Source organism: Schistocerca cancellata, chromosome 8, assembly GCF_023864275.1.
Source record: "Schistocerca cancellata isolate TAMUIC-IGC-003103 chromosome 8, iqSchCanc2.1, whole genome shotgun sequence".
Classification (NCBI taxonomy): domain Eukaryota; kingdom Metazoa; phylum Arthropoda; class Insecta; order Orthoptera; family Acrididae; genus Schistocerca; species Schistocerca cancellata.
Window position 1 is genome coordinate 57,084,830 of NC_064633.1, and position 288,358 is coordinate 57,373,187.

The 288,358-nt window shown below is 43.4% G+C and overlaps 1 protein-coding gene across 1 annotated transcript; it reads left to right on the forward strand.

Annotated features, from left to right (window-relative positions):
* Positions 1–12,445: 12,445 nt before the first annotated feature.
* On the forward strand, positions 12,446–190,350 carry LOC126095339 (lachesin-like). Its single transcript, XM_049910144.1, has 3 exons — positions 12,446–12,577; positions 157,591–157,798; positions 190,103–190,350. Exons 1-3 carry the CDS (start codon positions 12,446–12,448, stop codon positions 190,348–190,350), a joined length of 588 nt encoding a protein of 195 aa, XP_049766101.1.
* Positions 190,351–288,358: the final 98,008 nt, after the last annotated feature.

Consider the following 288,358-nt stretch of genomic DNA (forward strand, 5'->3'; position numbering starts at 1 on the left):
TATACACTACCGAATTGGCAAGGTATCTGATAAACCCCTTATTTACGTAGACTAAGGTTGTCCTTGACACTGCCAAGAAGGCTCGTGGTTTTGCTTGGAGGACGGAAGATGGTTTTCACTTGGTGTTTACGTAAAATTTTTCCGGATAAGGCCCCACAAAACGGAATAATAGCCAAGGCCGCCTCCTCCTGAGGTTCATCCTCAGTTTCCGCCGGTGCTGCAGGTGTGGGATGTAGAGCGTTCCGAATTTGCCCTTCCTTGTAACCGTTCCTCCGAAACACGGCCTTTAGGTGGTCCAGTTGGTCACAGCAATTGCAATAGAAATAAAAACGTACTAATGACAAAATTTTGTACAGATAACAACCTATAGAAGTGGTGTTGAGGTTCTGCATATTGCTTCAATGTAGATCTCGTTGCAGTGGCTCTGTTCTGTACCAGAACGAAATTAATTGCAAGTAACATATTCTCTGAGCGTGGTATGTCACGTACTTCTGAGTACAGGACCAACAAAATGTGTAAAAAGTAGAAATATTTCTACACAAGATTGCTACCGAAGAATTTCCGTGCAAGTGGGAGCTTCATGTACCACACAATAGAAAAATATCACAAAATCAACGTGAGCGTCACTTTAATGAAGGATATGTCAGAAATTATAGAGTCCTGCACTTACTATTGATTGGTAGATATCGCAAGTTACGATTGCAATGATGATGATGATGATGATTAGTGTTTTAGGGCGCACAACAACGAGGTTATCAGCGCCCGTTATGATTGCGAAATCATAAGCGTTCGTCCACCAAGGAAACAGCAAGGTAAGGTCCTCTTGCAGAACAAAATAATCAAAATTAAAGGAAAAATTAAAATCACGACTTTGTAGAACTTTATAGGAACCTGAAATTGTAGCGACACACATCAAAGTAGCATTTCTTTCCCTGGGACTCAGAGCATTCACTCCCAAACCTCACTTAGTAATTAGGAAGGATAATGTTAACTGTCGTGTGATGTAAGAAATCAAGCGACGTACAGACATATTTTCACTTACCAACGTTTCTTTATATCTATATTCAGATTCGTTTGACAGTTGTAGCAGCAACCCTTAATAGCAAGCTATCATACACAGTATATAGATTCTGCATTACCGATATTCTTTTAGTAGCTGTAGTATTAGGTAACGCAGAAGAAGCACTTCACGCCAACAACGAAAGCAGTCGGAAGTCTTCCGGGCAAACTGAACGCAGTAGAACAGCACGGTGCTGTGCAGGCAGGGCATCTTACTTGCTCACCGATTAAGTAAATATTAATTTACAGCGACTCTGCGTGCAATGCAGCGCAGAATGTGTATATAGCGAGTAATTTTGTTAAGTGATTTATGTGAAGTCTTACGAACAAGTAGTAACACTGTTAGCTGTGTGAACCGTTGTACGTGAGACGTTGTTTAACTATTATTTCATCGGTTGTGAACGGATTGCAGCTTTGTCTTCTACTTCCTTCCGCTTAATTAAAGCCGCGGGCATCCCTGAACTAAATCTGTCTTTTCAGTAAGTACTGTGACCACAGTCGCTAATAAGTGTGTTTCAGCCTCACATCAAGAGAGATGAACACCATGACGTACGAACTACTCCTGTGACCCCTGTAGAAGACAACAGGTTCAGTGTTAAAAAATATATCGACTCAACCACTTGTTTATAGTATAAAACACTAAGACTGACGCGTTTCGGAAGTCAAGCTTCCATCATCAGAATAATAAAAAGTAAAAGAACCTGTTAAAACCCGCTAAAATGGGACATGCACCAGGCACAATAACATTGATAATAAAATTAAAACATCGTGGCTACTTCCCTTGTTGCAGCCGTGTCTTCCAAGGTGCATCTCCACATAGTCGTCAAAATATAAAAAGCTCTAAAATGGTGTCGCCTATGGTGTTCAACATCTAACCACATGGCTCTCTCCTCTATCGTCGTAAACCGCCCGTGCGTCTTCGTTGATACCACACACCACGTAGCCAAACACGACACTGAAACGCGAGTGAGCTCACGCGCAAGTAAAAAAGGAAGTCACAGAGATGTCTATACAAACAGATAACGTATATATGTTCCAAGGACCTGATGAAATGATGGTATCCTGCCAACTGCTAAAAACGTAGTTACAAAAAGAAATCAGTGAAATGTTTGAAAAAGTTGTTTGTATCACCAGTTAGCTGTTCATTCAGTGTGTTCTGATTATCCACGCCATATATCGTAAGTTTCAGCTGTTATAGTAGATCCAGCTTTTGCCTTTGTCCTGTCTATGTAAAATAACGAGATCCTGATCTATTCCCAACATCGGGTGTCCCGTTTCCCAGTATGGATAAAATCAAAACAGGTTCAATGTTTTGTCTTAATGTGGCAGAGCACAGCTATGTTCTCTCACATGCTGCGCATTCAAAGTAAAACTTCCAACAGGTGCGCGTAATTTGTAGTGACACAGAGCAGGGCGGGACACTCGTTGTGATGAACACTGACTTCTGCTCTCACTTGGTTCCAGAGGTCAATTGTCATACACCTGACTCCTGCACCCACCGTGGTGCGTCCTGTAGTAGTGTTGTGCCATAACCTGCAGCAACGCAGCAAAATTATAAAACTTACTTGTTCGGTTACCTAGCAGATTGTCGAGAAAGAGTTCTTTTAGAAAACGAGAGATTAACAACTTGGCTGATGCTGAACAGACGTGTTTCATAAGAACACCCGCATCACAAAAAAACTATCCATTTCTGAGTGTTTAACCATGCACGAAAAAGAACTGATAAAAATCCAGGGGAAGAAAAGAAAATCCTTGGCAAGTCCTTGGATCCAATCATAGGTCAGAGGATATGGAGAGAGTCAGGTAATAAGGAGATCTACAGCTAGAGAAAAACTAGCGGAGAGAATCAGGAAAAGACGTTTGCCTTTTTACGAAATTAACTCGAGGCAGATTGTATTAGCGAATCTAGCTAGCTAGAAGATCAAAAGTTTCAAACCGTGTGGTAGCCAAAGCAAGTACAGATATACAGAACTTCGCAACAAAAAAAGACCTGAAATAACCTAGGTCTATCAGAAGTACTGTGAGCCACAAGAAGTTGTAGGCCAAAACCACCCCATGGGAAAAGAGGACCCGCTGGGGCGCAGATGAGAAAGAAACTACGAGGGCTGTCCAGAAAGTAAGTTACGATTGATCGCGAAATGAAAATCACAGTGAAAATCAGAAATGTTTCATTTGTAACAGTTAGCTACACCTTTCAGCTACTTCTCTACGTAGTCGCCCTTCTGACTCAGACATTCGTCGTAGCGTTGTACCAACTTTCCAATACCCTCATCATAGAAGGCAGCCGCCAGTGCTTTCCGCCAATTCTCTACGCTGGCCTAAAGCTCGTTGTCTGTGCCAAAATGTTGCCTTCATAGCCAGCGGTTCGTTTGAGCAGAGATGAAACTCAGTGGGAGACAATTACGGGCTGTATTGTGGGTAACCACCAGGCCCTCGTACTTGGCGGGAGACACTATTTTCTATAACATCTTTACGCGCTCACTAAGAGCTCAGGAATGAAAAGAGCGACATAATTCTACCTAGAGTCATACTAGAGACACTGCCCAACACATCTTTGCAAAGCTTTATCGGATTTTCATAGTCGTTTCCATTTCGCGACCGATCGTAACTTACTTTCTGGACAGCGCTCGTATATTTCCATATTTCGCATGATTTTCGTAAAAACAGGCCAGTAAAAAGCCAAATCCGACAAAACGTGGAAGTTGTTAAACGACATCTTGTTGCAAAACATTAGCGGCACTTGAAAAGTCTTTTTTTTTTTTTTTTTTGCCGGTTCTGTATTCGGGCATGCAGCCCGTTATCAGGGGCGGATACCGTGCATGTCTACATCAGAGACGTGACTGTAACATATAAAAGTGTCCGATACGACCGGAAAGTGCGGCCGTCTAGCGTCTGACTATGTGGAGCTCAGTTCCACAGAAATCCACATTATTTTAGCCACCATACGGATGTTGACGGACACATCGTTTGATGTAAGCGAGCACATTGAAATCGTTCTGACAAGTATTTTTGAAATGCAGCTCATAGAGCACACAAAATGCGAGGTTTTAAAAAGTTGAGTAGCACACCAATAGCTTAGTACTCTTAACAAAGAAGTAGAGCAGTGGGACGTCAGGACAATGGGACATTGTCGGGTTCGTTGCCGCGTCAATCCGCGACGTTACGGGAGGCACGTTCCGTCCCATCTTGTGGCGCAGTGTCTGGATCTCGCAACCTGCCTGTTTTCGCAGTTCGCAGTCACGTGACCAGCCGCCTGTGTTCACGGGATTGCCAACTCGGACTAGCCGCGCCCTGCTGTCTCAAAAAACGTGGGGTGCTGTCGCTGCAGTCTTACAGCTTGCAGTGAAGATTGCCGAGCACTGCTGCGAGCGGTACCCCTATTGCGATCAAGGAGAATCTGTGTAACTTCCGTTGCATCCGTGGTAATTGTTGTTGTAGTGGTCTTCAGTCCTGAGACTGGTTTGATGCAGCTATCCATGCTACTCTAACCTGTGCAAGCTTCTTCATCTCCCAGTACCTACTGTAACCTACATCCTTCTGAATCTGTTTAGTGTATTCATCTCTTGGTCTCCCTCTACGATTTTTACCCTACTCGCTGTCCTCCAATACTAAACTGGTGATCCCTTGATGTCTCAGAACATGTCCTACCTACCGATCCCTTCTTCTAGTCAAGTTGTGCCACATACTTCTCTTCTCCCCAATCCTATTCAATACCTCCTCAATAGTTACATGATCTACCCATCTAATCTTCAGCATTGTTCTGTAGCACCACGTTTCGAAACCTTCTATTCTCTTCTTGTCCAAACTGTTTATCGTCCATGTTTCACTACCATACATAGCTACACACCATACAAATACTTTCAGAAAGGACTTCCTGACACTTAAATCTATACTCAATGTTAACAAATTTCTCTTCTTCAGAAACACTCTCCTTGCCATTGCCGGTCTACATTTTATATCCTCTCTACTTCGACAATCATCAGCCAGTTATTTTGCTCCCCAAATAGCAAAACTCCTTTACTACTTTACGTGTATCATTTCCTAATCCAATTCCCTCAGCATCACCCGAGTTAATTCGACTACTTTCCATAATCCTCGTTTTGCTTTTGTTGATGTTCATCTTATACCCTCCTTTCATGACACTGTCCATTCCGTTCAACTGTTCTTCCAAGTCCTTTGCTGTCTCTGACAGAATTACAATGTCATCGGCGAACCTCAAAGTTTTTATTTCTTCTCTATGGATCTTAATATCTACTCCGAATTTTTCTTTTGTTTCTTTCACTACTTGCTCAATATACCGATTGAATAACATCTGGGATAGGCTACAACCCTGTCTCACTCCCTTCCCAACCACTGCTTCCCTTTCCTGCCCCTCGACTCTTTTAACTGCCATCTGGTTTCTGAACAATACTGAGCCAGAAACCGCTTGCTGGACAAACGTCTTTACGAAACTGAAAATGTGCTTGTACGTCACGCTGTCCTCATTCGGTGCTAAATTTCCCCTTGGTGGAGTCTTATGTCAGTAAAAAGTTCAGTAAAAAGTACGGAGATGCAGCGCTTCGTCCTATATACAATGGGGTGTGCCGCGCGGGATTAGCCGAGCGGTCTGGGGCGCTGCAGTCATGGCTGTGCGACTAGTCCCGGCGGAGGTTCGAGTCCTCCCTCGGGCATGGGTGTGTGTGTATGTGTGTGTGTGTGTGTGTTTGTCCTTAGGATAATTAAGGTTAAGTACTGTGTAAGCTTATGGACTGATGACCTTAACAGTGAAGTCCCATAACATTTCACACATATTCTTTTTACAATGAGGTGTCAAAAATCATGAGATATATATATATATATGGAGGTACTATGGTATACACGGGGCAGTGCGTTTGCGCAGCTGTCATTTATAAAAAAAAATGTTCAAATGTGTGTGAAATCTTTGGTACTTAACTGCTAAGGTCATCAGTCCCTAAGCTTACACACTACTGAAACTAAATTATCTTACGGACGAACACACACACACTCATGCCCGAGGGAGGACTCGAACCTCAGCCGGGACCAGCAGCACAGAGTATGACTGCAGCGCCCTAGACCGCTTTTTTTTTTATCGTTGTGTCTGGTCGTTGCGGACGTCGCAAGACATCCTGTTCAAGTTCGGTGGTTGATCCTTCCACTCAGTTTTTTATTACAGAGGCCAACCGGCTCTCTGACCGAACGCGCTGAGCTACCGTGCCGGCACCGCTCGGCTAATCCCGCACGGCCGTAATTTATACTCAGGTGATTCGTATGAAAAATGTTTCCGACGTGATTATTGTCGCACGATGGGAATTTCACGCGGAAAGGTACTAGGAGGTAGACGCGTGGGGCATTCCATTTCGGAAATCGATGGGGAATTCAATATTTCGAGATCCACAGTGTCAAGCGTGTGCCGAGAATACCAAATTTCAGGCATTACCTCTCACCGCGGATGCATCCCGCACTTGCTGCGCGCCTTTCTGCCACCTAATTACGCAACGCAGCTCACCTCGCCGCGTCCCGACGGCGGGGCGACACACGGCGCGCGGCGGGTCCCGCAGAAACCAGTGGGGCCCCCCCTCTCCCCCCCCCCCCCCCCCGCCACCCATCAAGGCTTCCGGCGGCGTTCTGCTGCCGCCGCCTCCACCTGGTGGGCGAGAAGTGTACTCGACTGAACACGCCTCCGGCTGAAACCTCGACTCGGTTCCTAAGGATTCTAAGACCAGCGCGATTGTTAGAGACGTGATATGAGTTCGGATGCGGAAGATAAACCATTCTGACGTTCAAAACTCTTGAGAGCCGTCACCTGTTCATAAAACACTACAGCCCATTTTTTACTGCCCTAGAACATTATTCCTTTGTATGAAATCTACCCGATATGTGAAAAAACGCAATCTACTTTGTCTTTAAATTTCGTAGTGGCTATCGCAACAGAATGACTAAAGGGGGATTTAACGGGAGCAAACTGAAACCATACTCTTTACAGCAGATCTCATGTAGCCACTTACGAGGGCTGTCCAGAAAGTAAGTTACGATCGGTCGCGAAATGGAAACGACTATGAAAATCAGATAAAGCTTTGCGAAGATGTGTTGGGCAGTGTCTCTAGTATGACTCTAGGTAGAATTATGTCGCTCTTTTCATTCCTGAGCTCTTAGTGAGCGCGTAAAGATGTTATAGAAAATAATGTCTCCCGCCAAGTACGAGGGCCTGGTGAGAATTTTCCCCTGAAGCTATGCACCGCTGGCTATGAAGGCAACATTTTGGCACAGACAACGAGCTTTAGGCCAGCGTAGAGAATTGGCGGAAAGCACTGGCGGCTGCCTTCTATGATGCGGCTATTGGAAAGTTGGTACAACGCTGCGACGAATGTCTGAGTCAGAACGGCGACTACGTAGAGAAGTAGCTGAAAGGTGTAGGCAACTGTTACAAATGAAACATTTCTGATTTTCACTGTGATTTTCATTTCGCGATCAATCGTAACTTACTTTCTGGACAGCCGTCGTATTTATGTTAATTTTAATTTTAATAATTAACAGCCTCAGTTCCACTGTTTGCCTAGAGCACTCGTGGCTGCCGCATCGCGATCGCAAAGTGGGGCCGTGGCAGTTCCAGATAATTTGTGTAATCTGACGATGGTTTATGGATTTCTAGTTTTAGCTTGACGATGTCCACTATGGAAATTAGGTAGTTACTGTTATTCTGAGAAGGTTAGGTTATCCCGACTGAAACCTAGGTAAATTCTAGGCAAACAGTGCAACTGAGGCTGTTAATTATTAAAATTAAAATTAATATTTACACAGTGTCTGACAGGGCCGCGAAATGTTGAAGATATTTAACTTATTTATGTGTTTATGTATTGTACATACAGCTGTAATTCATATGACGCTCTGTAACTTGAAACTTCTAGTTAACAGAAAGGATCTGACTTAATGTAATAGCAGAGATTTATCTCGGAGTATTCGTCTTCGTAAACACATGTCACGAAATTCGATAGGAAGGTACCTGGATAGTTAAAATTTTACTCAGATAAAAATCTCATCCCTGCCGAAACAATGTATCACATTTCAGCTCCAGATGTAGTTAAAGCGAACGTACAAGTTCGATAACGTAGTTTTTAAGTCAACCCAGTAGAGGTTTGGATAAAGATCAGAAGAGTGAAAAATAAGTTCGCAAGAATCCAAATAATATGAACGCTTAATTGTTGTTTCAGAAACTGAACCCAAAATCTCATGCTTCAGTGAACCATATGCCTCTACATGACCGCCCATTTGCAACAGACAAAGAAAATCACCTTATCGTTACAGCACGGAAACGCTGTAAGAAGTATGTCTGGAAAGGCTGCACGGAGAACCAAGGTTTGGGGGTGTCCTGGTGCTCGGTTTCTATTTGAGTTACGAACAGGGAGCAAATAGTTTCCGGCTTAGCGCGGACCAGCGGCCATTTGTACTGCCACTCGAACGTCTGTCTCACTGTAGCCGTGTCACAGCACATCGAGCAAGGTTTGAACGACGAACCGGAGCTGCCGACCAGGCAAATCGTGCAAACTGATTAACTCCTTTTGCAAATGAAAATGGACTGAAACTGATGCTTTGCTAATGACACTGTTTACATGTGAACTTTCAGATTTTACGTGCAAAAAGAGTCACCCTTAAATAACTCCGGACTGGAGCGTGACTGATGATTCAGATTTGGTCCCACTGGTGTATCTGAACATAGTGAAAGACACGTTTTCACCGTTTGAAAAAAAATGCTTATTTTGTTTTTACGCGCAAAAATTACGTTTTACTGGGACGTTTTTCAAGGGCGGCTCTTCTACACTTCAACCTTGTACGGACCGGTTCACACTTTGCACGAAGGCAGGTGAATGGATAAAGTCAAAATGACTTTTTATCCAGTAATTTTTATCCATTGTCAAGATATGATGGGTTAAATTCGTTCTTGAGTCAACTGAGCGCGGAAACGGCTTAAAGTGAATCAAATAAATTTACAAAATGCATTCTCACCATAAAATTGAAAAGTCTGTTTCAATAATCTAGCGTTATTCGGATTTTACATGAAAAAGATATTGTTTGCAAGGTTTTTTTTATGCGCGCCACTTCTATGTTTCAGAACCTGTACGTATCAGTTTAAATTCCGTAAGAAGGTAGGCCAATACATGTAATTAATGGTCTTCCTGTTGTCCTGATAAATCTTTATCTGTTGCGGGGATACAAGCAACATGGTTCGAAAGACAATTAAAAATAATCTATATCGGATCAGTCGTCGTCCGAGTCAACAAATATCTACAGTGGTTGCCAATCTGTGGCGGTCTACCATAGTTCTACGGGAGAGTAAAAGTTGGTAACCAGAAAGAAAAAGTCCCCTATCGTAGCATAAAAAAAGGCGACTACGTCCTGGGCAGAGTTAGAGATGGAAAAGAAGGTTCAAATGGTTCAAATGGCTCTGAGCACTATGGGACTCAACATCTGGGGTCATCAGTCCCCTAGATCTGAGAACTACTTATACCTAACTAAGGACAACACACACATCCTTGCCCGAGGCAGGATTCGAACCTGCGACCGTTGTGGTCACGCGGTTCCAGACTGAAGCGCCTAGAACTGACTGGTCACACCGGCCGACGGAAAAGAAGTAAATTAGTTTTTCGGTTTATCTGGCATCTTCAAAGACATTAAATCGAAATATCTCGACACATTCGCGCATTTTTACTCTAGTCCCCAGAACTGCGAGCTCTATTATTGTTACACCTACCTCCTGTTACGTGTATGGTGAGGGGCTTAAGAACAAACAGGCACAAATGTATGTGCTTCTAGACAGGAGGATGTATCTGATTCAAAATGGCTCTCAGCACTATGGGACTTAACATCTATGGTCATCAGTCCCCTAGAACTTAGAACTACTTAAACCTAACTAACCTAAGGACATCACACAACACCCAGTCATCACGAGGCAGAGAAAATCCCTAACCCCCCGGGAATCAAAACCGGGAACCCGGGCGCGAAAAGCGAGAACGCTACCGCACGACCACGAGCTGCGGACAGGATGTATCTGAAATGGGAAGTATCTATAAGAGTGGGGGTGCATCTACCATGGGCAATGGCCGAGAGTGGAGATGCGTGCATCCCGAACTTTAACGACAGGTTGTGTCATAATTGTTCTTGGCAGGGCTGCGTCCCTCGGTGGTGGCTGTAGGAAACGTGGCGTCGTAAGTATCTGAAAGTACGATCGAACGGATAGCAGCCGATACCGCAGGCCCGAAATCTAATGCATCGATAAAAAAATGATCAGAGCACAAGCGACTCATTGAGACATAAACTCACAGTCTTCACACAAAGATAAGGTAAAATATCAGACGGAGAAATGAGTAGAGGGTCCGTGAGAAGGACAAGTGCCTACCGACAAACCGAGGCGTGTATGGGTATACGGCATGAAATGTGCCCGACAGCAGAAGATTTTCTCTTTTGATCTGAATTTACGCCCCGCTAAGGGGTATTGGCACGGTCACATTCGTGTTCAGTGAGCAGTACAGTGTGTAAACTTTTAGATGGCAGACCTCTCCCTAGTCTTGAATCGGTAGAAGTCGGAAAACGTCGGGAGGCTTCGGTAGGCACGCAGTTTCAACTGCTGCCAACATTACGTAGCTGACTGTGTTGTACAAGGTAGCCATTGTCGTCTGCTTGGTTATTGTTTTGCGTTGTACTGTTCTGCGTGTTTTTACTGTGCAGTTGTGCTAAACATTATCAAAATGAGTGAAGAGGCAGTTGCTGGCCCACCTCGGGAGTCGCCAACAACCCCTACCGGCAGGCCTACGGTTAGAAGGAAACCAGTATTACGTAGCGATGCTCGAAAAATTATATTGCGTGTGATTGAATGCTGCGAAAGGGAAAGGGAGCAGAAAAAATTGCTTCACACCATTTACAAATCTTCAGTGAGAGCTGCTACATACACAGGACAAAGCATGCGTAGCACTGGAAGATTCAAACAGTTTTTCAAGAATCATCCTGGCGTATTACCACAAATGCCTGGCAAGAAAAGATGAGTTTCCATTTCAAATATTTTGTTCGCGATCACTTTGAAGAAGCCCACTATTTCGTCCAAATTAATTTTTCCTTGCTACCGTATTGCTTTGTATGAAAACACCACTGGTTACTGTATTATTTCGAAACACATTCATATTACAGTACATTGCAATCGGATGAATGGTTTGTGAGCACATAGTAGACAAACATAGATACATTCATTTATATATATACGGGGTGTTACAAAAAGATAAGGCCAGACATTCAAGAAACATTCCTCACACACAAAAAAAGAAAATATGTTATGTGGGCATGTGTCCGGAAATGCTTACTTACCATGTTAGAGCTCATTTTATTACTTCTCTTCAAATCACATTAATCATGGAATGGAAACACACAGCAACAGAACGTACCAGCGTGACTTCACTTTGTTACAGGAAATGTTCAAAATGTCCTCCGTTAGCGAGGATACATGCATCCACCCTCCGTCGCATGGAATCCCTGATGCGCTGATGCAGCCCTGGAGAATGGCGTATTGTATCACAGCCGTCCTCAATACGAGCACGAAGAGTCTCTACATTTGGTACCGTGGTTGCGTAGACAAGAGCTTTCAAATGCCCCCATAAATGAAAGTCAAGATGGTTGAGGTCAGGAGAGCGTGGAGGCCATGGAATTCGTCCGCCTCTACCAATCCATCGGTCACCGAATCTGTTGTTGAAAAGCGTGCGAACACTTCGACTGAAATGTGCAGGAGCTCCATGGTGCATGAACCACATGTTGTGTCGTACTTGTAAAGGCACATGTTCTAGCGGCACAGGTAGAGTATCGCCAATGAAATCATGATAACGTGCTCCATTGAGCGTAGGTGGAAGAACATACTGACGAAACTAAAATGAGATCTAACATGGAAATTAAGCGTTTCCGGACACATGTCCACATAACATCTTTTCTTTATTTGTGTGTGAGGAATGTTTCCTGAAAGTTTGGCCGTACCATATTGTAACACCCTATATATATATATATATATATATATATATATATATATATATATATATATATATATAAAATGTACATGACGATTTCAGTTTCGTTTACGAACAACATTTAAAGCGACTTTTACTTCCAAGCCTTTCGTCTCCTTTCATGCAAGCATGAGGCGCAATTTGTAGTGCCAGCACTGCAACTGGTAGGCGTATCTTTTCCCCCCCCCCCACGCCCCCCCCCCCCCCCAACGGCTCCACGCCCCTCGACAACCAATGCTTGCTTCCTCCTCTCCCAGCACTCCTCTCATAACTCTGCCGTGTTACAGTTAGCACACCGTAGCTACTTGTTTCACTTGTGTGTCAGTCCTGCGGCCAGCACGCGGTTGAGTATGGCGGTGCGGTTGTGTGTTGCAGCGGTGACGGACGGCCCGCGCTTCCTGCAGCCCATTCCCAACGTGACGGTGGCGCTGGGACGCGACGCGTCGCTCTCCTGCGTCGTCGACAACCTGGGGCCCTACAAGGTACGTGCTGCCCGGCCCACGCCGGCTCCGAGTGAGGGACACTCAGTTTTTATCGTTATTCTCACTTTTTTATTCTTTGTTTTTGTTATTTTTTGTTTTAATTCGAGTTGATTCCGTATTTCTAGATTTCCGGAAAGCTTTTGACACCGTTCCTCACAAGCGACTTCTAATCAAGCTGCGGGCCTACGGGGTATCGTCTCAGTTGTGCGACTGGATTCGTGATTCACTGTCAGGAAGGTCGCAGTTCGTAGTAATAGACGGCAAATCATCGAGTAAAACTGAAGTGATATCAGGTGTTGCCAGTGAAGCGTCCTGGGACCTCTGCTGTTCCTGATCTATATAAATGACCTGGGTGACAATCTGAGTAGTTCTCGTAGGTTGTTCGCAGATGATGCTGTAATTTACCGTCTAGTAAGGTCATCCGAAGACCAGTATCAGTTGCAAAGCGATTTAGAAAAAATTGCTGTATGGTGTGGCAGGTACCAGTTGACGCTAAATAACGAAAAGTGTGAGGTGATCCACATGAGTTCCAAAAGAAATCCGCTGGAATTCGATTACTCGATAAATAGTACAATTCTCAAGGCTGTCAATTCAACGAAGTACCTGGGTGTTAAAATTACGAACAACTTCAGTTGGAAAGACCATATAGATAATATTGTGGGGAAGGCGAGCCAAAGGTTGGGTTTCATTGGCAGGACTCTTAGAAGATGCAACAAGTCCACTAAAGAGACAGCTTACACTACACTCGTTCGTCCTCTGTTAGAATATTGCTGCGCGGTGTGGGATCCTTACCAGGTGGGATTGACGGAGGACATCGAAAGGGTGAAGAAAAGGGCAGCTCGTTTTGTGTTAACACGGAATAGGGGAGAGAGTGTGACAGATATGATACGCGAGTTGGGATGGAAGTCATTAAAACAAAGACTTTTCGTTGCGGCGAGATCTTTCTCTTCCGAATACGAAAATATTTTGTTGATCCCAACCTACATAGGTAGGAATGATCATCAAAATAAAACAAGAGAAATCAGAGCTCGAACAGAAATGTTTAGGTGTTCGTTTTTCTCGCGCGCTGTTCTGGAGTGGAATGGTAGACAGATAGTATCATTGTGGTTCGATGAACCGTCTGCCAAGCACTTAAATGTGAATTGCAGAGTAATCACGTAGACGTAAATGTAGATGACTTATGCGTATACCCTTCGACGTAGTCTCGTTGAGATTAACACACTTTCTCCGACGTCCTCTCAGTGAATAAACAGATACTCTTCAACGCGTTTCTTGAAGGTTGCATAATATCCATCCAGCCTTTGTGATTACAGGTGCACGAAATAGCTGACGTCTTAGGCTTATCACAAGAGTAACAACTACTTTGTATTAATAATTGACTGTGAGTGTGGACAAGAAAAATCTGTTTAGTTTTATAGCCTATTTCGGTGTCGTCTTTGTCTGTATCGATGCTTCTGATCCTTGATATCGGTGTTATTTTATGGCTACTTATTTTTCGAGTACTGTTTACTCTTCATTTTTTTTCCAGCTGATGTTGCAAGTTAATAGTTATTGAGCTCATGCACCATATTTATTTACATTATTCAAAAAAAGAAACACATACAAAAACCTGTTTCTGCAACAATACACTGGTGAAATTTTTTACGAAAGAGGGCGTTTTCTTAATTTCGAAGTTCTCTTCTGAGACTTAAGGCTGTTGATGAGCATTTCACTATAGTGTGAAAACAGCTATTCGAAGTCTACAATCGAAAACTTGAAACAGTTCGCCTCCAGCAGGATAGCAGGTATTTGACAACATACAGAACAGTCCCTGCTGATACGGGTTTTTTTGGTGCTAAATTCTGAAACGTTTTATTTTCCTTGGGATATTTGTGCAGTCGCGACGAGTCTTGGTATCCATCATATAAACGTGGCAAGAAGCGGAACGCTACCACCGAAGGTAGTTGCTGTTATGAGATGGTGTCGTTGCAGGTGGCAAGTTCTCGTACACAGCCTTGTCACAGGGCCAAACAGCGTTGGGCAACATCAATGACAAAATGGTGACACCGCAGGTTAACAACAGTTTACTTCAATCTATCACAGAAAGCTTACAAATACACTAGTATGTAGACGTTACGTGGCAGTAGTTCAGTGTTGGCTTGCACTGATCTGTCTGTAACTCTGGCCTAGTTCTGGAACAGTTAATGACAGCTAACGATCACTTCTAGAATGAACAGCTTGGCTTGGCTTGGCGTCCACTGTAGGCACACTACAATCTTAAGTGGAGCCGTGTCTCGGCTGAAGTCCAAATCTGGCAGGTGGGTGTGCACTTGGGATCTGGTTGGGCGACGTTTCGCGGATGGGTAACGCGTAAGGTTTGCCTTATGTGCCCAGTGTTGGAGACTATCTTTTATCTCGCAGTCAATTGCCTGCTAGGTGCCTTCCCACATTTGGCCGTGTTCCGTATATTCTGCAGGACACAGACTTCTACTTCAGTCACCTTGTGCACAAACTGACAGTCCGCTGCAGCATTCAGCACTCTGTCTGCTCGTATAGTGTACCATAAACGCAACGTCTTTAACGCAGTGAAATGGAATTAAACCTCTCCTAAACTACTGAGCGGGGGATTTTAAACGATTTCAAAATAGTTTTGAGTAGGACGTAAACGACAGAGTATTCAAACATTTTGCTTCCTAATATTGGTCTGTTTCCTTACCTTTTGCAAACGTTGAAAGTGTGTTAGGAAGGCGGCCTTGTGGGAAAGTGGAACAAACAACAGACTCCAATGAAACGCCCAACAAGTGTGCAAGTGAGTACATATTGTAAATTAATGTCCTCTGACGCGTTTTCTGCCAGTATGTGAACGCCGATCTCAGGATCTGAGTCTAATAAACATGGGCTCTGAAATGCATACCTTAAGAGTTATGAGCACTTATTCAATAGAATGGATTTGTTTCACAATATCCAAGATAAATAGTGCTCCGAGCTCGTAAGGTATGCACTTCATAGACCATGTTCATTCCATTTTATTTCCTTGTTTTCATCCATGCTATCACCTCTCAAAATATTAAAAGCAAACAGCTCGCAGTTGCAGAGAGTTGTTTCACGATAACGAAGATGAAGAAGCGTTCATAGCTCTTAAAGTATGCATTTTAGAGTCTACTACACTTTTTTGCCTCGAATGGTCATTCCTGTCATATCCATGAATACTGACCATTCCTCCTACGACACCGTGTATAAAAGTGATATGAAGGAACTGTTTCTGTCAGACAGGCCTGAAGAAAAGTTTTTCACACTGTACGACCATCCGTTAAGTCAAATTCGCAATGACAAATTGCATGGCTTGCAAGATACACAAAGTAAAACTTCCGTTAAGGTGAGTAATTTGAGTACAAAATACGAATCGTGATTTAATTAATATAGATAATAAAAGTTCTTATCCCAACTTGGTTTGTTGAACCCGAACCCAAAAATATGACATTTCACTTGCAGAGTCAATCCTCACTTCGTGGCATGTCGTCCACGCTGTTGACCTGTAACCAGTGGGGCACGATATCCCATGTACAGGGCTATTACAAATGATTGAAGCGATTTCATAAATTCACTGTAGCTCCATTCATTGACATATGGTCACGACACACTACAGATATGTAGAAAAACTCATAAAGTTTTGTTCGGCTGAAGCCGCACTTCAGGTTTCTGCCGCCAGAGCACTCAAGAGCGCAGTGAGACAAAATGGCGACAGGAGCCGAGAAAGCGTATGTCGTGCTTGAAATGCACTAACATCAGTCAGTCATAACAGTGCAACGACACTTCAGGACGAAGTTCATCAAAGATCCACCAACTACTAACTCCATTCGGCGATGGTATGCGCAGTTTAAAGCTTCTGGATGCCTCTGTAGGGGAAATCAACGGGTCGGCCTGCAGTGAGCGAAGAAACGGTTGAGCGCGTGCGGGCAAGTTTCACGCGTAGCCCGCGGAAGTCGACGAATAAAGCAAGCACGGAGCTAAACGTGCCACAGCCGACGGTTTGGAAAATCTTATGGAAAAGGCTAAAGCAGAAGCCTTACCGTTTACAACAGCTACAAGCCCTGACACCCGATGACAAAGTCCAACGTTTTGAATTTTCGGCGCGGTTGCAACAGCTCATGGAAGAGGATGCGTTCAGTCCGAAACTTGTTTTCAGTGATGAAGCAACATTTTTTCTTAATGGTGAAGTGAACAGACACAATGTGCGAATCTGGGCGGTAGAGAATCCTCACGCATTCGTCCAGCAAATTCGCAATTCACCAAAAGTTAACGTGTTTTGTGCAATCTCACGGTTTAAAGTTTACGGCCCCTTTTTCTTCTGCGAAAAAAACGTTAGAGGACACGTGTATCTCGACATGCTGGAAAATTGGCTCATGCCACAACTGGAGACCGACAGCGCTGACTTCATCTTTCAACAGGATGGTGCTCGACCGCACTTCCATAATTATGTTCGGCATTTCTTAAACAGGAGATTGGAAAACCGATGGATCGGTCGTGGTAGAGACCATGATCAGCAATTCATGTCATGGACTCCACGCTCTCCCGACTTAACCCCATGCGATTTCTTTCTGTGGGGTTATGTGAAAGATTCAGTGTTTAAACCTCCTCTAGCAAGAAACGTGCCAGAACTGCGAGCTCGCATCAACGATGCTTTCGAACTCATTGTTGGGGACATGCTGCGCCGAGTGTGGGAGGAACTTGATTATCGGCTTGATGTCTGCCGAATCACTAAAGGGGCACATATCGAACATTTGTGAATGCCTAAAAAAACTTTTTGAGTTTTTGGATGTGTGTGCAAAGCATTGTGAAAATATATCAAATAATAAAGTTATTGTAGAGCTGTGAAATCGCTTCAATCATTTGTAATAACCCTGTATTGTTTGACATCTACATTGGATGGACGTCCATAGCATGCTTCATGTATTGTACGATACGCGTCTTTCGTCGAATTAGTTTCGTTGTTTGATTATGTGTTATTGCATGTTTCAGTTTATAAATAAGATGCAACCTCCAATGAGGTGACAAAAGTAATGGGATGTTGATATGCACATACACAGATGGCGCTAGTATCGCGTACATAAGGCATAAAAGTGGCAGTGCATTGGCGGAGTTGTCATTTGTACTCAGCTGATTCATGTGATACGATTTCCGACGTGATTATGCCCGCACAACATGAATTAATGGACTTTGAACGCGGAATGGTAGTTGGAGCTAGACAAATGAGGCTTTCCATTTCGGAAATATGTAGGAATTTCAGTATTCCGATATCTCCGCAGTGTCAAGTGTGTGCCGAGAATACCAAATTTCAGGCATTACCTGTCACCACGGACAACGCAGTGGCCAACGGCCTTCACTTAACGACCCCGAGCAGTGGAGCTTTCGTAGAGTTGTCAGGGCTAACATACAACCAACGATGCGTGAAATAACTCCGTAAATGGATGTGGGGCGTACGACGAACACATCAATTAGGACAGAGCGGCGAAATTTGGCGTTAAAGGGCTATGGCAGCTGACGACCAACGAGAGTGCCTTTGTTACAGCACGACATCGCCTGCAGAGCCTCCCTTGGACTCAGCACCATATCGGCTGGACGCTTTAGGACTGGAAAACCGTGGCCTGGTCTGATAAGTTCCGGTTTCAGTTGGTAAGAGCTGATGTTAGGGTTCGAGTTTGCCTGAGACCTCATGAAGCCAAGCTGCCAGGTTGTTAATAATGCACTGTGCAAGCTGGTGGTGGTTTCATAATGGTTTGGGCTGTATTTGCATGAAATGGACTGGGTCGTCTGGTCCAACAGATCCTATCATGGACATCATGCTCCCAAACAATGATGGAAGTATTATGGTTGACAATGTGTGTTGTAAGCGGGGCACAGTTGTTCGCGATTGGTTTGAAGAACATTCTGGACAGTTTGAGCAAATGATTTGGCCACCCAGACCGCCCGACATTGATCCCATCCAACATTTATGGGACGTCATAGAGAGGTCAGCCCGTGCACAAAATCCTGCACCGGCTACACTTTCGCAGTTATGGACGGCTGTGGGGGCAGCATGGTTCATTGTTTCTGCAGGGGACTTCCAACGACTTGCAGAGTTCTTGCCACCTCGAGTCGCTGCACTATACCGGGCAAAATGAGATCGGACGCGACCTTAGGAGGTACCTCACGACTTTTGCCACCATTTTATATTGTTACTTGTAATTTATCTCTTGTAATACTTATAGTTGATACATTCTGTATACGTAGCTCAAATCGCTAGTAGTAACTGTGCAATCGGACTTCTTGTTTGTACTGCTTTTATTTTTCCATATTCTTAGTTAGTGGAAGAAACTACACAACGCCTTCATTTACATTTCTCATGACATTGAGCTTGACGAGTTGTATTATAATTCAAGCGTTGATAATATGCAATTAAATATTAACTTCTTTATGCAGGCTTTAACTATACTCCTTCTGGCAACAGCCAATGTATCTTAGAAGAAAGATTATATTCGAAATCGGCTTTCATCGTGCAGGAGTCTGGAGCCTAGAGCCGATGTAGCCGCGCGTCTACCGGCCCTTCGTTCCATTCGCTTACATTAAAGACCGCCTCCCACGCGGTAGCAGTCGCTCAGTTATTGGATCCATATTGCTCGTCGATGAGGGATTCCACATTCACGAGGAAAGCAATAGGTCACGAACAGTACGCCTCCAGTCTAACGAGACAAAAAAAAGGAAATGGTTCAAATGGCTCTGAGCACTATGGGACTCAACTGCTGAGGTCATTAGTCCCCTAGAACTTAGAACTAGTTAAATATAATTAACCTAAGGACATCACAAACATCCATGCCCGAGGCAGGATTCGAACCTGCGACCGTAGCGGTCTTGCGGTTCCAGACAGCAGCGCCTTTAACCGCACGGCCACTTCGGCCGGAAAAAAAAAGATCACGCACTAACTGGCGTGGAATACAAACAAAAGAATCCACTTCTCATCTTCTCATCATCAGATTGTGCGGACGTCCTTAGCCAACGAGAAAGCTGAGGTACAAATCATTGAAACGTGCGTTGTGTCACCCCTTGACATGCACGTATTCCTAAGCACAGATAAAACTGTGGTGGGAAACGTTTTTCGACCTATGGCAAGGTTATGGTAGCCATAGAAGCATATTGTATACAACATCCATAACGGCATTCAGTGATGAGCTTCGCACACTCGAAAAAGTTTGGAAAATTTGCAGTGATGTAAAAGGGAAGTGCGTCGGCAAGTAAGCACACTTTCGTCCAATAGCACAGTCTTTCTCTACGAGAGACACAAATTCTCCCCTTGACGTTGAACCAAACATTTCTGATCGGTGGTACATCATACGAAAATCGATGCCACTGAAAGACCCAACAGTCAGCGTTGGAGAGTGTAACAGAGGTATTAAAAAATCTTAAATGGCAGTCTTTACAACCGAGACGCCGTCCATAGCGATAGAACCTCTTACATGGCAAAAAGTACTAATAATCTTCATCCCTCATGCTAACTGTCTTCTAGGCATCTCGCTGACGAAATCAGGTAGTTAACAGCGCACAGCAATTCTTTTCATTCTCCATTCGTGAATGGGGACAGACCTTTACGCTATCCGGTGGAAAGTATCCTGACAGCTAAAAGTCAAGGTTAACAGGGTGTTTTTCCACCCATCGCCTTTATGATGACCTGAGGACACATTCAGTATGTGAATGGGCGGCGCATTCCTACCCAAGAGCCGAAACCATGGAGGGTAGAATGCTGAACGCGGGGGTCTGGAGCGATGTCAACGTTACAGCTGTTCCCAGAGGCGCTCTGCTAGATTCACGTCGAGGTCCCGGGCAGGCGAGTCCACTTCAGGAATGTTATGGTCCACAAACCATTCTCTGACGGATGCTGCTTTGTGACAGTGCTGATAAAATCATTCATCATTTCCGAACTATTCCTTTACTGTATGAGGTACCGAATGCAGTGAAACGCATTTAGCGCTGTATGAAGCGCAGTAACGGAACCACATCCTCACTGTGAAAAATAACCTTACATTTTAAAAATAAAACCTCCTCCGTACTTCAGCATTGGCGCTTTCAAACTCACAAGTGAACTGTTCCACTGACTGCAAGTGAATTTTTCCAACCACTCTGCGCAATTCTCGACGGTTCCAGTCCGCCACCAAATAACGTATGTGAAACGCGTCAACAGTAGTGAACACGGACAATCATCAACTGTATAATGAAATGACGGCAGTGAAAATTTGGCCAAACTGAGACTCGCCCAGGTTTCCCCTTACCATTAGCTTATCTGAAGACGTTTCTGTGGTGTCACCGCCAGACACCACACTTGCTAGGTGGTAGCCTTTAAATCGGCCGCGGTCCGCTAGTATACGACGGACCCGCGTGTCGCCACTGTCAGTGATTGCAGACCGAGCGCCGCCACACGGCAGGTCTAGAGACACTTCCTAGCACTCGCCCCAGTTGTACAGCCGACTTTGCTAGCGAAGCTACACTGACAAATACGCTCTCATTTGCCGAGAGAATAGTTAACATAGCCTTCAGCTACGTCAATTGCTACGACCTAGCAAGGCGCCATTACCAGTTATATTGAGATTATAAAGCCTGTACCGTCAGACCGATGTTCTCCAATTGTGGATTAAAGTTAACTATTCCAAGAGCTTTGTACTTTATTTATTAGACTCAACTCCTTTAATTGTTCCAGACCTCACGCCAGTCATCGTGAGCGTAAACGAGTGCATTTCGGCCTCCTCTAGCAACACGGTGTTGGCTCTTCTGCCAACACAAAAGTTTCAGGGCCAGACTCAAATTTCCATATGATGTCAACCATGTGTCTACTACCTGCAGCCGCGTGGGATTAGCCGAGCGGTCTCGGGCGCTGCAGTCATGGACTGTGCGGCTGGCCCCGGCGGAGGTTCGAGTCCCCCCTCGGGCATGGCTGTGTGTGTGTGTGTGTCCTTAGGATAATTTACGTTAAGTAGTGTGTAAGCTTAGGGACTGATGACCTTAGCAGTTAAGTCCCATAAGATTGAACTGCCTGCACTGGTGCATTCATTATTCCCATACAGGGGAGTTATTTTAATTTCAAGTCACTTGCCCGATGTCGGCGGATGAAGACGATGTTGCAATTTTTGTCTTGTTCAGGAGTACGGTAGAATATTCACTGCAGTGTCGTATTTGTCCACCGACAATCCGCAAGGGACTTTCAGTTACGAAGTCTCCCCTATAGCAGAATACACATCATGGATGTAAGAGTCCAGGTTGTAGACTCTGACGACATATTAAGTTCGGATAGCCTATAAGTCGTGGGATCACTCGCGATAAGCGGGTTATCCTGGTTCGAGTCCTGTCCCGCACAAATTATCACTGTGGTCGTTCCATTAAACAGGTGATCGTTGTCCACATGGCAACTGTGAGCACGTTTCATGTATTTCATAACGGCTGTAATCGCCGCAGTGCCTGTTCCTTTGGACATTTCTCGTCGGTACAGGAATATACACAATAGATGCGCGAGTGTAAGTTGTAAACACACGGTTGGTGACATTTGGAAGTTAGTGTCTGGACGTAACACATGTTCGCATAGCCTAATGCAATTCCGCTTGGAGCGGCGAATAGCCGGACGTGTTTATTCTTCCGTTCTGTTGTAGTGTTTCGAGGCGTAGCAGTTCGTCGTTTATAAGGCATGTTGTGACTTCTGTGATCGGTTTTCCGTCGTTGTATCGTCTTTTGTGCTAATTTAAGTGGGTTTTAAGTAGCGGTTCCGGCTGATTCTATGTCATGAAGCCGTCCAAGCTGATCTCACATAAAGGTATGGATAGTTTTCCTTTTGCTAAGTCTAGCCGTAATGTGCAGCCAAGTTCCCGCGAAATTCGTGATTCGTTAGTGGAAACGTTTGATGTTATTTCAGCTCAGGTTTACAGGTTCACCCCACACTGAGTTTTATGTCTTCTTTGTAAAATTCATGAACCCACTCTAAACAGGCAGTTACTTAAACAGGGCAATCATGTTTCTTTCCGTCATAGAGATGGGTCAGTTAGTGTAGCCACCTCAGTTCTCCTGTGGAGACTTTGGGGGCAGCGAATCAGGGCGTTCTCCGGCCTCTGGGGATATTATGATCTTATGGAGTCGCCTCAGGATCGGGTGTGATCAGCACCCCTCTCCGTCCCCCCCCCACCCTCCCCCGCTCCTACATACCACAGCCTGGCGCCCAGCGACGCCTCCATGTCTCCGTGACGATTGCCGTCGACGGCGCTTCGGTTAGACTACCTTCGGAGCTTCTGCTGTTGATTCTTGTACTGCAGGAGTTGCCGCAGGTTGTTTCCAACTTGTCGCCTACTGCACCTGCTGATCCTACCCTGTCTGTTATGCCAGATGATCCCCCATTGGAGAGGCTTACTTTTCCTGTTCCAATGCGGGCACATTCAGATCTTGCGCTTGACCCTTTTTTTCTTCCGACTGCTGACGCCATTTTGCTAGCGTACACAGCGTGTGCAATCCGCACCACACTATCTCGCCCAGGAAATAACGGCGTAAGGGTTCTGAAGGGCACGGTTCTCCCTTGAACTCGTCTATGGACTTGGCAGTGGATCGATTGTCGGAATGTGACATAGATGGATTTTATTTTTTATCAAAACTAGACATGATTGTCTCAATGGGAATTCCGCGATCGTTCATTAAATAAAATATGGCGTTTGAGTCTTCGATCGATATTCTTTATTTTCAATTACCGGTTTCGGGCTAGCTGTCCATCTTCAGATCTGTTAGACAAAGTTAAAAATATAATGAATAAGAAAGATACACTTAGTGACAGAAATATCTTAGTTTACAAAAAGAAATTTTGGAACGTATTAAATGCCAACATACCATATATTGTAGTTACAGAGTAACTTGTCCGTACAGAACACTCGGTTCGCTGTCATAAGTAAAGTAAATTTCAATCTGTTAAAACCTTATATTGCAGTTTTTAAGAGTAACCTGATTGGTAACAGTAATAAGTGCCCTCTACCTATCTGTTATTATTTCACCGTATATATTAATGGCGAATATTCTTTTTAATAAAACAATATTTAAGGTAATAACATATGAATAATCTTTTTTGAATGGACCATGAAACGAAAAAATTTTACACTAATTTAAAATTTCTTTATAAAGAAACATAAAATATAATTAAAATGTAGATATTCTTTCGAAAATGTGCGTTTCCTCTTGTTTGTTTTGATTTGCGGGGGAGTGGATTTCCCTACGTCAGAACATATACAACGCCACGCCGAGTCTTCTTCCGCCGCGCACAATTCACCTCGCCGCCAGTACGCTGAGGGCCGTTCCGCTGTAGCTGTTTCTTACTGGGGCGAGCTGTTGCATTCAAGAGTGAGCTTAAAACAGGTCTTTAGAAATCTCATAATAATTCCTGTGCATAAAATCACTTTGCTCTTTAATTAGTAGGCCAGGGGTTTTTCTTTGATGAGCGTATATTTCAATCTCTTCGAGCACGTTGAGACTTTATTTTTGTCGCACTTTGGTAGATGACTCAGACATACACCTTTGTTACTTCGAATGTCAATGGCATTGAGTCTGAGTTAAGTCTCGCTGCTTTCTGTCAGTTCATTTATGATTCAAGTGCAGACTTTACATTATTGTAGGAAGTATTGTTTACCACTTATTCTCTTCCCGGTTTTCGGACCTATTCTAATTCGACAGGTACTACACTTCTTTTTATCGTGAAGACTCGTTCCCGTGACTGACACTGAAGTTCTTGATTCAGGCAGCGGGATTAGCTGTCGTGTTTTTGAATTTACCCTGGTTGTGCTTTATGCACAGTCAGGCATGGGTCAAATAGTGGCGCCCTCGAAAGTGTACAGAGAGGGGCTACCTCACCTTCTGTGTAAGAATCCTCGCGACCTTCCTGTGGGTGGAGACTTCAACTCTATGTTGCATCCCGTTGACCAGTCCACTCATTTTAATTTTAGTCATGATCTCCATGAATTGTTTCGTACAATGCGTTGGAGGGATTATTGGGAACACTCATTTCCAACATAGGTGAAGTTCATGCTTTTTTACTGTGATGTTCAGTAATAACTTGACAGCCTTTATTTGTCCAATGTTTTATGTTATCAGAATCTTGCAGTCGACGTAATTCCTGGACCTTTCACTGGTCCTCAGTCGCTAGGCATTCATTTTTTGAGTACAAATTTGGCAACCCCGAGGTTCCTGAGTTGGAGACTGCTGAACGCCGCCAGTCATCTGTTATCGTATGTTCTCGACATGCTTCTGCGACCATCGTGTGTCGGAGCGGTGGAACGTTGAGTGTCACAAGGTATGGTGATCTTCGCTTATTTCCCAGATCGTGAGGATGATAAAACGTCTATAAAAAGAATCCTCAAACTGAAGGTGTATTGTGTGCTGATGAGATGCATGGCTGTTGAGGAGGAAGAGTCACTAGCGGCAACCTGAAGCACTTCAATTCTACAAGGCTTATCCAGACAAGCGGGCCTCTGTCTCGATGCATTTCTTCCCTTGCTGCCCCTGGGAGCACTATGAAATGTAAATCGCACGTTTTGTATCCATAAAGTGCTCGAGGCACTTGCGCGGTAACTAAAATCGATCAAGAGGATGAAGTGTGGCGCTCTTCTGCTGGAGACTACGAGGGCTCCCAAGAACAGTAGCTGTTGAATGCCAAGCTACTAGGAGAGCATCCCATCAACAGTGTGCTGCACGCTGATTTAACTAGCGCTAAGGGTGTTGTATGATGCCAGGATGGTATGGATATGGATGCAAAAAAAAAAAAAAAAAAAAACTGCAACAAGAATGGCAAAACGGAAGGGTGACTGACGTCCAAAATGTTATGAAAATGATTGACGGTAAGCTCCAAAAGTCATCATCATTTATTCAGACATTGATTCTGCTGAAGTTGACGCAGTATATTGCAGCAGGATTTCTCTGCCTTAGGGTTAGATTTTATGCCCCAAATCCGATGCACTGCTTCAAGTGCCAATGCTTCGGACACACCACTTCGGATTGTAATGGACAGGCTACATGTGGACAATGTGGCAGTATGGAACACGAACAAGTTTTTCAATGCACTGTCTGATACTGGTGTGTTAATTGCTCCCAGCCGAATGTGGTTTGGAGCAGGAACTGTCCTGTCTTTGCTGAAGAAAGTAAGATTGAGACATGAGGAAGGGGCTTACGGCCACTCAGCCACTAAGCTTTGCCAAGTGTTTTGCCTCTGTGTTGAAACAGCTTGAAACAGCCTGTCCAGAAAGTCAGTGTTATCACTGAGACTATGACAGTTGAGCAGAACGTATCTCCTGCACTTGTAAACGCAGCTGGCAGTCTGCACTTCTGGTCCTGTAGCCCAATAATCCTATCGTTGAAGAACTGAAAGTTGCTGAACATAATGTCAGTGTAGGTAGCAAACTCTTACAGAAGATATCAGATGGGATCCAGCAGAGTGTTACCATTACTACAGCCTTGCAACTGTCCCCAAAATATAAGCTGGGGACGAAGGCCAAACGGCCAAAGCGATCCACTCTGAATCTGTTGCACCATGCGACCTTGTTACCGTATGAAGGACCTGACAATGAATGTACCATATCTGGTATGTAGGCAGACGTTTGCCTTAAGGTCCCAGCAAGTCCATCAAGTGGCCCACCCTATGCCGCCACCTCGGCATCACAATGGAACGAGAAGGGGAAAGGCAGAGCAAAACCTCACCGTTAAAACGGCTTCCATACTGCAGTGGAACATTAATGGGTTCAGGAAACATGTGGAGTAACTGAAACTGATAGCACAGGAACGCCCCTTATGCTTGTGGTTGCAGAAAATGCATTTTAAGGTGCCCAATTCCCCTGTCCTAAGGGACTATACACTCTATCGCAACGGCAACCTGACTAGGAAAACGGCCAAGGAAGGGATAACTTTATTTGTAAATATAATGTGCACCACTCGTCTGCTCTTCCCATGGCTATGGAACTGCAGCTGAGGTTCATGTATGTCACAGTATCACTGCTCGCTTTATTGACCTTTACACGATGCGATTGACTGTGAGACTCGTACTGATCTTACGGAACAACTTCCCTTACTCTTTCTCCTACTGGGAGACTTGAAAGCCCATAATATGATGTTGGGTTACATCTCCATTTGTCCTCAGGGTCAGGTTTTGGAGAGCCTTATGTTATCTCATGCATCCTCAATACACCTCTCATCATAATCCTCTCACTCACTTCTATGCTGCTACTGGGACATTCTCAGCATTCGACCTCTCTTTCTGCTGTGCAGCCCTTGTGGACTCTGTTTATTGGAAAGTCACTGAGGACCTTCATTCTAGCGACCACTTATCATGCTGTATTCACCTACTGGGTGGAGCCTCTCTGAAAGTTCGCATCATAATGGATGATCAGCTGGGACAACAGCACACTGTTTGGCCAGCTGGCTGTGACTGAATACCACGACAGCATCAGTAGTGGATGGACCACATCACACGAGTAATCCATTATGATCAGATGTGTAGCTCTGTGACGATTTGAGAGCCCCTCAGTAAATGCTGTTGCTTATGTATAGCAAAACCTGAATACAATGTACAGAAAATGGCAGAAAATTTTGCTCTGACTACTGCCACTACCAGCCAGGATCCAGCATTCCTTCATTATCGGGCCACCATCGAAAGAGGTCAGTTCTAACAATTGAGAGTGCTGTAACTGCCCATTCTCGATGTGGAAGCTGTGTGCAGCTCATGACCAAAATCCAATTCTGCATGCCGCAAACTTGAAACCAAGGAAATAGTCTGAAAAGATTTTAATTCGATATGATAGGCAACTTTCCCAACTCGTGGAAGGACGCAATTTTGATCTCTCCCAAACCAGGAAAGGGCCAAAGGTGCCCCAATAGTTACTGGAGCGTCGCCTTTACGAGCTGTGTAGCAATGATCTTGGAGTGAACCGTTAACCATCGTCTGTTATGGACGTTAGACACCACGAAACTCCTTAGCCACTCTCACTGTGGATTCAGGAGATTTTGATCCACTGTTGACAACCTGATCTTGCTAGATGTAGCTATTCATCAGACTTTCCTGCTTAAACAGCTTTTTGTTCAAAATAGCTCTGAGCACTATGGGACTTAACATCTGAGGTCATCAGTCCCCTAGAACTTAGAACTACTTAAACCTAACTAACCTAAGGACATCACACACATCCACGCCCGAGGCAGGATTCAAACCTGGGACGGTAGCGGTCGCGCGATTCCAGACTGAAGCGCCTAGAACCGCTCGGCCACTGAGCCGGCACAGCTTTTTGTAGGTATATTTTTTGACATCAGTAAGGCATACGATACAGTTTGGTGTGATCTCGTTCTAGAGCAGTTCTACCAGTTGGGCTTCCATTGCCATCTACCCATCTTTATTTGGTCTTTTTTATCAAAGTTGCTTTTTTCGATAGCAAGTTGGTGACGTGCTGTTTCGAATAAGGGAATGGTGTTTCTCAGGGCAGCGTTTTAAGTGCTACGCTCTTTGCCACAGCCAACAACAATATCATGTGTATGGTGAGTAGTTCTGTACAATGCACTTCATTTGTGGACGATTTTGCAGTTTTCTGTTCCTTCTCCAGTACTGCAACAGCAACTAGTCAGTTGCAACTCACAGTGAAGAGTGTGGAAGAGTGGGTTGCAGAGACGGGTTTTACGTTTCCTGCAGCGAAGTGTGTGTGTGAGTGTTCATTTTAATTGTACTCGCCGTATTTTGAATTTGCGTGAATTGCATATGTGGAACACCGTCCTCCCCTTTAAAGATGCTGTGCGATTTTTGGATCTCATTTTCAAGTTGTCATGATTCCCACATCTGATGGACTTCATCTACATCTACATCTACATGTATACTCGGCAAGGCACCCAACGGTGTGTGGCGGAGGGCACTTTACGTGCCATGGTCATTACCTCCCTTTCCGTTCCAGTCGCGTATGTTTCGCGTGAAGAACGACTGTCTGAAAGCCTCCGTGCGCGCTCTAATCTCTCTAATTTTACATTCGTGATCTCCTCGGGAGGTATAAGTAGGTGGAAGCAATATATTCGATACCTCATCCAGAAACGCACCCTCTCGAAACCTGGCGAGCAAGCTACACCGCGATGCAGAGCGCCTCTCTTGCAGAGTCTGCCACTTGAGTTTGTTAAACATCTCCGTAACGGTATCACGTTTACCAAATAACTCTGTGACGAAACGCGCCGCTCTTCTTTGGATGTTCTCTATCTCCTCCGTCAACCTGATCTGGTACGGATCCCACACTGATGCGCAATACTCTATAGGTCGAACGAGTGTTTTGTAAGCCACCTACTTTGTTGATGGACTACATTTTCTAAGGACTCTCCCAATGAATCTCAACCTGGTACCCGCCTTACCAACAATTAATTTTATATGATCATTCCACTTCAAATCGTTCCGCACGCATACTCCCAGATATTTTTCAGAAGTAACTGCTACCAGTGTTTGTTCTGCTATCATATAATCATACAATAAAGGACTTGAAGGTAACGGCTCAGAAGGCATTGAATTTTGAAGTGTTTTCGACAGGGTCTTGGGGAGTGGACGGGGCATGTCTCCTCCAGATCTATAGGGTTATCGTTCGATAATGGGTGGACCTTGGATGCACAGTGTATTGGAAAGCGAGGCCTTCGTACCTGAAAATGATTGACATTGTCTACATGAGGGAATGAGGCTGTCCAGTCTCTGTGCAGAGGCTGCGGAACTGCCACTTAAAATCCGATAGCAACTCCTCGTGGTGCTTCAGGCATGTCAGGTCGTTGCTACTCCCGCTTCCCCAGCATACTGCACTGTTGCTCTCCAGCTATGGAACGCCTCTTTACGAACTATCCACAGGCAATGAGGCCATTTGGAATCTGTGCCCTTGGTGTTGGCCATGCACAATCTCAAATCCGGGGTTTTAACCGACTGCCGCCTAGTTTACTGCAGAGGCCCAGAGTAATTTCAGATTCAGTGCGGCACACGAGAGACTGCACTTCTGTTTATGTTTTTTTTAATGCGATATTTTTCGACATTTTAAATGAGCGCCACAACTATGTAGCTGTCTTCACAGACGGGTCTAATCAGGATGACTCTATAGGTTGCTCTGTTTTCCAAGATTGTGTCCTCAAGATTAATTTGCCTCCAGAGCTCACTGTATTTGATGCTGATATATCTGTAGGGAGCTGGAGTAGATGAGATTATGTCACGGCTCCTAAAGTCCTCGTCTGTTCCAACTCCCTTCAGTCTCTGCGACATTGGTATCCAACTGTTAAAGTAGTTTAGAATATGGATGCCCTCCTCCAGGTACAATGTCTGGGAATGATGTCTCCTTCTCCTGGGCACATGGGCACATGTATTGTGGGGCACATGGGTATTGTGGGGAATGAAAGGACAGATTTAGCGGCTCAGGAGGTATGACTTGATACTCGGTTAGTTTACTGAGCCATTGCCTTCCATGTGCTCATCTCGCTGTGAGGTTCAGAGTCTTGCGTTGATGGGAAGATGATTAGCTGGAAGCGACTGACAGTAAGCTGCATCTAGGGAAGCCCAATACGCGGCCATGGCGTACCTCTTTTCAGCCACGAAGACGGGATGGGGTCCTGCTTACTCCTCTTCCTTTAGGCCACAGTCCTCTGATAAATGGTTTCTTCCTCGAGGAGGGAGATTCTCCAATGTGTCGTACTTATGGCGTGCAGATAACGGTGTGCCATCTTTTATTAGACTCTGTTTTATTTTTGGGCCAGAGAGCAGCCTCTATTTTAAGTGGCATTGAAACGAATGTGGTTAGAGTTTCAAGATTTTGTGGTGTGTCCAACTTGTCTCCATAATTTTTGGGAAATGTGTCAACGGGGTGACTGGCTCACCCTCGCTGTTTGGAAGTGGTCAGCCAGTCACGTTTCCCTGTCCTTTTCTTTTACCTCTTCTGTGATTTTACTTCAGTTTTAATCCCAGAAATAGCAACATTCACCCTTTTCCGTTGTTTTAAGTCCTGGGAAATAGAGTGATTGTGTGGGTCAGTGCGACTGGAGCGAGAGTTAATGAATGTCATTTTATAGGTTTCCTCCTCACTGTGTGACAAACATTTTAGACGTTTTATCCACATTCGCTTCTTCCGATATGTGTTGGGGAGCTGATAACCTCGGCGTTGAGCGTTAGTTGGCTCGAAACACACACATCCTCCCAGAACATCAGACAAAGCCATGGTAGCGATGTTGAGGAGCTCTCCGCTCCTCCAAATGTTCTGTCTGATCCTCCATCCAGCACTATTCCTACCACGACAGCGGTTGTGACTCCGAAGTTTAACCAGGGGAAAAGAATCGAAGTTAAAGGCTAGGGCACAGCCCCTGACGGAGACTAGAGATAAGCATTCTGACGATTTCCATGTTGCTCTCTCTGACGTTTCTCACGATTCGTCTTTGGAGCCAATGGAGCTTGGTGTTCGCCTAGGGCACTCATCCCGCCCCAAGGCCGAGCCTCCATTCAAGATTTGCTCCCTCGTTCTTGTGTTTACAGGAAACCACTAACAGCCCCACGATATGAGAGGCCATACCTTCCGCCAAAAGAATGACCTGACTGGAGAAAGAGCCAAGGGAGGGGATGCTGTGTTTGTCAATAACACACACACCTCCTTTGCTCTCTTGCGCTACTGACCTACGAGCATTAGATGTTACTATTTTTGTAGGTCAAAATAAGCTTCCTGTATTTACCTTCATAGCAAGCAGTACTCTCACAGGCCTTATTGCAAAACTACTCCTCCTGTTTCTCCTGCTGGGTGATTTCCATCGACATTATGTGTTATGGGGGTTGCTCTATACTTGCCCCAGGGGCCGAGTCTTGGAGAACGTGATTATGTCTCAGCAGATGTGCATCCTCGACGTAGACAGTCCCACTCATTTCTCGGCTGCTACTGTGTCGTCTACAGGTATCGACCTATCTTTCTGCTCTGCAGCCCCTCAGACTCGGCATACTTGGAAGCAACTGATGACCTTCACTCCAGCGATCACTTCCCACTGTTGAGCCACCTACTGGATGGAGAATTGTTTTAACAGAAGCCACCGAAATACATTGTCAACAGGGCTATTTTGATGCTGTTCATCATGCCGCTGACTTATCCATCCCAAAGTCTCAGGTCATGTTAGAAGGCAACCTGTACCTTGGTGGACCAGTGAGTGCCTTTCAGCAATCTGAAACAAGTGTGTGGTTCTTCTGTGGTTTAAATGCTACCCAACAGCAGACAATTTCGCAGCCTTTCGAGTTGCAAGACCCAAGGTTTGATGTACAGAGTTCTCCATCTGAAGTTTCGGATGAGATTATCTCGAAAACTATACATCGAGTAAAAATAGTGGGTAAGACAAGGTAGTAAGCTCAATGGGGGCTATCAAATGATACTACACGTGACCCCCAGCCCTCGCCCTCTTCGGTGGGGTGAGGGGCAACTTTTAAATCTTAAATGGAAACAGCCATTTTTTAATTGCAGATTCGGATTCCCCATACAAAGTAATCAAGTTTTGTCTGAAACATCTTTTTGAACCATTGACAGATGGCGCTGAAATCGAGAAACATTAAAATTGGGGAAGAACTCCGATTTATGTAGAATGATCCGAGATGGGCGCATCAAATCGATACAAAATGTGCACCAATTCTTTCATTACGCCAAATTAAACTATTTTTTTTACAAAATGTATCCTACCAGCCACAGTTTTTGATGGAGGGAGGCGGAATGGTATTAAAATCTCGTTAGGGAACTCTTCACAATTGCATTACTCACCCTGCTGTGGCGCTACCGTAGCCAAACTGTGATCTATGTTTCAGTATAAAGGTCGGTGCAATGGTATCAGACGTCACTTCACTTTCTGATTGTGGAATGTAAACATCACCTGACGAAAGGAAATTATTCTTTAGCGAAACATGGCTCACTACCCTCCTACAGAGACTGTTGATATGATGTTAATTTTAGGTGAATGCCATAAAAATTACTTTGCAGCTGCGCAATTGTATGTGGATAGTTTCCCAAACAGACGACATCCAAGCGAAAACATTATTAGAAACTGCACTCAGCGAGCACGAAATGGATGCATGCACCGTCCACCTCGTCATCGCGAATACAATGAAAATGATGCTCGTACCGTTACCGTTCTCGCCTGTATTCAACTGGATCCCGAAATTAGTAGCCGTGCGATTCAGAGACAAACCGGAATACCGAAAGCAACTGTTTTGAGGATTTTGAAGGCACATAAATATCATGCGTATCATATCACACTGACACAGGCATTAACGCCGAAAGATATGGAAATATGCGTGCATTTCTACCAATGGGCATTGGAAATGATAATAGGTGACAATGACTTTTTTTAGATGCGTTATGTTCACCGATGAAGCCACATTCGAAACAATGGCGAATTAAATCGTCATGATTGTCATTATTGGTCCCCTGTCAATCCGCACTGGCACAGACACGTTGATAATCAACACAAATGGTCGTTAACGGTCTGGTGTGGAATTTTAAACGGTTTGATAGGACCGTTTTTTTGACCGAAATATTACTGGGTGATCTTATTTACGATGATTTGTTGGAGCTAATGGAAGAAGTTGATTTAGAAACTATGCAACGAATGTGGTTCCAACAGGATGGAGCAGCTCCCCATTACCGGTTTCAGGCTCTGTCTCAGGCTGATACTGATCTTCAGCCTGACATGGCTGCTTGTCCTGTTCCAGAGGTTGCCCCTCAGTCTGCAAGATCCGGGCAGTCGCAGAGGGTGGGCTTACTGGTAGTTGGGAGCTCCAACGTCAGGCGCGTAATGGGGCCCCTTAGGGATATGGCAGCAAGGGAGGGGAAGAAAACCAAAGTGCACTCCGTGTGCATACCGGGGGGAGTCATTCCAGATGTGGAAAGGGTCCTTCCGGATGCCATGAAGGGTACAGGGTGCACCCATCTGCAGGTGGTCGCTCACGTCGGCACCAATGATGTGTGTCGCTATGGATCGGAGGAAATCCTCTCTGGCTTCCGGCGGCTATCTGATTTGGTGAAGACTGCCAGTCTCGCTAGCGGGATGAAAGCAGAGCTCACCATCTGCAGCATCGTCGACAGGACTGACTGCGGACCTTTGGTACAGAGCCGAGTGGAGGGTCTGAATCAGAGGCTGAGACGGTTCTGCGACCAGGTGGGCTGCAGATTCCTCGACTTGCGCCATAGGGTGGTGGGGTTTCGGGTTCCGCTGGATAGGTCAGGAGTCCACTACACGCAACAAGCGGCTACACGGGTAGCAGGGGTTGTGTGGCGTGGGCTGGGCGGTTTTTTAGGTTAGATGGCCTCGGGCAAGTGCAGAAAGGGCAACAGCCTCAACGGGTGCGGGGCAAAGTCAGGACATGCGGGGACCAAGCAGCAATCGGTATTGTAATTGTAAACTGTCGAAGCTGCGTTGGTAAAGTACCGGAACTTCAAGCGCTGATAGAAAGCACCGAAGCTGAAATCGTTATAGGTACAGAAAGCTGGCTGAAGCCAGAGATAAATTCTGCCGAAATTTTTACAAAGGCACAGACGGTGTTTAGAAAGGATAGATTGCATGCAACCGGTGGTGGAGTGTTCGTCGCTGTTAGTAGTAGTTTATCCTGTAGTGAAGTAGAAGTGGATAGTTCCCGTGAATTATTATGGGTGGAGGTTACACTCAACAACCGAGCTAGATTAATAATTGGCTCCTTTTACCGACCCCCCGACTCAGCAGCATTAGTGGCAGAACAACTGAGAGAAAATTTGGAATACATTTCACATAAATTTTCTCAGCACGTTATGGTCTTAGGTGGAGATTTCAATTTACCAGATACAGACTGGGACACTCAGATGTTTAGGACGGGTGGTAGGGACAGAGCATCGAGTGACATTATACTGAGTGCACTATCCGAAAATTACCTCGAGCAATTAAACAGAGAACCGACTCGTGGAGATAACATCTTGGACCTACTGATAACAAACAGACCCGAACTTTTCGACTCTGTAAGTGCAGAACAGGGAATCAGTGATCATAAGGCCGTTGCAGCATCCCTGAATATGGAAGTTAATAGGAATATAAAAAAAGGGAGGAAGGTTTATCTGTTTAGCAAGAGTAATAGAAGGCAGATTTCAGACTACCTAACAGATCAAAACGAAAATTTCTGTTGCGACACTGACAATGTTGAGTGTTTATGGAAAAAGTTCAAGGCAATCGTAAAATGCGTTTTAGACAGGTACGTGCCGAGTAAAACTGTGAGGGACGGGAAAAACCCACCGTGGTACAACAACAAAGTTAGGAAACTACTGCGAAAGCAAAGAGAGCTTAACTCCAAGTTCAAACGCAGCCAAAACCTCTCAGACAAACAGAAGCTAAACGATGTCAAAGTTAGCGTAAGGAGGGCTATGCGTGAAGCGTTCAGTGAATTCGAAAGTAAAATACTAGGTACCGACTTGACAGAAAATCCTAGGAAGTTCTGGTCTTACGTTAAATCAGTAAGTGGCTCGAAACATCATGTCCAGACACTCCGGGATGATGATGGCATTGAAACAGAGGATGACAAGCGTAAAGCTGAAATACTAAACACCTTTTTCCAAAGCTGTTTCACAGAGGAAGACCGCACTGCAGTTCCTTCTCTAAATCCTCGCACCAACGAAAAAATGGCTGACATTGAAATCAGTGTCCAAGGAATAGAAAAGCAACCTGAATCACTCAACAGAGGAAAGTCCACTGGACCTGACGGGATACCAATTCGATTCTACACAGAGTACGCGAAAGAACTTGCCCCCCTTCTAACAGCCGTGTACCGCAAGTCTCTAGAGGAACAGAAGGTTCCAAATGATTGGAAAAGAGCACAGGTAGTCCCAGTCTTCAAGAAGGGTCGTCGAGCAGATGCGCAAAACTATTGACCTATATCTCTGACGTCGATCTGTTGTAGAATTTTAGAACATGTCTTTTGCTCGAGTATCATGTCGTTTTTGGAAACTCAGAATCTACTATGTAGGAATCAACATGGATTCCGGAAACAGCGATCGTGTGAAACCCAACTCGCTTTATTTGTTCATGAGACCCAGAAAATATTAGATACAAGCTCCCAGGTAGATGCTATTTTTCTTGACTTCCGGAAGGCGTTCGATACAGTTCCGCACTGTCGCCTGATAAACAAAGTAAGAGCCTACGGAATATCAGACCAGCTGTGTGGCTGGATTGAAGAGTTTTTAGCAAACAGAACACAGCATGTTGTTATCAACGGAGAGACGTCTACAGAAATTAAAGTAACCTCTGGCGTGCCATAGGGGAGTGTTATGGGACCATTGCTTTTCACAATATATATAAATGACCTAGTAGATAGTGTCGGAAGTTCCATGCGGCTTTTCGCGGATGATGCTGTAGTATACAGAGAAGTTGCAGCATTAGAAAATTGTAGCGAAATGCAGGAAGATCTGCAGCGGATAGGCACTTGGTGCAGGGAGTGGCAACTGACCCTTAATATAGACAAATGTAATGTATTGCGAATACATAGAAAGAAGGATCCTTTATTGTATGATTATATGATAGCGGAACAAACACTGGTAGCAGTTACTTCTGTAAAATATCTGGGAGTAGCGTGCGGAACGATTTGAAGTGGTATGATCATATACAATTAATTGTTGGTAAGGCGGGTACCAGGTTGAGATTCATTGGGAGAGTCCTTAGAAAATGTAGTCCATCAACAAAGGAGGTGGCTTACAAAACACTCGTTCGACCTATACTTGAGTATTGCTCATCAGTGTGGGATCCGTACCAGATCGGGTTGACGGAGGAGATAGAGAAGATCCAAAGAAGAGCGGCGCGTTTCGTCACAAGGTTATTTGGTAACCGTGATAGCGTTACGGAGATGTTTAACAAACTCAAGTGGCAGACTCTGCAAGAGAGGCGGTCTGCATCGCGGTGTAGCTTGCTCGCCAGGTTTCGAGAGGGTGCGTTTCTGGATGAGGTATCGAATATATTGCTTCCCCCTACTTATACCTCCCGAGGAGATCACGAATGTAAAATTAGGGAGATTAGAGCGCGCACAGAGGCTTTCAGACAGTCGTTCTTCCCGCGAACCATACGCGACTGGAACAGGAAAGGGAGATAATGACAGTGGCACGTAAAGTGCCCTCCGCCACACACCGTTGGGTGGCTTGCGGAGTATAAATGTAGATGTAGATGTAGATGTACGCTAAACATGTGCGGAACGTTTTAAATTTACTGTACCCTGGTCGGTGGATAGGACGCGGCGGACCAGTTCAGTGGCCTCCACGTTCACCATACCTAACATCTCCTGATTTTTTCTTGTAGGATTATTTAAAAAATATTATTAATGAAAGGATGCCCACAATCCGAAACGATATGGAGCAATGTATTCGAAGAGCCTGTGCAGCCATACCACGGCATGTGCTGCTGAAAACTGTGGACAACTTTCGCAGACGATTGACTATATGCATTGAAGCAAATGGGGATAATTTTGAACAGTTTCTTCGTGGCTAATTTCATTAATTAAGCACCCCAAATTGTGAGAGGCAAAGGGACTCACACTAACGAAGCACCCCAACATGTGAGAGGCAAGGGGAATCACACTAATGAAGCACCCCATGGGAACATCATTCTACTCCGTACATGTCGCTGTTCCTTGGTAACGCTAAAAGTAGGATACAGTACATTTTGTACAAAAATAGCTTAATTTGGCGTAACGGAAAAATATTTTTTATCGATTTGATGCGTCTTCCTCGGATAATTCTTAATAAATCAGAGTTCTTCCCAAATTTTACTGTTTTCTCGATTTCAGCGACATCTGTCAATGGTTTAAAAATGTTTCAGACATAACTCGATTATTTATTTTTATGGATAATCCGAATCTGCAATAAAAAAATTGGGTGTATCCATATAAGATTTAAAAGTTGCCCCCGACCCCACCCAAGGGGGCGGGGGCTGGAGGTCACGTGTAGTATCATTTGATGTCCCCCCTCTGAGCTTACGAACTTGTCTTACCCTCTATTTTTACCCGATGTATAGTTTTCGCGATAATCTCATCCGAAACTTCAGATGGACTACCCTGGATAACTAAGGAGACCAATAAAAGGTCATGGCAAGCGTTCCTGGATACCACCAATTGTTCCAATCCTTCTACAAAGTTACGGGAAGATTTCCAGCAAAGACAGTCGTGTACCAATAGCAGCAGTGCAGGAACAGGACTGTCTCCAAACAACGCCTGGAGATATCGTTCACACGATGGCACAGCACTGTACACAGAATACTGCCAATGGCGCTCAGGATCCGGCGTTTCGTCACTACTGTGCGACTGTGGACTTCAGATTCAGCAATTCTTCGTCTCACAAGTACCCTTTCTCTGTGTGGGAGATGGAGTGAGCACTGTCTGAGACTCATGATACTGCACCTGGTCACGACCAAATCGGGTACTTCCACTGTCGACAACCTGACCATGCTGTTGTTGTTGTTGTTGTGTTCAGTCCTGAGACTGGTTTGATGCAGCTCTCCATGCTACTCGATCCTGTGCAAGCTTCTTCATCTCCCAGTACTTACTGCAACCTACATCCTTCTGAATCTGCTTAGTGCATTCATCTCTTGGTCTCCCTCTACTATTTTTACCCTCCACGCTGCCCTCCAATACTAAATTTGTGATCCCTTGATGCCTCAGAACATGTCCTACCCACCGGTCCCTTCTTCTTGTCAAGTTGTGCCACAAACTCCTCTTCTCCCAATTCTATTCAATACCTCCTCATTAGTTATGTGATCTACCCATCCAATCTTCAGCATTCTTCTGCTGGACCACATTTCTAAAGCTTCTATTCTCTTCTTGTCCAAACTATTTATCGTCCATGTTTCACTCCCGCACATGGCTACACTCCATAGAAATACCTTCAGAAACGACTTCCTGACACTTAAATCTATACTCGATGTTAACAAATTTCTCTTCTTCAGAAACGCTTTCCTTGCCATTGCCAGTCTACACATTATTTCCTCTCTACTTCGACAATCTACAGTTATTTTGCTCCCCAAATAGGAAAACTGCTTTACTACTTCAAGTGTCTCATTTCCTAATCTAATTCCCTCAGCATCACCCGACTTAATTCGACTACATTTGCTTTTGTTGATGTTCATCTTATATCCTCCTTTCAAGACACAGTCCATTCCATTCAACTGCTGTTCCAAGTTCTTTGCTGTCTCTGACAGAATTACAATGTCATTGACGAACCTCAAAGTTTTTATTTCTTCTCCATGGATTTTAATACCTACTCCGAATTTTTCTTTTGTTTCCTTTACTGTTTGCTCAATATACAGATTGAATAACATCGGGGACAGGCTACAACCCTGTCTCACTCCCTTCCCAACCGCTGCTTCCTTTTCATGCCCGCGACTCATAACTGCCATCTGCTTTCTGTACAAATTGTAAATAGCCTTTCGCTCCCTGTATTTTACCCCTGCCACCTTTAGAATTCGAAAGAGAGTATTCCAGTCAACATGCTAGTCTACAAATGCTAGAAATCTAGGTTTCCCTTTCCGTAATCTATTTTCTAAGATAAGTCGTAGTGTCAGTATTGCCTCACGTGTTCCAATATTTCTTCGGAATCCAAGCCGAGGTCGGCTTCTACCAGTTTTTCCATCCGTTTGTAAAGAATTCGCGTTAGTATTTTGCAGCTGTGACTTATTAAACTGATAGTTCGGTAATTTTCACATCTGTCAACACCTGCTTTCTTTGGGATTGGAATTATTATATTCTTCTTTAAGTCTGAGGGAACTTGGCCTGTCTCATACATCTTGCTCACCAGATGGTAGAATTCTGTCAGGACTGGCTCTCCCAAGGCCGTCAGTAGTTCTAATGAAATGATGTCTACTCCCGGGGCCTTGTTTCGACTTAGATCTTTCAGTGCTCTGTCAAACTTTTCACGCAGTATCTTATCTCCCATTTGATCTTCATCTACATCCTCTTCCATTTCCATAATATTGTCCTCAAGTACATCGCCCTTGTATAAACCCTCTATATACTCCTTCCACCTTTCTGCTTTCCCTTCTTTGCTTAGAACTGGGTTTCCATCTGAGCTCTTGATATTCATACAAGTGGCTCTCTTTTCTCCAAAGGTCTCTTTAATTTTCCTGTAGGCAGTATTTATCTTACCCCTAGTGAGATAAGCCTCTACATCCTTACATTTGTCCTCTAGCCATCCCTGCTTAGCCAGTTTTCACTACCTGTCGATCTCATTTTTGAGACGTTTGTATTCCCTTTTGCCTGCTTCATTTACTGCTTTTTTATATTTTCTCCTTTCATCAATTAAATTCAATATTTCTTCTGTTAGCCAAGGATTTCTACCAGCCCTCGTCTGTTTAACTACTTGATCCTCTGCTGCCTCCACTACTTCATCCCTCAAAGCTCTCCATTCTTCTTCTACTGTATTTCTTTCCCCCATTCCTGTCAATTTTTCCAGTATACTCTCCCTGAAACTCTGTACAACCTCTGGTTTAGCCAGTTTATCCAGGTCCCACCACCTTAAATTCCCAACTTTTTGCGGTTTCTTCAGTTTTAATCTACAGTTCATAACCAATAGATTGTGGTCAGAGTCGACATCTGCCCCTGTAAATGTCTTACAATTTAAAACCTGGTTCCTAAATCTCTGTCTTACCATTATATAATCTATCTGATACCTTCTATTATCTCCAGGATTCTTCCATGTACACAGCCTTCTTTTATGATTCTTGAACCACGTGTTAGCTACGATTAAGTTATGTTCTGTGCAAAATTCTACCAGATGGCTTCCTCTTTCATTTCTCTCCCCCAATCCATATTCACCCACTATGTTTCCTTCTCTCCCTTTTCCTACTCTCGAATTCCAGTCACCCATGACTATTAAATTTTCGTCTCCCTTCACTACCTGAATAATTTCTTTTATCTCATCATACATATTATCAATTTCTTCATCATCTGCAGAGCTAGTTGGCATATAATCTTGTACTACTGTGGTGGGCATGGGCTTCGTGTCTGTCTTGTCCACAATAATGCGTTCACTATGTTGTTGGTAGTAGCTTACCCGCATTCCTATTTTCCTATTCATTATTAAACCTACTCCTGCATTATCCCTATTTGATTTTGTATTTATAACCCTGTATTCACCAGACCAAAAGTCTTGTTCCTCCTGCCACAGAACTTCACTAATGCCCACTATATCTAACTTCAACCTAACCATTTCCCTTTTTAAATTTTCTAACCTACCTGCCCGATTAAGGGATCTGACTTTCCACGCTCCGATCCGTAGAACGCCAGTTTTCTTTCTCCTGATAACGACGTCCTCCTGAGTAGTCCCCGCCCGGAGATCCGAATGAGGGACTATTTTACCTCCGGAATATTTTACCCAAGAGGACGCCATCATCATTTAACCATACAGTAAAGCTGCATGCCCTCGGGAAAAATTACGGCTGTAGTTTCCCCTTGCTTTCAGCCCTTCGCAGCACCAGCACAGCAAGGCCGTTTTGGTTAGTGTTGCAAAGCCAGATCAGTCAATCATCCAGACTGTTGTCCTTGCAACTACGGAAAAGGCTGCTGCCCCTCTTCAGGAACCACACGTTTGTCTGGCCTCTCAACAGATACCCCTCCGTTGTGGTTGCACCTACGGTACGGCCATCTGTATCGCTGAGGCACGCAAGCCTCCCCACCAACGACAAGGTCCATGGTTCATGGGGAGAGGACCACGCTAGAGGCGGATATTTAGAAGGACTTTCTACATAAACATCACTGTCTCAGTATATTCTTTGACATCACTAAGGCACACAACACTACTTGGAGACACGGTAATTTAGAGCAACTTCATCAAAGGGGATTCGGAGCCACGTCCCCATCTTCTAAGCGGTGTTTTAGGTCCCACCTTGGTGACACAGTCACCTCAAACGAGAAATGCAACACCTGGAAACTGTCCTGAGGAGCAATGGGTACTCCACAAATTATATTAGAAGTGTAACAGAGCCAAACACTCGGCGAAGTAAGGAACCAGAAAAAGAAATGTCGGGTAGGGCCTTTCTGCCATACATTCCCAGAGTGACGGACAGAATCGGCCGTATATTGCGCAAACATGGCGTAAAGACGATTTTCAAACCGACAAGGAAGATCAAAGAGTGTCTTAGATCGGCGAAGGAGAAAAGAGACCCACTTGCAATGTCGGGAATATACCGCATACCATGCACATGCGGAAAAGTTTATGTCGGAATGACTGGACGATCCATTAACACCAGGATCAAAGAGCGTAAGTGACATTGCAGGTTGGGGCAGGTGGAGAAATCGGCCGTGGCAGAGCACGCACTGAATGAGACCGACCACGTAATAAAAGTCGCCGACACGGAAGTTCTGGCTGTAGAGAACCACTATCCACCCTCTTGTTCAGAGAAGCTGTAGAAATACAAAAACACGCGAACAGTTTCAACAAGAAAGAGGAAACCCTTAAGGTAAACGGATCCTGGCTTTCCGTGCTGCAGCGAACGGCCTTCGGAGTTCGCAAGAGGAGAACCGCACCGGAAATGAACGCGGAGACGCCCTCGGACGTTGGCGCGATAGGTACATATAGTCTGCGCCCGCGAGCTCGGCTCCAGTTCACTACCGGCAATGGTGAAGCTTTGACAATGCCAGCCACTCGTGCTGGCGAAACGTCAGAAAAATCATTAGATGAACGTCGGCCGAAGAACCCGAGACAGAAGCCAATAGGCCGTTTGTCAACAAGTGGCCACGAAAGCCTCAACAATTTTGTAAGACGGGTAACGTTGAGCATCCACTGAGTACGACAATTTTTCACCTGTTATCGAGTGAGTTTGAGAGTCGTAGCAACATCACAGTGACCTGTGGAAGGTGCTGTGTAACACCTTTCAGTATATCTCCTTCCATTTGCGGCGTGTGATATGGAGTGATAGCGTGAGTCATTGCGAGTGACGTAGGAGTGAGTGAGTGAATGCATGAGTGACTGGGTGAATGAGTGAAAGAGCGAGGGATTGTGCTAACATTATTAGCTCTGATCTCCTCTCTCGTTTCTTTTAACATTTGTAAGGGCACAGATAACCACGCCGTTGAGCGCCCATACAACCCAAACACAACAAAAACAGCGCCTCTCACTGTTCACTGTGCTGTTGCCTCGCCCAACCTATGAAATACTGTCGGGCTCAGTGGATGCTCAACGTTTCCCATCTTGCTGATGCGTCCATTCATGCCTTGACTGGTGCTGAATCGGAATACGAAAAACTAAGAATCTAAAAAATTCTGATGCATTTATGTGCAGCAAGAGCGAGAGACTTTCGGAACACGTACGAGTTTGATTACACCGTTTTTTGTGAATTTTGCGCTCGGAAGACCGCTGACCTTTCGCGGATCAGGTCAGAGTTGCTGCTGATTAAGAAGCCGTAGATGTAAAGGGTGAGGGTGAAGTATAAGCCACGTCCTCCCGTTAACAAGGACCTGACAGCCTTATATCACCTGTTTCACTGTCACATTGGTCGTCCTCGCTCTCTTAGTACTTCGGCCATCACTTGACTACTCAAGGTAAAGTGACTCAGTCGTTACGTCAGTAATGTGCACAGTTATATACAGCGGATGACACCGGAGGCCCCCATTCAAATGGTTCGAAGCATTATGGGACTTAACATCTGAGGTCATCAGTCTCCTAGACTTCTAGACCTAACTTATTTCAGGGCATCACACATATCCGTGCCCGAGGCAGGATTTGAACAAGCGACCGTAGCAGCAGCGTGATTCCGGACTGAAGAGCCTAGAACCGCTCGGCCACAGCGGCCGGCAGCCCCCATTTTATGATAGTTTTGCAACCCTCTGTGAGATAGTACACCTGATCAGAAAGTTGAGTATTTAACGGATTTTCAGGACGATAAACTGTTTGGTGTTATTGCTAACTCCCTCTCCCATAAATCCACTGATCCAGAAGGCCTTCAAAAAGTGGTTCAAATGGCTCTGAGCACTATGTGACTTAACTTCTGAGGTCATCAGTCCCCTAGGACTTAGAACTACTTAAACCTAACTAACCTAAGGACATCACACGCATCTATGCCCGAGGCAGGATTCGAACCTGCGACCGCAGCTGCCGCGCGGTTCCAGACTGTAGCGCCTAGAACCGCTCGGCCACTCCGGCCGGCAGAAGGCCTTCCGAAAGAATTTTATTTACATGTTTGGCTTCCCTTCGATTCTACTTTTACTTCCTTTTTCAACGAGATTTTGTGTGGGAGAGGTGTGCCTGCGAGGTTCAAGGTGACGAAAATTGTTCTCATTCTGAAGCAACAAAGCCGTTTAAACAGCCGTTGCTTTTTGTCTCCTCACGCTACACAATTTTGCCTCAAAACTGTTACACGGGCTGTAAGCAGCAGACTGTCCTTATTGCTTGGATATGTGACTGGTATATACACTCCTGGAAATTGAAATAAGAACACCGTGAATTCATTGTCCCAGGAAGGGGAAACTTTATTGACACATTCCTGGGGTCAGATACATCACATGATCACACTGACAGAACCACAGGCACATAGACACAGGCAACAGAGCATGCACAATGTCGGCACTAGTACAGTGTATATCCACCTTTCGCAGCAATGCAGGCTGCTATTCTTCCATGGAGACGATCGTAGAGATGCTGGATGTAGTCCTGTGGAACGGCTTGCCATGCCATTTCCACCTGGCGCCTCAGTTGGACCAGCGTTCGTGCTGGACGTGCAGACCGCGTGAGACGACGCTTCATCCAGTCCCAAACATGCTCAATGGGGGACAGATCCGGAGATCTTGCTGGCCAGGGCAGTTGACTTACACCTTCTAGAGCACGTTGGGTGGCACGGGATACATGCGGACGTGCATTGTCCTGTTGGAACAGCAAGTTCCCTTGCCGGTCTAGGAATGGTAGAACGATGGGTTCGATGACGGTTTGGATGTACCGTGCACTATTCAGTGTCCCCTCGACGATCACCAGTGGTTTACGGCCAGTGTAGGAGATCGCTCCCCACACAATGATGCCGGGTGTTGGTCCTGTGTGCCTCGGTCGTATGCAGTCCTGATTGTGGCGCTCACCTGCACGGCGCCAAACACGCATACGACCATCATTGGCACCAAGGCAGAAGCGACTCTCATCGCTGAAGACGACACGTCTCCATTCGTCCCTCCATTCACGCCTGTCGCGACACCACTGGAGGCGGGCTGCACGATGTTGGGGCGTGAGCGGAAGACGGCCTAACGGTGTGCGGGACCGTAGCCCAGCTTCATGGAGACGGTTGCGAATGGTCCTCGCCGATACCCCAGGAGCAACAGTGTCCCTAATTTGCTGGGAAGTGGCGGTGCGGTCCCCTACGGCACTGCGTAGGATCCTACGGTCTTGGCGTGCATCCGTGCGTCGCTGCGGTCCGGTCCCAGGTCGACGGGCACGTGCACCTTCCGCCGACCACTGGCGACAACATCGATGTACTGTGGAGACCTCACGCCCCACGTGTTGAGCAATTCGGCGGTACGTCCACCCGGCCTCCCGCATGCCCACTATACGCCCTCGCTCAAAGTCCGTCAACTGCACATACGGTTCACGTCCACGCTGTCGCGGCATGCTACCAGTGTTAAAGACTGCGATGGAGCTCCGTATGCCACGGCAAACTGGCTGACACTGACGGCGGCGGTGCACAAATGCTGCGCAGCTAGCGCGATTCGACGGCCAACACCGCGGTTCCTGGTGTGTCCGCTGTGCCGTGCGTGTGATCATTGCTTGTACAGCCCTCTCGCAGTGTCCGGAGCAAGTATGGTGGGTCTGACACACCGGTGTCAATGTGTTCTTTTTTCCATTTCCAGGAGTGTATTATTGCGTTATTCACGCGCATGTGTATCGCCTGTTGGAGACTGTTGGCTTCACCACTCTTGCATGAGTCGTCCGTTCTAACGCGTGCGCAAACATTTCAGCGTCAGTGGTAGTCAGTGAATGGCTGACGCCCCCGGTTGTTCTCTACCGGGCAGCGCCTCAGGGCAGGCCGCTCTCTCTGTCTCTCTGTTTGTGCTGTCTCTTTAACCGTTGTTGCGGCAAGTTGCTGATCGGAAGCCAGGTTAAAAACTCTCATGGGTGAATCTCACATTTAGGGCGTAGGCCGATGACGTGATGGTCCTCCTTCATTGATGTGAGCAAGTTCCCTTATTAAAATTCATACATGACGATTTTTTCGTACATGCGGTGCGCGCTTAAATGAAGACAAATCAAATTCCTCAAACCTCGCGGATTCGAGTACGCTGTCCTTACTTAGGTGCGTTTTATAGAATGGCATACATCCTTCCTGGTTGTCGTTGATTGTTGCCCACTGTGGCTTTGAATTGGAAATTTGTTACTGATAAAATTCAGGGTGGCGTAAATGATGCATGATTACCATTTTGCAGAAAGTACGAATATGGGATACCATTGTTTTGTGTTAGGGATATTATATTGCGCGTATTTGTCTCCCTTCCAAAACAGTAGCGAAGAAATTGCGGTGACTATCTTGACGATAAGTACGGAAAGGCCATGTATTTAAACTATGTTACGAGATTCTGACGAAGCAACACGGGAAGGATGCTTGTCTCTCGGGTCAGGTATCACTCGCAAGACGTCTGCATCGTATGTCCGATGCATCATACTGAGTGTTACCCATGAAGTGCACACTATCATGCTGGAACTCCCCAGTACCGTTGAACTGTTATCAGAGCGTGTTCGTTAGAAGGTTGTCTGAACCGATACCAGTCTACCGATCCACACGATCGAACTGGCGTTCTCTGGCACAGAGTCATTAATAACTTATTACCTACTAATGAACGTCTACACTGAATTGGACTGAGGTTCCTCGGACACGCTTCCCAAAGATTTGCCTGCAGTGGTCACCTGGTGAACTGGCCATGGCTGCTGAATCACCTTGCTTTCCTCACCCGGAATTCTATCACTGCTTACATCACCGACATTATCCTCCTCCGTTCCGACGTCGAAGACTAATTCCGTGATGTGGCTAACTACTCATTTTTTACATTTTGTTGTTGCAGTGTTGGGGGCGGGGGGGGGGGGGGACACCACTTTTTGACGTTTCAGCAGTACACGCTTACTGCATATTGGGGCGCCTCGCAATTGCCCCATGAGACGCCCGATAAACCTGACGTGCAGAACAGGTGATAGGATTGTGCAAAGTGCAAAATAAGGTGTCGGTCACTTCCACTTCAAAACTGTACTTTATTGTAATTTAATAACACCTTTAAACCAAAATGGCACATAGCCGAACCTTTACAACTACGAGTTTCAAAATCCAATTATTTCACGACTGAAGGCCTCCAAACAAGAAATCTTAAAAACACCAAACTAAATTTCAATTGTCTGAAGACATGTAATTAATATATATATATATATATATATATATATATATATATATATATATATATATATATATATATATTAATTTCATGTCTTAAGACATTTCAAATTTATTTTGTTGTTATATCACAGCTAATCAAAACGTAACACTGCCTGAATTTACGTCAGTGGCCAGGGCAGGTAACCAGAACACTAACGGCCACAAGGCAGAAAATTCCGCTGATGCACTTGAATTGTAGTCAACCAATGTAGTTAATTCCACTGCACGACGGCGGCTCGATTTCACCACTACAAACACTCTGTGTTGCTCACAGGAGAAGCTCCCCAACAGCAAATCACCGAAACGAACGCCACAACATGAACGGACATGGCTTGAGTACTTAACACACCACTCAACTTTGACGTCCTGGGTCGGAGAGCCACGAAGCTCGTAGCGATTGGACAGCTCCACACACCCTCCGATACTGCACAGGGACCACCAGCGGACCCAGCCGACTGCGCCGCACGGAGATATCCTCCCTGGTCCGCATTAACCGAACGACTGCCCGCACACCCCCTGGCTGGAAACTGTATGCACAAGACCAAATATGGTACACGGTGCAAATATCGATATAGATCGCTGCTGCCACACATAGAAGGAGGAAGAACCACGGCATAACCGCAACAACGGCGGGAAACCAAACACAGATAGACAGCCAAGTTCACGAAAACGCATAGTTGGGAGTGAGCACGGCTCACCCCGATAGAGGGAGAATTTTGCTAAGATCTCACGTTTATCAGACAGGGTTTTGGTTAAGATGGTCTGCGGATGTGGTAATTATCCATCAGAGATGTCGAGATGCCCTGTTGGGGCATATGATCCTTACATTCTCTCACTTGTATCTTTGGAAAGCTATTTCGCCTATTGTGTTCTGTTATACACAGGGAAGAAATATGTATGTATGTACAGTATTTGGTTAGCGTTGAAGCTCTGTCGTCGGTGGGTCGCTGGATCCAAACCAGATAATCATTTTACATTTATATATTCCTTTCTCAACATTGGTGGTATTGTTTCGTACATACGGCATTTAAGGTGTAGTGTGGTGAACAGGCGCGAGTGTTTGCGTTGGATTTAAACAAAAAATTAAAAAAAAAGGCGGTCAAGGCACAGGACCGCCAAGCTGTTGACCTGTGTTTGATTCATGGCCTTGGTTTTTCTTTTCATTCGATGTTTTTTTCTGGTGTATCTGAAAAAAAGATGTCCTAGGTAGTCGCGTAAAGCGACTTAAAAAAAATGGTAAGCTGACAGCACGCGATAAGTGGGAAATCCGAGTTCGAGTACCGATCCGGCGCTGATTTTCATTGTCGTCATTACATTAATAGCTGAAGGTTGTCCATATTCGCAATTGCGAATACATTTCAAGTATTTCATAAAGGCTCCCTGTTCCTTCGCACAAGCATTCTGAACAGCACAGGCACTGCAATATCGTCAGCACGTGAGATATGCTTCGTCTTGGTTTAGCTTTGGTCCTCCCTTCTCATTTCCACTTTGCAGTCACGTCACCGACGGTCGAGCTGGGCGGATTCAGAAAGGTCTGGAACGTCCCTGACTGGCGTGTTACTCAGGTGACACCCAGTGGCCGGTCCCCGCTCGAAGACGCTGCGCTCACCTGCTTGACCCGTTCTGCCGTCACCTCTTCTCTGCTCACACCAAATCACTCCCTGCCTGTTTGTATTGTGGCGCGTCTGCCTCCCGTAACATCCAGTGGTCAATACCGCATGACCACCACAGCTCAAAGTCCCACCGGTGCTAAAGTATTAGAATTGGAGCATTTCCACAACATTGTAAACATTAGATCTCCTTATTCACATGCTTACTATGATCTGGGTTAGAACAAATAGTATCACTTAAAAGCTAAAATAATTGCAGTACATCGCCATTTTTCTTTCATTGGGTTGTCATTTTAATCATTTCTTATCCGGAATCCTCCTATCCCACCTGTAACTGGTTTGTGCAGCTGTGTGCGCAACGCATCTACATTCTAGTTTCGTAACGGTCACAAACAAGTCTTCAACTCCTGTCTTTTCTTTTACTCAGTTGTTAATTTTTCTGTCCAGTTCTTTACAGCAACAAGCAACTTTCCATTGCTGGCTGGACAACCCTCAGCTTATTAAATGCCTTTGCATTTAACCTAAATCACTTTCGCAGCTTAGTATTAGCGTAAGACTTTGGTTACTGATTTTCTGTTTAGGGTTGATTTGAAATTTGCTTGTGAAAGTAACATTCAGTTTCCTAAATTCATTCTGCGCATTTCAGCGCTCCGGTTTATTTGTTTAAGTATTTGTCCGGTTCTGTTTTTATCTATCGTAAATGTACAAATTCTCCAAGTGGTCCTTTCAATTCGTGGTAATTTTTTGCTAATCGCACATTGACCAAACATTTATGACGTCTTACTGTGGTTAATCTTGGGCCCATTGTCATACTTCCTTGATTCAGGTCCTTCATCCTCTGCTGAAGTTCTTTGGGTCTATTATACATTTTATTGCTTCCTTTAGGCCTACTGTGTTTATATAAAAGGTTACATTTTTAACATTTTTTGAAGTTGTTATGTTTGCATTGATTACCAATTTCTATCTCAGCGTAATAATATTAATAATAATAATAGTAATGATTAGATATTGATGAATGAAAAGAAATGTATGTATATTTGCAAAATTATTGACAATCAAAGTAAGGACATTTGCGAAGCACGTAGTGAAAAGACTATGAGTGCACCATCATGCCTAATTATTTTAGATGGGCAGCCACGTAAACTTTGCGAAGTACACTGATGAGTCATTATAAAGATCGTCTCTTAGCACGGGTTGAATGCCACCTGGTGGCATCGTCTGAACGTCAAGCGGTACAAAAATATGTAAACGGAGCAGATGCGAATCGGTAATCATTCTAGTTCCGATATGGGACACAAAGAGAAAAAGGGCAGGTTGCTAGAAACCATGAAACGGAGAAGCTGGTAGGCTGTTTGCGTGCTACTTCCGTGAGCACCTACGGAAAACAGTTGAAAGACGGCGAAACCACGGGTAGGTTACGATGTGGTGGTCTTCGACGTCACATCACAGAACGCAGAGGTCCGAGGCTGGCCCGCTCTGTAAAGTAGGACAGGCGACGGCCCGTGGCAGATCGCAATACTGTTTCGGAGAACATCGTTCAACGCCCACGTCTTAGCGTGGGGTTCCACAGCAGCGGAATCCTACGTGTTTCAGTGTTGTTGATCCACTGACGTCGTCAGGTGCGACTGCAGTGGGCACAGGATAGTCGATGCTGGATCGTGTCACCTGGTAGGGTGTTATCACGTTTCTTGCAACACCAGGCCAGTGGTCGTTCCCAGATATGCCGTCGTCCAGGAGAACGGCTGCTCGAAACGTGCACCAAGACAAGGACGCAGGCCGCTGGGGGAATTCATCATGCTTCGGGGGAACTCACCTCTCCATGGGACCTGTAGCAGTAGGCGAGGACACCGTGGCACCTGTGGGCTGAGCGAACATTATTGTTCTTTGATGCCTTAGGTCTTCCACGACGGCAATGGCATTTTTCAGCAGGACAGTTCTCCGTGTCACTAGGCCAGAATCGTGCTCTAGTGTTCTGGGGATCATGACGGTGAATTAACGATGTTGCGTCGGCCACCCTATTCGCTTGATCTGAACCAGCCGTTGGCGCCCACGTTCGTCCGGCCCTTAACTTATACAGTAACTGCGTGACCTGTGTGCAGGCACCGCTTCTAGAGCACTGCTACAGAGTCTGTAGTCTTTATCGAGCCCCTGGTAGCACGTACCGCTGGAAACCTGCAAAGGACCTGTCGAGTACGTGCCACGCAAAATGGATTTTTTAGTGCGTTGCAAACGTGGAGCAACACAATAATGACAAGCTGTTCATAAAAACTTTTACTCGTTAGCGTGCGCTTAACTTCACTCCTAATTCAACACCCAGAGGTAGTCTGACCACATGGTGGCGAATGGCCTCGGTTGCGGAAACTTTCTCTAGTTGTACACACTCATCGCAGTTAGCCCCACGATTCGCTCTCAGCTGAGTCAAGAAAATACGTGGAGCAACTGAATGCGTTTGCCGTGTCCCTAAAGGGCAATAGCGAGCATTAATTGTATTCTACTCATCATTTATAGGTTGACGAGCAATAGACGTATAATCTTCGAGAACTTGAAGTGCTGTTATTGCGTCAAAATCTCAGAGATATTGCCACCAAGTACATATAGTAATTGCATGTTACTAACGCAGTAGTTCTTTGGAAAAAGGTTTGAGCCGTGGGTGGCTCATGTTCGTGCCATCTTTATTTAACGTCCTGTTTTTACCGTACGGGCGCCTCGTCATTTTAATTTTAATTACTGGTGTCACTGAACTGCTGTATTGTCTGCCCGTGAGCGCTTATCGATAAGTGGACTGTCGTACTATCTCTGGGCGACCGATAGTATTTCCGGGTAGTCCTGTGTTTGGCAGTGAGTTGAGGATACGACCTCTGCAGGGGTGGGTCCAGTCAAATGCCTGCTCTAGCAGGACAGATCGGGTTAGTTTGTGGAAAGGGGCCAAACTGACTTCCTTTCACTTCACTCAACATAAAACTTTATTTGTCCACACACCATATTATACAAGAATGCAGAACACTCAAAATCTTAATCGACCTTCTTTAATCACCATTAGATCGGCTGAAGGCCGCACTCAAAATGCAAGACGCAAGGCCTAAGCAAAAAATTAAAATACAAGGTTCTTCTACAGGTTTGACCCAAAATATTATCTAAATCTTTACTCTAAACAGGCTGAAGGCGTTAGCACCTTGATTAAAAGGGAACTCGGCTGGAGGCCGCATGTTAAGCAGTAACAAGTGTTTCAATCAAACGGCAGAAGGCGTTATCTTAAAACATATCAAGAAAATTCCGCTGGAGGTCCCATAGAAAAGCATCACAATTTAGGAACATCAATTTAAGAGATATTAAACTCGGCTGAAGGCCATACATCAACACAATAATTTAACGGATTAAAGCCTTAAAAGATTTCATGTAAAATTCGGGAGAAAGCCCCATTAAAAAAAAAAAGTCTTATGCCTCAAGGACAAGACAAAAACATTAATTCAGGATATATTACAACTCGGTTGAAGGACTCACATTAACCATAATAAACTCAAACAGGGAAGTTACTATGTAAAAAACTCGGAAAGGCCCTCAAAAGTTTCCAAGAGTCGGCCTGAAATAGTAACACTAACGCCCTTTCAGGAGAGACAGGCAGCCTGAACAACAATCTCTTAATCGGAAGGCAATCCAACCAACAGACAGCCGACGAACCAACCAACTACCTGATTTCGGTCTCCAGACCAACAGCACTACAACCAAAATGCCAGCGAGGTCTAGCGACCAGTAACAGTCGTCTTCAAATATTGGTGTGTTAATAAGCCGAGGCACAATAACCACTGACATAAATAAACATCGCAACGGCTGTGGAACTACACGCCGTGGCGGGGAGCACCAACAGGATAAGGAAACACTCGCTCGCTGGTCTGTCACAACACACCAACTGGCTACTGCAGTACGAAGACAGCGTTACAGCATTTAAAGCATTGCTCGGTCGAACTGACACAGGGTACACAGTGTTCCACGAAGCACTGCCACAAGAAACTCGAACACTCGTAAAACGAATCACTGGTGAACAACTAGAATAAATCGCAGGCGGACACATACACAACACTGAAAGACAGGCAGTGACGAAACACATCGTCTGACCAGACGACCGACCAACAACCAAACAAAGTCGCTGCCACTCAAACCATGTGTGTCAGTAACAGTCGGGCGAGTCTTGACTATCCAGACCTCACTGCAGCTCCAAGCCAACTCAGCCTGATGTACGTCCGGAACTGGGAGACACGGCGATCCAGGCACACTGGCTCGGACCCAACCATGCAGAGGTAACTCTTGCCTATTGGCCACGACGTCTCCGCCCAAGAAGGAACCGAGCTGCGTCCAGCAAGGTGACCCAGTGACGAGGTCCATAAACGGTCGAAAGACCAAACACACGCCGCCCAAAGAGGCGACTGACTAAACGACCAACCAACGGTCGATCCCGCTGCCATCTCCGTTCGTCGGACAGTTCATCCTGAGTCGCGAGCGATCGGCGAGTACCGGCTGTCCGCGCCTCCCTAGCGCTCCGTCTCCGACTGCTGCTACGTCCCGACTCCACTTCTGCTGCGTTCCAACTCAACGACTCTCTGTCCGATCTCCAACTCACTGCCAGACACACGACGACCCGGAAATGCTATCGATCGCCCAGAGATAGTACGACAGTGCACTTACCGATACGCACTGATGCTGCCGCTCACGGGCAAACAAGACAGCAATTCAGTGACACCAGTAATTGAAACTAAAATGACGAGGCGGCCATACGTTAAAAACAAGATGTTACAATAAAGATGGCACGAAAATGAGCCACGCACGGCTCAATGTTAATGTACAGTTTTTTACCATTCAGCTAACTCTGAAACGTCCCCTTTGAAAAATTTATACATGACTGTACTTAAACTGACACACAATATTTTTAGCGCAACGCAATCTGACTTTCAAAAATCTCTACTAAAGAATGGCCCTGACCAACATTAACCTATACCTCTCACAAATCACTTACCTCACAAAAATCTTCATTACTCGAACTACTGCAATACAGCGAGCGCCACTACTGCCAGCTAAATAAAAGATTCAAACTACGGAAGGCACTAACTACTGATACGGATAGTTAGCAAATGAAAGATTTTAATAGAGAACAAACACTATATTTACCTTAATAATCATAATATATATAGCAGTTCAATTTCAAAACTCCGCCATCTCTCTCCCCACATCCAACACTGCTGGCGGCTCACCCCCAACTACGCAACGCTACGCGCTGTTCACATCCAGCTGCCGCTGCCCAACACTACAATGGCAGACAACAATGCAAACTAGCCACAGACTCCACACAGCACAGCCAGTGATTTTCATACAGAGCGCTACGTAACGTTGCCAATAAGAAAATATAAACAGCCTACTTACATAGCCCCCACACTCCCCACAAAAAATTTAAAAATTATTTTGGGCAGTGGCCAATAATGATTTGATAAAATTTTTCATAATTACAATAACAAAGATATCAAATGCACACACTTATTTATACAATGTTGGTCAAAAGCTAAAATTTTCTCACAGTCCATAAAGACAGTCCAGATTGTTCAACACAGTAAAATTGCAGTGTTTTTCTCAAAGTCTGAGGAGTGAAAGAAAATGCACACGGAAGCAGTGGATTTCCATGCAGTTGAAGAAGTAGTGTTGTCCTTCCAACAGCTATTAAGATCCAGAAAAAAAGAATAACTTTGATGTACTTCAAAAAAAAACGAAGGAGCACAAAAATACATTTCCCTTCACAGGAATTGCATACAGAATTTTCTTTTCAAGTACTTGGTAATTTCTTTTGTAGAATTATTTGTGGTGCACCACTTTAATTACATAGACATTAAGATGAGAATATACATTTCCCTTGTCTGCATTGTTGTCTTTAGTGTAATGTTTTTTTTCTGCTTGAGCTATGTCATGTTTAGATATAAGTTATTTCTGCTGCTGTTTGCCAGGCATAGTGCTACTGAATTTTAATTTGTGTTACTCTTCTAAGCTAGTTTTACCACTGATTTATTTTTCTTGTTTGTTGCACAGTGCCTTATTTAGTTGTAATATTGTTGCTTCTCCACTTTCCATTTTTTTGTCATTGCTGTTTGTATTAATTGTTTTGTGCTGCTGTATTGCCTCGTCCCTTAGTTTAGCATCTGAGCTTAGTAGTTTTAAGTTAGCTTCAGAGGGGGTAGCCTATAAGAGAATGAGTTGCGATGAATTTGAAGAAATGCACTGAGAGGTTATACGAGAAAAATACAGAAAGCTTGCTTGGATAGGATTTTTTGGTGGAAGCAAAGGTTGAAATAAGACGAAAGATCTATGGAATGAAGTTTTGGGTTGGACTGCAGTACCAAATGTTACACTGAAAACGAACCCTGTCCTTTCCTTTTGTGTTATCCCACTATGTGTTTGTGTACCCTTGTGTATTTGTTTTCTTCCTGTTTCTGTGTAGTTTCATAGAATTTTTTCTTCTTCTAATACTAAGCTACACTCCTGGAAATTGAAATAAGAACACCGTGAATTCATTGTCCCAGGAAGGGGAAACTTTATTGACACATTCCTGGGGTCAGATACATCACATGATCACACTGACAGAACCACAGGCACATAGACACAGGCAACAGAGCATGCACAATGTCGGCACTAGTACAGTGTATATCCACCTTTCGCAGCAATGCAGGCTGCTATTCTCCCATGGAGACGATCGTAGAGATGCTGGATGTAGTCCTGTGGAACGGCTTGCCACGCCATTTCCACCTGGCGCCTCAGTTGGAGCAGCGTTCGTGCTGGACGTGCACACCGCGTGAGACGACGCTTCATCCAGTCCCACATGCTCAATGGGGGACAGATCCGGAGATCGTGCTGGCCAGGGTAGTTGACTTACACCTTCTAGAGCACGTTGGGTGGCACGGGATACATGCGGACGTGCATTGTCCTGTTGGAACAGCAAGTTCCCTTGCCGGTCTAGGAATGGTAGAACGATGGGTTCGATGACGGTTTGGATGTACCGTGCACTATTCAGTGTCCCCTCGACGATCACCAGTGGTGTACGGCCAGTGTAGGAGATCGCTCCCCACACCATGATGCCGGGTGTTGGCCCTGTGTGCCTCGGTCGTATGCAGTCCTGATTGTGGCGCTCACCTGCACGGCGCCAAACACGCATACGACCATCATTGGCACCAAGGCAGAAGCGACTCTCATCGCTGAAGACGACACGTCTCCATTCGTCCCTCCATTCACGCCTGTCGCGACACCACTGGAGGCGGGCTGCACGATATTGGGGCGTGAGCGGAAGACGGCCTAACGGTGTGCGGGACCGTAGCCCAGCTTCATGGAGACGGTTGCGAATGGTCCACGCCGATACCCCAGGAGCAACAGTGTCCCTAATTTGCTGGGAAGTGGCGGTGCGGTCCCCTACGGCACTGCGTAGGATCCTACGGTCTTGGCGTGCATCCGTGCGTCGCTGCGGTCCGGTCCCAGGTCGACGGGCACGTGTACCTTCCACCGACCTCTGGCGACAACATCGATGTACTGTGGAGACCTCACGCCCCACGTGTTGAGCAATTCGGCGGTACGTCCACTCGGCCTCCCGCATGCCCACTATACGCCCTCGCTCAAAGTCCGTCAACTGCACATACGGTTCACGTCCACGCTGTCGTGGCATGCTACCAGTGTTAAAGACTGCGATGGAGCTCCGTATGCCACGGCAAACTGGCTGACACTGACGGCGGCGGTGCACAAATGCTGCGCAGCTAGCGCCATTCGACGGCCAACACCGCGGTTCCTGGTGTGTCCGCTGTGCCGTGCGTGTGATCATTGCTTGTATATGGAAGTAAAAACATATGGACAAAGACAAAGCGTACACTATCCACACATAAGACAACAGTGATTAAAAATCATATTTAATAAAACTTATTTCAATAAATAAGCAAGCATCGCATGGATTACAACTTTTTATTCACGTAACCCTGTTTTAATCGACGCTGCAGATCATCTTCACGTCAGGCGCCGCAAAGTGTAGTTTGTCAATGTTGCATCAAACAGACCTGAAGATAATCTACGGGGTTGATTGAAACCGGGTGTAGGTAAAAAAAGTTGTGATCCAGACGGTGTTTGTTTATTATAACAAAAGGTTACGGTTCCTACAACAAGGTGTCAGTTATGAAAAGTGGTTTTGAAACGTTACTAGTAGTACAGCTCGTCGACGAAACTCACTTTTGAGCAACAAGAATGACAGTTACGGAGAGATAATGAATTATTTAATTTATTCCAACTTACTATTTCCGTAACATCAGTCCTTATTTTTTTCTTTATTTGCATATCCCAACTCTTGGACATAGGAACAGAGCAAACCAGAGTTTTATTTCAATAAACATCGTGCTGGGTGACACTTGCGGATTATTTCCATGACCCTCTTACTATGTGTGAGAGCGTAATGATCTGTGAAAGGAATAAGAACAAGAAGGGTGTATGTAGCTCCAAAGATAGGTAGTAGGGCAGAAAGTAGCAAGGTTCAAAATAGGAACAGCCTGCAATGCTTGAGAGATTAGTTTGGTTAGAGTGGAGAAGGCACTAGTCGGCCCTCAGCCAATGATAGCGAAAGATTCGAACAAGGGACGGTAAGTCCGGCCAGGAGCCATCTGGAGGACAGAAAGCTGGACCGCGCTGGAGAGAAGACAAGCCACGATGGCGCTGCGGCTGCGATATGAGCAGATGTGGCAAAAAGGTGATATTGCTTGATACGTTTCTGGGCGTCGCAGTTAGTTTCAGCCTAGATGTAGAAGTACTGAACTTGGCAGTTAGTGTTCTAATTTTGACAGTCTGAGTGCTTTTCTATGTCATAGTCATAACGGCTTCTTACTAGTATTAGCAAGTAGCTCTTGGGTTGTTAAGACGAACAGCAGATAGCAATACGGTTATTTTTTGTTATAGTAGAAATGATTAAAATTCGTGGTATAAATTTTATGGGGAGAAATAGATATTTTATGGTGTTTTCTTTGTGATGTGTATCGCATTTTGGCGCGCTTCTCCACGTGGCATGTTCAGTGTCCAGAGGAATGCATTCTGTGAGCAAATAAGGATAAGAGGTGGTGTATATTAAGGGTAGAAATAGTGTAGCCGTAAGTTTTACGTAATTATTTTGTGAATTTTGATAATATTTTTATTTCTATTGTTCGCCCAACGGGTCATGCAGGCAGGGAACGAGCGCGGCAATAATAACAGTATTTCGCCTTTTTAATGTTCTTTCGTGTTAAAAGATTAAGATAAATTTTTACTGCAACTTTTGTAAATTGCCAGGTGGTTTTCGTTGTGCGAACATCACGTGACATGTGAAGGCGGCTTCTGGATTGGTAGAGACATGGACACTACTTAAACACTCCGAGAGCTCATTAGTGCAGTTCTTAGTGTAACAATTTTATCGTCTCTCGTAATTTTTGGAAATTTTGTGATAGTTTTGTGTCCTGTCACACGATACTGGACGGCCTGACCACGTGTTCAGTTTGAGCTTTGTTTGGATAAATAGTCAGTTCTTAATTATATCGAATGACCATGGCCTTCAGCCTTCACTGTTGTGTTAAAAGCACAGCTTTTGCCGTAATATTTCCGATGAGAGAAGAGTCTTTGATGCCTTCTGCCAACTTGCACAGATCGTGGCAGTTCCTGTAGAAACGCACTTGAATTAGGTTTACTGACTCAAAAATTGGATAACGTGTAATTATTTTGGTCTGGTCTTTGATTGTGCTTATGTAACTCTCAACTTGCGGCCCAGTGCGTAGCGTATCTGGTTTCTCACATTTCCGCTTTGCGTAGCCAATAGAATAACGGCACAGTGAGTAAATTTATGTGTGTGTGTGTGGTGGGGGGGGGGGGGTGGCATGTTGTAAATGAAGTTATCTGGTTGGGTAGAGAGAGAGAGAGAGAGAGAGAGCAGAATGTTCATTCCACCAATTTCTACAAAGTGTGGCCACAATAATAAGAAATAAGAGGAATTTGCATAATTTATTTAGATTTGTATGTAGAGTCAAAATCAGGTAAACGAGAGTTTTGTTCAAAGAATAAATGTCAAATCTATCACTGTCAAAATTATTCAGCTGCAACCGAAAATTATGCTCCCTTCCTAACCACATCCACTCAATAACCGACAATAAGCAATGAAAGATTTTTACTGCCCCCATAAAAGATGTTCAATGGTAATAATTGCTATAGGCAGTGATCTTATCAGGCTCACACAGCAGTTATGTCCCTAGCTGAGGCTATAGCACTCGTTTATCACCTCTCCCCTCTTCCTCTCCCCCACCCCGTCACCCGTCACCGCCACCTCTTTCCGCGTTAGTTTAGTGTGCAAGATTAGTTATCTGTTGCGCACATGATACGAAAGGCACTTGGTAGCACAGTACCATAATTTAAAAGAATTAGAACCATCGAATAAATGTACAAGCTTTTGCTGCATGACAGGCAAATCAGAAATTTAGAACCACGCGCAGCTTCAACGGTGGAAAAAAAAAAAAAAAAAAAAAAAGTTGAACGGGAAAAACGTTTTCTGTGATATTTGGTACTTAAGAAGAAAATAAGGCAGAGAATATAAAGTAGAAGATCGCAAGTTACTGCCTGCAAATATTGCTTGATGTGTTTCTCTGTAGCCTATACGTTTCGTAGACCATGTTGACGTTCTGAAATATTTAAATGACACTTCTCGGATTTTGTCCGTTCTCAGCAGTGTGGAGAATTTAGCATACGAGATATGTCAAGCACATCTTCAGTGAATTTTGCTTTGCACGTTAAGAGACTCTAATATCATTGATAGTTCTTTAATTATGTCACTGTACATCGACTTAATGTAAGAAGGATGGTCCCACATAACCTCACTTTCACCGTTCGGTTGGAAAATTGCGCAGAAGACAGCTCTCACGGCATACGCCGTTTTGGCTCCGAAGCGCAAACAAGAACGGTCACTGGTGGCGGTCGAGACTGAGTTGCATGAACCAAACGCCGGGGTCTCTGCTGCAGACTCACCCGTCATACATGTACAAGAACGTCGTTGCTGCAAAACGAGTTTGGCAGCCGAACCTATACACTAACAACCGGACGGAGAACTAGATATGCATTACACGAATAAGGTCGCAACCTGTCTCATTATATGCAAGTATTACTCACATTACCAATAGCGAAGTTAAAAAAGAAAAAGCCTTTGGACTTGATGACGACCACTAGGAGGAGCTTCAACAAATAATAGCCATTATTCGCTGATACGTTAAATGAGGTCTTACAGATTGTGAAAACACCTGCAGATTGAAGAGTAGCCAACAATGTGTGTATAAAGAAAGCAGCGGATAAAGACCCCACACATCCAAAATCGTACAGGCCACTACGCCTTCTTAATATGCTCGCTAAGGTTCAGGACGATCTCCTATCTAGACTGGAGCACTTAGGAATCTTCTAGGCTTCAAGCCGCGTCAATCACGATTCAGGGAGGGGATATCTTTTGAGGACGTTGTAAATCGAGCTTTCAGAGCAGTCGATGGCAGGCGCGGAAAATGTTGTTGTGGTCTTCAGTCCTGAGACTGGTTTGGTGCAGCTCTCCATGCTACTCTATCCTGTGCAAGCTTCTTCATATCCCAGTACTTACTGCAACCTACATCCTTCTGAATCTGTTTAGTGTATTCATCCCTTGGTCTCCCTCTACGATTTTTACCCTCCACACTGTCCTCCAATACTAAACTGGTGATCCCTTCATGCCTTAGAATATGTCCTACCAGCCGATCCCTTCTTCTAGTCAAGTTGTGTCACAAATTTCTCTTCTCTCCAATTCTATTCAATACCTCCTCATTACTTATGTGATCTACCCATCTAATCTTCAGTATTCTTCTGTAGCACCACATTTCGAAAGCTTATATTCCCTTCTTGTCTAAACTATTTATCGTCCACGTTTCACTTTCGTACATTGCTACACTCCATAAAATAGTTTCAGAAACGACTTCCAGACATTTAAACCTAAACTCGATGTTAACAAATTTCTCCTCTTCAGAAACGCTTTCCTTGCCATCGCCAGTCTACATTTTATATCCTCTCTACTTCTACCATCATCATTTTGGTCCCCAAATAGCAAAACTCCTTTACTACTTTGAGTGCCTCATTTCCTAATCTAATTCCGGCAGCATCACCCGATTTAATTCGACTACTTTCCATTACCCTCGTTTTCCTTTTGTTGATGTTCATCTTATATCCTCCTTTCAAGACATTGTCCATTCCGTTCAATTGCTCTTCCAGGTCCTTTGCTGTCTCTGACAGAATTACAATGTCATCGGCAAACCTCAAAGTTTTTATTTCTTCTCCATGGATTTTAACACCTACTCCGAATTTTTCTTTTGTTTCCTTTACTGCTTGCTCAATATACAGATTGAATAACATTGGGGAGAGGCTACAACACTGTCTCACTCCCTTCCCAACCACTTCCTACCTTTCATACCTTTCGACTCTTATAACTGCCATGTGACTTCTGTACAAATTGTAAATAGCTTTTCGCTCCCTGTATTTTATCCCTGCCACCTTCAGAATTTGAAAGAGAATATTCTACTCAACATTGTCAAAAGCTTTCTCTAAGTCTACAAATACTAGAAACGTAGGTTTGCCTTTCCTTAATCTATTTTCTAAGATAAGTCGTAGGGTCAGTATTGCCTCACGTGTTCCAACATTTCTGCAGAATCCAATCTGATCTTCCCCGAGGTCGGCTTCTACAAGTTTTTCCATTCGTCTGTAAAGAACTGTGTTAGTATTTTGCAGCCGTGGCTATTAAACTGATAGTTCGGTAATTTTCACATCTGCCAACACCTGCTTTCTTTGGGATTGGAATTATTATATTCTTCTGGAAGTCTGAGGGTATTTCTCCGGTCTCATACATCTTGCTCACTAAAAGATAGAGTTTTGTTAGGTCTGGCTCTCCCAAGGCTGTCATTAGTTCTAATGGGATGTTGTCTACTCCCGGGGCCTTGTTTCGACTTAGACCTTTCAGTGCTCTGTCAAACTGTTCACGCAGTTTCGTATCTCCCATTTCATCTTCATCTACATTCTCTTCCATTTCTATAATATTGTCCTCAAGAACATCGCCCTTGTATAGACCCATCGCCCTTGTATAGACCCTCTATATACTCCTTCCACCTTTCTGCTTTCCTTTCTTTGCATAGTACTGGGTTTCCATCTGTGTTCTTGATATTCATGCAAGGCGTCCTCTTTTCTCCAAAGGTCTCTTTAATTTTCGTGTGGGCAGTATGTATCTTACCCTTAGTGATATGTGCCTCTACATCCTTACGTTTGACCTCTAGCCATCGCTACTTAGCCATTTTGCACTTCCTGTCGATCGCATTTCTGATACGTTTGTATTCCTTTTTGCCTGCTTCATTTACTGCATTTTTATATTTTCTCCTTTCATCAATTAAATACAATATTTCTTCTGTTACCCAAGGATTTCTATTAGCCCCTGTCTTTTTACCTGCTTGATCTTCTGCTACCTTCACTATTTCATCTCTCAAAGCTACCCATTATTCTCCTATTGTATTTCTTTCCCCCCATTATTGTCAATCGTTCCTTAATGGTCTCGCTGAAGCTCTGAACAACCTCTGGTCCTTTCGGTTTCTCCAGCTCCCATCACCTCAAATTCCCACCCTTCTGCAGTTTATTCAGTTTTAGTCTACAGTTCATAATCAATAGATTGTGGTCAAAGTCCACATCTGCCCCTGGGAAAGTTCCTTTCATCAATTTCTTAATCATCTGCAGAGCTAGTTGGCATATAAACTTGTACTACTGTAGCAGGTGTCGGCTTCGTATCTATCTTGGGCACAATAATGCGTTCACTATGCTGTTTGTAGTAGCTTACCCGCATTCCTATTTTCCTATTCATTATTAAACCTACTCCTGTGTTACCCCTATGCGGTAGCGTTAGCGTTCTCGCTTCCCACGCCCGGGTTCCCGGGTTCGATTCCCAGCGGGGTCAGGGATTTTCTCTGCCTCGTGATGACTGGGTGTTGTGTGCTGTCCTTAGGTTAGTTAGGTTCAAGTAGTTCTATGTTCTAGGGGACTGATGACCATAGATGTTAAGTCCCATAGTGCTCAGAGCCATTTGAACCATTTGATACAGCGTTGTAAACAATGGTTCCGTATTCGAATCGAGCTTGCCGACATAGTGTTTACTTACGGAAAGGCAAATGGCAAGGGACGGCGGGCAGGTGGGTTGTATCAGGAAATCTGTACCCGCCGATAGCAGCCACAGCATTCAATGTCTGCAACAGTGTTTCGCTGATTGTCTGAGACATCGTCGTTTCAGGAAGCAGGAAATCATGAAGGACGTACCTGACTAACCTGTAGAATCTGCAAAGAAGCCGTATAAACACTGAATTAATTTAAAAAAAAGAAAGAAAAAAATATTGCAGCTGTGTAGCATTGTGCAGATCGTGTGCCAACTTGCTTCAGCGGGTGAGCCATACACGGAATGAACAAAATCAGAGTGTCTGAGTACCTGAGTCTAGCTTGCAAGCCTGAATGTGCACCAGACATTTAGGCTGCGTTATCGTATGAGTGACCTCTACAGTTGTCAAATTTCAGGCCATGTATATCTAAAGAATTCAAACCTACTTCAGAAAGCTTCTCTCCAGTGTGACCTGAGTTTTTTTTTTTTATAAAACACAGGAATCTTTCCGCTGAGAGCACATTTACATTTACGTACCTTATACCTAACTCGTCACTGTCGGTTATATCTGGTGTAGCATCTACTATGACTGAAAAATATTTAGAAGAGGAAACTTCATTGCATGTTTTTTGGGTCACTGACCCCCTATAAGACATGTTAAATCTTCGTAAATTGCTGGTGACAAGTGTAAAGTAATACCCTTCCCAGGGTTACCAAACCTTCCTATACGGTTAGCCAAAAAAAGAATGATACTCCACAATTAGTTCCAGATATATACCATTTCCGTTTTTCATCTCTTAGTCTGCACGAAATTCTAGACCCGTAGAAGGTAAGTTGTTAACTGCAGAAACAATTCTCTTTAGTACATGTCTCCAATGTGTAGCTCCACGTTCATACAGATCAGCAATAGTTTGTTAACTGTATACATTTCGTTCGTCTAGTTTTCAATTTTAACACACAGTCTCTGTGAGAAATAGAATTTTCATGTTCAGCTATTCGTGTTCCAGCATGGCTACAATCACCGAAAGCACATGTTGTTAAAAAATGAACAAAACAACGATCCTTGGCTAGGAGAATATAGAAGACATCCACTGTTGGTAATTTCCCCGTACACCAAAATCAGCGGCGACGAGTGGAAATGTGTGTGAGAGCAGGATGCGAACCCGGGATCTCCTGCTTCCTAGGCAGGTGCGTTACGCACTGGGCACGCAGTGCTACCGCCACTGCGCGGACTGTCTCTCCACGCCTCAAGGCCGACCCACATTTCCCCCCAATTTCCCCCCAGGAGGTCGGACGAAATTGTGCATTTGCACTGAAGAGGGTGGGCCCTTTGCTCAGAATGCGTGGTGTCTGTTCTTTCAGACATGTCCAAAAGAACAGACACCGCGCATTCCCGCAACAAAGGGTTACGGCAAAATACGGGCTTGGCATTATGAACGAGAGAGGAGAAAGACTGACTGACTTCTGCAATGAGTTTTAGAAGGTAATAGCGAATACTCTATTGAACAATCACAGGAGGTGTAGGTATACTTAGAAAAGAACCGGAGACACTGGAATATTCCACCTGAATTACATAGACATTCTAAAAAGGGCAATCACTGATGCTGGACAGGCAAACATAGGTAAGAGGAATGTATAGCGAAGAAAATTTTTATAACAGCAGAAATATTTAATTGATCTACGATAAGACGAAGTTCAAAGGAACATTGCCACTGTTTTGAATACAATGTTAATGTTAAAATGCAGTACCACCACACTCTCAAAGATTGCATTTACTGTATGTTCCCTCAAACACGTCCATTTTGCTGCATTTCTTTACTTCTATTTATGTTATTGATATTGCCTAAGTTCCTTATGTATTCTCTAGTTACAATGGTAATTGTTTCTTCTTTTAACTGATTTGTGTATCACTCTCTATGCTATATACCTCCTGATGTAGCCTTGTCAACTGCTAATTTTGTTTTATTAGTTTTCTTTATTAATAGAAACTGTTATACAGGCATGCTGTTCCCATTTTGTGTTAAAGTTTTTCCTGTTTAATCCATTTTTATTTATGTACTGCTCATTTTTTTTTTTTTTTACTTTTTCATTGCATTACCACCACACTGCCAAAGATGTTAATTACTGTATGTTTCTCAGTCTAGACGTGTTACTTCTCTTCCAATGTTGTTTGCAAACATTGTGATTTCTTTGGCAACAACACTCAGTAAATCTCTGAAAATGGCCTTGCAAGTCGAAAACCGCATACATAAAAGTAATGTTGTTGAACGAACTGGTGCTTTTCATTTATTATAATGTTTTTTACCAAGAACCGACGGAAGACTCTGTTAACATGAGAATCGGAAAGTTTGAGATTTGGTCCTACAGAAGAATTTTGAAAATGAAGTGCACTGACGAGATAAGGATGGAGGAGGTTCTCCACAGAATCGCCGAAGAAAGGAACATGTGGAAAAGACTGAAAAAACGAGGGGACTGAATGTTAGCACTCATTAAGTAATCTCCTTGGTGCCTAAGGGAGTTTAAGGGGTAAAAACTGTAGGGGAAGAAAGAGACTGGAATACAAGCAACAAATTTATTTAACTTTCGATCTAAAAGTTGTTGTTTGGCAGCTGAAGCCAAAGTACTTCGCAGCGAAAAGGCATAGTATAAAACCGAAAACTCTAACCTTTTCCTTTTAAAGACAACCATTTTTAATCCTCGAGGGTAATTCCACGAATGTTTAATGCGAGATAAAGCTAATCCTCTGTACTGCGTACTGCTGTAGTGCGTCGTGTAACGCAGAAAACTTAACAACAAACATTTTAGCTACAGTTTCGCGACTAGATTTCCTTCCTTATTTTCAACGTAAACTCGAATCCTGTCTCGTTGGTCATATTAAGAGAAGTGGCGTCCAGAGTGGAAACCCCAGACAGCTTCGGTAATATGCCGCGGGGCACATGCTTTATTTTCGAGATTATAAGTCCGTGTTGGCGGCTGCGCGGCTGAGGCGGCGGATAAAGTTTACCGTGCGAGTCTGAGAAAGGCGCGCAGGTGTGTCGGCACCTGTGTGGCGAGGTGGGGGGGGGGGGGGGGCTGGAGCTCTGCGGTTACCGCCGTCGCCAGGCCAGGTGGCGCTGCGGGGATTCCCGACACCCTGCGTCGCGTCTGCTGCTGAATCCGGCTGCTGGCTCGCAGCTTTTAATCAGCTTAGCGGGCTCCTAGCGCGTGGCCGCTGCCCATTATGTGCGCCGCCCTTTTGTGGTACGTGTGCGGCGGCTGCTCTAGCTTAACAGTTGCAAATCCGGCGTCATCGCACACAGAGGCAGCAGCGGAGCTGGGCGGCGGAAGCTTTCTCCGCTCTCGGGAGACTGGTTCTTCGCCAGTCCTCACTAGCGCCTGAAACCGTGACCAAATATTGAGTTTATGGAAATTTTCGTCGAGTTACGTAACTGGGACAAATGTTTAGTTTAAGACGAACATTAACGTATTCATCTTCATTGTTTATTCGCTGCATTTTATTCGATACCATGTTTAAAACTCTATTCTAGCGCATAAATACACTACTGACCAATAAAATTGCTACACCAAGAAGAAATGTGTGGTGTCACCGCCAGACACCACACTTGCTAGGTGGTAGCTTTAAATCGGCCGCGGCCCATTAGTACATGTCGGACCCGCGTGTCGCAACTGTCAGTATTTGCAGACCGAGCGCCACCACACGGCAGGTCTAGAGAGACGTACTAGCACTCGTCCCCAGTTGTACGACGACTTTGCTAGCGACAACACTGACGAAGCCTTTCTCTCATTTGCCGAGAGACAGTTAGAATAGCCTTCAGCTAAAAGACCATGGCTACGACCTAGCAAGGCGCCATTAACCATATCTGGAGAGAGTCTCATTTGCATAGTCAAGAGCGATGTACCACAAGGATGAATTAAAGTAAACATACGATACGTACTTTTCTTTATAACATTAATTACGTATCCTGTTCCAGACTTCACGCCAGTCGGCGTGAGTTGACGCGTGCCCTTTCGGTAATCTCACCCTGTGTCTAGACTGTCTTGCTAGACACAACACATTGGACAAATACATTATACTATATTTTCACGCAATTTTGGTGCATAGATCCTGAGAAATCAGTACCCAGAACAACCACCTCTGGCCGTAATAACGGCCTTGATACGCCTGGGCATTGAGTCAAACAGAGCTTGGATGGCGTGTACAGGTACAGCTGCCCATGCAGCTTCAACATGATACCACAGTTCATCAAGAGTAGTGACTGGCGTATTGCGACGAACCAGTTGCTCGGAACCATTGGCCAGACGTTTTCAATTGGTGAGAGACCTGGAGAATGTGCTGGCCAGGGCAGCAGTCGAACATTTTCTGTATCCAGAAAGGTTCGTGCAGGACCTGCTACATGCGGCCGTGCATTATCCTGCTGAAATGTAGGGTTTCGCTGGCATCGAATGAAGGGTAGAACCACGGGTCGTAACACATCTGAAATGTAACGCCCACTGCTCAAAGTGCGTCAGTGCGAACAAGATGGGACCGAGACGTGCAACCAATGGCACCCCATACCATCACGCCAGGTGATACGCCAGTATGGCGATGAGGAATACACGCTTCCAATGTGCGTTCACCGCGATGTCGCCAAACATGGATGCGACCATCATGATTCTGTAAACAGAACCTCGACTCATCCGAAAAAATGACGTTTTGCCATTCGTGCACCCAGGTTCGTCGTTGAGTACTCCATCGCAGGCGCTCTTGTCTGTGATGCAGCGTCAAGGGTAACCGCAGCCATGGTCTCCGAGCTGACAGTCCATGCTACTGCAAACGTCGTCGAACTGTTCGCGCATTGTTGTCTTGTAAACGTCCCCATCTGTTGACTCAGGGACCGAGACGTGGCTGCACGATCCGTTACAGCAATGGGGATAAGATGCCTGTCATCTCGACTGCTAGTGATACGAGGCCGTTGAGATCCAGCACGGCGTTCCGTATTACCCTCCTGAACCCACCGATTCCATATTCTGCTAATAGTCATTGGATCTCGACCAACGTGAGCAGTAATGTCGCGATACGATAAACCGCAATCGCGATAGGCTACAATCCGACCTTTATCTAAGTGGGAAACGTAATGGTACGTATTTCTCCTCCTTACACGAGGCATCACAACAACGTTTCACCAGGCAACGTCGGTCAAGTGCTGTTTGTGTATGAAAAATCAGTTGGAAACTTTCCTCATGTCAGCACGTTGTAGGTGTCGCCACCGGCGCCAACCTTGTGTGAATGCTCTGAAAAGTTAATCATTTGCACGACACAGCATCTTCTTCCTGTCGGTTAAATTTCACGTCTGTAACACGTAATCTTCGTGGTGTAGCAATTTTAATGGCCAATAGTGTAGATTGCCTTTGCTTCCTTCACTGTCTCATATGTGAACCAATACCCTTAACAGCTGGATAGATATATGATCTGTTCTATGACCACTTGTCTACATGTGCTAAACCCAGATCATTCTTTAGGTCTCTTACTGTCGATTATTGATTCCCACACGAGCTAAATACTACGTCTACACTAGTTTCTACTCACTTTAATATAATTTTAAGGAAGAACAGGATTAATTGTTCTCTGTGCCTCTTTTCTCTGTTCATTTTACTTTTATTGCATGTGTCTATCTGCATACAACAGTAACCTCCCCTGCAACTTATCACATTCCGAAAGTCCTTCCCTGTTACCAACCTATAGATTGACTCATTTACAGTGTTTAATTCCTGTATATCTCAGTATATCGGGCTATATTATGTATTTACATTGTCTTTCAGATACTGAACGTCATGTCATTACAATATTTTGGTGACTGTACTTTGACTAGACCAAAGAACAGTTGTGACCTGTTATATATTCACACTTTGTGTTTGTTTGAATTGATCTATAATACCTTCGGAGATTATAACGTTCTAGTTATTAAGTGTGAAGTTCCTACAAAGTGTACATTACTGTAACTGTGATAATCTAAGCGCTTTCTTACGTGTTATGTTCAGACTCTTATAACAGTTACATATGGTATACATTAAATGTGTCGTATTTGACAAAAACGTATTTTTCATCCGTTGACGTCTGAGGTGTCAGAACTACGGTTTTAAAAATCTTTATAATTTCCCCCCCTCCTCTATATTGCCTTTATTATTTTATATTCGTATCTCTTTTATACCTTACAGTTTTCTCCTGTGAAGATGGTTGTTACAACTGATGCCGGTAGGGAATAAATTGTATAGCTGTTGTAATTGTGCTTTTTTTTTTCAATATATACTGATATGTTTTAGCTGCAGTATTGGAGATAAGTTACCAAAGTCATTGATAAATGTCAGGTGTTCGTGCGAAGCGATCGGTAGTACACGACAAACTTTTTATGCCAGCGAAAACAAGAAATAGTCACACACCGCCTAGTCCTACAGACTTTCTCGAGAGATGTAGTAGGCTCAAAATGGTTCAAATGGCTCCGAGCACTATGGAAGTTAACATCTGAGGTCATGAGTCCCCTATAACTTAGAACTACTTAATCCTAACTAACCTAAGGACATCACACACATCCATGCGCGAGGCAGGATTCGACCCTGCGACCGTAGCGGTCGCGCAGTTCCAGACTGAAGCGCCTAGAACCGCTCGGCCAGCGTAGTAGGCCAGACGACGCGCCTGAGCATCTGTCACACCGGAAACGAATGCTTCCAGCCCCGTGTTCCCGGCTGTTGTCAGTTTGTAGGCACACTTGCTAATACCGCATTCCGCCAACTCCTCATTATGACTACATAAGGAACGGTTACACAATTCGTTCATCTCATTTGTTTGACAAACGCTAGTCTTTTTTAAAAATAATTTACATCAATGTGTCTTACGTAATATTTACTTTAATTTTACTGTCTTGTAATTTCATTCAAATGATCGTTTTCCTTTGTTTAAGGGGAAAATATCTTACACTTCCTTTCTTCCCTATGATAGGATAAGTTAAGAGTCGGAGTTTAATCTCAGTATAACACACCGTAGTTTTATTTTGTTTTCATATACAGGAGCAGTCGGCCCGCATCTCATGGTCGTGCGGTAGCGTTCACGCTTCCCACACCCGGGTTCCCGGGTTCGATTCCCGGCGGGGTCAGGGATTTTCTCTGCCTCGTGATGGCTGGGTGTTGTGTGTTGTCCTTAAGTTGGTTAGGTTTAAGTAGTTCTAAGTTCTAGGGGACTGATGACCATAGATGTTAAGTCCCATAGTGCTCAGAGCCATTTGAACCAGGAGCAGTCGATGATAGTGCATGAGTGACCACAAAACTCTTAACCCCCAGTTAATCTGTCCGATATTCAAAAACATATGTAAACAAAAATCCTACGCGCCACCACCACTCTTTACCATAAGATTTAAATAGATCAAAGCAAAAATAAGACTCTTCAAATGCTGGCTGATCACGATCCACTACCTGTTTCTACTTTAAAGACTCTCATAAAAAAAGACAAATGTGTAAGTAATAGAAAAGCCTTGACTTCTCTATGTAAACGGTTACTCGACTTCCTAGGTAAGATTATGGCGTTGAGTGGGTACAATATTATACTGAAAGGCTAATCAGTTATCACGTTCGAAAATTCGTTAGTGTCAGCAAAATACTAGCCGTCACTTCCGAGTTACTATTACCCAGAGCGAATATAAATAAACTTTTACAACTACAACGCACCACCCACCGCGCAGTTACACAGTTTCCTACGTCGGACACTAAATTCAGCGTGCACCAAATTCCTACATCAAACAAAAGATTTGAACTCAGCCGTAAATGAGTCTGCAAAGCTGGAGCACACAGAAACGGATTTACGTAGCTGTTCTTACAAGCAGGTGATCGCCCTTTGCAACGACAACTCATCAGAGACCGGTCTCTGCACAGTGTACGCTACTGAATTCTCGCTTCCAACGAAATATTTTCAAATTTTATCTTCTTCCGCTCCGCATTATCAATAGCCAGATCTCCCTCTTTACCTCCACTATATACTACAGACATAACTCGCAGTATCTGTATTTTGGCTGTACCCAGCAGGTCAGTACTCGTACCAAAAATATCAATTCACTCTACACAGCGAACTGTTCCGCAGCGGATACTACCAATGTAGCTCGCAACAGCTACGTCCTCTGCACTGAGAATACCAAGTTCAGTCAGGCTGTTATACACTACTGGCCATTAAAATTGCTACACCACGAAGACTACGTGCTACAGACGCGAAATTTAACCGACAGGAAGAAGATGCTGTGATATGCAAATGATTAGCTTTTCAGAGCATTCACTCAAGGTTGGCGCCGGTGGCGACACCTAAAATGTGCTGACATGAGGAAAGTTTCCAACCAATTTCTCATACACCAATAGCAGTTGCCCGGCGTTGCCCGGTGAAACGTTGTTGTGATGCCTCGTGTAAGGAGGAGAAATGCGTACCATCACATTTCCGACTTTGATAAAGGTCGGATTGTAGCCTAACGCGGTTGCGGTTTATCGTATCGTGACATTGCTGCTCGCGTTGGTCTACATCCAATGACTGAATCGGTGGGTTCAGGAGGGTAATGCGGAATGCCATGCTGGATCCCAACGACCTCGTATCACTAGCAGTCGAGATGACAGGCATCTTATCCCTATGGCTGTAACGGATCGTGAAGCCACGTCTCGATCCCTGAGTCAACAGATTGGGACGTTTGCAAGACTACAACCATCTGCACGAATCGTTCGACGACGTTTGCAGCAGCATGGACTATCAGCTCGGAGACCATGGCTGCGGTTACCCTTGACGCTACATCACAGACAGCAGCGCCTGTGATGGTGTACTCAACGACGAACCTGGGTGCACGAATGGCAAAACGTCGTTTTTCGGATGAATCCAGGTTCTGTTTACAGCATCATGATGGTCGCATTCGTGTTTGGCGACATCGCGGTGAACGCACACTGGAAGCGTGTATTCGTCATCGCCATACTGGCGTATCACCTGGCGGGATGGTATGGGGTGCCATTGATTACACGTCTCGGTCACCTCTTGTTCGCATTGGCGCCACTTTGAACAGTGGACGTTACATTTCAGATGTATTACGACCTGTGGCTCTACCCTTCATTCGATCCCTGCCAAACCCTACATTTCAGCAGAGTAATGCACGACCGCATGTTGCAGGTCCTGTACGGGCATTTCTGGATACAGATAATGTTCGACTGCTGCCCTGGCCATCACGTTCTCCAGATCTCTCACCAACTGATAACGTGTGGTCAATGGTGGCCGAGCAACTGGCTCGTCACAATACGCCAGTCACTACTCTTAATGAACTGTGGTATCGTGTTGAAGCTGCATGGGCAGCTGTACCTGTACAGGCCATCCAAGCTGTGTTTGACTGAATGACCAGGCGTATCAAGGCCGTTATTAAGGTCAGAGTTGGTTGCTCTGGGTACTGATTTCTCAGAATCTATGCACCCAAATTGCGTGAAAATGTAATCACATGTCAGTTCTAGTATAATATATTTGTCCAATGAATACCCGTTTGTCAAATGGTTCAAATGGCTCTGAGCACTATGGGACTTAACATCTATGGTCATCAGTCCCCTAGAACTTAGAACTACTTAAACCTAACTAACCTAAGGACAGCACACAACACCCAGAAATCACGAGGCAGAGAAAATCCCTGACCCCGCCGGGAATCGAACCCGGGAACCCGGGCGTGGGAACCGAGAACGCTACCGCACGACCACGAGATGCGGGCACCCGTTTATCATCTGCATTTTTTCTTGGTGTTGCAATTTTAATGGCCAGTAGTGTACATTGAGTCTTCCCAAGAATAGCCCATCCACGACTGATTTAAAGCCATACGAAAACCTTTAGCATCCATTTACCAAACAAATGTAAAGTGGTATCATAACTTCTAACAGTCAATTCAATTTCTGAATGGCCGTCGGCTCTTCTTCCAGTAGCCGTCTCCTGTCAACATAATCTTTGCCGCTCGGGCCGCTCACGCTCTCTGCTGATGGAAAATCGTATCTTTGCCTCTAAAATTTGTATCTTGGCCACTCTTCACGTGGTAAATATGAGCGCATGTCTACAACTCAAGACACCATCGCGAACATAAATTATGGTAATTGTAATGACAGTTACAGATCCTTATAAGGATAGTTATTGCCCATTAATTACGTCCTACATAAATACAAGTGAAGCCAAGTCTAGAGGTTTGTCTACATATGGGAGCTTCAGCAAGTGGATAGTTTGATTACGTAACGAGAACAATGGTGTCTTTGGCATGAAACGCCCATAACCCACTATTCTCGACATGTTTCAGTAGAATGCAGCCTTCGCCAGGTTCATTTTATATTCTGACATCTACATTAGAATATCTGCACATACCTAGGAAAAGTGGTGGCTGTTAACCAAATGAACATAAATATAAATACAATGCATTAACAATGGTACGCAGGCTTTTTCCTTCCATTTCCAGTCAGCCACGAAATTAAAACCATAGCTGAGATACCGCGTAGCATTGCTCATATGTGTCCCAACGTGTCACTAGTATCACCGTCGATCGCATCAGGTCACGCTTTTCAGTTCTGAGCGCACGATGAGCACGTAAAGGTGCCTAGAACAATTGAGTCTGCTGCCGAATGAGAAATACCTGCTGTCATTCGATTTCTTCATGCTGAGGTGTTCCATCTGATTTCATGCAGCTTACGTAACGTACCTGTTATGCTCCAACGTGCGTCAATGGTGCAGGTGGTCAGGTAAGGAAGCGAATGTCAGCTGATGATCTTGTTCAGCGAGTGCATCAGGTAATTCGAGAAATCCGTCTATGAGGGTAATTCAAGACAAGTGAAGAGGAATTTTGTCTCAGGCATTTTGCTTCTTTATAATGATAATGGTTGACTGCACACTGGAGCTGCAACAGACATGCTTCTGCTTCGTTTTCAATCGCCCACCATGCATCCCGGACTTGGCCGTCTCTGATTTTCATCTCTTGCTTACATGAATGAACCGCTGGCTTGAGGACAGCACTTTGGAATAGACAAAGATCTGCAGATCGACGTAGAGATTTGGCGGAAATCAGTGAAGAGTGTACTGAAAAGTCTTTACCACGATAGGACGGATCTGTAAGATGAACCGCCAACGTTATAGACAGCTATAAGGTGTAGCTAAATGTAGCAAGTAAAACAGTTTTTGCTCTCACTGTTATTTACATTTCGCGAGTAATCGGACCTTATAAAAATAGTCCTCTTACATCGCGTTTAAGGCTGTGGTCCATTGATAGTGACCGGGCCAAATATCTCACGAAATAAGCGTCAAACGAAAAAACTACAAAGAACGAAACTTGTCTAGCTTGAAGGGGGAAAGCAGATGGCGCTACGGTTGGCCCGCTAGATGGCGCTGCCATACATCAAACGGGTGTCAACTGCGTTTTTTTTTAAATAGGAACCCCCATTTTTATAACATATTCGTGTAGTACGTAAAGAAATATGAATGTTTTAGTTGGATAACTTTTTTCGCTTTGTGATAGATGGCACTGTAATACTCACAAACATATGGCTTACAATTTTAGACAAACAGTTGGTAACAGGTAGGTTTTTTAAATTAAAATACAGAACGCAGGTACGTTTGAACATTTTATTTCGGTTGTTCCAATGTGATACATGTACCTTTGTGAACTTATCATTTCTGAGAACGCATGCTGTTACAGCGTGATTACCTGTAAATACCACATTAATGCAATAAATGCTCAAAATGATGTCCGTCAACCTCAATGCATTTGGCAATACGTGTAACGACATTACTCTCAACAGCGAGTAGTTCGCCTTCCGTAATGTTCGCACATGCATTGACAATGCGCTGACGCATGTTGTCAGGCGTTGTCGGTGGATCACGATGGCAAATATCCTTCAACTTTCCCCCCAGAAAGAAATCCGAGGACGTCAGATCCGGTGAACGTGCGGGCCATGGTATGGTACTTCGGCGACCAATCCACCTGTCATCAAATATGCTATTCAATACCGCTTCAAACGCACGCGAGCTATGTGCCAGACATCCATCATGTTGGAAGTACATCGCCATTCTGTTAAGCAGTGAAACATCTTGTAGTAACATCGGTAGAACATTACTTAGGAAATCAGCATACATTGCACCATTTAGATTGCCATCGATGAAATGGGGGCCAATTATCCTTCCTCCCATAATGCCGCACCTTACATTAACCCGCCAAGGTTGCTGATGTTCCACTTGTCGCAACCATCGTGGATTTTCCGTTGCCCAATAGCGCATATTATGCCGGTTTAAGTTACCGCTGTTGGTGAATGACGCTTCGTCGCTTAATAGAACGCGTGCAAAAAATCTGTCATCGTCTCGTAATTTCTCTTGTGCCCAGTGCAGAACTGTACACGACGTTCAAAGTCGTCGCCATGCAATTACTGGTGCATGGAAATATAGTACGGGTGCAATCCATGTTGATATAGCATTCTCAGCACCGACGCTTTTGAAATTCCCAATTCTTGCACAATTTGTCTGCTACTGATGTGCGGATTAGCCGCGACGGCAGCTAAAACACCTACTTGGGCATCATCATTGGTTGACGTTTCACATGTGGCTGAATACTTCCTGTTTCCTTAAATAACGTAACTATGAAGCCAAAGGTGCGGATACTTGGATGATGTCGTCCAGGATACAGAACAGCATACATAGCACACGCCCGCTGGGAATTTTGATCAAAATAGCCATACATCAACACGATATTGACCTTTTCCGCAATTGGTAATCGGTCCATTTTAACACGGTTAATGTATCACTAAGCAAATACTGTTCGCACTGGCGGAATGTACGTGATACCACGTACTTATACGTTTGTGACTATTACAGCGCCATCTATCACAAAGCGAAAAAAGTGGGCCAACTAAAATATTCATATTTATTTACCTACTATACGAATATGTAATAAAAATGGGGGTTCGTATTTAAAAAACGCAGTTGATATCTGTTTGACCTATGGCAGCGCCATCTAGCGGGCCAGCTATAGTGCCATCTGGTTTCCCCCTTCAAGCTAGACAAGTTTCGTTCTTTGTAGTTTTATATATATATATATATATATATATATATATATATATATATATATATATATATATATATATATATATATATTGTATTCGCATTATGTATCGCACTTTCATGTAATAACGCTCAGAGAGCACATACAGGATCCAGAGATATAGGGTCATGAGTCTTGACCCTCATGGCCCCCGTTCCAAACCCAAAAAGAAGGAAAAAAACGTTTAAGTATGTATATAAACATCTATGTCAACTCTCAGAGAAGGATATAGCATGGAAACTTAATGTCTAAAATAGTAAGGAGTTATAGAAATTACGAATCATGTTTAGCGCACGATACTTTTCAGTTTTCTCCCACGTGGATGGGCACGCGGTCGGAGCGCCTGCACAGAACACGAAAGCCAGGGGGAGCACTGATAGGCAGACAGTACTTGCAGCCAGCAGCAAAGCACGACACGGTTCGTGAGTACGGAGGCAGAAACGGCAAACCACACAGAAAGCAGAGCGAAGTAAGACAGAAAGAAAGGGACGCTGCGCTAAGGCAAAACAAAATAACAGGAAGACTGGCTTCCCGAACGTAGGCAGGACGAATGAAAGAAGCAGGGGCGCTTGTGACCTCAGTTGTTTTTGCCTCCCCCCCTCCAAAAAAAAGCATGATTACTGTCATTTACATCATCATATACGCATAGTCTACACAGGTGACATCCCAATCATAGTGATAAGTGAAATACTGGTAACGGTGAGAATACATATCTATTTTATATTGTCTAAATTACGACTTTGTGAAAGCTGTTTGGTTTTGATGCTGTTATAGTTCTCAAATCAATTGCGCAACTCTCCTGCTTCTCAAATTCGTTTGAAAGTTTTGGATTTATACCTTCCAAACGTTATATTCCTCTGAATCATGATGTCTTTGAAATTATGATTAAGCTACTTAGTGACCGCTAATGTACAACAGAATTATCATTATATAAAACATTCCATATATTTTATTTCAGTTGTTATGGGCTTGCGCGTACTGGCTGTAGGATTGCCTGTGTGGGAGCTGTGGTATGTGGTCCCCATTACTGCAGCAAACACGGAGTTGAGAATGATTACTCGACAGGAAAATTCTTCATTATTTGATGATCTACAGTACTTCGACTAGAGTGGCCCAGATGCGTGCAGTTTGCTTTCTGGCAGAATCACTTTCATTTTCTGAGTAAATCACAGAATTACCGGTATCTTTTGTACTTCCATTAGATGCCGGGCTCAACGTAGTCATGGATATCACAGAAGTTGTGTTTCACGCAATGAGGGAAATTTTCGCTCTTACGACTGTCAAAGTTCTTCACTCCACACCGTACAAAGCAACGTGCTCAACGACATAATTGCTATCACCAATCACGGAATGTATGTAATAAAATAAAAAAAACACAACTGGTGGCTTTATAACTTAATTCTCAGTGCACAAATTTGTGTTTTATGCTGAATGAGGAAGTTTTTTCAGACACTTACGTGAGTTTTCCATTTCTTCTCTGTAGCTCTGTTTCTGTTACACTTAATTTTATTCACCGTAATCGACGATTTTAGAAGGCCTGCAAGTGTATCGTTCACGGCTTAAACAATTCTGGATTTCCACACAACGAAGCAGAGACAGTACCTGTAAGCAGACAGACAGGAAACACTAATTACCACATAAAAATTCGTAGTATTTATAGTTTCCAATTTTCCCATTTCAGGGAAGCCACAAAAATACTGCCGCAGAGCAAGAGCAGTAGCATAATGCACACGCAAACATCACATTAGGTTCCAATTTAAATATATGTACCTGATGATGGGAATAAATCGTCGGAACAAATCATGTTATGCATGAAAAAAAAACGTAACTGATGCAGTATTTTACTGTTTAAATAATTTATGCTGAATAGTGTCACACTGGCATCCTTTGAACACAGTCACCAGCTAAGCACATATCGCATGCTCTCCGTATTGTTGATATTGGGCAAGCTGTCTACCAGGAGTGTCGTTTCGTGTGAAATCCTGCAGCTTCGTTATGGATGTTAATGTCTGAGTGAAGTTTTCGTACGATACGCTTAAGATGCTAAAGGCCTCGAAAGGCTATCAGCTAGGGAGTCGTTAGCGACCTCGTTCTATTATGCATGTATCGGCTCTCCGGCAGAGCAGACTGCCATTTTATCCGTGGCGTTCTGGGCACGTGTACTTTGGGCCACTTCTTTCTGATTACGCTCCAACTTAATTCTGTTTATTCGCTCTATTTTTTATTTCTTTTATTTTCAAAAGGGGGAAGGGAAGGAACGTCCTTAACCCTCAAACAACTTACGCCTGTTTATTTTCATCCTATGACACGCCCTTTATCTCTCCTTATCTGGGACACTCGATGTCATTCTTCAACTGCCACAAAAAAAAAGAAAAAAACTGTAGTCCTTTAGAGGTTAGCTCGCTATTGCTCAGTGCGTTGTCCAGTTCAGTTCTGTTTACGCTTTCTTCTCGGAAATGTCAACGAAACAGTATTTTTGTACTTCTCTCCACCTCATATCGCTTCCTGGAACGTTACCATACATAATTTCGGTGCCAGACGGAATATTATGATCACCGTAGAAAAACAGTAGATATGTTAAGGTTGATCTTGTTTTGTCACATTCTGGTATATCTACTTTCTCGCGTTAAACAGAATTTGGGCAGATGGGAGTACGTCCGCTCATTATTCAAGTGAGGAAATCGATGTACAAAATTATTATTGTTCTACGGCACCTTTTACTGTATAAAAGGCGAAGCAGCTTAGGGGATCTTCGATTAAAAGCAGATAAGTGAAAACGGATTAATTCCAGGCTGGCTTGGCCTGTGTGGAAGCTTGTGCACTACGTAAAAATTAAGAGAGTAGTTCTTACCCTTTCCAAGAACTTGCAGGCGATTTCACGATCGAAAGGTAAGAGGAATAACGGTTTTCACCAAGTCAGCTCATCAGAGAAGCCCTCTGCGTCCTGCATACCGATATAAAGCCAGACAGGTATTTTTTCTCTACATCATAAGACTAACCATAACAATGAAATATGGCACTAGGAATTAACCTGTCCGTACTTCTCTCTCTGATGTAAATATCTTGTGTGTGTTGCAACTAACGATTCCATCGTGAATCATCCACAAATTGCGGGCATATGTGATGTTCAAAATTAGTAAATTATTTTTCTCTCATTAAGCAGTCAATGATTTGTCTATCCCTGTCAGTAAACCAAAGTCTCGTGGAAGGTGATTTTACACTGGCGACCGTTTACACGACGGAAATATATGCTGATTTATCATGTTTATTATAACATATGCACAAAGAAGTGTTTGCTTGTTTCGTGCTATATGCAACTGAACGTATGACGCAGAGAAACTACAGTAATAAGGGAATATTTCCCAAAATTCTGAGACAATAAAGCCAGAACAGAAAAATCTGAAAAAAGGCCGATCCTGAAATAATTTCTCGAGGTAGCAAAACAGGACGTCAGGTAAAGAACATCAGTACTCATTTTTAGCGCTAGCTAAAATTAGATGTGCGAATAGAAGTAATTCTTATGAGTGCTACGCGTAAAATTTGGTGTCTCTTCTATTAGTTTAAACAATTATTTTTTGTAGCAATTTTTCATTATTTCACAAGACGGTGGAAAAATTCTTGCAGTATCGCGCAAAAGCTCTTAGCAGGACGCAACTGTTTTGCAAAGAAATATTTTTCAGCAGCAGAGGTAAGTTGCAGGAAGGCGTCATCTGCGAACTGTTTTGTAGTGAACATAAGACGAATAAGAAAGAGAACGCTACTTAGCTTCGGAAATTCATACACGTTGTTATAGTTAATACTAAGTTTGAAACAAACATCATGGAGAGTTCAGAGGAAAAGAACAGTTTATGTACTATATCCGAGGCTACTGTTGAAAATGTACAGGGTAACGGTAGCGATGTTGTCGCGCCACGAAATGATGCAACGTCACAGCCAGCGTGCAGTGCTGGTTCCTAAGTGGCAAACCGTATACCTAACCCTTTTGTACAAGTGTATTAAAAGATAGAAGCTTTACTCAAATAAAAATTTGATAAAAGTATCAAGAACTTGATTAAAGATTTGACGAAAACAATCAAAGATGTGACAGCACTTCAGCAAGATAAGGGGGTTTGACTAACCATGTTAGTAATCTAAAGGTGCAGAACATTTTGAAAATTGACGTAGCAAATCACGTCACTGAAGTGACACGCGGCGACTTGGAAGGAATGGCTAACCACATTTCAACAATGGAAACTACAGTAAAAGACATGGCAGAACATATTAATAAACTGAAAAATGATTTTGAGCCAATGCGGTTAGAACACACAACACTACAGTCCACAGTTAAACAAGTAGATGATATAACAAGAAAATATGAAAAACAAGTTAATGATTTTTTACGAGAGGAAGATATATAACTGATAACAGGTTAGAGGCAGAAATACATAAGGCTACTGAGCAGACGATCACTGATGTGTGCACAGAGCAGAATACTTCAGCATTAAAGATAGAAGTTGAGTTAGGTCAGACAGAAAGAACACTTATACAGGATCTACCTAAGTGAATCATCATGTGCAAACACGAACAGGAACAACTAAGGAAATTCGAAAAAGAATGGAATAACATTAATAAGAAAGCAAGGAATGACAGTACGTATACAGTAAGAGTAATTATGAATGTCATAGTCCAATTTCTCATGCAAATGCATGTGCACAATGAACAGAAGCCAGCACAAACATACAACCACAAGACGGTGTTATACGAAATGTGGGGGCAGATACTACACTTCTTTCAGTTATACAAGAAGGAAATCTTCAAAAATACGGGCAGTTCCAGGTATTCATCCCATAAACGAAATCTGTTCATACAATTATTTCCGTAAAATCCTTTAGAAGCGTGTTGCCTACAGCTTGGTCTGAACAACGAAAGATACAGTATGTATTATTTATACAAGATGAGGCCGCACGTGGGGCCGTCCGAGGCAGAAGAGAGCTGTCACACTTTAGCACAATTTGAAAATCCATTTATTGCGAAATATTGGTCACGTTAAGAAAATATTTCGAGAAGTTCGTAAAATAACACTCATTTCTGAGATGAACGCGTGGGTTTTAGTGATGTTCTACACATTTTGAAAGGAAAACTTCCGTTTCACATTAGAGAAAACTACAGGAACCAAAAACTAATCTAGAATACTTCATGTCGGTCCTCGATTCTATTGGCCCTATAAACTGAGATATGAAGGCTAGTAGTAACAATAATAACCAGGATGGGTCTCGTAATGGTGGGGGCAGACGACAGGCTACGCCCACCCTCCCGCAGGATAACGGCAACAGTCACGAGCAAGCACCAGGAGTACGTCCCGCGTTCGGTGCCACACGCAGGCTGCGTAAATCTAGGCGCAATTTGAGCCGCGTACAGCGCGTGAGGCGCGGCGCACTGCAGCGCGCATTTTTGTAACTCAACAGGTTCAAGTGCGACCGCGCAAATTGGCACGCGACGCGATGGTGACGCGACACGCGTCTGCGCCAGGTCGCGTGGCGTTGTGGTTGCGGCACAGTTTCTCGAGCCACCCTACCATTACGGGAGGGGTATGGCAGGGAGCGGTAAAGCAGTCGTCCCGTATGCTCCATCAGGCAACACGCGTGTGGCCAGTGGTACTGCTGGCCGCTCGAAAAGTATTTCCTTATTACTAAACTTTATTGTCATCGAGTAGTGTTTCATTTTTCGCCATTTAAGCATTTGATCTGTTTTCATTAGTTCATTATCTTTATCACTTACTTATATCTATATAGTTTTGTTGTTTTATTTCGTTACTGTTTTTCTTTTGTCAAGAGCAATGCACAGTTCAGTGGTGAGTCATTAGCTGGCTTGGTTCAAATGGCTCTGAACGCAATGGGACTTAACTTCTGAGGTCATCAGTACCCTAAAGAACTACTTAAACCTAACTAACATAAGGACATCACACACATCCATGCCCGAGGCAGAATTCGAACCTGCGACCGTAGCAGCGCGGTTCCGGACTGAAGCGTCTAGAACCGCTCGGCCACAACGGCCGGCAATGAATGAAGTGAAAACATCAGTTTATGCGTCTTTCAGGAGACGAAAATCGGATTTAGTCTGTGATCGTCTGGAACCGCGCGACCACTGCGGTCGCAGGTTCGAATCCTGCCTCGGGCATGGATGTGTGTGATGTCCTTAGGTTAGTTAGGTTTAAGTAGTTCTAAGTTCTAGGGGACATGATCTCAGAAGTTAAGTCCCATAGTGTTCAGAGCCATTTTTTTGTGATCGTCTGGTGTTTAATGGAACTTTATTGGCGTTCATCTAATGGCACTTCATTGTCCATTTATAATCGTCATCAAAGGTTGAATTGGTCCTACGTCAGTTTTCAAATTCATCCGTTCATTTTACCACAAAGTATTGGAATAATAGTATTTCTCTGGACATGTGATGGTACAAGACACATTTGAAGTCAGATCGAATAAGCATCTTCATAAGAGATACAAAATGAAAGCATTGTACGTTTTTACATCTATGACTTTGGTTATTGATGATTGGAGATATAACATGAACAGATAAAACTTGTGAAGGGGCGCCATTACTGCCGTTTTGAGTTGACTCTGTGAGCATGTTAACTGTCGCAAAAATAACTCGTTTGAAAATAACAACATACAGAACCGCTCGCATTATAAGACAGACGATATATTTCCCAAAAGACGCTAATAATTTCAAAACCAGTGTAACGCTATCTGTATGCTACTTCTTGATAATAACGATGACCCTCGAATATGAAACGGGTTTTAGTGTCTAACTTCATTTATGCCGTTATCTTGCAACAGTCAACGTAAAGTGTAACCTGTGGCAGTGTATTCATTGCCGTATTCTCGAATCATTGACAGAGTTATCGAAGTGGTGCAAAATTCAGTGGGGCGCCGTTCTCTCATGGAACTGAACTGGTATGACACGATTCGCTGCGAGTCCTTCAATAGTGCTGTTCTGTCGCCTGTTTACAAGTTATTTATTTCAAATCGTTCCTACTTCAGCGATTTGCGCGCCCTTAACGTACCCTCACTAATACCACTCGGGAAAGGTGCTCTATAGTTTAACGTGGATTCTGCAGCACGTGTCCTTCCAGGCACATCCACACGTAATTGACAGGTGAAGGCTTGCGCAAAGGCAGACTGAAAAATTCCGACGTCTGACCGGGATTCAATCCCGCGATCTTACGGTCTCCAAGAGTGTACTTTACCACTAGAGCACTAAGGCCGATCACCGCCTTATCAGAAAAGCTTTGCTGACTGTGAATAGCAAACGTTAACGCGCCATTTTTTTTTTCATTTTCTGCTACAGAGAGAGTGTTGAACGAAAAACGTCAGTTAGAATAACATTATGTGCAGTTCGTAAACCTCTGCCATACGACGTCACGCAGACGTGATATGGAGGGTTGCGGCGTCACACCCGAGCGGCACCTGAGTGAGCGTCTTGAGGCTTACCGTAGCATGCGCAACGTGGACAACACGAGCGCCCTGCCGTTAACTTACCGGGAACTGGACGCAGGAATTCTGCGCGGCAGCCAGACGCGCAGAATGCTCAGCTAAGCAGGCGGACGGCAATACGTAAAATAAAGCACGTAATGGATGACGGTGGTAAAAGCATTGGTGTTAGTGGAAAAGCTGAAACTGGAGTAGTAAAGATAGCTGTACGCAGTTATCCATTAGTGACACATCCAACCCATGCTGTGGAACATCTCTGTCCCGGTATGCTTCTAAATTCATCTGGATAGAAACGTGCAGACGCAGTTGTCTATCGACTTAGAGACTACGGATTATGTACTGCTGCGTCGTCGTTTCATCAAGATTCGTGGAAAGCAGTGGGGCTCTTATAATATCAGGTACAGAAAGATGGCTGAAACCCTAAGTTGAGAGCTTTAAAAATTTTGCACTTAATCTCCGTGCACATCTAAATGATAGAGTAATGGAAAATGGAGGTTGTGCATTTGCGTAATAGACAAGAAACTTAAATGCGACGAGATAACTGCACGCGACACTGTTTGGACGTGACTCAGTACGAAACGTGCGTCCTCCTACCGGCCACTAGACTGACTCAAAGACATATTCGAAAACTGTATGGAAAACAGTCATACCGTGATTGCGGGAGTGCAATCATCCAAAACTCGCTTGCTGGCCCCTAGGGCTTATGGGACGAACGTCATAATCTGACTGTGCGCTGACGAGCTGGTGAGCCGACGCTACATAGTATATCGTTGCTCGGCCACCAATCGTAAGACTTTTACGTAGATGATAGCGAGCAACAAGGCCCTATGCGATTCTGGTGAATCGTTGCCTTTTCGAGAGGAGTGTGCCTGATAAGCCAGTTTTACACCGAGATTGGAGTAGGTCTTAACCTTGGACCCAAAAAAGGCTCAACTTTGTTTCAGAACTGACAAATTTGATAAACATTGCATTCCATAATGAGGACACGAGGTACTGGCAGAACTAGAGCTGTGAGTACGGGGCGTGAGTCGTGCTTGGGTAGCTCAGTTGGACGCCGGCACGGTAGCTCAGCGTGTTCCGTCAGACGGCTGCGTGCTCTCTGTAACAAAAAAAACTGAGTCAAGGATTCAACGATCAACTTGAACGGATGTATGTTGACGTCCGCCCAGACCAACTGCAACGAACTATATAGAACAAAAAAAAAAAAAAAAGTTGGTAGAGCACTTCCCCGCGAAAGGCAAAGGTCCCGAGTCTGAGTCTCGGTCCGGCACACAGTTTTAATCTGCTAGGAAGTTTCATTGTACTCCATATTTTACTTTTCCGTCTACGTTTTATAATTTTTATAATTTTTAAATTTCTGTACGCTGATGGTTTAAAAGAAGGTAATGGCTTTGTCTGTGCAGTTATGTTATCAGACTGTGTCTTCGGCATTCGTCTTCCCCCACGCACACACTGAATATACCGCAGAGCTCTAAGCGATCCCCAAAGCACTGGTGTGGCTCTTCAAGGCAACCTACTTCAGCTGACGACGAGGCTAGTGTGCTACTACTTTCAGAATTTTGGGAACTGTCTCGACTGTAGAACGAACTTTAAGGCAGAGATTTTGGTGTTTTGGAGAATGGTTGATACATACTTTTCATTCCACCAATAAGCTAGCCACAACTATCTGCTACAACATTTTAATTTTCTCCGCTGTTTTGTCCTTTTTTCACTCCAAGGTTTAGATCTGACATCATCTGTACTCGAAATTTCTGTAGTTTTTTATGTGTGTATGTGTGTGTGGGGGGGGGGGGGGGTTGGGAAGCATGCACATGTGTGTACACACATCATTCTAGGGCGTTTTACATTTTTTATCTGTGGTTAAAATTTTACTATTTTGCGACCTTTATCCACACTCTTCTTTATAAATTTTTAGGACACATGTTAAAGAACTTGGTGTCATGCGTCCCCATTAACTGTCATCACGAACATCTCCTTTCTTATATCTGAGTCTAATTTCAATACATAACTTCTGTGACTTCAGTATCAATGCCCTTAAAATGTTCACCTTTCACACAAAATTTTGTCCAATGAATTAACAACAACACAATCTGACTACAATTAATTAAATATTCGAAAGTAAGGCATAGTGTTTTTATCGGGACTGTAAACGTAAGGGAATGATAAACTCGTGTTTAAGAAATTTCAAGTTACGGTCAAGACGTTTAAGCCTTCTAACATAATTTGAAAGGGTGAAACGTCCCCTTAGAAAAATTATGCAAGACTGTGCTTAAACTGACACAAAATATTTTTAGCGCAACGCAATCTGACTTTCAAAAATCCCTACAAAAGAATGGCCCTGACTAACATTAACCTATACCTTTCACAAATCATTTACCTCACAAAAATCTTCGTTACTCAAGCTACAGCAATACAGCGAGCGCCACTACTGCCAGCTAAATAACAGATTCAAACTACGGAAGGCACTAACTACTAGTAGGCATAGTTAGCAAATGAAAGATTTTAGTAGAGAACAAACAATGTATTTACCTTAATAGTCATCAAAAGTCATAATATATACAGCAGTTCATGACATCCATTTTTACAAACTTTCAAAACTCCGCCATCTCTCTCCCCACATCCACCACTGCTGGCGGCTCACCTCCAACTGTCCAACGCTACGCGCTGTTCACAGCCAGCTGCCGCTGCCCAACACTACAATGGCAGACAACAATGCAAACTAGCCAAAGACTGCACACAGCACAGCCAGTGATTTTCATACAGAGCGCTACGTGGCGTTACCAATAAGAAAACCTAAACAGCCTACTTACATAGCCCCCATGCTCCCCACAAAAAATTTTACAAATTGTTTTGGGCACTGGCCAATACAGATTTGAAAAATTTTTTCATAATTACAGTAAGAAAAATATCAAATGCACACACTTATTAATACAATGTTGGTCAACAGCTAAAATTTTCTCACAGTCCATAAAGACAGTCCTGATCATACATCACAGTGAAACTGCCGCTTCTTTTCTCAAAGTCTGAGCAGTAAAAGACAATGCACACGGAAGTAGTGGATTTCCATGCAGTCTTGAAGAAGTAGTGTTGTCCTTCCAACGGAAAGACAGTGCTGACTCTTGACATGCTGACAGGTAATGGGCCACAACAGAGCAAACCCATAGCAGAGTCATTCGACGTTTTGAAGAATATTGGTAGGTAGGTCATCACAGAGTAGACCCACTGTATTCCTGGTAGAGATTACGGTATTGGTGGGCCACCAGAGGTGCAGACCCACTGCAGTCCTTGTAGAAATAATGGTATTGTTGGGTCATCAAAGATTCAGACCCACTGTAGTCCTTGTAGAGATGGCCAGCAGCCATCTGTTGTGACTGTGCAGGTGCACGATCACCATTGAAGAAGTCATCAAAAGTCATAATATATACAGCAGTTCATGACATCCATTTTTACAAACTTTCAAAACTCCGCCATCTCTCCCCCCACATCCACCACTGCTGGCGGCTCACCTCCAACTGCCCAACGCTACGCGCTGTTCACATCCAGCTGCCGCTGCCCAACACTACAATGGCAGACAACAATGCAAACTAGCCAAAGACTGCACACAGCACAGCCTGTGATTTTCATACAGAGCGCTACGTGGCGTTACCAATAAGAAAACCTAAACAGCCTACTTACAAAGGAAATGCTTCAATTTCTGTGTAGAAAACTCGTAGTACGGATATGCAGACTCCACGTTGTATAGCTAACATCTTTTCGTAAGGCGCATCGATCACAATAGCCACTCTCAATCTCAGCAGCTCAGACCTACCTTATCCTTGCTGCAACACTCACGCAAAGAAATAAACATGGTGTCTGCCGATGGCAGGTTATCACAACGATATGGAAACTGACTGTGAAATGCACAGTACCTTGTAAATTTCTGCAAGATGAAAAGTAATTGAAGAGAATTTTATTTGTCTTTGGGTCATTATTCAATACGCAAGTAAGAAAATTCAGTTATGGAGTTACATATGCCGTCCAAGGGACCTTATGGAATTCTTTACAACCACTCATCAAAAAATAGAACAAAAGGAGATTTGTGTACCTCCGTGTGTACTGTCGAGTTGTTGTTTCCATTTTATCCATAATATTTCTACGTCTGAGACAACTGTCTCGAAATAATTTTCATACATGGAAACACCAAGTCGGTGGAACACCCAGAAGCACACTATCAATCAACTGCGCCGAGAAAACAGAAGAAACCCTTTTATAACCTAAAATCCCAATGACAATATTCAATAAGTGGAGCAATAACGTGAACCATGACGTACCTCACGGATGACTTAATGGAAGAACGATACTGATCCCTGTGCACGGAAGAAAGCTTCGACTGGAACTTTGCCGTCTTGCCCGACTGCAGAGAGTGACATCTCTGGCGGCTTGTGACAAGCGATTCTCTGGCCGCAGGAAACACGGCAGACTTCCGGTCGAGGCTTTCTTCCGTGCTGCTATGAGAGCGCGGATCGCTCTGTAAGTCGGCTGCTTTGCATTGAATTTCTGACTGCGCTTTCTTTGTAAGAGACTCTGTGGCTGGTTGGACTCTTTGTTGGATGTTAATCGCCAGTACTGTTGTGAAGTTGGAAGTTAGTCGCCAGCAGTGATGGAAGTACTGTTGGGCAGTTGGAGGTGAACAGCCAGCAATGATGGATATTAAATGTGAGAAGTTAGCACTGATGGAGGGTGAAGGTCTGAAGTATTATCGTACTAACGATCTGGAAGTATCCTACTTGGAGACTGAAAATTATTTATGGTTATATATCTTTGTACTGGATGTGTATGACGATTTATATTCGTGTTTCAACTAGATGTCACATTATTAAGATAAAAAATACATTATTTGGTTTGCAACAAAATCTTTCCTTTGCTAACCACATGCCTATTAGTAGTTAGTTGCTTTAGTAGTTAGAATCTTTTATTGAGCTGGCAATATCGACTCTCGCTATATAGCAGTAGTTAGCGTAATGAAGATTTCTGTGAGGTAAGTGCTTAATGAAATGTATAGGTTATTGTTAAGATTTCTTTTTAGTCTGGGCCGTTCTTTTGAATTAATTATTTGAAGTCAGGTTGTAATTTTCTTGAGCAGTCAGACTGCATTGCGCTAGAATATTGTGGGTCAGTGTTGACATAATAAAAAAAAGTAAAAAGGAAGTAGGCACAGTACGTTCAGTTTTAACAGCCGTTTCATAATTAGAAAACGCAGAAGTTTCATCTTCTCAGTCCTTCAGCAGTTTAAGTACAGACACACACATTTAAATAAAGACGTTTCAGCACCAGATCGCGACTGCCGCTGCGGCGAGGCTGGTATGCCGCAGAGCAGGCGACAGTTTCTCACTAACAACGGTCAGTACGTCACATGGCCGCTAAGTGAACACAACGTCGTGGTGGAGTGGCTGGTGTCTTACCGCAGGCGAGATGACTGCGATTCCAGTAGAGGCCGAAAGGAGTTTCTACATGTCAAGAGAAGCACTGACGGTGCAGCTTGGTAGCCGATGGTTGCATTCTGGTGATTGAGTGATCGAGTACAGTGAGAAGTGCTGACCAGAACCGGTGAACTGAGTGCACTGGTTAGCAAGCAATGTTACCCATGGAAATCCATGGTTTTCATGTGGCAAGTTGTAGTGTTATTTAGGAGCAGTTTTAGTTTTGCTAAATTAAATGCCAAGCGCACAACTGATTTGTATTATACAAAAAGTTATCCTATTTGTATTACACTCTGAATGTGACTGATTTGTTGATGTCATTTATGAAAGTCAAGTCACCATGTTATTTGTCCTATGTAACAGATCAATTTGTGAATCTTATTATACAGGAGGTTTTTGAGATCTGTGCATAGGTAGCTATGCAGAACAATAGTGATAGCTTCTCGTTGTAGCTGGTTGGTGATGGCAGGAGTAATTTTTTTTTTCTTCACCGAGCCAGGTGGCGCAGTGGCTAGCACACTGGACTCGCATTCCGGAGGACGACAGTTCAATCCCGCGTCCAGCCATCCTGATTTAGGTTTCCCGTGATTTCCCTAAATAGCTGTAGGCAAATGCCGGGATGGTTCATTTGAGAAGGTACAGCCAACTTCCTTCCCCGTTCTTTCCTAATCCGATGAGGCCTATGACCTGGCTGTCTGTTCTCCTTCCCCAAATAAATGGCTCTGAGCGCTATGGGACTTAATATCTATGGTCATCAGTCCCCTAGAACTTAGAATTACTTAAACCTAACTAACCTAAGGACAGCACACAACACCCAGCCATCACGAGGCAGAGAAAATCCCTGACACCGCCGGGAATCGAACCCGGGATCCCGGGCGTGTGAAGCGAGAACGCTACCGCACGACCACGAGGTGCGGGCCTTCCCCAATCAACCCAAACCACCAGTATTCTGACTGGTTTCATGCGGCCCGTCCACGAATTCCTCTCCTGTGCCAATCTCTTCATCTCAGAGAAGTACTTGCAACCTACTTCCTCATTACTTGCTGAATGTATTCCAATCTCTGTCTTCCTTTACAATTTTTGACCTCTTCAGTTCCGTCTAGTACCATATACATCATTCCCTCATGTCTTAACAGATGTCCTATCATCCTGTCCCTTCTCCTTATCAATGTTTTCCACATATTCCTTTTCTTTCCGATTCTGTGCAGATCCTCCTCATTCCTTACCTTATCAGCCCACCCAATTTTCGACATCACTACTGTACTGTGATCTGAGTCTATATCTGCACCTAGGTACGCCTTACAATCCAGTATTTGATTTCAGAATGTCTGTCTGACCATGACGTACTAAAATCTTCGAGTATCACCTGACCTTTTCCTAGAATACATTCTGTTGAGATTCTTGAACAGAGTATTCGCTATTACTTGCTGCAACTTGTTACAGAACTTAGTTAGCCTTTCTCCTCTCTCATTCCTTGTCCCAAGCCCATATTCTCTTGTAACCTTTTCTTCTACTCCTGCCCTACAACTACATTTTGGTCTCCCCTGACTGTTAGATTTTCCTCTCACTGTATGTACTGTTGTACGCTTTCAATATCCTCATAAACTTTCTCAATCTGTTCAGCTTGTGACGTCGGCATGTACACCCGCACTACCGTTGTCGGTGTTGGTTTGGTGTTGATTCAGATAATAATAATCCTTCCGTTCATTGTTCAATCTTTTTCTCATGATTACCTCCTCCTTGGCAGTCCCCTCCCGGAGATCCAAACGGGGGCTATTCCGGAATCTTTTACCAATGGAGAGATCATCGTGACACTTTTCAATTACAGGCCACATATCCTGTGGATGAACGTTACGTGTCTTTAATGGCGTGGTTTCCATTGACTTCCGCATTCTCATGTTTTAATCACTGCTGATTCTTCCGCTTTTAGGGACAATTTCCCATCCCTGGGACTAGAGACGAGAGAGTGCTCTGAACCTCTGTCTGCTCCTCCGCCCTTTGTGACAAGACTGTTGGCAGAACGAGATTGACTTCTTAAGCCGGAAGTCTTCAACTACCAATTCTGATTATTAATCAAAATTTAAGCTGCTGTTAGATTCGAACCCACGTTCGAGGACGGTTTTGATTGCCATTCAACGATGCTAACCCTTTTTTTCGGTATAGTTCCTTGCGTTTGGTCTGGGCGGACGTCACAAGACATCCGTTCAAGTTGATCGTTCATTCCTTGAGTCAGTTTTTTTTATTACAGAGAGCACGCAACCCTCTGACCGAACACGCTGAGCTACAGTGCCGGCGTCCCTAGACCACGGGTGCAAAGCAGTAGTACAGGGCTAATATTCAGTTATGTGGTTTGTAGATGGCCTTCATGAAAGAGACTTTTTAATATCCCCTGACAATTTCCAGAAGTTATAACTATTGTGTTTCTTGTCTGTGACCAAGTGCCATTTATTTTAACTGTTGCTGTTATTGCTCGATTCTGTGTCCTGGGATTGTGTTTTTAATACTGTTGATAGTACTGAAGGCATCTAACTTGTGTTCTGTTACCGGAACCTTGCTTTCGAAAGCTGTATGGTGCTACCGATTAATTTCTACTACACCGTTCTGTTCTCCAAAAATTAAAAAGGAAAATACTTCTAAGGTTCTGTAAAATTGTATTTATTGGGTCACGATCCAGCTTTCGGCTTTTCAGGCCATCTTCAGCTGACTTCTGAGCGTCACAAACACAGATAAACATCGTAATATGAGTTCAGGAGCCATGGCATCATAAATATGAGTATGTGTGAAAAACTGGATTTCCTTAAAATGGAGCACATGTTAGCCAGGCTATACTCATTCAGTGACTAATAATCAGAGCATTTAGTTACTTTCAACAAACTTTAAACCTAATTTCACATCTTTCCTAAACTCTTTCTCTTTTACAGTGCAACAAAATGAAAACAGTTGAAGCTCTTACTATAATCAACGCCAATAGTTAAAATTATGGATAATGGCAGTCTGCTCCAGTTTTGTTTGACAACTGACCAGGAAATGTTTCGTAGTCTAGGTTCAAGTCAGTTTTCATGTTGTCGATGGTGTGGAGCGGTGCGAATGGATTGCCACCAGGGCAACAATCAACTGCGCCAGCCTGCATGGTGTCCGATGTCTGAAAACTACCATGTGATACTACCTCAATATTTTCCGCTGATTCAAAATCTGTTTTCAGTTTATTCCTACGACGTACAATTTTGACTCCATTTGACTTCAAAGGTATACTACAGTGCCAGTAGGTTGTGCATATTGTTGGAGGGAATTGATACTACTGTTATTTGTGACTCTGAAAGTGTTGTTTATCTCAGACCCTTGCATTACCAGTCCTACATTGTGGTTATTCTGTATATTCAAGATAGTATTAATAAAACAGTTCGCCTGTTGTTTGTAGTTACTACAATGTCAACACATAGGTATATGAACTATCCAAATGTTTTCTGTTACATTCGTGGAAATTATGCAGTGACTAAGCAGAAAGCCGTTATAGTAGACTTTGTGAAAAAAGCTTATCATAATAATTTTAAACTGAAACTTAGCAATCAGGATAAGGGATGGCCGCCAAAGACAGATTGCAGCTCTTCTGTTGACAGCCTAAGCTTCTGGACGAAAGGAAGAAAACATGCATGCCATTTGCGAATCAGGTGGTGTGGAGGGATTCTAAAAGCCCCCTTCATGAGTGTTACTTCTGTTTAGTTAATGTTCACAGGGGCAATTTGAAAAATAAGAAGCAAATTGTATATCCAAGTATTGATTCAGTTATTAGGCTGGTTGCACATGGAGAAGATCTGACTGCTCTTCTTCCTCCAGCTGTTTTAGAGAATGTGGCAGAATATTATGATGAAAATGAATGTGATGCAGTTACCAAACACGACAGTGATGTCTCCCAGCCTGAATGGCACTTTATCCAGAACTGTTTTCTTAGAGTGAACTTAATGATTTTCTATGAGATTTGAATTTGCCTAAGGAATCTGTGGAACTTTGGCTCCAGCTTAAAAAGTAAGAGTTTTCTGTAACCAGGAACACATTATTCGTGGAACAGTCATAGAGAGAAAGAACTAGTTCGTTTATTCTCACAGGTCGAGTCCTTGGTTGGCCGCTATAACATAAACGAGTTAATGCAATTCTATGGCACTGAACAAGATTCTACTCAGTGCACACTTTTTCTAGACTCATCGTCGAGTAGTCTGAAAGGCATGTTACTTGGGAACGTGTACGACTCTGTTCCTGTGACCCATGCAGTTCAAATGAAAGAGGCGTATGAAACCATGAAGATTCTCTTAAAAGTATCCAGTATGAATAACACAAATGGCTTATCTGCTGTATCTTCAAAGTAATCGGAATACTACTAAGACAACAAATTAGGTTCACAAAAATGACTTGCATTCTATCCAAATGGCACAGTCGGGCAAGGCAAAGACATTGCAGCGTGAGGGTTTGGCCGGAGCGGAACTAAAAATATCCTGCATGAGCTGTTTGTAGAACCAAAAAAATCTTGCTTCCAGCAGTACATGCAAAATTGGGCTTGATGAAGCAATTTGTAAAGGCTCTACCACAGGATAGACCTTGCTTCAAATACCTTTTCAAGAAATTCCACTTCTTCACACATGACATATTGAAAGGTGAAATTTTGTTGGTGCTGAAATAAAGAGTTTTATGAAGACTACTTTTCGGAAAATTTGTGATATTATGGTGAAGATCAGGGTGAACGCTTTCACCAAGATATTCGGGAGAAGGAGGGGAAGTACCAGGGGATTGGAGTGCAACTATGATGGCCGACTCTGCTGTTGTATGTTGAGGAGAAAAGTCATCATATACAAGGGTCTGCAAGGAGGCCAAAGAAGAGAAAGTTCAAAACTTAATGAAACACTGTTGATTCCTTGATTTTTCTTATGGGGTAGTCATGAAATAAATTTAGAGAGCTCTGTAGAGTATTATTAAATGTGTTTTATTTTTTAAATGTGTTTTGATTAAAAATTAATCTAGTGTAAAAAAGCATTTGAAAATAAATGTAAGCTTGGCAGTTAAAATTGTCAAATTAATAATCCCTATTTGGTATGAAAACCTGACATGATAGACAAAATCGGAAGTTTTTTCTAGAATCAGCATAAAAATTGATTCGAGAAGGCATACTTTCAACAAATCTGAGAAAAAGTTTAAAAACGGATACTAGTGTTATATGGCGATGCTCGCATCTGGCGAGTGAAACCGGCAAAAATAAAAATAAAAGAATTAATTGGATGATACCTACGGCTGTTTATCTGAAAAGTCATATGAAAATCCAAATCTTCGTTCATCACAGGTCTGCAGTTACAACGAGGTAACAATTAATGTAGACTCTAGAATTTCATTTCTAACTTGTGTGTTCATACTACATCGAAAATGTAAGACATTTAGAACAAACGATCACGCTGCGAATGAGTAAGGCAGACAATATGATAGTATTTATAACCAATATGAAGAATGTTCTTCCTAAACAGTGACATTGCGGTACAACACCCAAAGTCTGTATTCTTTTGTTTGTAATAACTTGATTTTCTAACTATATTTTTATGGAAAAAGAAATTGCCACACAAGGGTACCTAAAAAAGTACGGTAATTTATATATTGGTATGGCAGACCAAGTAAATTACACGTCAGAGCGACACATATACAGGGTGTAGCAAAAATATACGACAAAAATTGCAGGACACATTCCTGAAATGTAGACAAAGAAATTATGTTATATCAACATGGATCTGGCAACGCTTTTTTCCTATGTCACAACTCATTTTACCCAAATCATGAGAAACGCACACGAACAGAACGAGCCAGTATGCCACATGAAACTCTTCCTCACAGGAGATGTTGCCCTCTATGGGTACTGATACGTGCATCAACCCGCCATCGTAGTTAATCTCGTGTGCTCTCATTCATCCCTAGAGTATTGCAAAAATGTTCAAATGTGTGTGAACGCTTATTGGACTTAACTGCTAAGGTCATCAGTCCCTAAGCTTACACACTACTTAACCTAAATTATCCTAAGGACAAACACACACACCCATGCCCGAGGGAGGACTCGAACCTCCGCCGTCACAGTCCATGACTGCAGCGCCTTAGAGTATTGCGTACGGTTTCTCTGCCTTCTATAATAAGGGCACGAAGACTCTGAATATCTTCTACTAGGATCCCGTACACAAGAGCTTTCAAATGCCTTCGTTTTCCCCACGTTTTCAAACGTTTTCCTGTCGGGGCACCTTCGTCCTGGAAATCTCTCCCGGTACAAACGTTGAGCGCGGACGCTATTGACATCAGCTAACCAGTACATCAAGTGGGCACATGCGCATCTCTGCATTTATGTACAGTGCCACTGCACGGGCCAAGTCTGCGATTAACGCTACGTAGTAACCTGAGTGCATTGCAATTGAGATGCTAGTCGCTGGAACAGTTGACTTTACCTGTACATAAGCAATGACATACGTCGCATGGCAACAGGGACGTGTAAAACAAAACTCTGGCTGTGGAAAGCGTAATCAGATGTCACCAAGAGTGTATGTTCGCCATGATCGTAAAGTTCTGTTCTTGTGTGTTTCTATGATTAATAAGTCGTTGAAAATGAGTTGTAACATGGAAACAAAGCGTATCCAGACAGATATTCATATACCAATTTCTTCGTCTAGATGTGAGGAATTTGTCCTGCATTTTGTGCAGTACATTTCTGTTACACCCTCTATACATGACACTGCTTTTGAATATAATTACCAAATCTCTGTAAACAATTATCGCAATGTTCCAACAAGTGTTCAATTCCACGACGATACAAATCGGCTCCTTGCTCGCTGGACCATTCGATAACCGCAACGTGAACGTCCTCAACGCTGGAAAATCGTTTTCTTCAAAATGGTTCAAATGGCTCTGAGCACTATGGGACTCAACTGCTGTGGTCATAAGTCCCCTAGAACTTAGAACTACTTAAACCTAACTAACCTAAGGACATCACACACATCCATGCCCGAGGCAGGATTCGAACCTGCGACTCGTTTTCTTCCAGATAGTTTTTCAGCTTGCCGAAAAAACGGAAATCGCATTTTGCTAGACTTGGTCTCTGTGGCGGACGCTTCCAAACATCCCATCGAAAACGTTGAAGCATAGCTTGTGTTAAGCATGCCTTGTGACGTGTTGGATTGTCGTTTAGGTGAAAAATGTCACTGCCGGCGAGTGTGGCAGAGCGGTTCTAGGCGCTTCAGTTTGGAAACGCGTGACCGCTACGGTCGCAGGTTCGAATCCTGCCTCGGCCATTGATGTGTGTGATGTCCTTAGGTTAGTTAGGTTTAAGTATTTCTAAGTTCTAGGGGACTGATGACCTCAGATGTTGAGTCCCATAGTGCTCAGAGCCATTTGAACCAAAAATGTCACTGCTTTAATCTCCACGTGACTGGTTCCTTACGGTGTTGCACAGTACGAATGAGTATTAGTGGCTGTGCCCTTTCCCACAAAAATTGTCGAATAAAAAACTGCCCACTGTTTCCCCTTTTGATGACAACTTTAAATACACTCCTGGAAATTGAAATAAGAACACCGTGAATTCATTGTCCCAGTAAGGGGAAACTTTATTGACACATTCCTGGGGTCAGATACATCACATGATCACACTGACAGAACCACAGGCACATACACACAGGCAACAGAGCATGCACAATGTCGGCACTAGTACAGTGTATATCCACCTTTCGCAGCAATGCAGGCTGCTATTCTCCCATGGAGACGATCGTAGAGATGCTGGATGTAGTCCTGTGGAACGGCTTGCCATGCCATTTCCATCTGGCGCCTCAGTTGGACCAGCGTTCGTGCTGGACGTGCAGACCGCGTGAGACGACGCTTCATCCAGTCCCAAACATGCTCAATGGGGGACAGATCCGGAGATCTTGCTGGCCAGGGTAGTTGACTTACACCTTCTAGAGCACGTTGGGTGGCACGGGATACATTCGGACGTGCATTGTCCTGTTGGAACAGCAAGTTCCCTTGCCGGTCTAGGAATGGTAGAACGATGGGTTCGATGACGGTTTGGATGTACCGTGCACTATTCAGTGTCCCCTCGACGATCACCAGTGGTGTACGGCCAGTGTAGAAGATCGCTCCCCACACCATGATGCCGGGTGTTGGCCCTGTGTGCCTCGGTCGTATGCAGTCCTGATTGTGGCGCTCACCTGCACGGCGCCAAACACGCATACGGCCATCATTGGCACCAAGGCAGAAGCGACTCTCATCGCTGAAGACGACACGTCTTCATTCGTTCCTCCATTCACGCCTGTCGCGACACCACTGCAGGCGGGCTGCACGATGTTGGGGCGTGAGCGGAAGACGGCCTAACGGTGTGCGGGACCGTAGCCCAGCTTCATGGAGACGGTTGCGAATGGTCCTCGCCAATACCCCAGGAGCAATAGTGTCCCTAATTTGCTGGGAAGTGGCGGTGCGGTCCCCTACGGCACTGCGTAGGATCCTACGGTCTTGGCGTACATCCGTGCGTCGCTGCGGTCCGGTCCCAGGTCGACGGGCACGTGCACCTTCCGCCGACCACTGGCGACAACATCGATGTACTGTGGAGACCTCACGCCCCACGTGTTGAGCAATTCGGCGGTACGTCCACCCGGCCTCCCGCATGCCCACTATACGCCCTCGCTCAAAGTCCGTCAACTGCACATACGGTTCACGTCCACGCTGTCGCGGCATGCTACCAGTGTTAAAGACTGCGATGGAGCTCCGTATGCCACGGCAAACTGGCTGACACTGACGGCGGCGGTGCACAAATGCTGCGCAGCTAGCGCCATTCGACGGCCAACACCGCGGTTCCTGGTGTGTCCGCTGTGCCGTGCGTGTGATCATTGCTTGTACAGCCCTCTCGCAGTGTCCGGAGCAAGTATGGTGGGTCTGACACACCGGTGTCAATGTGTCATCATCGGTCTCATCGGATTAGGGAAGGATTGGGATGGAAGTCGGCCGTGCCCTTTCAGAGGAACTATCCCAGCATTTGCCTGGAGTGATTTAGGGAAATCACGGAAAACCTAAATCAGGATGGCCGGACGCGGGATTGAACCGTCGTCCTCCCGAATGCGAGTCCAGTGTCTAACCACTGCGCCACCCCGCTCGGTGTCAATGTGTTCTTTTTTCCATTTCCAGGAGTGTATCTTCCATGGAGGCAACGAGGTATGTTTCCGTTCCATAGACGATCTGTATGTTCTCCTGTGAAACAATAGACCCACGTCTTATTGACCGTGGTTGGGAAAACTCTTACCTTCGACGGAGTAACGATTAAGTAAGTCAAACTTTGTGCATTATAGTGTTGCGGTGACAGTGATCTCGGAAGCCTGGCGGTCTCGGACGATGGAGCGAGCTATGCCTACTGAGATGCCCACCTGCCGGTCTATGTCCGCAATAGTCACCCTACGACAGCTGCGAATCCGCTACTCAACTGCCTCTTAATTGTGATCTTGGTGGATGTCTATGGCTTCTCTTGCCAGTCAGCATCACCCATGTCTCCGCAGCTTTGGTGTAGTTGTTTCTACATCTACATCTACATCTACATTTATACTCCGCAAGCCACCCAACGGTGTGTGGCGGAGGGCACTTTACGTGCCACTGTCATTACCTCCCTTTCCTGTTCCAGTTGCGTATGGTTCGCGGGAAGAACGACTGCCGGAAAGCCTCCATGGGCGCTCGAATCTCTCTAATTTTACATTCGTGATCTCCTCGGGAGGTATAAGTAGAGGGAAGCAATATATTCGATCCCTCATCTAGAAACGCACCCTCTCGAAACCTGGACAGCAAGCTACACCGCGATGCAGAGCACCGCTCTTGCAGAGTCTGTCACTTGAGTTTGTTAAACATCTCCGTAACGCTATCACGGTTACCAAATAACCCTGTGACGAAACGCGCCGCTCTTCTTTGGATCTTCTCTATCTCCTCTGTCATCCCGACCTGGTACGGATCCCACACTGATGAGCAATACTCTAGTATAGGTCGAACGAGCGTTTTGTAAGCCACCTCCTTTGTTGATGGAGTACATTTTCCAAGGACTCTCCCAATGAATCTCAACCTGGCACCCGCCTTACCAACAATTAATTTATATGGTCATTACACTTCAAATCGTACCATACGCATACTCTCAGATATTTTACAGAAGTAACTGCTACCATTGTTTGTTCTGCTATCATATAATCATACAATAAAGGATCCTTCTTTCTATGTATTCGCAATACATTACTTTTGTCTATATTAAGGGTCAGTTGCCACTCCCTGGACCAAGTGCCTATCCGCTGCAGATCTTCCTGCATTTCGCTGCAATTTGCTAATGCTGCAGCTTCTCTGTATACTACAGCATCATCCGCGAAAAGCCGCATGGAACTTCCGACACTATCTACTAGGTCATTTATATATATTGTGAAAAGCAATGGTCCCATAACACTCCCCTGTGGCGGGCCAGGAGTTATTTTAACGTCTGTAGACGTCTCTCCATTGAGAACAACGTGCTTTGTTCTGTTTGCTAAAAACTCTTCAATACAGCCACACAGCTGGTCTGATATTCCGTAGGCTCTTACTTTGTTTATCAGGTGACAGTGCGGAACTGTATCGAAGGCCTTCCGGAAGTCAAGGAAAATGGCGTCTACCTGGGAGCCTGTATTTAATATTTCCTGGGTTTCCTGTACTCGGCACTGCATTTGGTCTGCATACCTCCTGAATTTCTCGGTAAAGTTACTTTCCCAGAAAGTTACTTTCGCCCTTCAAGAAATACCGCCAATCTAATAACGGAGGGAAGCACGGCATGGAGAGCTGCGTCACATCTGTTTTCATACTGAAGATTGCAACAGCGGCAGCAACACTAAAGGCGCTTGTACACCTCAGCTAGCTTCAGAATGTTTTGCTGTAGCTCTACTGGGGGTCGCTTGCACACCTTCAGAGGCACAGCTATTTTTGTTAACTAGAAGTAGAAAGTTCAGCTCATAAACTCTCTGAGCACTCATCGTAACAAAACTGGAATGTGGCTTAATCTGAATGCTGTCGAAGCAGTCTGAGCAGCGGTAATGCTTTCTCGGTGGTGGTCAGAGATTTAGTGATTGCCAGCAAATAACATTTATTGTCGTCGGACTATGGGTACAGAACCAGTACTGAGGCGAGAAACCTGCGCCAACCAACCACAATACAACAATCTGGCGAGAATGAAATCAAGAGAGCTTTCCTTCTACTATTTCCACTAGAACATGGATGTTACTTGAGCGAATAAATAACAATATTATACACGTTAGGTATACTTTTTTGACTATGACAACAAACGACAAATGCAGATCTCGAGTGACGATTTTTACTATCTCATAAACATTCTGAGATTCCTTTACCGAATACCTGTAAGCATATACTTAATAGACAATATGAGAATCTCCCGAATACTATTACTAGATGCGGGTACTATTCATAAAAATGAATTTTGTTCATCGAAAAATTTGTCGTACAGTTAAGAGAGAATCGTTACAAACCATTGATTTTATAATGCAGAGATGTGATTTGCTTCACTACCACACAGGACCACTGACCCAATGGGGCCTGTCTCACACAAATGCTGACACACACACGTGTGTGTTAGTGAAGCAAACAACGCTCTGTATTCTGCCACGTACCAACGTCCCGCTTTCTGTATTCTGCTTGTGGCTTGTGTGCTAATTTCCACTGACAACGAACCGCTACATTATTGAAGATAACAATTTCAGAGTCTGTTAGAACGCGCATGTTTAAACAAACGGCATCTGTTTTCAAACATTTTAACGATTCTTACCGGCTGCTGCCTGACGCGAGACTCGAAACGTCAGTACTTTACCAGATCACGTAATAATGTCGTACTGTTATTCAAAAAGCTCTTATAACAATATGTTTACTTTTGTTTCAGTTTCCAGAGTCAAATTTGACATTCCCTTGGTTAGTTTTTCTACCTGCGTAGTTACTCTGTCTAATCTATGATTAACCGTCTTTACAGAGGAGTCAAGATTCTTGGTTATGTCTCGGATGTCAGCTGTCTCCCTTTGCATGGTAGCTAAAGTGTCATTCAGTTCGGAAATTATTCCACTTCGCGTTTGAGAAACTGCATCCTTAACTTGATTTTCTACTTCGTTGGCTACGCCTTCTCTAACAGTTTTTATTTCTTCACTTACTGTGGAAATTTTATCTTCAACCGAGCCTAACATTTGTCTATTTTCCTCCATCAAATCTTCTTTCATTTGACGATTTTCGTCTTTCAAATCCTTTTGAATGGGATTCACCATTTGGCGATTTTCTTCTTTTAAAAATTTTTTAACCTAATTCACCATTTGGCGATTTCCCTCTTTCATTTGGCGATTTCCGTCCTGCATCATTTGACTTATTTGATTCAGTAGATGTTTGAATACATTGTCTGTCGCTACCCCTGAATTACTTTCACCTGCTCCCTTGTAACCTGTATATGTCAACGAGTACTAGTGGCAGAAACTGTGCTGACATTGTCTAGTTCAGTAACATTATGGTGTGAGGCACCAAAGTCCATAATATTTCCTACTTCACTTTCTACAGTTGTTTCGATTGGTGTCTTAGCCCTACTAATTATCGTGCGGGACCGTTCATTTGAATCTAGAGATGACATTTTATCGTCGGCCTTAACTCACTTATTTACTAACAGTAAGTCAATGAAGTTCGTTTGAGCTACGGCCGTCAGCTGTTGACAGAGATGTAGTTTATGTGTAGCGAGTCGGTTGTCACTGCTACGTCACAAGATCCGAATTAAGGGAGTTGCACGTCATGAGAACAAGTGACTATTCTGGACCATAAAGAAAGTATGGCTGCACACGGATCAAAATAAATGAAAACTAATACTGGTCAGCTCCGTGAACAAGCAGCGGACGTTTAACAACTGATATACAATACAGAACAATGGAATTTAAGCAATAGTTAAAGAAATGGCCAATCTACTAAATGCAAACTACTGGATTTGAAGCAAATTTTCTACTGCAACTACTAAAGATCTTCACAACAAATTGATTAATGACGGCTGAAACTAAGGAAGCTTGGCTACGGCTGACAAAATTTTAACTTACGTTGCTGATGGCTACCTTCGGCGATGCAACAAGATTTTCACGCAAATTCTGTTCCAAAAAATCTCTCTTCCGTAATTTTCTCTGGTTGCCTTATCTCGCTTATTAGCTCCATGGAAATTTTATTGGACAGTGTATGATGCATGTAACAAATCAAAAGCACAAGATTAGCTACAATTCTTTATGGAAATTTCCACAATGCGTATCTTACTAAAATTTTTTTATTCCTTTGAGCAGTGCACGGGTTTTTTAATTCGTGTCTCTGTTCAGAGGCGCCAATTATAACAATATGTTTACCTTTTTGCATTAACATACAGCTATAATCGGCGGTGGTAATATATTTGCGGACAAAAGCACATAATAATATATATTGTATTTTAGGCCAATAGACATAACTAGTTATTGTAGTGGCAATCAATAGATAACGAACTTACAATGCTCTGAAAGTCCAGATACACGTCGCACAATATAGCTTTTCACATAAATCTACTGCTATGCAGTATGGCGCTTTCACATTACACTAAAATAGTATTTTTAAACAATAATATTGCGGTGGCAAGACACACGTGTAAGACACAAATTACAAGAGACAGAAGAGGCGTTCATCGAGAATATCTCTTACATCAAAGGAATGTGTAAAAGTGTTCTTAAGTTGTCCGCCTTTCGCGCAGCGGCTTTCAAAGTCAGTAGCTAGCCCATTGCATCTCTGACGGCGCTCCCACAATAAGCACGTCACGTCACAGGACGTTCGTTTTTTACCTTCTCGCAACGTTATTTGCTAACTGTAGCTTTTGCCGAGCGACTGCTCGGTTAATGAATGATTTAAAATTGTAGGGCAATCACATAATGTTACACTGTACAGTTGACTTTGCTCAGGTGGAATATAAAGCCCAATACAGACTTTAATCCGAAAAAAATACTAGTAGCTACCCAGAAATGTAAATTTTGAACGCGTCAGTGGAATAAATAGACAACGAACAGGAACGGACCAACAAACACAGGGCTTATGTTATCCTTGAATGTTATGGCAGTGTATGAGTAATAGCTGTAACGGAGCAAAGCGTAAGAAATTTAAAACAATTACGTTTCACAGAAATAAAGGCAAACATATCGTGCTGTGAAAAATGTTGAAAGTGGAATGCCAACAATCTGTGTGTTTCTCAGCTTAATGTTATAATAAACACGTGTAAGTCACAGCGAGATTTATAAAGAAAAATTGTATTTATTTATAATCATTGCTCGTATCTACTGTCAAATTATTCTTAACGTCAGCGTTATACTTAGTACAGTGTTTACTTATTTTCGAGAGCAACAAAGAAACAGGCCAACATTTTCTTCTCGCTCAAGAGTGATTTACATCCTCGTCGAGAAAGATGACATTTGCGACATAAATTATGGTTGAAGAAGTCAGACTACTGATTTCACAGCCATCGTACGCCAAGCAAAGTAGAAATAGGATCAACTACGAACGTTTGTACACCACAATAAATGAACAGTGTTAATATGCAGCACTGAGACTTCTTAAATACTTAAATTTTTATTTCATTTTTGTTACGATATATGTTGTGTCTCTGTAGAAGGCAGAAAGCTTTCTTTTCTTTCGACTTTCGCTCTGAAAACATTATTTAGTTTGGGAACTATAGTAAACGCAGGATATACAGGCTACACTTGCATTCATCGATTTCTGAAACCAGCGTTATCAAAGTTGAGTAATACGTCCTACTACTCGCTATGCTGTGTTACTTTGTGTGCGTTCTGCCCTAGAGCACATGCATCCATCGTGCCAGGACACCTGTATTAGTGTTTTTAGAGGCAGCAAGATTTTCAGCAAAGTGGACGCCCCCGGTCCACAAAAAGAGCGGAGCACATGTTGCGAGTTTCTCGCAGGGTCCTGCTGCGATGCGGACAACGGGCGCATAACAGTGTGCGGATGAACAGGTGCAGCAACTGGTAAGTACAGGGTTATTACAAATGATTGAAGCGATTTCACAGCTCTACAATAACTTTATTATTTGAGATGTTTCCACAATGCTTTGCACACACATACAAAAACTCAAAAAGTTTTTTTGGCATTCACAAATGTTCGATATGTGCCCCTTTAGTGATTCGGCAGACATCAAGCCGATAATCAAGTTCCTCCCACAGTCGGCGCAGCATGTCCCCATCAATGAGTTCGAAAGGATCGTTGATGCGAGCTCGCAGTTCTGGCACGTTTCTTGGTAGAGGAGGTTTAAACACTGAATCTTTCACATAACCCCACAGAAAGAAATCGCATGGGTTTAAGTCGGGAGAGCGTGGAGGCCATGACATGAATTGCTGATCATGATCTCCACCACTGCAGGCCGACCTGTTGATTTCACCTTACAGAGGCTTCCAGAAGCTTTAAACTGCGCATACCATCGCCGAATGGAGTTATCAGTTGGTGGATCTTTGTTGAACTTCGTCCTCAAGTGTCGTTGCACTGTTATGACTGGCTGATGTGAGTGCATTTCAGGCACGATATACGCTTTCTCGGCTCCTGTCGCCATTTTGTCTCACTGCGCTCTCGAGCGCTCTGGCGGCAGAAACCTGAAGTGCGGCTTCAGCCGAACAAAACTTTATGAGTTTTTCTACGTATCTGTAGTGTGTCGTGACCATATGTCAATGAATGGAGCTACAGTGAATTTATGAAATCGCTTCAATCATTTGTAATAGCACTGTACTTCAAAGATGAAGTACACGGGACGGTACGATTTTTGTGACTAAAACGTCTAACGTCCACGAGGGATTTACCGTGGCATTCAGGTGGTATACGGAATAAATGCAGTGCCGAGTACAGGCAACAACTACATGTATGACTTGGTCACTGCCAAGTACCATAGCTCGATGAAATTTGGACAATGGTTTTAAAGAACTGATACCATGTAACACAGACGGTGCAGCAATGTCAAACTAGCTGCCGAAGGAATGGAACGCTCCACCACAGGAACCCCTTACAAACTTTGTGTCCAGAGTCGGAGCACTACCCACGACATGTATTGCCATCCGTGCTCATTACACATGCTATTGTGAACCATCGCCCGTCTTTTGTAATGTCCAGGGGGCTTCATAAACTGCGGTGACTTCAGTGTGATCATTGACTTTGAACATCTGTTCATCTCATTGTATATTTCTTTCAGTTACATTCTGTACTATACTACAGCAGTTTATTCTGCTAGTGTGTTTGGCCCAGGTTTCATCGCGCTTGTTGGTAGTGACACCCAATTCGAAAGTTACTTTCGTCCTAAAGTTTTACAGAGCAGTCTATTCATGCAAGTTTAACACACCTGTTCCCGCTTCTCGCTTGTCATTTTCCATTGTTTCCTGTCCATCCAGTCTCCATATCGCAGAACTCTACTTTGCAGTGCTTCATCTAATCCTGTTACCATGTTCGCAAGAATCTCTTTTTTCCCTTCCCGGGGGTAACCTCTGCTATACATGATTCGGCCTCCTTTCGCCACCCATCCTTTCAAGGTGCCCACTCCAAAGTAAACTTCTCTTTCGAATTGTATCTATAATAGTCATTTCAACTTCTATTTTCTTCGTATTTCCTCATTTCGTGTCTCGATATTCTGCTACTCTACCTCCAGTAGTCCATTTCCATTGCAAGAAGCCTCTGTTCACCTCTTTTATTAATTTCCCAGTGTTCTGACCCTTACGTTGCAATACTTTATACAACTGTGTAGTGTATTACACTTTTGGTTTTGACTGTTATTGTTTTACTCATAAGGGAGAATTAAACTGTCAAATTGCCTTTTTGCCTTCTCCAACTTTATTTTTTGTTTCTATATGCTAACAGATTATGGCACCCCAAGATATCGAATGCCAACGGCCTTGCCGCAGTGATAACACGGGTTCCCGTCAGATCAGCGAATTTAAGCGCTGTCGGGCTGGGCTAGTACTTGGATGGGTGACCTTCCGGTCTACCGAGCGCTGTTGACAAGCGGGGTGCACTCAGTCCTTGTGGGGCAAGCTGAGGAGCTACTTGATTGAAAAGAAGCGGCTCCGGTCTCGGAAACTGACATACGGCCGGGAGGGCGGTGTGCTGACCACATGCCCCTCCATATCCGCATCCAGTGACGCCTATGGGCTGAGGATGACACGGCGGCCGGTCGGTACCGCTGGGCCTTCATAGCCTGTTCTGGAGGAGGAAGATATCTAATAGGTTTATTTCGTTTTATCATCCCAACATGTCTCTATGTCCATTGCCTCATTTTCTCCAACTATAAGATACTCAGTTTCGGGGAGATTTTTGAAATACCCCTTCGTTCCGATTGTTCCCTGTGTTTCCGGAACATATATTCTACATCTTCAGCATCTCTTGCAATGATCACTTGATCATTCGCAAAAAGTTATTTATACAACATTTTTGTCCCAGCTGCAATTCCTACGCTGCAGCATATTCATTCCCATTTTGTAAAGATTCCTCTAAATGGATTTTGAATGAAAAATAAAGTACATCTTTTTCGGAGTCCCTTTGTGCTTCTAAATTCCTCGGATACCTGTTTACCCATCTTTATACGACTGGTGTTTCCAGTATAAAATTCTTTCACAGATAATACGTAACTTTTATAGACACCATTTCTCAACATGCTGACATTTTTCCACGTCGAGTGGGATCGCTGCTGTGACCGTGACGTACTGTTGTCCAACAGTGGAGAGTGTGGCCTGCCTGCCGCACTTACGTGCTCAACTCACAAACGTTATTTCGGATTAACCCAGCAAGTTGTCAATCACAGTAGCCGAAGAGGCTCTGTGACTTCAAGTCTGTGCTGAATTCAGGTGGGAGCAGTTCTCAGTAAGCATTTCTTATGCAAATTAATTAAATTTCCTACTTTCATATATAATGTTCTATGTAGGCCACCTGTTTCACACCGGAGTGCCGTCACAGTGAGTGCAAAAAAATCGCTCACATTCATTATTTTATAAATGTCGCCTGGCATGAACTTTTGTGGACAGTGAACAAAAGGGGATAAACAAATCAATTTCATCACAATTAAATAAAATTTTCCCCGTAATTGAGCTAAATACTATTGCTTACCTGAAGTTCAGAGAAAGTCAAATTATCTGTCAAAAAAATCTAACGAATTATATTCCACAACTGAATGCGGGCCGATGTACAATAAATGATTGCTTGAGTGGATCTCACTTGGGGCAGACTGTACTGCTGACAACTAGTGGATACCTCCTGCTGAACGCAAGATTGCTATGGAACTGCATTTGGCTTTGCAAAATCTTCGCTCACAAAAGCAACTTAAAAAACCAGATAAAAGATCCGAATTAAGTAAAAACACTAAAAAAGCACAGTTTGCTGATTTGACGTCGCAAATTATGATTTGCTCAGAGCAAAGGTAGGGCTATTTCTAACAAGCGATTTTCAGTCGAAGGAGTCAACGAAAACTGCACCAGTCTGCGACCGGGAGCCTCTGTCTCTCTCTCTATCTCGCTCTCTCTCTCTCTCTCTCTCTCTCTCTCTCTCTGTCTCTGTCTCTGTCTCTGTCTCTCGATGTGACCTCTCAGCTACGCACCCCCACCCGATATCCGCCATATCCCCGACCAAGAATAACTCTAAAGATGCTACAATGCAGCGGAAGCAGGCCAGAACTTCTCTACTGTCGTTTAATGTATGCCCACCAACTGGCCGGGGGTTAGTATAGTTTATACGTTGTGTCTAGTTCAGACATTCGTGCCACAGCGCCTGTGCTGATTGGCCGATATCGTCCGGACGGTTAGATTCTGTAATTTCCTGCCTCGGGCATGGATGTGTGTGCTGTCCTTAGGTTAGTTAGGTTTAAGTAGTTCTAAGTTCTAGGGGACTGATGACCTCAGAAGTTAAGTCCCATAGTGCTCAGAGCCATTTGAACCATTTGTGACGCCTCACGGGAAACAGAAACCGGCGAGTTTTGTGTCCCTACAGCTCTGCAGTCCACCACGGGGTCCTGAGGCGCTTCAGATCTCTCAGACCATCCGCGTCTCTCACCCTTAGGCCTGCCTCAGGCAAGAGAAGTTCATGAATCTTACTCCAGAAGACAGTAGCTATGTATTTCCCTCCTTCGCAGTTAAGCTGCCAGTTTTATTTATTATCGCAAAGCGATATGTGACGATTGCGTCACAACGCTCTCCAATAAATTTATTAGTGGGGCTTGTCGTAAGCTTTATGTAGATGCACGAGTTTTAAACGGGTATTCTGACTTCCAGCAAATCTTTTCTCTATCTTGTGTACTAAAGTAAACATTCCGTCAACACAGGGCCGTCTAGTTCAAACCCATTTTGCTGTTCTGCCTATACTATTTGTACCTCTATCCGCTTCTTCAGGTCTTTGCCATATAAATTTATTACTGAAGGCGTCACACTAATCTGTTGCAATTTTTACATTCACTCTGGTCACCATTTCACATATGTAAATAACACTACCTTGTCATTCGCCATCTTTTAAACGTTTACCTCAAGCCGTTAGCAGAATCTCACAAAGAACGTTAGGTGCAGCTTTTATAAGCTTAGTATTTATATGGCCTGGTACTGGAGCTTCAACATTTTTCCTTTGACGGCGCGCATCATGACGATTTGCAACGAACGATCGACACATACTGTGCAGATACCAGTCCGGCCTCTGTTATGTGTCCTAACTGCCTTGAGTATTTTCCAGCTTTTAATCGCTCTTTTAATGCCTCTACAGTTTTCTACTTTATCACATTTTTCGCCAATGCTCATTCATTATTCTTTTATTTTTTGACCAACTTTGTTCCACTTTTCGGATACATTCAGTTTCTCATCGAATTTGGTGCTCAGCCATTTCTGATATTCCTTTTCTTTCTGCACGATTTTCGGAATCTTGTCGTCCACCAGGGTTCAACTTTACATCTCCTTAATGGTGACTGTTTTTCCCCTTTGGCTTCCTTAGCGGTCTATTGAATTGCTTCTTCAAGCAAATTACATGCAGACTCTTCCTGTGTATCACACAACTTACTTACGAGTCTGAGCTGATAAAGGAACGTTATAGAATCTTGTAAGCCGTCTGATTTACAGGGTGTTACAAAAAGGTACGGCCGAACTTTCAGGAAACATTCCTCACACACAAAGAAAGAAAATATGTTATGTGGACATGTGTCCGGAAACGCTTACTTTCCATGTTAGAGCTCATTTTATTACTTCTCTTCAAATCACATTAATCATGGAATGGAAACACACAGCAACAGAACGTACCAACGTGACTTCAAACAGGAAATGTTCAAAATGTCCTCCGTTAGAGAGGATACATGCATCCACCCTCCGTCGCATGGAATCCCTGATGCGCTGATGCAGCCCTGGAGAATGGCGTATTGTATCACAGCCGTCCACAATACGAGCACGAAGAGTCTCTACATTTGGTACCGGGGTTGCGTAGACAAGAGCTTTCAAATGCCCCCATAATGAAAGTCAAGAGGGTTGAGGTCAGGAGAGCGTGGAAGCCATGGAATTGGTCCGCCTCTACCAATCCAGCGGTCACCGAATCTGTTGTTGAGAAGCGTACGAACACTTCGACTGAAATGTGCAGGAGCTCCATCGTGCACGAACCACATGTTGTGTCGTACTTGTAAAGGCACATGTTCTAGCAGCACAGGTAGAGTATCCCGTATGAAATCATGATAACGTGCTCCATTGAGCCTAGGTGGTAGAACATGGCGTCCAATCAAGACATCACAAAGAATGCCTGCGCAAACGTTTCAGAAAATCTTTGTTGATGACGTGACTGCACAATTGCGTGCGGATTCTCGTCAGCCCACACATGCTGATATTGACATTTCGAACATTTCCTGTTTGAAGTCACGCTGGTACGTTCTGTTGCTGTGTGTTTCCATTCCATGATTAATGTGATTTGAAGAGAAGTAATGAAATGAGCTCTAACGTGGAAAGTAAGCGTTTCCGGACACATGTCCACATAACATATTTTCTTTATTGGTGTGTGAGGAATGTTTCCTGAAAGTTCGGCCGTACCTTTTTGTAACACTCTGTATATTCCATTTAACTAAATTACTTTGTAATGCAACACTTTTCCTGAATGCTTTTGAGATCGGAAGATAGTAATACGGTCTTCATTCTGCACTTCTCTCGGGCCGCGTCCCGCGTGAGCGAAAGGAGCGAGAGACTGCGAGGGCCGCCTGGGTGCGCGACACTCCGGCAACGGGCGGCAGCGTCGGGCGATCAGCTGTGGCGTGCTGCGTGAGAGCGGCGGCGTCCCGCCGTCGGGCGGCCACTGTAGCCGACCAGCTGTCTCTACAAAACGGCGCCACTAATCCGCAGAACACTGCAGCTCGAGAATAAGGCAACTAAATCAGCTTAGCACAATTACGCTGTACAGGAGCACCGTGCATGAAGCTTACGAAGGGGGTGAACCTTCATGGAGAATTTCATAATTTTTATCTTCAACTACGAAGATCACGAGATAAGAAGTCAATAAAATTCTTCTGGGTTTCGGACCGCATTGTCAACTATAGAATTCCGACGTTACGGCGTCTATTTCAAGACGCATTCCTCAGGGTGTATGGCTAACTGCTGAATGGGCGCTAGTTTGATTACTTATACACTATGGAGGAGTGCTGTCACCAGAAGATGAGAAGATATGGCAAGAAAGAGTACGAGTCTTGGCCCACGCAAAGCCTCCAAAGCAAAACATCAGTAAGGGGGAACGTCATGCCATTAAGGAGCTGAAGAACAACCCTCAGATATTGGGAATACAGGAGGACAAGGGAAATGCCACCGGAGCGTTGAACACAGTACATTATGACAAGTCGATGGAAGATCTTCTGAGTTAACCCATTTATCATAAACTTAAGGGGGATCCTACGGTCAAGATAATGAAATGCTGAAACCAATTAGGATGAATAATACTTTGAAGAATCAGTCTCAGTTGCGCAAATTTTCTGGTCTTTACCAGGTTTCTGCTACATTAATCTAGCCTTCTTCAGAAGCATAAAATTACTATAACATGCCAGAGTAAGGCACAGTCAACATTAAAATTAAAACCTATAGTACCGTGGTACAGTGTGGAATGAAAACTGCTTAATCTAAGTCCAGCCCCGGCATCTCTTCACCACGCGGTCGTTTGTCAGCGGCAACTATACTTGAGTGCCAACGTAGTTGCCGCTGACAAACGACCGCGTGGTGAAGAGATGCCGGGGCTGGACTTAGATTAAGCAGTTTTCATTCCACACTGTACCACGGTACTATAGGTTTTAATTTTGATGTTGACTGTGCCTTACTCTGCCATGTTATAGTAATTTTATACTTCTGAATAAGGCTAGATTAATGTAGCCGAAACCTGGAAAAGACCAGAAAATTTGCGCAACTGAGACTGATTCTTCAGAATATTAGTCCATCACAATTGCTGACGGCGCTGCAGTATGCTAAAAATTCTTAAACAAGGATGAATTTTGCACGGCCCGAAGACTCATTCCGCAAATTCCACAGGCACCAAGAGTATACGGCTTACCAAAGATCCACAAAGAAGCCTTTCCTCTATTTCTGATAGTGAGTAGTATTAACTCACCGACCTACAGAATAGCAAAAAATTGGCTCCGAAGCTTAGACATCTAGAGAGCCATACAGATTCATACGTCAAGGACTCGACATATTTCGTAGCACTTTTGAAAGAAAAGCGTGTCTCGCGTACAGATCTGATTGTCAGTTTTGACGTGAAATCTTTATTGACGAATATACCCCTGATGGACACCATGAACATCTTCGAGGAACACAGGCACCTGATATCTGCGAGCTAGTGCGCCACTGTTTGACGACCACCTATTTCAGGTGGAAAGGGAATTTCTATGAGCATACGGACGGTGTAGCTTTGAGTTCCCCCCCCCCCCCCCCCCCCAAAATTGCCTGTCGCAGCAGACATTTTTAAGCGCGCATTCGAAGAAACAGCACTCCAGTTCGCTCGATTACGCCCACAATACTGGCTACGATACGTTGACGTCATCTGGCCATACGGAGAAGAAGAGCTTCAGAACTTCCACCAACATATGAATCAGCAGCACAGCAAAATTCACTTTACCGTGGAGACAGGAAAAAACGGGGTATCACCTTTTCTCGACGTGGAAGTTTGCCGTAAGCCGGATGGGAAGCTTAGACACAGAGTTTATAGAAAGTCTCCCAACACGAACAAGTGTCCTTCCACCACCATCATACGCAAAATATAATCAGCCCTGCAAAGTTTAACTAAGAGAGCCTACAGGTTCAGCGATGAACACAACCTGCAAGCTAAACTACAGAACCTCAGGTCCATTTATAGAGCTAATGGCTACGACATGAGGATGATACAAAAAACCATGGCGCCGAAGGAGGAGGGCAATAGGGAAATGCAGAACGAAGCACAGAACAACGTCGTGCTACCATATCTACAAGGTATTACTGAACGTCTGGGCAAAATTCTCCGTCGGGCAGGCATTTAAGCTATTTTTCGTAGCAACAACAAAATACAATGCGTTCTGGGCTCGATGAAAGATACAATTGACAAGTTTGGATCCACCGGAATCTATGAAATCGGGTGCTAATATGGACTGGTGTATGTTGGTGAGACGTGGCGTCCAGTAAGCACAAGGTTATCTGAACACGAGAGATGTATCCGTCTTAAACAATACAATATGAAACGTCCCCTTAGAACAACTTATAATCAAAATCATCGTGTCGGCGAGTAGCATATCGGTCATTGTTACGTCGTGTCGGCAGTTCCATCTCAAAATTCGGTGTACCTTGCCAATTTCTTTCATAATTACCGAAATGCCCTGTGTTATTATTTTGTGGCTTTTCCGTATTTCTATGTCCCTCTTCCCGTATGGGGGCGCGAGTGTCCTCTGAAATACGTAATTCTTGTATTACCTGTGTCAGCTGTTCTTGTACTTCCCGGATTTCTCTTTGGTGTTGCGTATTAATTTGATTCAGATTTTGTTTCAGTTTCCTAATTTGTTCGCACTCTTCTGTGTCAATAAAGACTACCGGTTTTGTGTCATTCAGATTATCATCTACCTTCGTAGATAAGTTAGTGACCTGATCCGAAAGTTCGGCTACTTTCTCTGATAATGAACTAATTTCCTCCATGTGTCTTTCTGAACCAATTTTGAGAGTATCTACTGTGTCCTTTAAGTTTTCCTGAGTTTTTGCAAGTTGCGTAACCGAATCGGTAGATGCAACTGAGTCCATTTTAGCTTGCAAGGTCTCATGATTTTCATGAACAATAGTTTGCAGTTCTTTTATGGCTGCTTCGTGATTCTGTAATGCATTTTCATGCCGCAAAAAAATAGGTTGGAAATGCTCACAAATTTGTGTTTTTACGTCATTACAGACTTTTTGACATTTCGATTCAATGTTATGTAACTCAGTAGTTAAATCTTCACGTGTTTGTTCAAGTGTGGTGTCTAACTTCCGAAGATTTTGTTCCATTGTGTCCAACTGTTGCAGCTTTTGCTGTGTTTGTCTCTGATTTTGTTCCATTGTGTCTAACTTTTTAAGATTTTGTTCCACTGTGTCTAACTTTTTAAGATTTTGTTCCACTGTGTCTAACTGTTGCTGTGTTTGTCTCTGGTGTTGTTCCATTGTGTCTAACTTTTGAAGCTTTTCTCCCATTTGTTGCATTAATTGTAATAACAATGCATTGGTATCTGAAACATTTTCCTCAGTGCTTTTCGGCAGTGAATTTGCACCGGCAACATTCACATTTTGACAAGCTGAAAATGTGTCTTGACTTATTTGAGAAAACGGTGAGGACGCAAAACCTGAATCTACAGTATTTGCAATATTGTGTCCTATCATTTCGGATTCCTGAGGCGAGCTGTTGCCGACTGATCGATCGATAATGCTTCCCTGTTCACTACCTGTTTGACTGTCTACACCATTATTTGCCGCCCGCTCCATATCCCTATGCACAGTTACCAAATTACTACTTCGAATGTCTGTTAATTCACTACCCAGTGGTGCTGATAAGCTACGCTCGTCGTCACTATTATTTCTCAATTTAGTTTGGAGCCTAGTGTTACGTTTTTCACACGCCATTATTGTCACAATATTTCACACGATAACACAGAAAAGCACAATTTGAATAGCAAAAATAAGAGAACACATTAACATAGCACTGAAAATAATATCTAGTTAATTGCAGGCGTAACTGCGAAATACTTGGTGCAAATCTACATGCATGCCACAACTGTTTTACAGTACAACAATGAAAGACTGCAACTACAAATGAGATACTCTCTACAATTACGCGCTAGCAATAAACAAAAGCTACACTAAATACACAAACTACAAGAAAAAATCAGAAGATTCCAGGTTCGAATCCTGGCAGGGTCGCCATATGAAACGTCCCCTTAGAACAATTTATACAAGACTGTGCTTAACCTGGCACACAATAATTTTAGCGCAACGCAATCTGACTATCAAAAATCCCTGCAAAAGAATGGCCCTGAGTAACATTAAACTATACCTTTCAGAAATCACTTACCTCACAAAAATCTTCGTTGCTCGAACTACTGCAATACAGCGAGTGCCACTACTGCCAGCTAAATAAAAGATACAAACTACGGAAGGCACTAACTACTGATAGTCTTAGCAAATGAAAGATTCTAATAGAGAACAAACAATGTATTTACCTCAAGATTCATAATATATACAGCAGTTCATGACATTTTTCAAAACTCTTGTGAGGTAAGTGATTTCTGAAAGGTATAGTTTAATGTTACTCAGGGCCATTCTTTTGCAGGGATTTTTGATAGTCAGATTGCGTTGCGCTAAAATTATTGTGTGCCAGGTTAAGCACAGTCTTGTATAAATTGTTCTAAGGGGACGTTTCAAATAATTCAACGGTAGCAGAACACCAGGAATAGTGTAGGAAGAAGATCGAATATCGAGAGGCCCGCGTATTAGCAAAACGGCCATCTAGCTTCAGGAGGAAGATCAGAGAGGCTATAGAAATAGCCAAGTGACCCGACAACATTAATAGAGAAGACGGGTACCGACTCCCTGCGTCTTGGCTGCCAGCAGTGACAGCGTGACAGCTTTCCAGAAGGACAGCTCTCGCACAGCAACAGGCATGCGGCGGGGGGTACACAGAGTGCTCATGCGCCCTAGTCGATACTAGCCAGTTAGTAAACATCGCTACATTGCAGTTGCCGCTCAATTTCCTATTCCCCGGTTTCCGCCAATGGCAAGCAATAAAGGAAACTCCAATGGAAAACGCCTATTTCCGCCAATGACATCACGCAATTCAAAGAACAATAAAAAGAACACCTTATACCCTTGTGAAGGTGGCAGGGATAAAATACAGGGAGCGAAAGGCTATTTACAATTCGTACAGAAACCAAATGGCAGTTATAAGGGTCGAGGGGCATGAAAGGGAAGCAGTGATTAGGAAGGTAGTGAGACAGGGTTGTAGCTTATCCCCGATTTTATTCAATCTCTGCATTGAGCAAGCAGTACAGGAAACAAAAGAAAAATTCGGAGTAGGAATTAATACCCATGGAGAAGAAATAAAAACTTAAGGTTCGCCGATGTTATTGTAATTCTGTCACAGACAGCAAAGGACTTGGAAGAGCAGCTGAACAGAATGGACAGTGTCTTGAAAGAAGGATATAAGATGAACATCAACAAAAGCAAAACGAGGATAATGGAATGTAGTCGAATTAAGTCGGGTGATGGTGAGACAATTAGATTAGTAAATGAGACACTTAAAGTAGTAGATGAGTTTTGCTATTTGGGGAGCAAAACAACAGATGATGGTTGAAGTAGAGAGGATATAAAATGTAGACTGGCAATGGCAAGGAATGCATTTCTGAACAAGAGAAATTTGTTAACATCGAGAACAGATTTAAGTGTCAGGAAGTCGTTTCTGAAAGCATTTGTATGGAGTGTGGCCACGTATGGAAGTGAAACGTGGACGATAAATAGTTTGGAGAAGAAGAAAATAGAAGCTTTCGAAATGTGGTGCTACAGAAGAATGCTGAAGATTACATGGGTAGATCACGTAAATAATGAGGAGGTATTGAATAGAATTGAGGAGAAGAGAAATTTGTGGCACACCTTGACTAGAAGAAGGGATCGGTTGGTAGGACATGTTATGAGGGATCAAGGGATCACCAATTTAGTATTGGTGGGCAGCGTGGAGGGTAAAAATCGTAGAGGGAGACCAAGAGATGAATACACTAAGCAGATTCAGAAGGATGTAGGTTGCAGTAAGTACTGGGAGATGAAGAAGCTTGCACACGATAGAGTAGTATGGAGAGCTGCATCAAACCAGTCTCAGGACTGAAGACCACAACAACAACAACCCTTCCTCCTCAACCCCACATTCTATGACAGCTCCGTAGTACATAAGTAATCAGACTAGCGCCCATTCAGCAGTTAGAAATACACCCTGAGGAAGGCGTATTGCCAATAGTCACCGAAATGTCGGAATTTTATGGTTGACCATGCGGTCCCAAACGCAGAAGGATTTTATTAATTGTAACAATGACCACGGAAGCCTACTTTTACATTACACGAGATATGTACTTCGAATATACGTGGATGAGCAAAGAGACGTTCGACTATCTCATCAACAAATTAAAGACGAATGTTACTTACATGACCAAGAACTTTTAACAGCCGGTAGGAGCGGAAGAGTGACTCACTATAATAAATATGCAAGAATGAAACACTCATCGGACGAGGTGTGGTTGGTGTAATGGGAGCGTCGTAGGCTCATGAACAGCAATGTTAGTGCATCCCGGGTTCGATCTTGACTATATCTCCTGTTTTCACTGACTCGGTAGCAATCATGTCACCAACGCTGTGAACGAACATGTATCTGTACTTTCTACACTACTTCTCAAAGTAGTTTGTTAGGGACTCATCAACTCATCAACGTACTTGATCTTTAATTTTATGCACATGTACCCCACCAACATCACACACATTAAATTCCGAAAAAAACCACAATGAACAACCATGAAATATTACAGATATTTGATTATTGGGAACGTAATTCATCAGCAGTTAATGTGAGGATAAGCATTTCAATTAACCTAAATAGTCTACATAAGTTTTATTTAGAAAGAATGATCTTACTGATACTTCATTGGTCTTCCTAACGTCTTCTCGAAATTCCTAAATTTAGTACTTAATTCGAAGAAAGCCTTTCTGGCACTTTCTATGTAGATAGCTAGGCCTTGAAGAGATGAAGTTTTTGACACTTCATTTACATGGCTATCAGCAGCTGTTCGTGAAATATATCAGTATTTCCTCAGATTCGTTATTAAATTTTTCTTAGTTACCCTGATTACTTTCACGCGATTAAATATTTTCTTGCGATAATACACCTCACGCTGGCCATTTTAATACCCTATTTGCCCATTTCTCACGTTTTAGTTATGAAAATTCCCGACTCATTTTGTAATTTATAGGGAGTCTTGTTTTCGCTCCGCTGAAACATTTGATCAAAACGCTTCGAGTGTTAATCATACGACAAGATAAGTCCTTGTACGTGCTTTCACTTCCGAAAAGCCTCGCTTCGGTATCTTGAACCGTTTATGAAATACGGCGGTTTTTACGATCTATTTGATTCTCGATGCGCAGGAAACGATTCGGACGCACCGCGATCGACCCGTTCGCGGATATAGCGACCAGTATCCCGAGAATGAAAGGAGATATCATTCCGCTCTCAACCTTAAATACAACGCAATAATGTATGGCCTAAAATGAACTATACGCAATGTCTACGCAGTGTGATTGTATCTCTGCAATATCTTAAAAATTTTGTGCAGTTATTTACTTAGTTTCGGGCAGCACAGAAGCTATGAGGAATGACGAAAATAGATTCAGTCCTTAATTGAGCGAAGATATCGAGCTGTAAGACGTCGAAGAATCATAGTTCTTCCGCATCTTCCAGCTCGATATATTCGCTCAATGAGGGACTGAATTTATTTTCGTCATTCCGCATAGCAGCCGGAGCGTCCGCACCAGCGCTTTGCGGAGGAGAGCCGTAGCTAATGTTCTCACCGTCTCACGCTTTGCTGCGACGAGATTTAGACACGTTTGAATTCAAACGTCGCAAGTTGTGGCAGAGGACAGGCAGCGCCGCGGCCGTCACGCAACTAGGACTCTGTAGCTGCGGCTGTGTTTCGTCGTCTGAAGCTGTAGCGGGCTGTCGGTCCCTTATGTCGCTTACGCAGGACGCGGCCTAATTCTTGCACCTTTTGCTTTTAGGTAATCATCTTGTTTTAAAGTAATGCTATCGATTACACATTTTAATCCACTTGTTGGTTGCATCCGTGTATATTTACCGATGTTTTTATTTTTCCTATTTTGAGGCTGTGCTGTTGGCATAACTCAATTAATCTTTCTCCATTGTCATTATCTACGTCTTCACGAAACAGACAACAATGAGAAAATTTATCAGACAACAATGAGAAAATTTATTCTGGAGCCTGTACCAGCATTTATGTCACCAACTGTTATAACCTCCTTACGATTAGATATAGATTCTATAGCCGTTCTCAAATTAACAATAAATAAATCATTTTCTGCCAGAAGACCATTTTCATTGGGGGCATTAACAACAAATACAACAATACGATGACCCTTCACTTCCAGTTGGTTTTGAAGTATACCATCCTTCACTTGTTACAAAGATCTTATGAACTGCTTTTACTTCTTTTTGATGGTTCCTACTAGCTCTTTCATTTTTAAGTCACTCCTGTGGACGTATCCCTTCCCTTTTTCGCCATCGTCTTATCTTTCTTGACGAATTCTGTTAGACCAGCATTGTCTACATTTGACTAATGCGTAAGTTCTTTGAACAGTTTATTTGATTTAACAGAGATCCCCTGCACATTCCACGTTCGTAAGCGTATTGTCCTTTTTCGTGCTAGATTTCGTCTCCTTTTCAGTCTATTCCCAGGCTTGATTAGGAAATTTAGGGTTTTTTTTCGTTTTCTGGTAGTTCTAGTGCAGATTCGGTGCTCAAAATCCCTGCCGGAGAATGAGATCTTCTTTTATTCGTGATTTCCATCCACAAGTGCGAGTATCTTTCTAGACTCAAAGGATTGAATCTATTCTGCATCTTCAAAACATGAAAAATAATAAATAAGGCGTTTTGCCAAAAAATGGTTCGAATGGTTCTGAGCACTATGGGGCTTAATATCTATGGTCATCAGTCCCCTAGAACTTAGAACTGCTTGAACCTAACTAGCCTAAGGACATCACACAACACCCAGTCATCACGAGGCAGAGAAAATCCCTGACCCCGCCGGGAATCGAACCCGGGAACCCGGGTGCGGGAAGCGAGAGCGCTACCGCACGACAACGAGCTGAGGACGACGTTTCGCCAGTGTAGCCTTATCGGAGTAGAACATTTTCGACAGTAGACTCGCATTCGGGAGGACGACGGTTCAATCCCACGTCCGGCCATCCTGTTTTAGGTTTTCCGTGATTTCACCTAAATCGCTCCAGGCATATGCCGGGATGGTTCCTTTCAAAGGGCACGGCCGACTTCCTTCTCCGTCCTTCCCTAATCCGATGAGGCTGATGACCTCGCTGTCTGGTCTCCTTCCCCAAACAACTCAACCCCAACATTTTTGCCGGTGCTGCCGCTGAGTCTTCGCCAAAGGACCTTCAGTCAGCATCTCTTCAGGCTTTCTGCAGCGCCTTCGCAGCTACCACAGCGATCCCCGTTGTACTTCACTTCCAGAGCCACTCTTGAATAGATTCACCCTTTTCCCGCGAACGTGGACGAGCCGTTGAGCTTTGGGAGACGATGTCTTCATATTAGCTTGAGATGCAAATGAAACGAAGAGTGGCGAAGAAATCCTTTTCACTTCGAAAAATAAAACCAACGACTATGATTTGAAACACAGTACATTCTGCTAGTAACATCAAAGGCACTGTGCCTCGTAGAGGAAGCTGCCATAACAGCTTGAATAACAGTCAATGATAATTTCGATTCTTTAGTGTAGCGCATTTATAAACACATCCCTCCAGAATGGATACAGTACAGAAACTTCCCTTTTTAAAAGTAAATCTTAATCGCTTCCATTAGACAGTATTCGCAGGTGAGGTACGCTCTGCTTTTGGCCCATGGCGATTGTTCCACAACTGCACCGCTTGCAGATTTCTTTCTCAGATGCTACCTTCTCCAGAACGCGATGTTGCGTTGCGGATCGATCTTTCACTAAATTATTGATAAAACGATCTTTTCCCACTTGCCGTCCTTCTTCCATTAATGAGCGACCGTTCTAGAATAACTATATTCCCTTTTACATATTGAATCAGTATCCTAGGAGGTAACAAATAAGCCAATATACCTGTACCGCTATACTCTCTAGTGGAACAGTTATCGTAAGTGACATCAGCCTCGCTTAAGTCAATGAGGAGAAGATTAAAAATTGTAATACTACTTTTCTCTGTCGCGTAGCAATCCAAACTCTAAAATTTGACCATTCGGCTAAACTGCTCTGGGCCATTTGCAACGTCCCTGGCAATTCCACCAAATATAGGAGACTATGAAGAATATTTGAAAATTTATAGGCCAGAAAGTTTTGCCACAATGAAACACTCCGGTTTTTACGCAAAGGAAACGGTTTATTCCCACTTTAATACATTTAATTTAGGCAGTTTCTCTAACTTGCAGCCCGTTAGCGTACAGTTACATCGCTTCCCACTGTCCATTTCAAAATCGTGCGGTCTTTGGTAGCACACATGTAATAATTGAAGACAGCAGTTCTCATCATAGAGTAGTGATTATTGGGCATTGCTAGCACCGTTTTAACAGTTCCGGCACCGCGTATGATTAAATCGCTCACAAATTTTCAATTTACCTCTTTTGGGGCAGAAAAGGTGTGATTTTTGTGGATTTCCTGGAAAGAGGCACTACAATAAACTCTCAAAGATATTGCCAAACTCTGCACAACCTCAGAAGAGCAATATAAAACAAGCGCAGGGAAAAGTTGGGCTCAAAGATCTTGCTGATTCACGACAACGCCCGGGCCCACACGGCAAATGCCACTCGTGAAGTTCTCGAATCTTTTAAGTGGGAGTTGTTTCCTCATCCGCCGTACCGTCCTGACCTGGCACCGAGCGACTTCCACTTTTTCCCAGCAATGAAGAAGTGGTTGGCTATGCAGCGTTCTGATGACGACTCACAGCTTCAAGAAGAGGTAACCACGTGGTTCAAGGCGCAGGCGGCCGAATTTTACGACGAAGGAATTTCCAAGCTCGTCCATCGCTACGATAAGTGCCTTAATTTAAATGGCAACTATGGAGAAAAGTAGTATTTAAGAGTGGTTTTCATCTGTACATAATAAAAATATTTCCAATACTTTATTTATTTTAAAATGTACTTTGTGGATAGCCCTCGTAACTTATGCTAAGAACAACTCACGCCCATGCCCGAGGGAGGACTCGAACCTCCAGCGGCAGGGGCCGCGCAATTCGTGACATGGCGCCTCAAACCGCGCGGCCATTAACCACACCCAGTCTAGCAAGAGGTCTCGTGTAGGAAGTACATATGTCTCAGGGCTATTTAAGAATTCTATTTCCTTTAGTAACAGAATACATCCTGCTGCATAGAGTATTTTTTACTGATTAAAGGGAAAGAGGGAAGGCTTGGAAACATCTCACGTTTTTACATAAGAGAGGGTTTAGAGGGGATTGGAGGAACTTTAAAACCAGTTGATTGGTTATGAAATGCGACACTGTTGGTGGAAACATCAAGCTCCCAATAAGTGACAAATCTGCAGAAGGACAAAACGCTTGGGGAATATGTCTTGAGACTGAGCTCCACACCACGTTAAACTACAATAAAGATTCTGTGATATGCAGGGACTTGGTAGACATCCCCAAAGAAGACCTGAAAGATGAATGGGTCGAAGAAGGCATTGTAGATGAGCAGAATATCATTAAAAGGATGGAATGTGATCTGATTAAATACGACTCGTTCATCTTCACTTTTAATAGTATAAAACTCCCAGGACATATTAAGGTCGGTTTTCTCCACTTAACCTTGCGGTCCTATGTCCCCAACGCAGTGCACTGTTTCAAATGCCAGTGCTTTGGGCACATCACTCTTTGATGTAAGGGAGTAGCCACTCGTGCCAAATGTGGTAAGGCTGCCCACCAAGAATGTTCTCTTCCAAACGTGTGAATTTGTTATAGGCCTAATCCTGTCTGGAGTAGGGACTGCTGTGTCTTCCTTGAAGAATGGAAGAAGAAAACTACAAGACGGATCCCCTATGGCGGGGCCAAGAAGATTTCTAAGACCATGCAGTCCCCAATGTTCGCTATCTCCTTTGTATCTGTTCTTAAACAGCCTGTCCCTAAAACCAATGCTACTACATAAATGGAGGTTGTTAATGTTAGCACAAGTACGTACGTTTGTCAGTGTACTTGTGATACTGCAGACACTTACAGCCTGCACTTCCTCCCAAAACATCAGACAAGTCTGTGGTCGCTAAGGCTCCTCCAAAAGCTCAGTGTGGTCCACTATCTAGCACTACCACTACTACTGTCGCGGTTGCGACCCTGAAGCCTATCCAGGGCAAAATAATTAAAAGGCCAATCTTCAGCCACTTTGCATCTTCACCACAGGTACTTACACTCAATTCTGTACTATTACTGGGTCATTCTCAGCTATCGATCTGTCTTTCTACTCTCCAGCCCTCGCAGACATCGTCTGCATGGAAAGGTCATGGCAGGCGTTCCGCTTGCTTTACAAAAGTATGGGAAGCCATTCGAAGGATTTCCGATAAACACAGACGTTTACCAATAGCAGAAAGGCTAAAACAGGGGTGTCTCCAAACAATGCTCAGAGACATAATTCAGACACTGGCTGAGCATTTCGCAAAAACTGTTGCTAATTCTAGCCAGGCTCCGACGTTCGCCGCTACCATACGACTGGAGTGAGGGCATGTTGGACTCTGTTCCATCAGTTCTGAGTCGTACAACTCCTCTTCCTCCATGTGGGAGCCGGAATCAACCCTGCCTGATACCCGTGACACTGCATCCAGTCACATCCAAATCGGGTACATTCTCCACGAATGTTTTAATTTGATATGGCAGACAGATCACTTCCACCAATCGTGGAGAGAAACAATTTTGATACCCTTCTCCAAACCAGGAAAGGACCACATACGTTACGGTAGTTGCCAGATTATCGTCTTATCGAGCTTTGTAGGAAATACCGTGAAGCAAATGTTTAACTGTCACCTGGTCTATTGTTAGTGGCCAGGCAACTCTTTAGGTCCTCTCGGTGTGGAGTCTGGAGACTATGGTCCACTGTAGACAACCTGCCCATACTAGAAACGGCAACTCAGCAGTTTTGGTATATTCTTTGATATCAGTAAGGCATATGACACTGTTTAGACACACAGTATTCTCACATAATTGCATCAATGGGGCTTTGGTGGCCATCATATAGTCTTTCCACTGGAGCAGTTTTTTAGGACCTGATTTAGTGATCACTTTCAAATCGTTTTAAGTAGGAGAATGGCAGTGTTTTAAGTATTACCCTCTTTGCCATAGCCCTCAACAGTACCACGCCTACCGATGGAGTGCCATATAGTGCTCCTTATTTGTGGACGATTTTGTTTTCTATTTCTCCTCCTGCGTTGCAACAGTGACATGTCGGATACAGGTTTCAGTGTGGAGGGCTGCGAAGATGACTTTTCAGTTTCTGTAGAAAAGTGTGTGTGTTCATTTTAATCGTTCTTGTCATATTTTTAATTTACCTGACTTGCATATGAAGGTCATTATTTTACGTTTTAAAGGTCCAGAGTGGTTTCTGTGCCCTTTCTTAACTCCAAACTGTCGTGGTTACCACACCTGAGAGACCTGAAAGCCAGAAGCCACAAGGCAATTAAGATTATAGGCCACAGGTCTTGGGAGCAGACAGGGCGCGTCCATTCCAATTTTACAGAGCTTTTATGTGTTCACAGCTAGACTATGGATTCACAGTGTACACGTCACTGAGGCCTTCTTACCGGAAGATTATTGACGCTACCCGCCATGAAGGGACTAGGCTGACCACAGGTGCTTACAAGACTGTCACTCATGATCGGCAACATCTCCCCACTGTAAGAAAATGAAATGCCTAAAGACGTCCTTATGATGGCATTCGTTGTGTAGATGCCAGTTTACGCGCTTGAATGCAGCATTTTCAGGCTGTAGTTGATGCTGAAGGGGTTATCACGATCCATATATACGCTTCATCACTGGCCAACGTGACTGGTTTATGCAAACTATCTGTAACTGTGATATCAGCACTGCAATCATCAACTGCCAACTGAAAGAGGTAGCTACACAGTGAATAAGATCATAAGGGCGGCTGTAGGCGTTTCATTTTGTTACAATAGTGAAGGGCTGTGGTCCCCAAGACCACTAGTCAAAAGGATGGACAAACAAAATCATCACCCCATGGTGCGTTCCTCACTCTTCTGATTTCACCTGCATATCATACTGTTGCTGGTCCACCTTTTACTCCAATTCACCACGAGCAACTCTGCTGTTTGGAGTCTACGTGAAGAGTGTACTAGAGTCGCTTGGTCTAGAAAACATACTACACCAAATCCAAGGTTTAACTGCCTCCCACCAAAGTTACTGCAGAAGGCCAAGGTAATTTTAGAATGAATGCAGTATATGAGAGATTCCACTACTGCAAATGTTTTTAATAATTTGTTTTCTATCATTTTAACTGAGCACCAGAACTCTACAGCTGTCTTTACCCATCGGTCGAAACAGGAAGCCTCCATTGTTTGCCCTGTCGTTTTCTCAGGTCGTGTCCTCGACGCGGAACTGTATGCAATCTTGCGGGTACTGGAGTAGAGGAGGCGTGTGCTTCGATTGCTAAATTTCCTATTTCTTCCGTGTCTCTGCGTGCCCTTCACTCTCTACACGCAGTACAGCACATCCACGTTGCTCTCCTCCTACCACAGCGACAAAGGAAGGAGATGTCTTTCTGCTGGGCACCAGGGCACATGGGTATCGCGCGAAACGACTTGGCGGATCTAGAAGCCAAAGAGGTGTGTCATGATCCTCAGTTACTTCAGTGTGCCGTCCCTCTTCAGTCTATAAATTCGCTGTTCACAACCAGGGTCTAGCGTCAGTCAGAGGAAGTAACAATCAGTAAGGTCCGTCTAGTAAAGCTGACAATGAGGCCGTGGCATACCTCTTTCCAGCCATGTCCATGGGACCAGGTCCTTCTTACTCATCTTCGCATAGGTCACACCCCTACGTTGCATGGCTTCTTGCTCTGGCGAGAGGATACTATAATGTGTTGTGCTTGTGGCGTTCAGATCACTGTGTGCAACATTTTATTGATCTGTGTCTTATTTTCCGACCAGTGGGCAGCTGCAAATTTGCCAACTGGTCTGCCCTCAGTTTTAAGTAATGTTCAAACGAATGTGGTTCGAGTTTTAAAGTTTTTTGAAGTGTCCAACTATTTCTCAAGATTCTAGCGAGATTGCTTCAGTGTGTTAACAGGATGAATGGCTCACCCATGGTTTTTTATATGTTCTCAGTCGTTTTATTAATGTTTTAATCTCCTGTATAGCTACTTTTACTTTTTCTCCATTGTTTCAGCGCATGGGAGATAAAGTGACTGTGTGGTCAATTTGAGTGGATGAGTATTTTTAGATTTTATCCACATTCATTTGTTTGAATGAGTGTAAGGTTGCCAATAGCCTTGCCATTGAGCGGCCATAAGATCCAAACATATACACAAATCCCTTACGAGCAGTCACAGTGTATTGAAGTAGACATAGCAGACTTGTTTCCTCCATCTGGAACAGGTTTCTGAACTATTTCATATACATACCGAAACTGATGGCGCAATGATTAGCACAGTGTAATGACGTTTGGAAGGATGACAGTTATCTTCTTCCGACAATCCAGATTTATGTTTTCTGCGATTTCCTTAAATTACATAAGGCGAATACCAGCACGGCTCTTTTGGAAGGCTCAAAATGGTTCAAATGGTTCTGAGCACTATGGGACTTAACATCTATGGTCATCAGTCCCCTAGAACTTAGAACTACTTAAACCTAACTAACCTAAGGACATCACATACATCCATGCCCGAGCCAGGATTAGAACCTGCGACCGTAGCAGTCACATTCCTTTGGAAGGGTACTGTCGATTTTCTTCTACATCCTTCCCTAATATGATCTTCTGCTCCGTTTCTCATTGCCTCCATTCTGATAGTACACTATACACCAATCTTCCTTTCCATATTATAATACAAATTGCTGATGATATACAGCAGCAAAAAGCCACAAATTGGCTTTACCTTACTTTATTGAAAAATTTGTATTACTAGTTTTGCACTCACATAATTCACCATCAGACAACTTCCATACTTTCGTGGAAACACATGTTATATTGGCTTACAGGTGATTTGTATTAACTCAGAACTAAGTACCAACGTGCACTACATGTTTAGACTCACATATAACATATGCAAACAAATAAAGAATGGTTACAAAGTGCATGAGAGTGAAATATTCTGCATGACTGATATATTAGGGACCCAGCTTGACGTAACAAAGCGCAAGTCATGGAGTGAAGCAGTGGGGTTGCCTGCTGGACTTGCAGTCATGGCCAGCAGTGGGTTGCAGTCAACATGGAGCACCACTCTGGACTGGAGCAACAGGTAGTGCCTGGCTTTCAGAATCCAGGGAAAGCAGCTTGGTCTGGAGTCTAGGGCTGTTAGCTGCAGAGTTTTTTCAGCTGTGGCAGTTGAGGAAATCACGCCAGCTGTGATCAGTGCAGTTCTGCAGTGGAGTCCAATTTAGGAACCACTAGGAGTGGCAGGCTTAAAGCCCAGAGTGAAAAGTGATTGCAGTGCAGCCAGATAGAAACCCAAATACGTGTATGGCAGGAGGATAAATGACTCATGAAAGTGAAGCAGTGCCTTGATAGCAGGCTATCTGTGGCGACACTCGTGTCTCTCATTTTCGTAATTTTTTAATTCTAATACAAATTGAATATTAACAAAATTATTTAGTAAATTGATTATACTCTTTAAATTTCTTCGAATTGTGACTCTGATGACTGAAAATTGTTATTTATTTTATTTCAAAAATATTCATTTATTTTATTCAAAATACCATTAAATCTATAATCATATGATAAAAGTCTTAACATCACTAAAAATAAATTACTACAAATAAATTGATCAAAAATTTTTCTTTCAGTATTATAATATAAATCTTTTGTCCCAAATAAATAGTTAATTAGTTTGGTATTTTGGCACCAAAGAATCAAATACCAAATTTTATATTTTAATTTTAATTAATGCTATGAATGTCAACATTAGTAGCTAAAGTCAGTTCAGTAGATTCAAATTTTTTAGTTTATAGTGTAATTCATCAGTCATAAATCGATCTCTAAATGTTTAATTCTGAATTCCTTACAACATTTTCTCAGTCAAAATTTGATAACTGTTTTATATCTTGCAGTATTTTTAAAAACATTTTTTGTTCATTTATTCAAATCAGCACCATCTGAACGCTTTTTTCCATTGCTAAATTGTGTCTTTTTTTGTTATTCTAATTGATGTCCTTATGGTTTTATTTGCTATTGTATCTGCTACTGTACTGACAACTGTAGCAACAGTAGCTCAGTATCTTAATGCAGCTAATAAACCTGATGGAAGACCACATTCTTATTTCGTTAATCCTGATCCTTCTACTTTTCCTCTTGATAATTAAGTTTTAGGAAATAACCACTTGCCTTTTTCTGGCTCTTTCTTTCTTTTTTGTACACCAGTTACTAAATTACCAGTACTATGATATCATTAATGAGTTTAATTTCAATTAATTTTGGTTTATTTTTGCAATTAAGTACCAAAGTATAATCTATGCTGAAATTATTCATTTATATAAATTAGAAATTTCGTAATAATTTTATAAACCCAATAATTTCAAGAACAACTAAGCCCTTACCTAATTTTCTCCTAGTGATGTATCTGGAGCATCTATTCTGATTTTCACAGATAACTGAAGTTCTTTATCAGCTTCGTGTTTTTTATTATCTCTAAATGTAATATTCTAGTGGATTTATTCCTTTATCACCACTAGCAAATCTTCATTCTAGTTTAATTCCTGGACCACAATAATTATAACATGGGAGATATATTTCGAACGATAATTTATTAATTAAAGTATTAACTAATGCTTTTCTATATCTTTCTGGTTTCCAAAATACATGAGGTAAATTATTAAAATATCTTGTTAAATAAAATTTTCCCAGTGGATTATTAATTGTATAATCATTAAAATGTATTGTAAAAGTCTTTGTTATTTCTATTTTTCTTTATAATAATGTTTATTTATAGCTAATTCTCCTTCATGAATAATTGTTAATCTCTCAATTAAACCACAAACATCATTCATCCAAATATATTCGATTGGTTTGTATGTATATTTTTAAATTATGCCTACAACAGTTTTTCAGATATATTATATAACGAATCATCAATATTTTTGTCAGAAGTACTAGGAAAATATTCATCAACAACTCCTTTTATCAAATTATTATATTTACTCCCTTACTTGTTTTAATTTCATTTGGTTTATTTTCATTATATACTGTTTTTGAGTCGAATAAAAATCTAGCATAATATTACAAATCATCACCATTAAATTTTTCACCTATATCTTCCATAATAATCTGTTTTTTTTTTTTTTTTTTGTTCGAAGACTTATTATTCCACCTGCACCACATATTTCTTTCAATTAATCTGTAATTTGTCTCTATAAAATGTTAATGTGAATAACGAGTGTAGCGGTTTTTGATGGGTAAGGGTCTTATCAAAAAATGAAGTCAGGTCACAATTACATCTTAAAATAAAAAAAGTTATGGTACAACAAATTTCATACACATTAAAGTTGGTGCCTCTGAGCTATGGTCATGTGAAAATCTGTCAATGCATGGCATTAACTTCATTTCAATTAATAAGGAAATGTCTTGATTTTAATCAAAAATTAATATTTTTTAATGTTAATTTGAGTACTGTAGTTGACATTAATTTCTTATTTACATTTTGTCTCTTCAAATAAAATACAATAATGTGAAGAAAATGATTTATTTCTATCTAGATCAAACTCTTGACAATTACTTAATCTGATCACCTCTGTTACCCAAACACTAGTTATACAGGCTGTAGCTCTGTTTTCTCTATTAAACTCTACATGTGTATGTTGACTCAAGGATTGTGGTAATTAAGCTGATGGAGTCTTATGTGCATCAGTTGTGGAGTGAGCTAGCCATTTGACAAAACGTTTTCTATCCTTGCTAAAGTACTACCTGTCACCTTCTCCTGGATGAGTTTGAGACATGTCCTAAGGGAGAAATGGTGTTTTTCAGCCTGAATTAATTGAGCACTATGTTAACTCAGAGGCAGGTCTCTGTGTTGCACTCATATACAAGAGGCCAGAGGCCTGAAGCTGGATCTCTGTGGTTACATTTGTTTGATAAGGAACATTTTGACTTTTTATTTGGTTTAATTGATATATAAACCTGTGATGAAGCTTAAAAAAGTAATATTTTCGTTTAAATTTCGTCACAATTTTAATTTTTATAAACTTTAAACATATTCTTATGTACACAAATAAAATAATAGTTGTCTTTAAGCTTTTTAGCAACTTTTGTTGCGAAAAGTTAAATGTATTTTTTATTTACAGTTTTATATGTAAATAAAATAACAACCATGGGCAGTACTACTGAAGCTCTATTAAGCGAGTTTAATAGTTTCAATAATGTATCTACAGAAGGTTTTAGTAAATTAATAGGATTTTTAAAAATCTTATAATATTTCAAATTCTGAACTTTTAGCAACCAAATATGGTCAGAAAGTTCCATTAGTTTTAGATGAAAAATTTAAAATTATTCTTCCAGGTCACTGTACTAAAATCTTTCCAGGATATGAAGAGAAAGTAAAGAGTCTGATCAGTTTAAAATTTAAATATCAGAGTCAAAAGCGAGTTAAAGATCATTCTGTTCATATTGATCAATTTAAATTAATTTGTTTGAGTTTTAATTTTTTAATTGATTAACTTTTTAAATGATTTATCCAACAAATTACTGCTTTTGATTTTTTATCAGTGAAATGGTTATTGGTTGAATTTTTTAAATATGGTAAAAAATTTCTGTGTTATCTTAGGTAAATTGATAGAAATTGATTTTTAACAAATTACTGTTATTTGAGTTTTTTTGGTTTAATGTATATTGGTTGAATTTTTTATTTTACAGTGAAGGATTTGTCTGTTGTTTTGGTGTAAAGGAATGTACTTATTACTAAGTAATTTTATCAGTTAAGTTGTAAATATTTTTCTTTCTTAATTCAAAATTTTAATTTTAACCACTTAGATGTTAGAGCATCAGGTGATTTTTTTGGAAAGAAAACAATAAAACTTAAGTTTGTGTTTTATATCGAAATAGTTTTTAAATATGATTTTTAGTCGAAGTGCATAAATGACAACAAATGTACACTACTCACACAGTATCATGGCAGCTGTTGGAGGTTCAATTGTAAAAACCAAGTATATTTATGTGTTGCTGCTCAAGTGATAGAAGCATCATGTGAGATTGTGTGGCATGCGACTGGAAGTGATGATGTTGCTGAAGGCCATGGTGTCACTGTAGGCAACGAAGCAACTGGAAGTGATGGTACTTCTGGCACTAGTGTCACTGGATGGGATCATGCCAGTGGAGGCGTTTGTGACACTATAGGTACAGATGAGTCTGCAAAACAGCTTACGAAAGGGCTGGTGCCACGAACTGGCATCACCAAAGAAATAAAAGAGGGATAAGAAAGGTATGAGAGCATGTATAATGAGAACTTGGAAGGATGCTTCTCCTAGAACGCAAGGAAAGACCATCAGATCGAGAGTGCACTGAATGCTTTGAGTATAGAGACAAGAATGAAAGACCAGAAAGTGTCGAGGAGTGGTGTGAAGGATACCTCAAAAAGTATGCTAGTGCAGATAAGCACTGAGAATGGGAGAAGGAGAAGGTAAAGGCGTCGAGGAAGATACCGTGGAATTTAGGGTGTGCACTGGAGCGCGAATAGTGTAGAATAAGCATTGAATTTCTCCTGTAAGTGGACAGGGACATGATCTGCACCTTGCTTAAGACAATGAAGAATGCCTTGGTTGGCCGTTGGGAGCACCAGAATAAGGAAGGAGAAAACTGAAAAGAGACAGCTGGCACGGTACTGAGAACACATGTATCTGACAAAAATTAGCGCTACGAAGCTCAAAGAGTCTAATAATCTAGATGCTAGTCATTGTGGGGACGTATACTCGTCAATATTGCAGCTGGCGCGAGAAGACTGAATCTTCGAATCTTGGTTCGGTAGACTGTGAGTAACCCTTGCAAGCCATGGTCAACGTTGCCATTGTAGTGTGGCACAAGGAGGGAGCCGATGGCGATCTTTATTAACATTATAGTGTGGGAAAAAAGGGAGCGAATATTGATCGTCATTGTCACTGTAGTGGGACGTAAATATTGATCGTGCTTAGCATTATAGTATTCGTGAACTAAGGGAGCAACACACTACATCTTACGTGCCCAAGAACAATGGAACTTTAGCTAAGTCTAATAAACAAAATACAACTACAGTTTATTGAGATGTGAGTCTTCAGTACTCAGTTCAACCTGATAGTTAATCATTGGAGCACTGGATTGTCCTAGCAGCTAACCACAAATGTGGCACTGGAAAGTTCTAGTGGCTAATCAATGATGTGGAACTGAACTGTCCATTGTGGATGGAAACAACAGTGACAGTGTCCTCAAATCGGTGGGCCTAGACGAAGATTCGCAGTGTGGTGTGCTGCAGTGGACTCCAAATGATGGAGCGATAACTGCAGCGGCCATAGAGCACAGAGTGTAGAGTGACACGGCTGAAGAACTCTGATTGACGGTCCACTAGATGTGGCCACTGTAGGGCCCGGAGCATAGTGGGGAATCGGCAGAACGACTCCCACCGACGGTCTGCTATGCCCGCGAAGAGCCGAGAGTAGAGTGCACGAAGCAAAAGAACTCTAACCGATGAACTGCTAGGCACAATCGGGATAAAGCCCAGAGAGTGAAATGACTGCAGAGTGGTCGAGTAACGACGTAATTTTTTTTTTTTTTTGAAGTATGCCTACAGAGGTACGCACAGTTACTGAGAACTGTGGGTCTCAAGACGAAAAATACCTGTTATATGGATAACTGTATCTATCAGTAAGTAATGTCGGAGAACTATGAACAACGCAGCCCACGTCTACAAACACACAAAAAAATAATAATTTGCATCACCCCAGTTCCCAGAACTCCAGAATATAGATATTGAACGTGGGTATTGTCTCACAGACACAGTCCCTTTGACTGTTCGGAGATGTCACTAAATCCGTCCAAAGATATAAACAACCAAGCATGAGCAGCGCCTATTAGACGAAGGGGGTTCTAGTCATTCCACCAGGATGGAGGTACACCACTCGTGTTGTCTGTAGTTCAACCATGCCTGCACGGTCAATATTGCTGTTCGATCACGTCCGCATTGTTACTTTGTGCCAGGAACGGAAGCGTCCAGCGTCCAGGCGTCTCGGAGTGAACCAAAGCGATGTTTTTCGGTCATGGAGGATATACAGAGAGACAGGAACTGTCGATGACATGCCTCGTTCAGGCCGCCCAAGGGCTAGTACTGCTGTTGCACCTACGGGTTATGGCTCGAAGGAACCCTGACAGCAACGCCACCAGGTTGAAAAACGCTTTTCGTGGAGCCACAGGACATCATGTTAGGACTCAAACTGTGCGCAATAGACTGCTTGATGTGCAACTTCACTCCCGACGTCCATGGCGACGTCCATCTTTGCAACCACGACACCATGCAGCCTGTTACAGATGGGCCCAACAACACGCAGAATAAGCCGCTCAGGATTGGCATCACGTTCCCTCCACAGATGAGTATCGCAATTGCCTTTAACCAGACAGTCATCAGAGACGTGTTTGGAGGCAAACCCGATCAGGCTGAACGCCTTACACACGCTGTCCAGGGAGTGTAGCAAGGTGGAGGTTCCTTGATGTTTTGCATTATGTGGGGCCGATGTACACACCTGGTGGTGATGGAAGGCGCGGTAACAGCTGTAAGATACGTGAATGCCATCCTCCGACCTGCAGTGTCACCATGTCGACAGCATATTGGCGAGGCATTTGTCTTCACGGACGACAATTCACGCCCACATCGTGCACGTCTAGTGAATGACTTCCTTCGAATGACATCGCTCGATTAGAGTGCTGGTTCCTGCGTCATCTAGAAAATGTGTGACAGATAGATGAATAGAAGAAAAGTTTTGGTGGAGATCCAGAAAGCAGCAGATTGACATGAAAGACAATGTACCATATGCGCAAAGAGCAGATTTGAGACACCGATGTGTGTCATTGCAAAATTTACCATATGTGAAATGCTTGGTTTAGACATTATTGTACATTTCAGTAGGAGAGCAATTGGTAGCAAGTATATTCTGATGCATAACAGAACATTTTTTGCAGTCCATAGCAATGATAGCAGTTGTGGACCAGTGAACAAGCACAGTTGCATGTGCAAGGTTAATAATTATAAACTAACATTTGACATTCCTGATTATTAGAGAGCAGGGCCCAAATTTCATACCAGATCTTTTGAAGCGTATCTGGAAACTTCACACTAGTCCTTTCCACCGAAAGCTGTTCTGGTGTAACCACAAGTTCCGGAACGAAGATGTGGAACGCAACAGCAGAGAAGGCGGTGAGGAAACAAGTCAATGGTAAGCGGAACTGACAGCGCCGCGCCACGAGTGACACCTGGAAGAAGCGAATATAACGCCGCTCCTGCTAGCCTTGGCAGCTCAGAACGGCACCGGACCGCTGACGTTAGTTATCAGTGACGTATATCAACTTGCCAAAACATTTCACATATCAAGGACTCTAAGTTATATTGCTTGCCACCCCTCGTTTGCGACTAGTACTTGTAAATCTCCAAAATTTAGTATTGCCAAATACACTACTGGATATGGAAAAAAGAACACATTGATACCGGTGTGTCAGACCCACCATACTTGCTCCGGACACTGCGAGAGGGCTGTACAAGCAATGATCACACGCACGGCACAGCAGACACACCAGGAACCGCGGTGTTGGCCGTCGAATGGCGCTAGCTGCGCAGCATTTGTGCACCGCCGCCGTCAGTGTCAGCCAGTTTGCCGTGGCATACGGAGCTCCATCGCAGTCTTTAACACTGGTAGCATGCCGCGACAGCGTGGACGTGAACCGTATGTGCAGTTGACGGACTTTGAGCGAGGGCGTATAGTGGGCATGCGGGAGGCCTGGTGGACGTACCGCCGAATTGCTCAACACGTGGGGCGTGAGGTCTCCACAGTACATCGATGTTGTCGCCAGTGGTCGGCGGAAGGTGCACGTGCCCGTCGACCTGGGACCGGACCGCAGCGACGCACGGATGCACGCCAAGACCGTAGGATCCTACGCAGTGCCGTAGGGGACCGCACCGCCACTTCCCAGCAAATTAGGGACACTGTTGCTCCTGGGGTATCGGCGAGGACCATTCGCAACCGTCTCCATGAAGCTGGGCTACGGTCCCGCACACCGTTAGGCCGTCTTCCGCTCACGCCCCAACATCGTGCAGCCCGCCTCCAGTGGTGTCGCGACAGGCGTGAATGGAGGGACGAATGGAGACGTGTCGTCTTCAGCGATGAGAGTCGCTTCTGCCTTGGTGCCAATGATGGTCGTATGCGTGTTTGGCGCCGTGCAGGTGAGCGCCACAATCAGGACTGCATACGACCGAGGCACACAGGGCCAACACCCGGCATCATGGTGTGGGGAGCGATCTCCTACACTGGCCGTACACCACTGGTGATCGTCGAGGGGACACTGAATAGTGCACGGTACATCCAAACCGTCATCGAACCCATCGTTCTACCATTCCTAGACCGGCAAGGGAACTTGCTGTTCCAACAGGACAATGCACGTCCGCATGTATCCCGTGCCACCCAACGTGCTCTAGAAGGTGTAAGTCAACTACCCTGGCCAGCAAGATCTCCGGATCTGTCCCCCATTGAGCATGTTTGGGACTGGATGAAGCGTCGTCTCACGCGGTCTGCACGTCCAGCACGAACGCTGGTTCAACTGAGGCGCCAGGTGGAAATGGCACGGCAAGCCGTTCCACAGGACTACATCCAGCATCTCTACGATAGTCTCCATGGGAGAATAGCAGCCTGCATTGCTGCGAAAGGTGGATATACACTGTACTAGTACCGACATTGTGCATGCTCTGTTGCCTGTGTCTATGTGCCTGTGGTTCTGTCAGTGTGATCATGTGATGTATCTGACCCCAGGAATGTGTCAATAAAGTTTCCCCTTCTTGGGACAATGAATTCACGGTGTACTTATTTCAATTTCCAGGAGTGTACTTTTTAGAAATAAAACTACTAATGTTATTTATTTGAATTGTTGTATAGCATTCCGAGAACTCTGCGTCCCGTAGGCAGCCTATTAGTGACGAGTGGGCAAAAGTTCATACTCATTGGTTCATTGTACAATTTCTAAGATGTTAAACCATTATATGAATAGTCAACACTTTAACTGGGATACATATTTGCAACACTTCACTCAGCATATAATTCAAATGTACACAGTAGTACATGTCTTTCATCATATAGGGTTGTATATGGTAGAAAAATGCCATCTCCTTTCAAGCTTCTGAAACCCAAGTTAGGTGCTATTGAGGAGTCAGTGAAGGAGTTCACGAAGCAGATAAGAGAAGTTCGGCAGGAGGTCAAACGAGCAAATATAAATGAACTCAAACTTCAAGAAAAGGTGGAACAATGTGCAGGGAAATTGCTGCAACATCGAGTAGGGCAGTAGGTTTTGGTAATTAGCCCATACACACAAAAATAAGAACAAAAAGCCTTTAACTAAGTATCAGGGTCCACATCAAGTGATAGAGGTGACATCGCAAGGGAATGTGAAGGTACGGTTTCAAACAAATGTATGCCCAATCAAACCCTGCAATGGAGTGGTAAACGCTTTGCCACGGATTCCAACTCAACAGATGGTATGGAATAATGTTTCTAGGAAAGTGAAAAATACAGTAGTTAAAACTGTTCAGGGTTCATATACAATACCATATACCTTAAGACCGCGTATTTAGTTTCCTCTGGTTGACTATTAATATAGCTTTTGTTTCAAGGATTGGGTTTCATATTGTTTTGTTCTGGGGTTTTGTTCTGGGGATTTTGGTCTTGCTTCCGATAGATAGTTTAATGAGTTGGTATTGTGTAGTATTTAGTAGTATTTTGCTATACACTAAAGCTTTTGGAAGATGGGAGGAAAGTTGACAGAAATTCCTTCCTGTCGTGTGTCAACTGGGATGGACGCTGTAGTTTTGCTGTTCCTACACCTCGTTGAGAGGGGTGTAGGAGGTAAATTACGGAACCAACCTCTTGAATCTGGAGCTCTGTGCTGAAGACAACCCAACTTCCTTTTAACCAGTCTTCGGTGGACGCTTGATTTAACTCTGAATATACGGAGGATGAGAAATGAGGTCTACAAATTAGAAGACACATGTAACGAATTTCGGAAAGAAGCAGGTGTAGAGGGACTTTTAGCGGAAATGGAGAAGCAATACCATGGATTACAACTCCCTTATAAGAAACCAAGCGAACAGTTGAAGAGGATGATCGACCTGATACCAAGGACACTGATAAACTCAGGAGCAAAGAATTCGAAGACAGCGATTGAAACTACAGGTGATGAAGATACTCGAAATTGAAATAACACACTAGGCCAGATAAAAGCAGTAGCAGACGTTACAAAAAGTAAGATGGAAAGAATATCATACAGGTGATGAACATGGAACATTCTGAAACGGAGAGGAACTGCCAATGGATTTCATGCACTACACTAGAAGCACTAAGCAGATTATAAAATAACGTCCTAAAAGCTCTTTGGATTTTGTCACATACTATCAATAATGTAATAATGGGAACACTAGTACTGAAGGAATCTGTTTTCCATCCCAAAGATGGGCAGCTAAGCGCTACACTGTTCCCACCACAGCATTTGTTAGTAGGACTACGAGAAGTGCAAAAGGTTTTTATAACTAAGCTACGGAATGTTTGAGAACCATCTTATTTTTATTTTACCAGATGTCAGTAGTTGGAGTGAGAACAGACTGAGTGTGACTACGTTTTTCGGTAGTAGGCTTAAACGCCTGGTATCAATGTTTTATCATTTACCCGTACTGTGTAAAACGGAAGAAAACGGTACATTTCAGAGTACAGGGAAACATATACAGTTATATCCAGGCAAGAGCTACGGCTTTACCAGCACAAGTGTATTACGGTCTGTCCGAACAGAGTGGTCCAAATTGACATGCAAGCATATGAAAAGTTTCCTGGAGAAATACGAAGAGACAGTCTTCTCCAAAGAAATGGCACGTGTGTGATATATTCGTTATACACTATGTAGATCATAATTTTGAATTACTATAAAAAAAGGAAGCCACGAGGAATGCCAAAATGTAGTTAAAAATAAAGGAATCTCAAAAATGGAACGACTTGCAAAGTAGCGAGAACAACTTTCTGCTTATCAGCAATACGTAGAGGTCTTTGCTATTTTGGCCAGATAAAGCTGTTAGAGATTTTAGCAGCCCCAAACACATCACCTTTAAATTATACCGTAAACCTGAATGTCCTTCGCTCAATAGACCAATTAGTAGCATCACAGAGGGGCGAATTTCCACACAACATATGTTGCAACATATCCAACACTATTGTGAGCGTGGTGTCACCGTCAAACACCACACTTGCTAGGTGGTAGCCTTTAAATCGGCCGCGGTCCGCTAGTATACGTCGGACCCGCGTGTCGCCACTGTCAGTGATTGCAGACCGAGCGCCGCCACACGGAAGGTCTAGAGAGACGTCCTAGCACTCGCCCCAGTTGTACAGCCGACTTTGCTAGCGAAGCTACACTGACAAATACGCTCTCATTTGCCGAGACGATAGTTAGCATAGCCTTCAGCTACGTCATTTGCTACGACCTAGCAAGGCGCCATTACCAGTTAATATTGAGATTGTAAAACCTGTACAGTCAAGAGCGATGTACACCAATTATTGATTAAAGTTAAGTATTCCAGCAGCAACGTACCTTATTGGCTATATTAATTACATTGTCATTTTCCAGACCTCACGCCAGCCTGCGTGAGCTTAAAAGCGTGCATTTCGGCCTCCTCTAGCAACACGGTGTTGGCTCTTCTGCCAACACAATAGTGAGAATCAGCATAATTATGTTATTAACATAAACGTTTCAGCTACGAAGACTACTGTGATTCTGGTCCCAACTCTATAGTTTCAGTTTGCTTCAAGAAAAAAAAACTAAACATTATCCAGAATTACCTGCGCATAAGTCACCTATTGCTTGGTTTGGCAATATGGCAAGAAACAGTACAGAGCAGTTAAAGTGAACCTTGGTCGAAGCACTAGGAAATAGAAGTAAAGAACTAATTAGAACATGATACAATATTTTAATAGGAGTCAGATTTGTGGTATTGTCTTCAGTCACTATTACAGGAATATTCCATGAAGGATGGTTTAGAAAGACATATAGACTAGTACGAATGTGCGACAATTTGGTACGAATTTTATAAAGGATAGGGTAATATGGTGCAGTGAAACAGTAAGCGAAGGATAAGATTTTGTCCGAAACCGACTGAAATGTCACGAAATGGGGCGTGTCTGCTGGCTACACTACGATGATGTAGACGACTGCCAACAGAGCTCGTTTCATCAAAGTATGCGAGAAGGAAGCCAAGAATAACTGATTTAACGCTTTGACAACTGTGCGGAGCCGACAGGACGGTTCTCTATAGCGCGGCTAAATGTAGTAACCTCACCTGGTGATGTCATAAGAATGCTTTTCAAATGGTTCAAATGGCTCTGAGCACTATGGGACTCAACTGCTGTGGTCATAAGTCCCCTAGAACTTAGAACTACTTAAACCTAACTAACCTAAGGACAGCACACAACACCCAGCCATCACGAGGCAGAGAAAATCCCTGACCCCGCCGGGAATCGAACCCGGGAACCCGGGCGTGGGAAGCGAGAACGCTACCGCACGACCACGAGATGCGGGCAATGCTTTTCAGAATGCAAACATCGCATAAAGGTACGCCCTGAAATCCCAAGGTTAAGCAATAGAGCAACCGACTGCGCTGATAGACTCATAAACCGAAAGTACATTCTAATCACCACTGTAGGGTATCATATAACTGCCTGCTACAAAACCTCTGCTCTTCTCAAGCTTATTCCAACTGCGTCACGGATATCGATGGGATATCAGCTCTTTTAAGTTGCAAGATGATCTCTTGAATTCAGTAAGTGTCCACGAACTTCCGCCAGTTTGTGGTTCCCTGCTGCAAGTCCACAATCAGCCGGCTGTCTAGGGTACTTCTGATGTACAAGCCACAGTCCTCACGACAGTGAGTGACTGAGGGTGGGGGTTGGACCTATCCTCTGTGGACGAAGATCTGACCTGCGCATTTGCAAACTGATCAGCTTGGGCGCTGGGCGCCTGTGTCCGTGCTACTGGGGCAGTACAGTACAAGCACCGCCTTACTGGCTGTATGCTGGGACCGCACCTCGGGATGGCCTTCACTTTGCTGTTGAATCTTCCGCCTTCACGCCATCTCGACAACCGACTACAGAGGTGTAAAGTATTGTGGAATCGAGCCGAAGTGCAGCTCCACTGATCGAGCGTGCTGAGGCTCTGTGAGACGTCCACAGCCTCGCTGGGCTGCGGAGGCACGCCCCCGCGCTCCTTCCCTTTATGGGCCACGGCACTGACCACGTCTCACTGAACCACGCTCTGCGTCCAGTGAGACAGGACAGGTAGTTTAAATTGTGGAAAGGGGCCAAAATAAGCGGCCATCAGTTACAGTCGAACATACAACTTTATTTATTCGACCAAACATTACAAGAGCTAAGAAAACAAAACAGAAAAACACATAACATTAATTTACCGGCTGTATGCGCCGTAAGTCTTATGCCTTAAGTGCAAGACCACTTTAATTTAAAATCGGCTAAAAGCCAATAACTTAAGACTCAAACCAAAATCAGAAATTTTAAAGGCAGAAGGCCTTATCTTAAATCAGTTATTTCAATTAGGCTGAAGGCACAAACAATCTCACACCTCAAGAGCAAAACAATTTTTTAAAAAATCGGCTGAAGGCCCATCGCTTAAGACTCAAACCAAAATTAAATTTTTAAAAGGCAAAAGGCCTTATCTTAAGACAGTTCTTTAATTAGGCTGAAAGCCCAAACAATCTGACACCTTAAGAGCAAAACAACTTTAATTTAAAAATCGGCTGACGGCCCATCACTTAAGAATCAAACCAAAGTAAATTTTTTAAGGGCCAACGCCTTACCTGGAAACAGTTCTTTAAACCAGTCTGAAGGCCCAAACAATATTATTCCTTAAGGGCAAAACAACCTTAATTTAAAAATCGGCTAGAAGCCATACAAATACAAACAACAAGAACAAATAAGAAAAGGCAGTACACCCAACGGTGCTGAGAAGTTTCCGAGGGTCGGCCTGGAATTCAAACACGAACGCTCGCTTAGGTGAGACAGGCAGTCGGTCCAGCCATTCTCAATCCAACGACGACGCAACCCACAGACAGTCAACGGACCCACCGACAAGATAACTTCCGCTCCACCCGACCAGCACACAACAGGGAGTTCAATGGAAGAACGTAGAAGGAATTGGCGCCAACAACCAATTACACATTGAGCTGTCAAACTACACACCGTGCTGGACAGCGAAAACACGACGAGGAAAATACACTGCTTGAATTTACGTCAACAGCCAGTGCAGATAACCGGAATGTTAACGGCCACAAAGCAGTAGATTCCGCTGGCGCACTTCAATTCAAAATAACCAAGCACAGTTAAATTTCACCGGAGGGTGGCTAAGATTTGCCAGCTTGAAAACACACACCTCGCCGGAATGTCCCAACTGTCGACAATGAAATCCAAACGACACAATGTGAAAAGTCTTGACTTGCTGGTAGATTAAGTCAAAACTCAACTTTCGTGTCCAGGTTCGGTGAGCCTCGGACCTCGTAGCACTGGGAACAGCCCCTCACACTCCGACCGCGCGTGGACGCTGCCAGCGGCCACGGCCGAACTACGCGCCGCGGAAATTTCCTCGCTGCTTCACGCCAACCGACCAACTGCCCGCACACAGCACAGCGGGAAACTATAAGCGCCAGACCAAAGATAGTACAAGTTGCGAATATCGATACACACCGCTGCTACCACTCGCGGAGAGAGAGGATAACAGCAAAATCGCGATAACCGCGGGAGAGTAAACACAGAATAGCAATCCAGATTTAATCCAACCCATAATATGAGCCAGCCCTCCATACGCTCATTTTGGCTTCGTTCAGCTTTTTTTTGAGAAATAAACTTTTGCGTGTCGTAAATTTTGGATGAAGCTGTCTTTACTTCCTTAGTGAGTTTCTAACACGGGGATTGTACCACGAAAGAACGACTTTACATCCCTCAAAAAGTTCGTCCGCATGTACTGATCTGTAGGGCATAACGTGCAGTGCTTTTAAATTTTGCCCATTCTGCGCCACATATTCGTCCTGAATTGTATATTTGACGTTGACTATGCAGATAGTTAAAAATTTGTTTCGTACCGTTCTTACCATCAAAAAGTACGATCCTACCATTTTTCGTATTCCTTTTAACACCTGTAGTCAGTGATGCTATAACAGCGTTATGTTCATTAATGCCCTGCCCTGCATTAACTGATTAAAAAAACTTCAATCTGTTAGTTCCTAGAATGCCTGTGACATTGCCCTGAGGAATCGTTTCTTTATCCTCTCGAAATGATATTCAGATAAGACTTTGAAACAGTGCGACATGGGACATAGTCTCCGAGTCAATTTTGATCTCATGGCTTCCAGTCTTCACCTGAAAAAGTGAAGTCCCCACCTAATCCAATGCCACATCGGGAAACTTGTTTTTAATGTTCAAGTTTTCTGTAGATCACTCTGCCACAGCGGGTCCTCATCACCAGTGTTCACTGACAACAGCAGTGCGTGCAGGAACTGAAACCCAGTGTGCCACGCTACATCGTTGCTACTAGTGCACCGTTCCTTGTAGACACACTGGAAAGTCCGCGTAGATACAACAACAGATCGGACAGCTTCATTCATTGTGTTGTCACCAGCACTTCCAAACACCCTCATCAACAAAAGCGTGCATCACCTCGATATGTCGTGTAGGTTTATTGCTATTGTGCCCGTAACTGTACCGGTCGGAAGCTCACCCATGACGCCGTTCGTAGAAATACTCATAGTTACTACAAGGTGTTTCAAAAATGACCGGTATATTTGAAACGGCCATAAAAACTAAACGAGCAGCGATAGAAATACACCGTTTGTTGCAATATGCTTGGGACAACAGTACATTTTCAGGCGGACAAACTTTCGAAATTACAGTAGTTACAATTTTCAACAACAGATGGCGCTGCAAGTGATGTGAAAGATATAGAAGACAACGCAGTCTGTGGGTGCGACATTCTGTACGTCGTCTTTCTGCTGTAAGCGTGTGCTGTTCACAATGTGCAAGTGTGCTGTAGACAACATGGTTTATTCCTTAGAACAGAGGATTTTTCTGGTGTTGGAATTCCACCGCCTAGAACACAGTGTTGTTGCAACAAGACGAAGTTTTCAACGAAGGTTTAATGTAACCAAAGGACCGAAAAGCGATACAATAGAGGATCTGTTTGAAAAATTTCAACGGACTGGGAACGTGACGGATGAACGTGCTGGAAAGGTAGGGCGACCGCGTACGGCAACCACAGAGGGCAACGCGCAGCTAGTGCAGCAGGTGATCCAACAGTGGCCTCGGGTTTCCGTTCGCCATGTTGCAGCTGCGGTCCAAATGACGCCAACGTCCACGTATCGTCTCATGCGCCAGAGTTTACACCTCTATCCGTACAAAATTCAAACGTGGCAACCCCTCAGCGCCGCTACCATTGCTGCACAAGAGACATTCGCTAACGATATAGTGCACAGGATTGATGACGGCGATATGCATGTGGGCAGCATTTGGTTTACTGACGAAGCTTATTTTTACCTGGACGGCTTCGTCAATAAACAGAACTGGCGCATATGGGGAACCGAAAAGCCCCATGTTGCAGTCCCATCGTCCCTGCATCCTCAAAAAGTACTGGTCTGGGCCGCCATTTCTTCCAAAGGAATCATTGGCCCATTTTTCAGATCTGAAACGATTACTGCATCACGCTATCTGGACATTCTTCGTGAATTTGTGGCGGTACAAACTGCCTTAGACGACACTGCGAACACCTCGTGGTTTATGCAAGATGGTGCCCGGCCACATCGCATGACCGACGTCTTTAATTTCCTGAATGAATATTTCGATGATCGCGTGATTGCTTTGGGCTATCCGAAACATACAGGAGGCGGCGTGGATTGGCCTCCCTATTCGCCAGACATGAGACCCTGTGACTTCTTTCTGTGGGGACACTTGAAAGACCAGGTGTACCGCCAGAATCCAGAAACAATTGAACAGCTGAAGCAGTACATCTCATCTGCATGTGAAGCCATTCCGCCAGACACGTTGTGAAAGGTTTCGGGTAATTTCATTCAGAGACTACGCCATATTATTGCTACGCATGGTGGTTATGTGGAAAATATCGTACTATAGAGTTTCCCAGACCGCAGCGCCATCTGTTGTTGAAAATTGTAACTACTGTAATTTCGAAAGTTTGTCTGCCTGAAAATGTACTGTTGTCCCAAGCATATTGCAACAAACGGTGTATTTCTATCGCTGCTCGTTTAGTTTTTATTGCCGTTTCAAATATACCGGTCATTTTTGAAACACCCTGTATGTATTGTACCTGTAGGTAGAACAAAGCGCTGGACTGCATTCCAGCATTTCAATTAAAAGTAAAGCACCAGTAGGGTCGCAATAGAGACGTCTGGGGATCAGAAGAGCGAATATCTATCTTGCTATGGACAGTCACGACCAATGATTGGATCCGCATATCACGTTACGCACAGAAATATTGTCAAGCAGGGAAGTTGCTCGATGGATGCACCAGAGTCAAAGAGATGTGATGCGGACATGGAATCAGTTCCATTTGACAGATAGTGTTGAGGACTTACTCCGCACCAGCCGTGCTCATTCGACAGGTGCGCTGAATGGTAGGTATCTAACACTTTTGAGTCAATGGAACAATGGGCTGAGTGCTCCAGAACTAAATTCGGCGTCCGAAGAGACTACAGGACGTCACGTACCGCATAAAACTGTTAGCAGGCGATTGCATGAGGAAAATCTCCTGTCCCGACAACTACGGCAGGCTCCACTTTGTGCACTACAACATCGTGGATCTCGTTACAGGTGGGCAAGAAATCGTCCAGAACGGACGCACCAGGATTGGCGGTGGGTGTCGTTTGTGGATGAAACTAGGATCTGTTTGCACTGTGATAATCGCAGAGAACGTATTTAAAGACAATCCGGTAATACTGAACGCTTCCAGCACTGTGTCCCAGATCTGCAACTAACTGATTGTGGTACGATATGCTGGGGTGGCATTAGCACAAGTCTCACGATTGTTGACGGTAATTTCGCTGTTCTGTGCTACAGGGAAGGGATTCTGCGAAGAGTAGAGTTACCGAACCACCAACATTTTGGTGAAAACTTCTTCTTAGATGATAACTCGCGTGCTCATCTTGCTGTTCGCGTGAGCACGATCCTTTAGCATTCTAGGATCAACACAATGGAGTGACATGTCCATTCTCCGGTCAGCTACCCAATCGAACTTGTATGGGATCGATTTAAAAGAGCTGTTTTCGGACATCGACAACCACCAAGTACTGTATGCGAATTATACGGAATCACGATTGAAGAATGGGACAATTTGGGTCAGGGACGGCTTGATGACCTCATGGATGGTACGCCACGACAGATTCAAGCCTGCATCTGAGAGAGGTGACTATCCACCACACACTGATGTTGCCCAGGTGAGCTGTGAGGAAACCTCCCATAGGAAGACGACGATTTCGTCGTTACAGACATGTCTGGTTTTTTTTTTTTATTTGGTGACCTGGACACATTGTTAATATGCGTATTATAGCTACTATCTGCCTTTCTGCCGTGTCCCCACGTCCACCCATCTCACTGCGTTTATCATATACAACCAACCGACACACGCACACCTCTTTACGTATTACGCCAGTTTTTCACTGTCTACAGCGCGGCAGTGGAACCAGTGTGTTCTGTTAAAAGGTAACTAATATCTTGTGCAGTGAGCATACAAGGGGTACACTACCAACCCCATCCCAATATCACAAACTTTCACCGGCTCTAATGCTAGTAATTACAATAGTTCCTACTGGCTGTTGTGCAGTCGGGTGTTACGTAACGTCCGTCCTTGATGACCTCGATGTCAACGGAACGTTAAACTCTGATCTTCCTTCTTCACTTCATCTAAATGATACAGCTACTCTTCAGCATCTGGTTGTCAGGCTGTGGCCTCATGGAAAATAACCTGGCCACACTTACTGATAGTTTGTTATTCAACACCTAAACCCATCTGTAGTATTTCGTTTCCGAAACGGATTAAGACGCTGCCAATGTCATGTTGTTGTTGTGGTCTTCAGTCCTGAGACTGGTTTGATGCAGCTCTCCATGCTACTCTATCCTGTGCATGCTTCTTCATCTCCCAGTACCTACTGCAACCTACATCCTTCTGAATCTGCTTAGTGTATTCATCTCTTGGTCTCCCTCTACGATTTTTACCCTCCACGCTGCCCTCCAATGCTAAATTTGTGATCCCTTGATGCCTCAGAACATGTCCTACCAATCGATCCCTTTTTCTTGTCAAGTTGTGCCACAAACTCCTCTTCTCCCCAATTCTATTCAATACCTCCTCATTAGTTATGTGATCTACCCATCTAATCTTCAGCATTCTTCTGTAGCACCACATTTCGAAAGCTTTTATTCTTGTCCAAACTATTTATCGTCCATGTTTCACTTCCATACATGGCTACACTCCATACATATACTTCCTGACACTTAAATCTATACTCGATGTTAACAAATTTCTCTTCTTCAGAAACGCTTTCCTTGCCATTGCCAGTCTACATTTTATATCCTCTCTGCTTACACCATCATCAGTTATTTTGCTCCCCAAATAGCAAAACTCATCTGCTACTTTAAGTGTCTCATTTCCTAATCTAATTCCCGCAGCATCACCCGACTTAATTCGACTACATTCCATTAGCCTCGTTTTGCTTTTGTTGATGTTCATCTTAGCCTGCCGGAGTGGCCGAGCGGTTAATGGCGCTACAGTCTGGAACCGCACGACCGCTACGGTCGCAGGTTCGAATCCTGCCTCGGGCATGGATGAGTGTGATGTCCTTAGGTTAGTTAGATTTAAGTAGTTCTAAGTTCTAGGGGACTTACGACCACAGCAGTTGAGTCCCATAGTGCTCAGAGCCATTTGAACCATTTTGTTCATCTTATATCCTCCGTTCAAGACGCTGTCCATTCCGTTCAGCTGCTCTTCCAAGTCCTTTGCTGTCTCTGACAGAATTACAATGTCATCGGCGAACCTCAACGTTTTTATTTCTTCTCCATGGACTTTAATACCTACTCCGAATTTTTCTTTTGTTTCCATGCTCAATATACAGATTGAATAACATCGGGGAGAGGCTACGACCATGTCTCACTCCCTTCCCAACCACTGCTTCCCTTTCATGCCCCTCGACTCTTATAACTGCCATCTGGTTTCTGCACAAATTGTAAATAGCCTTTCGCTCCCTGTATTTTACCCCTGCCTCCTTTAGAATTTGAAAGAGAGTATTCCAGTCAACATTGTCAAAAGCTTTCTCTAAGTCTACAAATGCTAGAAACGTAGGTTTGCCTTTCCTTAATCTTTCTTCTAAGATAAGTCGTAAGGTCAGTATTGCCTCAAGTGTTCCAACATTTCTACGGAATTTAAAATGATCTTCGCTGAGGTCGGCTTCTACCAGTTTTTCCATTCGTCTGTAAAGAATTCGCGCTAGTATTTTGTAGCTGTGACTTATTAAACTGATAGTTCGATAAATTTCACATCTGTCAACACCTGCTTTCTTTGGGATTTGAATTATTATATTCTTCTTGAAGTCTGAGGGTATTTCGCCTGTCTCATACATCTTGCTCACCAGATGGTAAGGTTTTGTCACGACTGGCTCTCCCAAGGCCGTCAGTAGTTCCAATGGAATGTTTTCTACTCCAGGGGCCTTGTTTCGACTCAGGTCTTTCAGTGCTCTGTCAAACTCTTCACGCAGTATCATATCTCCCATTTCATCTTCATCTACATCCTCTTCCATTTCCATAATATTGTCCTCAAGTACATCGCCCTTGTATAGACCCTCTATATACTCCTACCACCTCTCTGCTTTCCCTTCTTTGCTTAGAACTGAGCTCTTGATATTCATACAAGTGGCTCTCTTTTCTCCAAAGGTCTCTTTAATTTTCCTGTAGGCAGTATCTATCTTGCCCCCAGTGAGATAAGCCTCTACATCCTTACATTTGTCCTCTAGTCATCCCTGCTTAGCCATTTTGCACTTCCTGTCAATCTCATTTTTGAGACGTTTGTATTCCTTTTTGCCTGTTTCATTTACTGCATTTTTATATTTTCTCCTTTCATCAATTAAATTCAATATTTCTTCTGTTACCCAAGGATTTCTACTAGCCCTCGTCTTTTTACCTACTTGATCCTCTGCTGCCTTCACTACTTTATCCCTCAGAGCTACCCATTCCTCTTCTACTGTATTTCTTTCCCCCATTCCTGTCAATTGTTGCCTTATGCTCTCCCTGAAATTCTGTACAACCTCTGGTTTAGTCAGTTTATCCAGGTCCCATCTCCTTAAATTCCCACCATTTTGCAGTTTCTTCAGTTTTAATCTACCGTTCATAACCAATAGATTGTGGTCAGAGTCGACATCTGCCCCTGCAAATGTCTTACAATTTAAAATCTGGTTCCTAAATCTCTGTCTTACCATTATATAATCTATCTGAAACCTTCTAGTATCTCCAATGTCCTATTCTCTTTAAAAAGATCTGCCTTCGGTACTGAAATATGTGTCTGTCACTAGAACAAAATGAGTGGGTGGCATATGAAGAGTTCCTCCATGAGAAATAATTAATTGCAAATTGGTTATCTATTGGGTGTAAAATTTTAGTCAGCCTATCAAAGATAATAATTGCTAATAATTACCAGAACAGCTAGTCACCGCCCTACTGACTGGCACATGTACTTTCTATCCACTAAGTTTCAAAGCAATGGCACACTTATTTAAGTTAACAGCAATGTTGTACATTTTTGCGGGAAAGCTGCTTCGAAAACTTTGGTATGGTAGAAAAATGTACAAATTCTGTCCACCGGACGCAGTACTATCAAGTGTCCTCACGGACAGACGCCACGCATGGCGCCTTCATCTTCATAATATACGTATGCAACCCACCACCTTACATGATTAGTGGATTCTAAGATGTTGTACCAGTTTCACTTTGCACACCACGTATAGAACCCTGTCATAATTTTAGCCGCGTTCATGGTGAAGCAGAACTCAATATTTTGAAAATTATTTCCATCCTAGGGATCGCAAATGTAACTGGCAGCTGATCATGAGAAAGAACCAACAGAGCCCCTTATAGTGCCGCAAAACGAGGCCTATAAATGAAGTGCCTGTGTCTAAGTTACTATTCTGGCGCTGTGATGAATGCTGTGTTACTTTGTGTACCCTGTGTAGGTAATCATATTCATAACCTGATGATTAGGAAATCAGGATGTTATAAATGAAGGTCCAGCGTAAACAGCAGCCAACAAAAAGCTGCTGCTATTTTCGTTCTTACTACCAATATCCAGTCGTATAGCTAATTTTTTACGCTCTTGTTAGTAGTGTCATATTTGCAACAGTAGCCAAAACGTTTTTTCGTCAATTAAAGTACGATGTGGCGAACTATCCTGAAGAACGTTACCAAATTGGCTGGAGACGTGGAAGCTTACGAACATGGAGCATGTTTTGTTCATTTCGTAACATCGGACAAACTAACAGGAAACAGAAAAAGTAAAGGTTACAATAACGATTCAGTTCAAAAGCCACGTATGTTCACTCGTACCTACCACAAACAAGATACAGTGTGGCTATAGCAAGAAAAGAGTGTCTGAAAAAAAGAAGTTCAACAAAATACATTGTATTATAAAAATAAATGGCAGGGTGGATGCATGTTCCACATCTCATCCTAAACCACTCGACCGATTTCAACCGAACTTGTGCACATATCATTCCCTGTCTGCAAAGAGTCACTCTATGTTGGGTAGTGGGGGTAAGTACCACCTACCCATCAAAGTGGCGGAAGTGAGGGGTGAAAATGCAGTGCAGCTAACGGCGCGCGAATACCCGGACTTTTGAGAATGGGAGCACTTAGCGACTTCCAACAAACTTTGTGAAATTTTTTCTCGCTGAAAAGAAGAACGTTTACCGCTTAATACATTTCTTGCTGTTCGTGCAGTAAAACAGCAGCATCAGTCACGACGTTTGAGTTAATTACTTTGTTACTATCTGTATTTGTGACACATTCTGCGGACAATATTGTTACATAGCTCAGAACGATCTGCAGAATTATATCATTGTACAACATATTGTTCAGGAGATATGGAGCTACAGACAAAGAGGCGAGAGAAACTGTCGCACGATGCATGCTTTATTACTTGTTTACTATTGACTACAGTATATTTGCAGTATATCTAGCTGATAGTATCCAATTGTGCCACTGCTGTACAGGACGAAATTCGCAGCAGATACAACTTGTACAAATATGTATGAAAAACTTGGTACACATACTATTTACTAAATGGAAGAAAATACTGGGAGGGGGGGAGGGGATGCGGGGTACGAACCACCAGGCTGATACTGTGGTGGGGGTGGCAGCTTGGTGGTGAAGAGAGGAGGTAGGGAGGATGAGATGGACCTAGTGGAGAAGGGGGTGATGGGCAAAACGAAGACAGCAATAAATACACTCACGAGCGACACCGACTACTCACATAGTCCACTATAGATTTAAGTGTGAGGAAGTCCCTTCTGACGGTATTTCTCAGTAGTGTAGCCTTACATGGAAGTAAAACATGGACAATATTCAGAGTAGAAATAACTAGATGGTTTTGAAATGTTGTGCTGGAGAATAATACTAAAGAGTAGATGGGTAGTTCGAATGGTACAACTTGACAAAGAAGAGATCGATTGACAGTACACGACCCGAAACATCATGGAATCGTCAGTCTGGCAATTAAACGAAATCTGTGACGAGAGAGGTGGAGGGTGGAGGGAGGAGAAGGCAAAAAATGCAGAAGGAGACCAAGGCTTGACGACAGTATTTCAGTTGAAACCAATGCTCGTTACAAACGCTATCTAAAAGTGGAGGGACTTGCAGTGGAAACCTGTATGAAATCAGTCTTCCTACTGAAGATCATAACAGCGTCTTTCATATCACCTTCTGGAATTTGTTTTAGTAGCAATTTCTGAGCACACATGGATGTAATTCATTGTTAGCGAGATGAAAGAAATACATTATGGGATTCTAGAATGTTCCCGCGGAGCTTTAAAACCTTCGTACAGAATTCCATCACGTAATTCTTATGATCGTCGGAGGTATACAATCAAACGGTTGAATGAGTTGTGGTTACAGCGAGCGAGAACAGCACTTTCTAGTATATACTTCGAGAAAACCAAAACATTTGCAAGCAAGGCAAACATATTATTAAAACAGGACATTTTGCAACAGCCCATGCTAAAGAGCTTGAAGGCACAATGAGAGATTTTTTAATTTCTCATCCCGCTGGAACTGGTAACATAATTTGCTCCGAATAAATTGGAGCCCTATTACGCAGAGTTGTTTTACATGCCATAAGCATTCAAGGCACGGCGTGCAGTTTTACACATGAACGCAAGCTGGGCTGAATACAAATGCGCGCCACTTATGCAGCAACGAGCCGGGAGCAATAAACACATTAATATGAGATGAGGAGGCTCCACATCGAACGAAACCGTTCTAAACAAGGGAAAGGGCGCTTTCACTCGTGGAAATATAGCACTCTGCTAGTGCTGCATTCTACTGCCAGAAGGAATACATCGTGGATGGCTAAAAATAAATGGCATCGAAGTTAGCGGGTTTTAGAAAGCAGCTGACGCTACGAGTCTTATGAGAGAGGATGTCGTCAGATAAAACCAATTTCTTTGCCCTCGGCGAATAAATGTATTAAGACCATCTGATTTATAAGTAATTTATTTGCAGGAAGAAGTCCATTTTCAAGCCATAGAGGTTTTGGTGAAGAAAGACTGAGGTGACAAAAGTCATGGAATAGTAATATGAACACATGCAGATGGCGGAAATATCACGTAAACAATGTACAAAAGGGCAGTGCATTGACGCAGCTGTCATATGTACTCCGGTGATTCGCGTGAAAAGGTTTGCGACGTGGTTTGACCCCACAGCGGGAATTTACAGGCTTTGAACGTGGAGTGGAAGTTGGAGCTAGCGCATGATAGATTCCATTTCGAAAATCGTTATGGACTTCAACATTCCGAGATGCACAGCGTCAAGAGTTTGGCGAGAATACCAAATTTCAGGCCATTACCTTTCACCACGGACAGCGGAGTGGCCGATGGACTCCACTTAGCGACCGAGAGCAGTGGCGTCTGTTAAGAGTTGTCGGTGCTAACAGACAAGCAACACAGTGTGAAATAATCTCAGAAATAAATATGGAACGTACGACGAACGTATCCGTTGGGATAGTGCGGCGAAATCTGGCATCAATGGGCTATGGCAGCAGATGACCAACATGAGTGCCTTTGACCGCAGCATGACATCACCTGCAGCTCCTCTGCTGGGCTCGTAACCATACCAGTTGGACCCTAGAGTGCTGGAAAACCGTGGCCTGGTCAGATGAGTCCCGATTTCATTTGGCAAGAGCTGGTGGTAGGGTTCAAGTATGGAGAAGACTCGACGAAGCCATAGTCACAAGGTACTGTGCAAGCTGGTGGTGTCCCCATAATGGTGTGGGCTGGGAATGGACTGAGTTCTGATTATGTTCGAATACACGGACACCATTTCCAAACAATGATGGAATTTTTATTGAAGACAATGTGCCATGTCACTGGGCCACAGCTATTCGCGGTTGGTTTGAAGAACACTCTGGACAATTCGAACGAATGACATTTGCCACCCACATCACCCGAAATGAACCCCATCGAACACTTATGAGACATAATCAAGACGTCCACTCGTGCACAATATCCTGCACCTGCCGCACTTTCGCAATTATGGAAGGATGTAGAGGAAGGATTGCTCAATATTTCTGCAGGGGACTTTCAGCGACTTGTTGTGTCTACGCCACGTCGAGCTGCTGCACCACGCCGAGCGTAAGGAAGTTGGACACGACTTTAGGAGGTGTCCCATGTGTAATACAAATCATCTTACTTCATCTGTACTGTATTTGCTCGCGACATAGAATTTCTGATATTTGTTTGTCTCCAATACAGCAGCAGAAGTTATAATCATCGTAAACTCATGAAGAACATACACTCCTGGAAATTGAAATAAGAACACCGTGAATTCATTGTCCCAGGAAGGGGAAACTTTATTGACACATTCCTGGGGTCAGATACATCACATGATCACACTGACAGAACCACAGGCACATAGACACAGGCAACAGAGCATGCACAATGTCGGCACTAGTACAGTGTATATCCACCTTTCGCAGCAATGCAGGCTGCTATTCTCCCATGGAGACGATCGTAGAGATGCTGGATGTAGTCCTGTGGAACGGCTTGCCATGCCATTTCCACCTGGCGCCTCAGTTGGACCAGCGTTCGTGCTGGACGTGCAGACCGCGTGAGACGACGCTTCATCCAGTCCCAAACATGCTCAATGGGGGACAGATCCGGAGATCTTGCTGGCCAGGGTAGTTGACTTAAACCTTCTAGAGCACGTTGGGTGGCACGGGATACATGCGGACGTGCATTGTCCTGTTGGAACAGCAAGTTCCCTTGCCGGTCTAGGAATGGTAGAACGATGGGTTCGATGACGGTTTGGATGTACCGTGCACTATTCAGTGCCCCCTCGACGATCACCAGTGCTGTACGGCCAGTGTAGGAGATCGCTCCCCACACCATGATGCCGGGTGTTGGCCCTGTGTGCCTCGGTCGTATGCAGTCCTGATTGTGGCGCTCACCTGCACGGCGCCAAACACGCATACGACCATCATTGGCACCAAGGCAGAAGCGACTCTCATCGCTGAAGATGACACGTCTCCATTCGTCCCTCCATTCACGCCTGTCGCGACACCACTGGAGGCGGGCTGCACGATGTTGGGGCGTGAGCGGAAGACGGCCTAACGGTGTGCGGGACCGTAGCCCAGCTTCATGGAGACGGTTGCGAATGGTCCTCGCCGATACCCCAGGAGTAACAGTGTCCCTAATTTGCTGGGAAGTGGCGATGCGGTCCCCTACGGCACTGCGTAGGATCCTACGGTCTTGGCGTGCTTCCGTGCGTCGCTGCGGTCCGGTCCCAGGTCGACGGGCACGTGCACCTTCCGCCGACCACTGGCGACAACATCGATGTACTGTCAAGACCTCACGCCCCACGTGTTGAGCAATTCGGCGGTACGTCCACCCGGCCTCCCGCATGCCCACTATACGCCCTCGCTCAAAGTCCGTCAACTGCACATACGGTTCACGTCGACGCTGTCGCGGCATGCTACCAGTGTTAAAGACTGCGATGGAGCTCCGTATGCCACGGCAAACTGGCTGACACTGACGGCGGCGGTGCACAAATGCTGCGCAGCTAGCGCCATTCGGCGGCCAACACCGCGGTTCCTGGTGTGTCCGCTGTGCCGTGCGTGTGATCATTGCTTGTACAGCCCTCTCGCAGTGTCCGGAGCAAGTATGGTGGGTCTGACACACCGGTGTCAATGTGTTCTTTTTTCCATTTCCAGGAGTGTACATCATGAGAAATTCATCAAACGACTTGCTGCAATAGAGTTTAACATGTTAACGAAAAGTGCCTCTCACCTTCATCGAGAGTATTATTATTTTTGTTTCTCTGAATTTCGAGGTTTAAGTTATTGCTCGATTCGGCCCACCAAACGAGCTCCGTACAAAGTTCATTTTGAAGCATTGTGACCTTCACGCCACATGCCAAAAAATTTTCTACATCCAGTTACTTCCTTAAAACACATTTGAGATCAGAATATCTTTGTCCAAACATGTACCTTGCGGAAAAATTTCGTCGTCAATACACTGGATGTGTAGTAACGTGGGGCAGACGAATGGAGGTGGCAGGTTGGGGAAGGAACGGGCATCCGGGAGGTGCTGCTTTGTTGGTGAAACCAATTCACACCTAAGGAGAATGAATGTAATTTATCGCTTGTACCAGCAGCCTGGAGTTTCTTGCCTACTTGCAGGTGAGGTACGTGTTTTGTACTTTTTGGTACAATGGCTTTTGCGTTTTGCGTGATGTGCAAGGGGTAAGGTATATCCGCAATACAGCAGTTACGTAAAACAAAGAACTAATAAGAGAAGGAAGGTGAGAGAGTTTATTAACACCTTTAGTAATGAGTTAGTATTGGACATGAGCCCACGAGAGCAGTATTCAGCGTATCAAAGATAGCACCGAACTGTGAGGAAAAACAACTCTGACTCGCACCGGGTCAACGGCCTTGCGGCAGTGGTAACACAGGTTCCCGTCGTATCACCGAAGTTAAGCGCTGTCGGGCTGGGCTAGCACTTGGATGGGTGACCATCCAGTCTGCCGAGCACTGTTGGCTAGCGGGGTGGACTCAGCCCTTGTGAGACAAACTGAGGAGCTACTTGATTGAAAAGTAGCGGCTCCGTTTACGACAACTGACAACGGCGGGGAGAGCGGTGTGCTGACCAAATGCCCTTCCATATCCGCATCCAGTGACACCAACAGGCCGGGGTTGGAGCGGCGGTTGATCACTACCGTTGGGCCTTCCGAGGCCTGTTCGGACGGAGTTTAGTTTTCACACCCGCTCCGGAGGCGGACGATCAAAATTGGCCTATCTATCTCAAGGACATAAAATGTTTTTCAGGACAGTTTGCTCGACCAGTACATAGACGCCACTGCGAAGGGTTCTGTAGACATATTACTCCTTTTCCTTTTTCACTGGAGCGGCACGAGAAGCCATTCTACATATACATCTACATCTCTACACTTCATACCATCGTGAGGTGCATGGTGGAGGATACGTTCCACTGTACCAGTTATTAGGTTTCTTCCTGTTCCATGCATATCCAGCCTGTTCCACTCACGTATGCAGCACAGGAAGAATGATTGTTTGAATGCCTCTGTGCTTGCACTAGTTATTCTAACCTTATTCTCATGATGCCTTCGTGAGCGATGTGTATGGTATTGTACTATATACCTAAATCTCATTTAAAGCCATTTCTTGAAACTTTGTTAACAGACTTTCTCGGGATAGTTTATGTCTATCTTCACGAGTTTTGCACCCTCAAATGGTTCAAATGCTTCTAAGCACTACGGGACTTAACATGTGAGGTCATCAGTCCCCTAGACTTAGAACTACTTGAACGTAACTAACCTAAGGACATCACACACATCCGTGCCCGAGGCAGGATTCGATGCTGCGACCTTAGCAGCAGCGCGGTTCCGGACTGAAGCGCCTAGAACTGCACGACCACAATTAATGACAGTTCAAAAAATGGTTCAAATGGCTCTGAGCACTATGGGACTCAACTGCTGAGGTCATTAGTCCCCTAGAACTTAGAACTAGTTAAACCTAACTAACCTAAGGACATCACAAACATCCATGCCCGAGGCAGGATTCGAACCTGCGACCGTAGCGGTCTGGCGGTTCCAGACTGCAGCGCCTTTAACCGCACGGCCACTTCGGCCGGCCATTAATGACAGTCAGACCAATGTCCAGTTAGAACCATTATGTGAAATAATTGTTTGTAGTGAAATAGGCTCTACCTGAAAAACAAAATAAATAAAAGAAAATGTGTTCTAGAAAATGTATTTTAGAGAAAATTGTAAGGATCTGGAATTCGGAGCTAAAATACCACAAAATTGAACCAATAACTCTGGGAAGGAAAACAAATGGCTTTTTCGGATGATTTCGCAATACTTTCAGTAAACCTTACAGAAGCAGTTACTCAAATAAACAGTGTGCAAAAATTAGCAATCAGAGCTGGTCTCAAAATTTCAGCTGAAAAAACAAAATTCATGACAAATACAAAAAATGCACCAAAATACATAGAAACACAAATAGGTAAAATAGAGCGAGTAAATAAATTTAAATATCTTGGAGAAACTATACAACAGAATGGACTAGAAAAATCTGCAGTCGATGTAAGAATTAACAAAATGGAAAGAGCTTATGGTTCGACCAAGAATATTTACAACAAGAAATGTATATCTAGAAAAACAAAACTAAAACACTACACCACAGTGGTACGACCAGAATGTTTATATGGATCTGAATGCTTAACGATGAACTATAAGATGGACAAACTAGAGGTACTGGAAAGGAGGATTATTAGAAAAAAATGGGCGCAATGAAAGCTGCAGATGGTTGGAAAATAAGAAGTAATGAGGAGATCTACAAAAATATAGAGAAAATATCTGAAGTAATGGCCAAACGAAGATTAACCTTTTTGGGCATCTCTACCGAATGGATGGAAATAGACAAACAAAACAAATACTCCTACATTTCTGGAAGAAGAAATCGACAATAGCATCGATTATATAAGTAAGAAAAGATCTTGAAAGAAACAACATCAAAGAATCAGACATAGCAGAAAGAAACGATTTTAAAAACAAAATACTAAATTTGGAAGGCTTCCAAAGCAGAAGAAATAAAAAATCGGGAACAACATGGACAGAAGAAAGGAAGAGACTTAATGGGGAGCTAATGAGAGAATACTGGAAAAATAGGAAACAACAACAAAGGAAGAAGAGGAACTAAAGTTGTTAACGTGATCCTAGTTGGTCAATACGATTGTAAAAAAAAGAAGAAGAAAATATAATAAAAAAGGTAGTTCGTGCTAAAAGGGCCAGAAATACTTTATGGTGAAGCAGTGAAGACCGAGGGTTTCTGTCTTCCTAAACAATCAACAAATACACGTGACGAATATCGCACAGTTCGTCGGGAAAATTCGAAACATGTCGTGTGCTGTCGCCGTACCGGGAGAGGTCGCAGCAGCTTTTGGGCGGCGTAGCCGGAACTGCTGACATCGGCGCACTTGACCACGCTAGAGTCAGACGGCTGGTACTTGCCGCTGGCACTTACCTGCTCGTTTTACGCGTCTGCCCGCGACCCTCACCCTTCTGACAGCGGACATCTCGTGGCGTGAGCACGGCATTACGACTAAAGTAATGTAGTACTTTTGTAAACCACTTTGCACATGTAGCTACGTCACTGGAGCTTCACGCGAGCTCGGCTGAGCTGAGAGATCAGTCGCACACCGTGTCGTCATTTGGCTGTCCGCAGGTGGCGTGGATCCACATCGACCGGCAGATGATCGTGACGATCCACAAGCACGTGATAGCGCGCGTGCCGCGCTTCAGCGTGTCGCACGACAACCAGAAGACGTGGCTGCTGCACGTGACGGGCGTGCAGCAGGAGGACCGCGGCTACTACATGTGCCAGGTCAACACCAACCCCATGATCAGCCAGGTCGGCTACCTGCAGGTCGTAGGTGAGTCAGCGCCGACGCCCAACTTCCGCCTAGGTCTAGTGCCAGAGGGAGCTGCTCCACACTCACGAATAAAGCGAACTTGCACACTGTTAGGACACCTCGTACCACCAGTTAGCACGCGTTAAAATTCCCCTGAAGTGGTATACGCCTCTTGCCACCTACTGGCATTTATCCGAAGATCTCAGTGCCACCTAACATCTAAAGGTGAATGACTCGTAAACGTCAGTGCTGCCGACAAAATGGTTTTAAGGTAGTAAAACGCACGTAATAGATATAAGCATAATTTTAAAGTGTCACAATAGCAAATTGATATAGCCTTAAATCGTAAAAAATCGCATTGGTGAAAATTAGAATATTGAAACGTTACAAACAAGGTGTAGATCACAATGTTAATACCAACTAGAAGTAAATTCTAGATTGTTGAAAACGAACCGGGCGTTATTGCACAAGAATCACACTTTAGAGCTGAAGAAATGAACGAAAGTGCCATGATTTCCAAATCTTAAAAGTTCTCCAACTGTGTCTTGAATTACTACTCTGGTGCTTGGAGTACCTGAATTAAATTCCTGACGGAAGAGACAAGCACATTAACTACAAGAGCTACAGTCGATGAAAACTTTCATTCTACCAGTTAACTGTTCATTTTGTGATGGTTTAACGTAAAAACGGCACAGTGTCCAACTAAAATACTGAAGAAATTTAATGTTGACCTTCTTAGTTGAATTTTGTAACCTTTTCAAAATATTTTGATGATTATGCTCTGAAATCATCGATTTTCATGCTGTCTTACTGTCTTAAAAATTAAATTTCCGTTAAAAATGTTTGAAAACTAATTATAACTTTCCCATTATTCAATAATGTGGAGATCGTATTGTATTTAAAAACTTGAGCATCAATACAACATTTGTTTTGATATAAACAATTTCTAGAGAACAATCTTTTCCCAAATTAAGTGACATGTAAAATAACTCCCCCTAGCACCAGACCTCTCAATTGCTTTACGACAGGGATTCCCAACCTTTTCAGCTGGCGGACCCCTTCTTCAGTCGAAAACCCATGGCGGACACCGAGTCAGTCAGGAGCACAGTAACTTTAAATTTCAAAGCGAAACCCATGGGAACTGAAAGCTTCTTAATGGAAGTGCCATGTTCCCAATGACCCACCCCCTCCTCCACCCCTCCCCCCCTCCCGAAGTATCAATAGTCTTTGGTTTAGAGATGAATGAAAAAACTTGAAATTAACGATCCAATTTGAATTCCCACTGTATCCAGACACTTACTAGTGGATTTACTCCCTTTGTTCAACACACTATAGCCTGATTAAAATTACTTGCTAATTGCAATTTCACACGATGGAGCTGTCTTCCTCTAAGAGCAATCAACTCATTCATTTCAACTGGAAACTTCCCTTGTTGTGAAGGCGTTAGAGAAACTGCACCCTTCTTCAATGAGCCTGACTTCAGCCACCGATCCATGTTAGAAGTAATAAACTGGTCAAAAATCGACTTATGAAACAGGTAGTGCACTGACAAAGCAAGTTTAACATTTAATGATGCCTGGGGCCGCATACGTGCCAGCGAGCGCTGTGATTGGTCTACAAAGCTCGCTCCGCGCATGCGTAAAAGGTTTCAGTGCATGTAGCGCCGTGGGCCGGGGCACGAACGACCCCAGTATTGTTGCTAAACAGTCGATCAGAGAAGCCGCATTCTCCGGCACTAAACTGTGTATGTGTTCTCACTTAGGAACCGCAAAGGCTGCTTGGGGATACGACCTGAAGTATACTTGTTTTTCACACGAAAAAAAAAAAACAGTGATGAATTAGATTTTCACATTTTTATTCAATAATTTTACTCATTATTTTACACGATTTGGTGAAAGGTGGCCGCGGATCCCCTAGAAAAAGCCGGCGGACCCCACAGGTTGGGAAGCCCTGCTTTACGATATCTTTCTAGAGAACAATCTTTTCGCAAATTGACATGTAAAATAGCTCCCTCTAGCACCAGATCTCTCAATTGCTTTACGATATCTCTTATTTTCCATTTATCAATGCAAACTCAGACTCTAGATGTTCTTCAGCCTCTAATTCCCCAGTTAGACTTACAAGAGAAAATGTTAACTACAATGTCGGACAATTTAGAAAAATGTAGTACACTCCAATGTTATTTTGCAACGCTCACACATTAAGCATCCTCTATAGTGCACTTGAGACACAGCAGAACAATTGATAATAAGCAGTGGATAATAATAAAACTGTTACAATTCATAAATAATATAACATCATATACAAATAACTAAATCTACAGAGTTACATAACTCCAGAGAAGATGTGGTGAAATAGCAGACTATGTATCAATTTAGAAACCTTTGAATATCAAAGAAAAGTAAAGCGGAAACAAAATGAGTAAGCACAATAGCATAGATAGGGTGGAGACATTACTGAGATGGTTACTTCAAATTTAGGAAAGTGGAAGGACAAAGCCGATAATTAATAATTCAGTGGCGACTATTAAGTAGCGACTATATGCTTAACGTTTCTGTTAAACTTAAGGGCTTACAACAGATTTATCTTTCGCCTTTTGTATGGCAAAAGGTGGACGTCGAACGTCAGCCGATAGCTGATAACTTTACTCCGTAAATGCTTAGCAACTGGAGAATAACATTACTTGACTGACCGGCATTTACGTCATGTAATTTATGTAGACCATCGCAGTCTAGGTTTTGTTTATCGACTTTTCTGTTAAAAACGTCCTATTGAAGCTTTGCAAGCCTAATAAGATATTTTAAAGTTTCAAGGTTTCTGTTTGTCGTGGCTCTTGCTTTGAGACACTTGCTAAGTGCGGCATATAGCAACACTGTCTATGAAAAAAAATTAAACTGGGAGGGCATATGGGGGTATGACCTTAAGCTTTGTTTCTTTCGCAGTTCGATGTTAATCATTGCAGATCCAAATCCTTTACTAGAGGCAATCAATTTTGTGAATTCTACCTCTGAAAATCTTTAGATTTAAGAACAGTTGTGAGGTCATGGAGGGAAAGCCTACCTGTTTTTATGCTGATTGGTGTTGAGAATAAATCGTTCTTGCTTCTGTTATTGTAGCTTTTCTGGACAACTTGAAATCAACATGTACACGTATTAACGTCAGTGCTGAGATGTAGAAAGTTCACAAACGCGTTATTAACCTCCTTGGTCTGTATGTTATGGTGTCGAGTGTTCATGTGATTAGAGTATATGCTAAGCTGTCTGCTGTTCCCATCCTCCACATACGGTGCATAGTTAATAAAACTCATCTAGTGCTTAGTATTTGCAATAAGAGTTTCCTAACTTAGGAAAGTTTTGCACAATGATCAATGAAATTCTCTACCGAATGTATACAGCGAGAGGACCCCATCAGTGAGCCAAGTAATTGCCTATTGAAATTATTTGAAATAAAAACCTTAGATAGCTGTTGAATTTAACGTAGTAACACATAATGCCCTCGTAAATTACGGAAAAGCTTTTGTCACCAAAACTATTGAAGGAAACAAATATCTGACCCAGTTTGTTAGACAGATATATAATAGCACTAAATAATATGTTATTTTGTGGCGATCAAGTCACTCTGTTGAAAACTGTACTTAATACGAGCTGTGTATCATCTACACAGTACACGTAGTCCAAACACATCTCTGCACTGACAGCCCACACGTCCACACAGTGCCTGTGAATGTTAAAGATCCGCAGTCCAGATTATATGCTGCTCACAGTTGAAACTTACAGTCAGCTTTCAGTTGCCTTTAGTTTAGAACTAAATATATATTTAGAGAACAGGAATAAAATTTTCATAAAAATGAGCTAATTCACTTTGCTTTTGGTTAGAAGCCTGACATAATGACCCATTTACATAGGTTCGTGTTGGACATACTGATGTACTCAGTCTATACGTAATCGAGTACGCTCTACATCTTAAAACATAACCAAAAAAAAAATAATGTGAAAAGTGTATATTATTTTATAACATACCTCTCATATACGGAAGGTAATATAAGGTTACCACAAACGATTTATTCGTTTTCGAAGGTCTAGGTTTTCAAAAGCATTACACGTACAACTACAATTGAGGCATGAATAGAGCCATAAACTCATCAACTTTCCAATTTTCATTCTACAAATCTGAGGGCCCCTCTGTTCACACGAAACACGTCCAAGCGGTAGTCAAGTTCTTTCCATACCTTAGACAGCAGCACCTGTCAGTGGTCATTACAGCAACACCGACGCACCCTGTGAGCTGTTCCAGTGTTCTTGGCAGTGGGCGCACGTAAACACGGTTGTTATTGTACAGTGAAAGGAAAAAGTCACAAGGCGTTAGGTACGGTGACGTGGGGGGCCAAGGGCACAGGGCCACATTATGTCCTCCACTACACCTTATCCGGCGATGCGGAAGTTCGGCGTTTATGTAGCGAAGAACATCGATGCTCCACTGAGGGTTTTCCCCGTCTTGTTGAAAAATGAAATTCCCGGAATCAGCTGTCAGTCGTGGGAACAGCCACAACAACAGCATATCGAGATAATAGACGCCAGTCACAGTCTTCTCACAGAAGAAAGGCGGCCCGTACAGCTCCGACTGCGACATGGCGCAGAAAACCTTAATCTTCGGCGAATCTCGTTCATATGCATCACTTTCAGGACGATTTTCAGTGCCTCTCACTCTCTCATTGTGGCGATTCACCTTTCCAGATTAATGGAGATTGCTTCGTCGCTAAATATCAGTTTGGAGACACAAAAACTCTTTTCTTGACTGGTCACCATATTGTCAAGCCACTGCACTTGTAACGACAATTCTTGGGCATAATGTATACTCGGTGAGTTTTCAGGTCTATTCATTGCTCAGATTATAGTAATTTGGACAATATAGGACATTGAAAACGAATGAATCATTATAATGGCCCTGTATAAAATATATATAATGTAAAAAATTGTTTCTAAGTGAATGTGAAACATATGTCATACAGAGAAAATAATCAAGTTTAAAAATACATTAGATGTGTACAAATGCTGAAAAGGTATCATATTTCACTCATCGAGAACTCGGTATATATTAAAGCAGTCCCACTGTATTTGGAAAGCTCTTCCTGAGAGTGTATTTTGGGCGCGTTCATTAACGGACACTGCAGTACGTGCTCCATGGTCTGAATCGCGCAACACTCACACTTATCAGCATGCGCGTAATCCCATCTTCTCATGTGTTGTTTGACCCTCCCATGCGCGCATGAAGTCGGTTCAAAATTCTCCAGTTCGCCAGTCCATATGAGAACCCGAGGAGATTGGAACTTGAACTTTATTAAGGGTGTTTGGATATTCTTATTGCCAGAGAGATTTTATGGACATCTCAGGTGGCTCCACTAAATTTATGAAACATCAGCTGGATATAAGTCGTTTGGAAACAGGTTGATGGTTGTCAGGCGGGCGTCAATTACCTGTTTGTTCCGTTCTTTTGAGCTCACGATCGGTTTTCTGACATGTGGTGGAGCAATATACGATAATGATTTAAAAAACACTGTAACCGGTTTCTGGCGGTTAGTTATATTTCTGAGAGTATTATTAAAGACATTGTCAAATTTCCTGACGTGCTTAATCTGTCCCAAAGCGGGCACCAATACTCGTGGACCGGGAAAGTGGTGGCGAGTGCTCTCGACCGTAGTGGTACGGTCGCGTTTACCTATATCCCCCCGGTCCCCTGCACCCAACCACCCGAATACACACACACACACACACACACACACACACACACACACACACACGCGCACACACACATACACCATCTTTCCGGATGTTACTGTGTTCTGTATACCAATCCGTGCTAAGATTCACATATGTTTCTCATATATGAAGTTTCCGTCGAATGTGATGCACAGTTAAGTTGGGTGCCGACAGTTTTCCAGACGCTTACCATTACAGGTGATTTTATTGCCTCCCTATTATTAAAGAGGCACACCTGGGTTTTGCTCTTCGACCATAGATACTAGTAGACTGGCCTTGATGTGCAGAAGCTATAGGGCTGGTGTGGCTCCAACATAAACCACGTGACTGTTGGCAAAACGTGGCGGGATTTCAAATCAGCGGTCTGCCATCCTATGTTTGTTTCGTATTTTCCCCACATTTCTCAATTGACTGCCAAACGCTTCCAACGAAAATTTCTTTTTAATTTGCGAAAAATTATGCCAGAACTACAGTTGACCTGGAATTGTTCACAGTACCATATATAAAATCTAACAAATACAGCGAACGCCACTCTGGTGGGCAGCAGGACGAAATTACTGTAAACTATCAATTAAAAGTAAAATGTCGTTAACATTCTTTTAAACAGTAAGAGTGGTCTCGTGTCTAAACTTTAAACATTGGATTCGCCGCGTTATGAGCTCTACGAGGTGCATTCAAGTTCTAAGGCCTCTGATTTTTTTTTCTCCGGACTGGAAAGAGATAGAAACATGCGCATTATTTTAAAATTAGGCCGCGTTCATTGTCAATATGTCCCAGAGATGGCAGCACCATATGGCAGATGGAATTTTACCGCCAGCGGCGAGAATGAGAACTGTTTTAAATACTTAAAATGACGTTTTCCTTACTTGAACAGCGTGCAATCATTCGTTTTCTGAATTTGCGTGGTGTGAAACCAATTGAAATTCATCGACAGTTAAAGGAGACATGTGGTGATGGAATTATGGATGTGTCGAAAGTGCGTTCGTGGGTGCGACAGTTTAATGAAGGCAGAACATCGTGTGACAACAAACCGAAACAATCTCGGGCTCGCACAAGCCGGTCTGACGACATGATCGAGAAAATGGAGAGAATTGTTTTGGGGAATCGCTGAATGACTGTTGAACAGATCGCCTCCAGAGTTGGCATTTCTGTGGGTTCTGTGCACACAATCCTTCATGACGACCTGAAAATGCGAAAAGTGTCATCGAGGTGGGTGCCACGAATGCTGACGGACGACCACATGGCAACCCCTGTGGCATGTTGCCAAGCAATGTTGACGCGCAACGACAGCATGAATGGGACTTTCTTTTCGTCGGTTGTGACAATGGATGAGACGTGGATGCCATTTTTCAGTACAGAAACAAAGCGCCAGTCAGCTCAATGGAAGCACACAGATTCACCGCCACCAAAAAAATTTCGGGTAACCGCCAGTGCTGAAAAAATGATGGTGTCCATGTTCTGGGACAGCGAGGGCGTAATCCTTACCCATTGCGTTACAAAGGGCACTACGGTAACAGGTGCAGCCTACGAAAATGTTTTGAAGAACAAATTCCTTCCTGCACTGCAACAAAAACCTCCGGGAAGGGCTGCGCGTGTGCTGTTTCACCAAGCAACGCACCCGCACATTGAGCTAAAGTTACGCAATAGTTTCTTCGTGATAACAACTTTGAAGCGATTCCTCATTCTCCCTACTCACCTGACCTGGCTCCTAGTGACTTTTGGCTTTTTCCAACAATGAAAGACACTCTCCGTGGCCGCACATTCACCAGCCGTGCTGCTATTGCCTCAGCGATTTTCCAGTGGTCAAAACAGACTCTTAAAGAAGCCTTCGCCGCTGCCATGGAATCATGGCGTCAGCATTGTGAAAAATGTGTACGTCTGCAGGGCGATTACGTCGAAAAGTAACGCCAGTTTCATCGATTTCGGGTGAGTAATTATATAAGAAAAAAAAATCGGAAGCCTTAGAACTTGAATGCACCTCGTAGTCACTTATAAAAGAAAATGGGATATGGGAATTATGTCCACTATAGGTGCCAAAATTGTCGACTTTAGGAGCAGGCCCATTTTAGAGTATCAATTTTAGGTGCACTTCAAAGGTTCAGTTCCCAATATTTTACAAAAGTTTAAACTATCAGTTAAAAAAAAATGAACGTGAGAGTTTGAAGTTTCAGAAAATAATTTTGGATCCTAGGTTCAAAAATGACAGAAACTGTAAATATGAATTATAAATATACATTGTAAATAATAACTAACCTTTGCTTAGAGCAAAGGCGCGTATGTGAAGATGGCTTAAAGTTTTTCCGTTTCAGGGCCTGTATCCAAAGCTGCCTTCCGTTTTCATCCTTAGGGAACTATGAGTAGGAACGAGAAACAATTATACTTACTTCTGTAACCGAATTATGACAGATACTTTCCAAAATGTAATATGAGTCTGACTTTACAGGCATCACTTTCAACACTTTAATTTACGTGATACTCTATTTCAAGCGTAAAAAACATATAAAAGTCACTTCAGCAGATTTGAATAAATGAATCTGCACTATCATAGAAACACTTGCACGTGAAATGTAATGCCATTTCCCCCGACAAAACGCTGAATGCAGCCATAAGCGCAACACGAAACAACCATGTTTTGCCAACATTCACGTGACTTCAGCCCAGAGATGTTGGAGCCACGAAAATGACGTCAGGGCCAGTCTATTATATTTATGGTCGAAGGTTTTGCTATGATTCGGTCTTAGTTGTTTACTTTTTGAATGCAACGAAGTCCTCGATTAACCCACTCTCAATTTCATTAATAGTTTTTGACTGGTATTTAGTCATCCTTTCATCTGCGTAGGCAAGTGGTTTTGTCTTTTCTCCAATAATGTTAATTCGTGTACATATTTATCGAACTACGTAGCATCACTGTGTACTCTGTGTACGCTAACAAGTGTACATCGTATCCCACGACTGACTCAGATGTTTACTTGTTCAGCGTAGCAATGTGTTACTGCTGTCACAGACAACTACAGAAAACAGCAAAACACGAACGTGAAATTCGCGCTTACTGTTACTGAGGAGTGCGAACGAGGTCACGGAACTGGACACCCCCACCCGCCGTACAGGCTACGGTCAACTTGGCTGTCCCAGAACGCCGTGCGACGCTATTGAAAAGTTGTGAAACATGGAACAACATGCGCCTTCTTAGTTACCGAGCCCCGGGAAATACTTTCAAGCCGCAGCATTTTTCGTAGCAATGCAGAATACGTTGCATTGTACTTACTCACAATAAAGGCAGTCTGCCATTTTTTATTCCAAGTGGATGCTTTCTCAACTAATTTTGGATTTTACTATAGCTGCACAACGAAGAAAGTCTCGAATAGAAAAGTGCGCCGGCCTAAGTAACATCGGTATGCTCCTTACACTCTTGGGCAGGTCCTTTAAACGGAAATATTCGTCAGGTTACCTTCCATTCAGAAGGTTGTTGCACGCAGCGACTCTTATACTGACTTGTAAATAATATATTTCAGCTATCAGTCGTCCTTTTTAAATTTTATTGTGCAGATCTAGATTTCAGCTAGAGACTAGCCATGCCTAGAAATTATCCATTACATGCACTGATCAAAAATAATAGTGCATTGAAAAATGGCTAGTTTCTAGCTGAAATCTAGATCTGCCAAGAAAATTTAGAAAGAACAACTGATAGCTGAAATCTGTTATTTACAATTGGAAATATTCAAATGGTTCAAATGGCTCTGAGCACTATGGGACTGCTGAGGTCATCAGTCCCCTAGAACTACTTAAACCTAACTAACCTAAGGACATCACACACATCCACGCCCGAGGCAGGATTCGAACCTGCGACCGTAGTGGTCACCCGGTTCCAGACTGTAGCGCCTAGAACCGCTCGGCCACTCCGGCGGGCTGGAAATATTCGTTTTGTGAATAAAAACCGGCTTTGTACTGGGAATGAGCGTGATCCTTTCACCAGTACTAGTGGCTTTTCGAAGACCTTTGTGTGTAACATGCGTTCATCAGCCAGAAAAAAGAAAAGAAAATTGTGATGGCCTAATAAAAAATTCCTTCCAGCATATCACTTATTTCTGAGGGCATTTCCTGTATTCGTGCTTTTTAGTATCACTTGGTCCCGCTTTACCCTTCCTTCTCCAGCACCACTCAGTGATATTAATCAATTTTTCAATTTTTCAAGTGAGTAGCTTCAATTACAGGCCGCAGTGGTACCGGGCATAATACAACAGATGATCGTGTAATGAAGAGGTGATCTACTACGTTACACTGAATTAACTTAAGTGTGTTAGTCAAGAGTGACTGATTACATGTGTGGAATTATGAAGTGAAAGGATGAAATTAAATTTGGTGTGCAACTCAAAACGAATAAAACTGTACCACATACTGACCCAATATCTTCAGTGAAACATAAAAAAACAGAGTAAAAAATTAAATAAACATTGCTATATTAGCTATCTCGTATTAAATATAGTTGCCACACATGTATGGTATCGATGTTATTGAGTAATAAGTATAGATGCATCCAGAACTGGATACACAAGTGGACATTTCCAAGTGTCAGTAAACGATCTTGATTAAAGTTGTCGGATGTCTTGAGAAGACAAACTCTCGCATAATATATTTTTTGTTTGTGATGCGTAATTAACGTTGTTGAAAATTGTGTAAGAGAATTTTGTAATAATTTGAAATTTTGAAAAATACTCCACCGCCATTAATTAAATTTGAAGAACGAAAAATGTTATTAGATCATCAACTAAACAAGCTTTTGAGCTAAGTATATTCATGTGTTATAAAGCTGATTTCTTACATATTTTTGTACAATAAGCTGTACACAAGGTGCTGTCAGAGTTCGACATATGTGTATTTCATTATCTCAAAATAATAAGAAACTTATTATTACAGTATAAAATCATTGCATTACTGATAACCTGTAAAGAATTGCCTAAAGCATAACTTTTTTTTTACACTACGCACATAAAGTGAACGAAATTTCTTCACATAATATACACAACAGAGAACACAATATAAAACAAAATTCAGCAGGATTTCAAATTGTCACGGATGGCGCTCCAAATATCTTGATTTGTATCAGGCATATTTCAGTACTGTGGTAAGCCTTGGAAAAGAGAACTGACCATGCACTAGTGACTGCAGCTTTATTACGTTGTTTCTCAAGTGAAGACTCACATCATAATCATTCAACATAACTAGATCTGAAAATCTTATCACAAATTTCTTCCAACACTGTAACCCGTATAAATCTCATGACTGTGTATGTACCATCGACCACTTCAGGATCACCAGATGAACAAGTTCCCAGTCGCCACGAACGATGTTCTACATGGGTCTTTCACACTGACGGCCCCAGGAATCTAACATAACACTTATTTCTCTCCCTCTATGAGAAAGAACACGTCTTTGATGTATCTTTAGACCTGATCAGTCGTTCGTTTACCAGATTTCGGTGCTGTAGCAAGGACATCTTGGACTTCAAATGGAGTCTCTCGAATTCTCTTCCAGTTTGTTTTAAAACATTGAACAGGCGTGTGGTCAATCACAAAAAACCATTTAGACCATTATACGCGAGGTCAAGGAACTTGTTCATCTGATGGTCCCAAAGGGATCAACGTCACAGGTATAGCCGCTGAGTTCTCTTCGCCAAGGCTGACCAGCATACTGAAACATGCCTGATACGAATCAGGACATTGAGAGGGCCAACCGCAACAATTTGAAAGCCTGCTCAATTTTATTTCATATTGTGTGAAGAAATTTTGTTCATTCTATGTGCATGGTGTAATATGTTCTAAGCATTTCCTTACAGATCATTATTACTGTAATTATTTTCTATTGTAATAATGAGTCACTTATTATTTTCAGTTAACAAAATATAGATATGTCAAACGGTAAAGTAAAAATCAGAACAAAGTATGAATGTAAAACATAAAATAATTTAAAACATAAAAGAAGTAGAGGTAAAATAAATGACTAGACTAGTAATGAATGTTATGATATTCTAGTTCAGCACGTTGAAAATACTCCGGATCCAGCTTTATTAGAAATGGATGTATGTAACTTGAAAGCTTGTTTAATTTATGGGGTTACAAAATTTTACATTTTTTCCAAATCAGTTTGTAATCGAGGGATGTTTCTCAAAATTTAACATTATTACAAAATTTAAAAACCGATTGTACAGTTTTCAAGAACATTAATTACGCATCAGTTTTTGTACGAGAATCATCTTTTATATATCTCATCGTTTCAAAGGTCTTCCCCTCCAAACTTAATATGACAGATTATGTGCCAGGGCGTATTTTACCCTTTCAAAGTGAAATTGGGTACACAAAATTAGATACATATTGCATTATTTTGCCGCGTCTACACAGCGGCCAAGTTTAATCACGATCGTTTATTGACACTTGGGAATGTTCCCTCGTCAGTTACTCGAAATACATGGACGCGTCCAGCCCATGTAACTCGTGTATTAATGTTATAACCAATGCAACCCTGAGCACGTGTACATCAGCTGCCACATTAGAATGCCGCGCGGGTTGCGGTTGTCCCCCAGTCAGAACAAAGCACACTTTACGCCAGATTGGCGCGCACGCCATGTAACGGCCGTTGGCAAAGCTGTTCATTTCAGAAAAGTATTTATTTATTACGTCAGAAATCAGAATCTGCGAAACGTGGTTAATGCATTGAGTGATTGGGGAACATACAAGACTTATTTTACTGAATAGTAGTAAAAATAGAGTCCGCAGCTCGTGGTCGTGCGGTAGCGTTCTCGCTTCCCACGCCCGGGTTCCCGGGTTCGATTCCCGGCGGGGTCAGGGATTTTCTCTGCCTCGTGATAACTGGGTGTTGTGTGATGTCCTTAGGTTAGTTAGGTTTAAGTAGTTCTAAGTTCTAGGGGACTGATGACCATAGATGTTAAGTCCCATAGTGCTGACAAGGGAACCTCCCCATCGAACCCCCCTCAGATTTACTTATAAGTTGGCACAGTGGATAGGCCTTTAAAAACTGAACACAGATCAATCGAGAAAATAGGAAGAAGTTGTGTGGAACGATGAAAAAAATAAGCAAAATATACAAACTGAGTACTCCATGTGCAACATAGGTAATATCAGGGATACTGTGAGGTTAGGACAGCTGTGGTCCCGTGGTTAGCGTGAGCAGCTCCGGTGCAAGAGGTCCTTGGTTCAAGTCTTCCCTCGGGTAAAAATTTTGATTTTTTATTTTCAGACAATTATTAAAGTTCAGGCACTCACATATAATCAACTCTCCAAAATTCCAGGAAATGTTCAGATTGGCTTGGACATATGCAGGATTTGACGGTCTACACACGGAAAAATTTGAAAAAGGTTAAAAACATATGTTTTGACAGAGCACAGAGAAAACTGTGCGACTGTGAAACTGTTGCATTAATTTGTTGCAGTTTATGTGACAAATTCTTATGTTTTCATCACTTTTTTGGGAGTGATTATCACATCCACAAGAAAACCTAAACCGGGCAAATTAGAATAATCCTTTTACCCATTCGCCAAGTGTACAAGTTAGGTGTGTCGACAACATATTCCTGTGATGTGACGCACATGCCGTTACCAGTGTCGTATAGAATATATTAGACGTGTTTTCCTGTGGAGGAATCGGTTGACCTATGACCTTGCGATCAAATGTTTTCTGTTCCCATTGGAGAGGCACGTTCTTTCGTCTACTAATCGCACGGTTTTGCGGTGCGGTCGCAAAACACAGACACTAAACTTATTACAGTGAACAGAGACGTCAATGAACGAATGGACAGATCATAACTTTGCGAAAATAAAGAAAAAAAATTTTCACTCGAGGGAAGACTTGAACCAAGAACCTCTCGTTCCGCAGTTGCTCACGCTAACCACGGGACCACGGCGCTCCAATGTATACATTATCCTTGATGTTGCCTATTTTGCACATGGACTACTCAGTTTGTATATTTTGCTTATTTTTTCATAGTTCCACATAACTTCTTCCTGTTTTCTCAATTGATCTGTGTTCAGTTTCTCAAGGCCTATCCACTGTGACAACTTATAACTAAATCTGAGGGGGGGTGCAATGGGGAGGTTCCCTTGTGAGAGCCATTTGAACCATTTTTTTAGTAAAAATAGAGGGATCGATGAGGCGTGATTGGAGCATTTTTATGTTGGTACTGTTGCAATGACGACGTTGTGGTAGACAGACATATTACAATGTTATGACTGGATAGATATTTTATTTTCAAGAAAAAACAGATAGTACGCTATTTTTTGAACTGAAAACCTGATGTAATTTCTCATTTTTTTCGAAAATCTATGCTAGAGGGATCGATGAGGCGCGATTGGAGAATTTTTATGTTGGTACTGTTGCAATGACGACGTTGTGGTAGACAGACATATTACAGTGTTGTTGTTGTTGTTGTGGACTTCAGTCCTGAGACTGGTTTGATGCAGCTCTCCATGCTACTCTATCCTGTGCAAGCTTCTTCATCTCCCAGTACCTACTGCAACCTACATCCTCCTGAATCTGCTTAGTGTATTGATCTCTTGGTCTCCCTCTACGATTTTTACCTTCCACGCTGCCCTCCAATGCTAAATTTGTGATCCCTCGATGCCTCAGAACATGTCCTACCAACCGATCCCTTCTTCTAGTCAAGTTGTGCCACAAACTTCTCTTCTCCCCAATCCTATTCAATACCTCCTCATTAGTTACGTGATCTACCAACCTTATCTTCAGCATTCTTCTGTAGCACCACATTTCGAAAGATTCTATTCTCTTCTTGTCCAAACTAGTTATCGTCCATATCTCACTTCCATACATGGCTACACTCCATACAAATACTTTCAGAAACGACTTCCTGACACCTAAATCTATATTCGACGTTAACAAATTTCTCTTCTTGAGAAACGCTTTCCTTGCCATTGCCAGTCTACATTTTATATCCTCTCTACTTCGACCATCATCGGTTATTTTACTCCCTAAATAGCAAAACTCCTTTACTACTTTAAGTGCCTCATTTCCTAATCTAATTCCCTCAGCATCACCCGACTTAATTTGACTACATTCCATTATCCTCGTTTTGCTTTTGTTGATGTTCATCTTATATCCTCCTTTCAAGACACTGTCCATTCCGTTCAACTGCTCTTCCAAGTCCTTTGCTGTCTCTGACAGAATTACAATGTCATCGGCGAACCTCAAAGTTTTTACTTCTTCTCCATGAATTTTAATACCTACTCCGAATTTTTCTTTTGTTTCCTTTACTGCTTGCTCAATATACAGATTGAATAACATCGGGGAGAGGCTACAACCCTGTCTCACTCCTTTCCCAACCACTGCTTCTCTTTCATGCCCATCGACTCTTATAACTGCCACCTGGTTTCTGTACAAATTGTAAATAGCCTTTCGCTCTCTGTATTTTACCATTGCCACCTTCAGAATTTGAAAGAGAGTATTCCAGTCAACATTGTCAAAAGCTTTCTCTAAGTCTACAAATGCTAGGAACGTAGGTTTGCCTTTTCTTAATCTTTCTTCCAAGATAAGTCGTAAGGTCAGTATTGCCTCACGTGTTCCAACATTTCTACGGAATCCAAACTGATCTTCCCCGAGCTGGCATCTACCAGTTTTTCCATTCGTCTGTAAAGAATTCGCGTTAGTATTTTGCAGCTGTGACTTATTAAACTGATAGTTCGATAACTTTCACATCTGTCAACACCTACTTTCTTTGGGATTGGAATTGTTATATTCTCCTTAAAGTCTGAGGGTATTTCACCTGTCTCATACATCGTGCTCACCAGATGGTAGAGTTTTGTCATGACTGGCTCTCCTGAGGCCATCAGTAGTTCTAATGGAATGTTGTCTACTCCCGGGGCCTTGTTTTGACTCAGGTCTTTCAGTGCCCTGTCAAACTCTTCACGCAGTACCTTATCTCCCATTTCATCTTCATCTACATCCTCTTCCATTTCCATAATATTGTCCTCAAGTACATCGCCCTTGTATACACCCTCTATATACTCCTTCCACCTTTCTGCTTTCCCGTCTTTGCTTAGAACTGGGTTTCCATCAACGCTCTTGGTATCCATACAAGTGGCTCTCTTCTCTCCAAAGGTCTCTTTAATTTTCCTGTAGGCAGTATCCACCTTGCCCCTAGTGAGATAAGCCACTACATCCTTACATTTGTCCTCTAGCCATCCCTGCTTAGCCATTTTGCACTTCCTGTCGATTTCATTTTTGAGACGTTTATATTCCTTTTCGCCTGCTTCATTTACTGCATTTTTATATTTTCTCCTTTCATCATTTAAATTCAATATTACTTCTGTTACCCAAGGATTTCTATTAGCCCGCGTCTTTTTACCTACTTGATCCTCTGCTGCCTTCACCACTTCATCCCTCAGAGCTACCCATTCTTCTTCTACTGTATTTCTTTCCCCCATTCCTGTCAATTGTTGCCTTATGCTCTCCCTGAAACTCTACAACCTCTGGTTCTTTCAGTTTATCCATGTCCCATCTCCTTAAATTCCCACCTTTTTGCAGTTTCTTCAGTTTCAATCTGCAGTTCATAACCAATAGATTGTGGTCAGAATCTACATCTGCCCCAGGAAATGTCTTACAATTTAATACCTGGTTCCTAAATCTCTGTCTTACCATTATATAATCTATCTGAAACCTGTCAGTATCTCCAGGCTTCTTCCATGTATACAGCCTCCTTTCATGATTCTTGAACCAAGTGTTAGCTATGATTAAGTTATGCTCTGTGCAAAATTCTACAAGGCGGCTTCCTCTTTCATTCCTTCCCCCCAATCCATATTCACCTACTATGTTTCCTTCTCTCCTTTTTCCTACTGACGAATTCCAGTCACCCATCACTATTAAATTTTCGTCTCCCTTCACTACCTGAATAATTTCTTTTATCTCGTCATACATTTCATCTATTTCTTCATCATCTGCAGAGGTAGTTGGCATATAAACTTGTACTACTGTAGTAGGCATGGGCTTTGTGTCTATCTTGGCCACAATAATGCGTTCGCTATGCTGTTTGTAGTAGCTAACCCGCACTCCTATTTTTTTATTCATTATTAAACCTACTCCTGCATTACCCCTATTTGATTTTGTATTTATAACCCTGTAATCACCTGACCAAAAGTCTTGTTCCTCCTGCCACCGAACTTCACTAATTCCCACTATATCTAACTTTAACCTATCCATCTCCCTTTTTAAATTTTCTAACCTACCTGCCCGATTAAGTGATCTGACATTCCACGCTCCGATCCGTAGAACGCCAGTTTTCTTTCTCCTGATAACGACGTCCTCTTGAGTAGTCCCCGCCCGGAGTTCCGAATGGGGGACTATTTTACCTCCGGAATATTTTACCTAAGAGGACGCCATCATCATTTAATCATACAGTAGAGCTGCATGTCCTCGGGAAAAATTACGGCCGTAGTTTCCCCTTGCTTTCAGCCGTTCGCAGTACCAGCACAGCAAGGCCGTTTTGGTTAATGTTACAAGGCCAGATCAGTCAATCATCCAGACTGTTGCCCCTGCAACTACTGAAAAGGCTGCTGCCCCTCTTCAGGAACCACATATTTGTCTGGCCTCTCAACAGATACCCCTCCGTTGTGGTTGCACCTACGGTACGGCCATCTGTATCGCTGAGGCACGCAAGCCTCCCCACAAACGGCAAGGTCCATGGTTCATGGGGGGAGGATTACAGTGTTATGACTGGATAAATATTTTATTTTCAAGAGAAAACAGATAGTGCGCTATTTTTTGAACTAAAAACCTGACGTTGCGTACGTCCTGGTCTACGCGGTGCTGCTACCTGAAGATTATGCACTGAAATAGTTTCCCGACTGATTACGCAGCCGTTAGAGGTTACGATAAGACTCCTGCACTTCCGAAACTGTCGTCGTGAGCTGCATGTCGTTGGATTGCTGTTCCACAGGATGCAAAATTTTCAATACGCGGCACTTACACATGCACGGAGTATATTCCTACATACATTGTTTCACTCCGTGGCGCCGGCAATTCATATCAGTGACTAATAAAACACAGTTGGGCTTCATCACATGAAAACACAGTGCCCAGATGTTAATATCTCGTACTGTGCACCATGCATTTTTCACCACTGACACACCAATTTTCATCCATTGCACACCAGGAAACTGCCTTCTACGAGTAAAAGCGGAGCGCACAACTCACCGTTTATTTGGTATTAATCATTGTGTTTCTGCAGACCATATCAATACGGTGCACTTTTTAATTTAAGACTCTTATCCGTGTCTTTACGTGCAAAAAATCATCGTCCTTGCCATCGCATCAAGAATTAGAGTTCTCCTCGTCACCAACAGTTGTTCACTGTCGAGGGGTGGTGGTGGAACGTTGTGTGTCGCAGGGACTGAGGACCTTGGCTTGACTCTACAAAAGATTCATCAGTCTCAAGATGTGCTGCGTACAGATAAGATAGATGGCTGTTGAGGTGGAAGTCATTAGCGGGCAACCTCTGGAGAACCTGCCGCACTTCAGTTGTATAGGCCTTACTCGGGCACGCGGAGCTCCATCTGATTGGACCTTTATTTCACTAGCTGTTGCCGGCCGAAGTGGCCGCGCGGTTCTGGCGCTGCAGTCTGGAACCGCGAGACCGCTACGGTCGCAGGTTCGAATCCTGCCTCGGGCATGGATGTTTGTGATGTCCTTAGGTTAGTTAGGTTTAACTAGTTCTAAGTTCTAGGGGACTAATGACCTCAGCAGTTGAGTCCCATAGTTCTCAGAGCTATTTGAACCACTAGCTGTTCGTGCGACTCAAATGGAAGCCTCCAAGTAATCTCCTTTCCTTCCAGCGGAAAGGGCAAGCTAACGGTAGGTTCTAAAAGTCAATAAAATAAGAGGGCTCGTCACTGGCCAGTAGCAGAACGCATGCTAATGGTCAGACTGTGTTTTCGGTTGTGGAGCAGATGCAGGGCACTTTTGAGAAGGTGTATCCCTTTTGTATCAAAAAGGGCATCCCAGATAAACTCAAATCTGCCAAACGATTGTATAACGGATCACTGTTGGTTGAAACTGCTAGTTCCCAACGAGCCACCGACCTCTAGAAAGCTAAGTGACCTGAGGAATATACCATAGAATTCGAGCTCCACAACACCTAGAACAATATCAAAAATGATGCACCATGTAGAGATCTGGTCGACATTCCCAAGGAGGAACTGAAAGACAAGTGGGCTCACGAAGGGATCGTTGATATGTGAAATATATTGAAAGGTGGGGTTGGGAATCTCACAAAATCTGACTCCTTATCCTTACCATCAATAGCACACAACTCCCAGAGCTATCAATGCAGGTCACCTTTGCCTAAGCGCACAGCCACATATCCCCAACAGCATGTGCTGTTCTAAACATCAGCACTATGGGCACACTATCTTAGGATGTAATGGTGAAGCCACTTGCGACAAATATGACAAGGCCACCCTTGATGGAGTTGGTTGTTCTTTCACTCTCGAGTGTGTAAATTACTCTGAGGATCACTGTGTCTGTAGTAGTGACTGCAATGCCTCCCATGAAGAAAGGAAGATGCAAGAGATTACAACATCGAAACAAGTCCCTTATGGTGAGGAGAAGAAGATATGTAAGTCCATGCAGCAACACACATTCATTCTTTTGCTTCAGCACTTAAAAAGTCTATTTCGACAGCCAGCGTTTCTGAGCGAACAGAGGTTGCTGGTGTTACTATTACTACCTGCATTTCTCAGTGCACATATCAAGCTTCAGTTGTTTTTGAGGCTATTGCCCTCCTAAGAACGTCAGATAAAGCAACTGTTGCCACCACTTGGTCCTCCCAGTACCTCTAAAGCCAGAGCCTGGTAAAAATCCGTCAGTGCCTCCATGGCTGATGTGGTATCTCCTACAAATCTCTTCCAGGCGAAAAAAGCAAATGAGAAACTTCCACCACAGGGGAAAAGAGGCCCTATATCATCTGATCTTGTCGATGTAATTCGACTTGATGGTTCTACTGCTTCTGCTTCAGAGCGAAATGGACTGTCAAGCCTGCCCAGAGTAACCACCTTGTCCCACGGCTGAACCAACACCCAATGTGGGTTCCCCATCCCAGCAGAAAGACAGGGTGATAGTGCATTCCCAGTGATGGATGTCTCCCATACTAGAGTAGAACACGGTTCAGGACTCTTAAGGAGGAACTGAAACTCCTGGCACAGACATAACCCTTGTGCTTGTGTTTACGGAAAACACATTTCAAAGTCATTTATGCCCTGTGCTACACAATTGTACCCTCCACCGAAAGGGTGACATGAGTGGGGGAAGAGCCAAGGGAGGTGTTGGTCAATAACACACCATTGCTCTGCTTTCTTCTTGGTTAGTGACCTACAAGCAGCAGGTACTGCTCTTCCTGTGAGACGGAAGATCTCTTTATGCTTCCTCTATTTACCTTCACAAAATGGTTCAAATGACTCTGAGCACTATGGGACTTAACTTATGTGGTCATCAGTCCCCTAGAACTTAGAACTACTTAAACCTAACTAACCTAAGGACATCACACACATCCATGCCCGAGGCAGGATTCGAACCTGCGACCGTAGCAGTCCCGCGGTTACGGACTGCGCGCCTAGAACCACTAGACCATCGCGGCCAGCTTACCTTCACAGAATGTGATGGCAACAGACCATACTAAACAACTTTTCCACCCATTTCTCCAACTGGATTACTTCAATGCCGATAAAGTGTTATTGGGCTCAAACTATATTTACTGAAGGGGTGAAGTCCTGGACAACATCATGATGCCGCAAGAGCTGTGCATCCTCAGCATGAGCAGTCCCACTCAGACTCAGCACAGTGGGAAGCATTCCAGTGACAACTTCCCACTGTGGATCACCTCACTAGATGGAGGACTGCATGAACAGAAGCCACTGAACGGGATGGTCAACAGGGCTAACTGAACACTGGTCGGCCAGCTGGCTGTGTTTTGGCTCTGTGACAGAGTACAGGAATACGTGGACCATAACATATAACTGATCCATCGTGCCCCTGACCTATTGATCCGAAAGTCCTCAAATCATCTTAGGAGGTGACCTGTACCTTAGTGGACAGATGAGTGCCTTTGGGCAATCTGAGACAGGCATATGGCTCTTAGACGTTTCAGTGCTGCCCCACAGCAGAAAGCCTCATAGCCTTTCGAGTCACGAGAGTCAAGGTTTTACCCGTTATTAAGGACAGCAAGAAAAGGTTCTAACCACACAGCAGAAAGCCTCAGCCTTTCGAGTCACGAGAGCCAAAGTTTTACTCGTTATTAAGGACAATGTGGTTCAAATGGCCCTGAGCACTATGGGACTTGACTGCTGAGGTCATCAGTCCCCTAGAACTTAGAACTACTTAAACCTAACTAACCTAAGGACATCACACACATCCATGCCCGAGGCAGGATTCGAACCTGCGCCCATAGCGGTCTCACGGTTCTAGACTGTAGCGCCTAGAACCGCTCGGCCACCCCGGCCGGCTATTAAGGACAGAAAGAAAAGGTACTAGCATGTGTTCCTGCACTCTGCCCATCATTCCGTCTCTTATATGAAACGGTGGGAAGCCAGCAGGGGGATTTCCGGTAAACACCGTCGATTACCCATAGAAGCAGTGCTGGAAGAGGGGTGTCTCCAAACAACGCGCAGAGACATCGCTCGGACAATGACACAGCATTTTGCAGCAAATACAGGCAACGCCAGCCCGGATCCGGCTTTTCGCCGCTACTGTACGACTGCAAGAGGGGCAAGTTGGACTTCAGGTCCCAAAATTCTCACAAGTACACTTTCTCTATATGGGAGATGGAAATGACACTGTCTGAGATCCGTGACACTGTATCCTGGCGCGACCAGATCCGATACTGCATGCTACGACATTTGTCAATGGTATCAAAGGAAATGCTCCTCGAATGTTATAATCTAATATAGCAGAAAGGCCAGTTTGCCAACTCGTGAATAGAGGCAATTGTAATACCTCTCTTCAAACCAGGGAAGACCACACATGCCCCAGTATTTACCGAAGCATCTCCTAAACGAGCTGTTTAGGGAAGACCCTGGAATGCATGCGGCCGTAGCGGTCGCGCGGTTCCAGACTGTAGCGCCTAGAACCGCTTGGCCACTCTGGCCGGTGGACATTTATTATCGTCGCGATTGTGTGTTTTTAACACTCATTTATAAGAGGTGTGTTTATGTTAAATACAGTTATTACACTGAAGTGTTTTCTCTCTCACAACGGCGAGCGGTCGCGGGGTGGATGCTGGTGGCGTGTGGGTGATGTCTCATAGGCAGCCACAGCTGCACTTTTAGACAAACAACACACTGTTGGGGCAGGCATCATTTACCTCGCTTTGTTCTGCGACCTGCAAGAGTCACAGCCTATTCCATTTGTGTAGCTTATGTTGGTACTGATAGCGTTGACCACCCAGCCACATGCTCCGCCGGGGGCACATTCAACTGAAGAGCCTGATCGAAGATATGGGAGGCACTTCGGCCGGTGGAAGTGGTGGCAGTTGCCCGTTTTCCAGTCAGTGGACTTTAGAAAAAGTTCTCCAGTATTTCTTTGTTGCTCCAGTACAAAAAGTTCTCCAGTATTTCTTTGTTGCTCCAGTTGGATTCCGTCTCTGAGAAAAACGTTTAACAGCTCGCAGGAAGCGTCCTGTTCTTGTGTCTTTTGCCCATCTGTGACTGATATGCACAGACTGGAGTCAGTGTATCAGTGCTTCCAAATCGATCTCTTTGTGGACGATCAGGGACAAGGTAGAACAGGCCTGTGTCCCTGTCTACAGTGAGGATGGGAAGAGATGAGGGGTGGTAGGAGAGGAGCTAAGACTGACCCTAAGGTAGTCAGTTCATGACCGCACATCGAGGAGAACACACGTGCAGCTGATGCCCCTCTCACCTCGTGCGACCTTTTGGGGTCAGTTTTTAGGAGTTGTTTTATTACAATATTTTTTTTTTCAATTCCCAGAAGACGTGGTGCGTTATGACCTATTATTTGTGAGTGCTGGTTTTATACAAAACAATTTCTCTGTGTAATTAGAACAATGAAGCATTTTCCATCAGTTTTCTTGTGTGTATTGGCCTTCCTCCACATCAGTGATGGTCTGGTGTGCTATCCCTTCTTCCTATGTACAAGCTACACAGCAGCTATACCAAGGTGACCTCTCGGGGGGGAGTGGAATAGAGCGAAGTTGTCGAGAAATAAAGAGAGCACCGTTTATTTGAATTTCGAGCACCAGGGTGTTTGTCGAACAATGCAGTGGGAGGCATCCGTAATGAACTCCGAAAGCGTTAGACACAGTCGTCAGCTTTTTGCGTACAGGTAATGAACTTACTGAACTCCTCTCCGTCCAACAGCCGACCGCGTTGGCCGTGCGGTTCTAGGCGCCTCAGTCCGGAACCGCGCTGCTGCTACGGTCGCAGGTTCGAATCCTGACTCGGACATGGATGTGTGTGAGGTCCTTAGATTAGTTGGGTTTAAGTAGTTCTAAGTTCTAGGGGACTGATGACCTCAGATGTTGAGTCCCATAGTGCTCAGAGCCATTTGAACCATTTTTCTGTCCAGCACCATCATCTCGTCAGGTGAAAGGACCATCCTTTACACAGGTTACTTTGAATACGTCTGCCTCTAGTTTCGAGCGTTATTGTGAAATTTTTTCACAGCAGGATAACGCCAGTTGTATGATATCGTAAATTTTTGGGTTGTATTGCCATTTGTGTAGCGCTGTACACGTAGATATGTAACTAGGCCCAACCTTTACGATTAATTACGTAATTAGAATTGATCTTTACTTCACTTTCCCGCCCAAAGTAAATAAAGTACACTAACATAACCTCCCTCGCCTGCGATTGGACAGTAGCACTGTGTAGGTGATGCACCTGCGTTTCCCACCGAGAAGGACCAGGGTTCCAGTCCAGGAAAGGGCACCCACTATTTTGAATTTGCCGACAATTCTCGGGCAGGGGGTGGGGATGGGACGTCAGCAAAGTCTTGGGACAAATAATTTTTCTGAAAATTTCACTAGCCATGATTCGAAATTCCCGCCGATATGGCAGGTTAGGAAGGTGAAGGTGGATGTGCGTTGGGTGGATCCAAGTGTAAACTGGGGAAAATCTATGAAAACATACAGGTGATAGTTAATTGATCAATTAATTTGATATAAATTTGATATGAAAACTGGTGTCAGAGTCCCATCATCCCACTGCTACTATATTCATCCAGTGTTGATAATAAGCATTTCAGAGTTGACATCTTCGACCTATACCATCGCCAGATGGCATCAAGTAGGATGGTACAGACCTAAGATTGTAGAGAGTTTTAGGAATGGGTGGCATTCAAATCTCATAGCAGCCATTCAGCTTTGTTGTCCCTATGGAGCACAGCTGTTTTCACAGTCAATTGATTACACTCGTAGTATGTCTCGCAGAACGAGACAGATGTGGCTTTATGAGATTTGGCCAAGATTTGGCCAAGTCCACAGAAACTACAGGAAACTGATTATGGGTTTAACCACACAGACCTATTGTACACTTGTGTCATGAACAATATATGTGTGCAGAATTCCTTCATGTGTGGTTACTGATATTGGGGATAAGTGCAGTAAAATTAGTTGTCCTTATGCGCATTAGCAGGTATTCCCCTTTTGAGCTTCATCTTCCATAGCCTCCACTTCTTGGCAAGACATCTTCTACTATTATTTACGTTGTAGTAATCAGACATGATCCTTTGTCGTCATCGAAAACCGTCTGAGAAATGTTCCGACTCTTAATCTCAAAAAAGAATAAATATTACTTGTAATTCGAACACCCTTGAACAATCTACGTTCTGCTGATGAGACTAATGTTTTATTCTATCGATGATAAGCTTTAACAATTAATGGAATATATGGAAGTGCTTAACAGAGCAAGTATGTAGAAAGGCGTGAAAATGAACTGTAATAAGAACTTACATAATGTTTGTGAGGGCAACGAAAACCAAACAGTGCAAACTGACTGTTACATTATACAACTGTTAATAAACATTTGTGTGTATGCTAACTGACAGCGCCGGTGAACAGGTAACGAAAGGAGAAGAAGGGTAAACGGGATCGATTGTGCTTTTGATAACGTAAATATGGTTTTAATAAGCCGGTGAGTATCACAAGAAATATTTGAATCAGTACGCAATAACAGTTTTGAATCACGTCCGTCAGATACAGACTTTTAATGCCAAAATTATTAAAAACACTGACCGTTGCTCTAGGAGAGGAAAGATGCATTTTGTGAAAGAAAATAAGTACGCGAACTGGAGTGGAAGACGTGAGCAGGACTGGAAATTGAAATGGATGTGGGTGGGACATATAGCGAAGCGTATGGATGGTAAAGGGAAGGTATCTCCTGAAATGAGAAAAGAGCATTATGGCGACTTAGCTAACTAGTAGCAGGCAACATCAGAAAACATGCGGCAGCAACAGCGATTAGAATAGGTTAAGATCGTTAGTCAGGAAAATGTCCACAAGAATCATTTATCTAGCAGTGAATGTCGATTGACTGAGAATGATCATGATTTAAAGAATATAGTTGACTCACTTGATGCATTCGTTAAATCTGCCTTAATAAATAACACCATAGTACGCAACTCTTTCGTGCCAATGTCGCTCGACCTGCTACGTTAGTTTGTTTGTTGTTGTGGCCTTCAGTCCAGAGACTGGTTTGATGCAGCTCTCCTTGCTACTCTATCCTGTGCAAGCTTCTTCATCTCCTAGTACCTACTGCAACCTACATCCTTCTGAATCTGCGTAGTGTATTCATCTCTTGGTCTCCCTCTACGATCTTTACCCTCCACGCTGCCCTCCAATACTAAACTGGTGATCCCTTGATGCCTCAGAACATGTCCTACCAACCGATCCCTTCTTCTAGTCAAGTTGTGCCACAAATTTCTCTTCTCCCCAATTCTAGTCAATACCTCCTCATTAGTTATGTGATCTACCCATCTAATCTTCAGCATTCTTCTGTAGCACCACATTTCGAAATCTTCTATTCTCTTCTTGTCCGAACTATTTTTCGTCCTTGTTTCACTTCCATACATGGCTACACTCCATACAAATACTTTCAGAAACGACTTCCTGACACTTAAATCTATACTCGATGTTAGCAAATTTCTCTTCTTCAGAAAGGCTTTCCTTGCCATTGCCAGTCTTATATTCTCTCTACTTCCACCATCATCAGTTATTTTGCTCCCCGAATAGCGAAACTCCTTTACTACTTTACGTGTCTCATTTCCTAATAATTCCCTCAGCATCACCCGACTTAATTCGACTACATTCCATTATCCTCGTTTTGCTTTTGTTGATGTTCATCTTATATCCTCCATTCAAGACACCATCCATTCCGTTCAACTGCTCTTCCAAGTCCTTTGCTGTCTCTGATAGAATTACAATGTCACCGGCGAACCTCAAAGTTTTTATTTCTTCTCCATGGATTTTAATACCTACTCCGAATTTTTCTTTTGTTTCCTTCACTGCTTGCTCAATATACAGATTGAATAACATTGGGGAGAGACTACAACTCTGTCTCACTCCCTTCCCAACCACTGCTTCCCTTTCATGTCCCTCGACTCTTATAACTGCCATCTGGTTTCTGTACAAATTGTAAATAGCCCTTCGCTCCCTGTATTTTACCCCTTCCACTTTCAGAATTCGAAAGAGAGTATTCCAGTAAACACTGGCAAAAGCTTTCTCTAAGTCCACAAATGCTAGAAACGTAGGTTTGCCTTTCCTTAACCTATCTTCTAAGACCAGTCGTAGCGTCGGTATTGCCTCACCTGCTCCAATATTTTTACGTTACATAGCGTCGGTTATTTACCCGAACTTTACAAACACTGGCGATCCGGAACTTCACGCCGACCTGGTGAGCGACGTGCTGGTCTGTCTTTGGAACGCAGTGCGGCCGCGATTCTGCGCGGCAGTGACTGGACAAATCCTTGTCAGGTTTCCGGAAGTACAGGTACTGCACAAAACTGCGGGAACACTGCGAGAAGTGCACGCTTGAACGTAAGTGCCCTACAGGTTGCGCTACTGTATTTGGGCACGAATGTCGCTTGTGCTATCTCCTCAACACGTTGCGTCAGTCGTGGTCAGAAAAATGTGCTGCGTAGATTTTAAGTGCATTATGTCGGAACTCAGTAAATTCGGACGTGGTCAAATTGTTAGCGTTCGTTACTGTGACGGAAATCATTAAGAGGACTCTGACGAAAAATAAGAAGACGACAGCTGCAGAAGTTTCTGCAGTACTGAATATCGCACTCGCGAACCCTATCGGCACCGGAAGAACAAGGAGGGAGGTCCATAAGCATACAATTGTAAGGTGAACTGGAATTTCAGAACCATTCGTCACTGATACAAACGCTCGTGACAGGAAAACATGGTGCTGAAGCCATAAAACGTAGAGTATGAAGCAAATGAGGAATGTGATTTTGCGGGATGAGTTTTGTTTCACAGTGTTTCCTAATACTGTCTGATTTGAAGTCCAGTCGTGAAACACGGCGGGTATTCGGTGAAGATTTGAGCAGGCATATTGTGGTATTCCGTGTCCCCCACAGTTATCCTATAAGACTGCAGTACGTCGAAAGATTACGACCATTTTGGTTGATTAGTTGCATCAAATGTTACGATGTTTGCTCCCCAATGTTGACGCTGTCTTCCAGTCGGACAGGGCCTCTGCTGACTGAGCTGGCATTGTCCAGGAATGGATTTGTGAGCACGAGGATGAGTTGTGGCATCTCTCCTGGCCAGCACAGTTACCAGATATAAATGTTAATGAGTTTGTGGTCTGTGTTTTGGATTGAAGGGTGTGTCATCGCTATAAACGTTCATCATCGTTATCTGCCGTTATTTTCCAGGACGAATGGTATAAGATAACACCTGAAAACAGTACAGAACTCATTTCGAGACCACTGGAAGCTGTTTTGAACTCCAACAGTTTTCCTACAACGTATTAGGCATGGTAAAGTGTTTTAGGTGCTAACATGCTTTCGCCCACCCAATGCATATAGCCTTAACTGTCCACTCACAGGTCACGGAATTACTGTAAATTAAATGATTTGCGTGCGGTTACCTGGCGCCCGATAGCGAACCACATGTGATCCGCCGGGTTGGGACCGGCCGAACTGGGTGACCAAGACATCAGTTCTCTATCACGCTCTTCAAACCATTGTAGCGCCATTCTCGCCTTGTTACGCGAATACATTTCCTGCTGCAAGCTGCGATCACCGCCAGGGAAGAGCAAAGCGTGAATGTGGTCAACAGTATTCAAGCAGTCCACATTTGCAACGGTGCATTAGATTACTAGCACAGTTCCCAGGGAAGCTCGGGTAATTGTCGGTCACAGCACGGTACAGACCACTCCGTCCAGCTTGTGTCCGTGTTCCGGGGCATATTTCGAGCCGGCGTTAGTCTGAATGAGGACGCATCGAGATACAACCGCCGACCTGGTGTAACTGTTGTGTCTAGACAAGACAGCCTAGACACAATGAGAGGAAGCCGAAAGGCACGCGCTTAAACTCACGCAGGCTGGCGTGAGGTCTGAAACAGGATACGTAATGAATGCTATAAAGAAAAGTACGTAGCTTCTGGAATACTTAACTTTAATCCACATTTGTAGAACATCGCTCTTGATGATACATTAATAGAATCTCAATATAAATTGAATACGGTGCCTTGCTAGGTCGTAGCAAATGTAGCTGAAGGCTATGCTAACTATCGTCTCGGCAAATGAGAGCGTAATTCTCAGTGAACCATGGCTAGCAACGTCGGCTGTACAACTGGGACGAGTGCTAGTACGTCTGTCTAGACCTGCCGTGTGGCGGCGCTCGGTCTGCCATCACTGACAGTGGCGACACGCGGGCCCGTCGTATACTAGCGGACCGCGGCCGGTTTAAAAGCTACCACCTAGCAAGTGTGGTGTCTGGCGGTGACACCACAGTAACAATATGTGATCCACTCTACGAGACACTAAGTTTTAGTGGATAGATTGTCCAGTGTCGATATCCTGTGCCCATTGCAATCGTAGACCACGATGTCGTCGGGTCAGTGTGGGAACACGTAGAGGTTATCTGTTTGCAATCAGATATTCAGCAATGTGTGCCGAACGGTGTTCCCCGAATCAGCTGTGCCTGCACCAACACTGTGTTTTGTCGTCCTCTCTGATACAGGCCTATCTCGGTTTTTAGAGCGAACGCATTATGTGACACTTTAACGCATGCATGGTTTCACCGTGCTTCCTCGTCTTTTCAGAGGTGCTCGCGATATTAGCATTTGACCTACCGACCTCCTTCACCACTTTTGAGATGTTCCTTCCCAGGCACCGGGCCGTGACCATCTGCACTTTCTGAAATCTGTTTACGTCAGGGGATTTTCCCGTTTACGGACAGTATCACTGGAGTGATCCGTCCTTAGGTCCCTGCTCTGTCTTTATAGTTTGTTTACCGCGACGTGTGCCCACAATCGTAACAGGTGGCTTTGAGACTCGCCGTGGGCACCGGTCGTAATATTTTAGCTCATTCGTGTACTCGTTACATATCTGTTTGCCTTTGTGCATGACTGAAGTGATATTGAAACACCCCCATCTGTCACTTATCTGGTTTTGGCGTGTGTTCACCCCAGCTAATTGACTAACAGATCAACAGAATTGCCTCAATATTGGATAACGCAAAGAAAGTAATAAGGCCCTGTGACTCCTGATTGAACTGCGGTGGCAGTGTTGACGTTAATTGATTTAGAATTGATCCCTTTTAATTAAAAAGGGGTGCACATTGATGTTATATTCAGCTATTGAAGACCAGATGCAAATGTTGAACATAAAATTAATTAAGAAAGTGACTTGGGAATTCAACTACTTGCAGTTGCAGTCGTTTAGCACAAATTTATTTTAATTCACGACCTTCAATCATCACATTACATGACTCTCCTATCAGGCAATGGGAATAAATTGCGTTTACATGGAGTAAAGCGCGATAAATCAAAATTAATTCCTATCGACTGACCCAGGTGTAATGCGAAGTGCGAGAATAATTCTACAATACATGGCCCACGAAAACCTCATGGAAACTTTACGGACGTGATCCAACAGATTAATCAGTGGCCTAATTCAAGCCAGAGCGGGGGCAATATCACCGAATTCAGCGTGGCGGGGCGGCGTCTTTGTGTGGACTTCAGCCTGCCTCGTGGTGCTGCAAGGCTGCGCTCGTCTATTCACTCCTGAATGAAAACTTTCTATCTCCATTCTCAATAGTTCCGTTTGCTAAGTCCTAAACTGCAGAGATGCTCTCTCTCTCTCTCTCAGGCAAGATGAGTAAAGAACGCCACATCCGCACTCTAGGCAAGCTGGGAACAGAAGACCTCTATGGAGATGTCTGCCAGTCTGCTCTTCAACTCAATTTCCCCTCCAGCAAAATCACTTACTCCAATTGCAGCGCAAGTCGCGTTAATTATGCGCCGCTTCCCAGTGCCGAACAATGCTTGCTTTGGGAAGTGAACAAATTCCCACAAAATTTCCCTTCCTCTCAACTTCTGCTATTTAGCTCCTCCCAGGCCACCCATCAAGGTTAGCGTCTGCATAAAACACCAATTTCTCCGTAATTCTGACTCCCAGAAGAGTGCTTCAGATTCCTCGGTCCTACGTTCCCATCAGAGGCCAGCGTATTTCATTCTGTCGGTCTTCACCTGCTTCACTTCAGACTTTGTGGACCGTGAATTCAGCGTGAAGTTGCTATAGTCACGAACACGTGTATTTTGGCCTCTGTTGACCACTCCACTGTAGCTCTGCGTGGCTTTCTGGCACGTTTCACTGAAAACGGGACGACAGACATTTATCAACAGGAGTACAAGTTCTCCGTCCGCTTCCCGGTGCACCGGCATTGGGTCAACCAACCCCTCACTGTCACTCATGTGAAGGCAGAGCTCGAGCCGCCCTAAGCTGCCTATTGTCGCTTCCCTTCGCCGCTCCCCAGCCACGACCGCCTCCAGCTGCGGTCAACTCTGAATACTTCCCTGGGATAAACTGGCCACCAGTAAATCGACGCGTTTTCACAAAGTTTTCATGTTGTGTGACTTACTTTGAAACCAGCACGCAACATTAATTATTCCAATACGTTATAACGATATGTTTACGTAATGTGTATACATAAACATACAGTTATAAATATCCCCGTTCGTAGTCTCTAATTATAACAATATGTTACTTTTGTGCTGTAACATATAGCTATAATCAGCGGTGGAAACATATTTGCGAACGCCGACCGTGTGCGGCTGTTTCTTGTTGGATCATCTGATCAGTCGGAAGTTGCATTGCAGAGGAGAGTAAATGCCTATTCAAAATATAATTATTTTGGATAGCTCAACATGAATTTCCTAAGGGACCGTAGTTTATCATGCATTTACCAGTAGAATATGGCGCAGAGAAAATATTTCGCCGCATGCAACTTCCGTCCGAACTCGACGAAAGAATTCGTGACTGTGAACTCTCTATTTGGCAGAAACATATAGAAAATTAAATAATTTCATGAAGAAGTGCGACATAGATTCTATAGTAAATGAATAGTCCATACACCAGTTCCATTTAACTCTGAATTTATGGCAAGTAATAGACGAACTTACACTGCAATGAAGGATTTAACATGGATGCCGTTTTGACTAGCACTTCTCTTAATGAAAACAATTCCTTTGACGTTTTCACATACACGTCGCACAATAAATCTACTGCTAGGCACTTTTAGTATTACACATTTACTTTACACTAGAACAATATTATTTTTAACAATAATAATACGGCGGCAAGACATGCGCGTCCGACACAAGTTACAGGAGACAAGAGATGAATGAGTAACTGTTCCTCGAGAATATCTCGTACCTCAAAACAAAAAAAAAAATGTGTAAAAGTGTTCTTCTTCGGTCCGTTTTTCGCGCCGAGGTTTTCAAAGTCAATAACTCACTGAATCTCTGACGGCGCTTCGACAATAAACAAGTTACGTCCCAGGTCGTTCACCTTTTACATTCTCGCAACATTATTTGCTAACTGTAGCTGTTGCCGAGCGACTGCTCGATTAGTGAATGATTTAAAATGATAAGGCAATCACATAATGTTACAACGTCCATACTATACCCTGTACAAGATGCACTGTGCCTTGTCAGTCATTTTTGTTCAGCGCTACTGTTCGCTCAACGTGAGTTCGGTGATGTTTAATGACCTCATGTAAGAGGCATAGTTCTTGCCATCTTACAATATTAAGTGCAAAAAGTCCAAGTTGTTCGTCACCGATGGCTGTTGAACTGTGCTTATTTTCCGTTGGAGGATTTTCTCGAATTTGTTTTGATTACTGAGAGTGTGTAGCGGTCCTCTAAATAACTGGCAAATGCACAAACGTAAGGGTTGTTGTTCTGTCGGTGTGTGTGTGTGTGTGTGTGTGTGTGTGTGTGTGTGTGTGCGTGTCAGTGTTTGTATGTGTGTCAGTGTGTGTGCCAGCAGTTGGACGGTGGCGTGTCACGCTCTGGTTTCATGCGCAGTGCCGCCCAACATCGTGGACGCAGAGTCGACCGAGTCGGCGGTGGCGGTGCGCGAGCACCAGAACGCGACGCTCACGTGCAAGGCGGACGGCTTCCCCGCGCCCAAGGTCATGTGGCGGCGAGAGGACGGACAGCCCATTGTGCTCTCCAGGCACCGCAAAGGTAGGCGAAAGGTGCGCCTGAGCTGGGCCCAGACGCGGGTGGCCTGCCAGCTGCAGCTGCCCCAGTCAACCGCAGCAGCGTCCTGAATACCCCATCGCATGCCTGCACACACACACACACACACACACACACACACACACACACACATAGACACACACACACACACACACACACACACAGATACGTAGGCACAACACACAACACATTTCAAAAGACAAAATGATGAGCCAGAGCTGTCGCTATATCATACAAATAATTGAAAAAGATGCAAAACAGTGCACTGGCTAAAGAACAACAAAATACGAGTAAATCTTGAAGATAACAATAAAAAGAAAAAATTGAAAACGTACGGCAAACACAAGATTACCACAAGCAACTCTCTCGTGCCAGAAACTTCATTGCATAATTCTAATACGTTGCGACGCAATGACATGTCAGAACAGGTGCAACGATATCTTTAAGCACTCCATCTTCAGGCCACAAGTGGCCCATCGGGACCATCCGACCGACGTGTCATCCTCATTTGAGGATGCGAATAGGGGGGGCGTGGGGCCAGCACACCGCTCTCCCGGTCGTTATGAAGGTTTCCTTTGACCGGAGCTGCTACTATTCGGACGAGTAGCTCCTCAATTGGCATCACGAGGCTGACTGCACCCCGAAAAAGGGCAACATCGCATGGCGGCTGTCCACCACTAGCCCAAAGATAAGTGTACGTTAAACGGGTTCTGTCTCCCAAACCATTCGGAACAGTGCATGTGTCCATATGAAGGTTTTTGCTTCAAATGATCGTTGCTGTCATATCGCTGCATACTCATCATTCCTCATCGGACAGTTCAGCAACATATCAATTAAAATCTATTGTATTTTTTGTATTTTTATTGTGTGTCAGCCATAGGTTATACTACTTGAAGATTCTATTAAAATTTACCCCATCAGCCCTAAGCCTATATGCTGAAACGACATAGACGTACACAACTCATGACAAATGTGTACAACCTCTCTGATGTTGTGACTACGTAAACATGTTTTCTTTCTTCTTTCTTCTTTTTATCAGTCTGCTGAACAGTTCTTATCAGTCTGCCTCGTTTATTAAGTGGTGATATTCCCGTCGGTTCCGCAGCCAGATTTTACATCATTCATGCAGTACATTTGGTCCATATCCGCAGGTTTACTACCCCGTCGGAACTAGTTCTTGTCTTGAATGACAGGCCTTTCAGACCATGCGGAAGACCAATACCACGTGCGCTACATACCGTCGGTGAAGGTTCAATGACTCAGTAGTGAAAGCTCCAGCAAACAATGAATTCCTACCGAGTATGACCGTCAATACATAGCGAGGCGCAGGGGCAACTACCTGTGTCCCGTTGACATAAGAGTTTTCTGGGTTTGGTACCGCGTCATAATGTAAAAACTACTGCTGCTGCAGAAAAGCCAATGTTTCGGCCACGATTGCAGCGACCTTCTTCCGGGTCAGGTTTGAATCCTGCCTCGGGCATGGATGTTTGTGATGTCCTAAGGTTAGTTAGGTTTAAGTAGTTCTAAATTCTAGGGGACTGATGACCTCAGATGAGTCCCATAGTGCTCAGAGCCATTTGAACAGATCGCTTACTTTGCTGTCATACGCATGGGCCGTAGCTTCAAAGATATAATATTAGAACCATGATTGGTCCCCCAGTCAAGATTGGAGCATACCATGGTACGGTTAAAGACGATGTAAGGCTGAGGAAGTTCGGGATTTACAAAATCTCTTTCAGTTGTGGGAAAACGTGTGTTGGCTACTCCACGACAGATACATCGAACACCGTTGCCGTACACAAATAAAACAGCTTAAGAAATAGACAGTGGCCGAGCACTGTCTAACTGAGGAGCATAGGATGATGTATGACGAAACTCAGATGGTCACCTCTGCGTGTCGCTGTTGGGACTGTGTCTTGAAAAAGTCAATCGAAATTGAACTGGCAGATACTACTCTAACCAGAGACAAGGTCTAATCTGTAAGTAAAATGTGGTACTATGTTTCATTTAACACCAAAAACCAACAGTCTTTGACTCGCCCAGCAGAATATAATGACCAAACACTTTTAACCGCTGAGACGCTGCACCTTCAATTGCGTTGGGTGATAGCAGCGCCGATTTCTGGTGCATGCGCTGTTAGCTTTCAGCAGAGTATGAAAGGGCCGCCGTTCACGTTAGAAAATAGCTCCGACGAGATTAACAAACAGCGGTGTCACAAGAATGTGATGGCTAAGATCGACCGCTGCGATACTGTCTCAAGATGATTCTATGATCCGGCTTGAGACCCAACAAGAATATCATCTCGGTATGTCGTGTACGTCGTCTGCGTATGTCTGGTATGTACTTTTAACATATGCTCTTTGTAACAATAACTTCCGTAGCGCAGTACTCACATTAACTGATGTCCAACCATCAAATATAAGTCTTCGGCGATGCTTTTCGGTAGTATGCACAGTTTTAAATTTGTGGCGTGCAACCATGTAAACAGGCCTTTTTTATAACATTTGCACACAAAAGTACAATGGCTGTGGATACTTTTCAAGTACAGGTTATGATAGAGACTAGTTTGGCACCGATCTTCCAAAAATGCATTGTCTAAAAATGTCCAGTAAAACTTTATTAATCTTAGTACATTTTATGATCTGATTATCAATGCATTAAACTTGAACCGATTTTTTATACATTGAATTCTTACCCATTTTTTATCAGGAAACATGAAAAGCGTCTAAGGCGAAAATTGTACTTCAGTATTACAAATAATATAACACTGACAGTTGCAGGTTAGATGCAGTGATTTGAACAGTTTGTCGCAGATGGGGACAAAAGTTTAATGAAAATCGTAGATAGAAAATTTGTGATAAGTTTCAGACTTTACTCACAACAAACGTAAACGTGAAGTTAACCGAGATACGCTGCTAATATACACTAAACATTTAAAGATTTGAAGTATACAACTCAAAGCATAATTCTTACACCAAATAGATCAAAATAGAATAGCCACAGTACGGCGTACTATGAGATGACAAAAGTCATGGGGTAGCGACTTGCCCATATACAGACGGTAGTAGTATCGTATACACAAGGTATAAACGAGCAATGCAATGGCGGAGTTGTACAAATGTACCCAGGTGATTTATGTGTTTTCGACGTGATTATGGCCGCACGACGGGAATTAACAGACTCTCAAAGCGGAATGATAGGTAGAGCTAGATGCATGAGATTTCATTTCGGAAATCGTTAGGAAATTCAATATTCCTATTCAAGAGCGAGTCGAGAATACCAAAATTTCACATATTATCTCTTACCTCTAAGATCGCTGTAGCCGAGGGCCTTCAGTTAACGACCGAGAACAATGGTTCTTGGGTAGGATTGTCAGTGCTAACAGACAAGCAACATTGCACGAAATAACCGCAGAAATGAATCTGGGACTTACGATTAACGTTTCATCTAGGACAGTGCGGCGCACGAAATAACCGCAGAAATCAGTCTGGGACGTACGACGAACGTTTCATCTAGGTTAGTGTGGCGAAATCTGGAGTTAATGGGCTGTGGCAGCAGTCGACCGACATGAGTGCCCTTGCCATCAGCACGACGTCGCCTGCAGTCCCTTCCCTGTGCTCGAGACCGTATCGGTTGGCCCCTAGACGACTGGAAAGCGGTAACCTGGTCACATGAGCCTCGATTTAGTTGGTAAGAGCTGATGGTAATGTTCTAGTGTGGCGCAGACCCCACGAAGGCACGGACCCAAGCTGTCAAGAAGGTAGTGGGCAAGCTGGTGGTGGCTACTAGAGATGGGCAAAACTGTTCTTTTCAGAGATCGGATCAGAACTGTTCACTCCCTGAAATGAATTAGCTCTTTTTTATGACTCACCACTGATTTACAATAGAAAATAAATGGAAGGCACATTGCCCTTTAAACTTGGTTTATTCCAGTACTATTCCTGTATTTTGATCTTATTTGATCCTATTGTGAAGTAACACAGATAATGAGTAAGAATTTTGTATTGTTTATTGAAATTTCCACGATATGACAAAGTTTTTGATTATTGATTTATTTTGCACAATCGTGGTTTTTTGGGTGATCGGAAAATGTTGTAACTTGAGATTTACATTAACAATATATTTGGCTATAATGTATTAAAATTTCATTAACCTCATACAAATACATCGCAAGCCATATATTTTTAAAGTGAAAGTTTCCTTCCGAAGACGCCTAAAATCGCAAAATCCGTACCAGAATAAGGAAAAAAAATATAAATTTGACTGTAAAACGAAAGTGCTGCATATAGCCTTACGCAGAATAAAACAAGGAAAATATTGGTGTATCACATTTTGCGATACGTTTATCGGTTCGCTCGTAGTTAAAGCGTAAATTCGAGTGTCCATAATAAAAATCCTATAGTAAGAGGAGTCGTCAGGAACCTAATCTGATCAGTTTAAACAAATAAAAATAAAATAAAAACAAATGATGTATACATAACATAATAATGTAATATACATAGCGGCATTACTACGAAGAACAATATCCAGTAGAGACAAACTCCGATGCAGAAGCACTGAGTCGAGCAGGTCGAGCCGTGAGGTGTATTACTGCATGAGCTAAGACCGCAGAGACCAGAGTGACACCTGAGTTGCTTTGCTCAACGCTCTGGCTAGAGTCGAGAACAGTGGGGTGAGCGTTGAGCAGGCGAGTTCCGAGGGTGGGGGGAGCGGTGAACTCACCCGCTCCGAGACAAATCGTCCGTTCCCTTGCGAGCAGGTTGTTGCAAGTAGTTCCTATGTTATCCGCTAGGTGGCTCTCTGTCCTGTTGCTCGCATCAACTGCCCAGAGGGCAGGACGTGCGACTGAAACGATCGCCGACAGAGTGCGATGCGAAGTTAAGCTGCGCCAGACACTGCCCGCGGCAGACGACGCACAGAGACGGCACGGCATATGTGAAACACAAAATCCAATGGGGCACTGCACAATGCAGGCAGCCAAGGTAGAAGCAGGGCAGAGGCCGGCGCTGGCTGTGTTGTGTGGCGTGCACTGTGCTGTGACCAGCAGAGGCGCTGCTGATATGCTCCACTCTCTCTCTCTCTCTCTCTCTCTCTGCCGTGGGAAACGTTTGGAGCTACCGTTCGTTTTGCCTGAATCACTGATTGTTCACTCCTTGAAAGATTCAACTCTATGAATTAGTTCAAGAGCGCATCCCCCATCTCTAGTGGCTACTCCTTAATGGTATGGACTGTGTTTACATGGAACGGAGTGGGTCCACTAGTGCAACTGAACCAACTGAAATCACTTTCAGCCATTTATGGATTTGAGGTTCCAAAACAGTGGTGGAATTTTTATGGATGACAATGCGCCATGTCATCGGGCCACAATTGTTCACGATTACTTTGAAGTTCGAGCTCTTTGTTTAGCCATAGAGGTCGCCCAACATGAATCCTATTGAGCATTTGTGGAACGTAATCGAGAGATCAGTTTGTGTATGAAATTCTCTACCGGCAACACTCCCGCATTCATGGACGGCTATAGAAGCAGCACGCCTCAATATTTCCGCAGGGGACTAACCAACGACTTGTTGACTCCATGCCACATCGATTTGCTGCACTACGGGTGGAAAAAGGAGGCACGACACGATGTTAGGAGGTGTCCCATGACTTTCGTCATCTCAGTGTGAATAAATATTTCAACTGAATGCCGCTGAAGATACCAGGAGAATTAAAGCGAAATGTCTTTAGTTAAGATAGAAGCAACACAAATTTTTCGAATTTGCTGTTTTATTTCTAAGCGCCTTAGTTTTTATTCCGCAAAAAAATTAAGAACTTTTTGACTGCTGTGTGAACTTATCTCTAAATATTGAATGTTCAATAATAATTAATTTAATATTGTATAAATTGGATAGCTCCAAACTTGTGGAACATGTATAACAATATGTAACTAATTAATTAATTAACCACATACATAAGTAACCTCGAACTTCCGCCAAAAATGAAGAAACTGAGTACTATTCAACAGCGAGAGCCGATTCAAATTGCAAATTCTGTAGGGTGAAAGATTGACTACGAAATGTGTTCTTTACGCTTTATGTCACTCACAGACTGCTTTACTGATTATTTAAGACATTTTATAGGATGATATGAATTAATTCGTTGATCTCTACATATGTATGTATTTTACACTGATAGTTCCACACACATAAATCTTCATTAGCACTGTCATTTATGCGTGCATTCACAGTGAGTGCCCATGCACGGAAAGTGTCCTCTCGACTTCTTTCGAATTCCAACGAAAAATGGATACGAACAATGACACAAGCAAGCTTTGAGCCGAGCCATGAAATGTGTCCAATGATTAAACTGGACATAATCGGACGACAACTCCAACGTCACCCATAACCAGCATTAAACCTTCCCTTTATTGACCGACCAAGTGCAACAGGCGTCGAACTCCATCGCACGAACTGACACCAGTACAACACAATGCATGCACGTTTGCATGCTTGCAATAAACATTCCCAGGGTTACACCGGTTATTAATGTACCAGAATTTCACATGTGTAATGGCCCATCTCGCGCTTGCATCAACCTGTGATCTTGTAGTGTTAATCACTAAAAAATGTTACCTAGACAAACGTATTTCCTGTATATTATTTCTATATATTTATTACTGTTTGGTGCTGCGATTTTTTTCCTTCCGTGTATTTAGTTATTCCCATCCGTTATGTGTCAACATATAAGTAAAAAGCGTGTGGTGTTTGTAAACCTGGTCAAATACCTTGTGTAAATGTAGAACCAGGCCCTAAGTGCGAGGTTAACTGTTCCAATAATTTTTCCCTCTCATCCGCCCGCGGCTTAATTAGCAAGGTCTTTCGTCCAAGGACCTGTTTTACCTGTAAACGACTGCCGAATGTCATTTATAGGAATGGAATTTCATGCAATTTTCATCTGTAGGAGTTCGTGTTCGTGTCCGGGTTTGAGGTTGTAAATTTTCGAAGTAACACTTACTGCAAATGCAAGCTGACGACGAGGATTATCATATGCAGCTACGTAGCGACGAACAACATTTTCAGTTTAATCGGTAGATAAATGTCCATATCTTCTGGCGATCCAGACATCGCTCAACTGGGATCCGGCGTCGCCTTCCTCGTTAGCATGAGTACGACGAAATCCAAGTACGTCGGATAAAAGCCGAGTCACCCCACGATAACACGGTCCTTAGCCTTGCTGATGGTCTCATTTCGGCTGTTTCTCAAAGTATGCCACATCCAGCTGAAGGAAATCGTTGGTGATCAGACCCAGTACAGCTACCAAACTGTGGGAATGTTATTTACAGGGATTCACCAACCGTTCTCAATAGCCCCAGACGCTTTAATTGGAATTTAGGTCGGGAGGTATAGGAGGCTATTCGAGATGATATAGGCTAGCCAAATGTGCGTCGATGCCTCTGCGCACGGCTCTCGTCACCTTGAATTCCAGGAGTCCCCTTAACATACTCATCAAAAAGACGTAGGAAAAAATCAATATCTGGTCCCCGAGAATGTTGAAATAAACGCCATGGGTCGTGTTCAAGGTAACATGAAGGGGTGGGCCCTAAGTCATGATATGAACAACACCATGGAAACACCACATAACTATGTGGCCTTAATTAAATCATCTGTTCAGCGCAGGTCAATCGCCTCATTGTGCCGTCGGCGTACTTGTTGCCTCGACTGCAAAATTACAGACCAGTGTCCTTAACATCGGTCTGCTGCAGAACTCTTGGACATGTTCTCAGTTAGAATATAATAAATTTTCTTGAAACGGAAACGCTTCTGCCCACAAATCACATCGGATTTAGAATGCATCGCTCGAGTGAAACTCAGCTTTTTCTTCTCTCACACGATATCCTCCGAACCATGGTTTGAGGACATTAGGAAGATTTCATATTCCTAGGTTTCAGGAACGCGTTCGACACGGTGCTGCGCTACAGACTGCTACCAAAGGTCCGAGGATATGGAATAGGTTCGCAGATATGCTAGCGGCTCGAAGACTTCTTAAGTGACAGAACGCAGTACGTTGTCCTCGACGGTGAGTGTTCATCAGAGAGAAGGGTGTCATGAGGAGTGCACAAGGGAAGTGTGACAGGATCACAGATATTTTCTATACAAGTAAATGATCCGATGGACAGAGCTGGCAGAAATATGTGACTCATTGTCGATGACTCTCCGGGTATAGGAAAAGTGTCGTCGCTCAGTGAGTGTAGGAAGATACAAGACGACTCAGATAAAATTCCTAGTTAGGCTGTTGAATGGCAGGTACTCTAAATGTAGAAAAATGTAAGGTAATGCAGATGAGTGGCAACAACAGTCCCATGATGTTGTAATACAGCATTAGTGGTGAGCTGCTTCACACAGTCGGCTCGATTAAGTATCTAGGGGTAACTACGAAATGGGGCAGGCACGTAAGGATGGCAGCATGGAAAGCGAATGGTCGAGTTTGGTTTATTGGGAGAACTTCAGGAAACTGTGATTCATTATGAAGCAGATCGAGTACAGGACACTAGTACGAAGCATTCTTCAGTCCTGTTTGGAATCCCCACCATTTGGACTGAAGGAAGACATCGAAGCAGTTCAGAGGTGGGCTGCTAGATTTGTTTCCTGTAGGCTCGATCAACAAGTGAGTTTTACGGAGAACTAAAATGGGAATCCCTGAGGCGGAGATGACGTTCTCTTCGAGGAACAATATTGAGAAAATTTAGAGTACCGGCATGTGAAGTTGAGCGCAAAACCAATCTGTTGCCGCCAACGTACATTTCGCTTAAGGACCACGAAGATGAGATAATTACGGCTCTCACCGAGGCACATAGATAGTCGTTTTTCCCTCGTTGTATTTTCATGCGGAACCGGGAAGCAAATGACTATAGTACTCAACAACATTTGTGGCAACTGGGCTGGGGATGCGCCAGTAGTAGGGCAAACTGCCCTTTGAGACAATTTGGTACGGGGGTTGCATACATTCAGGGCCAATTTTGATTGATTTATGAACGCCTCCCCCTCCCCTGAACTGGTTGCTCTGTTGATTGATTTATGACCCCCTGGGAAAAATCTTCCATCCCAAGAAAGCTCCCCACCCCTCTCTCTCCCCTTCAACCTCCCCACCTCTCTGGAAATCCCATCGCTATACAAGCACACCTTTGGTATCGAATTAATTTTCCAATTAATTAAATCTATAAATTAATTGTCGCCTCCCCTGTGGTAATTACTCCAACCTCCCTCCCCTGCCCCCTGCAAACAGATGGGAAAAACACTTAGTCTCTGCTGCAGAGGAAGAATCTCATGATAGGAAATTCAGATGTCCTTACATACAATATACTGTTTATTTATAAAATTCAATTCGCACAGGTTGGTTCTCTCTTGTATTTGGTTGGAAAAGCTCATCATTCTCTTCTACTAATAAAATTATAAACAGCCGACCAGTTGCAATGGATAAAGAAATTCTTTACCTAGGTTTCGACAAATATAAATTTGTCTTCTTCAGCAATTTTACATTAGTAAGGACTAATGTACCATCGACGTTTTTATAATTGTCGACTAAGTCGATTGTGAGCTCTGCAAGATCCATGAGCTATTTCATATTTACGTGACAAACCCTACTTCTAGGGCTACATTTTATTTTTGACACATGAATCTATGCCGACAATTGTAAAAACGGTGATGATATATTAGTCCTTACTAATGTAAAATTGCTACCTTCTGAAGAAGACAAATTTATATTCGTCGAAACCTAGGTAAATAATTTCTTTATCCATTGCAACTGGTCGGCTGTTTATAATTTTATTACGTGAAACCGTTGCTGTTGTGCAGCTATGTTTAAAATATTGATTCTCTTCTACTTTGGAAGGTGCAGGTCTTGTGAAATACATCGAAAAGAAGTGATTAAATAGATCGCTTTTTCCGATAGCGCAAGGAGTACCGTCACGAAACTGACGTCAGCACTACTCGCCGCACGTGATTGCACTGATAAAATTTTTCCGATCGCGTCTTTGCACCGACCGCAGAGCAGACGTGCCTGCCGCTTCATGTGCTCCTGCGTGCGCAGGTCAGGCGAGAGTCCCGCACACAGAGCCGGCTCATGCGGCGCGCAGACCGGAAGTCGCGCTGATCCTCCAACAGAGCATCAGGTGACGGCAGCCCTTTGCGTGGCTGTACCGACAGGTAAGACGTGCTAGCAAGCAGAGATATGAGACGTTGTGTCCTGCTGTGATTACAGTGCTACAAACAGACGGTGGAGATAACATATCATAAAAAAATATCGTCAATATAAACCTAAACATTCCATAAACAACACGAAAAAACCCCAGCCTAACACTTATACCGCAAATAGTCTCTATAAATCATGCACTCGCTAACAGCTTCGAACAAATGCATCTTGCTAGTAAAATAGCTCCCTTACTGCACTTTTCTGACACTGTCGCACAACATGTCTGCTTCCCACAGTGTCCGCAAGACTTGTGCCCAGGTCCACTGCCAACTAGCGATTCATCCCAGCGCCCCCAACCGACATTGATGATCACATCACAAGGAGTAATGCTGTCCACCCTCATGTGAACAGACAGGCGAAAGGAAATGAAGTAATTAAATTTCAACATCACTCGCCATATTTCAGGGGTCTTGCATGTAGAGACGTTTGAGAGCACAAGCACACTCCTCCACACGTTGCCCACAGCCCACACGGTCACGAAGGCAGCCAAACATTTATTCAGCAGTAGATCACTATTCACCCAGCAATGGAGTTCCTCAAGCACCGCCACCTGCAGAGTCCAACGACCCTACAGAAGGAGTCCTTTTGGTATTTGATACCTGGGAAACCACCAGCATTTTCTCTCAAGTCGCTTCTTCCTGCTTGCGCCTGCGTGCGTGAACAAACCCATCCAAACCTGTCGACCAAGGTATCCGCAACTGTTGCAATCTGATTGGTTCCCGCCAAATTAGTAGCCAGAGCTTCAGTCTATGTGAAGCATACCCCCTCCACCCCAGCTTTATTCTGCTTTCGTTCGTGCTTGTGTCAGATCAATTTGATATCTCCCTCGTGTGCATTAATCGTTAGTCTGGTTCATCTCTGTATCATCATAGAGCAATCAGCGGTATCAAGGAACGGGAATGCCAATTGTGCCAAACGCATGAGGCAATGGGAATTACGCTGGTAAGTTAGTATTCAAATCGATAGCTGTAGGTTCCACTTCGAATTTCGTTGTATCAGTATTAAACACATTTCGTCTCATCGTTTCAGCATACATTCACCAAATTGTGGATGAGTTGGAGGTGGAGAGGGTGCAGCGCCAGCAGCAACACCATCCTAAGCAGTATATATATTCTCCTGCGTATACATAGTCTGCAGCTGTTATTTATCGATCAGTAAGTGTGTTTTAGCTGTAGTGCATGGTTTTGAAAATCAAAAACCATAACTGTAGTTTTTTCACCAGGAATTTCGTAGTATTGAATATATGTCGTCTTATTGTTTCAGTACATGTCCACAATAAAGCTGGTGAGCTGACTGCTCAAAGCCAAAACAGGCGCAGCAACCGCATTGTAAGCCGGCTCGGTGGGCGAGCGTTGTTGTAGACCATTTCCTGGTAGAACAAGGGAAACAGGGGGGGGGGGGTTATGTGTCAAGGATAAGTAGAGTTCGTCGCATCGCAGATCTTCTGTAAGTGCATATTCTAAATAACAAAAAAATTCTCATAGTTTTTGCATCTGTGCGTTTTTATTATTTAAAAAATTAATATGTGGTTTTAGGTGATATCAGTGAGATGGACAGATGGCTGTCCCTCAATTCAGGCGAGGAGAAATGCCACTGTGGGTGGAAAGAGACCTTCATCAACCTGGGAAGATGGCTGAAGACTTGAGGGAGATGCCAAGAAACCAGAGCGAAATAGGTAATTTATAACATGTACTCATTCTACTTACAAATATTAATAATCAGAGCTCTTTCTTTCCTTGTAGCAGCAACTACTGGCGATGTCTGCAATGATGTACTTATTTCTCATTATTCTCTCTCTCCTCCGGCCGTAGTGGCCGAGAGGTTCTAGGCGCTGCAGTCTGGAACCGCGCGACCGCTACGGTCGCAGGTTCGAATCCTCTGGCATGGATGTGTGTGATGTCCTTGGGTTAGTTAGGTTTAACTTGGTCTAAATTCTAGGGTACTGATGACCTCGGAAGTTAGGTCCCACAGTGCTCAGAGCCATTTGAACCATCTCTCTCTCCACAGCTGCTGCATCAGGGGAACAGTTTCTACCATATGCTGTGGCGCAGGTATTTGGGGGCAGCGAAACCTCTTTCGCAAAAGTGGAGTTCAGTGAGAGATGGCGTCACCGGCAAGGGCGCCGCTAGTCGCCACATGGGAAGCCACGACGGCCGCCCCCAACTGCCGCCCCCGCTGCCGCCGCCCCAGCGCTGCTCTGGCGCCCACTGCAGCGGCTCCTCATCCTTCGCCCGCCAGTACATAAACCCCAACCCTTTACCACAGGCAGCTTCGTCATCGTCATCAAGTAGCTGAAGTTACAGTATTAATAGCAGCGATGATCCTGTAGCTAGCGGCAGTTCCTTCTGCTTTCTTTTTAATGAACAACAGCAGGTCCGTGACACAATGCAGTTAGAATACTCACTAATTGAGAACGCCTTTGAGAAGTGAACCTCTTTCTCTAGGAGCACCGCGACCCTGTTGCGCTTCGAAGAACGTGAGTTCCTGTCGTGGAAATGGAGCTCGTCATGGTTTTCAATGATCTGGAGTATGCCGCCAATAAATGTGCTGCAGTGCTGACCATTGAACTGTCACCCCCCGCACACTCACCGCAAAGCAGTCTCTGGCGTTGAAGAGACAAGTTTTCATTGTCTTTGGGGGGATAACTGCGTGATAACGCAGAGCACGTCAATCAGCAAGTGGTTTCCTGAGTCGACCTTGGAAGGTACATCGGCCCAGTTTTCCGAGATGGAAGTTAGCTGGTCAATTAAAGCACTGGGATGAATACTGCACCTGCACACTCATACACACGTCTATGATGCAGTAAATGGAGGGTCTCGTTATACAGAGCTACCTAAAGATATAGCATAAAAAAGGCATGCAATGTCAAAAACGAAAAGTTTCAGCCTTGCTTTGCATGGTCAGTCCCGGCTTGCGAGAGAAATTACCACGTACATCCAAAGCACACATCTCGGTATGGTAGATGCCTTGACATTCATAACAGTTATAAATTTTATGGTGCTGAATTCCTAGTTCAAGACGTATCTGTATCTGAAGCGCAGAATATCAGAATATCAGTTCATGTTTATGGCCAGGAGAAGCGTAAGTCAGTTGAGCAGAACAAGCATATAGTCGTGGGCTCCGGCCATTTCTCAAAATTTGCCTCTGAGCGTAAGATAGATGTAAATGTGCTCTTATAGTCCGATGAGAAAAATTAGAAGAAAATCAATTATCATTATGTTTGGATCAAAGACATGCCCTGATTCCTTTCCTCCCTATTGTCAACCAATAGTTGTGTAAAGCATATTTGCTTAAGATGTCTGAATTATTTTTCCTCAGACAACTTGTTAACGCATCTAGTAGATTGTGTTTCCAAGTACCTGGTATGTGTCATTATGCCTACTGAGGAAAACAAATTCATAAAGTTTAAAGATGCTCACCATCAGGAGTAATGACCGTTTGTGGTGCACACCGACTTTGAATGCCTCCTCACTCCTCTGACCCACTGTGAAGGTGACCCTACAGCCACACATACTACCTTCAGAGCAAATACGTACCATATGAGCCAGCGTTAAATTGTATCGTCCTATGATTCAAGTCTTATCCACTACAAATCTTATGGTGGGGTTTTGGCTTCTCACTGAGCTCGAGAACTTTAATGGGAGGTTGATAAGCTTCACAGCGACAGTGTTCCCACGACCAAATCGAATGAAAAAGAAGATTTGTACAAAAACGCGGTTGACTGTCATATTTGTGGGTTGCCGTTAGATAGAAAATCGGAAACTCCTCGTAAGCACCACTGTAATATTACAGGGAAGCTCTATAGCTCAGATTACAATATGTGCAATTAGAAGTTTCAGTTACCAAGGTGCATACCAATTTACTTCCATAATTTAAGCGGTATGACGCTAACTTTCTCGTTCTTGGCTGATTTCACGTGGGAGAAAAATGAGGTCAGTATCCTGCCTGAGAGCGTCGAGAAATATATTTCATGTTCCAAATTAATGACGCCAATAATTAAGCTCCGCTTCTTCGACTCGCTACATTTTATGCAGGCACCACTCCAGAAATCACTGGAACTGCATTTACCGACGACGAGAAGTTTCAGCTTGTGATTAGGAAGGTGGCTGTCCCATATATCTAGAGAGTATGGCAAAAGTCGTCGAAACCAGGCTTCTTTTCCTCGAGTAAGGGATCCGTGGGGGACTTTGCTAATACGTCCATAGTCACTCCAAGGCAAATAACCCACGGATGGGTGACAAGTTCAGCGCATCCCTTGATTCGAGTTACATCATGTACCTGAATGTAAATGACATATATGGGCACGCCATCCAACAATCGCCGCCGATTGATGAGTTTCGATGGGTGCTCAAAGATGAATGAAAGAGATTAGGTGGACGAATCGAGGGGGTGGGGGTTATGGCGACTGATTCTGATTTGAGGTATATGGTGGAGGCGCAGCTCACATACCCTATTAGTCTGCTTGATCCGGACGTTGATTTGCCACTGCGTCCAGAGCAGCTAGTTCCGTGGAGAGTCTCGAGCTCAGAAGTGATGACAACGCTGGGGAAAAAGCGGAGATACACTGCTGGAAATTGAAATAAGAACACCGTGAATTCATTGTCCCAGGAAGGGGAAACTTTATTGACACATTCCTGGGGGCAGATACATCACATGATCACACTGACAGAACCACAGGCACATAGACACAGGCAACAGAGCATGCACAATGTCGGCACTAGTACAGTGTATATCCACCTTTCGCAGCAATGCAGGCTGCTATTCTCCCATGGAGACGATCGTAGAGATGCTGGATGTACTCCTGTGGAACGGCTTGCCATGCCATTTCCACCTGGCGCCTCAGTTGGACCAGCGTTCGTGCTGGACGTGCAGACCGCGTGAGACGACGCTTCATCCAGTCCCAAACATGCTCAATGGGGGACAGATCCGGAGATCTTGCTGGCCAGGGTAGTTGACTTACACCTTCTAGAGCACGTTGGGTGGCACGGGATACATGCGGACGTGCATTGTCCTGTTGGAACAGCAAGTTCCCTTGCCGGTCTACGAATGGTAGAACGATGGGTTCGATGACGGTTTGGATGTACCGTGCACTATTCAGTGTCCCCTCGACGATCACCAGTGGTGTACGGCCAGTGTAGGAGATCGCTCCCCACACCATGATGCCGGGTGTTGGCCCTGTGTGCCTCGGTCGTATGCAGTCCTGATTGTGGCGCTCACCTGCACGGCACCAAACACGCATACGACCATCATTGGCACCAAGGCAGAAGCGACTCTCATCGCTGAAGACGACACGTCTCCATTCGTCCCTCCATTCACGCCTGTCGCGACACCACTGGAGGCGGGCTGCATGATGTTGGGGCGTGAGCGGAAGACGGCCTAACGGTGTGCGGGACCGTAGCCCAGCTTCATGGAGACGGATGCGAATGGTCCTCGCCGATACCCCAGGAGCAACAGTGTCCCTAATTTGCTGGGAAGTGGCGGTGCGGTCCCCTACGGCACTGCGTAGGATCCTACGGTCTTGGCGTGCATCCGTGCGTCGCTGCGGTCCGGTCCCAGGTCGACGGGCACGTGCACCTTCCGCCGACCACTGGCGACAACATCGATGTACTGTGGAGACCTCACGCCTCACGTGTTGAGCAATTCGGCGGTACGTCCACCCGGCCTCCCGCATGCCCACTATACGCCCTCGCTCAAAGCCCGTCAACTGCACATACGGTTCACGTCCACGCTGTCGCGGCATGTTACCAGTGTTAAAGACTGCGGTGGAGCTCCGTATGCCACGGCAAACTGGCTGACACTGACGGCGGCGGTGCACAAATGCTGCGCAGCTAGCGCCATTCGACGGCCAACACCGCGGTTCCTGGTGTGTCCGCTGTGCCGTGCGTGTGATCATTGCTTGTACAGCTCTCTCGCAGTGTCCGGAGCAAGTATGGTGGGTCTGACACACCGGTGTCAATGTGTTCTTTTTTCCATTTCCAGGAGTGTATATTACTTATGATGGTAATCTCCAGCAGTGTCTCAGGTTGGGGATGGAGCTGGTTAGAATCACCCAGGCTATTCCTTCAAGTAGCCTCCTGGTTGGATGAGTACATTGATTTGAATAGGAGACAGAGCTTCTGCCAAATGTAACTCTGAAAAAGATTTTTACAGATTAATGAATTTTCCACAAGATTTCGGGATTGCAGCTGGATCTCATCGACTTCTTTCCACGATATTTCGGCTGACAACCTCACAGCCATCTTCAGGCGAGTGTTTGACACTGGTGGAGGCACAGCTCACATACCAGTGTCAAACACTCGCCTGAAGATGGCTGTAAGGTTGTCAGCCGAAATATCGTGGAAAGAAGTCGATGAGATCCGGCTGCAATCCCGAAATCTTGTGGAATATTCGATACGCAGGGAAAATTTCAAGAGTCACAATTAATGAATTATTCATTTTTCGGCAAAAAAAATTGAGAATCTGAGGTAACAGCGTGAAATCTTAATTAGAACCGAACGGGATGGGTGTTATGGCGTAATAAAATGCGTTGCCAGACCAAATTTTAAACAGGTCACAATATTCAAAGAGAATTTTGTTGCTGTGTAGATGACGAAGACTGCAGTAAAGTTTACGAAACTTATTTAAGTGGGGATGTGCATGCTAGACCTATCCGAACCCCACACGCACCGGTTTCATAATGAGTTTACAAAAACTCATTTCGCAGATCAAAGTAATTTTCTATGGATAGAGATAGCTTCATCTATTGGGTGAAGAACTGCAGTCCATATGAAGTAATGAAGTACCACGGTAACAAGCTCTACACGTCCTCATACATGGCCAATAACCCTTATGGTATTGTTGCACAGAACAAGAAGGTTATCGGCTTTATGAAAGATGAGGTGAATGGATTGCTGATTGTGGAGTCTGTATGTCTGCGATCAAAAATTTATGCCTATCGTACATTTGAAGGTGCAATCCAGAGGCGGGCTAAAGAGTGTTGCTCGTATAGGGGCGCCAACGCATATGTTACGGCAAACGAGTATTCGATCGAGAGGACATGAGGTGTACACTGCGCTGCAGTCTAAGATCGGTCTATCACCCCATGACCATAAAAGGGTCATTTGTGATGATGGACCTGCCGTACTCACACTATTTACTCACTTGTAGCTAGAGAAGGATGGGGGATTCTGATTCAGAGAGAGGGAGAGAATGAGTGAGAGAAAGAGAGAAGGATGGGGGATTCTGATTCAGAGAGAGGGAGAGAATGAGTGAGAGAAAGAGAGTGCGTCATGTAAATAGTATAGCTTTTAAGTCTCACCTGGTGCTAGCTGTTCAAGAGTGATTAGCTTTAAAGTTTATATAGCTCACCGTGCATCAGAATTACTGTTCCACCTATGCTGTTTGGACTGTGGAATTTAGTTGTAGTAAAAGAAAATATCATTGCATTTGTTTTTAGTATAGATTTATATACTTGTAAAACTGTGAATTGTCTTATGCGGTGCTTCTGGAAAAAAATTGTAAAACTGTTCTCAACCATTGTTGTTGTTGGGACGTTCTTTTTCTCCTAGTTATTAGTAATAGGGTGTAAGTTGAAAGAATCTCTGCACTGAAATATCGAGTCAAGCTGTATCTCAAGAACTAAACTGTACCCCAAGAACTGAATTGTATCTCAAGAACTGAACTGTATCTCAAAAATCAAACTGTATCTGTGTGAACTAAATAAATGAAAAAATTGGTTACGATATGTCTTTTTTGTCGTTATTTACAAAAAAAAAACACCTATACTCCGTCCATCAAAAGAATAAACCACATGTAAACATTATACTATGTATGCCTTCGCGTTTGCTAGAACCTCATTGAATTTGGTTTCACGTGGAGCAGAAACCAATCTGTCTCGGGTAGTCAAGTACGATAGTGAGGATACGTTTTATGCTGTGCGTTACGGGTGCATCGACTCAGCGATAGTATGGGACCAGCTTTACCGGCGTATTTAACTTGGAAAGCACTGGCTACCCAACTGGTCCAACTAACCTGCAGTGATGTGGCCAGTAGTAGTAAAGATGTAAAAAGAAACGAGTAGAGAACAAAGTAGCCTTGAATGTCATTACCAGTTGGAAGTAACGGTAAAATTCAGGCGATATGCTTCTTAGGTGATCTGAAGGAGAACATGCTCCCTATCTTAGCTAACATAGTACTGTAATTAAAACGGAGAGTGATGAAAATTTCTGACTTTAACAAGCCTGACCTATGTGCGGCGTAAAAGCGCACTTCTGGCATTTCACCAAGTAGTTAAATACTGAAGCTACTTAAGGTATTACAGTCAGTCGTGTGAACTTTGTCCATATCGGACTCCGAGGAAAACGGCCCATTTCAGTACTGTTTCGTTGATAACGAGGCGATCAGCAAAGCCCACAAAAAGTCCACATTTCCTCCTCCTCCTCCTCCTCTTTTATGACGTGCTGTTCGGCATTACACCATCGTTGGGCAGTGACGCCTCATAAAGCTTCGTGCATTAGCTCCAGTTTGACATCTTAAATGTCTTGTTATTTCTCGCGAAACATCGCTTAACTTGGCTCCAGATCAATCGTAAGGTGACAAGTGTAAAAATGCAATATTTGTGCAGTGAGCTCGACGCCGTGAAAATTGTTTTCCGTGTTCTTACGACGCTTATCATTCTGGCTCGTGTGAGGTCAGATCTGTCCTATAACACAATGGACATATTCAAACAGTGAGTATTTGATTTTTCATTTTTGTCCAAAAAATTTACGTAGTTGTGGATTGTTTCCTTAACTTCAAAATCTTTAAGAATCTTTTATAATATATCGATAATCAAGAACGTGTATTTGTAACGAAAACTATAATTCTGCATGTGATATGTAATTTTTCTGCCTGAACTATGCTCACATTTCTAGAAAAAATGATAGTTAAGTATGAGTTAGTTACCACATACTGATAAATTTCATATTTAAATGATTTAGGTATTGAAACGGAACAAAAAAATTTATTAACATTAGCGTTTACGAACCACTGCTCACCACGACGCAAGGTTTTTGCTCACCGATACCGCCAAGATTCCATTACACAGTGCGTGTCTTATATTTCGATATATATTTTGTACATCGTGTTTCTCAACAAACCTCAAAATTCTGCTTGTGATATGTAATTTTTCTGCCTGAACTATGCGCATTTTTCTTGAAAAAATGATAGTTAAGTATGAGTTAGTTACCACATACTGATAAATTTCATATTTAAATGATTTAGGTATTGAAACGGAACAAAAAAATTTATTAACATTAGCGTTTACGAACCACCGCTCACCACGACGCAAGGTTTTTGCTCACCGATACCGCCAAGATTCCATTACACAGTGCGTGTCTTATATTTCGATATATATTTTGTACATCGTGTTTCTCAACAAACCTCAAAATTCTGCATGTAATATGTAATTTTTCTGCCTGAACTATGCGCATTTTTCTTGAAAAAATGATAGTTAAGTATGAGTTAGTTACCACATACTGATAAATTTCATATTTAAATGATTTAGGTATTGAAACGGAACAAAAAAATTTATTAACATTAGCGTTTACGAACCACCGCTCACCACGACGCAAGGTTTTTGCTCACCGATACCGCCAAGATTCCATTACACAGTGCGTGTCTTATATTTCGATATATATTTTGTACATCGTGTTTCTCAACAAACCTCAAAATTCTGCATGTAATATGTAATTTTTCTGCCTGAACTATGCGCATTTTTCTTGAAAAAATGATAGTTAAGTATGAGTTAGTTACCACATACTGATAAATTTCATATTTAAATGATTTAGGTATTGAAACGGAACAAAAAAATTTATTAACATTAGCGTTTACGAACCACCGCTCACCACGACGCAAGGTTTTTGCTCACCGATACCGCCAAGATTCCATTACACAGTGCGTGTCTTATATTTCGATATATATTTTGTACATCGTGTTTCTCAACAAACCTCAAAATTGAATTTTCTCCATAAAGTTGTGAAAAACATTAAGAACAACTTGTTTCTAGCCATTAGCAGTGTTCCGCACGCGTGTTTCACTGCGAAGCAGGGAGCAGTGTGATCACTTTCGTGGTAGATATGAACAGTGGGACAACCAGAGTACAAGTAGCGCTTAGAGAGACTGTGACTGTACGCGATGTTTGAAATAAAAATTACGTAGCTAAAGTATGTTTAAGAAAAACTTTTATGGCTATTAATATGTCGGAATCTATTAAATCTTGATTTACGGTGACATAGTAATAAAATACGAGGGTTGTCCAGAAAGTAAGTTCCAAATGCTCGCTAAATGGAAACCACCGGGAAAATCCAGTAACGTTTTGCACAGATTTGTTGGGCAGTGTATCTAATATGCGTGTCGATCGTGTCGCGTCGCTCTTTTCAGTTTTGAGTGAACAGTGAGCACATAAAGATGCGTAGCGAATAGCGTCTCCCACCGAGTATGAGGGCCGGGTTAAGGATTGCGCCTGTTACATGCAGCCCACATAACACAACTGTCGAGCAGTTCTTTCGCCATGCCAATTCTCGGCCGCACACTGCAGGGGAAATGAAGACGCCCCTGCAGCGTTTGCTATGAGAAGTGTTTGATCTCCCACAATACAGTCCGTAACTGGCTCCCCCTGAATCTCATCTCTGCTCACAAGAACCGCTGGCTATGAAAATAAAATTTTTCCTCAGCCAACGAGCTGCAGACCAGTGCAGATAACTGGCCGAAAGCACGGGCGGCTGCTTTCTATGACGAGGATATTGGGAAGTTGATTCAACACTCCGACAACACTCGAAGTTGGAGCGGCGACTATGTAGAGAAGTACGTGGAAGGTGTACCTAACTTTGCAAATAAAACGTTTCTAGTTTTCACAGTGGTTTCCATTTCGCGTCCTGTTGGAACTTACTTTCTCGACAACCCACGTATCTAATTCAGACGTTAGAGCTACTTGCAAGAGCGTAACTACACCAGTGTACGAGAACTACGACTGCTGACCATGCCTCGCGTTTGTGTTTGTTTACATCAGGTTTATTGTTATGCTGAACGGAATCTATCCCCTATTGCACTGTGTGTATAAAGTAAGTGCGGGACACAAAGGACATTAGTTTTTCTGAAGATGAATGCTCTTAAGGAGGAGAAGATTGGGACGGAAGATAACAAAATACATAGAATGGTTGCATGGGGTTTGCCTATTGTGCTGCACGAATTGGGTTATGGGAGCAAGAGCACGTGACTGTGTCCACTTCCAAAGACATATAGCAAACATGTTTAAAATCATATCTCCTGTGCTTGAAGAAAACCACAGACATAATATCTGGGCAAAACTGTATAAGCTTACTATCAAAGAGGGACCAGGACGAAATAAGTAAAGAAAGGTACACACATATTATGCGGTAATAATTCATTTATTTCTCATCCAGCTTAAAACTAATTTTACATTTTCAGAAGCAGACATAGCAACACTATTTTCACATATCTTCCTGAGTCGATGGAGAGCAGGACCCATATAATTCCAGGTCTTGAATAGCAAGAAGCTTGAAGATACGATGCATCTATGCTATCTTTTCCTTGTCCTTCACGTAGATGATGGCGTCTGTGTGGTCGAATAATTAAAGTGACGTCACCATATCTCTATAGGGAGCGCTAGGATCATCCCAGTGAGTTCCATGGAAGAAATATGTTAACCAATTTGAACTGCTCTGTGTTTTAGCACACTTCTCATTCCTTGAAAGACCTTGGTGATTCAATGTTTGCTGAAATGTCTCTGTTATATCTGCATCTTTTGTGTACGCTATGAAAGCAACATTTTTAAATATGAACTGTCTATGCTCATCATCATAGAAACCCTCAGTGGCTGCAATGATGTCCACACCTTCAGATACCAATGTGGAATGCTCTCCGTATGGCGCAGCACTTACTGATTTATGCAGCTTGTTGCATGACAACAGTGAGAGGGCAGTAATTAATGACATGGTCATATAGAGCTAGAGCAGACAGCTGTGGTGTGTTATGGGAAATTTGCTGAAGTTTAAAATCCAATTCGTAAATCTATAGGTCCAGATTAATTATCTCGTTCCGTTTTGAGCAGTCTGTTACAATGATTGGCGCCAGATCCTTGAGTAGACAGCCCTCCTCGTCATAGTATGCAGCACGGAACATCGCATACTTGTCCAATACTAGACAATTTACATTTTCATCCCACTGCAGGTGTTAATTATCATACAGGTAGATTCGGAGTTCAGGTTGACGCTGGCAGTAGTTAACTTGGAATTATCAAAATTGGTGTCATCTTTTCTATATTCCCTCTTCTGTTCGTCTGAAACGCAGATACGATGAACTAGAGCGTCTCCAGTTGAAAGGACGTTTCAATAGACCACGTTTGTCTGCTTACAGTCGGTAACATTCGGTATTCGAAAATCTTCTACGAATGGTAGAAATACATGGGCGTTCAGAAATTTTAAAAGCTTCAAATGCTACTCATCCGATAATGTGATGAGAGTTATTTTCCTCATTATTTTAATGGTGGTGATCTCGTTCTTCTCTTGAGCTCCTTGCACTCCATACCACAATAAGTTCCTGTTTATCACCCAGAACAATTCGCTACATGTCCTCAAAGTATCTCATAATCAATTAACTCGCATTAAATCTCTTGCATTCTGCACTTTTTATCTGCTGGCTCGTCAGTGAAACATTCAGCATTTTCTAAACCGTTCAAATCCGAGGGAGAACCAGAGACGTATGTTTGAAGAGGCGATTTTCTGCCTACATTGCATGTACGGTCAATCTTGACACCATTAAGTCCATGTCAGATCTCATGAAACAGGAACGCTGAAGCATTATGTGTAAGGTTCGATGCCACTGTAGCAGTACCATCCTATTTCTTAAATGATCCACCAAGATATATGAAACTCTTTAATGGGAGGGTTAAAGAATCTTGGTGTCGAATGACAATCCTAACTTCACCTGTCTTGTTAAATGAGATTGATGCATAACTTTTATGCGAGAAGTATTCCTGGAGTATAATACACTCGTCATATTCCATCGGGCTAGTTATATTGAACAACGTCATTGCGAGGCTTCAGACCTACTAATTTAAGAAACTCGTACTATGCACACGTAATCACCATGTTCTTCTGTTGTGAAGTGCCTTGCTGCCCATTGTTCATTTTGTTTTTATACCTTACGACGCGACAGGGCTGCTGCGACGCTTCCGGTCTGGCAAATTAAAGGGCGCCGATCTGCCTGAAACAGGTCCCGGTTGAAGGCCACCACTGCTTCTGTGTCTCTGCACGTTCAAGGTCACTGCTGGTTCCGCTTTAGATGTAGACGTACAATGATTTCCTCGCCACGGAAATCGGCACGTTTATTACGCAGCTCCAGATAGTCCAAAGCCTGACCTGTTGCTGGGAGGTAAATAGCGTTATTAGGGGTACCAACCATCTTTGTTCCCACAGATGGGAAGAATCCGTAAATTGTATGCATCAATCTATCATTGAGATAAGAGTTTGTTGCAATGTTACACTCGACAGGCATTTTACTGACGGGGAATATATTCACTGACTGGTCGGATCTGTATAATTTATTAGGATCCTTCTTCAAAAACTTTCCTTTTGTGAAACCCAGTAGCGGTCCTATTGATCCTTTCTGGTTAAAGTCAATCATTGCACTTGTTGTCTTTAGTTCAGATTTAAGTGTATTGATGTTTTCACGTAGTGCAATCTCTTTTCCAGACAGTTTTAAAACTTCATTTAAATCGCCAATGTTATACCCACAAGGTTCTATTTCCACAGTTTATTTCCCACAATTAATTTGCAGATGAAGTTTTTTGTTAGCCTCTGCGATATTTGGAATGCCGTTGTATGTCTCCTGTCCAGGCAACACAATACTCCATACCCTGTTGCTTAAATTAGTCGGTGGGAAGTAATCCACCCGTAATACTGAAGATCGTTATTTTAAAGCCAGAGTATATGACACTGCATCTGAACCTCGACTGATGGGTGGATGCTTAATGCATCTCCTTATACATATGCTACTTCGTAAACGTTAGGAGGAATGTGCTGCACAGTTTCCTGCATAAGTAGGTATTACAGTCTTGGTAGCGATGAAAATTGTAGAACATGCGTCTTCTGTCGGTGAAGGATCGACGTAACTCTCCCGCCGGCTGCAAGCCTGTAAATGAGCCGAAATAGTAGACGCTATTCGTACTTTTCTTAACATATGTCATTCAGTAGGTTTCTGCTTTCCCAACAACAATTCAAAATTCCATATTCTCCGGATTTCTACATAGTCTTCGTTAACGTATACCCCATAAACATACCACGGAATCTAGAAATGCTGAAATTTTTCCTGACGAACCTGACCAGATCTATATTTATAAGCGCTCTGTCCGCTAGGATAGGTAACAGCTGTTTTTCTTTGTGAAGAGACCTAGTCACTTCTTGTATGGTTTCAGTTATAGTCCTTTTCCGATGGCCGCTGCTTCCATCATGCGGTTATGTCTTCTTGCTTCCTCTAGCTGCTCCTGAGAATTCTGCGCGTTCTTCATTGTTCTGGCCATAGCGCAGCGCCAACAGTCAGCGAACCCGTTATGAGGGCAGGAATGAGGAAGGGGATAATTTCCACCTGACGACTTGGGTACTGGCAGAGCCCTGCGAGCCTTAACCCGTCTTTATGCATCGGGGCACTTTTAGCTGCATACATCGCTGTCAGGACACAGTTTTTCTAAACACCTTTGCCTTGGTTACTTCTTCTTCATCGTTGTCTTCTTCTTCTTCAGTGCAAAACCTACAGAGTTCGTAACTTGCTTTAAATTCACACCAAACTCCAACAAAATTTTCTGCGCATTGTTTTATCAACTACAAATGCTGCAGTGCACTGTCCTATACCAATATCCTTTCTCACACACTTTTCCTTGGCTTTATCGGTTAAAATTCGTCCTCTGAGAATTGTTCTGCGTATGCAGTGTCGTCTTACAAACACATCTCGTCAAGCAGATTAATCATCTTATCACCACGAGCCAAACATTTTTGAAGCTTTGTACCAGGTCACTAATAAAACTACCCTGTAATGTGCAATTCGACGGGACTTTTGTCGAGAATACCACCGCCTCCTATAACGCGTCTCCTGTCACGCATGTTATGCTACTGCGCCTGTGTCCGCAGCTCGTGGTCTAGTGGCTAGTGTTGCTGCCCCAGGATCACGGTGTCCCGGATTCGGTTCCCGGCTAGGTTTGGGATTTTCTCTACCCGGGGACTAGATATTTTTGTTGTCCTCTTTATTTCATCATCACTATCATCATCGGTCGTGGTAGTGGCTAGACTGGACTGCGTAAAAAATTGGAATGTGAAAAAATTGGGACTTTGTACGGGCGTTGATGACCGTGCAATTGAGCGCCCCACAAACCAAACATCATCAGCTATTGCGCCGGTTGTGTTCTGTGCACCCCGTTATACAGGGTGAGTCACTAACTATTGCCTTCTAGGATAACTCCTAAACTATGATAGTAACTGAAAGGTTTGTGGGACAGATGTTGCATGGGACAATGGGGGCCATAATATGACGTTGGTTTCTTGTTTCTGAGTGAGGTCGCGTCAGAGATATGAAGTTTTTTTAAATGTGATGTTATAAATCTTACTTTCTGACAGCGGCTATCGAGACGAATCCAGTGATGTGTAACAGTAAGGTCTGATAGTCAATGAATGTCAAAAAGTGGCATGAACGCCCATTTACAGAAGGTGTTCCAAGTAATGATCATTGGTATCTGTGCAGTGCTGAAATCTTCTTATCATGGATTGATTGGCGTTCCTTATCACTGCGGCATTTATCGAAGCACATCCTCTGAGAATTATCTCTCGTATATCGTACAAATAGTAAACATTTGCCGAATACGGCGTATCCATACAACGTGCTATTGACATGTAAACACCATTCGACGGTTTCGCAATACAACACTAATAGGAACGGTACGATTAGTATCGTCGAATCAAGCGAATGTGAATGATGCATTCCTTCGAAGAACGAGTCGATATGCTTCTCATTTAAGGAGAATGCCAACGAAATTCAGTGAGAACTAGAGGCTTATACGCTGAAAAATGTCCTCAACGTACTTATCCTACACGTTGTACATGTAAATATGTGTATCTTTAACGCAGCGGAAACATATGGGTCAAAGGAAAGTTACAAACGAGAAAACGGAAAGTGTTAGTCTTGCCACTGTGGTTCGAAATACTTGTGTTAGTTCGCTTCAAACCGCAAGGGAATCTGGCATGAGCCAGAGTAGTGTTTCCCGTGTTCTACATCGGCATAAATATCATCCTTACCAGGTCAGTCTCCATCAAGAGTTAACTGGTACGGACTGTATGCATGGCATTGAATTCTGCCGATAGGCTCAACTTCAAATCCAGAGGGATGATAAATTTATTAATTTTATCTTATTTACTGACGAGGCTGCACTCACGAGCCATGGAAATATTAATTTGCATAACATGCATATATTGGGCAACTGAAAATCCATGTGGGCTGCGGCAAGTTGCACATCAAAAACCATGGTCGGTGAATGTATGGTGTGGGATTCTGGAGGACAGAATTATAGGCCCCTAGTCCATCGAAGGAAAACTTAATGGTAGAAAGTACACCACCTTCCTGCAAGAAACGTTAGGTCTGTTACTGGAAGAAATACCTATATGAACAAGGAACAGAGTTTGTTATTAACACGATGGTTGTCCGGCACATTTTTCGCTGATGGCTAGAAATGAGTTGCAGAGACAATTCCAAAATCGGTGGATTGGACGCGGAGGAGATGTGTTGTGGCCAGCTCTGTCGCCAGAGTTGACGCCTCTGGATTTTTTCTTGTGGGGATTCGTAAGAGACATTATTGATAAAGACGTCCCAACTACAACAGCAGATATGCGAGAGAGAATTGTCAGAATATGTGCTTCGATAAGTGCCAATGTGATAAGGAATATCACTCAATCCATGATAAGAAGATTGCAGCACTGCATTGATACCAATGGTCATCACTTCAAACACCTTCTGTAAATGGACGTTCATGCCATCCTTGTGACCTTCGTTGACCTCCCAAGACCTTCCTGTTACACATCATTGGATTCGTCTCGATAGCCACTATAAGAAAATAAGTACCAAACTACAGCATCCTATAAAAAAAATTGATCTTCGTATCTCTGAAGCGACCCCACCTATCAGCAAAGACACGTCATATTATGGCCCCCGTTGTCCCCTGCAACTTTGTCCAACAAACTTTTCAGCTCCTATCATACTTTCGGAGTTATTCTTGGTGGCAACAATAGTTGGTGACTAACCCTGTACAGCAAGTCTTCAGCGTCAGTCCAGCCGTTTTTTGCTGTACGAAAACCAAGCCTTTTACCTAGTGTTCTATTCCCTTGACGTCTTCTGACACACTCTATGAGAAACACGTGTGTTACTGAGCTCTCCTGCATTTCCTTGGTGTAAAAGCGTCCTGAATTTTCAGTGCCAATGCTGTCCTTTAAGATGTAAGTTCTGGAATTTGTTGTCTGCACTTTGGAATACGTGAATATCTCGCACGACAGTCCGGGAGGTATGACTTCTCAAATGCTATCTTGTATCTTGAGGTATGTACCAAATCACCTACATTAAATTTCTGTTTACGTAGATCCAGCATTTTAATACGACAGTACACCGTACGCATGAGTCCATAATCACGAACATCAATTGGTCTCATTTTTATTGTGCTATATTTGGCTCGACTATACTGATAAATTGCTTCTACGAGGACAACTGTCCATCTGTAAGAGCGTCGAAGATTAAAAAGCATCCACATTTGACCTTTCATTGTTCTGTTCAGACGTTCAACGGTACTCGCCTTCAGGAGGGGTGAATGTTGAGTAGTGATGTATTCCGTACTGCTGCATCACGGTTTTGAAATACCTATCACAAAACTTTCCGCCGTGATCGGTTTAGTGGTTGTCTGTGCATCGATTCGACCCTGTCTGCAAGAAACGCTCAGACACATACGCCACATATCTCCCAGTTTTCGTTTTGACAGGTAATGTTCAAAAAATGTTCAAATGTGTGTGAAATCTTATGGGACTTAACAACTAAGGTCATCAGTCCCTAAGCTTACACACTACTTAACCTAAATTATCCCAAGGACAAACACAAACACCCATTCCCGAGGGAGTACTCGAACCTCCGCCGGGACCAGCCGCACAGTCCATGACTGCAGCGCCCCTGACCGCTCGGCTAACCCCGCGCGGCGACAGGTAATGCCCAGGCAAATTTGGAGTATGTATCGATAACTAATAATGCATTTGAATTATCCTCGTGTGAAGATTCCCTGATATCTAAGAGATCAACCTGCCGTAAGCCATCCAACCTTAAACCATAGCATATCTACAAGGGTATTTTTTGCGTGCTTATTTGTGCAGTTCTCGAACTACATTCTCCATATTCATTTGATTCTGCCCGCAGCAGATGATGCCATGATCAGTCGTTATCTCATTGGTTTTGTTGTAGTATACGTACTGAGGAGGTTGATTGCTGACCATTTTGTGCTGACTGTCAATTCCATCGCCACTGTTATACCAATTGTCTAATAATAATGGTTTTGTAATGTCTCTTTTCCTGTTTTCCTGTGTACACCAGTCGATTGTATTATTTCACCATACATCTCCAGTCTTTGGGTGAAAATTTTATTATTTCTCTATACATCTCCAGTCTTTAGGTGAAAATTTTACTGTTTTGGAGGGTTTTAGGAAAATGAGATTCATTAGACCTCCTGTTCATTGAAATTATGTATCTCTATTTTTTTTCATTTAAAGTTATAGGCTGTGTACCTAACATGTATGGTTTTTCTTCACTGACACTGAATCTTTTGTCTATCCTAGCGTCAATGTGATGCTTAATGAAACCGGCAATAACATCATCATTGTCGTTGTGTAATTTCGCTGAGAGTTCATTGAGAGATGTAGGAACTGGTCGGATGTTTGTCACAGTGGATGCTCTCGATCCAAATAACCTAACCTTAGCAACCATAATTTCTCTCAATCAGCCTTCCACGCAGCAATGATCTTTATGCTTAGCTAACAATCTGCTGTAAACTAAGTGGGCTGCTCCGCAGGCTGCACCGTACATAAATTTCGCTCAACCTATATAATTAAGTCACGTACTTCCTTTCAATTCCATTATCTTTTACAGCTACTTCATCTACTTTCTTCCTCAGAATGATGCAGGTGCACGCATTGTACAAGAAACGTCTACTGTGTGTGATTCTAGCAGTCTGCACACTGCACTTTAACAGTTCTCAATGCACTTTCAGTCTCTAACACGACATGTCAGTCACCGTCCACTGGTGCTATTATTACAATATTTAAGCGCTTTGAACTGCTACCTGTTAAAATGTAAGTTGAAGGAAAAGAGGTAGGGCACTGGGAGGGATTGGCCAGGTTCTCCTCCAACACATCAACAAAGTCCTTGCAGTCCTGTGATGGTGGATGTGTTAGAGACCAGTACTGACCTGCTCCGTGTTGTGTACGGCCCCCAGCACAGTTCTTCTGAGAGTCAGGGGCTGGCTAGGTCTCTTCATTACACAAATCAATGAGTGGGATTGATAATAGCATCTCGGTGTCCTGCTCCAGCATGCTGGTCAGGTGCGCTACAGGATCCCACTATTGCTGCTGGCCATGACAGGCCAGAGTTCACTGCAGGTCGCGACGAGCCGGTGGTAGCTGTTGCTGGTCCAGATGCGCTGGACATCGCTGCTGGTCCAGACACACCACATAACAAAGAAAAGGAAACAATAAGCATCAACAGACAATCACATGGAGTTGAACAAAGAAGAGGAAGAGGCAATACAGAGGCCTCTGTTGCCACTTCATTCTTCTTCTTCCAGATACTGACTGCGACGAAGACTGGTGAGCTACCACACCCACCTTATGCCCCTCCATGACGATCATGTGACCCAAAATTAATCAGTCAATCAATTTATTGAATGCAGTAGTATTTCTTGGTCGATTCACAGCCAGGCATTTGCCTTGGTTCTCACATGTCCTGCTATCCAACATAGGAAGGCTAGTGAGGATTCCCAGGTAAACACTGCTTTGTTTGCAATTCAGTATGGCCACGACTGACAATAAGTGTAGGCTCAGTAATGGCACGTGACAGGAAGTGGCCACTTGAGAGACAAACAGAGAGAGAGAGATAAAGAGAGAGAGAATGAGAGAGAGAGAGAGAAGGAGGGAAGGAAGGGGAGAGAGAGAGAGAGAGAGAGAGAGATGGACAGAGAGAGAGCGAGAGCGAGAGAGAGAGAGAAGGGGGGAAGGAAGGGGGGAGAGAGAGAGAGGAGAGAGAGAGAGAGAGCATGAGTTTCCAAAGGAATTTCTCAAGCATCAATATCAAAGAGTCGCCGTTTCCTTATATTTTGTTCGGGGGTTAACACGAGTTCCAGTCTGCACGCCGAATGAGCCGGCACTGTGTGCAGGCCTTTCTCCTGACTTGGGCACGTGGGATCACATGGAGCAATTGGAATGTCTACCCTGCAATCAATGCGAAGATGTGATTGGAAGATTTTAACAGTGTGGTGAGTTATGTTGATGTCGATTTTGTGACGATATTCTTTGTTTGATCGGTAAAATGCGATGTATTTAATTACTTCTTTTCAATGTATTTTACAATACCAGCATCTTCCAAAACAGCAGAGAGTAGTGAGCTTTCCCCACCAAATAAAAGAGAGATACAACCCCCGTAAATTGAATTTTATTAGTAAATAGTATACCATTTGTTATGTAACTGATACTGACTTGAATATCCTGCTGTGAGATCCTTCGTCTGCAGGATAGACTAAGTGATTTTCCCGCCAATTTCTAGGTGGAGGAAGGGAGAAAGGCTGGGAGATTTACCAGAGGGGGAGTGGTTACTTAATTTATCGACACAATTTATTATTCGATTAATTTGATTTCTAAAGTGTGCGTGTATCAGTGAGGAGTTCTACAGAGGGGTGGGGGACATGAAGAGGGAGGGGTGCGGAGCTTTCACGGAACGACGGATTATCCCTAGAGGGGACAGGACAATAAGTTAAGGAGATAGGGAGGGGGTCATAAATTAATCATGTTTGCACTAACAAATTGTCTCAGAGCACAATTTGCACTACTACTTGTGACGTAGACAGCTGCTCAGCTAGCCAATCTGCTCTCAGTCTGTGTTGACCTTCTGTACTGTGAGCTTCCCTCATATTTGACTGCTCTGTTGTGTTTTACGTGCACGAAACTACAATTGACTGATTTCTGTTGCAGTCTGTGTGTTCTGTGAGTATTCTTGTAATGGCTGAAACACCTGGAAGGCGCCAAATGTTTCACAAACATACAAGGGACCTGAAAAACTACACTCGTTCTAAAAAACGTGAGGCAGATTGAGGAAAGCGAGTATGCGACGTTGCCAATGTACTGAATCATTTGGACAGGTTTTTATGAGTATGGATATTCTCATAAGGATGATGTTTGTATGTGATGTAACGGTACTAATGACGCAATTACTGTAACCGATAAACGATGTGGGAACCTATTGTCCGATCATGTACTCCCATTTGTGAGTAAAGAGTGCCCTCCTCCCCCTCCCCTCCTCCGCCCCCCTCCCATTCTCTGTTAGCAAGTCAGCGTGCCTTTCAACGCGATCGATACCCGATTGTGTTATAATAGTTCAGGGAACATTCTATGTGTTGCACCTGTCGTCTGATCGTAGTACAGCTGAGCATATCTGGCACACTGTTGGGCGATATTTTTTCGCCTTGGCTCAGATCCCACCAATATTAAAGACTCATGAACGTCAGTTGAATAGCTATAAATGATGATGGCCCCTTAACGGTTTTGGTACCTGCTGGAGTTCATGCCAAGACAGATCCAGGTGAAGAGTTGGGGTTCTGACTCAATTCCTCTCGAGTGTTCATCATTGTTACCTATCTAACATTCTACATCTACATCTACATCCATACTCCGCAAGCCACCTGACGGTGTGTGGCGGAGGGTACCTTCAGTACTTCTATCGGTTCTCCCTTCTATTCCAGTCTCGTATTGTTCGTGGAAAGAAGGATTGTCGGTATGCCTCTGTGTGAGCTCTAATCTCTCTGATTTTATCCTCATGGTCTCTTCGCGAGATATACGTAGGAGGGAGCAATATACTGCTTGACTCTTCGGTGAAGGTATGTTCTCGAAACTTTGACAAAATCCCGTACCGAGCTACTGAGCGTCTCTCCTGCAGAGTCTTCCACTGGAGTTTATGTATCATCTCCGTAACGCTTTCGCGATTACTAAATGATCCTGTAACGAAGCGCGCTGCTCTCCGTTGAATCTTCTCTATGTCTTGTATCAACCCTATCTGGTACGGATCCCACACTGCTGAGCAGTATTCAAGCAGTGGGCGAACAAGCGTACTGTACCCTACTTCCTTTGTTTTCGGATTGCATTTCCTTAGGATTCTTCCAATGAATCTCAGTCTGGCATCTGCTTTACCGACGATCAACTTTATATGATCATTCCATTTTAAATCACTCCTAATGCCTACTCCCAGATAATTTATGAAATTAACGCTTCCACTTGCTGACCTGCTATATTGTAGCTGAATGATAAGGGATCTTTCTTTCTATGTATTCGCAGCACATTACACTTGTCTACTTTGAGATTCAATTGCCATTCCCTGCACCATGCGCCAATTCGCTGCAGATCCTCCTGCATTTCAGTACAATTTTCCATTGTTACAACCTCTCGATACACCACAGCATCATCTCATGTCGCAGTGAAACAGTAAAAGAGAATGTTTAATTTTCACAAACCTTTAGAGTCCCCGATTCATTTTACTTTACGTTCTGATTGAAGTTGGTAGACGCACAGGTCAACATAGAAAATTAGCAACTCCATCGTTTACAATACAGAGCAAACCGCTGGAGGCAGACTATTGGTTGACACGACGTCGGTTATTAGATATATATAAATAGAGGAAAAACGAGAAGCGAACAATAATGCAACAGGGAACTGACTGTAACCTTCTATAGGGAATCATAGATCGATCACCTTTAGACATTCGGGGAAACTACGGAAAACACAAATCTGAATGAGCAGACAGGATCTCATTTCTGTTCTGAATCATAGAGTCCAAGTCACGTCTTTGGCATAGAGCTGTTCTTTTGTCAAACACGAAAACAGATAGACTCTCTCGTCGTGTGTATTAAGAGCTTTATATGTGCTTTTCAATACAGAAAAATTTTGTGTTTCATGTATCGTATTGTGACTATAAGTTCCTACTTTTCATGTTGTTGACACAAATAATGTAGTGTGGCTAATATGTCAGGATATAAGCGAGACAGCGTGTAGATCGAGATGATTCTCGATCCGTTTATACTCAGACTTTATAGAAGGAGCGTTTTACGAAGAATGGGTGCTGTAGCGCCACAAAATTAGCTTAGTACGTCTTGAAGGAATGCTAAGAACGTCTTCGCGGAAAAAATGGGGAGCTATAACTACGACGTTTCTTATTGGAGTTACGTATCAGTGTGTGCGTGCGTGTGTGTGTGTGTATGTGTATGTGTGTGTGTGTCGTCACAGCGTGCAACCATACATCGTAGGCGGGCTATTCATGCATTCTGAAGAAGGAAAGCTATCTTAGAAATATTATCACAGTTGCTCAATGTCTGCGTGTAACAAGTTGACCAAGTCTTTAAGTCAGTGATAGTTACAGTATGATATTTCTTCTGCGGAGATGTATGATAAAACCTAATCTTTAGTAAAATCTAATCATTCTCCATCTCCATCGCCCTTTCAGCTACGCGACTCTGGAACAAACTGGCCTGTAACCGGCGTCTTATCCAAAATCAATCTGCACTGAAGAGGAGGATAATGCTTTATCTCTTATCATCAGCGTAGCTTTCCTCTCTATGTTTTTCTCATCACTTTCTATTTCTGTTTTCTTGGTTCAATCTCATGCACTAATCACACCCTTATTTCTCGCTCTGCCTCTGACATGTCAAAGCATTTTCCACGTCTCTTCCTTCTGTACTGGTGGAATATCTTTCAGTTAGATGTGAGTACCCATATTCGACAAGTCTGTAGTGTTGAGTGCGGCTGCACTCGGTAGGTTGAGTGGTGCTGACAATGGGCCGGGACGCACAGTGGAAACACAGTTCACCAAAAGAAACGAGTTTATTCCGCTTAACCACACACTGCGTCGTTAGCGAGGGCTGCCGCACTGCTTTGACACCGGCTTATCCCGGCTCCTGGCGGTGAGGGGTTGCTCATGTAGGCGCCCTGCAATGCTGACAACAGACCGTAGGATGGCCGGCAGTCTCAGTAGGCCACGGCTGTGGGGTCAGCGGTGGTGCATGTTATGCAGAAATGGCGTTCCACTGGAAAACGGCCTCTTCTCTCGACTCAGCCCTGCATGCGCGGCAGCGCGAGGTGACTGTTGTGTGCAGGATGCGACCTGCTGCCCTCTGTCAGGAGTCGGACGCTCGCTGGTGCTGAGGCACCAAACCCTGCAGGGAACTCTGTGTTGGTGGCTATTGGCCTGATCTTGACGCAAACTCGTAGCTGCTGCTGGTGGTGCCCAATCGTCTCCTCGTCGGGCGTGTCACTGGCGTAGTGGTGGTGCTGTTGGACTGCAAAAAAAGAAGTACCTCTGGATGAAAATCCAGACCTACACTCCTGGAAATGGAAAAAAGAACACATTGACACCAGTGTGTCAGACCCACCATACTTGCTCCGGACACTGCGAGAGGGCTGTACAAGCAATGATCACACGCACGGCACAGCGGACACACCAGGAACCGCGGTGTTGGCCGTCGAATGGCGCTAGCTGCGCAGCATTTGTGCACCGCCGCCGTCAGTGTGAGCCAGTTTGCCGTGGCATACGGAGCTCCATCGCAGTCTTTAACACTGGTAGCATGCCGCGACAGCGTGGACGTGAACCGTATGTGCAGTTGACGGACTTTGAGCGAGGGCGTATAGTGGGCATGCTGGAGGCCGGGTGGACGTACCTCCGAATTGCTCAACACGTGGGGCGTGAGGTCTCCACAGTACATCGATGTTGTCGCCAGTGGTCGGCGGAAGGTGCACGTGCCCGTCGACCTGGGACCGGACCGCAGCGGCGCACGGATGCACGCCAAGACCGTAGGATCCTACGCAGTGCCGTAGGGGACCGCACCGCCACTTCCCAGCAAATTAGGGACACTGTTGCTCCTGGGGTATCGGCGAGGACCATTCGCAACCGTCTCCATGAAGCTGGGCTACGGTCCCGCACACCGTTAGGCCGTCTTCCGCTCACGCCCCAACATCGTGCAGCCCGCCTCCAGTGGTGTCGCGACAGGCGTGAATGGAGGGACGAATGGAGACGTGTCGTCTTCAGCGATGAGAGTCGCTTCTGCCTTGGTGCCAATGATGGTCGTATGCGTGTTTGGCGCCGTGCAGGTGAGCGCCACAATCAGGACTGCATACGACCGAGGCACACAGGGCCAACACCCGGCATCATGGTGTGGGGAGCGATCTCCTACACTGGCCGTACACCACTGGTGATCGTCGAGGGGACACTGAATAGTGCACGGTACATCCAAACCGTCATCGAACCCATCGTTCTACCATTCCTAGACCGGCAAGGGAACTTGCTGTTCCAACAGGACAATGCACGTCCGCATGTATCCCGTGCCACCCAACGTGCTCTAGAAGGTGTAAGTCAACTACCTTGGCCAGCAAGATCTCCGGATCTGTCCCCCATTGAGCATGTTTGGGACTGGATGAAGCGTCGTCTCACGCGGTCTGCACGTCCAGCACGAACGCTGGTCCAACTGAGGCGCCAGGTGGAAATGGCATGGCAAGCCGTTCCACAGGACTACATCCAGCATCTCTACGATCGTCTCCATGGGAGAATAGCAGCCTGCATTGCTGCGAAAGGTGGATATACACTGTACTAGTGCGACATTGTGCATGCTCTGTTGCCTGTGTCTATGTGCCTGTGGTTCTGTCAGTGTGATCATGTGATGTATCTGACCCCAGGAATGTGTCAATGAAGTTTCCCCTTCCTGGGACAATGAATTCACGGTGTTCTTATTTCAATTTCCAGGAGTGTATTTATAGGCTGTGGTGTGTTTTTGTTACACCGGAACCTGACACCTAGTCACGTAGTCTATATCAAAAGGCTTGCTCTGGTGTAGTGACATCGACCAGCCCGTTACAACCATTACTGCTGTGTGGTTTGCCTGTGTCTCAATCGTCCTGCGCCAGTGTTATTCTGACCGACATGTCGTCACACTACGGTCACCAGACCACGGATGGTACTGCAGCTTTCTTACAACTTCTAATCAATTTCACCAAAAGTGGGTAGCGGGACTGCACTGTCCTCCTCCATGGAGAAGGTCCGACTTTGCAGGTTTTGTTAAGACGTGGTTCTCTACCGTACTACCTCTATACTTCATCTATACAATAAGTACAAGCTACTCGACTGGCTTTTCCTAATCATAACACGACTGCTACACTAATATTCAAAAACTCCATAAACTTATTTCTCGTCGTAGGATTTGAGGTCCGCCAGTTATGCGAAACACCGATTTTCCGAAGTACCCAAACATACCCAAATATGTTTCAACACCACTGTGCCATCATCAGTGAGTATCCGTTTTAATTAATCTGTAATGTGAACATTTTTAGTAAATGATTACAAAATTATGTGGATATTTACACTACTGGCCATTAAAATTGCTACACCAAGAACAAATGCAGATGACAAATGGGTATTCAATGGACAAATATACTAGAAATGACATGTGATTACATTTTCACGCAATCTGGATGCACAGATTCTGAGAAATCAGTACCCACAACAACCTATGGCCGTAATAACGGCATTGATACGCCTGGACATTGAGTCAAACAGAGCTTGGATGGCGTGTACACGTACAGCTGCCCATGCAGCTTCAATACGATACTACAGATCATTAAGAGTAGTGACTGGCGTATTGTGACGAGCCAGTTGCCACCACTGACCAGACGTTTTCAGTTGGTGAGAGATCTGGAGAATGTGCTGGCCAGGGCAGCAGTCGAATATTTTCTGTATCCAGAAAGGCCCGTACAGGACCTGGAACATGCGGTCGTGCATTATCCTGCTGAAATGTAGGGTTTCGCAGGGATCGAATGAAGGGTCGAGCCACGGGTTGTAACACATCTGAAATGTAACGTCCACTGTTCAAAGTGCCGTCAATGCGAACAAGAGGGGACCGAGACGTGTAACCAATGGCACCTCATACCATCACGCCGGGTAATACGCCAGTATGGCGATGACGAATACACGCTTCCAATATGCATTCACCGCGACGTCACTAAACAAGGATGCGACCATCATGATGCTGTAAAAAGAACCTCGTTTCATCCGAAAAAATGACGTTTTGCCATTCGTGCACCAAGGTTCCTTGTTGAGTACACCATCGCAGGCGCTCCTGTCTGTGATGCAGCGTCAAGGGTAACCACAGCCGTGGTCTCCGTGCTGATAGTCCATGCTGCTGCAAACCTCGTCGAACTGTTCGTGCGTATGGTTGTTGTCCTGCAAACGTCCCCATCCGTTCACTCAGGGATCGAGACGTGGCTGCACGATCCGTTACAGCCGTGCGGATAAGATGCCTGTCATCTCGACTGCTAGGGTTACGAGGCCGTTGGGATCCAGCACGGCGTTCCGTATTACCCTCCTGAACCTACCGAATCCATATTCTGCTAATAGTCATTGGATCTCAACCAACGCGAGCAGCAATGTCGCGATACGATAATCCGCAATCGCGATAGGCTACAATCCGACTTTTATCAAAGTCGGAAACGTGATGGTAGGCATTTCTCCTCCTTACAGGAGGCATCACAACAACGTTTCCCCAGGAAACGCCGGTCAACTGCTGTTTGTGTCTGAGAAATCGGTTGGAAACTTTCCTCATGTCAGCACGTTGTAGGTGTCGTCATCGGCGCCAACCTTGTGTGAAAGCTCTGAAAATCTAATCATTTACATATCATAGCATCTTCTTCCTGTAGGTTAAATTTCGCGTTTATAGCACGTCATTTACGTGATGTAGCAATTGTAATGGCCAGTAGTGTAGTTCAAGCAATAGTTCGTTTCTTTTTGTTAATACCTTTACGCTTGGTGTGCATGATTTTTCAGGACCACTTGTGAATTATTTACTACAGGTAGCTTGCCATCTGCAACCAAACGATGCCAATGAGAAATTTTGTTGGGAGTTAACCTATCATCTAAAACGTAATTTGGTTTGTCGCGATATTTCGCGCCTGTACTCGTTTTTACTTACGCTTTCGTGTGGCAAGCCCTTTTATTCTCAGCATCATGGTGAAGCACACGTAAACATAACACGTATTTTCACAAATAACGTCGGAAAAGCACTTTTCACTTCACAAAAACGCAGTGTAATTGTGGTTGTTGCGTGTCCCCACCCAGTCAGTATTCATTTGTCCACGAGAGACATTGGCACCAAATTTGAATTTTGTTTAAATTGTGTGTGTGTGTGTGTGTGTGTGTGTGTGTGTTTTCTGTACGCTTCTTAGCTGTTTGTGTTGTCTTTCACATGGTGGTCCTTTATCTGTGAATGGTGAACCTCCTGCTAATGCCTTCTGTATGTGGAAGGTTTCCTCAGTAGTCAGTTTGCTGTACAGGTTGTGGCTGGGTTTTAGTATTCCTAAGTCTATTATAACTGGGTGGTGATTGTTGGCTACAAGGTGGTCAGCAAATGTGCTATGGCAGCTGTTGCTTTTTTAAGCTCTGAGATCTTCTGAATATCTGATTTTGAAGTTTCTGCATGTTTGTCCTATTTACACTGACTGGCAAGTGTTGCATGTGAGTTCATCTATTCCTGATCCGTTAAATTTATCCTTGGGTGTTTATTGTCTTCTGATCTTTTTCTGTGTTGTGTTATCTGTCCTGTATCCTATTTGGAGTCCCTGCTCTTTAATATATTGCCTATTCTGTGAACAATCTTGTTGTTGTAGGTACTCACCTTATTGTAGATAGTCTGACATTTTGTTTTGTGTGTGTGTTGTTGCTCTGTTGTTTCTTGTGTATGATCATTGTTTTTGTTTTGTGTTGCTCTGTGTTGAGTGGGGATTTGTGTGTGTGTGGTATGTTCATTTTTGTACTGTGTACATATTTTTTATTAAACCTGTCTACCATATGGGTATCATAAAATATTTCTATTGCTGTTTGTTTCATTGTGTTTAGTTAATGATTAATCTATGGAGCATGAAACTGAAGTTTGCTTGTTTATGTACCAATGGGTGGTTCGGTATGTTGTGAGTGGTGGTGCTTGTGGTTGTCGGTTTCCTGAATATTGTGATGTTGTTTGTGTTGTCTGTTATATGTATAGTGATATCTACTAAATATAGTGTGTTGTTAGTTTCTGTTTCTAATGCGAAGTTAATTTTTGGGGTGTAAGTTATTTTATTTCATTGTGTAGTTGTTCTATGTGTGTATGTGGCTCATCAGTCAGGCATATTATGTCATCGACATAACAGTACCAGCATGTAACTTTGTAGTTTTTTGGTTTTATTATGTATCTGCAGATCATGTGCTCCAGATTGTTCATAAATATGTTAGCTAGGAGGCCACTAATTCGTGATCCCGTTGGCAGTCGTTCATGTTGAGAATAACATTCTTTGTTGAACACAAAATAATTTTGTGATGTTGTGGTCTTGAGTATACTTGTTATTTTATTGATGTGCATGTCTGGTGTGTTTCCTTGTTGTTTGAATCTTTGTGTGATGATGCTGATTGTTTCATTTATTGGAATACAAGTGTACGTTGATGTTACTTCCAATGGTATGACGGTTGCTGTGTCTGGTATGTGTATGTTATTCATTCTGTTGATTAATTCCGCTGAGGTTCCTGTTGTTATGAAAAGTGTACAATTTTTTTTTCTTTAGTAGTACGTGTGTCTGTTGGGCTAGGTGGTAGGATGGAGCATTTTGGAAGTTAATGATGGGCCTTAATGGGATGTTACCCTTGTGAACATTTGGTAGGGAATTTAAGGTGGGTGCTTTTGGATTTTTTTGTGTCATCGTCTTTACCTGGTGTTTTGAGAATGTATTTTTGATGTTTTTCAGTGCAGCTACTAATTCTCTTGTCAATTTTGCATTAAAATTTGGTGTGGTCAGTCTTCCTTGTCCCTTTTGATGTGTTCTGCTTCCGTTATGATATTTTCTATTGTTTTGTGTGGTATGTTTGTGTTAATGTTGTGTTTTGGTCCTTTTTCTAGTAGGCTCTTTTCTTGTCTGGTAAGATTTATGTCAGTTAGGTTACTTATTCTGTAACGGAATTTATATTGTTGGTTGTGACTGTTTTTAGTGGGTGTGTTTGTGCTGTTAATTATTCTGTTGAGTTTTCTGTTTTGTTCCTCCTGTTCTTCTTGCATTATTTTCTGTGTGTATGCCTTTTCTCTCTCTGTAATTTCCTAAAAGTGAGCTGATATTGTAAATTTGTTGGCCAATTCTAATATATTAAGGGAACTTTACAAAAAAGACAACGTAAACAGATAAAGTCTACCCACACACATAAACACAGACACACACACACACACACACACACACACACACACACACACACACACACACGAAATTGTATAGACTACACTCTGCAAAGATTCATCGTTTACATACAAAAGGAACACCATCTAAAAGACAACACAAACAGCTAAGAAGCGTGCAGAAAACACACACACAAAGATAAAATGTAAACAAAATTCAAATTTGGCACCGAGCCCTCTGGTGAGCAAATGAACACTGAGTGGGCGGGCACACACAACATCAACAATTACAATGTGTTTTGGTGAAGTGAAAAATGCTTTTCCGACCTTATTTGTGAAAATACGTGTTATATTTACGTGTGCTTCATGACACCTCACCATGATGCTGAGAATAAAAGGGCTTGCCAGACGACAACGTAAGTACAAACGAATATAGACGCGAAATATCGCGACAAACCAAATTACGTTTTAGATGATAGGTTAACTCCAAACAAAATTTCTCATTAAGATCATTTGGTTGTAGATGACAAGCTACCTGTAGTAAATAATTCACAAGTGGTCCTGAAAAATCATGTACACCAAATGTAAAGGTATTAACAAAAAGAAACGAACTATTGTTTGAACTAAATATCCACATAATTTTGTAATCAGTTAATAAAAATGTTCACATTACAGATTAAATAAAACGGAACCCACTGATGATGGCACAGTCGTGCTGAAACACGTTTGGGTACTGGGAAAAAACGGTGTTTCGAATAACTGGCGGACCTCACATCCTACAATATTAGCTGCAAACACGGTCAACACAAGCAGCTGCAGATCCAACTGATGATTATTTCTCGTCTCTTGCTCAAGGAAGCCAGTCCACAGGAACTTGAACTATCCATAGGCCCGGCTTCTGAATGGCTTGCCGTCTCAGATAAATAAATCTATGCAGAGCAAAACCTGATTCACCATGGCGCTACGAATCGTTACACTCAGGGTCTCAGCTGCCCAGAGTCTCGCATCCTGATACTGTACCACATGCTGCATTAACCACTCTGTAGTGGTCCAACCCCACTACGCAGCTATCATCTGAGTTAGTGAATGGCTATCATCTGACTTAGTGAATGGACTAGCAAGGTAAGGTCTTTAGGGCTCTTCTGGCCTGTACAGCTGCACCTGTGTCACGCTTAACAGAGCAACTTCCGCCATAGTAGCTAGTAAATGGAACGTCGTCCTTAAATATCACACATAGTTCCGTTGATCAACAATCTACTGCCTCTCAATCCAATAACTTGCTCCCGTGAATTTTCCTCGCTCATAGGAGCTAGCAGCTACTATGTCCTGACATTCTGCCTGCACACAATGCAAACCCGCTTTCTAGAAATATGACTTTCGTTCCGTCACGCTTTTTTGGCATGGTCGACCTTTGCCTTGCACCTGAACAGCAATGTTATTTACGTGCCCCCACCCATCTGAATCTCGGAAGTACAGTGACCATCCTGCTCAGGCATTGCTGTAACTCACTGTCTGTCTTTGCTGTGTGTCGATCCCCACCTTCTGCCACAACCCACCATTCTATCTCACCTTTACAAACTTTCCAGGTGCCTCTAGCTTCACTTGTTAGGTGTGTGCCATGTAACACTGAAACAGTATGTGCTTGCCTACCATCGGTATCCTCACTGATACGTACAGCCGTGCACTGTCTATTGTTACTTCATCAGTTACTCAATGGTAGCAGAAAAGCAAGTTCTGGCTGCTCAGCTCTGCCACTAAATGCTAGTGGTAATTCTACCTGCACCTTTCTCAATAGCTACACTTGATGCTCAGGTGACAAGATCCGACTTAACTGCCCATATAGTGCCTGATGAACAGCTTCCTGCAAGTTTATAAACTCCACTCCTGCCTCCTAGAAACGATCCTCTAGCGACTGCAGTAGCTGCCACAGTTTCCCTAGAATCCAGCGTTTGAACCTGTGCCTGAACTGCCTCTTACTCCTGCTTTAGAGTATCAGCTGATGCAGTAGCATAATCTGTCATTTTATTAGTAAGTTGTTGAAGCATGTATGTTGTGTTCTGCAGCCACTCTCCAGACTCACATCCACGTGGAATGCTACTCCATAATCGTCCTATTCACTTCTCCTGGCTTCCTTGTGGCGTCGACTGTTTTGTTTATCTCGCTTACATCGCCTTCACATGTTGTCCTAAATATGGTCCTCAGTATTATAGCTACAGCATTCCCTTTTTACTCTGCATGTCTCGTGTAGTGCATCTTCTATCACTTCCTGCATCTGATCCTTCAGTCTTTCATACTTCCGTAGCAATGTCCTGTCTTCTTTCGATACCTTCCTAAGCATTCCTTTACTATTTGCTAACTGCTGGCAATACCAAACACCTCCTCCGACATCCTTATATCGTCCCGCAGCTCCCACACACTGAATACTAAGCTTAATGATCATCTGTGGCAAGATATTACACTCTTTCAGCCTGGAAAACAAGACTCCTCCATCCACGTAACGATCTCGCAACGCCCCCATACCTGTCCAGGTGAAGAGGTATAGCATTACCAAAACTAGCATTCTTCTTCCCACTCCTTTTCCTCAAGGTAACCTCGTCTTCGAACAGTACGTTTCATCACAGTAAATATAATCCTTACCCTAACATATGCACTCAAAATTCGCCAATGACCTAAATAAAACCGAAAATAAAATAACCAAAACACAAAACGTATCGACCACTTCCTCCAGCGTAACACATATTGTGCGTGAGATATGCGAACCTCCTTCCCCTGTTGCTCATTCTTCCGCTTCTTCTCCTTCGCTTTCTGCCTTGTTTCGACTAATACTCCGCCTGGAACACCTTCTGGCACACCCTTGAACCGGTGGTAGCCACCCGACATGTACAATCGTTGACCTCGTTGGCAACTATAGTTTCACATTCGCAGTTGACATGGTTTTAGTCACTTGGTACTGGCATGAAGGAGGTGCGAGTGAGTGAGTGAACAAGTGTCATTTTGTAGGAAAGTTCCTCACTGTGTGATAACGTCTATAGCCATTTCATCCACATTTGTATCTGGAAATATTTTTTAAGAGTGCTGATAACCTCAACGTTGAGTACCTGTGATCTCCAAATACAAACATACACACGCGCACACACACAAACACACACACACACACACACACACACTTGGTATGGGCCCCAGTATAGTGACATAAAGTGTATCGTCCCTCCTCTCAGGATATAGGGACTGAACGACATCATGAACTGATCCATATTCTTCTGGGGTAACTTTCCCACACACTTCACTGCTTCCTCTTACTTTTCCAGTGCCTTGGTGTTCGTTTATTATGTGTTCTTCCAAACCTCTCTCACCGTTTTTCGCAAATTCTCGCTCCTGCTTCCTTTCTACTTTTTCATGTTGAATGGAAATGGCATTTTCCTACCATACACCACTTTGTATGGTGAGAACCTTTCACTAGTGTGTATTTTTGAATTACACCCAATAACCACCAAAGGTAAATATGTATCTCACCTTGGTGGTTGGCAATCACGTAAAAATTAAGTATCTTCGCAATCGTCAGATGAACCTTCCAGTGCTTGAGGATGGAGTGGACTAGTTCTCAACTTATATGATTACGAAGTCTTTCGCGACGGAGGCCAAAATTTGACGCGGCAAGTAAACCGAGAACTTTTTATGCTAGTTCTCAACTTCTTTACCTTTCACTGTGACAAATCCCTTCATTATATCTGACTTCATGTTCGTCCTTTGATCTGCTATTACTGTTTCTGGCACACCACATTTCAATACCCATCTGTTCACCAACAGGTACGTGGCTCTGATTGCTTTTTGGCACGGCATCGGCACTTTCTCGATATAACGAGAAAAATGATCTATGATGGTTGACACAAAACGATTTCCTACTGGACGATCAGTTGAGCGGTCCTAAGACATCAACCCCAATGAAACTACACTCATGCTCGTAAATTAAGAATGACTGCAGAATGTGGTGGCACAAAACGTGGCACTACACAAAACTAGCGCTAATAGCATAGGCACATGGGGAACACACACGACACAGATCTGTAAGTCCACGGTCTTGGCGATAAGTTGAGAAAACCGTCCCGAAACACATGTGCTACAAAATGCCACCGTTTCCTGCGCATGTACCCCGACATCATTGTGGGATATGCACACGTACACAGGCCGCACAACGGGATGGCATACTCTGAATCAGATGGTCCAGCAGCTGCGGGTTATAGCCTCCCATTCTTGCACCAGTGCCTGTCGGAGCTCCTGAAGTGTCCTAGGGGTTTGAAGACGTGCAGTGATACGTCGACCGAGAGCATCCCAGACTTTCTTGATGGATTTTAGGTCTGGAGAACAGGCAGGCCACTCCATTCGCCTGATATCTTCTGTTTCAAGGTACTCCTCCACGATGGCACCTCGGTGGCGCCGTGCGTTATCATCCATCAGGAGGTAGGTGGGACCCACTGCATCCCTGAAAAGGCGGACATACTGGTGCAAAATGACGTCCAAATACACCTGACCCGTCACAGTTCCCCTGTCAAAGACATGGAGGGGTGTACGTGCACCAATCACAATCCCACCCCACACCATGAAACCATGACCTCCATACAGGTCCCTTTCAAGGACATTAAGGGGTTAGTATCTGGTTCCTGGTTCACGCCAGATTAAAACCCGGCGAGAATCACTGTTCAGACTATACCTGGACTCGTCCGTGAACATAACCTGGGACCACTGTTCCAATGACCATGTGCTGTGTTCTTGACACCAGGCTTTACGGGCTCTCCTGCGATCAGGGCTCAGTGGAATGCACCTTGCAGGTCTCTGGACGAATAACGCATGTCTGTTCAGTCGCCTGTAGACTGTGTGTCTGGAGACAACCGTTCCAGTGGCTGCGGTAAGGTCGCGAGCAAGGCTACCTGCAGTACTCCGTGGCCGCCTGCGGGCGCAGATGGTGAGATATCGGTCTTCTTGTGGTGTTGTACACTGTGGACGTCCCGTACGGTAGCGTCTGGACACGTTTCCTGTCTGCTGGAATCGTTTCCATAATCTTGAGATTACACTTTGTGGCACACGGAAGGCCCATGCTACGACCTGCTGTGTTTGACCATCCTCCAGTCTACCCCTCATAACGTCGTCAATACGTGATCTTTGAGCCATTTTCGACACACCATTAGCACGTCTGAAAACGTCTGCACACTTACTCGCTACACCTTACTCTGACATGCACCAACACACCTGTGCGTATGTGGACTGCTGCCAGCGCCACCGTGCGACGACTGCAGGTCAAATGCACCGCATTGTCATACCCGAGGTGATTTAAACCCGCAAACCGCCCACCAGAGCGTTGTTTCACCATGTATCAGCATTATCCTTAATTTATGAGCATGCACCAACACACCTGTGCGTATGTGGACTGCTGCCAGCGCCACCGTGCGACGACTGCAGGTCAAATGCACCGCATTGTCATACCCGAGGTGATTTAAACCCGCAAACCGCCCACCAGAGCGTTGTTTCACCATGTATCAGCATTATCCTTAATTTATGAGCATGAGTGTAGAAGGTTCTGTTGCTTACGACAACCTCTGCAGTGGCACCTGTTTCCGACTTACATCTGCAACCTGCGCTCACTGTACAGTATTCCAAGTACTGATCCAACTTACTCCGCCATCCTCTCCACCAGTACTTCTCCTCCACCTTCCAGTTCGTCACCTTGCATTCCCGTGACCCTAGAAGAACCGATTATGCATTTTCCTCAGTATTTCTTCAGTCAGGTTTGCTGAAGCAACTACTCGTGGTCCTAACATTGTCTCTCTTACCACTGTCATACATGCTAAATTGCTGTTGCTCGCTATACTGTTTATATTCCTCGTCAGCGCTGTGTGCTGTTTGTCACAGCTAGATCTTGAACTAGTGCTTGTACCACTGCTTTTCCTTGCTTAGAGCGTCTGCATTTCCATGCTTCCTCCCTGGTTTGAGGATTACTTTCTATTCAAATTCACTGAGTTTTAATGTCCACCTTGTCAGTCTACTGGATCGGTCCATCAAACCTTGTAATCACTGTACATCAGCATGGTCCATCACCACCTTAAACTTCCTTCTGTACTCGTAACCCCGAAAGTATGTCACACTATACACCATGCTAAGCATTTCTCATTCCGTCGTTTAATTAGTTATCTCCAGTCCATTCGACGGCCTTGACGCAAAAGCTGAAGGATGTTCTTGCCCGCCGACCTCCTCACTCAAGACGCACCAGACGCCATAGTTCGACACGTCACATGACAAAACAGATTTACTCCAAAAGTATGGAAACGCCATCATTGGATTTGACGGTAATATCTCTTTTAATCTAACAAACGCTCTTTTACATTTGTCGGACAACACAAACTTACACCTTTCGTTAATAACTGTGTGGGCGGGCGTGCTAGATCCACAGATTCTTTCACAAGTTTTCCGTAATAGTTTGCGAGGCGCTGAAGAGATTGTAGTTCTTTGTTTCTCCTGGTACCAGATAATATTACGCTGCGTGAAGCAATCTAGGATCAGTCCTCGCACCAAACTTAGTAATTATGTGGTTTAAATAGCTGATTTCTTCTAGCACAACGTGACACTTCTCCTCAAATAGTGTTAAATGAGCCGCCCAACACCTCTTCAGTAGTTCCCTTAGTCGTTGCCTACGCTCCTGCATATATTTTGGAAAGATGATTATGTCATCCATATACATTCGAGACTGATGGGGTTTCAGTACTTTCAAAACTCCAAGCAATTAATGCTGGAATGTTGTCGGTGCATTTTTAAAACCAGAATCTTTTGTCTATCTTGTGAAGCCTCTTCCAACTGATGTTACACACTCTTCAAAACCAGCGATGGAAAGTACCAACACTGTCCAAGATTATCAATAGCTTCTGTGATGTGCGGAGTAGGGTAGGCATCTGTCGTAGTTTTACTATTTAAATGGCGGCAGTCGCAACAGAATCTAGATTTCCTCGAACCGTCTGCAGACTTGATCGGTACAATCATAATTCCTGCCCCACAGGGGCTCGTGTCTCTTCTGCTATATCTTCGGCTAATTGCAGATTGGTAACCTTCTCCAAAATCGGTTACTGAGACCATGTTGTTCTGTATGGCCACCATTAAAACGGTGCTTCGTTTCCCGTCGTAATACTGTGTTGTATCACTGGCATTGCTAGCAACTGCCCCTGCAGGAAGAACATGTTTTTAAGTTCCAACACCTGTTCCTCCATCTGCGCCCTCTCAGTCCACTTTAAATATCAGCATTTTGTGCCCTCCTAAAACTTACACTTCCTGTGTGACAATCTTCCTCACCTGGAATTTCCAACGTTGCCACAAAGATTCCCTTTAAAAACCTAACCTCCTAAACGCCAAAATTATTAACAATGATGGGTATCACCTTGCGTCAATCCCTTCCTCGTATACGTACAACACTACCTCTCACCAATGAACTCGCATTCGGGAGGATGACGGTTCAAACCCACGTCCGGCAATCCAGACTTAGGTTTTCCACGATTTCCCTAAATCGCTCCAGGAAAATGCCAGGATGGTTCCTTTGAAATGACACGGCTGATTTCCTCCCTCATTCTCGATTCAATACGAGCTTTCTTTGCTTTTCTTTACGTATCACTAAAAAACATGCTAAACCTAGTACCTCGCTATATTCCAGCGGTTCCACTGTGTATAACGTAATAATTGGTAAGTCAGGCTTCACGCTCATCCATATCTATTTCCCAGAGCCACTTGACAAACAGTCGCGCGAATGAAGCTTCAGTATCATTGTTCGCGGTTTAACTGGCTTGCCTTGAGCAATAGATGCTCCTCACGACAGTAGACACGGACGAAAGCTTACCCTGGCCGGGGTGTTCCCACGAACCTCCACTATATGTCGTCGAAGGCCATTATGGAATGACACTGAGGATGAGAGTCTACCCCAGGATCATGACTCCGCCTTCGTTTACATGAGACACTACTTCTACACGTTGATGAAACTTTGTTGTCACCAACGAAAAACTCATCATCACCGATCTCAGTTTTCCCACTATCCTCCACGTTGCACAGCTTATAATGTGGTGGGCTCCATTGCTACTCATCATCATCATCATCATCATCATTTAAGACTGATTATGCCTTTCAGCGTTCAGTCTGGAGCATTGCTACTCAGTCACTGAATTTGTCTACGTCAGCCCGCATCTCGTGGTCGTGCGGTAGCGTTCTCGCTTCCCACGCCCGGGTTCCCGGGTTCGATTCCCGGCGGGATCAGGGATTTTCTCTGCCTCGTGATGGCTGGGTGTTGTGTGCTGTCCTTAGGTTAGTTAGGTTTACGTAGTTATAAATTCTAGGGGACTGATGACCATAGATGTTAAGTCCCATAGTGCTCAGAGCCATTTGAACCAAGCCATTTGTCTACGTCACTGGATACAAGCACTCCTGTGTCAAACAAAGATGGTAGAGCACTCCCCCGTGAAAGGCAAAGATCCGAAGTAATCTGCCAGAAAGTTTCATATCAGCGCACATTCCGCTGCAGACCGAAAATTTCATTCTGCAAACGTTCCCTAGGGTGTGGCTATGTCGTGTCTATGCAACATCATTTCTTCCAGGAGTGCTAGTTCTGCAAGTTTCGCAAGTAATGCCGAAGTAATGCCGTGACGACGTGTTGACAGTGATAAGTAAAGGTCCAGATTTCGAATCCCAGTGCGGCACACAGTTTTAATCTGGCAGGAGGTTCCAAAAACTTATACTCTGTACCAGCTGACACGACATTAATAATCCACAGCGAGTATGGATCGATCAGCTTTGAGAGTCGATTGCGAGAGGAACGGAGGTGGCGATTGGCACTGGTATTTAGATCGGGGACCAATTAGTGACATCATAAAAGGACGTCTGAGCAACTACAGTTGACGCGGGGGGGGGGGGGGGGGCATGTAAATTAGGTGGAAAGTCTGCAGTGTTCGCTGTGTTTCGAACTACTTTCTTTAACTTTTTGGAACTACTTTCTTTAACCACTGGTTCCTAGTAGGAAGCGGAGGGAATGTAGCACGACATCAATAGTATGCGGACCTTTGAGGAAAATTTGTGATGTGGAAGTGAACTTGTATCCTGCATCAGTATTGCTGACCCGATCTGAAGGTTTACCGAATGGGTGTTCTCTAGCACGACAGTTCTGAGACTGCTAGTGCGCCATTATTGTTACACTTGGGCCATGTTTGGCGGTTGGTCAGGTCACTTAGTGAATGGGACTGTCACACTGCCTTGGGTGGGCATTCAGCTAAGAACAGCAGAGGTATGCTCTGAAGTATCCCTGTATCAGGGTAAGATTTTGTGATTACCTGCTTGTTGCAGCAGTGTCTCAGGTAGGTACGCTTGTGTAGTGTACGTATGCATGCTGACCTTTGTACTGTATGAAACAGTTGTTACTATGGAATAAAATTAAGTTTTTAAAGCTCAGTTTTAAATACATGTTGTTATGTTTTTGGCTCTAGGGTGTAATTTTTAAGAGTTTAATAAGTTTCAATATGCACTCATTTCCCTACTTTGAATTGTACAGTACCTTAAATTCCACGCCACAACTTTCTGGCATCTATTACACCCATTAATGCTCATTCCAAGTCTCCATTCTTTTTCAATGCGTTTACTTTGATTTAGGGAGCCTTTCGGCGGATCTGAGCTACTACAATTAACACATGCTCATTTCCACCCAGTCCAGACCTGCCGTACTCCTATACCCCTGCTGCTGATCCCATTAAACCGCCAGTAGTAAACACATTTTCCGATCCCTTACTCCTGAAGAAACACCAGTTTCCTCATTCTCCGACGCCCAAGTTAACTGTTGCACGGAGATCCTTATGCACATCAGTGTGCAGTAACACCTTGTTCACCTCCTTACTACGTGCTGCTCGGACATACACAAACTGAAATTCCGCATCCTTTCCGCAGAATCCCTATGGCTTCATTATGATTTTTCGAAATTTCGCTCCACTGTTCACCGAAAAATTGTGCATTGTTCTACTTCATACATCACTGATCTAATTCCTGTCTCAAGTGTTCCAAAGCCTCCGCCCTCGTGCAGTGCTTCTCCTGACAGAGACAACCTTCTGACCAAGCCGCTATCTCACCTAACGAAAAAAGATCCTCTACAAATGCCAGCACATCCTCAGACAACCTACTGGAAAAGGGAGGAACGAGGTTCACAACTACTGAATCCACTCCTGGATTATTCGACTTCAATAATACTATCTCCCCATCTTTCTCTGCTAGTTTATTACTTACGTATTCTGACACTCCACTACTTTTCACGTTTGTCAGACATCAGCAACACCCTGTGAGTGCATTAGCGTCTATACAGTAAATGAATGGGGTTAGGTGTTGACCCTTATTCTATGACAGAGCACATCGATGTTTAGCTGTACACAATTTGTTTAATTTCAGAATTATTGTCAAAGAAGTACTCTAATTTACATAGGTTGTGACATGACAATGTTAGGACAGTCGTCAAGATAACGCATTACGTCCTGCTTGGCCGAAATTACACTGATCACAACAATATCAAACTTAAATAAAAGGTTCTCTACAACTTGGACTTGGCCAATATTACGAAAAATCATCCGATTCCGGTTTTAAGATTGGTACTATTTAGGATGACAATCAAGTCTACAGAGGATGGTTAGTTTTTGTGACAAGATGAGCAAAAGATTACTCAAGATTGCTTGAGTTCACAGTGGACGCAAGCTGGTGAACCAACAAGTTTACGCCTCTGCTAGCGGCATTTACCTTAGCTGCGACGACATGTCTCGGCTTTAGGGCTGCTCTCGCCCTCTGAAAATCCTACAAAAATGCTAATCAAAATCTTTACTGATTTTATCAGCAGAAACTGGTCCTATGTTTCTCGTTGGGCGAGAAAACATGCACTCATCCCCAGTCTGGAAATATGATGATATACACGTGCATAGATGGAGCAGTGTGTGTACTACAATGTCCTCTCAGTTCTCGCAAGAACAATTAGCTACGTGACCGTATTGTTTCTCTGCATTTGGAGCTCAACGACTCTTTGAGCTAATTTCTAGCTGACTGTCAGCCGAAGTAAAAACAGTATTCATTCAAAATTCCTATTTTGGCATCGTACAGAGCATATGCGTCCTGTTCTACACTCTTGACGCTGGTTCTGAGAAGAGTCCCTGAAGTTATTGGTCTTGTGTCTTTCGTAGCAAACTGTACCCCACCTGTGTTCTTTCGTGTTTAACGGCACAGCTTTTTCATACCAATGGGAGTGTTCCTTTCATCTTGTGGAAACTACCTCTGCCAATTGCAAAAGGCTTACCTTCAAACTGCGTCGAAATTTGGCTACTTTCTACTCCTTCTGAGTTCATTCCAGCCAATCGGACATTTTGTGTCCACTCCTGACGCCTAAAAGTTACACGCCTAGATCACGAGCGCACCACAGGCATTTCACGTGATGAATTGCGTTGCTGGTCTGTTTGTATCCGTCTGCAAATTCACCACACAGTTTTCTAAAGAATTTCTCCATAGCAAGCAGCGCTGGTCCGCTACCTGCTCTCTTTAAGGGGCTCCGGAACGCCCTATACTTGCAATGTTAAAATAACGCTTATAAATTACATCTTTCCTCACAAAGCATTTGAGGTAGGAAGTTGAACTTTTTACAGATTATTTATTGGAATATGGGCTACAACTTAACACAGGGATTTTACAAAATTTTAGTTCAGTTATTAAAGATGATTTTTTTTCAATTGTAATGAAAATTCACAACATTTTTTGCCATTTTTATTTATATATTCAAAAATATACAGTTTTTTTGGAAAAAGGCTGTGTTCAATTAAGCAGAAGGTACTGTGTAACATTTACTGAAAGTTTGAAGCAAATATGTTTGGAAGATCCTTAGAAAACATGTAATTAGTATGAGAAAATAAAAGTTTTGGGAATCGAGCGACAAAGATTGGATTAACTTTTTAGTGCATTCCAGGTCCATAGGATGGATTATCTTCATCCTCTGCAAACTCCTCCTCCAGCTTCCTCTTGTTCCTCCTCCTGTTTACTCTTGCTTGTATTTCTAGACTCTTTACAGCCCTGTCTGCAGCCCGAAGGCGTTTCTTGTCTAAAGCAAGCATCGCTCGTACCATGTTAGAATGTTATTATTTACAGTAATAACACATACCTTTGGCTTTCCAACATTTCTCCTTTTCTTAAAAGCCTTCAGAGGATTTCTAATAACTTTACTTTTACTCATTATTATACTTCAACAAAACAGAGACTCAAGAAACAGAATTAATTACGAATATTTTCGAGATAATGACAGAGTAAATAAACATGAAACAATCGACAATCACACCAGCGATATATATTGAACCATCACAGGTTAGCCACAACACATACTTTATCTCACATCACTAAAATGTACCTGATGAACACGGACGTTAATAACACCATTTGACAGCAGTTTAACAGCGCCACAGTGGGTCACGCCCATGTAGAACACTTTTCAAAAAAAATTTAAAAATAGTTCTAGTCTTCGGAATTGAATAAATTATATATCTATTAAAAGGTAATAGTCTACAGATTCAGAAAACGCAAAAAAGTAAAAATTGAACTTTTCATGATTTTGAGCCTTTCCGGAGCCCCTTAATGTATTGCCCAGCGCGTTCATTGTCCCCCTCACCACAGGTCACCAGCCCCTTTTTAAAAGCATTCCGTTGTACTTGGGCCGTGATGGCGCAACTCGCGTCTGCCCCCAAACTGAAGCGTTTCCCCCAGCAGCTTTTTTCCCCTTTGCTCATTGACATGCAGGATTTGGGTTCAGTGTGTTAATACCATTGAATCGAGTGTCATCCCTTTGCATTATATACTGTACATTTTAATAGGCAAATCTGCTCATTATCGCCAAAGAATGTCAGGTGACATTCTCATCTACTTGTTACGACGTATAAAATCTCTCACGTATGTTCTGAAACTGACATTCATTTCATCTGTCACCTTACATATCCTCCTCCTCCTTCTTCAATTTTGCGCTGTGTCAATCAGCGGTTAAGAAATTGTTTGAAGTCAGTGCAAAATTGTTTTCAACTGCTGATCGTAGCAATTGTTATATATTTATATTGACCAACTGTCTATTTTAATATTACATGACCAAACAGTTGTTCTTTCAGACTCGTTTTCGTTATTTTTCTTTCACCATAATCGATTTTCTGTGTACTACTGATTTGAGCACTAAAGTAATGTTTTTCCAAAATTTAACATGATTTTACTAATTTTCTAATTTAATACAATTATTTAAATAACATGAAGCCTTTTCTTTCCATTTTATAGTTATATATATTTTAATTTTAAATTTAAACAAACTAGAGAGTCCCTATAAATTTTTGCCACTCGTAACTTTTAAATTTGAGACAGATTTTTTTTTACATTTAGACTTATGTTAAATGATGATGGAGATGTACTGAAGTTGAAGAAACCTTCATTTAAAATTATCCTCCCCTTTTTCAATACTTATGTATGATTCTCAAACTTAGTTTAACATGTCAATTATAATTCAAGAAAGTTTCAATAATTCAAGAAAGTTTCAATAATTTCGTAATTTATGTTATACTTACAGAACCCTTCTTATAAACTGACAAGCACAATCCCATTCACCAACATATTAGTATTCCCCCAAAAATCATAATCTTATGCATTATAACTTTACAGGTGAGTTAAATTATTCCTTAACTTTTACAAAAATATTAAATTCCTAATCCTATTAATTACCTTGTAAACAGCAAATTAACGTCATGAAATTGCAATACACTTTTTTCTACATAACCCATATTTTAACAAATACATTATGTACTAGTATCTTAGCCTCTAAAGAAAAGTTTCTTAACTTAGACATGTTGTAAAATATGAAATACCAAAAAATGTTATTGATGTGTCAAGATTAAAAAAACTTAAAAGTATTGTTAACAAAAATCTGTCTCTTGCAGAAACTTTTCAAAAATTAAATCTTTTTAAACAACAAACTTCGTGTGTTCTTAAAAATTTTCTTTTTTTCCAGTTTAATCTGATACTAGTCTGTCACAGACAGTCCTTTGTCGTACATCATCAACATGGTTCACTGAAGTCGTCATTCTCGTTTCATTGTGCCTCGACATGTCTTCTATGAGCATGGAATGGTGGCCGGCAGAGAGAAAGATTGCAGAAGGTTTGAGTGTATTATGCATTCTTGGATGCCTTTGTTCCATTCCGCATGTACCCAGGGCAAAATTGTATTAGAGATCTATTATTAGCAGCATTAACTTATATTCTTCGTCAATCCTCGAATCTTTATGCCAGTCTATTGTTGGTTAATTCGTCCCCTGTTTTCTATTCGAATAGTCATCTCCCATCTCTCGGTGTGACATTTAAAAGTGTTGTAATTTGCCATAAGGAATATCAAACATTTGTATTGCTATGAGTTAAAATTGGATTCTTTGTAGGTAGGTAGATGCAAAAATGGTCTTGTATGGGAAGGGATTTAGGAAGGTTTCTTGATTTAATCTGGTCCCGGTGTTCTTTCTTCCTAATCTTCTGCATTGAATCTTCTTTTCTTGTAGCACCTCGCTGTCTTCTCAGTTGTGCCTTCGTTCTTCTCTGGACCGGGAATTGGGATTTAAGACCTGTTTAACCTCATTATTGTGTAATCTGTTCTTATAGTATTTTCTTTAAAATAATTGTGTATCCTTTATTGTAACAGGTAGTTCATCAGGCTAGATTTGACAGGCTTCCGTCGTTCTCTTCCTTACTCCCATAAGTGATCAGGGAATGTTTCGCAGTCACTGGCTTTCATACGGTACGACGATAGTTTCAGCCATTCTGTGTCTTGGGTTACAGAAATGCTCCTCTTCTTCTTCCATTCGTTCGTACTTGATGTTAGATGCCCGCCTCCATTCCGGTTTGGTGGACATCTACCACATCTCCTAAACAGTTTGTAACAGAAGTGCTAAGGATGTAGCACTTTAGCAAAATTGTTGTTGATCGCATGTGACTTTCACATGAATAGAGATCGCGTCATGTCACATGTCGAGTGTATCCAGGATTCCTCGTAGACTCCCATACTTTTGCCCAGAGGTGCTATCCTCTTGGACTGTTGCTTCCAACAAGGCATTTCCTTTCATCATCTCGCCCAAGCAATAATGATGCATCGTTCTTAATGATGTCATGTATAATACAAGATTGTGCACACTTTTGTCCATCTTACATTCCCCAATTTCTCTAATTTACCTTGTATTACTACCTATCGTATCACAACACTTTATCCCTTAATATACATTACAAGCTTTACAAACACGAAACTACTAATAGACTTTACATAATTTCGTATCTAAACTATATATAGGATTCTCCATATTATACTCTTCATAACTGTAAATCTTTTTTATTAGATCAACATCCATCCCCATTCTATATGTACATTTTTTTTCCTATTCATATAAAGGTTACGGTTTCCTCATCTCCATCACGATGGATAGTAAGAGGAAAATTGTTGGTGATGAAGGTTAGTCTATTAGTAGGTCTGTTTTTTTTCTAACTACAGGTACATCATACCCGCACCTTGACTTCGACTCCAGCGTCTTTTTCTGTGCAATCCCTTCTTTTCGGCATAAGCTGTAACAGAACTTCGAAGTACAATATATGTCTTTTCCTTGTGTCTTTTTTTCCGCTTTCCAATTCCATGATTTTTGAACTTGTCCTTTTCTTAGTTGTAGTAACCCCTATCTCCTTCTTTTAAACAGTAAACTTTTATATTACTTTGTCCCCTATCATACCCTTCGTTAATGAAATCATCCCAGTGTTAAACTCACATCCCTGTCTACGTCCTGACAAGAAATAACATGTTCCTCGCTTTCCTTAATAATTCAATTCTCTCTCTTAATTCTTATCTCCCAACTATCTTTTGTATCTATTTCCCTCACATCTCATTTTTATAGCAACTTCTGGCACCTTCCACAAATCATAAATGCTTCTCATTTTCCCCCAGACTGTCTCCTCAACTGAATGTTCACCGTCCATGATGGAACAAACCACAAATGAATATTTCTCTATTACCTTCGTCCCTAATTCTTGGCTTCCTTTCATCCACGAAAAATCAACTTGTTTCTACTTCACACTACTTTTTAAGAGAGAATCTACTACTGTTTCGTCAGACTATCCACATGCTAATCTCTGTCTTTCTCCTTGCTTTCTACTCTTTTCCAATAACAAATTTTGCCTGTAGAAGCGTTACTTTACTTCTTACTTTATTGTTCTTCCTTCACAACTATCCTTTTGATCTGTTGAGAAAGTTAACTAGTTTACCGTATTGAGATAGGAACAAATTAATTTTTTTTTCTATTTGTATGCATTTTCTTAGCTTTCCTTCTCTTTGGCCTCTAGATTTTGCTCTTATTGGGATCTGGATATGTGATGCATTTAATTTTTCTTGTGGCGTTAATATTTGCTGTTTTACCCTTTATAAAATTTCAAGTGACTCACATGGTGCAAGCCCAATGATTTCTCTGTTTTTGGGTTAACCAATTCGATTGCATTACCATGAAGCACTTTAATTACTTCCATAGGGCCTTTTTATATACTAAAAATAACTTACTACTTTGATGTTTTTTCTTGCTAGAGAGACGGAGGGTTTTCACAAGTACTTTTTGTCCTATTGAAAATACTCATGAGGGAGCTGTCTTGTCTGCTCGGTTCTTTCTATTTAACGACACAGCCTTCAAATTGCTCATTGCCAATTTTACTAGATGTTGATGTTGTACTCTGGTGGGAATTTAATTATTTCCCGGATTTTATCTGGTGCCAGATTATTTTTCAAAACAGTTATTGGAGGTAATAACGTACTGCTATGTGGCATTTCGTTTAGCACATCCTGGAAGTCACACAAATGTATGTCCCACGTGTTATGCTGCTTGCTACAATACAAACGACAGAGGGTTCCTGAATCCTTCATTGTCCGTTCAGCTGGTTTGGCGCTCGTCGTATATTTGGAAATATAAATAGGTTTGATTTTATGCCATCGCAGAGTGTTTTGCCATTGCGCTGTACGATAATGTGGTAAATTGTCTGACAGCATTTTATCGACACGACCAACCTGTCGAAGGAAATCTTGTGTCGGCATCTTGCTTATACTGTTCCCAGTTGCCTTCTTCAAGGGAGTAACCATCACGTATATTTCGATTTCGATGTTAATTCTAGGACCACGAAAATGAATACATGACCTGTCTGTGTGCTAGGTATGGACCCATGAGATCTGCTGCTGCTACATGTCTCAGTTTCTCCGGAATGATAGGGAACATTGGTGGTCTCGTTTGAAAACTTACTGTTTAGCTCTCTGGCATTTCTTACATTCAGCCAGAACTTGTCTGATTCTTCGCTCCATATTTGTGAAGTGACAGAACATCTTTAATTTTAAAAAAAGTATTTAAGGACCAAAATGACTGTTACTCAAATGAGTATACCAAATATACTTATTTATCACATCCTGTGGTATACATGCGACTTGTATCTGTATTATGTCTGTAGAATAAGACATTGTCCTTTATGAGATAAACTTGTCTAATGGGCCGTGATTCAAGATTTTTCCACTTATTTTTGACCATGCTGACATCTGGGTCTTTAATCTTGTTCCCTGCCTAATTGTTTTAAGGTATTGGTGATTTAATCTTTATATGGAACATTTTTCAAGTAACACATGGCTACTTGCTTTTCTTCTGTATTCCTCACTCTGCTTTCGTTAACTCCTTCCGGCAGTCAACTATGATGTTTAGTGGTCCAGCCACGTAGGTGATTCGAAAATCGTATTTCGGCAGCGTTAACATCCACCGACCTATTCTTCCTGGCAATAGTTGTGCACTCAACATAAATTCTAGTGCCTTATGGTCCGTAAACACTTGTATCATCTTGTGTGATTCTAAAAATACTTGTCTTTGGTAACACAGTGGAGTAGAGTAAGGCGGTACTATAAATGCCATGTATCTCCAACCTTGAATTCGTATTAAAAATTTTTAATGGCACCTGGTTTTGGTAAAAACACCTCGGCATTTTGCCGTAATATTCCTTCTAATTCGGCTGTGTCTGTCGCAACTTATTATCTGTTTCTTGATGAATTTCCACCATCACTTCGTCATCCGCAAGTACTGTTTCTTTAGCCCGTCTATACCGTGGATGTCCCTTCTCCAATTGATACAGATCCAGTTGCATGGTCAATTGTTTGTAAGCACCTAGCATCTCTTCATATCTGAATATTTCTTCAAAAGTAAGACGTACCTTCCCGAGCATCACATACCCTTCGTTCATACTGAGTGTGGCACGAATTTGACACTTGAAATCGGCTCCAGTGATTATGGGCACAGTTTTGATACAATTACCATATTCGCTTCCATTTCATGTCCATGAGAGGAAAAAGTTACACGCGTTCGCCTAGTAATCACCGCCAACGCACCCGTAATCGGTCCTTTAACACGTTTCGTCCGCAACACGGTAGCGCATGTTCAGCGTTAGATTTCTCAAAAAGTTCTCCCGAAATCGCCGTCATTTCGCTTCCCGTATTAAGGATGGCATCTACTATCCTGCCACCTACCTCAGCCTAAACGATCGGTTCCATCTCGTGAGAAGCTTTAGTTTCTTTTTCATGCATTAACGTTTGCTCTATCGAGTCATATGTTAACCTGTCAATGTGTTGGGCCTGCATTTCCCATTGATTTGCTACAGTCACCTTAGTCTCCTCATTACTCTTAACGCCTGTCATCTGAATGTTCCGGGATGAAGTTATTTGCCCTTTTTTTCATCAAATGCCTCTATGATTTCTTCAAACGTTCCTGTCCTATAGATATCATCTCAATTAGGTATCAATACTGGTGTTGCCAATGGTGAATTATACTCTTGGCATCTCATATCTCTCTCGGTTTCGTATAAATGAACTACATCCTCCACAACTTGCTCATCATCAGTTTTTGTACAGCTGCCTATATTAACTGTTCACAACTCTTGTTCATCTTCATCTGACGATTCCCAGTCACTTGTCTCCCAGCATGCTGGTGTTTGCATCTGATCACCTCCTGAACTTACTTCAGAATCTTGTTGATCAAAGCTTAGTCTGTTTACATATTTAATTATAAAATCAACTTCATTTAGCGACTTAATCTCTTTTGACTGGTCTTCGTACCGTTCATCTCGTCAAATTTTTTTTTTTTTTTTTTTTTTTTTTACCAGGATTTGGTGGCCTCAACTCGACTTCCTGTACCGGTTCATCTTGCGTGTGCTGTCCTGCTGAAGTCTGATCCTCCCAAACTTCCTGCGTTCTGGGTACTCCAGTGCCACCCGAATAATATGAGTTTTGTGGTGGAAAACCTCTAAGCATTCCTGCGTCGTTTGCACGGTGATCATATCGCGAAATATAGTTACCACAATAGTTTCTGGAACAAAAGCCATTATTGTAATTCGGCGACTCACCAAAACCATAGTTATTGTTTGACCTCTGTGATTTACCACAACCATAGCTATTATTATCCCTTTGGGCGATTACTATTCTACCCAAAACGATTACCTTTCCCAACATTATTACTGCCATTGTAAACATTATTAAAGGCCAATCGGTTGGTATTACACCCCCTACCATTCGTTTCTCTCACTCCACGTTGTTTTTCGCGTCATTTTCACTGAAGATGAATTCAAGTTCTCTTAACATCCCTTTAAATGCCTGTACATTATCTCCTGCTCTGCCAACCAACGATTGCTTGTAACGCAAGGGTAATTTCATTGCGCACACACGTATCAGTTCCCCATCACTGTATGGATTGTCTAAACACTGATTCTTTTTCGTCATTTCTTCAAAAAATGTAACTGGCTTCTTTTCTCCCGAATTTTGAAATGACTACTTCTGTAACTATTCATACTTTATCCTATTTTGGGTTTCCGCGGAGCAGCATCGCTGCAAGAATGCAAATTGTTCATACGACTGACAGTTTAAAGCAACTCTTTGCATGGTTTCCACTATTGCGCCTTCCATATGACCACAAATGGAATCAAGTTTGTGGCTAAGTGGCCAATGTTCTGGTAAACCGATTTGGAATTGATGTACACTCCTGGAAATTGAAATAAGAACACCGTGAATTCATTGTCTCAGGAAGGGGAAACTTTATTGACACATTCCTGGGGTCAGATACATCACATGATCACACTGACAGAACCACAGGCACATAGACACAGGCAACAGAGCATGCACAATGTCGGCACTAGTACAGTGTATATCCACCTTTCGCAGCAATGCAGGCTGCTATTCTCCCATGGAGACGATCGTAGAGATGCTGGATGTAGTCCTGTGGAACGGCTTGCCATGCCATTTCCACCTGGCGCCTCAGTTGGACCAGCGTTCGTGCTGGACGTGCAGACCGCGTGAGACGACGCTTCATCCAGTCCCAAACATGCTCAATGGGGGACAGATCCGGAGATCTTGCTGGCCAGGGTAGTTGACTTACACCTTCTAGAGCACGTTGGGTGGCACGGGATACATGCGGACGTGCATTGTCCTGTTGGAACAGCAAGTTCCCTTGCCGGTCTAGGAATGGTGGAACGATGGGTTCGATGACGGTTTGGATGTACCGTGCACTATTCAGTGTCCCCTCGACGATCACCAGTGGTGTACGGCCAGTGTAGGAGATCGCTCCCCACAACATGATGCCGGGTGTTGGCCCTGTGTGCCTCGGTCGTATGCAGTCCTGATTGTGGCGCTCACCTGCACGGCGCCAAACACGCATACGACCATCATTGGCACCAAGGCAGAAGCGACTCTCATCGCTGAAGACGACACGTCTCCATTCGTCCCTCCATTCACGCCTGTCGCGACACCACTGGAGGCGGGCTGCACGATGTTGGGACGTGAACGGAAGACGGCCTAACGGTGTGCGGGACCGTAGCCCAGCTTCATGGAGACGGTTGCGAATGGTCCTCGCCGATACCCCAGGAGCAACAGTGTCCCTAATTTGCTGGGAAGTGGCGGTGCGGTCCCCTACGGCACTGCGTAGGACCCTACGGTCTTGGCGTGCATCCGTGCGTCGCTGCGGTCCGGTCCCAGGTCGACGGGCACGTGCACCTTCCGCCGACCACTGGCGACAACATCGATGTACTGTGGAGACGTCACGCCCCACGTGTTGAGCAATTCGGCGGTACGTCCACCCGGCCTCCCGCATGCCCACTATACGCCCTCGCTCAAAGTCCGTCAACTGCACATACGGTTCACGTCCACGCTGTCGCGGCATGCTACCAGTGTTAAAGACTGCGATGGAGCTCCGTATGCCACGGCAAACTGGCTGACACTGACGGCGGCGGTGCACAAATGCTGCGCAGCTAGCGCCATTCGACGGCCAACACCGCGGTTCCTGGTGTGTCCGCTGTGCCGTGCGTGTGATCATTGCTTGTACAGCCCTCTCGCAGTGTCCGGAGCAAGTATGGTGGGTCTGACACACCGGTGTCAATGTGTTCTTTTTTCCATTTCCAGGAGTGTATAAACGTGCGGGTGTGTAAGCCGTTCCCGTTTTCTTTGTAATGTTGAAATTTTCTGACTGTCAGAAAATGATCATTGTCAAATTTTTCTATTGCACCGCATGGCGTTTGTGTTTTCGCAACCTTTTCCGTTCCCTTCAATTACATCATGTTTTCCTTTATTGGTACTAGCCCATTTGGATCCTGAGACGACATATTTGAGTCCCATCTAGCATCGCATCTACGCTGTGGTGTGCAATTATCTAAAACAGTGCCTTTCCTCATGTATCGAATTGGAAGATACGTTTAAATTTCCCTTTAATGCCTCAGTGTTTTGTCTTTGTACTTGCTTCTTACTGACCTGCGGTATATGGCCTGTTGTACTATAACTCGTAAACTGATAATCTGGTATGTGTGGCGCAGTAAACTGCTCTGTTATCGTGTATTCGTGAACGTTCGGACGGTCGGCTACCGTTCTGTTGGTATACGTGCAGTTAACGCTTCTCGCATTATTGTCTGGTGTGAACCTGCTTCGCTCACCTGTCTCAACTGTTCTCCTCCCATTTGCTTCTATTTGAGATCGTAAAGTGCTGTCGCAACCTCTTGTGAACGTACAAGGGGAATCTCATGACTTTTTTGTGTTTTCGCAACTGACACGGAAGACTGCATAGCGTACTTGGATACCTCTGGATTTTTTTCCCGCCACTATGTCAGATGTTACTACCAATTGCGTCGCTTCACTACTGCTTTCTGTACGGTTCTCAATACACTGCTTCACTTCTGTGCGAAGCTGTTCATACTGCTGCTGATTTTTCGAGACGATGTTTACAATGCGTGTATCGCAAGCGGCACGCGTCACACGTTTTCTGACACTGAGTTCTTCCAACATTTGCTGTGCCTTACCAGACGCCTTACGTGGCAAATTATCAACTCTTTGGTTGATATTAAACACTGCATTCTGCACCTGGTCAATGTCAGTATACATCTTTTTCTGATCGGCCCTCAGCGATTGAATTAGTTCGCGAGAGACTCTCGCCTCTTTCCGGATTTCAATAAACTGTTCATTAACTTCCGGTCGCATCTTTTGCTGATCTTTGTGAACTTTTGGGAACCAGCATTGGTTTCAGATTTGACACCATTAAAAGCAGCAATTGTTTCTGATTTTAAGTCTGCTAACTCTGCATTTGTTGCTGTTTTTAAGTCTGTTAACCCTGCTCTCACCGTTTCACTTGTTTGATCGACAACAATAGTGAGTTGCATGAACATTGCGAACACACTATCACACGCTTCGCCATCCTTATCTGCCACCATTTGGTGTAAATTTTGCCGTTCGCGTCTCTCGTGTGACTTCTCACCGACTTCCGTGCATAGTGCCGACGCACTTAGACATTCTTTCCGACGACATTTGGTTCAACGTACCGATGTTGCACGTCCTCTGATTCTGTTTCTGAGCCACTAGATCCGTCATCTGTTTGGTTTTGTGCGGTCGCAACCTGAGATACGGATCTCGAAACTGCCATCATTCTCTCTGCATTGTCACTTCGTGCCATTTCGTGACCTGCATTCGATATATTTTGCTGTACGTCAATAAAGCTCTTCAGTTTGTCCTATATGCGATGGTCTACGTCCTTCCGCCATCTCAGACCGTCTAACTAACCTCTGTCTTTCACGATTTGCGCGAGCCTGAGCTCTAGTCATCATGAAGTTATATGACCTGACATGTCTCCAAAATATCATAGAAAGTCCCTTATGCCTTTAACACATCGTTAGCAACGCCGTCACAGTTTGTGGGTACTCACACCAACTCAAAAACGCCGTGGATAACCTCATGCGCGCCTGAAAGATTATGCACGAACTATTTTTACACTAAACACAAAATTTTTTCTTTACTCGTTAATACAACTTTTCTACTCTGTGTATGACACATTTACTATACTCTGACCACTACACAAACACCTTGTCACTTTTTGTTTCTCAAAAAATTTTGTCTTAATATCAAATCCTAAGTACTATTTCTAATTTGACTAATTCCCATCCTGGCAGACCGATTACCATCTTGGCATGGTCGCCATTATCTGACACTGCACTCCTTTTCACGTTTGTTAGACATAATAAAAAACACCCTTTCAGTGCGTAGCGTCTATAGAATAAATGACTGGGGTTAGGAGTGGACCCTTATTCTATGACAGAGCGCAAAGGTGTTTAGCTGTACACAATCTGTTTGATTTCAGAATTATTGTCAGAGAAGTACTCGAATTTACATACATTATGACATCACAATGTTAGGACAGCTGTCAAGATAACGTCCTACTTAGCTGAAATCCGCCGAACACAACAATATCGAATTAAAATGAAAGGTTCTCTACAAGCTGAAGTTGGCCAATATTATGGCAAATCATCCGATTCCAGTACTAAGTTCGGTACTATTTAGGATGACAATCAAGTCTACAGAGGATGATTAGTTTTTGTGACAAGATGAGCAAGAGATTACTTAAGGTTACTTGAGTTCACAGTGGACACCAAATGGTGAAACAACAAGTTTACGCTTCTGATAGTGGCATTTGCCTTAGCTGCGATGAGCATCGGCTACAAGGCTGCTCTCACCCTCTGAAAATCCTACAAAAAGGCTAATCAAAATCTTTACTGATTTTGTCAGCAGAAACTGTCCTATGTTTCTCATTAGGCGAGAAAACATGCGGTGGTCCCTAGTCTGGAAATATGGCGATATACACGTGCATAGAGGGAGCAGTGTGTATGATGTGTCGACAGAAGTGCCTACACAGTGTTATTTTGAGGGGGCCGATATGCACGCTATAAGCTCACCCAGAATATCGTGAAGTCTGAAACAGGACGCTCAATGAATGCTATAAAGAAAAGTACGTTGCTTTGGGAATACTTAACTTTAATCCATCCTTTTGGTATACATCGTTCTTGTTGAGACATGCTTTAGACGATAATTATCAATTGCTATGTAAGGCTAATGGCGCCTTGCTAGGTCGTAGCCATGGACTTAGCTGAAGGCTATTCTAACTATCTGCTCGGCTAATGAGCGATGCTTCGTCAGTGTAGTCGCTAGCAAAGTCGTCGTACAACTGGGACGAGTGCTAGTCCGCCTTTCTAGACCTGCCATGTGGTGGCGCTAGGTCTGCAAGTGCTGACAGTGGTGACACGCGGGTCCGACATGTACTAATGGACCGCGGCCGATTTAAAGCTACCACCTAGGAAGTGTGGTGTCTGGCGGTGACACCACAGTGTATACTACAATTCCCTCTCAGTTCTACCAAGAACAGTTAACTACGTGGCTGTTTTGTTTCTCCACCACTGGAGCATACCAACTCTTTAGCTAATTTCTAGCTGAATGTCAGCTGAAGTGAACGCAGTGTGCACCCAAAATTCCTCTTTTGCACATCATACAGAGTGTGATGCGCCCTGTTCTACGCTTGACACTGGTTCAGAAGAGGTCCCCAAAGTTTTAGGTCTTGTGTCTTTCGTAGCAAACTGTCCCCCACCTGTGTCCTTTCCGCTGGCTGGTGTGGTCGAGCGGTTCTAGGCAATTCAGATTGGAACCATGCGACGGCTACGGTCGCAGGTTCGAATCCTGCCTCGGGCATAGATGTGTGTGATGTCCTTAGTTAGGTTTAAGTAGTTCTAAGTTCTAGGGGACCGATGACCTCAGAAGTTAAGTTCCGTAGTGCTCAGAGCCATTTGAACCATTTGTGTCCTTACGTGTTTCACGTACTGGTATCTTCAGACCATTGGGAGCATTCCTTTCATCTTGTGGGAAGTACATCTGTCAATCGCAAAGGGCTTAGCTTCAAACTGCGATGAAATTTCGCCCCTTTCTACTCCCTCCGAGTTTATTCCAGCCAATCAGACATTTTGTACCCGCTCCTGACGCCTGAAAATTATATTCGTATATCACGAGTGCACCACAGGCATTTCACGTGATCAACTACGCTGCTGGTCTGTTTATATCCATCTGGAAATTTCCCACTCAGTTTTATAAAGAATTTCTACATAGCGAAAAGTGTTGACCCGCTACCTGCTCACCTATCACCTGGCGCATTTGCTGTCGCCCATGCCAGGGGTCACTAACCCCTTCTTAAAAGTGTTCTGTTGTACTCGGGCTGTGACCACACAACTCAAGTCTGCCCCAAACTAAAACATTTCCTCCTGCAGCTTTTTTCACATTTTGCTCATTGACATGCAGGATTTGGCTTCAGTGTGTTTATACTGTCGAATCGAGTGTCATCCCTTTGCGTTACATACTGTACATTTGATAGACAAATCTGCTCATTATCGCTGAAGTATGTCAGGTGACACACTCATCTACTTGTTACGACATATAAAACCTCTCATGCAAGGCGCGAAATTGACATGCATTCAATCTGCCTCCTTACAATATGTATTCTCGGCCCTCAACTAAGCTACCTGATTAACTAATGACTGGATGGAATGGTTCAAATGGTTCAAATGGCTCTGAGCACTATGGGACTAAGATGTTGAGTCCCATAGTGCTCAGAGCCATTTAGAATCGTCTCACTCACCCCACAACGATAATATAAAAGGCTGCAGTTCAGACTTCATTCTGCGCATGGTGGTATACCCTCCACTGTCCACTAAACCGAAGGCAGTTCTCCTGACACAATTACGAAGGATGGTGATACCCAGTTTGAATTACACACAGCATGGTTAGCTCAGCAAGGCAAACATGCATCACTCCACTGGCCCAGACTGGCCATGGCTTGTAGCTGGCAGCTTCAGGCGAGGAGATGTTCACGTAGCCGTCGCACAGTGCTGACAACAGGCTGCTGGACAGCCAACAGCTTCAATAGACAACAGGCATGACGTTGCCAGCCCTGTGTGCTATGCTGCGAAAACCTTCAAAAGGGGAACGGGCTCTTTTTGCAGCTCGGGCTGCACGAACTCACCACAGCAGCACGTGTTCACTACTGCACATGGGATACGACTCTCTGCCCTCAGCAGCAGCTAGACACTGGCTGGCACTGAGGCACCGAGTCCCGCAAGTGACTCTGTTCCGGTGGCGATTGGGCTGACCTGAACCCAATCTCGTGGCTGCTACCGTCCTCTAGTCGTCCGGTGTGTCCCTGTCTCGCAGTGGTGCAGCTGCGCTGCAAAGAAGAAGTGCCACTTCTACCACCAAGTCACGTAGCCCATAACAAGGGTCTTGCCATGGTGTTGTGACATACACCAGCCCGCTACAGACATTACCGCCGTGTGGTGCAGTTTTCTGTTGAGTGTAGTTAGCCCATATCATAATTCTTCTGCGTCCATGTTATTCTGACCCACGTGTCGCCACGCTGTGGCTACCAGGCCACGGCTGCTATTGCAGTATACCATGTCAGCTTTCTTACCACTACTTATTAATTTCACTGAAACTGGGTATTGGTACTACATTAGTGAGGAAATTGCTTAACGTTAATAAGATTGGTATTTCTTAAGTTCCAAAAATTGTCACCATACATATTGTCATTGATATTGTTATTATTTTTTTTATTCCGATTTTGGCCATCTAGGAACCGCGTTAAACAACTATTTTTCAATGTACATTTCTCCTATTTCGCTCCTCCTCTTTCCTCTTCTGCCAATATGTCTTCATCCTCTCTCTGTGCTGCTCCCTTCGGTCTTCTGTCCACACTGTTCCTCCAGTTCTTCTCTTCTTCACTTCAAATCCTTCAAAATGTTGAATTTTTTCTCTCATTAAGTCTCTGTTGGTTATATCATCTTCTCCTATACCCATCTCCTCTAAGTCTGCTTTGACTTCTTTGAACCAGGTAATTTGGGTTCTGGGGTTCTTGTCAAAAAACATGAATATTTTCTTTGTCAGCCTTTCATCATTCATTCTTTACAAATGGGCGTAAAAGCTTACTCTTCTCTTCCTCATAGTATCTCCCACTTTCTCAATTTTGTCATACATTTCTCTATTATTATTATCATTATTATTATTATTTTAATCATTACATCTTATTCGTGTACCATACAAATTTTAATGTCTTTTCACTGAGGAAGTCTGGTCAGATCTTGCCAGATGAAATAAATGCAGAAATAAAAAGACACATAAAATCCTTTCGTCATCGAAAAGAAAGCACTTGAGCAGTGAAAATAACGCAATAAATGCAATGATAGTGATCACTAAGAACTGAGCAACATCCTCGACGATCATAGGGAAGTGCGAACCGCACTTTCCAAAATAGCAGCGACCCATAGCACCCCCAGATGACCACTTGGTCTCGCAGCAGGTCTTATCTACCTCACATTGACCGATTCGCTTATATTATGTGCGCAGTGAAGTTCTATACACTGTCTCGAGCCCGGCACTCAGTAGCTTGAACTGACGCTGCGTTAAATCCGAGAAAATCTTTGCGACTGATAGTACAAACTGAGCTAGTAATCAAGAGAGCTCAGAGAGTTTGGAGGTATTGGCAACCAACTAAATGCGTCTGTACAGTAAAGGCCCACACCATGTTAGCTGCAGTATGAAGAAGCTATCACCTCCCTGAATATTTTTGGCCACACTACTGGCTGCAGAAAAGGCTAGGTGCTCCCTCGAAGGCGATGGGGTGGAGTTGCACTGGAATTGGGTTCAGGAGTAGCTGGATTAAAATACTTTATCCAGAAGTCGAACAGCTAACATCTGATAGACAAACGACTGTTTAGCAGAATTTAACGACACATGTGGTTAATTTTAACGCTGCTTGTGTCAGGTACCAAACTGAAGTTTAGAAGAGTGCTTCCAGACAGTAAGCTTTAATACTTGATTGCCTGACTAGCTGTTACCTCAAGCTCCACTCTCTTGTCAGTAGTTTTCTCGTGACAATTGATGATGAGTAAGCTATTGTAACGTTAGCTACCCTCGCGTGTCTGCCGATTTCGGTAAGGATAGCTCATGATGTGCCCATGAGCCTCTGCCCACTCCCCAACAACTGCCACGACGCACAACTACGCAGCACGTACAGCATCGCTGCCAAGAGGTGCATAAAGAGAGGACCGGACAGAAGTATACATCTGTGTATTGTGCTGTTGAACTAGCTACACATTATACAACATCATACCATATTATAACGTGGTTTATGTTCACTGATGTATACTAATGATCCATTCCCTACTTCACCCTCTTAGGGACCGATATGGTGGTTATTAATCATAAATATACATCTGAGTGATGTTAAATGTTACTATTTATACATAAAGAAAAGTATTATCTTCTCAATATCATCCAATCATGAGCTATACCTTTAATTTTTATATAAGAATTAGATTAGTGAATTTACTCATGGCACTTTTGTTGCCTACACCTGTGGTCGCTTTCAGAACTCAATTTAATAATCAAATTAATTAATTTAATTAGACTCAATCTTAAATTGTCACTGTACCCATGTAGCACCGCAATAAAATAAAAACAGAGAATATTTGAGGGCGTACTTAAGTTTACAAAAAAATGACAAATTTCATTAATCCTTTTGAAAGTACAATAAGCTGACAAAAAATGACAAACACAAATCACGAAAGGAATAGTATTTGATTAGCAAAGCATACATTGGGGTGGAAGCTATAAAACCTCTCCACTGAATTAATCCATTTTACAATGCAATCTGACTTTTTTTACATGAATACACTGTGAGGCGCAATCTGCTACGACCAAGTATACCTTGCAGCTACTTGCAGTCTCCAGTGACGGTCACTCACCTGAAGATGGCTGGACGATTTCCAGCCGAAATATCGTGGCAAGAAGTCAACATGATCTGGCTGCAATCCCGAAATCTCATCGATCATTCAATACGCGGGAAAACTTTAAGAATCACAACAGTATTTTACCTTTCTGACGCGTCAACGAAATTTTGCAAACCATATTGTCTGATTTTGGTTATCAGAATGCGGGAAACTTTCCTGTCAGTCCTGAAAACCCGGCAGATTTCAGCGTGAGTTACACTCGTTCACTGATCTGGCCGAAACAATTTGAGTCTCAGGCACAACGATGCATGCTGGAATTGTCAAACGTCAGACGGCCGACTCAGGACGAATATGTTCAGCCTTGTCACACACGATGTACATACATACATACATATATACATACGTTAGTCCTTGTTCCATAGATCATGAATATGACATTTCGTAATGATGTGGAATGTGTTACTTTAACATAAGTTTCCTTTACACAAAAAAATTAATTTTTTTAAGGTTACAATTTCGTATCTAAGAATTCATTCATTGAGTATAAGGCGTTGTAATTCAGAAATTCTTTTAATTTAGTTTTAAATGTTGGTTGCCCATCTGTCAGACTTTTATTACTATTTGGCAAATAACCAAAGATTTTTGTAGAAGCATAATTCACCCCTTTCTGTGCCAAAGCGTGATTTAATCCTGAATAGTGAAGATCATCCTTTCTTCCAGTGTTATAGCTATGCACTTGAATTGGGATGGGTTATTAATGACAAAAAAAATGGTTCAAATGGCTCTGAGCACTATGGGACTTAACAGCTGTGGTCATCAGTCCCCTAGAACTTAGAACTACTTAAACCTAACTAACCTAAGGACATCACACACATCCATGCCCGAGGCAGGATTCGAACCTGCGACCGTAGCAGTCGCGCGGCTCCGGACTGCGCGCCTAGAACCGCGTGACCATCGCGGCCGGCCATTAATGACAAACTTCATAATTAAATATATGTATTGCGAAGGTATTGTGAATATCCCAAGTTGCTTAAATAAATTTCTGCAAGGTGATGTTGGGTGGGCTCCAGCTATTTATAATTCTGATTACACAATTTTGTGCAATGAATACTTTCCCTCTTAATGACGAATTGCCCCAAAATATGATGCCATATGAAAGCAGTGAATGAAAATAGTAGGCGAATTTACTGACATGTTTATCACCAAAATTTGCAATAACCATAATAGCATAAGAAGCTGAACCTAACTGTTTCACCAGATCATGGTTGTGTTTCTTCCAGTTCAATTTCTCATCAGTGCACACACCCAGAAATTTTGAGTATTCTGCCTTAGCAACAGACTTTTTTTCACGGTCTATGTTTATCAATGGTGTTACGCCATTTACTGTACAGAATTATATAGACTGTGTTTTCTCAAAATTTAGTGAGATTCCATTTGCAGAGAACCACTTAATAATTTTCTGAAAGACATTATTTGCAATTTCCTCAGCAGATTCTTGCTTGTTGGGTGCGGTTACTGTAATTGTATCATCAGCAAAAAGGAACTAGCTTTGCATCTTCATGAATACAGATGTGTCCCAGATGATATGCATTCCACTGATGGTACAGTTGAAAACTGCCAGTGGCTCTTAGTGCACCACAACATACAGACCACAAGTCTCACCCATTAGAGAAAGACCTGAAGTTGTCCATCAGGGGAGGAGCATAAGACGAAGATGGCAAAGAATACCAGTCACTTTCCACAAAGCCTCAGTACGAGAGGTGAATTAGCAAAAGCGAAACCGCCACATATTGCACAAACCAATCGAACTATACTCTACTCATTAAATCTCCCCTCTTGGCTGTTCTAGTCACCTGGTAGCCAATCCAGACACAGTACCAGGGTTCCCATGCTGGGGGATAAAGCCAACACTATTCAGAGTCCGAGATTTTGGACTAGGGAGGCGTCATTCTCTCAGTAAGCATGGCCATGTTTTGAGAAAAAACCTGTACCTAGATGGGACCAAAGACCCTCATTTGTGGAGAGGTTATATCTTTCTGGGCCGACCACTTCCAATTTCTGAAAGAAGGTTGCCAAACTTCCCAGACAGTCGTGCCCATGAAATAAATGTTTTTGCTGCTCGGTAAAAGAACTTTGCGCCTGCCTGGCGCCAGGGTGGTTACAGTCTTGCCTCCACCAATCACATGCACCAGCCGCTCTGTCCACATCATTCCAGCTTGTAACATGAGAATTCACGGTGTTTTATGAGCTTCCCATCGTTTGCACAAACGCCTAGTTTATAGCAGCCTCTCCTAAATGGCTGCCTCCAACCACTTTCCGTCAACTGGCTGCACTCGTGACAGACTGCCTCCTGGCTCGGGTAAAATGTTTTACAAATCGGCGCCCTCCTGTATAACTCTGACAGGAAGAAGAAGACTGCTACAACCAGAAGGCCCTCTGCAGGTAAAATCCAGTGATCGCTGCATTCCAAGGTCACTCACACAGCCTGGTCGCTGCTCGCAGCATTTATCGCCCCCAGTCCACGTATCTCTCTGTTCTCCGTCGCCTCCACTATGGCCCCTCGCATACAAGTTCGGTACAGGCTAGACATGCAACTATATGAACATTTTCCCGGAATTTCCTCTTCTAAAAAGCCATTAACCACACTTCTCAAATAAAGTACTGGAGAACACCGAGTCATGACCTAAAATATGAATGTTAATTTGACTGATAATATTGTTAAAGTGAGAGAGTGACATGCCGTCTCTCAATTTTACTTTCCGAAGTAACATATGTTCCTCCTCATAGTTAAAGCTGTCCCCAGATCAAATTTCGTCGAAATTAGTTCAGCAGTTTAGTTGTGAAAACGTAACAGAGTTCCTTTTGCATTTAGTAAAATTAGTGTGGAAGTATGGATTAAACACATTGAGAATTGTGTAAGCATTGTATTAATGACATTGAATTACATTACGTAGAACATATCAGCCATTAAAAGCGTCCTCACACACATGATAAAGTTCATAAGTCAGAGAGTAAATAGCTTTTGAAAAGAATAAATATTTTTCCTACATCACGTAATATTGTCCAAATCAATAAATATGTTGTACTACATACTTTCTAAAGTTGCCTACGTTTACCTATCTCAGTACCAAATTTAATCGAAACTGGCTCAGCGGCTAAATCGTGGAATCGTAACAGACAGAGGTACTTCCGTATTTATAGTATTTGTGTGGATTTAATAGATCCAATATGGGTTTTGTGAAAAACTACGAAGGGAACATATCACTAAAACATAACGCTACTCCTCATTTCTTCCGAGATTTGCCGTACAACAAAGGAAAACTTCCCAAATGCATTCGCCTGAAATGAGGGAGAGAAATTATTTTTATTTTGTTCATGAACAATAAGTCCCAGACAAATGTGTGAAGACCTAGTATTTGTTAGTGTATCTGTTGGAGTCAATGAATTACTCGACATGATCTGCTTGCATGCCTGATTGTAAAGCAAACTACTATCTCAAAGTCATCGCTCCACAAATGACTAAGCGAAGTGTTGGAGCGGAGAAACAGGATTCAGATCCCTCTCCGACATCTTGACTTGTTTTCTATGTGTGTGTGTGTGTGTGTGTGTGTGTGTGTGTGTGTGTGTCTGTGTGGCTTTGTTTATCAATTACGGAGAACGCGGAAATAGTGTGCTTCAGACGACCACAGCGGGTTGGTTTCCTGCCCCATCCTTGACCAACGCGCGCGGTTTTTCCCTGATCCCTGATGACGTTGCCTCTGACGTGACGGGACGTTAAACCCACAGTCCTCTCGCTTGAGAAAATCCACATTTACTTTCGTCTCAACGTGAACTTCAGAGAAATACGTTCGAGATGAACGTAAGCCTCAGTCACACCAAGGTTATATGAGAAAACCATCAAAACAACAATTACTCTCGTAACTGCTCAATCTCGAGTACTGTTTATTACAAGAGAAGATAATCGCAATTTGTTCTGAGTATCTATACTAGTTTTCTGTCCTAATATCAGAGTGACGCTCAGTGTCAAATTATGCATTGTACCTAACAGACAAATACTTTTTGGATATGTCTGAGCTGCTGCAGTAAAACGAACCAAAATCAGCTGCTGGCGTATTCTGGAGCAGCTGTTCGCAGTTAACTATGCAGTAGGATCTGAATGTCAGCACCCAGGATGAGCCCTCTTAACAAACCGCTATACTAACGAGTCGCCTTAATCGATTTAGTTTGCGATTTGGAAACTGTAATTGTCGGTCGGCTTGGCTCTCAGTGAACAAATGGTGACATGGACAGACGCGTTCTGGCCATCGCCACAGAGTTTTAATTAAACAGTCTGTGGAATTGTGAAATGAGCTCGCGAGGCAAGTTACAAACCATTTAATTAAAATGTATTCAAGGGATTGCCACAACGGGATTTTATTTAACACGTCGATGTGCCTAGACACTTCAAATTGAATTAAACAATATAAACATTATAATGTTTTGGCTCCGCGGCAAAAAGTAATCAGTACAGTCGTGTTGTCTCGCACGTCCTCCAACGCTTACATGGGCCCATTCTTCATCAAAATATCTGAAATGAGTACACGATTTTTCTGCGTGTAAGTGGCAGACGGTGATACATTCTTTTCGTCATATATCTTTATTAAGAAGTATCAGTAATTTTCAGAAGAAAGAACAGCAGTTGGTGGAAGAAACAAAATTTTAAATATCGCCGCAAAAATTGTTACCGATTATTTTATTACTACGTCTCGTAGATTTCACCTTTAGGAATAAGTAAGGAATGACAGTTTCATATACAATCCACGCAATGGACTTTCTGAATTAGCTCTACTGGTGGAGCAGCTGTACGTAAAAGACGTCCAGATTTGAGTCTCTATCCGGCACAAACGGTTAGATTTCCATTAGCATTCAGTGCACATCTTCCTCGAATTGCAAAAAAAGTTACATCTTACGAAAGAGAATATTTTCGGACACAATTCAACACGTAGGTTGGTTTGAACAGCAAGTACGTTACTGTACCTGGATCAGCGTAACAAAGTGACGGACACCTAGCTGTTTAGCTACTACCATGGCAACAGCTGATCAGAGAACGCGCTTGGTCGCGAGGCTCATGGCCGATGAACGTGAATCTTACTGTGGTCCTTTTCTTTGTCTCCCTTGTTCCTCTGGGCGGCGATTCTATTTTTCGCAACAGAAGTGTGGTTGGAAAATGGAAAGTTCGGCGATCCGCTCACGTTCTGCCTGTCAGACACGGGGGTTTGTGCCCTTCGTGCTCGAATATTTCGAGAAGGAGAGAGACAATGATGCTACTCTATTGCCTCTAACGAAGGTAATCGAAAGAACTGCAGAAGCTTTGACGATAGATAAAAGCACAGTCGTTGGATTCTGAAAGGAAAAATTGGAAATTTGTGGTAAGGTCTTATGGTACCAAACTGCTGAGGACATCGGTCCCTAAGCTTACACACTACTTAATCTAACTTACGCCAATGCCAGAGGGAGGATTCGAACCTCCGGCGGGGGCAGCCGCGCGGACCGCGACAAGACGCCCTAGAAAACGCGGCTACCCCACGCGGCGAAGTCTGGAAGGTTAACTTACTGGGGACAAAGAGAAAAACCTGGTTGAGGTAAACTACGGGGAGCAGTCAAAGAGAAAAGAACAGAATCACGAGTGACAAACCTGGACTATTTTCAGCAAGATACACTACTGGCCATTAAAATTGCTACAACACGAAGATGACGTGCTACAGACGCGAAATTTAACCGGAAGGAAGAAGGTGCTCTGATATGCAAATGATTAGCTTTTCAGAGCACTGATACAAGGTTGCCGTAGGTGGGTACACCTATAACGTGCTGACATGAGGATAGTTTCCAACCGATTTCTCATACACGAACAGCAGTTGACCGGCGTTGTCTGGTGAAACGTTGTTGTCATGCCTCGTGTGAGAAGGAGAAATGCGTACCATCACGTTTCCGACTTTGATAAAGGTCGGATTGTAGCCTATCGCGATTGCAGTTTATCGCATCGTGACATTGCTGCTCGCGTTGGTCAAGATCCAATGCCTGTTAACAGAATATGGAATCGATGGGTTCAGGGGGGTAATACGGAACGCAGTGCTGGATCCCAACGGCCTCGTATCACTAGCAGTCGAGATGACAGGCATGGCTGTAGGGGATCGTGCAGGCGCGTCTCGATCCCTGAGTCAACAGATGGGGACGTTTGCAAGACAACAACCATCTGCACGAGCAGTTCGACGACGTTTGCAGCAGCATGGACTCTCAGCTCGCAGACCATGGCTGGGGTTGCCCTTGACGCCGCATCACAGACAGGAGCCTCAACGACGAACCTGGGTGCACGAATGGCAAAACGTCATTTTTTCGGTTGAATCCAGATTCTGTTTACAGCATCACGATGGTCGCTTCCGAGTTTGGCGTCATCGCGGTGAACACACATTGTCAGCGTGTATTTGTCATCATCATACTGGCGTATCACCCAGTGTGATGGTATGGGTTGCCATTGGTTAGACGTCTCGGTCACCTCTTGTTCGCATTGACGGCACTCTGAACAGTGGACGCTACATTTCAGATGTGTTACGATCCGTGGCTCTACCATTCATTCGATCCCTGCGAAACCTTACATTTCAGCAGGATAATGCACGACCGCATGTTGCAGGTCCTGTACGGGCCTTTCTGGATACAGAAAATGTTTTACTGCTGCTCTGGCCAGCATATTCTCCAGATCTCTCACCAACTGAAAACGTCTGGTCAATGGTGGCCGATCAACTGGCTCGTCACAATACGCCAGTCACTACTCTTGATGAACTGTGGTATCGTGTTAAATAATAATGGCGTGTGACGAGGACCTCCCGTCGGGTAGACCGTTCGCCTGGAGCGGGTCTTTCGATTTGACGCCACTTCGGCGACCTGCGCGTCCATGGGGATGAAATTATGATGATTAGGACAACACAATACCCAGTCCCTGAGCGGAGAAAATCTCCGACCCAGCCGGGAATCGAATCCGGGTGGTATCGTGTTGAAGGTGCATGGGCAGCTGTACCTGTACGCGCCATCCAAGCTCTGTTTGACTCAATGCTGAGGCATATCAAGGCCGTTATTACGGCCTGAGGTGGTTGTTCTGGGCATTGATTTCTCAGGATCTATGCACCCAAATCGCGTGAAAATGTCAGTTCTAGTATAATATATTTTTGTCCAACGAATACCTGTTTATCATCTGCATTTCTTCTTGGCGTAGCAGTTTCAATGGCCGGTAGTGTAGTATTCCTCGCCACATACAGGGCGTCCATAATTAAGGCTCCCGTTTCAAAGCCATGTAGAAAGAGGATAAATGCTTAAAATGACGTTAAATTTGAACAGCATATTGCTGACGCAGGGAGGTGGAGGGGGGTGGAGGGAACGTTTTGGAACAAGAAAATGTATCGAGAATTGAGCAATAGATGCGGCTGAAAGCGTCAGGATATGCGCACCAACAGACGCGCGGCACGCGGCTGGTCCTCAGTTTGCATCCGAGACGCCCAAAGTGACTGTCTCCATGGAGGGTCGCGCGCTGCTGACAGAGCTCATTTACGAGGTGCATTCAAGTTCTAAGGCCTCCGATTTTTTTTTCTAAGTAACACCCGAAATCGATGAAACTGGCGTTACTTCTCGACGTAATCGCCCTGCAGACGTACACATTTTTCACAACGCTGACGCCATGAGTCCATGGCAGCGGCGAAGGCTGCTTTACGAGTCTGTTTTGACCACTGGAAAATCACTGAGGCAATAGCAGCACGGCTGGTGAATGTGCGGCCACGGAGAGTGTCTTTCATTGTTGGAAAAAGCCAAAAGTCACTAGGAGCCAGGTCAGGTGAGTAGGGAGCATGAGGAATCACTTCAAAGTTGTTATCACGAAGAAACTGTTGCGTAACGTTAGCTCGATGTGCGGGTGCGCTGTCTTGGTGAAACAGCACACGCGCAGCCCTTCCCGGACGTTTTTGTTGCAGTGCAGGAAGGAATTTGTTCTTCAAAACATTTTCGTAGGATGCACCTGTTACCGTAGTGCCCTTTGGAACGCAATGGGTAAGGATTACGCCCTCGCTGTCCCAGAACATGGACACCATCATTTTTTCAGCACTGGCGGTTACCCGAAATATTTTTGGTGGCGGTGAATCTGTGTGCTTCCATTGAGCCGACTGGCGCTTTGTTTCTGGATTGAAAAATGGCATCCACGTCTCATCCATTGTCACAACCGACAAAAAGAAAGTCCCATTCGTGCTGTCGTTGCGCGTCAACATTGCTTGGCAACATGCCACACGAGCAGCCGTGTGGTCGTCGGTCAGCATTCGTGCCACCCACCTGGATGACACTTTTCGCATTTTCAGGTCGTCTTGCAGGATTTTGTGCACAGAAACCACAGAAATGCCATAACTCCATCACCACATGTCTCCTTCAACTGTCAATGAATTTCAATTGGTTTCACACCACGCAAATTCAGAAAACGAATGATTGCACGCTGTTCAAGTAAGCAAAACGTCGCCATTTAAAGTATTTAAAACAGTTCTCATTCTCGCCGCTGGCGGTAAAATTACATCTACCGTACGGTGCTGCCATCTCTGGGACGTATTGACAATGAACGCGGCCTCATTTTAAAACAATGCGCATGTTTCTATCTCTTTCCAATCCGGAGAAAAAAAAAATTGGAGGCCTTAGAACTTGAATGCACCTCGTACAAGAACGGTGAGTGTGCACAAGCTCCGGACACTCTAGGGTACTGCTATGATGCCTGCTAAGGATGTGGAGAAAATTATCGCAAAATTAGAAAATTCGAGGAAGGCATTTGGTCTGACCCCGGTCAAAGATTAGGCCACAGCACTACGAAGGGGTCGAGCGGTAGTGTGCAAACATGCAGTGCACGGGCAATCGCCTGAACGTTGGACACCGCTGCGAGCACGGTGCATAAAATACTACGAAACATTCTGCACTGCTATCCACATAAAATTACCCATCTACAGGAGTTACTTCCTGCTGACCTGCCAGCAAGACAAACGGAACTATGGAGTGAACAATGAATGGCCATGGAATATCGTGTCGACAAACGAAACCCATTTTCATCTCCATGTACATGTTAATGCACAGAGTGGCACAACATGTACCACTTCACTCTGTGAAAGTGACTATGCAGCTCAGGTTGTGGCATCGTTTATCGTAAGGTCGCACTTTTTAGAGGAGATGAGTCCTAAGGGTCCTGTTACTTATACCGTCACTGGTAAACGCTATGAGAGTCTTTTTGCGCACCAGTATGTGGGTAGGATCATTTTTATGCAAGATGGCGCTCTTCCCCAGATTGTACAGCCAGTCAAGCGGCCGCTGCAGACCCACTTCGGGTATACTAGAATCATCGACAGTCATTTCCTTACAGCCTGGTCGTCCAAATTACTAATCTTAATTCGTGTGACTTCTGGCTGTGGGATTATTACGAACGTAGCTGAACTGGAAGGATGCATTTCCCAACACATTCTGAACGTGACCCCCGAGACACTCCGATCTGATGATTAACATGCTATTTCTCGATTTCAGCTTGTGGCAGAAAACGGTAGACTGCTTACTGAACATTTCTTGCGCCATTCTTACGGCAGTTAGAAACATTTCGTTTTTTATGCGGTTTTTGCCCATAGGAAATTATATACTGATGTCATTTTGTTTTTTATGTAGCTTTTGGCATCAGGACAATTAAAAATCTATTATTCCCATCCACTGTGGTTACGACCTTGCCGTGATGGATGTCCTGACCTAACAGTGCCACAACTGTTGACTGGCGAACTTGGGCTGTTATGCACACTGAACAGTACGGGTGGTGTAATGTGCAACTGAAATCATAGCCGTCGAATTGCTATTCCGCAGTCATTTGTAGCCGACCGCATTTACGTCAAGACGCCTACAGCTCCGTCGAGTGGTAACACATTCGCTAATCGTGTTTTTTTTTTTCTTTTGTTCCATGATGTTGCCCTGAGCCGGTAATATGTTCTTAAAATTTGTCATGGTAGTGAGCAGAGGTTCTCTTTCTATAGACTTTTTAAATTGTAACTTTAATTATGGACACCCTGTACATGGATATTACGAGAGAAAAGGACATCCAACCATACAATGAGTGTGCGTTACTCCTCGCACGGCAGAGTTGTTCAGTGGCGGTAGCACTTCTTTGTTTACGGTTTCAGAGCTCTCGCTTTTGGGTATAAAGAATTTCCTTAAAGTTCCGTGTGAAGACATTGTGTGGCTCGAAGAAAGCTGGATAAACGCCGGTCATTGCGTCAGGAAAGACTGGACGGATGATTGCGTCATATGTAAATTCTACCGTCCCTTGGGAAATGGGGCAAGAATTGATGTCTTGGGTGCTGGAACCTCGTCTGGTTGTGTACCTACATCCTGTAAAGATCGAGAAAAAGCTACTATGGTTCAAATGGCTCTGAGTACTATGGGACTTAACATCTTAGGTCATCAGTTCCCTAGACTTAGAACTACTTAAACCTAACTAACCTAAAGACATCACACACATCCATGCCCGAGGCAGGATTCGAACCTGCGACCGTAGCGGTCGCGCGGTTCCAGACTGAAGAGTCTAGAACCGCTCGGCCACACCGGCCGACAAAGCTACTATCACAAGGAGATGAACCACGATAGTGTTCTGAAGCGGTTCATAGAGCAACTATTGGAAAATTTAAATCGTTCGCCAGTCATTGTAATGGAAATTTTCCATACATTAAGTTATTATAGATAAAGCACCGACGAAATTAAAGAAATAAGCCGACATTGTTCTATGTTGGAAACGCCACTACGTGAACGTTCAGGTCCATGTATGTAACTCGGAGCTTATGGAAACAGTGATTAAAAAATAAGCCAGATTTTCAACAGTATGTTGTAGACGAGGTAGCTAAATAATATGGCCACAGGATTTTTAGGCTTTCACTATACCACTGCCACTTCAACGGTATCGAAGTGAGTTGGCCGCAGATGTAACATTACGTGGCAACGAATTACTAAAGTTGTTGCAGAAGATGCAAAACTGTTGGAGGAAGCAGTGTCCCAAATACTGCCAAAGAAGTAGAGTAATGTTGTACGCCACACAAGAACAGTTGTTAAGAAAGAATGGAAAAATGAAGTGAAAGTAGAAAGTAATATCGAATATATAATTATATAATTGGGCAATTCCTGTGACTCTTGCACGAACCAGAGATCAAATGTCATCGTCGAGGGAAAAATTTATTCTGCATTAAGTGGTATTTACCCATTGGCATAATTCGTCTTTATTTTTGTGTTTGTTTTCCATATTTTTGACTGAGTGGTGGTTGCTGCATTTGCGCAACAGATCTCTTGTTATTAAGGAATACCCCTCTGCACGATTATGACGTACTACATGCACACTACAGTGACTGGTTAGTACTTAAGAAAGTGGATATTATTTTAATGTTCCCAGTTATCGTATTTACAGGGTGTTTCAAAAATGACCGGTATATTTGAAACGGCAATAAAAACTAAACGAGCAGCGTTACAAATACACCGTTTGTTGCAATATGCTTGGGACAACAGTACATTTTCAGGCGGACAAACTTTCGAAATTACAGTAGTTACAATTTTCAACAACAAATGGCGCTGCAAGTGACGTGAAAGATAGAGAAGACAACGCAGTCTGTGGGTGCGCCATTCTGTACGTCGTCTTTCTGCTGTAAGCGTGTGCTGTTCACAACGTGCAAGTGTGCTGTAGACAACATGGTTTATTCCTTAGAACAGAGGATTTTTCTGGTGTTGGAATTCCACCGCCTAGAACACAGTGTTGTTGCAACAAGACGAAGTTTTCAACGGAGGTTTAATGTAACCAAAGGACCGAAAAGCGATACAATAAAGGATCTGTTTGAAAAATTTCAACGGACTGGGAACGTGACGGATGAACGTGCTGGAAAGGTAGGGCGACCGCGTACGGCAACCACAGAGGGCAACGCGCAGCTAGTGCAGCAGGTGATCCAACAGCGGCCTCGGGTTTCCGTTCGCCGTGTTGCAGCTGCGGTCCAAATGACGCCAACGTCCACGTGTCGTCTCATGCGCCAGAGTTTACACCTCTATCCATACAAAATTCAAACGCGGCAAACCCTCAGCGCCGCTACCATTGCTGCACGAGAGACATTCGCTAACGATATAGTGCACAGGATTGATGACGGCGATATGCATGTGGGCAGCATTTGGTTTACTGACGAAGCTTATTTTTACCTGGACGGCTTCGTCAATAAACAGAACTGGCGCATATGGGGAACCGAAAAGCCCCATGTTGCAGTCCCATCGTCCCTGCATTCTCAAAAAGTACTGGTCTGGGCCGCCATTTCTTCCAAAGGAATCTTTGGCCCATTTTTCAGATCCGAAACGATTACTGCATCACGCTATCTGGACATTCTTCGTGAATTTGTGGCGGTACAAACTGCCTTAGACGACACTGCGAACACCTCATGGTTTATGCAAGATGGTGCCCGGCCACATCGCACGGCCGACGTCTTTAATTTCCTAAATGAATATTTCGATGATCGTGTGATTGCTTTGGGCTATCCGAAACATACAGGAGGCGGCGTGGATTGGCCTCCCTATTCGCCAGACATGAACCCCTGTGACTTCTTTCTGTGGGGACACTTGAAAGACCAGATGTACCGCCAGAATCCAGAAACAATTGAACAGCTGAAGCAGTACATCTCATCCGCATGTGAAGCCATTCCGCCAGACACGTTGTCAAAGGTTTCGGGTAATTTCATTCAGAGACTACGCCATATTATTGCTACGCATGGTGGATATGTGGAAAATATCGTACTATAGAGTTTCCCAGACCGCAGCGCCATCTGTTGTTGAAAATTGTAACTACTGTAATTTCGAAAGTTTGTCTGCCTGAAAATGTACTGTTGTCCCAAGAATATTGCAACAAACGGTGTATTTCTATCGCTGCTCGTTTAGTTTTTATTGCCGTTTCAAATATACCGGTCATTTTTGAAACACCCTGTATATGAACTAACTGATGATATAGAGCCACTTCAGTAGCCCACTCATAACCAATACGTCAAGTAAACATAAATCAGTACGAGTATATTTAAAGTCAGTGCGCTTCCTGTTTCTTTTGTTGAGATATACAGTACAAGTACCAGAAACACGGTATCATTTGGCACACAAGAGTTCATTCCTTTAGCTGCAAGGATATTAAGATCCTGTAACGGGAACTCAGTATTGCACGTTAAGCCTGGTTTCACACGAGCTCAATATGTGCGGGACGTCAGCTGCGCGGTGAATGGACAGACTGCTACGGCGTACGGAGCAGGTACGACGGTCTACACGTGGGGGAAAGTCTGAGGCTGCATAATTTCGCCGCCCGACAGCCGCATCGCCCGTAGCGAGACAGAAGTCGCACCGCTGCAGCCGCTAAGTGCTGTGGGCAGCGCGAACAGTACTGGCCAGTTGAGACGGGTGGTGCGACAGGTGTGCGAAAAGGGGCTAGCAGAGAGGGCTTGCGTTCTCTGCTGCGTGTCTGCGACTACAAGTCGTCTATCACAACGTGTCCTCGGGACATACAGTAGACGAAACCGACAGAGAGACTGTTATAATGTAGGTAGGAAAGAGGGATTGCTTTTGAGACATAAGGACCGACGAATTACAGGAAAGGAACAAGAAAGATACGACATGGCGTCTGTTTCGAATTATTTCTTGATTTCCCAGGGCATTCAAACAGAGAGACAAAGTCTGCTGGAATGTTTCTCTTTTCACTTCTTCGTTATTTGATACTTTGGGTTACAGAATCAACTGGAAAAACAACACAATTAGTGATTTAGTTTTCCTAACCGCATGTCGAATTTTTATTCAGAAAATCGTAGTGGTAAACTAGAGACCAGATTATATCTATTTACATGCTGCATATGCATTTTCATATTTGGCTCCTTTTCACCGGTTATTGCATATTTTAACTAAAAACTAGTGACTATTCATATTTTCGCTCTATGTTTACAGTATTTTAAAAATTTAGACGGGCGGTCTCTAACTCGATCTAGTTTTGATGCCTCACAGATTGACCGTGACGTAGATCTGCGTGCAATCGTTAACCGAGAGGCCACTGCCTAGCGAAATCATTACAGAAGAGGAAGAGGTAACAGGCGAACAGAGTCGATATTTCTGCGCCTGAGCCCCAGATTAGTCCACTCCGCTGTCATATCGTACGCGTCCGCAACAATCAAATTAAATTACGCAAGCTGTTAGTTGTACGTCCATTGTTTCAGTTTAGTTTTCTTTTTACTTGTACACAATTGAACGTGTTTACGACGTGTAGTGTATAACGTGTTGTGCACCATGCCGCCCGAAAAAAGAAAAGTCTGGAACATTTACATAAGACGGAATTGTTTTATACTGTCGAGTTTGCGAGAAAAACATTTCGTGCAAGAGAAGTTTCAAATGGATCAGCATTTCGAGGCAAGTCTTCACATCGCAGGAATGCAGAAGAAAGGACCACGACAACAACTTCTGACATCAGCAAGTTGCAGAAGCAGGGATTTGTCCAAAGGTAACCAAAAATGTCGGTTTAACATGGATCTATGTGAAGCATTCATCGCAAACAATATTCCTTACAGACCCTATCCTCAAACGCTTCATGAGCAAATATTGCTTAAATCACAATATACCAGATAAATCATCATTGCGTAAAAATAACATACCGACAGTTTATGTAAATGTTCTGAAAGAAATACGCAATAAACTCAAGGACAGCATTATCTGGATTTCAGTTGACGAAACTGCAGACACCTGTGGCCGTTACAGTGCAAATTTAATCGTTGGAGCTTTAAAAGAAGAGCCTTCTTCTTCCTGTTTAGCGACCTGTAAAGATCTTCTACGATCACCACATTTGTGGGTGAGGGTATTAGAAAAAATATTTCCAGAATCTTCTGCGGATGAAAGGATGTTTGTATTTATTTCAGGTGCCGCTCCCTATATGATCAAAGCAGGAAAAGCCCTCCGAAAGTTTTATCCCAATTTGATTCATGTGGGGTGCTATGCTCATGGAGTGCATCGCCTTGCTGAAGAAGTAGGTTCCACGTTTTTGAATGTAAACAAACTGATTTCATTCACAAAGAAATTGTTTCTAAAGGCTCCTTCTCGCATCAAGACCTATACAGAAAAACTACCAAGTGTGGTGTCTTTACCTCCCGAACCAGTGATAACTCGTTGGGGTACGTGCGTCGAAGCTGTGTTGTTTTACGATGAACATTTCCAGGCCATTAGAGGGGTTGTAAACGACGTCGATAGTGCAGAGGCTTTGACAGTTTGCCAGTGCAAGGAAGCTTTTAATGATTCCGGTATTAAGAAAGACATTGCTGTGATTAGCACTCATTTTTCCCATATACCTGCAAGTATTAAAAAGCTTGAAACTCAAGGTTTGGCGTTGAATTAATCTGTTCGGTTAATGAATAAAATTATTCTTGTTAACTCCTCACTGCCGCAGGTATTCCGAAGGAAACTTAAAGAAAAGTTTGAAAAGATTTTAAACAATAATCCTGCCTTTGATAGTTTTATTAATGGACGGGTGAACTTTTACCACAAACAAGTAGTGCTAACATACCACCCAAACTCGAATACTAACCAGTTATCTCAGTTGATATAGAACGATCGTTTTTTGCTTATAAAAATGTTTTGAGTAATCGAAGACACAATCCTACTACCGAAAATTTGGAACAGTACTTGTTCGTTTATGTTTACAATAGTGCAAAAATGTAAAATAAATGGTAAATGATGCTTGGTCCAACAGTATTAATTAATGCTGTTCAAAAAATTTCTGGTTCTATGTTGTTTTATAAATAAAATATTACGAAGTTTTTGAGCGTGCCCCTGCACGTGCGATGTATCTCGAAGTTGATCCTGTACATATCGATTGTTTCTCTGCTACTCACTTCCATCCCATCCGCTTGCTACTGACAACAATAACAAAGAAGGAATAATTCTTGAAACACGGTATGCGTCTCCATTTTGCAAATTTTTAGTAAATTATCCCAGAAAGGCCCCCTTCCTAACCTCTACCAGAAAGTATTTAGAAAATAATATCAGCGTTCTAAATGTACAGATTTTTCGCGTGGCCGGTGCTCTTCTTCGTAAATGATATACACAGGATCGACTTCGAGGTATAATGCACGCAGTAACTACCATGTTTTTTTATTAAATGATCTTGAATATTTGAATACTTTTCATGCATTTTAAGAATTTTTCATGCATATTTGCAGGCATATTTTAAGGTTTTTATGATGCATTTAATCCGGTCTCTAGTGATAACTTCTGAGAAGCTCCAATTTTTCTCTATATACATGAAATGTTATACATTACTTTTTTAAAACATTTCTTTATTCCGTTTCACGCAGAGCCCATTTCATCAGATATAATTACTGCACACAACGATACAAACACGAGGTCGGTCAGATTTCATTAAAAGATATAAAATATTAAGAGAGATAAGGAGTCAACAAAGTAAATTACTCTGACTGCACCGTTAGAATAAAAGCCACGGAATTTTATAAAATCCAATTATACGCGTAAATAATTAAACGTTAAAGATATCCTCATATTTTAAAGCTCCATTTTACAAAGTCGAATCAAATGGCAAATGCATTTGGCAACGGATCTATTCATGGAACTAAGAACTACTCCAAGAGAAAAATAGTCCTCTAGTTTTAAAATATCTTACTGTGTAATTGTTCATGTATGACGGTATTTATCACTCTCTGTTAATATATGCACAATGTCGTCGTCAATGAGGCAGGAGTCACAGCTGGGAGAAGGAATTAATTTTAGCAAATGTCTCGCTTTGTTGACATTCATATAAACTGCTCTCAGTCCGTTATGACTATCAGTTTCTCTTCTTGTGAGCGCCGAATTCAGAAACAAAGGGTGGCATGGAATCTGTTGCTGAATCCCACAATACGAGGTGCCTTTAATGCTATATTATGTGCTAACTAATTTTTTCCATTGCTTTTTTTCTTGGCTAGGAGTCTACTGCAAAAAAACACTGTATGGTAGGGGTGTGTCGATGGGAAGTAGATGCTGCCCCATTTTCGCCAGTCGATCAGCATGTTCGTTGCCCGTAATTCCATCTTGCTTCTTCTGACAATACTTAGCAAAAAAGCTAATTCAGTTGCAATTATTATGGAATTGCAATTAATATATTTCTTAAAAAAAAGTGCATCTATGGAGAAGCCACATAAAATATTTACGAAAAATTGCAATTATGTGATTTCTGAAGCATTTCCAAATTGACCGACTGATTATTGGGTGTCGGGATACGTGTCTAATATACTTATTATTGGTAAAAAAATTAAATTTTTTAAAAATATTATATTGTAAACATGAACAACAACTGCAATAAATGACCAATTAGGTAAACGTCGGTGGCAGCATGCATTATTTCTTACAAGGTGTGGCAAAGGATGTCGTCCCCACGATCGTTTTCGGCAATAATGGCTTCGATTTTGTATCACATAAATTAACCCGCATGATCGCCTTTGACATTGACGTTACTGCAAAGATTGATATGTGACTAAAAACAGAACACTAAACAAACCACATGCAGTATGCACTGATCTGAAATGCATTTCTGAGTAGTGTGAGAGAGTCAACAGCATCAGAATAGTTTGTTCGATGCTGAAGAAAAAGAAAATTACAGTCGGTATAGAATAATAAAACTAGCAAAATGGTTCCTGTAAAGGGAAATCCATAGGAAAGTTCATATTGTATCTCATGTAAGATATCAGATTTATAGACAGCATTTCCACTGAAGCACAGTTAGTTTCATGTTTGTGCCGTTCATCTATAATGCGTTTCTGAGCGAGCGAAGTAATACCTCAGAGCTTTAGAAATACATTTTGAAGTAGTTATAAACTTTCGATTTATCTTCTCGTGTCTTTCTGAGCTTCTTGTAGTAATAGCCTACTCACTACTGCATGCAACCGATATATTCGTTGTTTCTTCTTTTTTCTTTTTTTCCAAAACTTTGAGCCCTATGGACGTCCCCTACTGCACAGTGTCGAAGATCCTTCATGACTACTACCATCTTCATAAAAATGTAAATTCATTCTCCTGGCATGAACTCCTCGCAACTGAATAGCGAGCCACGATTCTAGAGTATTTCTTGCTGTGCTAGAATGATGTATTTTTCTTTCATGTCCTGAATTTCTATTGCTATTTAGTCGCAAGGTAAATTGCAGGTTGGGTTTACTTTTTTAAAACTTTGTTAACACAAATAGTTGTTGAATGTTTCGTGAGTAGAACCGTTAGTGCAGACAAGAAAAATGATACGTACGGCATACAACAACACTGGTGTGCAAAATTAAAGCAACAAAGCGCTGTTTCCCTGGCCTGTGTCTAATTCCCGACATAATCATACAAACTGTCAACAGACATCCGTACGATCGTGTCCTGCGAGAAGGATAGTATCCCGGTCAACGGAAAACCACGCCAACGGTGACGTCAGGTTGGTTCAAATGGCTCTGAGCACTATGGGATTAAACTTCTGAGGTCATCAGTCCCCTAGAACTTAAAACTGCTTAAACCTAACTAACCTAAGGACATCACACACATCCATGCCCGAGGCAGGATTCGAACCCGCGACCTTAGCGGTCGTGCGGTTCCAGACTGTAGCGCCTAGAACCGCTCGGCCACCCCGGCTGGCGTGACGTCAGGCCCTATCAAAAAGGGCAGTGTTCGCCGTCGATGTGTACACAGTCCCAGACGATACTGTATGGCACAGACATGATGCCTACCAAACTCTCAACGGTGGAGGGCCTTAGGAAGAATGGAAAGAGGACACTCGCAAACTGTGTGGCCCGATGGCTGAATGTGATTCGTTCTGTTGTTTCTCGGATGTGGCGACAGCTTAAAAAGACCAGAACTGTACACAGAAGACGATGACAGGGCCGACTACGTGTGACGTCAGAAAGAGAGGGTCGTTTTAGGCTGCAAGGGCATGACGGTACCTCCTCACTACTGCACGGCAACTGGCGTCTGACCTCGCAGCATCAGCTGGACGTGTTGTATCGAGGCAACCAGTGTACAGATGGCTTCGGCAGAACGACATTTATTGTCGGAGACTTCTGTATGTGTACCTCTGACGCTTCTTCACAGAAGGAAACGTCTAGAGTGGAGTCGTCAACATGCCACATGGATGGTCGAACAGTGGGCCAATGTTCTTTTCACAGATTTTGAACCTCGATTTGGTCTGGAGAGTGATTCTCGACGGATTAGTATCTGGAGGGAAAGTGGAGCACGATTTCGGACCCACACTTTGTGAAAAGGGACCGGTATCGAGAAGGATCTCAAATTGCATGGGTAGGGATTGTGTTGACCACTACAACACCTCTTCATGAAATTGTGCGGGTGAATCGGCAGGATTTAAGTGCTGTCAGCTATCGTGACGAGCTATTTAGACCACATGTACGGTTGTTGCGAAGTGCTGGGGCCCAGACTTCGTACTGATGGACGATAATGCTCGACCGCATAGAGCGCTGGTGGTTGAAGTTTTCAGAGATATGAAAGATGTTGCACTCATGGCGTGGCCTGCTCCCTCGCCCAATTTGAGTACCAGAGAGCACGTCTGGGATGCACCAGGGAGAAGAGTTGCATCACTCCAGTTCCCACCAACCACTCTCCAAAGACTTTCCAGGAGCGCTGCAGGAAGACTGGGAGTTATTGCTACAACATGAGACTGATGACGTCTTTCACAGCTCGCCTCGTCACTATCAGGCCTTTACTGATGCCAGACGTGGTTACACCTCATGCTCAGCACAGAAACCAGTTGTCGGAATGTGTGTACAAATCAGTTATGTTGGAAAAAGGCGAAGAGCATTTTTGTCTACCGTTAAGTATGTTGCAGTTGTTCAGGTTCTGTATTCTTTACATTGTTTTTACTGTGCTATCACCTGTTCATACTGTTTTGTGGCAATGTCAAGTCAGCCTTGCAAACTTTCCGTATATTGCTTTAATTTTGGACTCCAGTGTACCTGTTCCCTTCGTTCATCTCTAATTTTTAAAACAGAAAAATCTCTTAATGTAATATTAACGTAAAGTGGGATGGTAACTATAAACACGATGCAAAAGACGAACATGAGGTGCATCTCAACATAGCGAGGGACCATAGCCCCAGGTATTACGCGTCTTGGCCAATACATATCACTTGTTTACTCGGGACTGGAATGTTAGCTGCAATTCGTACACAGGAACGTATGACCTAAAATGAACCAAATGGGAACTGGCCAACGACTACATTTTTCACTATAAACTTTTGGAAAGACGCCCCATAATCTACTTATTGGTAGAGTAGACTGAAAACTATGAGAAATTACGAAAGGAGTGCCAGATCGTTATCATGCTGCAATACATGACTATATGATGTGAAAGAACCAATTTTTCCTCAGAATCGAATGAAAAATATTGCCCAGTGCAGAACACATGCGAATCCCAAAACAGCGGTTTTCAACTTTTTACGCAGAACATAAATGTTTTAATGGGAAGGAACTACACACACGGATGTAGCTCTCCTTTGTTTACACAAAACAGTTTTTCTGAGGCACAGCTGTTGACTCGGTGTTTGGCTCTCCGCATTCCCTCTCGCAGCTAGCGGCATGGCTACAGGGGCTGTGTGTCTCGCCGCAGGACGTCTTCGTTTCGCGCACACTCGGCTCTTGTGGTCCCAGCCGAGAAGGCAGCGTGGGTAGGTGGTCTGTACACGACTGCGCAGCTGTTGCTGCTACAGGCATACCGTGTGCGATCGCAGCGGCGAAGCGCCAACATCGCACCCTTCCGCGCTCAACTGTGTTTCACACTGTGTTTCGCTGTCAGTCTCATTGTTACTCTGACCCAGGTGTAGGCGTGGTCCTGTTACGGATAGGATTCCATTGCTTTCCTCTAACCTTAATTGACTCAGCCACCTGGTCATATAGTTCAACACTGACTCCGAACCAAGTTAGACAACTAAAACATGTCCTTGTACCTTCTCTGCAATTTTTGTGTGTAAGATTCAAGAAAGGAGATTAAAATTATTGCCTAGGATAAATAGCCAGAAACAGGGAAAACAACGATAATGAAAATTACCTAATACCGTGCGTAGCCACCATGAACCTGCCGGCCGGTTCGGCCGAGCGGTTCAAGGCGCTTTACTCTGGAACCGCGAGACCGCTACGGTCGCAGGTTCGAATCCTGCCGCGGGCACGGATGTGTGTGATGTCCTTAGGTTAGTTAGGTTCAAGTAGTTCTAAGTTTTAGGGGACTGATGACCTCAGACCTTAAGTCCCATAGGGCTCAGAGCCATTTGAAGCACCTTGCTTCTTCATTTATGGATGTCGAGAGAATATTGATGAACTCTGTAAGATTTTTGCAGTGATACTCCTTTAGGTGTGTGTCCACGTTAAGAAGCAAAATAACCCAACACATATTTGGTTACATTCAAATCCGTATCCGTGCGTAGCACTTCTTCGATAAGTTGTCCACAGATAACGTGCGTATGAATGAAAGAATAACAAAATACATTTATTCGCCGACAACATAGCTCTCACCTGCCATAATACATTTTTTGTAACCTTTATGAGCCTGCTGTAAATAGTAAGCCCGGACGCCATTAGGAATCGACTGAACCATTTGAGCTAGAACCTAGTCAGTGTCACGCATGGTCGTAAAATGTATGCATTTCAGGACACCCTTCATGAAAGGTGTAAAGGTAAAGTCATAACATTCACTGCAGATTCGTAATAAAGCAACATTAATCTTCTGTGTCACAGGCTATAGTATAAATATATAAATTACGAAAAAAACAAAACCATTGCACATACTCTCCGTTTTCTAATCCGAACATACATAAAATTTACACCAATTTCTGTGAAAACAGACGTACTCAAAATAATAGCTCCAATGTACCCAAACTCGTGGCATGTACGAGTGCAAAACTCAGTTCGATTAATAAGTGATTTACACTACAGAAAGATGGCAGGCACGTAATCCCACGGGAGGACGACGGTTCAATCCCGTCTCAGGCCATCCTGATTTAGGTTTTCCGTGATTTCCCTAAATCGTTTCAGGCAAATGCCGGGATGGTTCCTTTGAAAGGGCACGGCCGCTTTCCTTCCCAATCCTTCCCTAACCCGAGCTTGCGCTCCGTCTCTAATGACCTTGTTATCGATGGGACGTTAAACACTACCCACCACCACCACGTAATCCCAGAAGAGCCCTCTTATGTGCGACTTTCAATGTCTTATCCGCGTTTGCATGACTAAATGGACAATTGCACCCACACTGTGTGGGAGTGTCGCTGCAGATGTCGACCTGTCTGAGATGACGCTTAGGCTCCACATACTGCTGGGCGACCTTGTCCTGGAACCAGCAGCGACTCAGCCTGCGACGTTACCGCCCTTTAATTTTACACTCCTTCGTGCCATAGGCCTTCGTCTATGTGAGGCGTGCACGGAGAATCTTTGGTCCGCTCTCTGTCTTAGGATTATCCACTCACGAGTGTAATCTTTTGTCCCTGAACGCGGAACCTTAATATTTAAAATGTTCGGGACGGCTGAGACAGTTCTTTGCCGTAGGTGATAGGCTGTAAATTAGTTCCGCTGGTATGTCTTATCCAATGCACCTTTAAATAAAGCGGCGTAAAACTGTCAGTAGTCGGTCATTCGAGAACACTTCACTCAAATACACGGTATCTGACTGCTAAAGGTACAAACGAAATGGCGAGCAGAGGATAATGAAACGAACTAATAACGCCAATAAACATAGCTCCTAAAACCTATGGCTTCACTGATACGACGTATTGTCACGATGTCAGCAAAAATTCCTAACATCCTGCCTTTCAACAGCTGCGGATGCCTAGAATTTAGTTGCTTATTGTGACTGAGTACATGAACACCTTATAATGGAGCCTGCAAGGATCCGAACTGCAGACGCACTCGTCACGTTAAAAACATTACCACACGTGTTCCACACGTCCACCGCTCATACGAAGACAGGCTCCAGGACGTCTGCTCGTCGATGCCTGTACACCCTCGAAAATCCCGGGAGTGTTCCGAATGCGCTGACGATCGTAACGCTAAATACCTGTAGGGCAGAGTGTTGTATGTTGATAGACCTTTCAGACTTTCACCTCTTAAACAAAGAGTCTTATTCGATTTTTAAATGGTGGAATTCACTTTTTATCTACTGCAGTCTTTTTCCGAAATTACAAAAATTACTCCAGAAAATTACGGGTTTTCCAAATATGATAAGGTGTTCTGAGGTGCAATATGGTCATGTACCTTGGAACAAATATTCGGTTCAAATTAAAAAGCGTTGCAATCAAGAAAATATTATCAATACGGTATCTAATAATCTGTCTGGTACATCATTATTCTAGACACACCAATAAACAGTAAATGAAACGAAATTAAGGAGAAGTGTTGTTAAAAATGAATATTGAAATAGGACCTACTGGAAGACAAAACAAATTTACATTTCCAAGACAAGTAAAATTGTTAAGACTTTAAAAAAGCTCAGTTTATTTGCAAGTATCACACATTCAGCGATGAAAGACTTCCATCAGTTATCAAGATGGTGCACGACCGACAAGTGTGGCCTAACTGTCCACATGTTAAATAAATACTTCTATAATATTAAGCACTGTAGTCACAATAAAATTCTGTGCCTGAAGAATTAACAACATATTTCAAATAGCTTTCATCTGTAGTAATATACTACGTTATAAACACGAACGTATCTCTATCTGTTACGTTTTCAAGAGTAAATTGCTAAATCTATTTCGAAGAAATCTGTTATGGAGAGTCGGCCGGTGTGACCGAGAAGTTCTAGGGGCTTCAGTCTGGAACCGCGCGACCGCTACGGTCGCAGGTTCGAATCCTGCCTCGGGTATGGATGTGTGTGATGTCATTAAGTTAGTTAGGTTTAAGTAGTTCTAAGTTCTAGGGGACTAATGACCTCAGTTGTTAAATCCCATAGTGCTCAGAGCCATTTGATTTTGTTATGGTGGAAGCTTGAACCCTAAGGAAAAACATATGCTACTTTACAAAGCTTTTAGTACAAAATGTCTGTTCATCTGAAGAATAATATATGAATTAAAGAATAATATACACTCTCTGAAGAAGCTATTTACTCTTCCACATTCGCACTTTTTCACATTTGTGAAAATACTTTTATTGGTTGATATGGTCTACGTAACACGATTCAAAGTAATGGGTACAATGCTTGTTCTATCCTCAACGCTTTAATCTATATTTTGTCCCTCTCTGTCTGTCTGTCTGTCTGTCTGTCTGTCTGTCCTTCTGTGTGTGTGTGTGTGTGTGTGTGTGTGTGTGTGTGTGTGTGTGTCTTCAGGTATCCTTCCTAATCTTCTTCTGTTCCTCTTTGTATCATGATCTCTGTTACTCAACTTAACCACGCGACCTTCGGTCTTCCGTTTCGACTTATTCCTTGAAGATGGTACATCAAGATCTTCTTTGACCATTTGTCATCCATTTTTCGATCATATACTGATACCAGATGAGCTGCCGATCTTTTATTTTATCTGTGATATTTTCTTGGGTCTTAAGCTACATTTCTGTACTAATATTGCGAAATGTGAAAGTAGATATGTTAAATTTTCACGACTAAAACGCTTAACCGATGTAGATAGAATTTCGGTATGGAGATAGCTTGAGCACCAAGGAAGAACACACGCTACTTTAGAAAGTAATAAATATGAATAAAAATTCCATTCCTAAAGAGGAATAAAAAAATACAAATAAAACAGTTTCTGTGTCAGACACTTGTTTATTTTGCCACTATGAGTTTCGATGGTTCAAACCACTATCTTCACGTGGGGAACTGTCTATTTACGTGGCTGTTGTTGGTGAAGAGTTCAGACGTCTCTTCACAATCGCACACCGAGGACAGTGTAGATTATATTGAGTCTTTTGGTCATGATGAAATTGTTTATTTAAAAAAGGCACACTAGACTTTAAAAAACATTAATTTCTAATGGTGTACTTACACGGACGGTAGGGTTGTAAAAGATATGCATACGTTTGCCTGATGGATGTCCTTTCCACTGCAAAAAAAATGGCTCTGAGCAAAATGGGACAACTTCTGAGGTCAGCAGTCCCCTAGAACTTAGAACTACTTAAACCTAACTAACCTAAGGACAGCACACACAGCCATGCCCGAGGCAGGATTCGAACCTGCGACCGTAGCGGTCGCGCGGTTCCAGACTGTAGCGCCTAGAAACGCTCGGCCACCCCGGCCGGACTTTTCCACTGCACTTTACGTTTACACTGTCACTGCAGTGCAGAGGACATACATCAGACAACAGTATGCAGACCTTTTACAACACTACCGTCCCTGTAAGTAGTTCGCTGTCCGAAATTCATTGTTTTTAAATCTAAAGTCCCTTTTCCAAATAAACAATTTTATTATTAGTAAGTAATATATCCTGCCCTTGGGCTGCTACTGCGAAAGGACGTCTGTACTCTTCACCAATACCAGCCAAGTAAATAAACAGTTTTCCATCTGAAGTTGATGGTGCGAACCGCCGAAATGTGTAGTGGCAAAGCAAACTGGTTACTGACAAAGAAACTGTTTTATATGTATTCATCAACAGTCGCAGCCCTCATAATGGCGTCCCTTATGGGCTAAATATTCATAAACGACTGTTTTACATCAGTGGTAATAAACCACCGCTACGTGCGTTAAGGCAGCTGAGCAGAGAAGTGGAACACTGAGAATGTCAGAATAGGCTGACAAGTGAGGGCAGCTGGCATTACTGAACGTACAACAGCTTACATACTCACCATCACTCACCATAACAAAACTACTCTGCCATGTAAGCAGAATATCCCGGGTTCGAGTCCTAGTCGGGGCACACATTTTAAGCTGTTCCCATCGAGGTATATCAACAACACCCGTCAAGAGAAGCTGCGCGGTCACCAATGGTATCTGTTCTTTCGAGAACAGTTACTATCCTCATACCTAAATCATTTGTATTCAGGCCTATGTTTTTAAGGATGGTTTGCTAGTTTTTCGCGCTTTGTTTGCACCTGTAATAGCTAACTTGTAGAAGCATGTCTGATACAAACGTTAATAAACTGTTCTGTGTAAATCATTACCATATGTCCACCATCATCTGGATGTATTCGACACTGCATGTGCAACACAAGGAGAGATTGTCTAAGAAAAACACGAGGCTGCTTTTAGATGCTCTGAAGAGACACTGAAGTCAGATCTTCGGTACATATTGCATTCTCGAAGTCAGTAGACACCAACAGCTCTGTAATGCAAATCATTTGTGTATTCGACTGTGCCCATTTTGTGATGAAACGCTGCCTTTCAGCCGCGTGTATCGTTTCCCGTGTGCATTTTTCACTAAACGTAGTGTGCGTTATTTAAGTGAAAATGGAAACGGAAGCAAGTGAACTACTAAGAAGCAGATTTAATCTTTTAAAAATGGAGTTGTAACCTGAAGGGGTGCGATACAATTAAAATTGCATAATACTTCCATAATAGCTGAAGGCCATTCCATGTTATCTAGTGTACATGAGAGACAATAAATACGATAGCAACATCTAAATGTCAAAGTACGTAAAAGACAGTGACCGACATAAGGCGTCTTTCGAGTCGTTTGACGTTCTCGGGTAGCTCAGGTGATAATTCTGTATCTGCGAAAGACGAAGATCTCATGTTTATCAACAGTCCAGCAGACAATTTTCATAAGGTAGAGAGTTCATTTTACTACTCCACTCATTAAACACTTTGCGTAATTTGTACATAGTAACATACGAAAGGATGAGACAGTTGAGTTATACATCTACATTAAAATCAGTTTACAGAACTACTGCCACCTCATATATCTCTGGAACAACAATAGATATTCAAAAACAGTTTTCACCAACATGAACGTACGGCAGGGGCCTAGGAAATGAAATACTATGCGAAATTTTAAAAAGTAAACAAATACTATTTTCAACACAAACTTGTGTATTTTAAATAGACATCCCCTATTATCTCCTACGCCATCAATAGCATGAAAAATCACAAAAATAATGGCGTTGGTTGCATCGCAATGCGTCAATTACATCCCGAGAAATTGCGAAGCGAAGTTGACGCCTGAAATAAATGAAGCACACAGCTAGCGCATGTCCTGAGACTCAAGCGTGCACCTCACGCTGCCTGGGCCAGAGGCTCACACAATGGGAAGGTATGCACAATCCACAAAAATAAACAAGTAAGACGTTCAACGCAAAGTTACAAATTGTAAATGGATGTTTATTGTAGTGAAATGACAACTAGAGCTACAATTAGATATAACACACTTGAATTCACTTTGCTAAGCACATTTACTAGTGCCCTGTCGCCCACATTAACTGTATTGTTCTGCATTACATCCATTACATCTTGACCAATGAAACTGTGTCACGTCAACATATGTTCGAAGTGCCCTCCGTTTTCAACAGTACACGTTTGCAGACAGGCAATGAAAGAGTGTTCCACAGATTGTAGAGTTTCTACAGATATTGCCGCACACGGTGATGTAATACGATGTTGCATATCCCCTACTTTCGTTGCGGGTTCTTGATACACTCTGTCTCTCTCTGCGCCCCAGAGAAAGGAGTCTAATGGACTCAAGTCGGGGGAACCGTGCTGGCCATCACACAGTACCTCCCCGCCCCATCCACCTATTTGGAAATGTCGCATCTAGAACGTCTCTGGCAACTTTTGCATTGTGTGCGGGACATTCTTCATGTTGGAACCACATTGATAGACGAGTTTCCAATCCTAGATCCTCCATGAGGAGCGCTTGTGTGTGTTCAAGAAGTGATGCTTATCGCTGTCCATCCAATCTTCCACGGTAAAAATAGGGACCTTCAATACAGTTAGCAATGTTACCTGACGAAACAATGACACTCCACTGTCGTTCATGAGCAACTGGGCGAATCCAGTGGGGATTTTGCACGGACCGGTAATGCATGTTCCGCAGATTCACATTACCATGATTTGTAAATTAAGCCTCGTCCGTAAACAACGTATTGCTTGGGAATACTGGATTACCTTTCAACTGCTGAAGT

Bases quoted from the DNA above. Each gene is read 5' to 3' on its own strand.
- LOC126095339 (XM_049910144.1), top strand. From the start codon at position 12,446: ATGGCGGTGCGGTTGTGTGTTGCAGCGGTGACGGACGGCCCGCGCTTC. The intron at 12,578-157,590 runs GTACGTGCTGCC...GGCTGTCCGCAG, and splicing joins ACAACCTGGGGCCCTACAAG to GTGGCGTGGATCCACATCGA. The intron at 157,799-190,102 runs GTGAGTCAGCGC...TTTCATGCGCAG, and splicing joins CGGCTACCTGCAGGTCGTAG to TGCCGCCCAACATCGTGGAC.